The 235,126-nt window shown below is 37.7% G+C and overlaps 1 protein-coding gene across 5 annotated transcripts; it reads right to left on the reverse strand.

Moving 5' to 3' along the window:
• Positions 1-7,749: 7,749 nt before the first annotated feature.
• Positions 7,750-211,623, reverse strand: LOC5564265. Of its 5 annotated transcripts, none has more exons than XM_021852402.1 (12): positions 211,449-211,623; positions 197,865-198,483; positions 122,709-122,776; positions 15,927-16,478; positions 15,536-15,664; positions 14,264-14,782; positions 14,008-14,202; positions 10,057-13,949; positions 9,859-9,993; positions 9,602-9,798; positions 9,232-9,543; positions 7,750-9,162 (listed from the first exon to the last, which is right to left on the reverse strand). In XM_021852402.1, exons 4-12 carry the CDS (start codon positions 16,436-16,438, stop codon positions 8,905-8,907), a joined length of 6,150 nt encoding a protein of 2,049 aa, XP_021708094.1. In that variant the 5' UTR covers positions 16,439-16,478; positions 122,709-122,776; positions 197,865-198,483; positions 211,449-211,623; the 3' UTR covers positions 7,750-8,904. The 5 variants fall into 5 exon arrangements, with proteins under 5 accessions (XP_021708094.1, XP_021708091.1, XP_021708096.1 ...); XM_021852399.1 differs by having other exon boundaries at positions 7,877-9,162; positions 211,430-211,623; XM_021852404.1 differs by lacking the exon at positions 15,536-15,664 and having other exon boundaries at positions 7,877-9,162.
• Between the last annotated feature and the right edge of the window lie 23,503 nt (positions 211,624-235,126).

A 235,126-nucleotide genomic window follows, 5' to 3' on the forward strand; every position in this document is an offset into this window, starting at 1 on the left:
GAAAAATGCTTACAGTTTGCTCTAGATCGATAAACATGCGTATATAATTTTAAAAGTATGGGATTTTTCAATAAAACGACCATAAAGAGTGAATTTGGTACCCAAGAATGCGGTTAAAACTCAAGATTTTGCTTTTTTTATACATATATAGTTTCTTTAGTAATCTAAAACAGTTTTGAACACGCTTATTACTTTACTTTTTTGCTGGTAGTAAAAAGATGGTGTATCAGCAAATTTGACCATAAGGAATAGATCACTAAAGTGACTCAGCGTCAGGAACTGATGGAATATTATTGATGTTTTTAAAAGCTCTACCTTAAGTTGAATAGTAAAGGATACCAACAAACAATTTGTTCATTAAATTTAGGATTTTTTTCATGCGAAAAATAATGCTTAAACTTGACGAACAGTTTTTCTTAGGAGTTTTTGCAAAAACTATTTAGTTCTTCAACCGAAAGCATTTTGTAAGTTTCTGTATTTTCATAACATTGTAGAATAATAGTTGAACCGTTTACGATTTCATCAATAAATAAAAAAGATATAGCATAAACAAGGTGTCCACTTTATAAAATGAACAGTCCTTATTAGTTTTAAACTTTTTACAAGGTCAAGGAAGCAAGGAAGTATGTAGTGAATATGGTGACAAATTTCAAACAATTTGTTTGCCTTACCAGTATATATATATATATATATATATATATATATATATATATATATATATATATATATATATATATATATATATATATATATATATATATATATATATATATATATATAATAAGAGGAGATTTACTGGTATTTAAAGATCTACACACACGTAAGGGTGCATTTTTATATCCTAACTAGTGGTCCCGGCAAACTTCGTCTTGCCATCAAGTAGGCTGTTGAAAGACGCTTTCGATCGTCCCATATAAAATGACAGTTTCGTTCGCGCTCGTTTTTTTCAATTTTTCCAGTGAATATCCTGGGATTTTTATACACAAAAACACGTCGGAACCCTTGACGAACAAAATGGAGAAAGAATCATCCAAATCCGCTGACCCGTTCGTAAGCCATTTCGTGACATACAAACACCATTCCATTTTTATTTATATAGATTTAGCTGACAGACCCTTGAAATAATTTGAAATTAGTTATAAGGTATAATTCAATGATTCTGAGCAATCTGTACCACTTCAGCCGTAATCTGAATAATATTAGGTTCGAATTCATGAGAGTTGGTAAATTTCACTTAGGCGAACTATTGGATATTGATCACTAACAGAATTAAATTTTTGCAATTCATTTTCTTTCGATCTTGCTGTGACGTGAAGCAAACATGACCAATCGACCCGTCCTAGAGTTGTAGGCCACATCTTGACAGTTGATCGATGATCTACCTATCGTTTGTACATCGACGCGCCGACCGAGGGGTCGTAACACTTCCCTTTTGAGTTTTCTTAGGGTCTAGGGTTTTATTCGTAATAATTAAATACTAAAGAATTACTTCTCCGATAATATACGTACCGTAAAACGGGGTAACTTTGATAGTTTTTTCGAAGAAAACTTGAATATTTTTGCATGCTGTTTCAAAGAATTTTAATGTATATTATTAAAACAAGTACTGGTATTCTAACTATCAATTGCAGTTGATAGATTGCCAAAAGATTTATTCTAAATGGATGTATAATTTTTCAAATATTCGAAAATCGGTTTTCTGTTTTGGGGTAACTTTGATAATGGAGTATAAATCGAACAAAATTGAATGCATACGAAACATTTATAGGGTGTTGCATACCTCTAGGCGTTTATCGCTATATGGAAATTTCTGACTTAGATTACAAAAATGGACCCAGTGTGTTAAATGATTTTCGCTAAGAGATTTGAGATCGAATTCATGTTCTTCTACAACTAGGCTATCAAGGATAAGTGACGAACTCATTATGACTTCATAAAATAGTGATCGTAGAACAGATTGTTTGTAAGCGTTTCAAAAAAGCTAATATCTTATAAATTTTTAATATTTGCATATAAATCCTCATATGTATTTGATTCCAACGAAAATAGCTTCGACATGAAGTGTCATACTAATACTCTTTATTTTTGCATTCGTTTAGCTGATCAGTTAACAACAGAAATGTTGTTATTTCGATTATTATGTTGTGGGTCTCGCACTATCAAAGTTACCCGCATTATCAAAGTTACCCCGTTTGACGGTACCCTGAAAGTAGCAAAATGCTGAGCTTACTAAAAGACTGTAGAAACTTCGAACTGATGTGTTAGTAGCCTCGGGCCGCAAATCTCGTTGATAAAGAGTTTGATATTGATGATAATATATCAATCAGCTGTTAAAAATGTCCCAATATTCCTGCAATTATGTTTGACAAATTTATACACACCAAGCCTGCAGTTAATTTATCAGTAAACATAAGAAATGATCGTTTATATGAAACTTCTTGAGGTCCTTTTAGAAAAGGAACAACTTAAAAGAATACAAATGGTAATACAGCCTACTGCTCCGGTATTTGTAGATTACAGTGTCGAATTTCAAATATAAGTATGGTAAATTATAAAAATGTTTCTGTTTTGGGGGAGGGGGGGTGGTTTGGTTGCGCCACTGAGTCGTGCTTCAGAACTTGCCACTCAACACTTGCACAGGTTTCACCAAGGCTTCTCTGGTGAAATCCCTGATTTATGATCGAAGGATGCCGTGTCAATTAATATGATCACTCCAGAGCACCTGGCACAGGATCCGCCAGGGAGTGCATGGAAACTTTTTCATTTAGCGATCAAAACATACCGTGCGACGCCCAAGTCTGTAAGTATTCGAAAGAACGTGTCAATAAACGAAAAATGAGCTGAGTATCATTTGCTGTAGCATCAGAGCACCTAACACAGTTTCCACGAGGGTCTCATTTAAGAGCCAGTTCGCGAGAGCCGCAACCCCTTCTTGTATCGATGTTCTCCGATCAGGCTGAAATTTTCAGGGATTGTTCTTTTATATAAAAGAAGGTGTTTTGCAAAATTTTAGATTTTTATATTAGGGGGAAGTGGGAAAAAATGACCCCCAATGATTTCATGTCACTAAACATGCAAAATCACAAAAACTGATATAACTATAGTAAAAGTGCACGGATTGTGTTGAAATTTGGCATGATTACTCTACGTTATATAAACTTTTAGATTGGCATGGTATTTGGATTTTAAAAGTACTTCAAATCGAAAAAAATGAGTTTTTCGTAAAAAAATCAGTGATTTTCAAATCGATTTTTTTCTTACCAACCGAACTAGGTCAAAAACCTAAATATGACGTTTTGTAGGGCAACTCATGGGCTTTCATTTGAGGTGTAATCCAGATACGCCGTTTCAAAAATTTTCGAAAAAAAATTTTTTTTCGGGGTAGTGTTTGAACATGAGTTATTTTACGAGTACCCCAACCCCCTTGCATAGAAAGGTTGTATTGATGTTCTTCGATCGAGCTGAAATTTACAGGAGTTGTTTTTCTATATAAAAGAAGTTATTTCGCAAAATTTTAGTTTTTTATATTAGGGGGAAGTGGTACAAAATAACCACTAATGATTTGATATGAAAACAAATATACAAAATGAATTAAACTGCTATACTGCCCTGAATCGAAAGTCAGTCCCATCTGTAAAAAGTAGGCATTGTGAAAATGGTCTGTGGAGTTTCCAAACTCGTTTTCCATACGAATATTAAAAAAATATTATCTCATCAATGCAACTGAAAGAGCATTGGAAGATATGTTGAAAACTGAGATTAACTCAATTTTGATGAAAATGCAGATGGGACTGACTTGCGATTCACGGCAGTATAGTTATAGTAAAAATGCACGAATTTGTATGAAATCTGGCATGTTTACTTTACGTTACATGAACTTCAAAATGAACATGATGTTTGGATAGAAAAATATGTTTCTCATCGAAAAAACCTGTTATTTTAATCATTTTTTTTTATTAAATCGACTTATTTTGTCAACCGAACTAGGTCAACAAAAATAAATATGTAAAGTTTTGTAGGGTAACTCAAAGGCTCATTGGCGGTGTACCGTGGTGAATCAAAATTCGGACGGTACCAATATCCGGACATTCTGATAATATTTACCAAAAAAATGCTAAATTGAAGGTTATAATTTTAATAATAAACAAAATTTTAATTCTTTACTTGTTATAAACATGATTACTTATTTTACGCACATTTATAATTCAGTAAACATTGATAAACAATTAATAAAAATGGAAAAGTTACTCCAGGCGTGGTGTATTTTTCGTGGTGAACTTGTATTAGTGATAGTGCCAACGAATACACCCACAACGTTTATACAACTATATTGAATGAAATTTATGCTTTCTATGTAGTGATTGTAACATAATAATATACAAAGTTATAGTTTTAAAGTTTAGTGACACCACTTTGCAAAAATATGATGTAAATACAGTTTAAAATAGTAAAAAGAGGCTGTCCGGAATGGAGCCAAATATTTTTTAAATCCGGACATTGTGTTGGAATCGTATGTTTAGATGCCGTAAGTACACAATTTTCAAATAAAATTGAAATAATACTTTGATCATTATCAACACATGTAATAAGAACAATACTGTGCGTCGTTCAATGCGGAATCATTGAACCAATCAGTGATGATTGCAGTCTAAACCACAAACATGTCTGTCCAAACAACTAAATCACAAACATTGCTTACTTTTGTATTTTTAAACGAATACAGAACACATGCATTCTACAAGTTATTAAAGTTGATTTTGAAAAGTTTTGCATGGTTCAATTTTACAATTGTATGTTGAAACAAAGTTGATCGGATTTTGATTTAAAAGTGTTCGGATTAATAACTATGATTTGCTGCATTTTTCGTTGTAGTGTTTGAGCTTAAACAGGTAACCAAGTTACAATAAGCACAATTTAAAGCTTGTCAACTATCTCATAATAATCTATAGTTTTTCAATATGTTTTCATTACTATTCAAAATGGAACACATTTGGCAGAACTACACTTTTTATAAGTAAAAATTGAATCAAAATGACTCAAATAGCCCGTATATATTAGTGTCGAAAAATACACAAAATCATAAGAATTACTGTAACGTAAAAGTTTTTTTTTGTAGTCAAAATTCTATTCAAGATATAAACTGTAAAATGTCTCATAACAGCCATATGTGCAGTCAGTCTAAACTAAGCTCAAATCGATTATTTACAAAATGATCTCTAGCAAACATACCATCATATAAGGTACACACATATGTGGCCCTCCCAATCGAACCCATCAAAACATTACCCAAATTGATAAAATGTGGTAGTTGATTCCCAACCAAACAGCGTGAGAAGAAACAACGCTTACTGCTGACTGAAAACATTGGTGCAATGCTTTATTGTTATCCACATAATCACTTTTGCAAGGAAATGACATTTCTTTCAGATATGGCAACGGAAACACGGTATGATATAATCGGAGGCCTTCACACGCTGCTCATACCGTCAAATCATTTTTTTTCGATTTGAAACATTTTTTCAATCCAAATATCATGTTTATTTTGAAGTTCATGTAACGTAAAGTAAACATACCAAATTTCATACAAATTCGTGCATTTTTACTATAGCTATAGCAGTTTAATTCATTTTGTATATTTGTTTTCATATTAAATCATTAGTGGTTATTTTGTACCACTTCCCCCTAATATAAAAAAACTAAAATTTTGCGAAATAACTTCTTTTATATAGAAAAACAACTCCTGTAAATTTCAGCTCGATCGAAGAACATCAATACAACCTTTCTATGCAAGGGGGTTGGGGTACTCGTAAAATAGCTCATGTTCAAACACTACCCCGAAAAAAAATTTTTTTTCGAAAATTTTTGAAACGGCGTATCTGGATTACACCTCAAATGAAAGCCCATGAGTTGCCCTACAAAACGTCATATTTAGGTTTTTGACCTAGTTCGGTTGGTAAGAAAAAAATCGATTTGAAAATCACTGATTTTTTTACGAAAAACTCATTTTTTTCGATTTGAAGTACTTTTAAAATCCAAATACCATGCCAATCTAAAAGTTTATATAACGTAGAGTAATCATGCCAAATTTCAACACAATCCGTGCACTTTTACTATAGTTATATCAGTTTTTTTGATTTTGCATGTTTAGTGACATGAAATCATTGGGGGTCATTTTGTCCCACTTCCCCCTAATATAAAAATCTAAAATTTTGCAAAACATCTTCTTTTATATAGAAGAACAATCCCTGAAAATTTCAGCCTGATCGGAGAACATCGATACAACTTCCCTTGGAAAGGGGGTTGCGGTTCTCGCGAACTGGCTCTTAAGACATATTCATTGTATAACCAAAACATGCCCTTTATTGTCTGAATTATCATAAATGAATATGTCGATAAATGAAGAATGAACTAATTATCAACAGATGTGGACACCCAGAGTATCCGGTGGGGTTCACAATTTATTTATCAAAATGTAAACTGTTTGCCAGTTATTTTGTTGAGATGGGATGAATTTAAGCATTAAGCGATAACACATAAGCAGATATTAAAATGTTAAAATATTTACGGTTTACTGGATTATTGACAAAATTGTAAAAGATTTGAATGGAGACAAACAAACTGGCTTATTGAGTTTAAGGGGTCTATTTTATAAGTTGAATCGATCAAAATGACTCGCCTGGAATCATTGTCGACCAAAAATTTCGCTCGTACCGGCTCTGTCACTCGAGTTTCTCGACAATGGACCAATGCACGAGTTCACTAATTTGACGTTTGAGCGGTGCCGAATTCACTCGTTACCATGGTCACGTAAATAACAGGGCACCGCTAAAACGTCAAATAGTGAACCCGTGCATAGGTCCATTGTCACTCTAAGTGACTGGATTAGTATGGCAGTTGACGGGTGACATCTGAAATATGCATGCTTACTTTGATCGACAGTGATCACAGACGAGTCACATAAATCTGCTCGAAAAGAGACCCCTTAATATCAACTGATCCTCATCTATATTCATCTATTAGACAAATCTTCCAAAATAAGCTGTGTGACGTCTCAATCTTTGTGAATTCCACACAACATGTCCATAAATTAAGAATAGGCCCAATGTAAACATATTTTGCTACAACTGAGCACATCGCACAGGTATTCGGAGGGCATCTTTGCGACATTTTTATACCAAGGAAAAAATATGTCAATAAATGAAGAATGAACTCGCTACCCACATATCTGGCCACTCCAGAGCACAAGAAACAGGTTCCGCCAAAAACTCTTTTGAATCTTTTCCGTTATATCCACAACACATGATGTGCCACGGGTTAAGCATAATGAATTCTGAAAAGTTTTCAAATAAATCTATGATGAAATGCATACAAAATGACAGTGTCATTTTCATCTTCAAGTTTTGTAAGGAACCAACTCATCTTCGTTACTTGAAACTAAAAAGTACGAGTGTTAAACTAGTTTTGAGTTTTGCAACACGAAAACAAAGATTGAAAAAATGATGGCTTAGGCAAGATTCCAATATGACGTCCATCGTTTTTCGAGACTTCTGGACCCCCTCCCCTCTCTGTCTTGCGTTTTCCAATACATGTACTGTCACACTTTCATAGAACCAGTCCCCTCCCTCCTCCGATGATGGATGTCATGTTTGAATGACCTTATACGGTAGCATTAGTGTATACTTCTCAACTCTGCTCACAGGAAGACTGTAAGGATTTCGAAGAAAAATTCAAGTGAAAACCAACAAAGTATTAAAATATCGATCTGCTTTTTACTGATCCTCAATCACTGATAAACCAAAACTAGATGTCAGGCTCTCGTTTTACCATGACTGTTCAACTTCAGCACAGCTTTCGTTTTACTGACATGTAATTGAGTATTGATCGTATACAAGAGAAAGAAAACACAAAACAGTACATTTATCGGGTGGCAAATATTACAGAGTGCTGATAATTGGTATGATAAGAGACGGATTAAATGGTTCAATTAGAAAATGTTTCTACTTTCCTAGGGGGTAGCGAGTTGCAATTAAAAAAAATCTACATACACTTGTTCACGTTAAAAACTAATTACATTCGGATTCTGCGCTCCTTTTGATTATGCTTTACATATATTGCGAATTGTATTTTTTTCCTGACAGCTACCTTCATTAGCAATCCATTTAGGTTTATCGTTTTTAGCATAAAGATCATATTTACACGCAAACCAAGCAACATATAGAAAATACAACACAAACATGAGACTTTAGTGTCTAATTGGACAGGTTTCATCAATTGGGATTACAAAGGTTTTGTCCCGCAAAATAAGATTAACGTTTTAGGTATCCATCTCATGTATCCGTAACGATCCTTCTCATTTTGTAATCAACTCTTAGCAAATGAGAAAAGTTCTTTATTCCAAATTTTTATTTATGATCCAACATCTGAATAGATCGATTTGGAAACATTAGACATAATCGGGTCCAATAGCTAATGGTAACAATTAAGAATTTTGAAAAATCATCGTTTGTTATTATTCATATAACGGAGAAACCGTGTACTGCGGGACTTTTCTTAGCTCTGATTGCGGTTTTCATTTCATGAAAAGCAGAGATTACTCACTTCCATTTTAAGGTATTGGCACAAAACAATCGGCTTTTGTGACTAGGTTATTTTCTTCTTCATCAGACGGGTTTTCTTATTAATTGATAACGGAGAGGAAATAGCAGAATTTCTCTTCTATCTCTCAGTGTTCTACATACTACACTCTATCTATAAATACATTATTTTTCAAAACTCATCCCGTCATTCGGCGATGATTCTGCCACATAAACTATCATTCTCATTCGGTTCGAACTATATTACACGCAATATTTACATTCAATCAAGCACGCACGCAGCCAAGTGTAACTGTCAAACTCGGAACGCCTACCGAGTAGTTGGCTGTGTGCTGCTTGGCTCAGTACCGTTGATTCGGCTACCACTGCCGAGACCGCTTCTTCTGCTCATGAACATCAGATCATTGCCAACTGTGTTGCGAATCCAGCTCGAGATTCCTGAGGTAATCGAGTTGTAGATAGCTGGATGTGGCCGTTTGCCACAGTTCCCATGGTAACTGAGAATGCCCTCCAGTAGCCACTGACCGGTGCTTTCGGCGTGGCACATCAATGGAGCTCCTTCGTCGTTCTGCAAATAAAATGAATAGATTGATCATCATGGTTAACGTGAACACTGTTGAATTTCTTGGAAACTCACATAGCAAGTCGCTTTGCTACTGCTGAGGTAGCCCGCACAGATGGCATCGTCCGTAAGGGAACCGTTGTAGTGCACACTGGAGTTGCATTTGTCCGCCGGTATTGTTGGCACTGGTAGATACTTGAGGTACTGTTCGGTACTGGTTATGGCCGACGGATCCGCACCCCAACCAGCGGTCAGGCACAGCTGATCCGAGTCGATTTCAGCGTCCTGTGCCAGACAGGCACTACCCACCTGTTCGTTCAACTGCAGCGGCTTAGCCAGCTGCAGAAGTACGACATCTCCGGAGTAGAGGAATTGTTTGTATTTGGCCTGTTGGACGTGGGGAGTTAAAATTTCTTCGAAGTATTGTAATTGTAGGCACACCTACCTGAGGATAAGGTACGATCCTCTGGATTTCAACAATCTGGTATGAACTGTTGCCACTGCTTCCTTTGATCATGCTGTAGTTGAACTGAGAGGTTCCCGCGAACAGCATCCAATTCAGTTCCGCAATATTTCGGTTGTCGATGAATTCAGTTTTACCCATAATACAGGAGTAACTTGCAAGTGCCCATCGAGGAGATACTGAAATGTAAAAGTTATCATTGATACTGAAGAGCTTTAAGCAATCTCAAATATCCTTACTTATATTAGCAGTACACTTGATGGCTGCGTTATTGCTGTAGACTAAGGCTAGACTAGGAAGCTGGTTTGAGTCCGTGTGAAGTCCACCAGCGATCCGTTGTTCCGAGGTAGGCGTAATTCTATCACTACCGCAACCTACGAAAACCAATCGGTAAAACATTAACACAACACTCTAGCACAGTATACTTCAACACTTACGATACAGTTCGCAATCGATGTTCACCAAGCCGTCGGAACAACTGGTGATCAATGCCAAGCTTCCCAGCAGATTGGTACTGTTAACACCCACAAATCGGTAGAACGCATCGCCACCCGTTACGTTCGAGATCGAAAATGACTTAGCTTGCAAATAGCCCAACTCCGCACAAACGGCATCCGATAACTCCTTGGTCCAGCTGTCTGCGCAAACTGGATTCAGTTTCTCCGATCCCACGCGAACTTTCAGCTCGCTTTCTTCCAACGTGAAACATCCCCACTCATCCGACAGATCCGGACACTGTGGTTGCCCGTCACATACATAGGCACTTGGGACGCATCCACCGGTGTTACACCGGAAGTTATCCACGGGACAGTCGCATAGTCGTTCGTCTTCGTCGTTGGTGCAATCTGACTTACCGTCACATCGCCACGACTCCGGAATACACTTACGCTGTCCATTGCAGAAGTACTGATCGTTTGTACACGTATCCGGGCAGTCGCTCTCATCGAACCCATTTGCACATTGTTCCAGTCCATCGCATTTCCACTGCGCAGGCAGACATGGCCCTTTGCGTCCACTCGGATCACAAGATATTTCATCAAAGTTACATTGCCACTGATCACACTCAACCTCATCGCTACCATCATTGCAGTGCGTAATTCCATCGCACACATGCTGCCTAGCTAAGCAGAAACCATCGTTACACTGGAAATGTCCCGGACATCCCAATCGCTCGCAGTCTTGTTCATCGGAATTGTCCGAACAGTGTGACACCGAGTCGCACCGTTCCGATTTCTGAATACACGAGCTGCCGTCCTTGATCGACGTACCGTTCACACACTCAAACTGTCCTACCGCACACTTCGTAAACATTCCGCTGGCGCTAGCCACCAATTCGCTGAAGTCGTCATCGTCAGAATTTCTCGTCTTAATTACCGACGTTTCATTCGATCGTTCTGATCTAATCAAATGAAACGTCGTTTCTCCTAAAAAATGACCGGTAGTCGTTTCAAAGGTGGACTCCTGGTCGACGGTTGTTTTCTGAGTGGAGCCTAACGGATCCGGAGGTGGTGGCGATTCTTCTAGTTTGTCCGCTTTTCTATCCAAGGGAAGAACCTTCAAATCATTCTCGGAAATGTCGTTGTCCTGTTCCAAATCTAGTAGTGTCCGTTCCAAGAAATCCGCTTTGCTTTTATCGGTGCTTGATTGAGCAGTTGTACTGGTAATGGTTTCAGTGGTGGACGTGGCTGCAATTGTCGTGGAAGCTGCTTCTGACGTGGTTGCTGCTTCTGTACTGGTTGTAGCTGCTGGGGTTGTTTCTACTTCCGTAGTGGTTGGTGTGGATGTGCTCGTCGACGTGGTCGTTGTTGGAGGTTCCTTCACTTCCATGGTAGATTCCTCCATCAGTTTCGCGTTTGAACTAGGTTCTGTAGTTGTAGAGGAAGCATTCATCACGGTGTGCACAGTCGTTTCCTCGACGTCTTTTAGGCTTGTAGATTCCGCTGGAGCTTTTTCTTGCTTTTCTGTCGTGTCTTCTTTTGAACGTTCGGTCACCTCATCGGATTCATCATTGGATGCTGTCACACGTTCTTCTACTAGTTCTAGCTTTTCGTCGCCTACAGTGGCTTCCATTGCTTGCTTTTCTGTAGTCGGTTGCTCAGCTTCCGTTACTGTCAACTTTTCCGCAGTATCATTAGTCGCCACTAATTCTACATCACCTTTCGGGGAATCATCTTTCGACTCATCCATCATCACAGTTGTCGCTTTATCTGCTTCTTTTTCAGTCGTGCTGATATCTTCTACCTCGGCTTTTGGCGATGAGTTTCTTGTTTCGTTCTCCATAGTGGTCGTCGGTCTCTCTTCTACCTGTTCCGTAGTTTCCGTGAGCCGAGCACTTTCCCTCTCGGTTGTAGTTCCAAAAGCGCCAATTTTTCCCAGTGTGGTCTCTTCCACGTCTTTCTCGGTGCTCGTCGTCATCATGTCTTCCTCAGCGCCACCATTAGTTGTCTGTTCAACGATGTTTCTTGAACTAGCTGCCGTAATCAAATCTTCCAGTGAATCCGTTGTTGGACCGTATGTGCGAATAGTCGTCGCTACAAATACAGTCTTCGTTACAGTATCCAACTGCTTTTTGTATTCATTACGGTCGCTCTCCTTTGACAACGGCAACACTTCCAGATACTGCTGCTGCGAGTCGTTATCAAAGCCATCAACCTGTCGATCCAAACCCTCGTGTAGAAGCTTCACTAAGCTAGCGTTCTGATCGATTTCCGGTAGGAACGGAGACTGATCGGCATGAGTCAGCAGTGTCGGTGTTGTTTCGGTTTCCAGGATTGTTTCCGTCACAGCGTACGAACCACGGGTCTTTGCACTGGATGATTCGATGTTCGGCAGGAAAGGTGACATATCTTCATCGTGCTCCTTAAGCGCTTCAGTTGTAGTGGAAAAGCTCGTTGATGTACGCCATTGTTCGAGGGAAATCGGGCTGGATGTGGCGTAAACGGAGTTTTCGGCAGTCGTGGTCGATGCGTTGTGTTCCAGTGAACGAGCGTCGAACACGTTCATCGGTTCCGTTGCGGGAGTAGTTTTGGCGGCAACTAGGTAGGCACCGACGGTTGGTTGAGGGACGTCATCATCGATGGTTTCTGTCACCGGAGCCGGTGTTTCTCCTGCGGTGGAGTGTGGGGAAGTTGAGGAGATCGTTTCAGTACTGGTTGAATGTTTGGTGGAGTCCAAGTCAGCGATCATGAAATCCGGCATGGTGTGCTCTTCGGTTGGATGGGTGGAGTGTTCAGTGGATGATTGTAGCTTGCCTAAGCTCGATACGGTTGACGAGTGGTGTTCAGAGTCGCTCGACGGTTCAGGTTCTGCAGAGGGTTCAGCGGTGCTGCCTGGGGTCAGAGTAGTGGCCTTAATTTCTTCTACTTCGCTCTTTGGATTGGATTCACTGGATGGCTCAGGTTCGCTGGATGGCTCCGGTTCGCTAGTAGGCTCGGGCTCACTGCTTGGTTCCGGTTCACTAGTGGGTTCGGGTTCACTTCTTGGTTCCGGTTCACTAGTCGGCTCCGGTATGGTCTTTTGAGTTGTTGAGGCAGCGGCAGCGAGTTGAAGCTTACCAGAATGATCAGAAGAAGAATGTTCTGTTGAGGTAGCTTCAGGCTCGCTAGCTGGCTCAGGTTCACTGGCTGGCTCAGGTTCGCTTGTTGGTTCCGGCTCACTAGCAGGCTCGGGTTCACTAGTGGGCTCAGGCTCGCTCGATGGTTCAGGTTCGCTTGAAGGAGTTGGTTCATGAATTAGTTTGCCAGAGGGAAGCGCTGTAGTTGTATGTTCTTTTGTAGATTCCGATTGGAAAGCACTGGAAGGCTCGGGTTCACCAGTTGGTTCCGGTTCGCTAGCAGGCTCCGGTTCACTGGCAGGCTCGGGCTCGCTAGCAGGTTCGCTTGCAGGTTCTGGCTCACTAGCTGGTTCCGGTTCACTAGTAGGCTCAGGTTTGCTAGTTGGTTCGGGTTCACCAGCTGGCTCTGGTTCACTAGCGGGTTCTGGCTCACTGGATGGTTCCGGCTCTGCAGAACTTGAAGGTTCAGGTTCACTAGCAGGTTCGAGTGAGCTGGAAGGTTCAGGCTCACTTGATGGTTCTCCTGCCGGTTCTGGCTCTCCTGCAGGTTCAGGCTCTCCTGCGGGCTCTGGCTCTGACGCAGGTTCGCTGGCTGGCTCCGGTTCACTCGCTGCTTCAGGTTCGCTCGCTGGTTCAGGTTCAGCGGTTGGTTCAGGTTGTGGCGCTGGGACCGGTCTGTAACACGATTTACCATCATCATTGTTCAGCAGCATTCCCGTAGGGCAAACGCAAACAAAATCACCGATACGGGCATTGAATTCACAGGCATGTTCACATCTAGAATCATAGGAGAAATTAGTACTCAGTATTTCAAAGAACTACAGTTACCACATACCCCATCTCAGCTGGGCCGGTGTAGCAGAGGTCGGGAAGTCTTGCTACTCGAATGGTGTTCACCGGAACGATGTAGGTCGCCAGATAATTTTGGTTGTCGTCCAAATAATTCGTCAGCCGATCCTTCATGCTTTCGACGTTCAATGAGCTTGAATTAGCCCAGCTCACGCGATAATCCACAACTACAGATCCAGGTCTGAAATGTAACAATGATACGTTAACAAGTCTATTCATCCAAACGCAAACAATTATCTCACTTCAAACTCATGATCTTCACAAAGATCTCATCGCGTGATCCAGGAACATCCAAGCTGTCTCGAATTTCCTCTTCCAGTTCGGCTGCCAACACTTTGTACGCTGAACTATTCGGATCCCGATAGTCGTCCAGGAATTCCAAGTTCGTAAGCGTAATCTGTCCTTCCAAAGTGTTCGGCACGTAAACGATGTTCTCCTCGGTAGTTGGCGGAACCGGTGGAACCGTGGAGCCCGGAGGGGACATCGTAGAAGGATACTCCGTCGAAGTTGTCTTGTTCTGTGGTCGCGGTATGGAGTTGTCCTTAGATCCCGACCCGAAGACTCCAGCCGTGGCTATCTGGTTATCTTTAGCGAACTGTCGCGATTCCACTGGGGTAGGATTCTCGTTGAAGATTTTACCTGAGCCGGCCAGGATGGCTATGATGATCACTGCTAGTAAAACGGCCAGGCCCAGCACCCAGCAGAGCCAGTTCTTCTTTTTCTTCTCTCGCTTGTCCTTGGTGACGTATAGCTTCTCGCCTCTAGAATCGCAAGGGGTTTGATTAGCGTGGGTTGACTGTGCAAGTTCTGATGGTTTGGATTGTTTTACAAATGATATTTACAGACACTGGCTATTACGCGATCAGAGATAAATGGGTATGTACACAACACGGACCTTTTTGGGTACCTCATGGAATTTTTGATTGAGTTTTATTGACGAGTTCTAAGAGAGTTAGGTCCCAAAAAGCTTCCGTATCTAAAGTATCAGCAATCGAAACAGTCTACGGGGGTTAATGGGTCGCCAATAAATTCAATAATACGTATGTGGAAGTGCATACATGCGGTACTTGCGGATCCCTGCGAGCCGAAGAAGCGTTATTGATGCACTTAAAAACCAAGCTGTCCAAAGATTATAAGGTCAACGTTACCTGACACGGGAAAGCTATCTATCAAATGAGTTAGTGCGCACGAGTTGGTGGAGTTTGTTGACGAGGTACACCCCGACATTGACGTTACATTTATAGATGTCCCCCTTGGTGATGCATAAGGATTAGAGACGGAATGTCCATTCGCCTTCAGCAAAGCGAAGATTCCTCGTGATGACAAAGATTAGTGCCCCAACAAAGTAACAGCAAGTGTTAGCCACAGTTTGCTTGGCCCTTTTGGTACGTCCAATATTAGGTGGATATATGGAGTATATTTTTGATAGATATTTTTGCGTTACACATTTGATGGTGGTTAATGAATGTCGTTCTCTGGTTCTGAGACAGTGAGAAAAAGGAACAGGGGGGTACCTCGTGATCTTGGTCCATTGTTTATAGTCCACGGTTCCGTGTACCGGTTCATTGACGGAGTGACCGGTGTAGTCTACACCCCGATCATGATGGCTGTACGCGTGCCGACGCGGTTTTTGGAACGATACGCTAGATTGTTTACGATACATGTAAGAGATATTAAGATACTCGGCGGAAACCACAGTTGAAGTGACGGGCGATGTTTGCGGTAGTTATAATGGTAGTAGTGGTAGTGGCAGTGGTAGTGTTGATGACCGTGGAATGATTGGATTGCAGTGTGTCGACATAGACAAACAGATTAGGGACGAATTCGAACTGAAGGCAATTAATTTCGAACAGGAACCCTGGAGGAAATTGACCTTAAGTTACTGAAAACCATGCAATGACTTACCTCATAAACTTCCGATGTTCATTAACCGGTACGAAATACTCATCGTATGGATCTCCAATGTCCACCTCGGTATCCTTCTTGACTGGAAGTGCACTAGATCCATTTTGATGACCATTCGCTGGCTTGGACATGTTCAACAGCTCCAAGTTAACTGCTTCTGCCAACGGCTTCTCTCCATTAGCTTTGCCGTTGACCGAGGTAGCTCCTAGTGACTTCTCCCCTGAATGCCCAAATGAACTAAGTGGTCGTTTCTCCTTTTCTGGCTCAAATGCTGGATTATCCAGTCCACTCATACCGTTACCGTTCTGTTTGCTATCCTTCAGCGAAGCGTATTCGCTATCGTCCATAGGTACTGGCACTTCAACGTGTCGTGGCGATGGCGTCGGGATCGCCGTACTGTTCGTTCCAGAATTGTGATCTTCTTCACCAATCGAAAGCGATATCTCATTTTTGTACGCGTAACCATCCCCTCCTGCCGAATGGTCATTACTGGACGACGTAGACTCGTCCATGACGAACTTCAAACACTACTCGGCGACCAACACTTTGAATCTGCGTGGGAGACGGAGAACAAAACAGAAACGGCGGTTAATAACATTTGCATACCCAGAATGCACTCTTATGAATATGAATCACCCGACCCAAGACCGTCAATCAAACCGATACTGGTTTTACGGTGTGTCTACAAGGAAGTGGTAACACAATAGCCCGCACTGAGATACCTTATTAGAAGATCGCCTTCCTTCTGTGCATATCCGTTCCAACCGAACCGCTTCTTCAAGTCACTCAACCGCACATGTTAGGTAACGACAGTATAACCCACAAATCGCCGATCAAATGCACGATCGACCAAGTGACGTCACTCAATCACTGTTCCAGATTCAAAAATTCCACGTTTATTAAAAAAACCGATCCCACAACATCGACTCCGAAACGATCGACGAGGATGACTAATATGTTCTTCGGTGCGCGCCCTGAACTGATCTGCGCCCGCCCGCCCGGAAAGGAATGGGAAAGACTTGCGAAAAGTTGTACACCTTTACTTTCTGTCCCTCTTTTTCCACTTGCAGTACACTCCTTTGCCTGATCGCGCTCTGTTTCGTTGGCTACCTAGAGCCTATCTCGTCGTCGGTATTTAGCCCGAGGGTGGCTTATTCGGGAGAGTAATTTGAACGACGACAAAGACGCGATGGCTTTGGTCGGCCGTTCCATACATCAACAAGGCTTAGGCGAGGTGGCTTTGGTGAGGTGAGTTCACAGAGAGACCAATAGCGCGGAGAAGGTGCAAAAGAATGGACTGCTGGGAAAAGAATGGCAAAAGGGATGAGCTATTCAAGTAGCAGGGTTCAATCGATTGGCTGGGTTCGATTTTCTGTGGATTTTTATTGTGAAAATATAATTAGGGAAAATTTTATAATTTATCGATGGCTTATTTTTTCTTTATAAAAGTTTTAGATTTAACTCCAATATTTATTGACTGAAGGAGGTGTTTGTCAATTGATCGTTTTTGAATTTGTATATCGTGTTTCACGAAGATAATGTCAAGAAAATTTTCAACCGTCGGGAATCGAATACACCTGTAAGGTTTTTTTTCAATACTTGCGCAATATAATGTACTTTTCTATGTTTCTTTTTATTTTAAAAACTACTTTTGGAACTTTTAACCTTTTTCTATTAATTGAAAGAAAGCTATTATAGATAGCTTCCTGTTAATCGACTGACATTTGGCATAATCAGTGATTTATAATAAGCATGAGTTTTTGATTAAACTATCTACAGAGATTTTCAAGAACTGTTGTATGATTCATTCTTTCTGGCGTTACGTCCCCACTGGGACAAAGCTTGCTTCTCAGATTAGTGTTCTTATGAGCACTTCCACAGTTATTAACTGAGAGCTTTCTATGCCAATGACCATTTTTGCATGTGTATATCGTGTGGCAGGTACGAAAATACTCTATGCCCTGGGAAGTCGAGAAAATTTCTAACCCGAAAAGATCCTCGACCGGTGGGATTCGAACCCACGACCCTCAGCTTGGTCTTGCTGAATAGCTGCGCGCTTACCGCTACGGCTATCTGGGCCCCTTGTTGTATGATGGAAATATCAATAAATAAGTTTTAAGTGACTATTAAAAATATTGAATGCTTTGATTTGCTAAAAGGGCTTTATTTTTACAGCATTATCCAAAAATAGTCTTCACATGAAATCAGCTTAAACACCAAAAATTCTTCACATAGCATAACTTAAACGAACAACACATCAAACAATAATATTTCCAATATTAATTACAATTTTGGAAGAGTAAATCAAAATAACCACCTAAGTTTAAACGAAGACAAAATCTATAATTCAATAATAATTTTTCGAGTAAATCTCGAAACAAGTGCTAATGAGGTAATAAAATTTAGTTAAAAGCAATGATTATTCTATAAGCAAGACTTGAAAAAAATAATCAAACAGCAAATTATGTAAATGTATTGCATAAAGATCTCCAAAAAATTTTCTTATAATAATATAACTCTAAAGAACAGTCCATGTCGAAATAAGGCAACATTTATAAAAAAAACGCCAGAAATAATTGGAACATAAAGAATAGTAAGACTTGTGTTTTGTATCGTCGAATTAACTGCAGCAAATGATTCGCTTTTATTGACTTTTCTATTTGCTAATAGCTTGGACAGATTAATTTTTTCGATTGTCACTAGTGTTTTAGTAGCAAGTTCAATACTAGCTTCAAGCATAACTGTTTTCTTCCCTGGTTACATAATATCTCAAAAGAATATCCAATATTTGGGGCAATTTGTGATAAGTATACCAAAAGCTTCAGTGCCAATATTGTTTTCTATAGCGCAAGAAGGGCAATCTCTGGAAAATAATGTTGGTAATCAATGAGTCGTTTCATCCCTTTAAGAGCATAAATTTTTGAATGAAGTATCGTTTTGTGTTGTACCAATTTATTCCAAAATATGCTCGATGTCGTCAGAGGGATTCAAAAGTATCGTAAGAACGAATGAGAAATTCTTAGTTTCCGACTCACTATGTCAAATGACTATTATGCTTAACAACTTTATGCCAAATGACCTATCATCGAGATGCATGTTCGAAAGTTTTTCGGAGGTTCGAATTATTGGATAAGTTTCTTCCATAAAATCAGGCCAAAAAGATACTTGTTATTATTTCATAGGCCACATAATAACATAGTTTAGATTGTACCCCGTTTGGCATAAAAACGTTTGGCATAAGGACGTTTGGCATAAAGCCGTTTGGCATAAAGTCGTTTGGCATAATGGTTGTTTGGCATAATGGCCGTTTGGCATAATGGTCATTTGGCATAATAGTCGTTTTTCATAATGTATGACTTAGAATGAATATCGGCATTTTTTAATATTTTACCGAGATCAACACCACCGAGCCCCCAGCAAAAAAATAGTAGGTTTTCAATAAGCATGGTGTTTGTTCAGAGATTTTCCAAGCTATGAATGTCAAAAATTGTTGTGACATTAGAGAGCATAACTAAATAAAACTCGTAACGGGTCTGGCTGAAGATCTTTTCGGGATGATAATTTTTCATACATCTCAGTACAGCTTGTTGCGATATACATATTTGAAAATACTAAAACTAAAAGAAAGTTCGCATTAGAATATTTCGCTCTTAGAATATTTCGCTCTTAGAATATTTCGCTCTTAGAATATTTCGCAACCCTGTCCCAGATTGGACGTAACACACTTACTTTATAAAAGAAGGGAAAATTTATTTGCAAAATATTTAAAGCTCAACTCCAAATACCTATTATCACAGCATAATGCAAAAATAGCCTATATACGAGAGCAGATAATTTTTCGTTTAAAATGTTTTAGACTCTAACGCAAAAAAAAATGTTCCCACAGCATAACTCGAATGAACAGCACATTTAAAAAAAAAATATGTGTGGCAAATTTTTTGAACGATACATTACAAATTTTAATTTTGGAAGTGTACGTCAAACACACCGTCTATTATCGAAAGAAAAAAAAATATGTTGAATATTGGCAGGTTTCAAATTTATCATCATTCATGAATTGATTTAAAACAGTATAAATATATTTTTTTTTAATTAACAATAATTTTTAAATAATTATTTACTGCAGATGTCGACATACGATTGTTTATAATGAAGCCATGAAAACACAGGATAAAATCCGTTCTCGTATTCGTGAACAGCAGACGTGAACTCGTGAACCGTGAACTAAATCACGTTTATGCGTAAACATGATGGTAGTTAATGGTGTATTTTTGACAGTTCTTCCTACGGCAACCGTAGGAGAAGCAGAGGTGATATCGGTAGTTCCCTAGCTCGCGGAAGACTGTAGCATGCCGACTCTGATGTTGATGTTCATGGCGTCTCAAAAAGGCTCACCTCTGAATTATCAATTGTTTCAAAGCTGATCCAGATTATCTATGATTCATCGAAATTAGTGACTTTAGTGGTCATTTTCATGAAAAAGCGACGTAAGTGACTTTTTATTGCAAATAGTGACTTTTTAGTGACTAAGTCGAAAAAACTGATCAAGTCACTAAAAAGTTATTTGCAGGCCTGTACAGAGATCTACTTTGAACCATTTCATTTGACAAACTTGGAGGGTTTGAAATACTGGACTTGTCAAATTATCTGTATAAAACTGAGCCCTAGACTAGGATACTCTTCTAATGAACAGAACTGCAATTATATGAACCTAATGATGTAGTATAAGAACAACACGTGTAAGCATGATATGTTACTTATTGGATCGAATAATACAGTTATATATAAAATTACAGTAATAAAGGCCAAAAAACAACTATCACATGATGTTATGTTATTCTCCCATGAGTATTTTGGAGCATAAGCATAAGCATTGATGACCGTATCGTAGTTGGTACTCCGTGTTTAACCAAAATAATCGAACCAACAAGGAATTAATAGATGTAGCTTGGAAGTAGTTTTCCATCTTCAATGTACACTTTGGAGAACCCCAAAATTTATAAAGTCAATAACGGCGCCGGCCACGTCCTTACGGTCATCCTGTACATCCTCTGATGTGCCATACTGCGCACTACTTCTTAACGTACAGGAAAGGCAGCGCTACCCGAGCAGAAGAAAATAACTATTGAATACCAAATTGAGGTATTCCATACCAGGTAATTTCCAATACTTACAACCTGAATGAGGTATGAATGAGCCCTGCATAAGAAGTAAAATACCTCAAATAATACCTTCTGCATATTCTACAAATACCAAGCTGATAATTAGATCAGGTATTGTAATACCTAAATAATACGTGATGGATTTTCATATGAAAGTGATTTTTTTTCAATAATAGTTAAATACCTCCAGCAGTCCTCAATACCTATCGAATACCAAAATGAAGTATTATTAATTGTTTTAAACATTTTTTCAAATACCATTATAATACCAAAATGAGGTATTGACAACTGAACAATACCTAATTATGGTATGATACCAAAATATGGTATGCATAAGTTATTGCGAGTTATTCTTTCCTCCTCGGGTAGTAAATAAGCGAAAAGCCCTATTCAGTATAGTGTTAGAACGATTATATTATTCGCGTAAACTCAGAATCTCCTCGAACAACAAATCATGTGTAGGGTTACATTCTACTTCGTCGTAAGCGCTATTATTCGTCATGTTCCACTACGGCGTATATTCCAACTTACCAGCAACAAATATTCATATTCCAAGTGTAATTTTGTGAAAGCTGTAATGGTTTGTACGCTTTACACCAAAAATGCAATACAATTACTGTATTTCGATAAATATCTTCAGTTCAACTATCCACTTTTTACTTTTTCATCGAAATCACATGGACAAACACGATTTGAGGGAAATGCTTAGCGATCGACACCAGTCACATCATATTATGATACAAGTTTCTTCTCGCCCCCCTATGAGACTTACTTTGCCGGGCACTTATTTTCACTATGGAAAACATTCGTACTTCTTTACTGAAAGATTTCATTCCAATCACACGTCCAATAACAGTTCAATAATTCACGATATTTCATGAAATCTCCTCAACGACCGCGAAAAATTGAAAATGTAAACAAAGCTCAATCCATCGTACTGAGAAAATATAGCTTGTGCGCATCATTGTGTGCGCGATGCTCGGCGTAAAAAACGGTTCATTTGTAATTTTCGCTGCACTGTGAGCAAATATCATAATTGTTCGGTCAAAAAGATTTGTGTTCATACGTTTTAGCTGAATTTTGATGGCGAACAATGAATTTTAAAGGAAATTAAAATATGTCATCATGCTGAAGGAATGGATGGAGAAGCCCGTTGATCTAAATATTCTAGTAAAACATTTTATTATAGCGTTGATATGTTGTATTTTGACCACTCACTATATCACAATGAGCCGTTGTGACACAAGTTGTGAGACGAATCTGAAAACAGATTGCGACAGAAATGAAAACGATACGACGAATTGAGAATACGGCCAGATGCAATTTCATTGCATTATTTCAAAATGACGATCAAGATTTATCAAAATCTTATTGTACAATATGAAAGCCGTTTTGGGAAAGAATTTTTTGGCATCGGTTTGTATCAGCATTATTCACTGCAATACTGGGAAAATTGCAGGTTATCACTGATCAAAGCTTATCACGATGGATACTAGCACATCACCCTATAATCTTACCTTTACTCTTTGTAAAGCATGGTGATGTGCTAATTTCTAGTTCTAATTTAAGCTTTGATCAGTGAGATCTGAATTTTTCCCAGTATTACTGTGAATGGTAAATGAATAAACTGATGTCAAAAATTATGTCCCCAAGACGGCTTTCTCATTGTGCAAGAAGTTTTTTTTATTAATCTTGATCGGTTATTGGAACTAATACAATTTAATTATTACTCTACGTTGCCTGTATTCATCATACTTATTTTTATTTTAGTCCTAATCAGTTTTGATTCGTATTACAATAAACGGTTCAGTTATATAAGAAGAAGTCAGAATACAACATTTCAATGTTATAATGAAATGCTTTTCTAGAATTCAATTTGACTGAACCAATCATAACAGTTGTTCATGGACAGCGAAAAAAATCTGTCACGCCACAATGAGAGGAACCGTTTTGTACACCGAAAGACACACACATACTGATGCGCACAAGTGCGGTCATTGAGAGAATTTCTTAAAATTTCGTGACTCTCAGAAGTTGTACATAGCGTAAACAAGTACCCGGTAAAGTACATCACACAGAGTTTTTCGCATGAAAATTGATGAATCGTAATATGACGAGGCTCAATCGATCGCCAATCAGATTTCACTCGGTACGTCTTCGTCAATGCGGTGAAAATTGCAGAGTGGATAATGGAAATGAAGTTATTAAACCCTATATTATGCATTAAGAAGCTTCGAACATAACATTAAGCATCTCAGTGTGTCGTTAAATTTGAGAAAATTGAGCATGCACAATATCGATTGTTGGCCCAGAAGACCCCGAATTTACGAAACTTTGTTATAGAGTAGGGAATATCTAAGCATCTCTCTAGAAATTTGTGAAGTATGTCGATATATTGTAAAAAAAATGTAAGAATATGACCAAAAATCTAGCGAGAATTTTAAAAATAATTCATGATTCTAAGAAAAAACTGTTAACAATTCCATTAAGAACCGCCAAAAGATTAAAATGTACACATCAGACAGACGTTATCACATAGTTTCCACACAACAGTCTTAGTTTCTCTGATAATCTTAATAGTTCAATATTCGTATAATAAATTTGATATTATTTTAATCATTTTTAAAAATATATATTTCTTATAACAGTTATTTGAGGGGCCTAAACGCAAATGGATGTAATTTCAATTTGGTCGGTTTTGAGTTGAGTATACTGAAACATTCTACTCTTTCTGAGCTTTCTAATGATATTTTAGGCGATTTTTTCGTCTTATAGAAAAAATACCATAATTTGTTAAACATTTGCTTGTTTTTTAACTTCCACACAATTTTTATGGAATGAAAAATTACTGTAAGTTGCTTACAATTGATATTCTCAAAACTGTTTTTAGTCACTAACACCCCTTTGCTTCTTACCCCCTCATTTATCTTCTCCTATTTGATTTTAGAAAACAATTCTAGACCAACATGTGAAGAGGTCAAAATGAGCTATGTAAAACAAAACTTTTCCAATCCACCCTAAGCACATTGTAAAACTGGTAGATGGGTGCAAATTTAGCCTGCTAGTGATGAAAGTTTTTGAAAATAATTGAAGAATTTCTTTAGTATGCAAAGGTTGTTCCGACCTTTTCACATGTTAATCTATATACTGTGCGTTACGCGATTATTCATCGCGACGATGATCTTTAAAACCTCCAAAGTGCTTATAGATCGTAGCAGTGATTTTAAATCATTCTAGTGCCTTCTGCGTGATTATTGCTGATTGTCCAAGGAACGATCGCGCTGACGACACCGAAACGATTTGATCTAACTGCGACGTTCTACAAGCGTTTTTGAAGAGTGTGAATTTTTCGCACCATGCATAATCATTGATTTTGCAAATCTGGTATTTGTATGTATCCGTATAAAAATGTATTACAGTAGAACACAACACTTTTCCAAGAAACCTGGACAATCACTGTTATACTCATACCATTCACCAAAACAGCATACCATTCGAAAAATTCACCATAGTGATCGTTTGAACTGCGCACATTTACCTTTCGACGGCGCGGCACAGTCAAATACCAACCAACCAATCACAGATTTGCCGGAATGTCTGTGAACGAATGCAGTTGGTGTTTGTGCACCACCATAAAAGCGTGCTTGCAGTGGATAAAGTACCACTCTACTAACCATCGTCTGCATTCGCACACTCTGCTTCATGCCTGCTTGCCTGCAGTCGGTCGGCGCACTTTGGCTGACTGACTTACTGACTAGTGCCGTGCCAGGCTAACAACTGGTGGGTAGGTGGGTCCTAGGATACCGGTGCGGTTATTGTGTGGCGACCGGCACCTAGAGCCGGAGCAAATTGCCAGGCAGCGACGACGACATCGCGCCGCAATTACCGCAGACGACTGCTGTGGCTGCAATTCAGAACTGGTTTTTCTGTTGGGAGTTTCTGCGTGAAGCGTTCGGAGGGATACCGTGGATTGGAACTCCCGGAGAGAATAATCTCCGGTGAGACCACAACGCACATTGACGGAAAGCTGGACAAAATCTAAAAAACTGATATTGAAGATAATAAATCTTCGAGCTGTTTAGTGGAATACCAATAAGTAGATGAAAAAACGAGTTTAGTACTAGGTATACCATTGAATTCCACTATAGTTTGTATCTTTTGACAGATACGCGTATTTCGACCTCAAATGTAAGGCCGTCTTCAGTGTCGGCCTGAAGTCGAGTCTAGTACACGACACTGAAGACGGCCTTACAGTCGAGGTTGAAATACGCGTATCTGTCAAAAGTTAAAAACTATAGTGGAATTAAATGGTATAGTACTAAATTCGTTTTTTTTTTCATCTACTGATATTGAAGTTTTATATTCATAATATTTTTCTTTGGTTGCAAATACTTCAAGAAAAAACAAATTATCAATAAAACTGAACGAAAATAGAATTGTCGTAACTTTGTTTTCAAAATTAGAAGTTGCAGTGAAAGTTAAAAGCAGGCAAAAGCATTGTTCATCAAATGAATTTTGAAAGTCTCGATTATTTGCTTCCCAGTAGCGACTTAGCGACTTTCTTCAAACCAATTCCAATAAACCCCCCGTTGATAATTTTCGAATATATTATTGTATGTTTTTCTGATACCTTTCTTGATACGTTGAAAGACATACCATGTTGAAAATTGTTTGTCTATCATCAAATAAAAGGATTGAGACGTACTTTCCAAATAGAATCTTTAGATAATAAATTGATCGGATTTTGCTGATAGTAAGATAAAAATACTGTAGTTTGTAAAATAAAAGCAATAACCTTTTTGCTGAAATTCGCCACTGTGACGACGTCGCGATCGACGCCGAGCGAGGTCAACCGGGTACCTCAGGGATGGAGAAAAAGGGCACACCAACTTCGATAATAACAACAATAATGGATGACTGATGATGACTGTGAGGTGCGCGGTGGCATCCATACCTACGAAGCGATCCAGACATTGCTGGATGAAAAGACGTGAATTTTCTTTTGTGCAACAAGTTGAAGGGCCTTCGCGCTTCCCCTTCTCGGGAGGCCCGAAAGGGACGAAGGGAGGCTATCATAACAACAACATAATATGTTGCACTCACACACATCCGCAGAAAAGCTGGTGGTTTGCTTGCTTTTTTTCGGTTTCTGCTGAAAGGACAGGTTCTCGGCTGCTCGACTTGAGGGATTTCAATTCGTCGCTCGAGGGAGAGGCAAGGAACCTGTTGGTTGTGTGATTCGTGTTGGAGTAGGTTCGTTCTTCGCTTTCGGTCGCGACACGAGGAATGAGTGTTTTGCAATTCGATTTCCGTGGGGTTGTTCACGGTTCGGTTCGGTTGCGAGGGCGACATGTATGAATGAAGAATTTCTTTGTGTACGGAAGTTTGGCATTTCAAACAGATTGTAAATCAAAGGTATCAAACTTTTAAGCTGTGCGACGAACACTTTTTTTTCTGCCGGCGGAGATTTTGAGACCCTAGACCTAAAAAAAGTACTTCTCAGTGCTACTTTTTATACCTATTGATACCTTTTCGATCCTTGTTTGGACCTGTGCCTTTGATTTTTTATTGGAGTCGAAAGCTAGCGTCTTGGAAAAAACCTCTTTGAAGTTCTCTTCTTCTTTTTGAATATGATTGCTACCACAAACAAAAGGAAGGGTTCATCTCTGAAAAGTGAGTTTCAAAATTGTTACTAAACGTAAAAAAAAGAAGAAAAAACGTTTCTCCGGAATGCGCGCTTTCTTCCAAGGGTGAAATGGTTAATGTTGATAACTGCATCGAAATGGGATCAGTTCGATGCTCTAGACAAATTTTCCGAACATCAATTCGAGACTGCTTCGATTCCCATGCTCTTTGAAACTGCTAACCCAGGAACTTTGATTCAAGTGAGGAAGCAAAGAGTGCCGCCAATCGTGGTCAGTTGTTCCGAATTTGGGGGATTTAGGCAGGAGATCTTGAACCCCATTAGGGGAATCAAGGTTTCCTTCCAAATCGCAAAGAAAGGAGATTGTCACATTTTGCCGGAAACTCGTAAAAATCGCGAACTTCTTCTCAAACATCTTGAAGAGAAGAAGCACAAATTTTTTACTTATGACGACAAAGCTGAACGTTTGTTCAAAGTCGTCTTGAAAGGTCTTTCAAGTGACTATAAGTCACCTGATGAGATCAAAAATGGATTAAATTATTCACTTGGATTTTCTCCAGTCCAAATAATTATTATGAAAAAGAGAACCCAATCTGACATTGTTCAAAAAGGGCTTTCTCAAGAATATTATTTTGTTCACTTTAACAAACAAGACCTACATAATGTACGGGCTTTAGAAAAAGCAAAACTTATGTTCGATGTCCGTGTGACATGGCAACAGTTCCAGAAACCTGATTGAAATTTTTGAAACCCCACTCAGTGCCATCGGTGCCAAAAGTGGGGTCACGGAACTAGATATTGCCGCATGGATGCTAAATGCATGATTTGCGGAGGTTCTTCTCACGCCAAGGACGTCTGTCCAGTGTAGGAAGATGTCGATAAGTTCATATGCGCCAATTGCGGGGGCAATCATAAGTCAAAATTTTGGGCTTGCCCTTCGCATAGGCAAGTCGTCAAGGCTCGTGCAAGGCAGATGAACAATAATATCCGTTAAGATAACGGTCGATTCCGGTATTTCCTTGGTAGAGTTTCGAACAATGCTCATTTTTCAGTTAACGATCGCTTGATCAAGAACCATACCCATCAGTAAGAAAATAAACATACTCATTCCCAAACTAATTTTAATCCGTCGGGAAGCCGTTCGAATCTTTCAATTTTGAATGTATCCACCCCAGAAAAATACGTTGCCGATATTGTAGCAGGTAATTTGAACTCCTCCTCTTTTTATACTTCGAGTACCCAATCTAATTGTTTCAAATCAAATGGAAAAAGCCCTTCCGCCACAGGAAACTTCTACTCCGCCTCTTCGTCTACCGAAAATTCTGATGGAAAATCATCACATAATGTACCCATTTCAAGTGATATGTCTGCCTCTGATTTTAATTTTCTAACTGAACAATTGAATCTAATGATTGATGCAATGTTCAAAGCCACCACTATGACTAGAGCATTCCAAGTTGGTGTAAAATTTACTAATCAAATTGTTATTGAATTACGTTTTTCTAATGAATCCAATAAAAAATAATTTAAATATTTTAAATTGGAATGCTCGTTCCTTGAATGGTAAAGAGGACGATCCAAACTTAAAAAAGATCCTAACTTTTTTGTTTATCGCAATGATCGACTTGATGGAGCATGTGGGGGAGTTGCTACAATCATTCATAGGCGTATAAAACATCAACTGTTTTCGTCATTTGAAACTAAAGTTTTTGAAACTTTAGGTGTTTCTATTGCAACACAGTCTGGTAAATATACTTTCATAGCTGCCTATTTGCCTTTTCAATGCTCTGGACAGCAAGTAAATTTGCTCCAAACTGACTTGCGAAAATTGACTCGCAATAAGTCAACATTTTTCGTCACTGTTGACTTTAATGCCAAACATTTATTCCATGACCGATGTTTGGCATGGAAGTCAATAATGACGAAAACAAATATTTGATGAGTGCTTTTCAGGATATTTCTCAATTCAATACCCTGATAGCCATACATGTTTTTCCTCTTCTAGAAACTCTTCTATGATTGATTTAACGTAACCGACTCTAGTCACCTTTGTAGCCAACTGATCACTCACGCTGATTTCGATTCTAATCATGTCCCTGTTACATTTCAAATATCTCATGAAGCGATTCTCAATCCTATCAGCTCCACTTTCAATTATTTTCGAGCCGACTGGAACACATATGAACCATACATCGATAATAATCTTGATGTTAACATTTCTTTGCAAACAAATCTTGATATTGCCCAGGCAACCACCAAGCATTCAAATAGGCTGTACAGCTGGACAGTAGAAGCATTAACCTAAGAATGCTAATGTCGCTGCTGTTCGTGTTACCAACATCTAGTTTGCCACGAACTGACAGCGTGAGTACCGGGCCTCAAAGTGTCAGATTATTTTTAAGAACCAAAACAACATCATGGTATAGAACAAACAATGAAAAACCATAATTTAAGGTAATAAAAATTGAAATTAGTTTTGTGACAACTACGCCATTAGCGTTCTACTACTAATAATTCTATTAGCTGGACGCTCTCAGCATTTGAACTGCTTGCTGCCCAAGTCATGTAGTTTGATTGCATAGCTGCCTTTGATTAGAAAACGCAATTTTACTCAAAGACACTTGGTCAATTACAAGCATTTCAACTGCACGAGCAGTTTTCGGTACGGAACACTTGGAATCCCAAGTAACCACTAAGCACTAGGACCAGCATTCATACTGCATTACAGTCATCTCTCCCTTACTCGATATTCTGTATCTCGATACCTCTCTAACTCGATGTTCCCTAACTCGATGCTATCTGTTTCAGTTTCCCAAGTAAATTTACCTCTCTAACTCGATATTTTCATGAAAAGTTCCAAATGTCCTCCAAACGTTAATAAATTTCATGAATTTCATTATTATGATTAAGGTAAAATGGTAAAATTGAAGTTTACTGCCAATTTCTGGGTGCTAAAATTTTTAATTTTTGCTGATCGGTAAAAAAGTATCACAAAAGTAAATGTGGTGAAATGGTATTGTTTTTCACGTGAAAATAACTATTCTGAATGTATTTTGACAAAATAATAAAAAATTGAAAATTTGAAAAATATGTGTTCTGTATCTCGATACCTCCCTAACTCGATGGTCCCTTCAATATCGAGTAAGGGAGAGTTAACTGTATATGCGTCTGAACGGCAACGAAATTAATGCTCATTCAACGTATGCTGCCTTTAGTGCTCCTTCAGAGCAGGTTTTGGCGAAATAACGTGCTGCTTTAATGCTAGACCTTCAAGAACGTCGCATTTGACTGTCAAAAAATGTAACACCTAAGGTAAGAGCAAAACAAAACAAAAATATGTTTACCCTCCTTTTCTCTCCCATGACACTGCTTGATTGAGATGTTTTTTTTTTGTAGTGGAGTATATTTTTGCTTTTGGCATCCGTATTCCGACTTGAACTGATGACCTGGAAGATTGATAACAGCATGTGGATAATGGTTTTCCGCGCTACAGGATAAGCTAGAGACGTTGTATGCTGCGTGAAGAATTTTACCCTATATAAGGTGTGTGCGGTTCGCCTTGATTCCCGATACAGCTAATCATATAAGAGCATATTATTAAGGTGCAGAATAATACAAAACGAGGATCGTTTGAAATCAGATGGTAAAACAAATTTGTTCATGTGGAACTAACGCATTCCCTTGTATGAAAAGCAAAATAGAAGGGGTTTGTGCTGGCTAGTTTTCCAATTAAATTAATCTCAATGACAACAATTCGGGAGTTCGAAGTTGCTGATGTTGTCTTGAGTTTTATGCGAGAAAAACAGAATGAACACACTTGTTGACAGTTCCTTGCGTGATTTTTCATTGGTGCGAGTGCGATTCAATATCTCTTTCATCGTCGTAGCCGCTAATAGCCCCATTCTATGGGTATGAGAAGGATGAAAACACTATCAAATCAGTAACATATTATCTGTACTTCTCTTACGAAGAATTAACTCAGCAACAAAAAAAGCATCCCAGGCAACCACCAAGCATTTAAATAGGCTGTGTCATGGGAGAGAAAAGGAGGGTAAACATATTTTTGTTTTGTTTTGCTCTTACCTTAGGTGTTACATTTTTTGACAGTCAAATGCAACGTTCCTGAAGGTCTAGCATTAAATCAGCACGTTATTTCACCAAAACCTGCTCTGAAGGAGCACTAAAGGCAGCTATACGTTGAATGAGCATTAATTTCGTTGCCGTTCAGACGCATATAATGCAGTATGAATGCTGGTCCTAGTGCTTAGTGGTTACTGCTCTTGAAACTTTAATAAATTCCATTGTTGAAGCCAGGAGCATTGCAATTCCAAAATGTGAAGTAAAATTTGAATCCGTGATTATAGACGATGATCTTAGATTCTTGATCTGCCTTAAAAACGTGAGGAGAAGGCAATTTTAACGCACTCGCGATCCTGCTATGAAAATTATATGGCAGGATTTGCAGGAAGAAATCAAGAAACGTTTTGCACAATTAAGAAACCAAAATTTTGAAAATATGATTTCTCTATTGAACCCTGGCTCTAAACCCTTTTGGAAATTATCTAAAATTTTGAAAAAAACCTCAGAAGCCAATACCAGCATTGAAAGAGGAAAACAAATTGTTACTAACTAATTGCGAAAAAGCTCAAAAATTTGCTATGCAGTTTGAAAGCAAGCACAATTTTAATTTAGGACACACCTGGGAGGGAGGCACAGATACTACACACGAAATTTGACGCAAAGTTTTTTCAAACTGCAAGAAAACTCCAGCTTGCCAACGACAATCAAGGCAGACTTGATGAAAATTGATCGTTTTCTTTTGTTGTGTACCTTCGATCTTTTCGGACAAACATGGAAAAAGGGCCACAGTTTTCGATGCATTCCATTTCCGTTTTTATAGAAAAAAGTAAAATGATGCGTATTTGCATACTTTATTTTCAATCAGAATAAAAAGTGCTGTCGTGGCATTACTTTTGAATCAGCATGAATAGCTTCTTAATAGATTTTTTGTCACATTTGATGAAATGTAAAAATATGTTTTGCTCAATTACGCGCTTTTTTCATGATAGTCCATTGTTTAAGATCTGGGCTCACAGTGACAGTTCGTGACAGCATAATTTCGGCTCACTATGACGTACATAAATTTAGTATTGGTTTCTCACTCCCAGGGACACACTAGTCCAATTGAAAATCAAGTTACTCAGGACTTCGAAAATATTCTCAATCAAGAGAACGTTTTCGAAAATGCCTGGGAGGCTGATTTGGAACAAGTGAGAACTATTATTGAAAAATGCAAAAATATGAAAGGTCCTGGCAATGATAGCATTTTCTACATCATCATCAAGAAACTTCCGGAAAGTAGCAAATCATTCTTAATTGATATATTTAACAAATATTTCCAATTAGCATATTATCTTGACAAATGGAAAAATGCTAAGGTTGTACCAATTTTAAAACCAGACAAAAATCCTGCAGAAGATTCTAGCTATCAGTTTGTTTTCCTCCATCAGTAAACTTTTTGAAATTGTCATTTTGAGCAGAATGATGGTCCACATCAACGAAAATTCAATTTTTACCAATGAACAGTTCGGATTCCGCCATGGATATTCGACCACTCATCAACTTTTACCTGTAACAAATTTGATGCGTTCCAACAAATCTGAAGGCTATTCTCCTGATATTGCTCTTCTAGACATAGAAAAAGCATTCAACAGTGTTTGGCATGAAGGTTTGATTGTAAAATTAAAAAACTTTAATTTTCCAACATACATTGTTAGAATAATTCGAAGTAATCTGTCAAATCGTACACTTCAGGTTAATTATCAGAACTCTAGATCTGAAAGACAGGAAAGAGCTGGTTCCCCAAGGCAGCATTTTGGGACCAATATTATACAATATTTTCACATCTGACTTACCTGAGTTGGTTGTATGACATTTGCCAGAAAACCACTTGCCAGAAAGTCTTTTGCCAGAATCAGTTTGCCAGAATGGATCACTTGCCAGAAAACCATTTGCCAGAATGGACCATTCCCCAGAAAGTCATTCCCCAGAAAGACCATTTCCCAGAAAAAAATACTTCATTACTATGCTATGCGTAGCAATACTTAGGCGTGTCAAATCCTTCGAATGATTATGCTTTTGAGTGTACGATATATATGGAAATTGTTGTTATATATTTTGCCTTATATAGAAAATAATTGTGTTCTTAGATGAGTTCTTCGTTTAAAAACATATTTTTAACTAATAGTATTATAGACTACGGGGGGCAGATAGCTGTAGCGGTAAACTAACAGCTATTCAACAAGACCAAGCTTTGCGAAGTAGGTTCGAATCTCATCGGTCAAAGATCTTTTCGGTTTGGAAATTTTCTCGATTCCTCTTCGAAGTATCTTCGTACCTGCAATACGATAAGCACATGAAAAATGGTTAATTGGCAATAAAAGTTCAGTTAATAACTGTGGAAATGCTCATAGGAACAATTAGCTGAAAAGTAGGCTCTGTCCCAGTTGGGACGTAACGCCAGATAAGAAGATTCACTTCCGAAGTGTTCATAGTTTCTAAGAATTAACTATTTTTACAATGTTCTGATGATCATCTTCCAGACTATTTTATTCAAGCTATTATAGGCAACTGTATTTTCAACATTTTCATAATGATTTTCCCTTCTTTAAATGAAAAGCTGTTCAGGGCTAACAAATACAAGGGCTTATATGCTTCATATGAGATTTACCCTTCTTTATATCATTGGCTGTTCTTCATAATTGTACTGAAAAGGTTTTTTGCTGCATGCAGCTAATAGAAGCAATGGAAGTTATATTAACAATACTGTCTCATTTCAATTTTCAATAATAAGAGTATTTAGGAACAAATCAGAAATAGACTGGTAACAATGAAGATGTCTGCAAAGAGAATTTAAGTGAAATGAAAAAAAATGCAAAAATCGGAAAAAGAGTCACTGACAATCCTAAATAAGGAGCTGTATTGAAAGTGAGTCGATCATGGAATGCTAACAATGACCTTTATCCAATCTGTAATCTTCAATGGCTCAAGTCATTTCTAAAACATCAATCTTCATAACCGACTTGTTTCGTACAGCAAATGACTAAATATAAAAAAAAATCTATGAGTTTTTCGGTTTCCACCGTGAATCATGTGCACGTGGCAGTCCTCCAAGGGATTTCTAAATATTTCTGGTACCAGATAGCAGAAACAAAAAATCAGGGTCAATACTGAATATTGAAGAGTTTTTCGGTAGCCTGTCACAAATTGTGTAAAATTATTTTAAAACAAAAAACACGTTTTTCAAATTCAAGACTTGAATAATGTTTATAAATTTATTATCATTATAGTTATACTGTTAAAATAATTATTCGCGCTAAACTTATCATATTTCAAGCATAATTTTCCCTTCTTTCAATGAAAGTTTGTTCTTTTTAAATGTTCTACGATAGTTCGCAAAAATACACTATTCAGCAATAAATCCATTCAACTAAACTAATTCGTGCCAAACGTCTCAGCTTTTTTTCCTCAGGTCAGCTATATAGCAAAAAAAAAAATAATCTTACGCCAGTTCTGCCACACATCTTTCACGTTGAAAATTGTTTGCGAAGGAATGTAACAAAATAGCCTAAATAACACGGATCGGTCAATTGCTTTGTTTTATATGCTTGTAGATAGTGCTAATAGTCCAATTCTCTTGATGAAATAATCTGAAAGTAGGCTTTACAATGTTTTATGATCTAAGTACAAATAATATGAGTAAATTCAAGACACTAACATAGCAAGTATCGGAAAATTGGGTAGCCTTAAATTTTCTATAAGTTTGTCGATCAATAGATATAAAGGTTGAAAATAAATTACAAAAAAATGATTCTGGGGAATGGTTTTCTGGCAAATGGTCCATTCTGGGGAATGGCTTTCTGGCGAATGGTACATTCTGGGGAATGGTTTTCTGGCAAAAATCATTCTGGCGAATTGATTCTGGCAAATGGTTTACTGGCAAATGTCATACAATCACCTGAGTTACCTCAGGGATGTCAAAAATCCTTGTTTGCGGCTCCCTACTTGCAAAAATGCAAGATTTCTCCTTGTGCTTCCAAAACTCAACTTATGATATTCCCACATAAACCAAAAGCACTTTATTTGAAACCTTCAAGTAGACATGTTGTGACGATGAGAGGTGTTCCAATAAATTGGATGAAGGTAAGTATCTAGGGCTTATGCTAGATAAAAATTTAACTTTCAAAATTCATATTGAGGTTGAAAGCTAAATTTAACAAATATAAAAAGTGTCTGTATCCACTTATCAATAGAAAATCGAAACTTTGTCTTAAGAACAAGCTTTTGATCTTCAAACTAATTTTCAGGCCAGTCGTGTTGTATGCTGTACCAATATGGACTAGCTGTTGTTATACCAGCAAGAAAACTCTGCAAAGGATTCAAAATAAAATTTTGAAAATGATTCTGAAGCTCTCTCCCTGATACAGTACTAATGAGTTACATACACGGTGTTCAATAAGTTCGAATACAAGTTTTCATCATTGCGTAGGTATGCGCCATGTACATATTCTGCATTGGTATTGGTGTCAGCTTTAGCTTCATTCATACGCTACCGAATGTGCGCGGTGTTGACATTCTGTTAGTTGTTGTTCGTTTGTTACGCGCGATGAAAGAGTATCGGGACTTCGTAATTAAGCGTTTTTTGAACGGTGAGCGACCCGGCGATATATTCCGGCTGCTGAAATCGCATGGGGTCAAGCGGAACTTTGTCTACACGACCATCAGGCGATACCGGGAGACGTCCTCGACCAATGACCGTGCGAGATCCGGTCGGCCGCGTTCAGCGAGGACGCCACGGGTCATCAAGATCGTGAGGGAGCGAATTCGGCGCAAAAAGAACCGCTCAATCCGGAAAACGGCTGCAGATCTCAACGTTTCCATTGGAACCGCTCACACCATACTCATCAAGGACCTTGGTTTCAGGCCTTACAAAAAACGTAAGGTCCATGGCGTTTCGGAGGCTACCAGCAAAAAGCGGTTGGATCGAGCTAAGAGGATCCTCTCTCGGCACGCTGGTCAGGAGTTTGTTTTTTCGGACGAGAAACTGTTCGTGCTGCAGCAGCCGCACAATGTGCAAAATGACCGGGTGTGGGCGCCATCGAGGGACAGCATTCCTGAATCCAATATAAACATCCCTCGGTTCCAAAGTGCCGCGTCGGTGAGGGTTGGGGGGGCAGTATGCAAACATGGTAAGCGACCCTTGGTGTTTATTGAAAAAAAAAAACGTCAAAATCAACGCGGCGTACCACAAAACTGAGGTTTTGGAAAAGGTTGTTGCCCCCAGTCTCCGAAGCCTCTACGGCGATGAGCACTACGTGTTCCAGCAGGACGGTGCACCAGCCCATACGGCAAATGTGGTTCAAGCCTGGTGTTGGGACAATTTAACCGACTTTCTGGACAAAACTTTGTGGCCTCCCAGCTCCCCGGACTTGAATCCTCTCGACTTTTTTGTTTGGTCCTATATGATGGCGAAGCTGAACGAATACAAGGTCAGCACTTTGGACCATTTCAAGACGGTAATTCTCAAAATCTGGGACGAAATGCCGATGCAGTCCGTGCGTGCCGCTTGCGATGCGTTCGAGAAACGTTTGAAGCTCGTTAAGGAGTACAAAGGGGGGGTCATTCCAAGAGAAATGTTGTAAACGTTCCTTGTAAACATAGCTTTCAATAACATAAATCCAAAAAATAAAAAAACATGTTTTCATTTTTTTAACAAATTTTGAAAGTGTATCCGAACTTATTGAACACCGTGTAGGATATTCATATATGATATAAAACAAATGAATGTAATGTTCAGAATTATACTTATCAAAAAATAAAAAAATGAGTAGAAAAATGGTAAATCCACAGGAAATAAATTGTTTATGGCCAACTTAAATGCGTCCGCCTGCTCATTCCAATGCGATTATGGTTCGCAATCTAAGCGGCCGACATCAACCGAATGCTGGAATGCGGTCAGCAGATATATGGATCAGGAAGCAAACGTCGACCGCGCAATCACACTCGACACTCTCGACACAGGTTTCTCACTGATATGATCAACGCAGTCGGCATTCGGCACGGAACTCGACGACAGAAAGTCATAGCAAACCCGATACGAATGTGCTTAATGATGAAAGATTTTCCTCTTCAACTGAATTACCTAACCGATTGGTATCACTCTACACCGTTTTGAATCTATATCAACCGACTGCAATTGTACCAACCTTCTCCATAAGGATAATGTTTCCACGGAATACCACTACGGGACAACGATTACCGAAAGAGATTTACGAGCTCTATTCGACCCGGATCGAAAAGTTACTTAATTTCGTTGAACGGGATGATTTATGATGGCGACACAGTTCGATTTACGACGATGAATATCGCGATACTAAAACATATCTCACGCACGCCGCCAGGGGACAACGAACGCGCGCGCCTAAATATTTGCCAACAGTAAACAACGGCAACGACCTGCCCCGGAGACCGCGGAACCTGTTTCTATGGGGCTTTTTGACCAAACAAAACTACGGAACGGAGCGAAAAAAGATCGAAAGTTTTACCAAACCATGATTTAGGTTTTCAGAACAGTAGGTACGAAAGCAAAATTGATTCTCGGATACTGTTCAAAGACTTAGAGGTAAGAGCACTGGAAGTGTTTGAATGACTACATCGTGCTCTTGAAAACGTTCCGGCAGTTAAGACGTAGGAATGCGAAATTATTTCCCAGCATTATGGGTTTATAAATAACAATAACAGGAAGTCACACCGGTTTATGGCGTGTCCAGAGCTAATAAACGCGGAGATTGTTTCGTTTTTGCACTAGTTTTTTATATGGTTGACCGACAGGTTTTCAAGTCAGGTAAATCTAATAAACTGAAAGTGGTTTGTAGAACAAGAGGCATTTCTTTTTGATCGAAGTGTAGATTAGAAACTTGCACATTGAATGATGCTGTTTAATTCATTACCCATCAAGCCTTTTTGTCTAGCACATTGAAACTTGAGTCGATTTGAAACTGAAATTGAACGAATGAATTTCTTAGGAAGTGTTTTTGTACTCCAGGCGAAATAATAAACACTAGATTTTCGGCTTTAAACTACACATTGTGGGGAATCTGCTTCAGTTTTACATTTGACAGTTCTTTTACAACATTGATGGACTGCAAACAAATTGACAAGTCTATGTTTCCCTTGCAGTAAAGAGATGAACAGTACTCGATCCTCTAAACATAACACATATGCTCTGTCCACCTCGTTGTATTGTCATTGATCGAGAAAATAATATTGCAATTTGGACTAACCCTACTGAATGCTTGTATCAGTGAGATATTTTCGATAAATCAGAACTGTCAGATATTCATTTCTGATTGCTTGTTTATTATGATGAAAACATTTTATCCGGTGTCTAGTTAACTTTCGACCATTCGTGTTTCTCTTAAATTTCAAGTGTTCTGTTCAACAATCGATCTTCATGTCGGAAGAAAAACTTTTTTCAGAGAAACAGACAGGTAAAATAGAAGCATTTTATCGAAAAAAAAACGTAGGGATCCAAAGAATAACACGCCGTTTTGGTCGATCCCTTCAAGTTGTGTTATCGAGTTCCGCAGAATATGGCAATAAATCGACTAAACCACGTAAACCTAAGCTTTCCGCTCGTGATAAACGTGACATTGTTAGAATTGCTTCGAATTCTATGAAATCCTTGAGGCAGATTAAACAGGAACTCTATTTGAAGGTTCGCCGAGAGACAGTTCGGCAGGTTATGGTCAAAAGTCCGCACTGCAAAAGGGCCAAGAAGGTGAAAACTCCAAACATGACTCCTTCTCATATTGAAAGACGGCAGGATTTTGCGCATCTGGGAAACTAAACCTTGCTCGTCGTTCAAAATGAACAGTAAGGATTACATGCAAATGCTCGACTGCCATTAATTCCTAGATTTCGTCGCAAAGAATCTTACTTTCCAACAGAATAATGCCACTATCCACACCAGCAAGGAAACTATGTCTTCTCGGCTGGCCTGATCGTTCTCCAGACCTTCATCCCGTTGAAAACCTATGGGGCATTCTAGTTCGTTAATATTTAGATATTTAAGGATCTGGAATTCCAGGATCCACACTGCAAGCCCAGAATCCAGACTGAAATCCTAGAATCCAAGGATTATCACTGTAATACCAGAACCCATTCAAGAATTCACATTTGAGTCCCAGGATCCACATTGAAATCCCAAGATCTGAAGCAACATTATCTACACTTGAATCACTAGATTCACACTTGAATTTCCGGATGCACAATGGAATTCAAGAATCCATGATGGACTACCAGGATAAAAAATAAAACAAGATCCACTAGAGATGGGCAAAACGGCTCATTTTAGTGCACGGATCCGATCCGAATCACCCATTTTAGTGAACCGGATCTTTTGAACGGTTCAGTGGCTCGGCGGCTCGCAAAGGAAGAGTGAACTGAACCGAGGAACGGAAAAAAGACCGGATCACTCTCTTCTGCGTGACATACGTCGTATCCTTCGTATGTTTTGCTCTCTAATTTTTCGTACATTGTTCTCCAGAAATTCACGTCATACTCGGTCGATTGTGCTTTGTCGTTCAAGTGGGCGCTTTTTCTTTCTATCTTTCCTTCACCTGTATGCAAGCGGGCAGGGCAAATAAGTTGTTTGGCTATGTATGCTAAGAGAGCGGAGCTGGAGCAAACTGTGTTTGCATGTGTGCCGTGACGCGCAAAGCAAGGCACGTGTCAAGCGTTATAATAAAGCCGAGAAACGAACAAAGTAGAAAAGGGGAAAAGAATCGGCTCGTTCTTTTCCTGGGTAACTTTTTGTCTGATCCGTGCTGATCAAATGAACCGACTCTGGCCAAAAAAGAGCCGCGGATCACTTGTTCTTTTGAAAGGCTCCGAATCTATTTGCCCATCTTTAGTCCACACTATAATGATCCACACTGAATTAACGTAATCCACATTGGAATCCCATGATCTTCGCTGAAATCACAGGACAATTCTAATACACCACACTGCATCCCCAAGATCCACATTAGAATCCCAAGATCCATCCCGAAATCCCATGAGCCACATTGGAATCGCAGGATATACTTTCAGCAATCTCTACATTGGAAACCACGCTTATTGTAATATAACGCGATCGTGGTGATGCCGGCGAGAGCTGCTTACAAAACAGCTCAAACAATTCTCGCACAATTTGTGATCTCGCTATAAAAGTCATTGGTAATCGAGTGTGTAGCTTGTTGCTACCGAGCAAACGAATGAATTTATACGTTATACAACAATGCTACGATGAAGAGAAGATCATCCTATTTCTCCCACTGGTGATAGTTTTCATCCAGGTCCAGTAATTGGCTTAGAAACAAGGAGCTACACACTCGATTACTAATGGTTTTTTGGCGAGATCTCAAGTTATGTGAGAATTGAAATATTTTATGCAGCGCAATCTAGTGGAAAAATCTGAATATAAAAATCTGTCATTAGACTGCCCTAAACTTTAACAAATTTCTCGAAGATACTAAGCTTTCAATTCCTCAAAAAAATTAACTGTATTTATAGAATAACTGATCTCAACATAGATCACTGGGCGTTAATGTGTTAAGGAACTCGTGCATCGATTTTATCTGGAGAAAAAAATTTATAAGTTGAGATTTTTGGGTAAAAAATCTCTACAATTTGTCACTCAGTAAACCATTTATAAAAACAACTGCATTCGGGGCTGATTATTGATCTGCGACCAAGATTCGCTCGCATGTATTAGAGCATACTTCAGAAGATATTTTGTTTTTGGTAAACTTCCCCTTATTTTGGAACAAGTTTTATAACAAAATATTGTTTCAAAAATAGTTAAGCAAAATAGTTAGTATTTTGTTTATTTATAAAACCAACACAGATCTCTTATTTGACATCGATCATTGTTGAATTTTTTTGTTCTCAATTTTCGTAAATTTTACAAAATAAATTCAAAAAAGTTAAAAATTTCACAATTTTGACATATTCACCTACTTTACACCCTCTAAACAGTCCACACCAAAAAATAATAAAGTTTAATCGCCCAGAAGCAAGTAAAAACCCCTAATTTTACGATAAGCATAATCATAATATTCAAATCTATGGAATTTAGTAATATTTGGAAAATTGTTGAAACCTTTTATGAAGATATCGAGTTAGAGAGATAAACTTGCGTTGAAAACTCAAACATATCGCTTCGAGTTAGGGAACATCGAGTTAGAGAGGTATCGACTTACAGAGGGATCAAAGTATGCTAAATTTAAGGGGCCGTGCATTCCATCGAGTTAGGGGAAATATCAAGATACATAATATCGTTTTAGAGAGAGTTGATTGTAGTATAATAGAAGGAAACCCAATTTGAAGGTTTTTTTTATACTATTCAATTACAAAGCTGCCTTCCAAAACGGTAATGTGACATTGTGACGATGAAAGCCAACTTATTTAACTTTCCAATTTTTACTTTGGGAAGATTTACTACTTCCGTCGAACAATCGCAATCGCCCTTCCAGCAACAAACCATTTCTTCTGTTTCGGCAAACACAATAAAAGGAAGTGTTTTGGGTAATTTCGTAAATCTTCCGAAACTTCTTCCGTTCCGTTCGGTTTCCTTGTCCCACTTTGCGACCTTCTCCCTGCGCTTGTTACTAATTGTGAACTGTTCTAGCAAATACATATAGTCAGCTAGCACCCCAGCAGCAGTGGACCTGACATTCTTGCAAGCTTGGCCGCTTCTACTGCCCGCATAGCATTTATTCAGATCCGAAAGCACAGTGGTCCAGATGTCCAGATGTCCAGGTGCAAATATTATACATTCTTATTGTTTTACAAGTTTCGATCATAAAAAGGGTTGTGGAACATGTTTCAGGGTTGCATAGTCTATTTGGGGCAAAGTTGCCATTTTGTTGGATCTCGTAGAACAAAATTTTAACAAAATTTCTGTTTTGATTGAAGCCTCAAAATACTAATTCCATTATTTAGTTTAATACAAAAAAACATAAGTACTACTAATGGGGCAAAGTGTTAACATTTTTATCAAAACTATTTATTTCGTTCATTGTTAGGTCAAAGTCAAGCTGTCAAATATTGGTATTTTAATATGTAGGTCTCGACATTTATGGGAAAATATTGTGAAATCATTTATTGCAAAATGGTCGTAAAAGCCACTAGTGTAACAAAAAGGGACTGTCTACTAAGGGAATGCCCACCCTAGTTAAGTGTTGAAGCAACATTGCAGGATTTTGGACATGTGCACCTATTTAGTGTCAAAACACAAAAGAACTATTTGGTATTGTTTGATTTTAGTTTTTCAACTAAAATCATGTTTGGAAATTTAATGTTTGCCAACTTTTTTAGAAAAATGGACCTCTGTGCGGTAGCACTGTGAGCAAGCAGTAAGCAGGTGAAGAATGACTCCATTCAAGATTGACCTTTTCTCGCATGCCGTCTGCTCTCTGATGTTCGCTTGGATGAAGAATACAGCCTTTACAAACTGAGTTGAGCAGGTACATCTATGGAAGCAGTTTTTAACAACCAACGCAAGTACAGCCACTAAGCCAGCAAGACAGCACACACATGAATTGGGGTTCTAGCTACTTAATTATTCATTTTGTTCCCATAAATTCTCCGGTTCGTTTGAACGATGATGATAACATAATAGAATCGTCTAGCTGTAGCGGCAGTGGTAGAGATTGGTGCTGTTTGCAAAGATGATGATGACGATTTTCCTTCACAGTGTTGCGCTGCTGTTATACGCATGGTTGTCCCATGTTCCAAAATATGCAACCGTTCAAACGCGAAGATTTTTACACACCTAGGATGAGTGTTCTCTTAGTAGACAGTCCCCTATAGTCGCACTAAAAGCTATTTAATCAAAATATGTTTCGCCATGAAGGTCAGGAGATACTAATCTTGATCGAAATGAACAGTTTTGATTAAAGTTTATATTATTTTGCAACTTGCAACTATAATTGCACTATTGTACCTATAGTAGCACTGCTGAGAGAAACGGTTTTTGGTATTAATTTAAGGAAGAATTATGATATTTTTAATATCAATTGAATGCTTTTGATCTATTCTTCTTAGGAGAATCATAAAAAAAATGTAAAACTAACATATTGACTCGTAGTTTGCCTGCGCCGAGAAGCTAGTGCTACTACATGAATAGAAATAAGAAATAGCGATTACCTAATATCGGAAAACGTATATTTTGATACGAAATTCATAGTGAAACTACAGTTAACTCTCCCTTACTCGATATCGAGTTAGAGAGCCATACTAAAAGTTGTTTTTTATGGCTAACTCGATGGTCCCTTGGATCGCAGTTGCACTGGTTTTGTGTTCTGTAAGTCGATACCTCCCTAACTCGATGATCCCTTCAATATCGAGTAAAGGAGAGTTGACTGTATTATGTCTAGAAATACGAGGTTTTTGCAGAATTTCTACGTATAACAGTCCCATCGATTCCAATGAAAAATTTTGTGATGGACATACTGCTGTAGACGTCTGTTTTTATACGTTGTACCGAATAGGAGAGGAAAGTATCCTTAAGACTATGTTGAGACACTTAATGAAGTGACATGTGCCAAAACGTGCAAAACGTCAAAATAGACAAAAAGTAACATGAGTCAATTACGCGTATAACGGCAGATTATTGCGTTGATTGAGTCAGCAGAGGCACTGATAGGTGAAAATATTATGTAAATCATCAGGAGGCTTGCATTCAATAAAAAAAAATGTTTGTCATTTTTACGTTTTTCGGTGACACAGAAATTCGATAAAGATCTTCCTTTTTTACTACAAGGGTTCAGTACAGCAGAAGTGAATTACTTTAGGACACTTCCTATTCAGATTCTTCAATTGTCCCTTTCTGCCTTCCCTACTATAAAGGTAATAAACAACAGGTACCATTATATGCTGATTCTTCCGGCATTAACGGAATAACCTGGAACCCTACAACCCAAAGCCATTAGAATAAGAAGAAGAAGCAAAACAATGAGCTTAACATGGAATACCCTCCCTCCGTAACGAAGCAGTGATGATGACTTTCTTCATGCGTGCACCAGCAGAGCGTAAACAAATGGCCCATCGAAGGTCATTGTCTAGAAAGAGGTACATGGGTACCACCCAGCGTGAGTTGGACATTTAATAAGTAGTGATTGTTGGACTGATACAACGTAAATCGTTTTATTGTGATTTTTTCCACTGGCACTGGGTGTACTATTTTGTCATAATGCGAGTTTAAAAACAGCAACTTAAGATCATGAATATTCTGAAGATCATTATATGAATTTCAGGATTTTGGAAAGTACATGTCTGAAAATATTTAATGGGAAACATTGAAATGGAAAAGTGTTGAAAACTTTGGAAGTACTTTAAAGATTTCAACAAAATCTGAGAATCTCAGTAGGATATAAATTATAAATTGAAATACAAGCAGAAAAAGCTTTAGGAAATCGACTATTTCGGGAAGCAATTATGAATTTTGGAAGTAAGATAGAGATTCTGTGGCTAAAATAGAAAATTTTAGATGTCCCTTTTTCTTGACATAATTGTTAGAAGACAACGAGAATCGAATTGATGCACGTTCAGCATGATCTTCCTTTGTAATCATAAGTTATACCTTATCCTAAAGGATGTCCATAACAAAATCTCAGTCTCACATTTCAATCCCAGCACCTTACCTCTGGGGCCCAGATAGCCGTAGCGGTAAACGCGCAGCTTTTCAGCAAGACCAAGCTGAGGGTCGTGGGTTCGAATCCCACCGGTCGAGGATCTTTTCGTAAAGGAAATTTTCTCGATTCCCAGGGCATAGAGTATCTTCGTACCTGCCACACGATATACGCATGCAAAAATCGTCATTGGCACAGTAAGCTCTCAGTTAATAACTGTGGAAGTGCTCATAAGAACACTAAGCTGAGAAGTAGGCTTTGTCCCATTGGGGACGTAATGCCAGAAAGATGAGATGACCTTACCTCTGACTCAAAGATCTTTCCTAAGAGCTCAATCTCACAGTTAAATCTGACATACCATCCCTTCTGTTTCCTTGTTGTAATCCGCCGCATTAGAATTGGTCCGAAACGAGTCCAACCAGCACGACTTCCTCCTCAGAGTTCAAAATTCTTCTCGTCAGCCAGTCAGAGGCCGGCAGCTTCATCATTATTAGTCGTTCCGTATCTTCAGCTTCATTTTTGACCCCTAGGCTAGAAAGGCGCTTGTGCTGTCACTCGTCGGTCATTGTATGGCACTGGCACCGACTGACTGCTGTCCGAGAACGCAGCAGAACAACAAAATTCGAAAAAGGAAATCGTGCTTCAACTGCGTAGCAATATAATTTGTGGCAGCAATTAGGGAAACGACACCGCGGACCGATTCTTTCTTACGATATGGTTGAGAGACTCCCTCCCGTTGGTTGATCAAGAATTTATGATCAGAGGTTGATAGCCAGAGTGTTTCATTTTGTGGCAAAATTTAAAGTTTATGCACACCGTTGAATGAACTCTTCTTACTACCTTGGTCTAGTACTCAATTCGCCTAAACGTGAAAATTACCATCGCCAAAGTGGACGGCTTGATCCCTTCTCAAATCCGAACCGACCAATTTTGTATCTCGCCGGTGCAACTTCAAGTTCAAGCATCATTGGTGCCCCGAAGCTGAATTGGTTCCGCACTCATCGCAGCGTTTTTATGCACTCTATATAACACTGGGCTACATCTTTTTTTTTAATTCCTTTTTTAGTATGATTTCAAACATTACATTCATTTCTTATATCTAGGTGTTCTGGCAACACTATCATCCTAATTTGATAAAACTAAATTAAGCTTTTATTAACATTTTGTTAACAACATACATTTCATTTGCCGTAGCAGTTCAGAATTTTCACGCTTACTATTAACTTAACCTAACTTAAATTAAACATATAACGCATAAATCATGGTAATCGAAGATTGCAACGATTATTGTCAAAAATTATTACAATTTTTTGACATGTACCAATGTTCTGTTTTTTTGTTAATAAGTGAATACAGACATTTTATATATTTGTTTCATTTGGCATGAATGCCCTCAAAGTGATTTTCGAAAGTTTGTTATCTAACATGAGCCCTTTATTGAAGTTTATAAGAACCCCTTTCTACTAGTAGGTGCTTTTGGTTAATGTGGGAATATTATGAGTTGAGTTTCGGAAGCATCCGCGAAGATTTTTGACACCCCTGAGATAACTCAGGTAAGTCAGATGTGAAGACCATACCGCACTGGTTCACGCCGGTTACCAATTTGCAATGGGTTCAATGAACTGATTTTGATTCTGTTTTCAAGATTTTCTTTACCAGTACAGTTTTTGGAGAAAAAAATGTATTTGTATTCACAAATTTCCATATTTTCATAGATATTGTTATTGTTTTTATTCTACAATAATCGAATACATCCAATTACCAAAATATATGCTTGGAATATTCAATACATTCGATAAAGTCATTAAAATCCTCGAAATGATTAAATTACACTTCACATTTTCTAGAAAAGTGTAATTTTATTACAAAGACCCATATTTTTCTGATTTTAAGTATATATATATATATATTAAACTCAAAATGGATTTTACTGGATAGACAACGTAGAATGGATTGTAATGAACAGATAGCATGTGGCAAGCGCTAAGACACATGTACAGTAGTACTGGACAAAACATTTGCATTTTTTTTAGATTTCTCGTACAAAATGACCAGCTTTGGTAAGCTAGATCTCAGACATTAGATAAATCGTTATTACACTCAAACTCGTGTCTGGAAAAATTGTTCAAAAATATATGAATTATAAATTGTTCAATAAATATATAAAATTCAAGTTATGTCTGATGTTCTGTGAAAATTTAATTCAAATCGGTCCATAAATAACTGAGATCTAGCTGAGATCATATCATCCACAACCGTCTATATCAACCATTCATATCAAATATTCCATCTTTTGCAATACTTAAAAAAAATGGGGAGGGTACAAAAGGGGGGGGGTTCCATGAAAATTTTAGTACAACTCTTCATATTGGATTTCAAGTTTAAAACATAATATGGCACATGAATTCTGCTGCCCTGAAAACAAAACACTGTGTCGGGTTATTGATGAGATTAGATTTTTAAGCAAAAAATGCAAAATGTTCAAGTATATTTTAAAAATGACCTGGGGCAGACACGAACATTCTGCAAACGCCATTATTTTTGTTTATTTTTATACTTCCAAGCCCGGGGTGTCCGGTCTCTGTGCATCGACTTTTGTTTGTCGAACTGTGTAATCAGGAATTTCTCAATTCCTCTAGTGATCTTCCGTAGACTTCTCCAAGGATTTCTTACAGAAAATGATCTAAAGAATTCTTGAAGGGATGTCTTCTACGTCTTCTAGGACCATCCTTTCAAGGCTTACTCAAAATATTTCTGTAGCGATTTCTCCAGAATATCCTCCGAGGATTCCTCCACGGATACATACAAAGATATTCCAAAGTAGTCCTCTCGAGATTCGTCCAAGAACTGCTCAGAAGATGGCATGGAAAATACATTTTAAACATAAATTAATGTCAATTCTGTTCTCTACCATCACAATATATATTAAAAAAATATTTTTGTCAAATTTCCAATTTGCTTAATAACTCAATATACTTACAAAATTGCCCCTTTCAGAGCCCCTCCTGGCTACATCACTGGTCCATCACCCGAAAGGCTTTGGGGTTCTTCATATTTCGACATGTAGAATCTAACAAAAATAGTTTGGTTGAAAACCCCGTGTAACACTATCGTGACCTTCCCTTGTAAGAACATTCCTCCAGTAAAATATCTATCTAAATCCCTTTAGGAAAACCACTTCAAGGATTCCTTTAGAGAATTATCTTGAGATTTCTCCAGGGATTCATACAAGCTTTATTATCCAGAAAAATCTCTACATGTGTTTTTTTTTCAGAGATTTCTCTAGGTATTCCACTGAATTCTCTACAGTGATTTCTGGGATATCTTCACATTCCTCCACAAATCCCTGGAAATCTCTGGAGGATTACCTGGAAAAATCCTTAGAATAGTTCATGTAGCAATTTTTCTGTAGGTAGCCCTGGGGGAATTTTTGAAGGGAACTTATGAGGAAATTCTATAGGAATTCATGAAGTTATTTCTTCTAGAACCGCTAGATATATTTCTGGTGGAATATCCGGAGTAATTCCTGATAGAATTCATGGACCGATCCCAGAAATAAATCTCAGGAATATTTCCTAGAGACATCTTGAGAGGACTACCTGAAGAACTTCTGAAGAAATCACTGGAGAAATATCTGAAGTAATCCTTAAATAAATTGTCCTACTAAGTGGAGAATGCCTAGAAAACATCTCTGCAAAAATCCCTGTAGAGATTTTCCTAAGGGAATCCCTAAAGAAGTCACTGGAAGATTTTTTTGAGGAATATCAGAAAAAATGCTGAAGAAATCTGAAGAAGGAGTCCTTGAATAAATATCTGCAATAATTCCTGGAAAAGATTCCTGAGGATTCCTTGGAGTAATACCTGGAGAAATCGCAAAGAAAACTGTCAGATAATAAGCGTGGAAGAGCTCATAACACCACTAAGCTGAGAAGCTGCCAGGAAGCAGATGAAGCTTAATCTAATAATGAAAAAGTTGAAACAACTTGAAACCCTGGATTATAAAATTATGTGAGTTTATTAAAAGCCCTTAAATGAATAAAAAATGTTTGATCTTAAGGAAAAAAATTGAATTTTGGATTACAAATGTAGATTTGCGGAGAAAACCGATTTTGTCATTGGTTTTACGTAACCAAAAATACTTGCTATGTATATTCAATACAGTGATACCTCCATGAGTCGATGTTCCATGACTCGATATCGACTCATGGAACCATACTAAAAACATAATTTCATGGTTACTATGATGGTCCCTAGAAGCAGCTTTCCAAAGAACTGCTGTTCCATGACTCGATATTTCCATGAGTCGATGGTCCCTTCAATATCGACTCATGGAGGTTTCACTGTAGAACCTTCCTTAGTCGAGTGGTAAGAGTCCGCGGCTACAAAGCAAAGCCATGCTGAAGGTGTCTGGGTTCGATTCCCAGTCGTTTCAGTATCTTTTCGTAATGGAAATTTTCTTGACTTCCAAGGGCATAGAGTATCATCGTACCTGCCACACGATATACGCAGGCGAAAATGGCAACATAAAATAGTAAAAAAACCGTTATCAAGCAAAACGATGCCAAGATATATGAAATTGAGAGGATGTTTATTCCATAAAATATGGGGTTTTGTGAACATTTTTTTAAATTGTGAATAGTTGGCATTTAGTTTGGTGAGGCATTTTCAGGCAAACAATCAAAATTTCTACAAAATCAAAGAGCAGATAGAAAAATCTCTACAACAAAATAGTATTGATTAAAAAATATATTTTTTTAATTACAATTTTTATCAAAAAACTGTGCAAGGCACAATAGAGTGAAACGATTTGATTTTTTTTTTAATTTGTGCCAACATTTTGCAAAACAAAGTGAAATTTTATAGTTGGAATACAAAACATTCATATATTATCTCTTTAATAAAATTACACTTTAAAAAAAAAAAGGAATGTGATTTAAAAGTTTTGAAAATTATTCGCACCTAATCAATTGAAGTTGAACAAAAGAAAAGGATTTCCATGAAAATATTAAAATTTATTTGAAAAAAAATGTACGATTTACACCAACTTAAAATCAGCGGGCAAAAATCTATTGAATGCATCAAAGTACGTCGAAAAATAACTGAAATTGGTAGCCTGGTGTATTCAACCTTTCGCGACCAATCCATTCGATGCGCGGACCAACATGTTGGGTGATCGACTTTTTGCCGATAATCTAAACCCGTTACATCCGATCACACGAAGTTAGCCTAAACATAGCTTGCAAGTGGCACGTTTCCAAACTATAGAGGAAACCTGAAATCTGGTGCGCCTCTCTCTTAGTGGTCAGTTTACGTATTAGCACAGACAAAAAGACATGCCACTTGAACGGAAAAGCTTTCTTTACCAAAGTTGCCATTTTCTGCATTCGTATATTGTATGGCAGGTACGACGATACTCTATACCCAGGGAAGTCAAGGAAATTTTCATTACGAAATATCCTGGATCGACCGGGAATCGAACCCAGACATCTTCAGCATAGCTTTGCTTTGTAGCCGCGGACTCCAACCACTAGTCTAAGGACGGCCTCATTTATACATTGTATAATATCTGTATTGTATATGAACTATTTATCCGTTTGTCTATGTCTCCCCGTTTGCGACAGCCTTCGAAATGCGGAACGATGCTGCACAAAGTGTGGGACAGAGTATTGGATGCACATTTGCATAACGTTCAGTTGGATCTTTCACTTCTCGGTGTGATGTATGGCCATCGATCAGCACACTCTAGGCTGAGTAACATGAACTTTCAAACTCCAAGTTGATGTTGACGGCTGTCGGATACGACGTTAGAGGAACGACGACACGGCCATAAAAACGTCCTCCGGTGGTGGGTTCGTGCTTCAATGGTGGCGAAAGGCAAAATAAACCAATGCACCAAGGAGATGACGGTAATGAATCATGCGCACACATTTCGCTGCATTCCAGCGGCGCACAATGGGCGGGTTTCATATGAAGAGGCGGCCAAAACTACCGAAAATGACATTCAGGTGTTTCTATTATCTTTATTTTTCTTTGCATTACCAAATTTTCTTAGCAACCTCACTGGAACAGAGCCTGCTTCTCAGCTTAGAGTTCAATGAGCAATTCCACATTTATTAACTGAGAGCTTTCTTTGCCATAGTTGCCATTCTCGCTTTCGCATATCGTGTGGCAGGTGCAATGCTACTCTACGCCCAGGGAAGTCAAGGAAATTTCTATTACGAAAAGATCCTAGACCGACTGGGAATCGAACTCAGAAACATATCTGATTTTTTTATCCTTGTTTGATCCTTGTTTAGAATTGTACTATGAAATTTCTAAATAAATGAAAAACCGAATTTAGTACGGTGCCATTTTATCCCACTAGTTTGTATCCTTTAACAGATACGCGTATTTCGACCTCAACTGTAAGGCCATCTTCATAAAAATAAAACATATATTATATTTGTGTTTTAAATAAAATTTTAGTGCATTTCTTATAAATTAATGCAACTGCATATTCAAACTAAAACTTGCGTAGTATACCAACGGTTCTTCCAAAAATATATTTCTATTATTTTAGAAGAGCTGTTTAAGATAACATATTTCTTCGAATAGTTTCGACCAAAATTTATTCTCTTCCGACCATTGTCCATTTGTGCGGCGTTGAAGTGCGACGTTGTCGTTTGGTGGCACTTCTTTCGAAGCCAAACCTTCTGGATCTGAGAGTAACCGTATCGACACATTGTGCATTGTGCACAGAAGTTTACGTCACCTTTAACCGGTTGATTGGAAATGTAAACCGCCTCCCATTTGGTTTCTACACGACACCGCCGTGCCATTGGACTGATGGTAATCGGAGAACTTTTTTTCTACACTCGCCAGTAAACGATATGCAAACCGAATCGAGATGCAGATTTGTCGGCGGAATGTGCGATCTAGAAATTTGTAATTTGTCAGAGTTGTGGCCATTATTCTTTGAAAGAAGAAATAACTTTAACTGCTAACAACATGTTTTGATGCCCATAACTAAAGGATTCATGGGAAGATGCAGTAGTTTAACTGAATCAGAGTAAATTTATGTCTACGATAAGCGCAGCGGAATACGCCCATTGTGGAATGCACAATTCATCTCCGATGAGTTTTGTTATCAGAAATTAGACTGTGACCACATGTGATACAAACGTCTCCATCATGACATGAAAAAGTTGGAGTAATAAAGAACCGAATGTATTCGTACAGTATAGTTGACTGTACAACTCTCCCTAACTCCATATTGAAGGGACCATCGAGTTAGGGAGGTATACAGAACAATCCAAATCCACACAACAAATCCAATACAACTACGAGCCGAGGGACCATCGAGTTAGCCATGAAAACCAACTTTTACTATGGTTGTCCAACTCGAGATACAAAACATCGAGTAATTGAGGGTTAACTGTACTAAAACGGTGTAATAAAATAGAAATACGAGAACCTACGGGATAACTTGGATAAAACGGGTAACTTTGATAATGCAAGTTATCGTGTATACCCAATGTAACAATAAATTTTTCAATCGCTTACTAACAAAATCTAAAACATGACTGAATAGAAACATCAGTAGGATACTCCATGTCAGAGGTTTTACGCATCGGCATCAAATACATTCGCACTTTTTATTCAAATAATTGAAAATGCTTGACATTACCATGTTTTGCTATGTGCGTTTGAAACGCAAATACCAAGTGCGGTAACATCAATCACATTAAGATTTTTTCACTAGGAAGACCTACGCCTTCAAAAACGTTTTTTTCCCTTTGCTAGGTTGGCGTTGACATTGATCGCTACAAGGGTTTCGATCTACTTCATCTCAAGCGCTGTTATTCGTCGTATCAAACTTGAAATGTTCCACTACGACGATTATTCGAATTTACCCACAATATAGATTTCTTTGCACGTGTAATTTTGTGAAAGCTGGTTCTTCTACTTTTACAACAAAAATGCAATAAATCGTATTATAGTAGTTACGATGAAAAAAAAAACTTCAATTCAGTAATCCACTTTTCGCTTTTCCAACGAAATCGCAATGGACGAAGACGTACCGAGCGAAATCTGTTGAGCGATCGACTGAGCCACAGTACGATTCAAATTTACCTTCACCATGCAATTATTTGCATTATGAAAATCCTTTGTTTGACTTCACTGAAGGATTTCATTCTAATCACACACCATAATACTGCTATATTTCACGAAATTTTAAGAAATTCCCTCAATTACCGCATATAATTGTGAACGTAAACAAAGATTTTCATTCGTCCGGACTGAGAAAAAAAAAACTATTACGCATCAATGTGTGCGTGATGTTCGTCGTAGAAAACGATTCCTTGAATTGTTTTGTTTTCGATGCACTGTGGTAAGTCGTCTCGTATTTATTCTGTTAAAGGAATGGAGAGGGATACCCGAAGTACTAAACAGTCTAAATGAACATTTTATTATCACATTGAAGTTGTGCATTTTGACCACTCACTATATATCACAATGAGCCGTTAGTTGTGAGACGAATCAAAACTGGAAACGAAAAGTTTTCCAACCAATGCGTCAACTTACATTAAACTTTCGGTTAGTTCTAGTTTCTAGAAAAAATGTAAATATCTATACAACTTCACACCACATAAAATTAAACGAACAGAAATAATGCCATTTGGACATGGCCTCGGAAAATCTGGAACATCTCCGGTGTCCGGTGGCCATTCCTCAAACTACACCAAATTTGCCATTGACTGCTTCCAAATGCATCAAATTTCTTCAATTTTTCATAAAAAATAGGCAAAACTTTAACTATTCCAATCATTTTGCCAATCCCCTGTACATGTATATGAAAGCAAATTTTGTTATAAGTCGAGTAAAATTCGTTCGTGGTTCGTGAGCTGAAGAAAGATAGTAAAAGTTTTTTTTTTCTGATGAAAGGAATTTAACTTATAGGGTAAATAGACAATTATTGTGCAAGCTAAAAATCGACCCAATTATTACACACCCATAAGGAATACATGGTCTGTGCAATAATTGGCAATCTACCCTACGGTCCAAATTGTTGCGCGTATTACTGACCGATATGAGTAAAGATCCACAACTTAAGCTGAGTAGGAACTTTCTCCACCGGGAAGATCCCTGTGGCTAAGATTTCAACGAGAATGGCTTCAGAAAACCATATTGAACTGTTCGAGGACGTGTAGATCCCCTTTACTGCAGATGAAATGCCTGAAGACTTTATATTTTAACAGGATAATGCTTCTATCCACGTAGCATGAGGAGCTTAGAATGGTCTTTGGATCGAAATATCAAATTATTGGATTAGCCAGCACATAGTCCTGATCTGAATCCGACGAAAATCTGTGGGGCATTCTCGCACGAGGGTGGAAGGCAATTTAGAACGTGAACGTGAACTAGAAATAGTCGTGAAAGACATTCGACATAACAAGCAAAATCGATTTTTTTCAATTTTTATGACCCGATTTATCTGAGTTCTATTCAAAACTTATGATTTACGCAAATGTCATCGTGTCAGATGACATTCAATTGACAGTTTTTTGTGTTTTTTCTATGCAAATTCTACCGCTCGTGCTGTATGTGAGAGGTGACGGTAGTTGATGAATGCAGAAAAATAAAATGACTGCAACGAAACGAACGTCGCGCAAAATATCGAATGAAATTTAGCATTTTTCTAAGATGATTGAAGTTTAAGTTTTTTGAAATAATCCATGTGTAGAAGTACATTCAATTCCGGAAATCTGAATATGTATCATCGTTAAGTGTAAATTTACCTTATTAACCGGCCCTTTATGTTAACAAACCAGCTTACCTGAAATGAAAAATATAAGAAAACATTTAGTAAATGTGTTGACTATAAGATTTTTGTTTTGTAAATAAAATTGGCATAAACATATTTATAGATGATTCCGAAATTTTTGAAGTATGTTTTGGAACCTACGATAACGCTATCATATGGAGCAATCTGCGGGGCTATATGTGATTTTCTTAGTTTCTCTCGGTCAATTAATTAAATGTTTCTGACTATTATAACTATTATTCTTGTTTCAGCAAAAAAAAATCCATTATTCGTTCGTGCTGTAAGAAATTTTATCATTTTAAACTGCTCAGAAAAAATTTTTTTTGAATAATATTCTGAGAATTACTCAAAAGTTAACCCTTCATCTGAAACAAACAGAAGCCAATAAAAAATCCTTCAGCCTTTATTATTGTAATTAAATTGAAATATCGATAGTTTTTTGAAAACATTTCTTCAATTTTAATACTATGGGTATACAAAACCTCACAGAGTGATCAGTTACGGTCTAGTTAAATCATGCTGGTAAAGAGAAGTGCAGCTACATAATGCTCATGATTATACGATGCATTTTGTTTTTCGAAAGTTGTATGTGCAACTGTGAAATTATTTGGTTGGTTTTTGTTGAGCAAATCTTGAGTTTAAGTGGATCGATTAAGTTGAAAATTCTTTGGGTCTAACTTTGGGTAAATTGAATATAAGCTGGTAGTGAGCCAAAAGTGGTTGAAGAATGAATGAAAACTTAGTTGGAAGAGTACCGAGTTTGATTTGATGATAAGTCAAAAAATGAAAGTTTAGGGCCAAAAGTGAGCCAATAATTAATGAATAAAATGCTAAAACTTGAGTTAATACTCAGAAAATCCTGAGCCATCTAATAATCATTCTCAGTTAAAATCTTCAAGCGTAAAAGTTAGATACTGAACTATTGCAAAAATGATTTCACAAATTTCAGACATAAACGAAAATGTAAACAGCTTTCGCTACCAGAGTATATCTTATAATTTGATAGCACGCAATGGCAAAAGAAATATGGTATTTTTTCAGGTCAAATTCCAGGCATTGCCGAAGAACTTTCTCTGAGAATTGCTTCAAAGAATTCAACTGTGATTTCTCTCTTAAACCCTCTTAAATTCTTAAACGTATTTTTTTTTTCAGGTATTCTTCTGATATTTCACCAGGAATTATTCCAAGATTTGCTCCAAAAGCTCCTCGACGTTTTTCTTCAATATCAAAAGATATAATTGCAAAAACTGTTCCAGGAAATTTAACATTCCTGAGCTGCGTGGTCTTGCGTTTAGTGTCGTCAGGCAGTTAAACTCATCATGTCATTGGGTATGGGTTCGATTCCCGCTTCAGTAGTTATTTTTTTTTTTTTCGTATTGAATTTTTCTCGGCTGTGCCTTTGGAGCATGCTTTTCCGTTACAATCTGTTACAATTATTGGTATTTATTTGAGAACTTCAAATAGTTTTTCACGATGAATCGTTGCAGCTTATTTGTTTTAATTAGTATTTTAGACATCCGATATGGATTTTGCCTTGATTTTCTTTTCCGAAGAATTCATCCAAATATTCTTAAAAAAAAATATTCAGGGATTCATTATTGCGCTAATCATAAGTTGTCCGATATCTCTCTAAATTCTTCTATGAATCATCACAAAAAGGCAATGAATTATTAAAGAAGTTCCTTCAAACCAATTTCTATTTTCTAGTGGTTTTCTAGATTCATAAAGTAATTTATTTCAAGGAATTATTAAAAAAAACTTGAAGGATTTCTTGGAGTAAAATCTTTGGTCAGTCCAAACAGGACCAAGATAGAAGTGAATAGATTGATGAGGATGTAAGACTCTACAGCATGAACCACTGATGATGACCGAATATATTAGTAGGTTGCAACGATCGGTAAATGCTACGATTTTGAATTGATTTCACCGAAAAAAGGCGAAGAAATCATCAAAATTATGAAATCGGTGATGATCCTGACATAACAAGTTCTGAAAATTTTGCAGAACAAATACTTAGTAATTATTGGAGGAATTTCTTAAGGAATCTCTAGAATTATCGCCAAAAGGGAAATTTTTTGAGTTTATTCTCAAAAAACTGGACAACACTAAAAATAAGTTCATAATGAAACTCCAGAAGGAACGCTGAAATAATCTTAATTCACCACATTTTGAAAATTTTGATTCTGAGGAGTTTTGCAGATAGTAAAATATAGCTTACTCTACTATGGATAACGGAGATTTTTCAATAGTTAACTGCAATTTTAAAAGATTGATTACATTATGATTATTAATCGTTTTACTGCTGCGTTGACCTAATCGATAACATAATAGACAATCTACTCGTTTGATATTGTAGAATACTACTGATAGCGAATTTTTCCCTGAACTGTAGTGAAATTCCCTGACTTTCCAGGCTTTTTCATGTAGTCGACACCCTGTAACATAATTAAAATTTTAGACCAGTGACAGCTTACATTGTGCACCTCACATAATTGACAGCTGATAACAGGCAATTGGTTCGATGCAAGGTACTATGGATGACTCTCTGCTTATCATTAATCGAAACGATGATCGGTCATTACTGACCTGCTTGCAAAGTGAATCGATATGATCTTTTGCTTCAAGCCAAAAGCCATAAACGAATCCTCTTCTGTCAGACACTTCGCACAATATGGTCTGAATGCGCAAATGATGTAATCTGCTTCTTCTCTTCCTAATTGAACAAGCGAAAAAAGAGCAAAGAAACGAAACAATTTTCGAATTTCGTTGATAATTAAATTCATTATGCTTGGCACGATTATCGCATTACGTTTTGCCAGAGCCGATGCAACAACGCCTTCATCATTCCCCGAAAACAAAAACGGGCTGCATCACCCGGTCTATGGGGTAGTAGGTTTGCATCGCACCAGTTTTTTTTTTGGTTGATCTGACAGACAGCAAATGGCATTGCATCGGAATGCACACGAGAGGAATTTTTGGGGTGGCTTACACAACATTCACAGCACACTGGTTCAAAATCCGAAAAATGTGTTTTTTTTAGTTTTCCATGTTTAAACGTGATTTAAGACGAGTTGAAGGGTCCTGATATCAGCAAATAAAGAGACAATGATGATAACAACTCTTTGATCTTCAGACACTAACTTTTACAAACGATTGTTCAGGAGTTACAGAGTGTTTTATATAAAATACCCTTCCAAACCAGTATTTTTAGAATAACTTTTTCTAAAAACAAAGTATTTTATACAAAATGGTCGTGAACGAACGTTAAACAATACAATCATCATATTCTACAACTTTGCTGCAGACACCTGAACAATTTGAGAAAATATTGTAAAAATATTTTTCACACTGCACTACTAGGTAAAAATATCACTAACATTTTTATATAGAAAGAAAGCTTTTATAGGATACTTTCCTATAGTCTGAACAAGATAGCCGTAGCGGTAAACGCGAATAGCTCAGCATGGCCAAGCTCAGGGCCGTGGGTTCAAATCCCGCCGGTCGAGGATCTTTTCGTAATAGAAATTTTCTCGACTTCCTAGGGCGTGGAGTATCTTCGTGCCATCACGAAATACCATTTTTGCCACTCGATAGACATATGCAAAAATGACCAATAGGCAAAGAAAGCTCCCAGTTAATAACATGGAAGAAAATATAACATTTCATCCAAGATGTCACCCTACAAAAATCACGTTTAGGCGCACGTTTTTCGAGTCCTGAACCAGTGTGCACTGGCATGCGGCAGTGGAATGCCGGAATCTGGAATTGATAAAGCGAGCTGACTGCCGAGCAGCTGAAGATGATCGACGTGGCTTCCGCAGTGTATCTGAATGGGCAAATGCACAATGCATTGGGATTCAGAGATCCATTCTCTTTTCGGCGCTGATTGCCATTTATGCAAAGAAAACCGTCGATTATTTCACATCACAACCATAATTCGACGGTGCGATGGTAAATTGATGTCCATTTTTTTTTTTTTTTTTTTACCCGGTCGTTGAGAGCTGTCGAGTTTGAACTATGTGTTCATCATGGAACATCCATATTGTGCTGCCGCCAGCGAGCGAGCATAGGAAGGGAAGTGTGAACGATCACAACACAAACAAAATTGAAAGTAGCCGCGAGTTCAAATTGCTTCTCGTTATGGCTAATCATTATTTCATCATTTATGAGATTACAAACGCCACATGTTCAAGGTACGTTACAGGTGCAGAAGCGTATAAGAAGATTTTTTATGCTGCAAATTGGTTAGTAAGCTGAGTATGTTGCGATACAGTGTGAGAATGCGAACAATTCATTATCTCTTAATTACTCATAAGCAAGACAAAGAACAGCTAGAATTTAAGCATTTAATCAAGGCGAGGACGTTGTGAGCAAGCAATTCTACAAATCAATTTTCGTTCTATCAGTGCACTTCGTACCTTCGTGCTGTGCATACACAAATTCTTTCTGCTCTAGGAAGTTTTCAAAAACTACCTAAAGCAAAAGTGCTACAAAAACAGTACTTTTCAGTAATATTTTTCTACTATTGATCCCTTTACGATCCTTGTTTGGGGACCCGTACTTTCGATTTTTCATTGGACCCGTTAGCGAAAGCTAGCGGTGGTAATTCTTCTTAGACAACATCCTGGGAAAAATACCTCTTAGAAGGTCACGTCTTCTTTCGTTTATTCACTGAACATGGTTGCAATAACGAACAAAAGATAGGGTGATTCTCTGAATTCACAGCTTCCTCACAAAAAAGCGGGATTTAAATCTGTCACTGAACGTGCCAAAATGTAAGAAAAGACGTTTCTCCGGAATGTGCGCTTTCTTCCAAGGGTGAAATGGCTAATGTTGATAATTGCATCGTAATTGGAAATCTGTTCGATGATTTAGACACATTTTCCGAACATCAAATCGAAGCAGCCTCTAGCCAGGCTCTTTAATTCAAGTGAGGAAACAAAGATTGCCGCCTGTCGCGGTCAGTTGTTCCGAATTTGGAGGATTTAGGCAAAAGATCTTGAGCTCCATTAGAGGAATCAAGGTTACCTTCCAAATCGCAAAGAAAGGAGACTGTCGCAGGAAACTCTTAAAGATCGCAAATTACTTCTCAAGCATCATGAAGAGAAGAAGCACAATTTTTATATTTATGGCGACAAAACTGAAGGTTTGTTCAAAGTCGTCTTGGAAGATCTTACAAGTGACTATAAGTCACCTGACGAGATCAAAAATGGAATAAATGATTTACTTAGAATAAAGAACCCAATCTGGTAATCTCGGGAAGGGATTTCTCATGAATATTATTAAGTTCACTTGAACAAAAGTGATCTAAAAAATTTAAAGCTTTAGAAAAAGCAAGGCTTATGTTCGATGTCCGTGTGACATGGACCATTTCCAGAAACCTGGAGGAAGTTTTCAGAACTTCACTCAGTGCCGTCGGTGCCAACAATGGGATTATTTGCGGAGGTTCTTTCCACACTAAGGACGTCAGTCCTATGAAGCATGATACCACAAAATTTGTATGCGCAAATTACGGGGGCCCTCATAAATCTAACTTTAGGGATTGCCCACCGCGTAGGCGAGTTGTCGAGGCTCGTGCCAGGCAGATGAACGGTAACGTTTCCTGTTCTCGGAATTCCCCAGGCAGAATCTCAAACAAAGCTCATTTTTTTAGCGAACGATCGCTTGCTTACAAATCATATATATTAGGTAATTACGCACAATCACAACCTATTTTTTTCCGTCGGGTAGCCATTGAATCTTTTTATTTCGAATTGATTTATGCCGATATTGTAGCATGCAGATTCAGCTTCTCCCCTTCAAATTGTGTTCCCAATAATGACCGTTCAATTTGTTTCAAATCAAATAGAAAAATCCCTGCCGCCTCAGGCAAGTCTTATAACGTCTCTGCATTTACTCTTCTTCTACCGAAGAGGTGAAAACTTACGCCAACAACCGGGTCCAAAATAGACGGAAGTGCAACTTTGACCTGTCGTTTTCGAAACAATTATCAAGAATTTTTCGATCATGGAACCGGCACTTTTATCATTAATAGTTTTTTTTAAATAGATGCGTCTACCAAAAGTAATTAAGCCAAAGGCACTTTTTAGTTTTTTGAAAAACGCACTTTTTTACAAATTCAACAATAAAACAATAAATTCGAAGCGGTTACATAACGTGTTTTTCCACATTAATTTGTAGTGAATATGTATTAGTAGACTGTATGTATTAGTTGACTGTTATGTATTAGTTGACTATCACTAAAATTTTATTTTACTTAAAATAGTACGAATAAAACCCTATTTTTTGGACCCGTATGCCCGTAACCCAAATTAGATTGTGAAAGCCAAGTGAGCATGCAAGAGTAAAAATAAATAAATTTCCGATAACACTCGAAATTTGTTTTACCCATAAAACCACACAGAAACGTATTTCCTAAGCCTTTTTTTCTGTGAATCAAAATTAAAGGCTATAACATGTAGTTTTTTTTGAATTAATCTACTTTTAGAAGCCAAGTGAATATTATAGAGTAGAAAAATAAATTTTCGATTACACTCAAAATTGTTTTTGCCTGGAAAACCACACAAAAAAATAATTTCCCGAGTTTGTTCGTCTGCCATTTAAAACTCAAGGCAATGCTTCCAGAGAGTATCATTCTTGGTTGATATAATTAACAAACGTTCTCAGTTGGCATATTTTCCTGACAAATGGAAAAATGTCAAGGTTGTACCAATTAAAAACCAGATACAAATCCTGCAGAAGCTTCTAGCTATCGTGCAATCAGCTTGCTTTCCTCCATCAGTAAACTTTTGAAAAGGTTATTCAACAAAGTGGACCATACATCAACAAAAATATAATTTTTGCCAATGAACAGTTCGGATTTCGATATGAACATTTGACCACTTATCATCATTTACGTGTATATCAAATTTTATTCGTTTCAACAAATCTGAAAGCTATTCTACTGGTCTCGCTCTTCTAGCCATAGAAAAAGCATTCAATGGCATGAAGGCTTGATTGTAAAATTAAAAAAAAACTATGATTTTCCAACATACATTGTTAGAATAATCCAAAGTTAAAAATCTTTGTTTGAGGATAACACAGGCCTCTCCGCCACGAAGCCTTCGTGGCATTTGCAGTAAATTGCAAAAAAGTTTGGATATTGTTTCTCCATGCTTGCAAAAATGGAAGATTTCTCCTAATGCCTCCAAAACTCAACTAATAATATTCCCACATAAACCAAAAGCTTTTTATTAGAAACCTTCAATAAGACATGTTATCACTATGAGAGGGATCCTAATAAATTGATCAAATGAAGTTAAGTATCTAGAGCTCATGCTTAATGAAAATTGAACTTTAAAACACCGCACTGAAGGTATTCAATCCAAATATAACAAATATACAAAATGTCTGTAACCACTTATCAAGATACAGATGCATTAAAGCGAAACCTCAAATTTGCAAGAGCACAAATCTAGAGAACTACACAGCCGTTCAAGCTGAAAACTTGATCGATTGGAACGATGAGACGATTGTTAATAATAAAGAGATTTTTTTGCAGAATTCAAAAACCAAAAGCAGGTTTTGTAAGAAACACATAAACTAAAACTACAATTCATAAATCAGAACCGCAATTTACTTGTAAGCGACGTTTTCAAGGATAAACTCAATGTAACAACGATTTACGTTTGGTGTGAAAAAGAAAACGCCCATATATCCAATAGTAGATTAAACCGCAGAAGCATTGAACCGCACAATAGCACTCATAATGAAAACAAAATCGTCCATCTAGCGGAACCCCGAAGTAAGAAGCAGTCAACGAGGAAACCACAATTTGAACACAACCAATCGGAAAACAATTACCAGCTGATGGCGTTTTCGATCAATCCGGGACTGGCAGCGCCTAAAACGAACCCTCCAAGTACCGTAAACTTCCATAAATCCACAATCTTTGCGTAAAGGTGCCGCATGGGGTGGTGTTTCTTTCTGATCAGAGTAACGGCCCACAAGTGAAGGCATGCCGAGTTCGGTTCATGGCAGTTAATCATGATCCCGGCGATTATGTGATGACGACTATTCAAACTGCACTTTGATGCGGTCGAAGCCAAGCCACGCCATCTCCAGCCAGCAAAATCATAAAAATCTTTCAATTGCTTATTAACGGCCAATGATGCTGACACCGTTGGATGTGTCCCATAAGCGGTACACGACTACAACAAAATTGCTTGCAGCTGAAAAGGTGGACTAAAACCCATTTTCAGCCCGTTTAACAACCAAAACGATCATGTCTGCGTATAGTTGCAGGTTTATCTACTCGATTAGTACACTCTTATAAAAATTCAGGTAAATTTACGTCTTCTTTGATGCACATAAAAGAAGCGAACCATTCGACATAAATTTACATCTGTTCTTAAAATTACATGACAACAAAAAACCAAAAAAAAAATTACACGCCGGGACGTAAAAGCCATAACAACTGACTTTTACATCACGACGTGTAATTCTGTGCTTATTTTGTTGTCGTTTCCTCAAGAATACGATAACCAATTCTCATGCGCTAAGTCGGGAATTTTTTGAAAAAACTTCAAAACTCTTACCTTTTGCTACTTTAAACTATGAATACACATAGGACTGGTAAAAACTTGAAAGAGCTAATGGTCGTTGCAACGCGTTGTCTGCTGCACACGTTTTCGTAGACTCCTTCATTCTCGCGGGAGTGAGAATTAGAAAACACTTTTTATTGCTTCTTTTTCGACAAACACACAATGGGACGAACAATCTTCAACGTATAACAAGTAATGATGTTTTCATCAGATTACATTGCTCTGATAATCTAACGGAACACTACTGGAACCGGTGTAAATCTCTTCTTCCAAATTATCGGTCGCAATCAGCCGTCGCGAGCCAAATTTTCACACCTGTGGAGCGTCACGCTTAATAATGCACTAAGTATCGCTCAACCACACTTTCCCGATTGAAGATAACTATTAACAGTTTCACTGCAAAATGATATTTGCATATATCGAGTTCTAAATAATAAATTTTCAATTAATTCGCACATAAACACTCCAGGGAAAAGTCACGACGTATTACACCGGCCATGTTGAAAACAAACTCAATGACTGATATGCTGCCGGCACAAAGTCGAAGATCATGTAAATTTAGGTTTTTTAAAACTGAAATTCCAGTCTCATAATTATATTCTACGGCATGCAACATGTGCGATTAGAAAATTGACGCAAACGTTACATGTGCTTGGAAAGTTAAATTAGTAAACTTGATTTTCAATCTAGTTTTATTGGAAATCTTATTTTGTTTTACGGTTTTGAACTTTAAATCATAAGAAACATAAAATTGTGTTGTAAATGCATTTGCGTCACAAATTAAATCAGTGCAGATTGGATTAAGTCGCATGTAAATTTCATTTTTTTTAAGAGTGTACCTCCATCCTTAGCCCGTAGGTGTGTTGCTACTTTTACTTTCGCGTTTACAAGCCATCAGCCTGGCGAGCAATCAAAGGCAAACTAATTAGTTAGTCATTCCTCTGTAAGGCGTCTCCCGGCTCTTGTATCCAAGATGTAACAACACAGCCTAGTGCACTCTGTAGTGTGCAGAGCATAAATTGGAAGCTGTGTGACCTGGGCTGGGGCGGTTGCGCTGACGACATGCTGATGGTGACAATGATTAGTAGGCAGTCTTGATGGATTGAGCAAATTTTTGTTTTTATTAGAGACCCACTCGAGTAAACTGTTTCGCTCCACATCTTGTGCGAACTGTGAAGGGTGTCATATTTTAAATTAGAGCCAGCGATCTTCCACGCCTGATTATGGACTTCACGCGAGTGGTTTCTGCTGTGATTGCAATATGGTTCAACCTCCAAATTGTCAATCGACAAGTGTAGTGTCTTTGCCTCTCATCAGCAGTCCAGCAGTGGAGTGATTTACGGGTCAATTAATCCACCATCTGTTCATGCGGTGGATGTCAACATGTATGTATTATAACATTTGTCATATATAACAAACTGTTCAGTTCCCATATGCTTTACCAGCTGAAAGCATGTTACTGTAACGAAATAGGTAGTTTGAAAAGGTTCTATACGACTTTTAAAGAAACGGTTTTCGTTTTCATCTCAAATCATGTTTATAGGTCATTTATTGAATCGATTTAAATTACAATGATTTCAGTTGCGTAATAGGAATAATGGAAAATCATGGTAGGGAACTCTGTTCAAACACTGCCTTTATTTATGAAGCACCAGAGAAGAGCCAATAAAAAAGTTTTGATGAACACAGCTGCAAGTACAATGTACAGACCTTTTTTAACCCTTTCACCGTTAAGATAAAATTTCTTAAGTGTTAACGCTGCAAAATCAACTGTACGCTTCAAGAGGTATTGCCATAGGAATAGGTACTAGATTGTTCCTTGACTGAAAACTCTTGTCAACTACTTGTTTAAGAATCAGAACTGCTTAGAGCGAAGTTTTTGGTAATTCGTTTCACCTTTCTCAAGAATTAGAAACCATGTTTTGTTGTACTTATAAGGTAGTCTTCTACATTCGTTTATCCGTACATGTAATTCGAATGGCGGCAGCTAAGGTGTATGTGGTACGAAATGAAAGGATTTTTAACCATGTTTTGCAAAGTACCGTGTTGATTCGAATTGTCCGGACGCTTGGAATCCCAGACACCTGCCTTAATTAACCCAAGAAATATTATTTCGACTACTTTTATGCATGGAGAATGTAGAAGTTGATTCTAGATGGAACTGGTATTTAGTCCAAAAAACACTTTGAAAAAGGCAACTGTCCGGCTTTCGAAGCGTCCGGAAAATGGAAGCAACAAATGATTTCAGGGATTCCTTTAGGAATCCATTCAGGGATTCCTCAAAGAAACTGCTCAGGAAGTCCTCTTGGATTCCGTTCAGAGATTCCGCTAGGAAGCCATTCATGGATTCCTATAGGAATCCATTCAGGGATTCCTATAGGAATCCATTCAAGGATACCTTTAGGAATCTGCTTAGGTATTCCTCTATGAATCCGGATTAATCCGTTTAGGGATTCCCTTAGGAATCTGTTCAAGGATTCATTTAGGAATCCGCTCAAGGATTCCTTCAAGAATCCGTTCAGGGATTCCTTTATGAATCTGTTCAGGGGTTCCTCTAGGAATCCATGCAGGGATTTCTTTTCTAAGAATCTATTCAGAAATTTATTCCTAGAGGAATTCAACTAGGAATCCGTTTAAAAAGTCCTCTAGGAATCTGTTCGGGGATTCCTCTAGGAATCTATTCAGAAATTCCTCTAGGAATCCGTTCAGGGATTCTTCTGAGAATTCGTTCAAGGATTCCTCTAGGAATTCGTGTAAGGATTCCTCTAGAAACTCGTTCAAGAGATTTCTCTATGGATTCATTCAGAGTTTTCTGTAGCAATCCATTCTCTAGGAATCCGTTTAGTGATTCCTCTTGGAATCCATACAGTGATTATTTTTTTCTAAAAATTAATTCAGGGATTCCTCTAGGAATCCGTTAAGGGATTACTCTAGGAATCCGTTCAGGAATTCTTCTAGGGATCCGTTCAGGGATTCGTCTAGGAGTTCAGAGATTCCTCTAGGAATCCGTTCAAGGATTTCTCTAGGAATTCCTTCAAGGATTTCTCTAGGAATCCGTTCAGAGATTCCTCTAAGAACTCGTTTAAGGATTCTTCTAAGAATTCGTTTAAGGATTCTTCTAAGAATTCGTCCATGGATTCCTCTAAGAATTCGTGTAATGATTCCTCTAGGAATTCGTTCAAGAGATTCCCCAATTAGATTCAATCAGACATTTCTCTAGCAATCCATTCAGGGACTTCTATAGGAACCCGTTTAGTGATTCCTCTTGGAATGCATACAGTGAAATTTTTCTAGAGAATCGTTCAGAGATCCCTCTAGATTTCAGAAATTCTTCTAGGATCCGTTCAGATTTGTCTAGGAATCTTAGATTCTTCTAGGAATCCGTTCAAGGATTTCTCTAGGAATTCGTTCAAGGATTTCTCTAGAAATCTGTTCAGAGATTCCTCTAGGAATCCGTTCAAGGATTCCTCAAGGAATTCGTGTAAGGATTCCTCTAGGAATTCGTTCAAGAGATTCCTCTATGCATTCAATCAGAGATTTATCTAGCAATCCATTCAGGGATTTCTAAAGGAATCCGTTTAGTGATTCCTCCTAGAATCCATACAGTGATTTTCTTCTAGAGATCCGTTCAGGGATCCTTCTTGGAATCCGTTCAAAGTTCCTTTAGGAATCCGTTAAGGGATTACTCTAGGAATCAGTTCAGGAATTCTTCTAGGGATCCGTTCAAGGATTTCTCTAGGAACCCGTTTAGTGATTCCTCTTGGAATCCATACAGTGAAATTTTTCTAGAGAATCGTTCAGAGATCACTCTAGATTCCAGAAATTCTTCTAGAGATCCGTTCAGGGATTTGTCTAGGAATCCGTTTAGAGATTCTTCTAGGAATCCGTTCAATGATTTCTGTAGGAATTCGTTCAAGGATATCTCTGAGTATTCGTTCAGAGATTTCTCTAGGAATCCGTTCAGAGAGTCCTCTAGGAATCCGTTCAGGGATTCCTCAATGAATTCGTGTAAGGATTCCTCTAGGAATTCGTTCAAGAGATTCCTCTATGGATTAAATCAGAGATTTCTCTAGCAATCCATTCAGGGACTTCTATAGGAATCCGTTTAGTGATTCCTCTTGGAATCCATACAGTGAAATTTTTCTAGAGAATCGTTCAGAGATCCCTCTAGATTCCAGGAATTCTTCTAGGGATCCGTTCAGGGATTTGTCTAGGAATCCGTTTAGAGATTCTTCTAGGAATCCGTTTAATGATTTCTGTAGGAATCCGTTCAAGGATATCTCTAGGAATTCGTTCAGAGATTTCTCTAGGAATCCGTTCAGAGAGTCCTCTAGGAATCCGTTCAGGGATTCCTCAATGAATTCGTGTAAGGATTCCTCTAGGAATTCGTTCAAGAGATTCCTCTATGGATTCAATCAGAGATTTCTCTAGCAATCCATTCAGGGACTTCTATAGGAATCCGTTTAGTGATTCCTCTTGGAATCCATACAGTGAAATTTTTCTAGAGAATCGTTCAGAGATCCCTCTAGATTCCAGGAATTCTTCTAGGGATCCGTTCAGGGATTTGTCTAGGAATCCGTTTAGAGATTCTTCTAGGAATCCGTTTAATGATTTCTGTAGGAATCCGTTCAAGGATATCTCTAGGAATTCGTTCAGAGATTTCTCTAGGAATCCGTTCAGAGAGTCCTCTAGGAATCCGTTCAGGGATTCCTCAATGAATTCGTGTAAGGATTCCTCTAGGAATTCGTTCAAGAGATTCCTCTATGGATTCAATCAGACATTTCTCTAGCAATCCATTCAGGGACTTCTATAGGAATCCGTTTAGTGATTCCTCTTGGAATCCATACAGTAATAGTCTTCTAGAGATCCGTTCAAGGATCCATCTTAGAATCCGTTCAAAGTTCCTCTAGGAATCCGTTAAGGAATTACTCTAGGAATCCGTTCAGGAATTCTTCTAGGGATCTGTTCAAGGGTTTCTCTAGGAATCTGTTCAAGGATTTTTCTATAAATTCGTTTAAGGATTCCTCCAGGAATCCGTTCAGGGATTCCTGTAGGAATCCGTTTAGGAATTCTGCTGGAAATCCGTTCTGGAATTCTTCTAGGAATCCGTTCAGGGATTCCTCTAGGTATCCATTCATAGATTCCTCTACACGGTTAAAATTAAGCACCATGGTATCAACAGTTCTGCACTTGGATTTACACTAAAATGTCGGGATTCTTGGAAGAACCCTATCATGATTTCAGGAAGAACTCTGTCGGGATTGTAGGAGAAACTTGTCGAGATTCTATGGAAGAACCCTGTTGGGATTCCTGGGAGAATCGAGTCGGAAGAATCCTGTCGGGATTATTGGAGAAAATTCTGTCAGGTTCGATGAAAGAATCCTGTCGTGATCCCTTGAGGAATTCTGTCAGGGTTCTTGAAAGAACCTGCCGGTATTCTTGGAAGAATGCTGTCGGGATTCTTGGAAGAATCCAAAAGAGATTCTTGGAAGAATCCAGATTAGATTCGTGGAAGAATACAAACGGGATTCTTGGAAGAAAACAAACGAAATTCTTGGAAAAATCCTGACGAGACTCTAGAAAAAATCCTGACGGGATTCTTGGAAAATCATGTAGGGATTTTTCGAGAATCTTTTCAGCATTTTTGCAAGAATCTTGTAGAAATTCTTGAAAAAATATGTCGGGATTTTTGTAGAAATTATTGGAAAAATCCTGTCAGAATTCTTGGAAGAATTCAATCAAGATCTTCAAAAGAATCCAGTTGAAATTCTTAGGAGAATTCTATCGGGGTTCTCGGAGGAATTCTATCGGAATTCTTCGGAGAATCCTATCGGGGTTCTTGGGAAAATCCTGTCGGGTTCCTTGGAAGAATTCTATTGGAATTCTTGGAAGAGTTCTATCAAAATTCTATCGGGATTCTGGGAAGAATCCTGTCGTGATGCTTGGAATTTTTTTCAGAATTATTGGACGAATCCTGTCAGGATTCTTGGAAGAATTCTATCGAGATTATTAAAAAAAAATCTTGTTGAGATTCTTGAAAAAATCCTGTCGGAGTTCTCGGAAGAATCCTAACAGGATTGTTGGAAGAATCCGATCGGGATACTAAGAAGAATACTATCAAAATTATTGGAAGATTCCTATCGCGATTCGTGGAAGATTTTTAAATGCTCGGAAGAATTCTTTCGGTATTTTTGGGAAAATCCTATCTGGATTCTTGGAAGAATACTCTCTGGATTTTTGCTAGAATTCTATTGGAATTTTTGCACGAATCCTGTTGCGATCTTTAGAAGAATCCTGTCGGGATGTTTGGAAGAATTCTTTCGGAATTCTTGGACGAATCCTGTCGGGAATCTTTGAAGGATTATATTGAGATTCTTGCAAAAATTCTTGTTAATATTTCTGGAAAAAAAAACTGTCGGGAATCATGTTAGAATCCTATCGTAATTTTTGGAAAAAATACTATTAAGATTCTTGGAAGACTCCTATCGGAATTCTTGAAAGATTTTTGAATGCCCAAGAATGCTATCGGAATGCTTGGAAGAATCCTATCACGATTCTTGACAGTATTCTTTTGGGATTCTTGGAAGAATCCTACAGGGATCTTGGAAGAATCCCATCGAGATTCTTGTAAAATTCTATCAGGATTCTTGGAAGAATCTTGAATTTTGCAAGAATTCTATTGGGATTGTTGCAAGAATCCTGTCGGATTTGTTGGAAGATTCATGTCAAAATTCTTGAAAAATCATGTTGGGATTATAGGACGAATCCTATAGGAAATCTTGCAAGAATCCTGTCAGAAATTACAGGAAGAACTTTGTCGGGATTTTCTTTTTATTTTTTTGGCATTAACGTCCTCACTGGGACCAGAGCCTGCTTCTCAGCTTAGTGTTCTTATAAGCACTTCCTCAGTTATTAACTGAGCGCTTTCTTTGCCAAAGTTGTCATTTTCGCATTCGTCCATCGTGTGGCAGGTACGATGATACTTTATGCCCAGGGGGGCATAAAGGAGGCATGTCGGGCTTTTAGGGGAACCGTATCGTGATTCTATAGAGGAATCCTGTCGGGCTTCTTGCAAGAATCCTGTCGGGGTTTTAAGATTCTAGTAGACCGGGATTCTAGGAGAATCATGTCGAGATTCCAGTTGGGTTTCTTGGAAGCATCATGTTGGAATATCCTCTCGGAACTCTTGAAAGAATCCTGTCGAGATTCATGGAGCAATCCTGACGAAAATCTTGAAAGAATCCAGTCGGGATACTTGGAAGAATCCTGTCGGAAGGTATCGTGCCTTAAAGAATCCTGTAGAAAAATTATGAAAAATCCTGGCCGATATTTTTTTATTAAAATCAATTTCTCACTATTATCCACATTTTCAACAGATATCTTTGAAGTCCACGGCAATGTAATTTCAGTCAATGCAAATTTTCAACAGAAGCCACAATCAGATTTGTTCCTATGTAATTAAGCTTAGCGCCTTTGGTGCTCTCGTTTACTGTGTAGTTAGTAGGATAAATCCTCACCCAGCTAGGATCTGGACTCCGACTAACCAGGAGAGTGCTTCGCCATGATCTCTCGTTATCCTGGCCGAACGGGCTCTGCATGCACCGGAACTGGAAGGAATCGCTACTAAGGTGAGGATGTAATTCTGAACGAACAACAGGATTCACAATTCGACAGTTTCGCATTTCATTTGCATATCTCTCCCGAAACGGAATCGCTCTCAGCTTGCAGATGACCTTGGCCACGCCGCCACCCGGTTCCTACTTTTGTTGGTACAAAATAGTGACCTATGAAAATGAGCGGTTCGCACTACTGTGCAAGGGTTTTAGGAACACGTGGATGCACTACACTGGCAGACAGGAAGTACAGCATAAATTCAATTGTAATATCACGTTATTAAGTCAACTAACTGTTTCAATATTAAAATTTAAAAAAAATGTTACTTTTTTAAATTGATTTCGAAAAACTTAGTCTTTTTCAACATTGTTTGATAAAAAAAACGAGATTGTCGAACTTTTGTCAGTGTGAGACTCGATTATGGATACAAACTCTAATCGGAACTAAAGGGTATAGTTCTAAATTCAGGTTTTATTCACTTATGCTTCGCTCTGGGGATCCTTCCAGCAAAACCTTTAAGTTTCACGTCGAAGATTTCTTCGTGAATGCTCCCACAGATTCCTTCGGGAATCCTGCTAGATGTTAATCCGGGAATACGCCCGGAAATATTATTAAAGTTCTTTTCATGGATTGATGTTGATGGATTTTTTTTACGAATCTGTCAGAATTTTTTCCTTGATATTTTTACCTGACAATTATTTTAAAGCACATTTTTGCGTTCTGATTTATCATATTATGTTTAAGACATTCGTGTTATAATGTTACTGTAATGTTATAAACTGTAATGTTTCAACAAATAGACGCAAAGCTATTTTTACATGTCATACGTTTCCTTAGCTTGTTCCAATGCCAAATGTGATGTTTACATTAGGATTTGCTTCGATTTATTTATCCATTGCTCGTATTGGCTATTGCTCAACCATACTCAAAGATGGTCATACAGATTAACAAATGTATGAAGCATCCATCGTTAAAACATCTGTTCAAATCGATCGAACACCTCAAACGTGGCTGATTTCAACCTTCAACTGTGATCGCTACCAGATATTTCCCCCTGCCTTTATTGCACGGCAAAATCTAGCCTTCGAGCCCACGATTCTGGCATCGATCAGAGCGCACATAGCCCAGTGACATTATAAACTTGTTTGCGGTCGTTGAGAGGTTTTGTACTACGGCTGCAAAGTTTTCTTATGCCATCCTCTCCATTAAAGTATTCGAGATTTTTTGTCATGTCAATAGCTAACTCAATTCCACTCCTTACTATGTTTTCATATTCGACCGATTCAAGGCGGATAGATTTGTGAATGGAATGAAAAAAACTAACATTCGTATAGTTTTTTTTTGTTTGGTGAGACGTGCGATCATGTTTGTTTAATGATAGGTCACAATTTCAGTAAATTGCTACTAGAGAGAGAAGTGTTGATGGGGGGCTTTTGACCGGTAATTTAGAATGTGATGACATATTTTGAGAAGTACGCTTAGTATTCATGATTTTGAATTACTCAAACAAATTCATAGCAACTTCTTCGCGCAAATAACACCTTCTATCCGGTGAAGAACAGTCTGATGACAAACAGTAAATCTAATCACTGTCAACCGAAGGAGACGATAGAATCCATTAGACGGTGACGTTTAAATAGGCAACTCACCGTAAATCACTCACTTGTCACTCAACCCGTTGTGCGACGCGGAGATGGTGTGGCAATATCTCAAGTTCGTAGTTTACCGGTGACACAAACCTAGTGAGACACGCTCGATCGCCCAAGAATGCTAGATGCATTCAAACTAAGCTCAAGTTCACACGAAACGACGTTATGCAAAAACGAAAAAGCTAAGGCTGCACATCTTGGGACCCCTCTCACGTAGTGCTTGGGCATTCCTCACAGTATACAGTATTGGAAAATGCATTTGCAACTTTTACGATTTTTCATACAAAATTGTCTATGATGGAGATTTAGAACTGAGTTATTTATAGACGGAATTGAACGAAATTATTGCATCAACTGAAGCTTGACATGAATTTCAACATAAATGTATTACTGTTTAACGGTTGACCTAAGTGATTTTCTCTACAAATATGATATTATTCAAAAATTGAAAAACATTTAAACATTTAGACGAGATAAACAAGTTTTCTTAGGACATTTCTTGTGTGAGTCTCCCATTATTTTCGTTTAATCCAGTTTACGAGAAACTGAGATCAAACCTATCAAAGTTGATCATTTTGTATGGAACATCAAAAAAGATGCAAATGTATTGTCCAATACTGTAAGTTGTAACTACAAGCGCCACAACCGCAGCAACGATCGCTCACCCGGTGATGGTGACTTTGGATCTGCGATCAGTCCTAAATACCCTAGGTACTATGATCGCTGCAGCTGATGTCCCCTGAAGCGTTTCAGCAATCCGATGGCAATGACGGCACGTGCCACCGTTGTTGGCGATTGATCGGCTGGCTACTGTTCACTAGAATCTAGTACCTCGGCGGAAGGGTTACCAAGACGCTCATTCTGGTTTCGAATGGAGGGAAGATGGGGTGATATGCGCTCCCTAGGGGAAAACTCAATTTGAAAAGCGAATTTCGACGAAAATTGGATTTTAGGGCAGTCCAAGAATAATGCTCGCGAAAACAGTCTTAGGATTGAGGCAATCTTATCTTGTCTTATGTTGTCAAAACAACGATTTTAAAAACAGTAGAGTAAAACGCGCCACCTAAATTTAAATGGATAGTGGGATACATGCAGCAGATACTTTGTCATTCTATGTTTTGTTTAGCAAACTTTGTAAGGCTCATATTGCCTCAAGTCTTTTCCTCCCAGAGTAATGAAATGATCGAAATTTGGCTTGTCACGGAGATTTTGCGGTGGCACGTATTGCCCAGACGGCGCATTTTACACCCAGCTCCACCATATAAAATTCCTTCATTTCAGAGCCGTATTTGGAATTCGATCATTCAGTGTCATCTCGTGTAAAGGCAAAAGCTTCAAATGAGTTTGTTTACTTGGCATCACTGGACGCAGTAAAAGGTAAAACATCGTTATAAAAAACTAAATCAGCAAAACGTACCGCGATTTGATCGGCTGCGCAAATTAAGCATGCCAGTCGTTGAAGTCGATGAAAATGTTTTAATTGCCGGTAAAAACGTAGATCCGTACGGCACCCGTACGGCGGTTTTCTCCTTTTCGGAAAGGTCAGCACTATAACTGCGCGAAATCTTGGAGCAGGTCGAATGGAGGGTAAAAGGAGGTTAATCTAATCGCATCGATCTGCATGTTTAGTGACGGGGTGTGTGCACTCATTTACTGCAGAAACCTACGATTATCCCACTGACACCCAGCCCTGGTGAACTTCGACGACCGAGCCCTGGGCTGCTGCAGCCTCCCATCAACTATAATTACACTGGACAACAATTGTCAATGAATTTTGACCATTCGTCTTGAATTTTACATATTTTGAACCGTTGATTTTGAGATTCACTTTTCAGATTATTCGTTACACTTATTCACAAAATTGTAAATTTCATGTAAGTTCAACTTTTTTTTGTTCCACATGCTTATCATAAACAATGCTTAGAATGTGCGCAACTATTCAGCAAAACCAAGGTCGTGGGTTCGATTCCCACCGATTGAGAATCTTTTCGTAATGGAAATTTGTTCCACTCTCAGGGCATATAATATCTTCGAACCTGCCACACGATATACAAAAGCAAAAATAGTTATTGAACAAAGAAAGCTCTCAGTTAATAACTGTAAAAGTGCAAAAACAAGGATTTCCATGAAATTATGGAAATTTATAATAACATCACATTTTTATCCTTTAAAAAAAAACGTTATGTGCAAAGATTTCAAGAGTATGTTAATCGAGTTAATCGAAGTTTTTCAATTCAATTTCCACAAAAACTATGCGTGGTACGAATATTCTGAAAACAAATTTAAAAACAGCGAGTCGAATCTAGTAAATTCATTGCAAATGGACAGTGTGCGTTAAATTTGAATTTTATCGACTGGTGTCAATGAAGGTTATTAAAAATAATTACGACAATTGCCTACATTTATGTGTGTTTGTGCGTCCTCCAATAGAACTGCACTTTTCTCAGTCCAGCACATCGGACGTATTAACTGGTAGGTTGTGAAAATTGTCGTAAAATGGTTCAGTTCACATGCCTTCCCCTTTGATACACCTACCCTTACCTAGCGCGACTCTTCGCAACGAACGGATTTTCCTCTCCGTTACAAAGCGCAGCTAATCGTCTCAACATATCGGGCGCGCGAAATAGTTCTCATATCGTGATGGCTTTCATTGTTTTCATTGCGCCTCGGTCGTCTTGGGAAATGCACCGCGCACTTCCCGTCTAGCCGTTCCTCGCGGTGGGTTGCATTCTGGGCAGTGGTGAGTTATGTAAGCCGGCAGATATGTACCTACTTGCTCAGACATGGATACTTGGCGTAACGAGGATGTGCAATGAATGTTTGAGCGTCCGGGGGTGTAGCTAGCTTGTCGATGGCAGTGATTAAGCGATTAAAATAACTAGTTGGACCTGTTCCTAAGAATATGTGATTGTTGTCTGCGTGTGACATTTCTCATTGGATTCATGATTGGCCTCAACTTAGTTTGTTGAGATTGCTCAAACATAACACATGGTTTTCAAATTTTGATAAACTTCTGGAACCATCAGGTTTTGAAACATCTCACTTCTGAAGATTGAGGCTAAACACTATAATATGATTCCATATTCATCTTCTTCTTATTTTCTGGCGTTACGTCTCCACTGGGACAAAGCCTGCTTCTCAGCTTAGTGTTCTTATGAGCACTTCCACATTTATTAACTGAGAGCTTACTGTGCCAATGACCATTTTAGCATGCGTATATCGTGTGGCAGGTACGAAGATACTGTATGCCCTGGGAAGTCGAGAAAATTTCCAACCCGAAAAGATCCTCGACCGGTGGGATTCGAACCCACGACCCTCAGCTTGGTCTTGCTGAATAGCTGCGCGTTTACCGCTACGGCTATTTGGGCCATATTCATCAGATAAATCTAATAGTCAACGAAGTGGTTCAATAGTTCAACTATTGATAAACGAATCTATGACATTTGGTCGAATGACATTTAGTCAAATGACGTTTGGTCGAAAGTACATTTGGTCGAACGGACATTTCGTCGAATGAACATTTGGTCGAAAAGGTTTAGTTGCAACAGAAAGCATATGATATTTCGTCGAACCGACATTTCGTGGAATGAATTGTGCCCAAGGCTAAATAGTATGGAAACAAAGTTTTATGTTTAGTCTGACTACCGTCGAGAGTAGCATTTTGTCGCTCATACAAGAGAGATTGAATAATTGAAAAAGTATGATCCATTTAACCAACAATCTATATGCGATTAGAAAAATTTTGATATTCAATTTGATGGACGCTCTTCCAACGTATTAATCTACCTCTTGCGTTTTTTTGATGCTTCATGCTGCTTTCTCGTTCAGATATGTTCTGAGATTCGAGATAAGCTGGTCTTAAATGGAAACAAGCCAACTTTTGTCACCTCAGTCAACTCGTCTTCCCTTACCCGATGCATGGAATTAGCACAATTTTCATTTTTAACAATCCAAAGCTTCTATTGCAAACTCTGTTAATCACCCGAGGTCATCAAAACCATATATTTGCTTGAGAAATGTTATTAAGCTGGAAGTCACAATAAGCCAATTGGCCATAAATAGAGTGACATCTTACATACACTTCGCGATAAAGGTTTTCTTTAATGCAAAATTTTTCCGCATTCAAAAATCTTACCCACATCTGTAAGCTGCAAGGCTCGAAATGCAAAGAAAGATTCCGAATACTCTCTCCGAATGTTTTCGTCAGATGAGTTGATCTTCATTACGAAGAATGATGATGTTTTGAAAAAAATTATAAATGAAGAAAACATTATGTTCACATCGTTGAGTAATAACATAACTTGTTGAGCAGTTTTTCAAAGAATGATGATATTTTAAAAGAATAATAAATTCACTAGAGCTAAGTATTTCAGTCCATGTACAAAAAAACAAGTGTAAAGATCTATTGAATAATCATTGAAATTTGAAGCTTTAGCATAACTTCACTTTACAAATAAAAAGGTGTATAAAATTTTAAAATAAGACTACATAAAATGTCCCATTTATAATTCAACAACAGTTAATGATTCAGATTATTCAACAAGAATACGTTATTTTATCACACTTCGTAAAACTTAGTAAACAATAATCAATTTCACCAAATGATCTTTCAATAAATCATTTTAAAATAAGCTTTCAACCAAATTTTTGTTCAACTAAACATCATTCGACCAAAATAATTCTTCTAAAGCCATTCGACCAAATGTCCTTTCGACCAAATGTACTTTCGACCAAATGTCATTCGACCAAACGTGATTCGACCAAATGTCATTCGACGAAATGTCCTAAAGCCTTGATAAACAATAAATTTACTATTGGAGTTTTCCAACATGTTTTTTTTAACTGATTTCGAAAAATGTACCCAATTTGCAACATTGCACTATGGTACGAATTCGATAATTTTAGCAGAGAAAAAGTGTTTCCTCTGTTTTCGTTGATTTTATACCTAAAGTATGCTGTCTTCAGAGATTGAAATTGAAAAATTCGTAATTGAAATTTACATCTTTTTGCCAAAAAAAAAGGTGAATAAGTTGGTCCTTATGTAGGTTTTAATTTTGAACCAATTATTTTGATTCGAGGAAATTGGTGATTGCACTCACGAATTTTAAGAAAATGTGTTTGTTGCTGATAACACATTTGATTCTGCTCTCCATTTGAGCCTAAATTTTAATTCTTAATTTAGTTTTAACTTAATTCTTTATTTAGTTTTAACTAAATAAATCAAAAATTAAGTTCTTTTATTAAACTTTTTGTTTTCAGCTTCACATGCATGTGGTCTTCAGGATAGTTATGGAGGAAGTAGTTAAACACATTTTTGCTGACCATTGCAAGTGTGAGTTCTTGTCATTTTGAATTTACGAGCAAATTTAGGTGAAAAAATTCGAAATTCGCCTTTAATTTCAAGATTAAGAAGTTATCAGCGTGCTGGCTTCAGCAAATTTGAAAGTTCTAACTAGATCTACAATTTGTACAACTTTTTGGCGAAATGTGAAACAAAAACAATTGGAACTAATAATGCAATGGCATCCTTTTTATCCTTTTTAATTACCTTCTTGTCCCAAGTTCTATGTGACAAGGGAGGGTCACGATAGCGCCCTCCGAGGATTTCAACCGGACTATTTTTGTTGGATTCTATATGTCAAAATATGGAAAAATCCAAAGTCTTTCGGGTGGTGGACCAATACTGTAGCCAGGAGGGGCTCTTAAAAGTGCAAATTTTTGCATGTCGAATATAATTGTAAAACTTTCTTATTCAACAACAACTACAATTTTAATACCGATTGCAGTAGTTATAATTATCTATATTAAAAATGTATATTTATTATACCAGAGGTGTAATCAATGTGAAAACTCGTGGATACAATTTTATAATAACCTACATCTTTTAGTGTTATCGTAGGAGAAGGTACTAATAAAATTAAACAAAGTTTACGACAACAAATATATGGAACCGGCTACCATGAAACATTAGGTATCGAACTAAATCAAAAATGGCTTACAGGAGATTACAGGAGCAAAATAATTGAGGTCCGATAGATTTTGCTCACGGCTTCGCGCGTGTTTTCGTCGCTGGAGATTTTTTTTCCTGTTTTGGAGCGTCTTGCTGGGTAGTGCTTCGTGAAGCCCAAGCAGGACAGTTCGGTTTTGCGTTGTCCGATAGATTTTGCTCACGGTTTCGCGCGTGTTTTCGTCGCTGGAGATTTTTTTTCCTGTTTTGGAGCGTCTTGCTGGGTAGTGCTTCTTGAAGCCCAAGCAGGACAGTTCGGTTTTGCGTCGTCCGATAGATTTTGCTCACGGTTTCGCGCGTGTTTTCGTCGCTGGAGATTTTTTTTCCTGTTTCGGAGCGTCTTGCTGGGCAGTGCTTCGTGCTTCACGGTTTCGCGCGTGTTTTCGTCGCTGGAGATTTTTTTTTCCTGTTTTGGAGCGTCTTGCTGGGTAGTGCTTCGTGAAGCCCAAGCAGGACAGTTCGGTTTTGCGTCGTCCGATAGATTTTGCTCACGGTTTCGCGCGTGTTTTCGTCGCTGGAGATTTTTTTTTCCTGTTTTGGAGCGACTTGCTGGGTAGTGTTTCGTGAAGCCCAAGCAGGACAGTTCGGTTTTGCGTCGTTGGATAGATTTTGCTCACGGTTTCGCGCGTGTTTTCGTTGCCGGAGAATTTGTTTTTCCTGTTTTGGAACTACTTGCTGGGTAGTTCATCGTGAAGCCCAAGCAGGACGGTTCGATTTTGCGTCGTCAGATAGGTTTTGCTCACGGTTTCGCGCGTGGTTTCATCGCCGAAGATTTTTTTTCTGTTTTTAGCGTCTTGCTGGGTAGGTATTTGGGAAGGCACAAGCAAGACGGTTTGTTTTCGGGACGCCAAGAAATTTTGCTGTCAGTGTCAGTTTTGTGTTCAGTCGAGGATGGATTACCAACTGGTGAGTTCGTTTCATGCTTGTGATAACACATTTTTTCTTGAAAGCGTAACTATTAAGTAATATTAAAACAAACTTTGTATGGTTCGTCACTATACGTGTCGGCATTATGCTTTTTTCTTATACAATTTCAATATACATATATTTTTCTCTTTTTGACATCATTAAAAATTATCTTTTGAATTGTTTGACATTGTGAATGTTGACGTATTTTTTAAAACTTCTACCATATCGAGACAAAATGCACAGTAATACTCATATGTAATTTTCAAACAAACTATGTATAGTTCATCTCTACTAGTGTCGGCATTATTCCTGTTTCAGGGAGCGTCTTGCTGGGTAGTGCTTTGTGAAGCCCAAGCAGGACAGTTCGGTTTTGCGTCGTCCGATTGATTTAGCTGACGGATTCGCGCGTTTTCGTTGCCGGAGAATTTTTTTCCCCCTGTTTTGGAGCGTCTTGCTGGGTAGTGCTTTGTGAAGCCCAAGCAGGACAGTTCGGTTTTGCGTCGTCCGATTGATTTAGCTGACGGATTCGCGCGTTTTCGTTGCCGGAGAATTTTTTCCCCCTGTTTTGGAGCGTCTTGCTGGGTAGTGCTTCGAGAAGCCCAAGCAGGACGGTTCGGTTTTGCGTCGTCCGATAGAGTTTGTTGACGGTTTCGCGCGTGTTTTCGTCGCCGGAGATTTTTTTTTTTTTTCCCTTTGTTTTGGAGCGTCTTGCTGGGTACGTATTTGGGAAGGCCCAAGCAAGACGGTTTATTTTCGGGACGCCAAGAAGTTTTGCTGTCAGTGTCAGTTTTGTGTTCAGTCGAGAATGGATGGCCAACTGGTGAGTTCGTTTCATGCTTATGATAACACATATTTTCTTGAAAGCGTAACTTTTATGTAATATTAAAACAAACTTTGTATGGTTTGTCACTATAGGTGTCGGCATTATGCTTTTTTCTTATACAATTTGAATATACATATATTTTTCTCTTTTTGACATTATTAAAAATTATCCTTTGAATTGTTCGACATTGTGAATGTTGACGTATTTTCTAAAACTTCTACCATATCGAGACAAAATGCACAGTAATACTCATATGTAATTTTCAAACAAACTATGTATGGTTCGTCACTACAAGTGTCGGCATTATTCCTGTTTCATATAAGTTAAAATATATACATGTAATTTTCAGTTTTCGTCATTAATAAAAACGTCTTTTGAATTGTTCGACATTATAGATGTTGACGTAATTTTTCCAAAAACTTCTCGAGACAAAAATACAAAACTAGCTTTAAATACAAGTCGTATATTTCCCCCTTGTCCATGGATCGCATCACCGACCAGAGGTGACTCCCAGATCTTTTCCTTCCTCACTAATAAACACCCTTCCCGTGGTGATTGTGGAGATGCAGAGGTATTCTCGGTCTCTAGAAGCAACAATCATTACACCCTAACATTCCTTCCCCATCCCAACTGACTGTAAGGACTTGGCCGGCGCCGTTATTGATCAATAATATTAGATCTGCTAAAATTGCACTTCGAGAGTAAGCGGAAACTCCCATCCCTTATTCATTTGGATCGTAGTGCAATTCTTACCAGTTCCGATCAATCACGGAGTAGCGGCCATTGACATGTACAGTCAGTTTATGCTATGCTATGCTATGCTATGCAAAACACCCCTTTCTTTTTACCTTTATTTTTGTAATAAAAAAAAACTTTGAATGGTTGGACACTACAAGTGTAGACTTCCGAAAGGTTCACTTTATTCAACAAACTTTGGATGGTTCGTCACTGTAAGTGTCGGCATAAGAATAGGAGTGTTAGGAATGTTTCATTTAGGTATTTGTTCAACAAACTTTGAATGGTTCGTCACCCCAAGTGTCGGCATAATCATGTTTATATCTCACAAATAATTATTTATCATGGTCTAATTGCTTATCAAAGTGAATCCTGTGACCCAACGATCCTCCCCATTAACAAACATCCCTCCCAGTAACCTTTGTGGAGATGCAGAGGCAAACACGGTCTCCAAATAGCAAAGGTTACACACTAACATTCCTTCCCTCAATCCCACCTGACTGCAAGGACGTGGCCGGCGCCGTTATTGACCCTGTATAAATAGAGGCACTGAATTATGCACACTGAAGAAGATTATGGCCAATCCCAGTCAAACTTCTAGTTGATTCTTTGTGCATTTTCACTGACTTCGGTCAATCACGGAATAGCAACCATTGATATGTGTAGTCAGTCTAAGCTAAGCTAACTAGTGTCGGCATTATTCCTGTTTCATGTAATTTAAAATATAAACATGTAATTTTCAGTTTTCGGCATTAATAAAAACATCTTTTCAATTGTTCGACATTATAGATGTTGACGAATTTTTAAAACTTTCTACCAAAAACTTCTCGAGACAAAAATACAAAACTAGCTTTAAGTATAAGTCGTATATTTCCCCCTTGTCCATGGATCGCATCAACGACCAGAGGTGACTCCCAGATGTTTTCCTCCCTCACTAATAAACACTCTTCCCGTGGTGATTGTGGAGATGCAGAGGTATTCTCGGTCTCTAGAAGCAACAATCATTACACCCTAACATTCCTTCCCCATCCCAACTGACTGCAAGGACTTGGCCGGCGCCGTTATTGATCAATAATATTAGATCTGCTAAAATTGCACGTCGAGAGTAAGCGGAAACTCCCATCCCTTATTCATATGAATCGTAGTACAATTCTTACCAGTTCCGATCAATCACGGAGTAGCAACCATTGACATGTATAGTCAGTCTATGCTATGCTATGCTATGCTATAGGAGATAGGCAAAATAATTGAGATAGGTTTAATTTTGTCTAAATTCAAACGCTTATAACTTTTTGAAAAATTGATGAAATTAGATGCTTCTAGAAGCGATCGACAACAACAATTCTAGTTTCAGTTACTTGTGAAGCTTTATTGATGTTCACAATTCTCCTAGAAACTAGAACTAAGTTAAATTTAAATGCTGGTAGACGGTTCCAGGTGACTTGGGAACTGGTCAATATGGAACGTGCCTGAAACCATATCAATATGTGTATAAAACTTCAATATTGTTGGAGGTGATGCTGTCGAAAGCATTTCCAGAACTACCAGATGTCATGACCATTATATAGGAGGTTCCAGGTGCCCTGGGGGAAGTGGCCAATATGGAACATGTTCGGAACAATATTGATATGGGAATCATCCTTCAAGATTTTTTAAGGTGATGTTTTTTGAAGCATTTCAAGGATTAACGGATGGCTTGACCAATTATATTCGAAAATTTTGAAATTCGATGCCCATATTGATATGGCTGGCTCTACCCCATTTGGCATAATGCCATTTGGTGGTAAAAGACCATACGTCTTAAAGTTTTTCCTTGTGCTTTACATTAACCTTTCCTAAACAAACATTATTCTAATTTCAATCACTAAAATACCAAGGCTCATCTTTTTTTAATGCCAGATTAAAAAAAAATGATTTTGCCAAACGGCATTACGCCAAACTGCATTATGCCAAATGGATTCATGCCAAATGGGATAGAGCCTTATTATTCAGAATATGCTTTCAGAAGTAACATTTTGAAATTTAGATAGGAAAAATCTGAGATAGAGGAGACAACTAGCTTAGATTGCGAGCTCGCAAAAGTCAAGGGAACCTGTCACCAATTGTCACTGAAACCCCGCACAATCAAATAGCAGAGCGTGAAACACCTTCAAAATTCAAGTAAACGTAATTAAAATGTGTGGTTTTCGATGATTTCACATTTTTAAAAAGTTGAACACCTGAATATACCATAACCCCACAGTTATGGATCAAATAGTGTGGTGTCCAACCTACAAAATTCAATAAAACGACATGGAAAACGTAAAATTGTAATTTAAAAGTACGAATAGAATCGTTTTAAATTGGAACTTCGGTTAGTAAACTGTTTTGAGTGTGATATTAACATAGGATTGCATAAAAATTAAAAATTGGATCGGTTTCTGAAAACCATATTATGGATCAATTTTCATATTATGGATCAAATTGTGGCATATTACGGATCAGTGCGCAAAATCAAGAATTTTCAACGCAATGCATCTGTATTGCATGATTAGGTGAAAGTTAACAATGTGCCACATATTACTGCAAAAATAGCAGTGTTAGAGCTGGAAACAAGGCTAAAATGCCTTTTTTTTGTGATACTGCATTGTAGTAACTGAGACATGAACTGTTTTCGCTCCACTCCAAGTTTTCCACCCATTTTTTTCTGCTAAAACAAACTTTGGTGTTTTATTAGTTTTATACTTAGTGCTATTGTCTAAAAATGTCGAATCTAATGCTTAAAATGGCAGAGATCTACATTCTTTGGAAGTGATCCATAACCGTGGTAAACAATCATTTCCTGGTCCATATTATGGATCACTAGTTAGAAGTGCCTAATATTCGGTATTTAGAATCAACAATCAAGAAAAATGTATTCCAAAGATGAATTCATACTAACGAACGAACGAGTATGTTTTATGCTATAATATTTGAATTTTACCACCTGTGGGAGCTTATGAATGCTGACGGCACTTCTTACAGAAAACGACCATATAATGATAGCAGTGTGGTACCAACTGAACATTTGTCAAATTCACCGTTATTTTTCGGTTAAATGTTGTGCTTAACATCACAAATGGTAGAAGACATATAGTATAACATGGGAAAAATATGTTTTACGTAAACGTTTATGTTTTGAGCGCGAGTTATCCGATGTTGAACGCCAAAGTGATCCGTCACTGTGGGTGATCCGTAACTGTGTGGGCATGATATTTGTGAGTTGGAAAACTGATTTGATTTTTTATATACATATGCCTTTTCAGAGAGAACAACAAAAAGTGAATATGATTTCAACCGAACTTAGATCGTTTGAACGTTGTGCACAACCCAAAAATTAAAGAAAGAAGTCAAAGAAGACAAGAAAACAGGTCAACTATCAGTGAGCTGTCTACTCTCCCTCTCTAAGGAAAAAATCATCTTCTACGAATTAATGTTTGCACTGTCTTAACGTTAAATAAAATATCAATAGAAAAGTTCTCTTTTATAACAGGATTGTGTCTCATTCGTTCTGTTCTTAAGTTACTGTTATGTCCTTATTCCAAAATCTTATTTCTCGTTGCCCGAGAACTCAAAACTGGAAACCCTATTCAAAATGATTGCCAGGTACCCACACAAAGTTTACAGAGTTGACTGAATTCAGTTCCTCAATTTGAGTTCGACATGTGATAACAAGCTTCAACTTTGAATGGAAGAAGCTAGAGCTTTTATATCAGCCTGAGTATATGAACAGAAGTATATGACTTTACCCATTTCGTGCTGATTGCACTCCAGACATAAGGGCAAATATTTCCACCTGAAAAACGGTGCAGTTTCTACCAAGTAAGTAAAACTGATTCAGCCGTAGCTCACGAGAGTCCAAATAGCCAGACGTCCGCTCTTCCAGTGAAGGGAATTGTGTGGTAAATGTCCTGTAAGGAAAGTGACAAACAATTGTGAGATCACTTGGAGCAAGGACAATTTTGTCCCAATTCATCAAAAGTGGAAACAACGAAGTGTGTGTTGATCTACGATTCACCAGATTTTTCTCCAGTAAATCCAGTACCCATAAACGGAAGAAGAAAAAAAAAGGTGTTTCTAGTTTAAGATGTATGTGTACCCGAGGAGGAAAGAATAACTCGCAATAACTTATGCATACCATATTTTGTTATCATACCATAATTAGGTATTGTTCAGTTGTAAATACCTCATATTGGTATAAGAATGGTATTTGAAAAACATTTAAAAATTCTTCATTTTGGTATTCAATAGCTATTGAGGACTGCTGGAGGTATTGAAAAATTTCACTTTTATATGAAAATCCATCACGTATTATTTAGGTTTTACAATACCTGAGTTAGTTATCAGATTGGTATTTTTAGAATATGCATGAGGTATTATTTGAGGTATTTTACCTCTTTTGCAGGGCTCATTCAGATTGGAAGTATTTGAAATAATCTGGTATGGAATACCTCAATTTGGTATTCAGTAGTTATTTTCTTCTGCTCGGGTAGTGGCACAACGTCGAAAAAAGCCTTGAACGCTGCCGTGGAAGACATAGAGAACGCATCAGATATCGCCATCAAACACATCCTTTGGCGATGGCCCAATTTGGATTGGATTGTTCTCACTTCGCCCTTTTCCCACCAAACAAGACATCCATATTTCAATATTGGTCGAATAACGGTTGTGTAAATCCATTTGATATACTTGGGTTTGAGGCACCAGGTTTTACCAAAAGTTCGTCGACATTGACCGAAGGCCATGCAAGCTTTTTTGACTCTAATATCAATGTGAGGTGTCCATGATAGCTTGGAATCTAGAAAGACTCCGACATACTTTACTTGATCAGTCACATTAATCTCAGTGCCAAAAAGACGTAAAGGTCGAATTACATCGCGGTATAATCTTTCCGTTAAAAGAACAATAGATGTTTTATACGGATTAACCGAAAGGCCATATTGGAGACATCAACTCTCGACTACCTGAAGAGCACTTTGCATCAGGTCGAATAGGGTGCTTCTGCACATACCGACTATCAGAGCTAGACAGTCGTCGGCAAATCCATAAGATGGAAAACCGCAATTATTGAGTTGCCTCAATAGCGTATCTGCTACGAGATTCCACAAAATTGGTAACAAGACTCCCCTTTGGGGCATCCGCAAACACTCAATTTTCGAATCGCTGCTTGACGCAATTTCGAGAAGATAGGTCGGGTTTTGAGCATTTGATAAAACCAATCGGTAATCATTGTAGGTAGCCCATTATTTCGTGCAGCTTCCAATATGGCATCGAAAGACACGTTATCAAAGGCTACCTCAATATCCAAGAAAACACCCAAGCAGGATTGCTTCTGAGAGAAAGCTTTCTCGATATCATATATAACTTTGTGTAAAAGAGTCACAGTGGACTTTCCAGATTGGTAAGCATGTTAATTACCATGAATAGACATGTTTGCCAAATAAACATCACGGATGTGATGATCGATAATGCGTTCCAAACATTTCAGAAGAAAAAAGGGCAGACTGATAGGTCTAAAACTCTTCGCTTCTCCATACGACGCACGTCCTCCTTTCGGGATAAACTTTACAGTAATATTACGCCAGGATCTGGGAATATACCCGGTAGCAAAACTGTTCACAAATAGTTTTTTAAAAACATGTTTTTTTAAACTCAAATCCCTTTTGGAGCAGAACAGGATAAATCCCATCAGCTCCTGGAGATTTGAAAGGAGCAAATCTATTGAGTGTCAATTGAATCGATTCAGTAGTTACGATACTGTGAGCCAATGTCAGAGACTCATAACTACATGAAAAGACATTTGGTTCATCCGTAGATTCCATGTCCACACATTCGGGGAAGTGTGTATTGAATAAACATTCTAAAACTTCCTCATCAGAAGCAGTGAAGTCAACATTAGGTAAGCGAATTTCGTTCACTTGGAAATCGTTAGATTTTGCAAGGATTTTGTTCAGCCGACTAACTTCACTCAAACTAGAAACAAAAGCCCGAGAAGTCAAAATTGGAAACCCTATCAAAAACAATAGTGGTTTGACTAAAGTAAAGTTTTTGAAGAAAATATACACAATTTTCCACAATGACACATAGTCTTTTAACAAACTTTTCATATTATGAAAACCTACAGCTATACTAAAGAAACTATAATAAAGAAAGCCCATTTTATACAAATTGAGTTACAATGTTGAAAGATCTTCTTCTTCTTCTTCTTCTTTCTGGCGTTACGTCCTAACAAAGCCTGCTTCTCAGATTAGTGTTCTTATGAGCACTTCCAGAGTTATTAACTGAGAGCTTTCTTTGCCGATTGACCATTTTTTGCATGTGTATATCGTGTGGCAGGTACGAAGATACGCTATGCCCTGGGAATCGAGAAAATTTCCTTTACGAAAAGATCCTCGACCAGCGGGATTCGAACCCACGACCCTCAGCATAGTCATGCTGAATAGCTGCGCATTTACCGCTACGGCTATCTGGGGTTGAAAGATCTAAATTATTAAATTATTAGATACCAGTTCACGACAAATCGATTGAGCTTTCTATGAGGTATGTCTTCGATACATGTTCAGCCGAAAAAGTCAAAAACAATCCTAAGACCTTAAATTTCCTTTTAGATGCAAATGTTTTACTTGGAGTTAATACTGCATGTTTTCTGAAAAACTCGACGTTTTTCGCTCGAAAGTACTGCATTACGGGATTATCTAAAAATACGTGAAGAATTTTTTTTTTTAATTTGAAAATACTGCTCAGTTTTGACAAGTAACTTATTTCCAGATATCTGTGAAGGTTTTCTTTGTTTAAAAACTGAAAAAATATGGATTTCCTTCTATACCTAATATGCAAGGTTTTCTCTTGAGCTGAAAAGTGTTCTGATTGCCATAAAATTTAGGTATGGCATATTTTGGTTCTAAGTTTGTAGTTCACACAAATTTGGGAATAAAACTTTGTGAAACGGCATTCGGCCAAATGGCCGGACACCATGTAGTTCTTATGTGTTACAATATCTATTATTGTAGTTGTCTTCAAATACCTGTTAAAATGTTGAAAATGTCGTAAGTTTACCTGAAAAAAGAGAACAAATAAGAAAATTATTAGTTAATAGTAAACTACAATATTCTAAGAAATATATGCCAATAATCAAGGAAAACATAAACTAACAATTGTAACATATCTTAAATGTCCATCTAGCCTTCAGTGCTACTTTAGATCATTTCAAATTCGAAAATGAGAATTGATTTTTACTTCAAGCTTCAAAATCAAATTTTGATGTCAATCAAATGACTCAATGTCAAACATGTAGTTAACTCAACTTAAAAAGTCCGTTCAGTGGTGGCTCGACATTGACTCAAATTTTAAGTTCGTCCTACAAAGTATAATAAAACAAACTATCACTTTACCTAGCAACATCGTGGGTGTGCCGCTCTATCAAACGTCATTTCATACAAAACTAAACCAGCAGCAACCGTTACCATGTGTCAACGTTTTACCGACTCACCGAAGTGCCAAGCCTCACAGCCTGACGATGAATCGAAATCGCGAAGATTAACAGCAAAGGAAAGATTGTCGAGGAGCAAAAATGAATGAAAAATGATCAATTTCATTTTGTTGCTCACCTGGGCATGAGAGCGTGCTGATGCATGTTTCTTCGCGGTTGAAGAAACCATGATCGAACCAAATTAATTTGGAAGGCAGGCAGCATAGCGAAAGCTCAAATAATTGTTAGTAAACATTCATTAGTTTTGGGCAAAAAACAATTAACTAATTTCATAGAAATAGAAGACTAATGATTAATTTGAAGATTTTGGTGCAACTTCCAATCGTTGCGACTCAGAGTTGACCTCTCCCGACTTCGTCGAAACGGTCCAATAATGGGACCTCTGCTATGCCCATTCACCTTTTGCATATGCCAGCGCCAGGTAGGTTGGCTAACCACTACTCGCCGAAGGCAGTTTTGTCTGATGACGTTGAACCCAAAGTCTGGAGCGACCAGATGAATAATCAACCATCATTAAAAAGTGTGTTGTTGAGCGAACTCACCACCGACTGATCAGTCCGTCAACCAAGTAACGTAGCAAAGCATTCATATCGGTACGGCAGGGATCACCAAACTATGGTCCACATGCGGCACTCGAAAAAAAAATGTGCGGCTCGTGATCGGATTTTGAATTTTAACGACCAGGTTTTCAGGTCTTTGTATCTGCAAATATTTTGTTTTGAAAATTTGGTCATTATAATTTAGCTGAGTTCCTCTTTGTAGGTCATTTAAATGATCATTTCAAACATCAGTTCAGGAGCAGCTTGAAATACGTCGGAGATCCTTTGTTTTTTACCATGATATTTTCTTGAATCCGAAAAAAGGAGCTTGGGCAGCTCAAGGGCTTTAATATTTCAAAAATAAAAAATCTGAAAAATTGCAGTTTAATGAACAACTAAACGGTAATCCCAGTATCCAGAAAGTCACCAAAGCTGGAAGGGTACGATAGGCGGAGCACGTTGTGAAAATGCCGGGCAACAATCCCGCAAAAATGGTGTTCATTTCGAATGCGGCCGGTACAAGACGAAGAGGGGCGCAATATTGGAAGTGTGGGACGATCAAGAAACTGGAGGCAATCCGCCTTGGACCGAGCTTGTTATAGTTACATTGGGGCGCAGGTCATGTCTTAAAGGGCGTAATGCTATCAAAAGTAAAAGTAAGAGAATACGTTGTGGCTCGCACCATGTACCGATATCATTGAGATGACCCGTTTAATCAGCTAGTTGAAGAACCACTGCGGTACAGCATCATTTGTGTTCGTAAATATGTAAGCGTGTTTGTTTGTTGAAGGATGGCACCCCTTGGATACCCGCGCGAAATGCTTGACCAAAGCTCAAAAGCAGAGCAGCCAGGCAGATAAAGTCTAGACTTTTGGATTGCTGGCTGGTCTGCTTAACTCACGAGGCAACGACAACGACGAGAGCCAGCAAGTGAGGTGCTCTTGTACGATCCTCATGCCCAGGAGGCATCCGCGGCGAAGAGCCAACACTGCCGGTCATTCAACCATGTGGCTCGTCGTCGTCGTCGTCGTCGTTTGAACTGATGAACTTTGGGCTTTGATTGCGATTTGTTTGAACGGTTGCTAGTTGTTTAGTGGCTTGCAAGAGTTTCTTGCACAATGATGGTGCGACAGCAATTTCGACAGTCTCTACCAGTTAAATTGAGAGCAAAGTGTGTACATCTAATCATTAGCTGGTTACAAGCAATTTTGAACCGTTAGATTAATTTTGGAATCATTATATATTTGTTTAGCGTGTCGAAAAACTTTTTAAGAATGGTGGTATATCTAGATGAGTCAAACAAAAAATATATCTAAAAAATAAATAAATATTGTTGCGCAATATTTTACTGATTCCTAAATACCTGATTTCTGCGGTTGGGTGCCAAAACGTCGAAAGGACAAAACGTCGAAGGGACAAAACGTCGAATGCCAAAATGTCGAATGCCAAAACGTCGAATGCCATAACGTCGAAAGAAAAAAACGTCGGAGGGATAAAACATGGAACAGACAAAAAAGCGAATATCTAACAAAAAATCTATATATTCAAGGATATGAACGAATATGAAGAAAATCGATAAAAATGTAACGTGAGATGCAAAAATTAAACAGTGTTTTGAACAGTTAAGGCAGTGAATTTTTTTTTCCAATGTTATTACCGTGGTACCGTAATTTTTAGTTGGTATTGGATGGTATATTAAAAAGTCAAATTGAAAATTACCAAGGCTTGACGAAATTGATGAAATTGATGATTTAAACAATATCTAAGTTTAAATCATCAAGCTACAAAACATGTGTTAGAGTGACTCATCAAAGTGTTAATATTAGTCAAACATTTAGCGTGTTTTGAAATAAAAATATCAATTAACTCTAATTAAATTAATTGTATCGTATTCGGTTTTCATTATTTTTTCAATTAATACTTGTATTGTTCTTTCTATTTTGGTACTGTCTTACTATCGTTTAAATTATAAAACTGTATAAATTCTCTACACCAAAAAAAAAACAACGTCTAACGTTTCTGAACAGATAATCGATTCAGTTGTACTTATTCTACAAAAGAATGAGTAAGTTTTTAAAGAATAAAGAATTTACTAATTGTTTATAACTATGTGTTAGTTGTTAGTAATTAGTTTACAATACGTTGGAAAAGTTAAACATTCAAATGAAATTAAGTTATTGAAATTATCATGTTTGGTAATATCATCCCACTTTACACAAAATGTTATATAATTATGTGTATACTAAACAACATGAACTACAAACACTAAAGTAACAATAGCATGATGTCACATTTACGGAACTCGAAGATAGACGAAACTGATCAGTTTGAACAACAGCAATAGATTAGTCAGTAAGAATCCAATCGATAGACATGCAATTCGCGCGCCTTGTTTCACTAAAATAAAGAAGTTTTATTGAATGTAACCGTTGAACGCTTTTATCGGAAGGAAAAGACTAGAAGAAGAGTTGAAAAAGGATGTTCATAGGGAAAGAAAAGGAACATGATTATTCACATACTGGGGGGATCTGCGGAATCCGTTGCTGAAAATACAACTTAACCCACGAACCTATACCCTCAACATCATGGTTGACTTGGTTGATTTCGTCACTTCTGTACTTCAAATTCAATTTGCTTCACAAAGATCTTCTGTCCTCGTCTGAAATAAATGTAAGAGTGACATTTTTCTGAAAAAAAAAATCCATGCATACTGCGATGAAAATTGTAAATTTTTCTGTTTCCAACGCCGTCCGCATCGCAACCGTTTTTTCCTTAGCAACACTAGTTATCCAAAATGACTGCTTTCGACGATTTGTCCCTTCGACGTTTTGTCCCTTTCGACGTTTTGGGATTCGACGTTTCGACATTCGACATTTTGGCATTCGACGTTTTGGCTTTCGACATTTCGTCCCTAAACCGATTTCTGCATGTACTCATTACTGATTTACCAAAAGTTTCGACTAGGGTTTCCTCGAAAATGCTACAAGGTTTTCCACAGCAAGCCAAGGTTACCTGCCAGTATCGCACCAGAAACATGCCAATAATTTAATAAAAAAAATCATTCAAATATCATTTCTTAAAAAGACAAATTGTCAAGAACTTTGGTACAATCTGTTTGAAATAGTATTTACTAAAATTCACCGGAAACTTTGCTGTGTTTTGTTTCAAATTCTAATAACTCCCTCCCCCATCCCGCAGTTTACAAAGATTACGTCAAATATCTTCCCTACGAAGCGAAGCTCCCTGTAGCTGAAAAAAATCTTTACAAGGGTATCAAACTTTCTAAGAAAACTATAAAACTAATATATTTTTTGCCTTCTTCTTCTGTCTGGCGTTACGTCCCAACTGGGACAAAGCCTGCTTCTCAGATTAGTGTTCTTATGAGCACTTCCACAGTTATTAACTGAGAGCTTTCTTTGCCGATTGGCCATTTGTGCATGGTTATATCGTGTGGCAGGTACGAAGATACTCAATGCCCAGGGAATCGAGAAAATTTCCTTTTACGAAAAGATCCTCGACCAGCGGGATTCGAACCCACGACCCTCAGCATGGTCATGCTGAATAGCTGCGCGTTTACCGCTACGGCTACCTGGGCCCCTATGCGAAATAAAAAGAGTTGTGAGGAAAAACTTTGCAAAACATCATGTCACTATTCAATAAGGATACAAAAAACTTTCTTTGTGTTATTTGCTGAAAATTATACAAATTTAATTACCCCTCTACCAGTAGCTTCATTTTTACACCACAAAAAAAATGAATCGCTATAAATTTTATATGTTTGCACCAAATTTTCACAAGTTCTCAGAAAGCTCTTCTATTTTTGGAATATGTGTCAATATTGATCATTGGTGATCTGGTTTGAAAATAATCCGAAACTCCTTTGGGAACCGACATTCCCTATAGTAAACTGCTTTGGCCGCCATTTTGTTTTTCATCAATTTATCGAAATAGTAAAATATGGGCTATGCAATGTCAGGTACAGCGGAGATTCGCTGGTTGGAACACGACTGCCGACCCGTTAGTTGAAACGACTGACAGCTGGTGAAAATACTCCAGACTCACGTAGATGGAAAGCAAATCGTCACGATTCGCACATATACATGTGCATTTGTTCTATATATGGAGCCTTCAATGCGATGGTACCCAGACGTCAAAGTCAGTTTGGCATCTATTCTTCGAGTGCTTTTTAGTTGGAATGTTTTCCAATCAACGAAAATCCAACCATCGAGTTATTCCTTGAGCGGAGCTCCAACGAGCGGATCCCCACTGTATAAAGGAGTTTCTCTCAGAAAATCTTAAAGATCGATTGAATAATCTCCCATAAAACTGAAAATAACAAAATGATGTTTTTTGAAGTTTTCAAGATCTTTATACGGCCGGAGCGGAACTAAATACAAAAATCTTCCTTACTCAAAAACGGTTACATCAAATTGCTTCATTTTTTCACAATAGACTCTCACCGAACTAAGGTTTTGAAAAGAACCGAACATGGGAAAAGTCTGTAGCCTGGGATATTTACGTGGGTTATTACTACATCTCGGTCCCCCAAGGAATTTTAGCATATCTTATGAACCAGATGACCAATGTTCAAAACTGGTACTGATTCTTGAAATAGAAAAGTTCTTTGAGAAGTTGTGAAAGAATGGAGCAAAAATGCTCTAGAACAAAAAAGTTACAGCGATTTTTATATTTATGTGTGGTACAAAAATAAAGTTGTAATTAAATTTGTGGGCGGTCAGTCATGCTCATGCATTGCTCATGCAAATTGATCATTCTTGCGTAGTGTTGAAGAGTTTGTTCAGAATAGGGTAGGTGTACTAGTTATGGACATAGTGGTTCCCTATATCGCCATACGTGATAACTTTAATGTCTTCTTGTTTTGAAAATTTGTGTGTGTCGTAGTAGTTAGATTTAAGATATATCTTGATGTTAAAACATTCAATAGATTTAAAATGTGAAAGTTACCAAAATTTCACAAATGTTTAAATAGGGAACCACTATGGCCATAACTGGTACACTTTCCCCACGTCCATTTTCGTCAAAATTGAACTTTTGTTGATAATTCAAAAGTTTGTTTATGAAATGTTTCTAAATGAGCACATTTCAAGTTATGTCCAAACTACGGTTAAAGAAACTGGTTGATCAAAGCACTAGAAACCGAGATCCATATGAAATTTCATATGTAAAACGACCATTGCTAACTTTAATCTGCTCTGTCCTAATCTCAAGTCAAGGTGATTAGCTTTGGCATTATTTATGTGTGGCTTTCCCGTGCTTTATAGGTAATGTTTAGTCTCTAAGAGAAATTTTGTATGAGATTCAGTAGAGGATTGATTGCAGCAATTGCTGGAAACTCGTGAATTTTTTTTGGAAAAAGATTACTTGTATGATGAATGAGTCCAAAAAAGAGAAAATGTCTCCCTGTTGAGTTAAGTATCTGATTTTCTTAATGGAGGAAACAATTTCTGGATGTATTTAGATAAATTTTCTTAATTTATCGCTTTAATAATTCCTCATGGAGATTTTTCCATCAAGATTCTCTTAATTTTTTATTCTTCATCGGAATTCTTGAAAAAATCTAGGAGGTGTCCATGAAGAAATTCCTTGAGGAGAAAAAAAAATTTCCTACGTGAATGTCGTTAAACATGTCGAAATTAATGCTAACCCTCAACATTGATTCTTCAATCGAAAAGATCAAGACACGAGCACCACGCAACACGCTTTGAGCAAATTATCACCTAAATATTTCGTTTGAATCGCATTGGTCACCCCGCAATAACGTCATAAGTGCTAAAAAGTTTATCGATCCCATTCGATGCAAAACGAACGGAATGGTTACAATTTCAAAATCGCACCGCATTGCACCACTAATGTCATATGATTGAATAAATAAAAAAAAACGATGGAATAAACACGCTTACTCACCTTCCCAGATACCGGCGCCGGCACGCGTTTTGTGCCCATCGTGCTAAATCGTGCAAAATCATTGCGCGCTCCGCACATATTACGTATTTATTGCGAGGACCATCAGTTGAATGCAAATTGATGCCCCCGAACCGAATGAGTTCCCTCCATCATCTTTGGCCGAAGTTTTGCTGATTTGGATCGCCGCGCTCCTGGGCCATCATGTGCTGTCTGAATCTTTCCCTCTCACAGTGACATAACCTAGTACAACAAGTCAAGGCAGTTGAACTGCAGAGCCATCAACATCTCTGTTTTTTTACGAATGCGATTATAAGTGCTTCAATTTGCGATCACGCTTCGCAAAGCTGTTGTTGTAATAACTAATAGGTCCGTTGGGTTTTATTTTCGATGAAACGAAATTAAATTCGAACTATTAGTCTGTACCGAATTGCTGATTCTGCTATTGATTGATTAAGGTCACATCGCTTGGTAAGGTTTTGCGTTGCACTTAGTTGAGTTTATCTAGGCAACTAAATATAGATGCAATGTGAAATATGAACAAAATGTGAACAAAATCAACGACAGTGAACGTGGACGTAGACAGAAAAGGCAGGGGCTGACGAAAAATAAAATATAATAATAATGATAACTCTTCAAGCTATTCAGAAATCAAGTCTAGTACATGACACAGAAAACGGCCTTACAGTTGAGGTTGAAATACACGTATCTGTCTACGGAAAACATTTCGAACTAATCTACTAATGATGATTGCTTCAAGCTCATGTTCTTAAAAAGACATACAAAATCAACTTCCGCTTGACCCAAAGGCCTTGAATCAGCTGTTGATTGGCACATTGGCTGCCTTGAAATCTCAAACCCGATCACATCAATCATATTCCGGGTCAGTCATAAACACCGATCCCCAAAGCAACAGTAGAGCTATGAAGTTCTTCTGTGAATCCCATTCGCCATTCAAGGTGAAATAAAAAAACACCCATATTGGCTACGTTTCGAGCTACGCACTGGCTAAAAACAACGAAACCAGTTTTTTTCTCGATAATTTATACGAACTAGGATCTTCTTCCCCTTTGGTTTCGACAGTGTGACTTTGCTGCCGTCATCATTGGAAGACCTTGAAAAGCCACAAAACTCCCCAGATTTGAGTTTCGATTACTTCGAAATATTCGCTATTGCACAACCACCATCACCAGCAGCAGCCCCAGTAACCACTTCAGCACGATGTGTCGGGTTACCTAGCTGGGTTAGAGTTGGATCCCAGTTTCCCTCCAGCAACCAGTCAGTTCGCCAATATAGGTACCTAGTCAATCACAATCCACAATACATAATCAGAACTCCACCGGTGGTGATTGGTTTAGTGGGCATTTGCTCAACTACAGGCAGGCTTGTATTTGCTTTTACCACATGGGGCACACAGAACTGGGTGCGGGTCTGAAAGCATAAACTTTGCTTTCAGCAGCACACCAACTGCCGGAATGTTTTTCAATGACCATCATAAAAGTTGTTTTGGAGATTAGAGGGAAAAAAGCGGAATCACAACATTAGCGGGATGAGTAGCACAGAACGATGTGAATTGGGAGCGACTACGGGATGGCGCTTAATGGATGCTATATGTTTGATTTAGAAATAGGCTACAATCTATCATGGAAAACCATTATGTTCTTTTCCGGCAAAACCAATCCACTGATACAGTCAAAAAAACAGAAGTTCAAATGTACAGTGCGTATTTTTACGAGTCATGCGAATGGAGAAATGCAAGCTCTGATATGAATGTCATATACAAATTTGAACGATCACCACCCATGAGTTTGAGCTAGAGCTCAATTGTCTGCTCTTAGATATTCCAAATATTTCAAAATTTCAGCTGACAAAGATGCAGTTTTATGTAATCTTTATCGGGTTTCAAATAAACAAATAGCACTATGATTCACCCTGTTCGCCAATATAGTGCTATAATTCAGCTGACATGCCCTATATTAGCCATATAATAACCCTTTAAGTCCACAAAGGCGAATTAACGGAATAGTGGTTACTTGGGTTTAGTGATTGCAATGAAGTTGTGTTGTATGAGATTTTGTTTGCTAGAAACATACATAAGATTAAAAGACATAGGGAGCCGGATCCAATTCTTGGCACTTTAAAGGGTGTACGGAATAAAATTGCTCCACTTTTAAGTGAATGCAACTTCTTACCCGTTGGGTGAAATTTTGAATATATTTTGTTCAATGTGTATTTGCTTACGCTCTGTATGTTCACTAGCAGATGTGCAATCGTAGTGTTCGATTTGGCAAGCAATTTGCTCATGAAGCAGGCACTTCAGAAGCATCCTAAGGAAGTGAAACTGCCACGCAAAAAAGTTGGTCCGAGTGTTTTACAGGCCCTTATGAGTAGTGCGAAAAGAAGAATTCGTGCATTTGGATATGAAATTTAAATTGAATAAAAGAAACATGGGAAAATAATCAAAACATGTTTTATTTTACTCCCTGGAAGTTTAAAGATGATTGATTAAACGTGCGAGTTTTGTCAAATATTGTCACTTCGGCATACCCTCCTGCCATAGCAAAGCAAAGTCTCAGACCATTAGGCCGAGAAAAACCCCCCATGCCAAGGTGAATAATCAAAGTGCCCAAGTAGTTCTTTACCCTAATATATACACACTAGGAAAAACACATGTAAAATTACGACATATGTGTCAGACAAATTAGAGCAAGTAAAATGACTTAAATTCAAGATACAAATGACGTAACTTTCCGTCACACTGAATTTAAACAGTTCAGATCACAAAAAAATGTGTAACATTGGACATTTTACAAGAATGTCGCATATTAAGTGCTATCTAAAATAAATATTATCAAATATACGTCATTCCATGTCTTACATCGAGTATTTTGCTTAACATGGACCTGACCTACCGGCTGACCAGAGCCGCGTTCAAACGGGGGATAGCGACGAGTAAATTGAACTGCTACAAGAAGTAGTGCCGGGAAGCTGACACAAATCCCAGGGACAACGGAGAAGTTAAGGCGAAGATCAAGGGCCTAGTAACACCAGCTGAAATGTGCCCAGACAAACTGAAGTTGATTGTGGACCGTCTCTTTCATAAGCGTGCTCTTGCCACGTGCCGATATCCAAGTTTCTAACGCCGATCTGATAACGGTTGAGAAAGAATCGAAGCTGAACAAAGCTCCCGGTCCAGATGGTATCCCTGACGTAGCGCTAAGGGTGGCAATCCTTGCGTTCCCAGATATATTTAGGATAGCGTAGCAGAAGTGTTTAGCGGAAGGCTGCTTGCCACACAGATGGAAGGTGCAGAAGCTGATGTTGCTGCCAAAACTGGGAAAACCGCCAGGAGATCCTGCTACATACATACCAATATGCTTGATGGATACTCTTGGTAATCTTCTGGAGAAGGTCATTCTCGGCAGGCTGACGATCTACATGGAAGGCGAGAACTGTCGAAAAGGCAGTTCGGATTCCGTAAAAAGACTTCGACGGTGGATGCTTTTCGAACGGTCATCGCTTGCGCGGAGAAAACGTCCAAGCAGAAGAGGAAATGCAATCGATACTGCGCATCGGTAACGATAGATGTTAAGAAAGCGTTCAACAGTGCCAGTTGAGAAGCTATCGCCGCAGCCCTACACACAATGCGGGTCACCGAATATTTGTGTAAAGTTCTGCAAAGCTACTTTCAGAACCGAGTACTGGCTCACTACACAAACCATGTCAACCAAAGTAACGGCGGGAGTTCCACTGGGATCAATACTTGATCCAACACTATTGAATATGAAATGTGCTAACCTTGACACTGCCGAATTAAGTCGAGACCGACGGATTCGCAGATAACGTCGCTCTTGCGATAACTGGCGAGACTGCGGAAGAGGTGGAGATGCTGATGGCGGAATCACTAGACACCATTGAATCGTGGATGACTGGAGTCAAGCTGCAGTTGGCTCACCACAAAACGGAGGTGGTGCTGGTCAGCAACTGCAAGGCGGTTAAACAGCTCAAGAACAACGTCTTACGACACGCAATCTCATCTAAGCGCTCTCTAAAGCACCTTGGAGTAATGGTCGACGACAGGCTAAACTTCAACAGTCACATAGAGTATGACTGCGAAAAGGCAGCGAAAGCAGCTAACTCTGTAGCTAGTATCATGCCCAATATTGGAGGACCAAGAAGCAGTACGAGGCATCTTCTTGCGACCATATTGAGAAAACTGCTTGGGCTACAGCGTTAAGTACCAAACGTATTCGTGAGAAACTGGCAGGTACGTTCAGGCTCACAGCTATACGATTGGCGAGTGGCAACCATACTATATCGTTCGAGGCAGTGTGCGTTATCACCGGAATGATCCCCATCTGCACATGATGCTTCAGCAGCATGTTATATCCGATTGCCCTCGATTCAGGAGTATACGAAGCGAGATGATGTCAGAAATCGCAAGTGTCGTAAATCCGGACAACATCGTGCTGAACATGTGCCAACATATAAGCACTTGGTATGCGGTGAACAGAGGGATAACTTAGATTATGTCATCGCTGCAAAGGAGATGGCATGAAGACCAGAGAGCTCTGGGCCGCGATTGAAGTAGGCTGGATCCTCCGTCGGAGACTAGGTCGAGTAGAGCGGGCGTAGCGTAGTATCGGTATTAAATCGTCGGGCCGCCTGCAAACCGAAAGTAATCGTGCAACCGGATTTGCAGAACCGACCCTGGCACTTGGCCAACCAACGTCGAGTTGGAGTAGGCTGAGTCCACCGCCGGGGTCTAGCTGAGTAATTCGCGAAACAGCACCGGCAAATAGTCATCGGGCGCCTGAGAACCAAAAGTTTCCCTCCACCGAAATCGCAGGTCTTCCCAACCAACTTCGGAACAGGGTAAGTTCACCGTCGAGGACTTGTCGAGTAGATCGCGGTGTTGCGCCGGAAAATAATCGCCAGGGCGCTGTGAACTGGAAGCTTCCCACCACCGGAATCCCAGGACCAACCTCGGAATCTGCCCGAATAGCATCGGTTCGGGAGATCTTCCGCCGCCGCAGAAATCTTCGTCGGAGTAGGATAAATCCACCGCCGGGGACTATTCTGAGTAGTATGTGACGTATCACCGGCTTGAGTGGTCGGAGCGCCAGTGAACCTGAAGCCATCCTCCTACTGGAATCGCTGGACCGACTTCGGCACTCCACTGGCCAATATCGACCATTGGGGACTAGGTAGCATCGATGGTCACAAAACAGTTTTGTGTCGTCGGGGCGCAAGTGAACCGGAAGTCATTCTCCAACAGGAATCGTTGAACCGACCTTGGCATCCAACTGGTCAACCAGGACCTCAAAAAGCAGCAGCGGAAAACGAGTCGTCGTAGAGTAGCATTGCAAATCTTTGGCGAGATTTTCAACCGCCGATTGGGCAAAACGAGTAGTCTCAGAGACACTGCAGAAAAGTCGTAGTGATCAGCGTTTTTGACGACATTAAGCTGCAAACAGCAAACTAGCAGACCAGCTAGAGACTGAGATTGACGAAGTGCATGAGCACAGCCCTCCTCCGATGAAATTGCGTGTTGTAATTCCGGGGGAGATCGAGGCACAGAAGCAGTAAAGAAATTTTTTTAGAGATTAACCCGTTAACGCCCAAGGTATCTCACAATTGGAATTTAGATCCGTTTTTGTTATTTATAGTCGTATTCCCATATATTAAACCTTATTTCACAAAAAAAATCAAGTCTATGGTGGGGATCCAAAAAAAATCTTGAAAGTGTGTCGTCCATATCTAGTTGTTCTATAAGTTTATTTTCGAGATTAATCAAAAATATGTTCATGCTCTTCGACCCATTACAACGTAAACAAGTTGAAAAAACTGCAGGTGAGGGGTAATTCATAAATAACGTCCCGTGCAGAAGAGGAAGGAGGGGGTTACAAGAAAACGTGACTACCCGTATAAAAATTGAAATCCATACAAAAAGTGTGATATAGAGGAAAATTGAGGAGGGCGAATGTGTCAAAACTTTGCGTGACGCAATTTATGGACGTACCCTGATAAAGAAATTGCAACATAAAGAATACAAATTTCAGAGGTGAAAGATGCATGCCAGAACTAAATCATTTAGTAACTTCAATTCAATTTTCTGCTCTACCACGTAAGTAAGATACAGACATACACACATTTCCATACATGTACATGTACAATTATGCACACATACACCCTTTATACCAAAAACAAAATAAAATCTAACGTCAAATACTTTGAATTAACTGAATTGATTTAAAAAAAACCTACAGATGTTTCACAACAGACTTCAATAAAATTCTATAAAACTTGCCAGCTGATAATGAAAACATAACTATCAAAATATTTTTGCTGGTTCAAGTTATTAGCTCTCAAACCCCCAACGTCTGACTTTTCATTAAAAATGAACTTTAAAAAATGATAACTTGGCCAATTATTAATCAATTTTGGATCTTTTGGTCTCAAACAAACCGCATACTCCTCAAGATTTATTGTGTTCCGGAAGAAATGGGATTGGCCACTTGGTTCCGGAGTTATTCCGGATTCAAATGGGGTATATTCGTTCCGGAAGTGATAGTTCCCTTAGATTTTTCAAGATTAGCGGTAAGAAAATTATTCATTGTGTACTTTCTATAAGTAAAAAGCTGCCAGAAGTTCGAATGACATTGGTTCTCATTGATTCTGGCCATTTCGGATACCCGGTCACCTGGCACCGGTTCCTGAATGTACCCAGAGAGGACATTTTCTGAAACTCAAAGAATACTACCGTGCGACGGCTCAAAATTCCTGATTTTTTATCCGGAACATCATAGATATAATGCCAAAGACCAATATGAGGTTCTGGCCTCATCCGGATTCCCGGAATTGGTTCCGGCGGGGCCTCAGTGGGACACTTTTGTAATCTTACTCACTCATATCGTGCGACGGCTTAAAATTCATGATTTTTATCCGGAACATCATAGATATAATGCCAAAGACCAATATGAGGTTCTGACCACATCCGGATACGCCGGAATCGGTTCCGGGAGGGCCTCAGTAGGACACTTTCGTAATCCTACTCACTCATACCGTGCGACGGCTCAAAATTCCTGATTTTTTATCCGGAACATCATAGATATAATGCCAAAGACCAATATGAGGTTCCGGCCACATCCGGATACCCTGGAATCGGTTCCGCTAGGGCCTCAGTGGGACACTTTTGTAATCTTACTCACTCATATCGTGCGACGGCTTAAAATTCATGATTTTTATCCGGAACATCATAGATATAATGCCAAAGACCAATATGAGTTTCTGGCCACATCCGGATACGCCGGAATCGGTTCCGGGAGGGCCTCAGTAGGACATTTTCGTAATCCTACTCACTCATATCGTGCGACGGCTCAAATATCATGATTTTTTATCCTTAACATCATAGATATAATGCCAAATACCAATATGAGGTTCTGGCCACATCCGGATACCCTGGAATCGGTTCCGGGAGGGCCTCAGTAGGACACTTTCGTAATCCTACTCACTCATATCGTGCGACGGCTCAAATATCATGATTTTTTATCCAGAACATCATAGATATAATGCCAAAGACCAATATGAGGTTCTGGTCACATCCGGATACCCCGGAATCGGTTCCTGGGGGCCTCAGTAGGACATTTTCGTAATCCTTCTCACTCATATCGTGCGACGGCTTAAAATTCATGATTTCCTATCCAGAACATCATAGATATAATGCCAAAGACCAATATGAGGTTCTGGTCACATCCGCATACCCCGGAATTGGTTCCGCTAGGGCCTCAGTGGGACACTTTTGTAATCTTATTCACTCATATCGTGTGACGGCTCAAAATTCATGATTTTTTATCCGGAACATCATAGATATAATGCCAAAGACCAATATGAAGTTCTGGCCACATCCGGATACCCCGGAATCGGTTCTGGGAGGGCCTCAGTAGAACACTTTCGTAATCCTACTCACTCATATCGTGCGTAGGCTCAAAATTTATGAATTGTCATCATGAACATCATAGCTATATTACCGTGGACCAATATGAGGTTCTGGTTACATCTGGATACCCCGAATTGTTTATCCAACAGCATCACTCCATAAATAAATATAAAGGTTCTGACTAGATACTTGAAATCTTAGCGAAATGCTGAGGCTGGTTCGAAGGAAACAGAACCTGGACTAAGACACAGAGCCTGGACGTGGAAGCAGAACCTCTTCGTGGAGGTGTAGCCTGGAGGCTGAGCTGTAGTCTGGAGGAAGAGTTAGCATGGACGAAAATCTAATATAGATTTGAAGGTCAATACGCGTTGTACAAATTCAGCGTGATGCGAATGCTGACTCATCTAAGAAACTGGTCAACAGTGTTGGAAGGAACTTGGTAGTCTGGAGAAATTGATGCTAGGTGAATTTGGTTGGGAGGAGCTCACGGAAGAGCTTGGCAACTAATTTCAATACTGTCGTTAGCAACTATAATAAGGGATACAAGGTGTAAAAAATGGCTCCATTTTAAGGACGAATACAAATTAATAAAATGATGTAGTTTATGAACCAGCATCAAAGCTTAACAAATGATATAGAATTTAATCATATGACTTTCAAAGACATTACCTAATTTCTTTATTATTAAAATTTGGAGCACTTCTGCCACAAGATTAACTGATATTCTAAAAATAAAATTATACTTTTCTCTAGTCAATTGCATCAAGGTTAACAATAAATTGTATAAGAATGTATTTAGCATTGCGAACGAATTCCAAAAAACGACATGTTGTCATAAAGGATATATAGGATGAAATAGTCAAAAGAATTTGTAGCGAACATGTCTTAGAATTTTCTCTATATATTAATTTTTTTCAACAACATTTATGAAAGGGACTCTATAAATTTTGATAAAGTATAGTGCCGTTTGATTTTGGCAGAATTCCAGAAAAAAATCATGTTGCCAATATCGAACCGTGTCAAAATCAAACAGTTGTTTTAATCATACTTTTGTATTTATAAACACGGATTAAATTTAACTATTTTGAAAAAATAATAAAAAAGACACAAAGAAACATTAAGATAACCAAGATCGGGGACTAACCCATGATGTATTTTTTTTTGTATATAAATTTCAGTACAAGTCGGACTCGATTATCCGGGATTCGATTATCTGGAATTTTAGACTCGATTATCCGGAGTACGATATTTGATATTCTTGTTTTTCAGTATTTGTGCATAAATTTGAGATAATTTAGTATTGCACTATACAATATGAATGGTTTATCAGTTTTGGACGTTGGTAAGAAAAGGGGGTTTGAAAAAGTTTTTTTTTTGTGTACTTTGGTCAAAAAATGTTTTTTTCTTCTAAAGACCCCCAAATGTTCCTAGAAATAATATCTTGCTACGCCACTGCATCATATAAATGTAATAACGAATGAAAAATATTTGAGTTCTTTATTCGAAGATTTCGGCGCGGTAAATGGCTGGGCATGGCGTACCATTGGTACCTCGTGTACCTGCAGGAATAAAATAGACCCCTTTGTGCGGTCCTTAGCCTCTTGCCCAGCAACTCCTATCCCTACCTCCTCGTGGTACTGGCCGGGGTACGAGTAACCTTGGGGAAGATCGGGTAACCAACCCCCGGTGGGAACTTTGGTCGTATGCTGACAGGGAAGGGGGGGTTTGCTTCTGCAAACCTGGAGCGTCTGTACTCCACGTTAGGAGCGGCTCACAACAGCGTCTGTTCCCCATGTCAGGGGCGGCTGATCATCGTCCGAGTGCCAGAGAAGGACTCTAAGCTAAACTGCGCACTATGGCCCTCCGAACATTTAGGGGGAATGGTCCTCCGGAAATCTAGGGGGTTGGTGTCAGGCCCTGCAAGCCAACCGTAAAAACACATCAGCACAGGAACGTCAACGAGAGAATACGGACCGGAACAATCGGCAAAGACCACAGCGACGAAAATGGACTAGCGATTGGAAACTCGGTACGTGGAACTGCAAATCTCTCAACTTCATTGGAAGTACTCGCATACTCTCCGATGTACTGAAGACCCGCGGTTTCGACATCGTAGCGCTGCAGGAGGTGTGCTGGACAGGAGCATTGGTGCGAACGTTTAGAGGTAATCATACCATCTACCAGAGCTGCGGCAACACACGCGAGCTGGGAACAGCTTTCATAGTGATGGGTGATATGCAAAGGCGCGTGATCGGGTGGTGGCCGATCAATGAACGAATGTGCAAGTTAAGAATCAAAGGCCGATTCTTTAACTTCAGCATAATCAACGTGCATAGCCCACACTCCGGAAGCACTGATGATGACAAGGACGCATTTTACGCGCAGCTCGAACGCGAGTACGACCGCTGCCCAAGCCACGACGTCAAGATCATCATAGGAGATTTGAACGCTCAGGTTGGCCAGGAGGAGGAGTTCAGACCGACGATTGGAAAGTTCAGCGCCCACCGGCTGACGAACGAGAACGGCCTACGACTGATAGATTTTGCCGCCTCCAAGAACATGGCCATTCGTAGCACCTATTTCCAGCACAGCCTCCCGTATCGGTACACCTGGAGATCACCTCAGCAGACAGAATCGCAAATCGACCACGTTTTGATCGATGGACGGCACTTCTCCGACATAACCGATGTCAGAACCTATCGTGGCGCCAACATTGACTCCGACCACTACCTGGTGATGGTGAAACTGCGCCCAAAACTATCCGTCATCAACAATGTACGGTACCGACGCCCGCCCCGGTACAATCTCGAGCGGCTAAAACAACCGGATGTCGCCAATGCGTACGCGCAGCATCTTGAGGCAGCGTTGCCGGATGAGGGCGAGCTCGATAGGGCCCCTCTTGAGGACTGCTGGAGGACAGTCAAAGCAGCCATTAACGACGCTGCCGAAAGCGTTGTCGGATATGTGGAACGGAGCTCAAGAAACGATTGGTTCGACGAGGAGTGCCAGGAGGTTTAAGAGGAGAAGAATGCAGCGCGGGCTGCAATGCTGCAGCATGGTACGCGGCAAAACGTGGAACGATACAGACTGAAGCGGAAACAGCAAACCCGCCTATTCCGGGACAAAAAGCGCCGCCTGGAAGAGGTGGAATGCCAAGAGATGGAGTTGCTGTACCGTTCTCAAGAAACGCGGAAGTTCTATCAGAAGCTCAACACATCCCGCAAAGGCTTCGTGCCGCGAGCTGAGATGTGCCGGGATAAGGATGGGAGCATCTTGACGGACGGACGCGAGGTGATCGAAAGGTGGAAGCAGCACTACGATGAACACCTGAATGGCGCAGAGAACACAGGCACAGAAGGTCAGGACAGCGAAGGCGATGGCTACGTCAGCACAGCGGACAGCGGAAATCAACCATCTCCCACGATGGGGGAAGTTAAGGATGCCATTCAACAGCTCAAGAACAACAAGGCCGCTGGCAAGGATGGTATCGGAGCCGAACTCATCAAGATGGGCCCGGACAGGTTGGCCGCTTGTCTGCATCGGCTGATAGTCAGAATCTGGGAAACGGAACAGCTACCGGAGGAGTGGAAGCAAGGCGTTATATGCCCTATCTACAAAAAGGGCGACAAACTGAAGTGTGAAAATTATCGTGCAATCACCATCCTAAACGCCGCCTATAAAGTGCTATCCCAGATTCTCTTCCGTCGTCTATCACCTATAGCAAACGAGTTCGTGGGAAGTTATCAAGCAGGTTTCATCGACGGCCGCTCGACAACGGACCAGATCTTTTCCGTGCGGCAAATCCAGAAATGCCGTGAGTACCAGGTCCCTACGCACCATTTGTTCATCGATTTCAAGGCGGCATACGATAGTATCGACCGCATTGAGCTATGGAAAATCATGGACGAGAACAGCTTTCCCGGGAAGCTCACAAGATTGATCAGAGCAACGATGGACGGTGTGCAAAACTGCGTGAAGATCTCGGGCGAACACTCCAGTTCGTTCGAGTCTCGGCGGGGACTACGACAGGGCGACGGACTTTCGTGCCTGTTGTTCAATATTGCGCTTGAAGGTGTCATGCGGAGAGCCGGACTTAACAGTCGAGGCACGATTTTCACGAGATCCGGACAATTTGTTTGCTTCGCGGACGACATGGATATTATTGGGAGAAAATTTGAAACGGTGGCAGATTTGTTCACCCGCCTGAAACGCGAAGCAACAAGAGTCGGGCTAATGGTGAATGCGTCGAAAACAAAGTACATGCTGGTTGGCGGAACTGAGCGCGACAGGGCCCGCCTAGGAAGCAGTGTTACGATAGACGGGGATACCTTCGAGGTGGTGGACGAGTTCGTCTACCTTGGATCCTTGTTGACGGCTGACAACAATGTTAGTCGGGAAATACGAAGGCGCATCATCAGCGGAAGTCGTGCCTACTATGGGCTCCAGAAGAAACTGCGGTCAAGAAAGATTCACCCCCGCACCAAATGCACGATGTACAAAACGCTCATAAGACCGGTAGTCCTCTATGGGCATGAGGCGTGGACTATGCTCGAGGAGGACTTGCAAGCTCTTGGGGTTTTCGAACGCCGAGTGCTAAGGACGATCTTCGGCGGCGTGCAGGAGAACGGCGTGTGGCGGCGAAGGATGAACCACGAGCTCGCTCAACTCTACGGCGAACCCAGTATCGTGAAAGTAGCTAAAGCTGGAAGGATACGCTGGGCAGGGCATGTTGCAAGAATGCCGGACAACAACCCTGTAAAGATGGTGTTCGCCACGAATCCGGTCGGAACAAGAAGGCGTGGGGCGCAGCGAGCTAGGTGGATGGACCAGGTACATCAGGACCTGGAGAGCGTGGGTCACAGTCGAGGATGGAGAGAAGCGGCCATGAACCGAGGGAATTGGCGAAATATTGTTGGCGAGGCTTTATCAAGATAATTGATGTAAAGCCAAATAAGTAAGTAAGTATTCGCAGATTTCAACGTTTTTTAGTGATTCGAATATCCGGAGGATTCGATTATCCGGAGTGAAAAACAATCGATTCTCGAGTTCGATCTGTAGTACCAATAGATTATTTAGTTGCATTGTGTAATGAAAAACAAACTAATCTTAATATGTCTGTAGATTCAAATACAGGTCGGACTCGATAATCGAATCGCTAAAACAACATTTAAATCCGCGATAAAAGAAATAAAATAAAAACACGGTTTTATATCGTGTTTTTTTTATGTTGACAAAACGGTTAGCCAGAAATGTCTCATGGACTTATCGATATGGATCCAAAGCTATCTCAATGGATTCAACGAAGATTACACAGAGTGCATATGAGTCTTATCAGAACAATTCTGGAGTAATCGCATGTTACCAGAATATTATATTGATCCATGGCATAATAGCTATGATGTGCAGCATAAAAATCATGAATTTTGAGCCGTCGCACGATATGAAGGAGAAAATTTACAAAAGTGTGCCACTGAGGTCCTGTCGGAACCGATTCCGGGGTATCCGGATGTGGCCAGAACCTCATATTGGTCTTTGGCATTATATCTATGATGTTCCGGATAAAAAATCATGAATTTTAAGCCGTCGCACGATATGAGTGAGTAAGATTACAAAAGTGTCCCACTGAGGCCCTAGCGGAACCGATTCCGGGGTATCCGGATGTGGCCGGAACCCCATATTGGTCTTTGGCATTATATCTATGATGTTCTGGATAAAAAAATCAGGAATTTTGAGCCGTCGCACGATATGAGTGAGTAAGATTACAAAAGTGTCCCACTGAGGCCCCACCGGAACCGATTCCGGGAATCCGGATGTGGCCAGAACCTCATATTGGTCTTTGGCATTATATCTATGATGTTCCGGATAAAAAATCAGGAATTTTGAGCCGTCGCACGGTAGTATTCTTTGAGTTTCAGAAAATGTCCTCTCTGGGTACATTCAGGAACCGGTGCCAGGTGACCGGGTATCCGAAATGGCCAGAATCAATGAGAACCAATGTCATTCGACCTTCTGGCAGCTTTTTACTTATAGAAAGTACACAATGAATAATTTTCTTACCGCTAATCTTGAAAAATCTAAGGGAACTATCACTTCCGGAACGAATATACCCCATTTGAATCCGGAATAACTCCGGAACCAAGTGGCCAATCCCATTTCTTCCGGAACACAATAAATCTTGAGGAGTATGCGGTTTGTTTGAGACCAAAAGATCCAAAATTGATTAATAATTGGCCAAGTTATCATTTTTTAAAGTTCATTTTTAATGAAAAGTCAGACGTTGGGGGTTTGAGAGTTAGTATACAATGTGACTCGGATCTGACAGCTATCGAAATATATATTTGGCAATATCAGAATTTCGTTAGTGCTAATCAAAAGTTAGTCCTTCAGTCCATTGACAGTAAAATATTGCACTCCAATTATTACATGCTTTACAGACGTGAAGCCAACATTATTCGTCTATAACGTTGAAGTTACTGCATCACTGATACATATGGTCTTATCCACCGATAGAACCGAGTCCACGCGGTTTTAGATTTTTGACACTAGAACGGGCCTGAATACCTGGGGAGCATACGGAAGCGTACCCGCTCGAAGGTCACAATTCTTGGACCGAGTGAGTTCAGCAAGAGAGGCTCTGTACCGCTACCTCAACGTGACGCTGGTTCTAAAAAGCAAACAACCATACAAAAATACGAGCAAACAATGATAAAGGCGTAATCAGTTTTCTCGAATGTTATGAATGTTAGGAATTTAGTAAAATTTTCTGATTAAATTGGCAACAACGCACTGCAGTAGCGCGTAGTAAATAACTGCTTGCAAACAATATCTTTCAAGCGCATTTATTACCTGTTATTTTGCGAATAATTATTTTTACTTTTCCACGTTAAGCCATAAAACTGGTTCTGGACTAAGGTTGGCGGCTATTCAATTGTTCTCTCATTTGACAGCCGCTCTTCACCCTTGGAGTTCAGTTCATAGATGGAAAGTCAATTTGTCGGTTTTTTCGTTCTTCATTCCCTTCAAAAGATCATCTTTTTCATTCGACGGCTAGAAAACATGTGTTTTCTTCTTTTAGCCTTCAATAAATGGTGTCAAGGTTCATCTAAAAATGTAAGAAGCATTACATCCGAAATAAGCGATTGTTGCTCGACTTGATAGTAAGTATCCATTGTTTTGATCTAGGCAGACCAATTTCTTATTGGTTGTTTCCTTGATGTTCCGCACATCAAAGCAGTTCCCAGCTTATAAGTTTTTTTTTTGCGAAAATATCTTCTTTAGTTCATCATCGTTTTCGAAGATACAAAATTTTTCATCACTGGACTTCAAAATAGACGAATAAAATATTTTCCGACTACCGCCATCATGAGAATGACTTCCAAAATAAGAAGGATTTAGGCGCATAGCTTTCTTTGGATTTAATCACTGGACTGATATATAAGCGAATAATATTTGTGCCCAGTAGTGCCATTTAGGTGATTTCCGAAGTAATAAGTTTCCAGGCGAATAGGTCTCATTTTGTTCTTCAACTTTGTCAAAGACACTAACTTTGTATTCAATAACTGGATTGAGATATAAGCCAATAAAAATGTTTGTCTACTAGTGCCACCTTGGGAGAGTTGTTTCTTGGCGAATAGATCCCATTTAGTTGAACACTTTTGTCGAAAACACCAATTTCGAATCTCATCGCTGGACTGAGATATAAAAAAAATGACCACTAGCGGCATCTTGGGAGTGTTTTCCGAATTTATAAGGTTCTATGCAAATAGATATCATTTAGATGTTCAACTTTGTCGAAGACACCATTTTTGTATCTCATAACTGGACTAAGATATAAGCAAATAAAGTTTTGGCTCACTAGTGCCATCTTGGGAGCATTTTCCGAATTTATAAGGTTCTATGCGAATAGGTATTATCTAGTTGTTCAACTTTGTCGAAGACACCAATTTTGTATCTCATCGCTGGACTAAGATATAAGCAAATAAAGTTTTGGCTCACTAGCGCCATCTTGGGGGTGTTTTCGAATTTATAAGGTTCTATGCAAATAGGTATCATTTAGTTGCTCAATTTTTTCGAAGACACCAGCTTTGTATCTCATAACTGGACTAAGATATAAGCAAATAAAGTTTTGGCTCACTAGTGCCATCTTGGGAGCGTTTTCCGAATTTATAAGGTTCTATGCGAATAGGTATTATCTAGTTGTTCAACTTTGTCGACGACACCAATTTTGTATCTCATCGCTGGACTGAGATATGAACGTAGCAAATATTTGTACGTCGGAAAGTTGTTTCATGTGTTGCTTATATATGCAACATATGTTGGCGTCTGTGCGCCACCTGGTGAGTTAATTCTGAATTAAAATAGTTACCAAGTGGAAGTCAGCAGTCCTGTGATCAACTTTGCAGAAGACAGTTTTCTCGTAAACCTCTTTATTTTCAAGATATTTGCACTACAAGTACTGTCCTATTTATAGGACGCTGGGCGTTCGGGGCTTCTGTCCTATTTTTAGGACGCTGGGCGGATATGGGTTAAGATGATTGTAAAACGAATCCAAACTTTGAATTTTCAAGTGCACAAGACCAGTGTTGACCAGACTCATTTCCCCGAAATTCGAATTGTGAAGCCATGAACTGTTATAACTGTGCGTTGTATTCCTGAGATGGAGGGGGAGATGGTTGGGCTTGAGTGTTGCACATGGGATCCGACAGTTTCGATCTCGGTGGGCCGCAATTCAAGTTTCGGTGAAATGATTCGCACTCACTCACTCACTCATTTCATTTCACCGAAACTTGAATTGTGGCTCTCTGGGATCAAAATTGATCGATTTTGTGTGCAGTACTCAAGCTTAACCATCTGCTTTTCTATCTTAGGAGGATAGAGCATGGTTGTAGTAGTTCGTGGCTTCGTAGTTCGGAAAATGTTATTTTCGGGGAAATGAGTCTGAGCAACACTTGTGACAAGACTGGAGAATCTGACAACAGTTCGCGTTGAAAACCAATCAAATTGCTGGCTTGCTGGTGGTGACCAATGGGATAAATTTTCAACGCGGAGCGCTGTTCGGTTCTCAAGTCTTGTGCACTCGAAAATTTGAGGTGTGGATTCGTTCTATAATCACCATAAGCACGCCTAACGTGAGTCCCACACCGTGCCAACACACAAAAGGCCAGGCTTTGTAGCTTTTTTGTACCCTACTATAACAAAAAAATAGTATCAGTATTCGCCACCCCAGATTATATACTGTTTTATGACTCAAAAAGGTATGAATCGCTTATAGTGTTTATCAAATCGCGCTCAAATTATGTGGAAATATCTCAAAATCCTCAGAACATGAAAAAAAAGAATCCTAAAATTTCTAAAAATTTTGTTCTTGTGCACCATGTTTCACCATGGTGTTTCTGCAACCTGGTTTCTTTGTCGACTCTTGAATAATTTTTGATTACTATTACAGAATTATAATCAAGGAGATTGTTAATATTCCGTTAATGATCTCTCGAAAACCCCTCAGATCTTTGAGGAAATACATTATGATCTTCGTAACACCAAATATATAAGCAGCCCACCTCGGATGTCAAAACAAATTCTAACCTCGGGAAATACCCACCAGCTCAGACGCTCTTTGCATAAATAAAAAAGATCAGCCGACTTATAACCCCGAAACACGCTCACCTGGTTCCCAAATCCATTAGGAAATTGATTTACCTCAAATGGTATTGTTTGTAAAACAACTTCCACCATCCACATCGGTTGGGGTATCAACTTGATTACACGCAGTTCACACACTTGTTGTGCGGAGGGGTTTTCCTCAGTCCCTCACTCGATGAGTACACATTATATCAGTGGTGCTCAAGCTGCAACATATTTCGAGCCAAATCACGAAAGCTGTAGAAATTCAAAAGATTGTGCGATAAATCATATTCGTCTGACTTTGATATAGAAAAACTACTGCAGAACTAATTATTTCTAACAAAAAACTAAATTTTGAAATTCTTAATTATTCACAATTTTTTCAATATGCAAATGAAATTGCTTAAAATTGTGGTTTCTAAGGATTTTTTTTTTCAAATAACTGTATGTTTATTAGGAATTTTTAATTTCAGTAAGTCATTTTTCTAAAAGTTCCTAATTGTAAATTAAATCCCGATGAATTTATAGGAAGAATGCTTGTCTTAATAGAACGATTATCAATTGTTGCTTATTTCAAATTTATGGTTAAACCAAATAATTTGAAATATTCATAAAAATTGATTCCAAAAATAAGTGTTCCGCAGGCCACACGATAAGCACCACTGCATTAGATAGACCTGATAGGTTCACCAAGTTGCAATTTGGCTTGACGGAGGCCCAATTTCCAGCAACAATTTCGTTTCGCACCAAAATCGCACCACGTTGCTGGGCGTAATTAAGATGTAAATGGTGGTGATCTCGAAAGTGGCCCTAGGTTGCAGTACCAGGGAGAGCATAATTGCCTTCGTAGATTGCTCTGGTTTATCGGACAAAAAAGAGCTACGAAAAGAGCTTAAACTTGATTTGCGAGAGCGAATAAATTCCACCGAAGATTAAAAAGGTGTGACTTGGCGGTTCATTAATTCAACGGCAGCTATTGCAGCGCAGTGGTTGTGCTAGATCCGTTGCTACAATTCCAACCGAATCGAGTAACTATTGGACTCGCTGGTGGTGGTGTTGCTGCTACTGATGCTACTATTCAGGGAAATAGAAATCAAATTTATCTCCCACAAGTGCGGAAGAATGGCGTTTGGCAAGCATTTTACCGCAGCAACGTTTGGTACACAAAAGAATATAATCCGAGCTGTTTTCCTGTTGATCTAGATTTTATTGTTGGCTGTTATGATTTGATTATTTCCAATCGGTTTTGGAGAAACTACCAAATATGAAGTATTGCATGCAATTGCATTGCAAGTGCATTTTTTATATTACGTGTAAGGTGAGCCAAAGAACGACTTTAATGGTATAATCTACAGCTCCAGAAAAAACTACAACAGTAAAAAAATGGATAGTACGATAGGCAACATTGTCCCAATTGACATTTTTGACAATTTCGAGTTAATACCATATTTAAAATATTTGTTTTGCTTTGAATTCGTTTCGCTGCAGCGCGCTGCTTTAGATTGCATCCCTATTTTTGATGTTGTGCGATAGAACTATACAAATTCATCGTATTTATATTAGAAACCAACCCTTCTTCTACCCTTTTTTTCTATCTGTCAAAAGCAATTAGGGCGGAATAATAAAGAACAATACTCAAACCAACTTTTTTGATTATTTTTATTGAGATTCTGCTCAGAGGAATTGAATACGAATCAAATTCGATTTAGAAAACATGTTTTCAAAATCGAATTTGATCCCACGAGGGTGTCCAATGACAACTTCTTGACACCAAGCAAATGCCTTACCGGAATATTGATTAATTTTATCGTTGTATGATTTTGACGATCGTTACCGATACCTTGGGTCGCCACAGTCCATGCCATTGTGGGTGAATGGCAGCCGAATGGTGTGAAGTTGGTGACATTCCATTGCAATCACAACCTCGTACAGAGTGTGGGACGAACTTGTCACACTCTTCAGTCGACGACTCCGACAACGCTCAAAGTGGATCCAACGTCAATCAGCATTCCGAGTTGTATGTAGACTGCATCCGAGTTCGTGGTGACATTTAGCTACCAACCTGACTTGGTTAGCCATAGCACATCATACGTGTGGGAATAGATGGCTTCGAATACGGTTTGACTCACCGCCGTGTTCACAGTCTGACACAACAAGGAGTGGGTTAGTACCCTCTAGGGGTCTTCAATGACACTCTGCTCGTTGCGCTCCAAATTCAAGTTCAGCGCTTTCGGCTCACTTTGTGTACCGTAAAACGTGGTAACTTTGATAGTATTATGGAGGAACATTTGATTTTTTGAGCAGCTGAAACCAGGCCGTCATCGACACACAACGTTAGAATTCAAATTTTATGTGACTTATCGCTAGTACGCCAGCTAGCTAAACAGTTTGCTAGATTTTTTTTTCGTTTAGTGCTGTGAAGGAGGATGTCCCGTACTATCAAAGTGCTGGTAATCAAATATACCCCGTTTAACGGTACCCCGAACCCGTACCGGGCAGTGGTGGACACTGCTGAGGTGAGTCAGCGCACCTTGTGGAGATCGCGATGGCAATCACAAATTGTAACGAAATTTTTCCTTGCCATACCACGGTAGTAGATATCGGCCAATGTGATCACAAGCTGAACACTCCCCGATCCTTTTGATTGGTGCGCGTTTTGGTAGTAAAACTGAATGATGGAGAATGGCACGTTTGAGTGATATATGTAGTATGATTTGTTGGTTTCTATCCTGAAGGCATTTTGGAGCTAGTTGAAACTTATTCTATACTACTCTGCTCTGAAAATAATTCGATATTGGTCCATGAACATCCTTGAAACATTTACGTGGCAGACGTAGGTTACCGTCTATGGGCCAGGAATCACATCCTGTCGATTTTTTTTTTCTTTATTGAGAACTTGTACTTTTTGTAGTATAGTTCACAGAACAGAATCGAAATAAATTTTTGTGAAAGATGACCACACCGCATTTTAGGTAAAATCAACTTCCATGTAGGTATGTACAAAACGTCCGTTCTTTGTTATCCTGCATCGTAACGTTTTAAAATAAAGTAAAAAAGGATATTAAAACAGTATTATAATCACATCTATTTTTATTGTAAGAAACTGTAAAACAGAAATAATTCACTGATCATAATAAAATTGAACCAATTATTACAAATCAAGTACAGTCAACTCTCCATGACTCGATATTCAATGAACCATCGTCTTATAGAATCATCGAGTTATAGAATATATTGACACAAAAAATCACAAAATCGAAGGAAAAAAATGTTTTTCCAATACATATATGATTACTTCTGTAAGAAAGGTATATTATTTTCTTGATAGTTTAAAAAAAAACTATTTTTTGCGATTCCGTTGCAAATCAATCAACTTTTCATTGATAAAATGCTCTACATAATGGCCTACCAAAAACAATGCTGAAAAGTGCTACTTTTCAGCACTGTTTCGGTGCTGAAAAGTAGCACTTTTCAGTATTGTTTGGGATGCGTCAGCCAAATATCCCAGTCTATTCTGTCGTAGCATCTGATTTTATATGTGATGTTCGATACAGATACAAGACTGGTGATATTGTCGACGCGATAAAAAGTTAGAATAAGTTTCTCGCCGAAGGTAGATTCTTCTCAGAATCTATGTGAAATACCTAACTTCGGAAGTGGTACATTTGATTCGCATCCGGATGCGCTCTAATACGCCCTACTTTCAAAACAGGGTATCTTGCATGGATACCGAGAAAAAACAATTTTAGGTGAACTGTATTTTCAGATCGTTCTGACAATACTTGTTTGAGAACGGATCGTCCAGCATTCGTAGAGGTGGCAGCAGAACCCGTTACTGTATGCACCTGTTCTGTCCTCCAATAGGGAATAGGGTCTGTATGATGTGAACGAGAAAATTTGTGACATTCGTAGATACTACTATGTCGCAGCCTACGTGATTGAAAAATACACTCGGCGAGCTTCGTTGGATAAATATACAACCCGTGCTGAAAAAATCATCATTTTGCAACTTGTTGTAAAAATAACTAATTTTAACACGTTTATTTTACTGACAATATTTTTTATTATTTTCATGTTTTTCAACTTATATTTCAACTTGTGTTTTCCTCCAAACAAGAATTAAACCAAGTTTCCTCAAATAAGAATGATTTTAAAATTGATATCGAGTTATGGAGAGAAATTTACATCTCGCGAGACATCGACTAGTGGAGAAATCGAGTTATAGAAGTATCGAATTATGGAGAGCATGGTGAGTGGAACATTGAAGGAATCGAAAAATCCATCGAGTTATAGAATATCGAGTTGTGGAGAGTCGAGTGACGATTCGCAATTATCGCTTCCGTATACGTGAAATTATGTAGAGCATTGGTGCCGTTAGTGCACCGAATGCCGTTTGACCGAATAACGAACAAAAAAAAAAATTTTTTTAGCTCTGATGTGTAGGATTCATAAGTGTGGCCCAATAACTGATGTGCTAGTAAATTTGTTGAGTTTTATTATGTGGCGGGACATCATGTTTCTATTAAGTATAAGTGCTCCAAGTGAATGATAAAAACTATTCGAACATTCAGGACGATGTTGTGAACTCGCGTCAAGACTCTAAGCTCATGGTTGGTTCATCTTTGGGCTAGGGTTTAAAATGTTTTTGATAATCTCAAATAAAATTTTTCCTTCTATTTAACGTAGGCTATTTTTTCAACTTGTACTAATTTCATTTCTATTGGCAATAATTAAGCTTATATTTTAATTGCGAATTTTACCTTCTTTAAATCATCGGCAGTTCTTTATAGTTACACTGATATAACAATTATTTGCAATACACTAGCTTAAATTTTTATAAGAGATTTTGTCTTCTTTTGATCATAGTCTGTTCTTTCATATTTGAATATTTTTCTTAGTTATTGGAATTAGGGCCTATAATACGTTCATAGAGATGAACAAAAAATTAGGGACAAAAAGTCGAAAATCTATTATCAAAGAAGGAAAAAATTCCCACCAAGCAAATCATTTTTGACCTTTTGTCCTTTCGACCTTATGTCTTTCAACCTTTTGTTCCTTCAACGTTTTGTCTTTCAACCTTTTGTCCATAAACCACACGAAACTAATACAAAAGCTTCCAGCAAAAGCTTTTGGAGTAATGGCAGCGTCATTGAATTGTAATAGTCGGCTCAATGCTAGTATGATTAAATAATTATTTCTGTTTTTACAGCTACTAACAATAAAAATGGAAGTGTGTATAATGATTTATATTTTAATTCTCAGTTATTCTGCCCTCATATCAAAATACTGCAGTGCGGGATAAAAGAGAACTGACATTTGTTCCATACTAGAAAATTGATAATACCACAGATAACATACGTTCAAGTCCGATTAAAAAACTGTGTAAGACAATTAACGGTCATTTTAAATGGCAACACAAGTAGCAACACCGTGGTGGCGCTGTTATCGCTAAGTTCTCATGACGATGTGAGTGGTGAATATGAAACATTTCAAGATACTTTAATTCACCACTATTTGACGCAATTTTTTTTCCAAAAAAAAAATCTTCACGATTTTTTGCCTTAGAGTTTCCATAAAGTCATTGAAAGATACCTTCAATGCGTTTTAGATTTTCTTTCACAAATTTCTCCTGAACTTCTCGAGTAATTGCTCTAGAGATTCCTCTAGGGAATTCAACAGCAACTTTCTTGAGTAATTAATCCAAAAAATACGTCTGACTATTTCAGACATTCCCTAAGTTTTATTTTACGATTTTTTTTCAGTATTTATAGCTCCAAGGTCCTTCAGGGGTTCCTTTAAGAATTCTTCCAGCACATTAAGCAGAACTATATCTAGTGATTACTCGAGTGAGATTTTCTTATCGAAAATACATCTAATGATTTCATCATGAATTCAATAGGAGATTTTTTCAAATTTTTTATTTACTTCTTCAAAATTCCCGTAAGAATTCTTCAAGGGATTCCATGAGAGAATTCACTTGGATACACTCCTATGCATAAAAAATATCAGCAATTTCATTTTAAAAAAAACTCTTAGCAGTACAGGTAGACTCACACTCAAATATCAATCATTGAGTTCTCCCGCGAGAGTAAACTCATTTGAGATCCGCTTCACAAAACTCACCCTTGAGATTTTGATGCAAAATCTTTTACTCACGCTCATGCCTTTCAAGCATAGCATAGCATAGCAAAGGCTGACTGTACATGTCAATGTTTGCTACTCCGTGATTGATCGGAACTGATCAAAATTGCACTTCGAGCCAAATGAATAAGGGATGGGACTCTCCGCTTTCTCTCGAAAATGCACATTTTAGCAGCTCTCATATAATTGATCAATAACAATGTCGGCCAAGTTCATACAGTCAGTTGGGATTTGGAAGGAATATTTGTGTGTAATTGTTGCGTCTAGAGACCTAGAACACCTCTGCATCTAAACAATCACCGAATCTGGGAGTTCCCTTTGGTTGGTGATGCGATCCATAGGTAAGTATGAAATATACAACTCTTACTTAAAACTAGATTTAAATTTATATCTAATGGTAAAAATATAAAGTTAGACTGGTAGAAATCTGAAAAAGTACGTCGATATTCATGATATCGAGCTATCCAAAGGTTATTCTTAGTAATGACGAATAAAAGGTATGTGTATATTAAAGATATATGAGACATATATAAGTGCTTATGTAGAAACTTCTAGTGATGAACCATCCGTAGTTTGCTTAAAAATTACATAAACGTAACGTTGCCAGGATAAAAATATATTATCAGAATGCCGGCTCCAAAGGCACATTCCACCATATTCTAACGAACATAAATATCTATTCGCACTCGCACCACGTGAACTAGACACGATTGGCCTTGATTCCATCGCCTACCTTACAGGAGCACAGTGTTGTGAAAAACTCAATTTCTCATAACTCACGCTTGTGATTTTTCATGCGTGAGTTGTCAAAAATTCATGGTTGGCTCACCTTTTTGACTCATTGCCTCGTATTTCCACAGTTTACTCATACACGGCAATAATTTCCTGTTAGTCTGGTAAAATTATAGTAATGCTTTCTAACGTAGACAACAACATTCGGGTTACACGAGTTTTTGACGGGTTTTGCGACTGAATCAGGATTGAGTGATTTTGCGTCAAAATCTCAAGCGTGAGATTTGCGAAGCAGATCTCTAATGAGTTTGCTCTCACGGGAGAGCGTATTGATCGAGATTTGAGTGTGAGTCTATCAACACTGCAGGAGCATGCAACGGAATCGAAAGACCACACACTATTTACTCCGCCTAGTCACGCTCATGCCTTTCAAAAATAATTTAATCATAAAACCAGTGTTGATAGACTCACACTCAAAATCTCAATCAATGCGCTCTCCCGTGAGAGCAAACTCATTAAAGATCTGCTTTGCAAATCTCACGCTTGAGATTTTGATGCAAAATCAACTCAATCAACTCAAACCGTAAAAAATGATTCAGTCGCAAAACCCGGCAAAAACTCGTGAAACTCGAATGTTGTTGTTTACGTTAAAAAGGATTAACATAATTTTACCAGACTAACAGGAAATTATTGCCGTGTGGGAGTAAACTATGGAAATACAAGACAATGAGTCAAAAAGGTGAGCCAACTCAACCATGATTTTTTGACTGCTGAGTTGCATGATTGACAACTCACGCATGAAAAATCTCAAGCGTGAGTTGTGAGAAATTGAGTTTTTCACAACACTGCATAAAACCAATCGGAAATTTGTCAAAACCAAATGTTATTGTTTACATTAGGAAGGTTTGTAATTGTTCTAGCAGGATAACAAAGAATAGGTGCTTTGCTTGAAAAAAAAACTATGGAATCACATGTCAATGAGTCAAACGGATGAACCAACTCATGCATGATGTTTTGTGTGTTTAGTTACGTGAAATACAACTCTAGCGTGATAAATCTCAAGCATAAGAAATGAAAACTTGAGATTTTTGCAACGTTGCCCCTGTGATTCTTTTAGGAATTCTCCAATGTTTCCAAATGTTTTCACAATCGTTTGGAATTCCAATAGAATATTTTCCAGCTATTTCATCAGCGATTCATCCAGAAACCCTTCCTTTTTTCTAAGAATACCTCCAGAGATTGTTCTACTGATAATCAAATTCCTTCAAATGTCCCTACAGGGTGCCAAAGATCTTTCCAATGACTTCTCGAGTGCTACCTTCAGCATTCCCTCCTAAAGTCTCTCTGGGAATTACTAAGGAAAACCCTCTAGGGATTACATGAACAATTCTTGCATGTATTCGTCCAAAAGTATTTTTAATGCATAATTTCTCAAGAAAATCCTATGGACATTCCTCCTTGGATTTACCGTAATTTCGGGGAAAATTGATCACTTTTCACTGTTTTCCATGTCTGTTTTCTATGATGTTGCCAATTTCAAACAAATTAATGCAGGAAAACAAGTACGACAGTGAGCCTCATTGATTTATATACTCAAATATTCATACAGTTGTGATTTTAGTGCTGAAAATTGTCTCTAAAATAAAAAAATCAAGGAATTCCATTTCGGGGTGAAATTGATCACCTGTCAAAACCATTATTGTTAGTTTTGAAAACAACTTTACTTATTTAATTTGAGCCTTCTGAATACAAATATGCTTGCCAAATTCTTTACAATGCAAAATTTATGGAAATAATAAACAATTAATTTCCAACAATACCGCAGAAAACACCTAAAAGTAGGCAATTTCTGAAGGAATCTTCTGATATCAATAAAAAATTCAATTATTACAAGAAAACGAACAAATTGGTACGAATTTTAATGATAAAATTCGTTTTTGGGATATATTCCAAGCATCCTTACAAATTTTCAGGTTGACACCATGTCCAAGTCCTTATTTTAAACTATAACTTTAAGTATTAATGTCTGCTAATACCACACAGAACATGATTATGGAATTTTCAATTATTTTCATAGAAATATATATTCCTCAACACAAAAAGCTTCACAACATGCAATTCGAAAATAGTTAAGACAAACAACGTTCATTTACATAGGTTGCATTGATTTCTGTGCTCTATTAGAGGGAAATAAAATCGTGTGACACAGTGATCAATTTCACCCTACTGATCAATTTCACCCGAATTTACGGTACCTTGAAGTTTTTCAAAGATTTTTGCACGAATTCCTTTATAAGAATCTTCAGAGATTAAGACCTACCTCAAAAAAGTACAGATTTCTTTTGACTTTCTTCCACTTTATTTTTTTATAATTTCCTTTGAAAAGTTTCTCGACTTAACATGAATGTTAACGATCTCTTTAATAATTCATCAAGAGAGCATTATATTGAATTGCCTAAGGAACATATTTATGTATAATCATTTGAAGCTAGGGTGGTTACTTGGGTACTGGAGATCAGTTTCTCTACATGATATCTTTTTCGAATCTAAGTCGTTCATTTAGAACATTATTCAAACATTCAGAAGTCCAAAAACCCTCGAAATAAAAGTAAAAGCCGTTACATAACCCCGTGCTGTTTTCCGTACATAGTCCAGACCAGAACCCAACTGCGCAACCATCATCCCCATCAGAATTATAGACCTCACGGAAAACCCTAATTAATCAACGCCACCTCCATGGGCCCAGTATTGTGGATGCATTCCGCGCCCAGCAAAATACCCCAAAAGAATGCTCCACCGCATGGACATTAATACCCGTCAGGGGAATCTTCCGAGAAGATCCCCAGCTGGGTGTGGTTCTTTCTGAAGAACAAGACCCACATATAATTCCCATTCTGCGACCAAGCTCCCATCATAACCTTGATGTGTTTGTTCGTTCCCCAAGAATTCTCACGTGACTGGAATTCTGGATGGGCAAACACACCGAGAGGCGAGACAAAACAATAATCCGGAATATCATCACGGTCATCCATCGATGCGAAACAGCAAAAAAAAAGTATCCGCTCTTAGAGTTACCATCTGTACTCTTTTAAGATAACACTTACTTTTTTTGTCCTTAAAAATCTTGTACTATCCTCTTTTGTTAACTCTCAACAAGTGTGCTTGGCGGTTTAGAAATCAGTATTAGAGATAATCTGTTTTTTCCACTTTGAACGTGGCATATAAAAATGAATGTTTTGTAATTTTGTATACTGTTTTAATGCTCATATGCATTTCTGATGCTGATTTGGGGCTTGTTATGAGTGCTTATGGTAACTTGGTTTTGTAAAGTATTTTATTGAATTTCAAGAAAATACTCTTTTTGATCCAAGTAAATATAGTAACCCTACCCCCTCTTAAGTGCTTGCACAAACGAAACCCATAAAGGTAGAGGAGTAACCCGTCCTCGAGTGAAATCGAAATGAGTTCGACTATATATATCCGCGGTGCAAATAAGCAAATTCCAGGAAAATGCAGATGAGCTGAGATGAAATGTTGATGATTTCATTGTCGTCGTCTTCGTAGTATCGCCATTGCATTCAACGAAACTTCTGCAAGCACTGGACTGGAAGAAGAATGCTTGACAAAATGCCTTTGACGCGACATGCATCTTTGACTCGGCTCGAGGACATCCTCTCTCGAATGAGATCATACCTGACTGGTGGTGACTCACTTACCTTATCAGTTAATTCAATTCACCAGCGTTGATACGGTAGGGAAGACATCCGATTGGGAACGTGGTAATCTGTAATGAAAACAAACAAACGAAATTTAGTAATTCAGTGGGGGAAATAAAAAAAATAAAGTTAAATAACAAAGCTCAGTATGGCGATCACGCAAAAACGATCGATTTCGGTCGAAACCGAATTCCAAAAAACATTAAGGGGCTCACAAAAATTTACGACAGCGACAACGCAACTGGAGAAACCTGTTTCCAGTTCAGGTGTGCGGGTCTCTGATCACAATGGGGGTCTGATGGTTTCATCTTTAGGTAATTACTTACCAATCGAATCGAAGCCTTATCGGCATGAGCGGAATTTGCCTGGGTGATTACAGCATTGATCGGCAATATTTCTTAGCGAGATGGGGTTGTCTTTTGACGTTGGAGGTTTATTAGATAAATGGTTTTACAAAATAGGTCAACATGAAAATCTGTTTATAATCATTTGCCTTTTCAACTATTGAAGTAAGGGTACACTGAAACTTAAGGGCGCTTCGACCTATCAAACAAATTATTAAGCATACAAAAAGCAAGTTAACATATCAGAAATCAAGTGGGTCTTCAGATTTATGAAAGATCTTTCATATTGTAATTGAAAATTACGCATGATAAAAAAAAACTGTAGGGGTATTAACTTAACAGCGTAAACTGGTGTGTAAGTCCTGCTTAACTCGTTATCTTAAACATGTCATGATATTGTGTAAAAAGCCAATGAAACAATTCATCATTTCATCGGAATATATCACTTTCTCAATATAGTACACCGTGTTACAGTATGTATATGCAGTAACTTTCCATTTGAGGTATTCTTCCTCTAGTAGGTTTCCGATTTGACTCACATTTTATTTGATGTTAGTTATACTATAAATAATTAACACTAGGCTGTCTATTTGCTACAGATTGCACAAGTGATGGTTCCGAATAATCTGGGTTCAGCTGTGAGCGCTCTGTGGAACCGTTAGTTGACTTGGCCGTTTACCCACAAGTTTGAAAAATTGATCTGAAAATGTACCATAGAATATGCGTGCAGATAAGTGGTTGTAACCTGTTGTAACTAAATTGCGAAACTAAACCTGAAAAAAAACGTACAACACAATTTCTTTCGAGCTCGATAAACAACTATGAAATGTATAGCTGACGTTTACATCGGATAACTAGATTAATGATCTAACATTTGACATCTCATAGACGCAGAAGAGGAATATTTCACTTGGAATATTTCTTTGCTAAAGATTCGCAGATTAATACTTTACGCAGTTTTAAGTGAATACCCCTTGTGGTTTGTTAAATTTAAAGTTCGTTTAACACTTATATGAGGTTATCCAAGAACAGGTATTGCGGAATTCGTTCTCAATTGATTTCGAAGCACGATCGCTTGCATTGAAGAGAAACATCGCATCTGTATCGGTCCATGGTAGCCAATTTTTCGCAAGGTGGAAAAAGCCTGATGAACAGCAGCAGCGATAGAGGGCCCCAAAGAGAGAGCGATGATAAAACCCATTTTTATTGTTTATTTATTTGCCATTGGGAATAGGAGTTTTACTTTATTGGCATGATAAATAATCCCCGAAAATTTTATAGCAATAGTGCGCCCAGGTTTGGAGCTTGCTTAGATGAGTTTTATCATGCACGGTGATCCCCCTGATCTAATCAGAGTTGTAGCAGAAAACGATAAACAGACTCTCATCATGTGCAACCAAGGATGGAAAAAAATCGTCTCTAGTGATCAACAACACAGTAGGGCAAGTGTACCATTAGTGGTGCACCTAAGGGAAAACTGCTAAAACACGGTGTTAAGATCATGAAATATATGATTTTAACGTATCATTCGATAGATATCAAATCCTTCTATCATTCAAATGTATAAAAATCACAATTCATTTGAAATTTCCCTGCAAAAAGCCTTGCACCAATAATAGGAACACTGTTCCTTTAGTGGAGGTATATTTTAAGGATGGTTCCTTTAGTGGCGCAAACCATTGATTTCTTATGGGACCCTCCACTATGGGTACTGATGCACCACTATAGGTGCAAAGGAGCAAAAAAATTAAGCAAAATAATTGTTTTAAACAGTTTTACGGTTAAATTTCATGAATATTATTCGATTACTTGTGTCATTTTCGCATCGTGCATAATACAAAAATATCACATAATCATTTATTAGCGCGAAACATGCCAAAACACACTACCTCCACTATTGGAGCTACCTCCACTAAGGGAGCGTTTGCCCTATTGGAATAATCTAAGAGGGTCGTTACTCTCGCAGCAGCATGATTTCAACACCTCAATACGCTTGCGTAGAGCGGATATAGGGTTTCAATGGTAAAGTAATGGACCCCTTAGGGGCGGTTCATTGATTTCGTAAGACAATTTTGGCGGTTTTTTGACCAACACTTCCCCCATGGTAAGATTTTTTGTATGAAAATTAAAAATAATGTATATGGCGTGTAAGAAATCTCAAACCCTCCCTCCCCCTATAACCCCTTACGTAATTAATGTACCACCCCTTAATAGCTGAAATTCATTCTCAGACGCATGTACGTTTTGTGGAGTCTAACAACAAGTTCAATACTTTTACTTCATAGTACGCCTATAAAACATACAAAATCATTCGATTTATCCAGCGAAACATGCATTTCGAAAACTGGAACCTCCCGGGGTCCATAATAGGAATGTTTACACATTTGACGTTTCCTATTATGGACCCTCCATTTGATTCCCATGTAATCCGGCTCGCTGCTAACAATGCAATCGAAGTTTCCCCGGTGGATTTTCATAGGAAAAGGTTGCTTTGAGTATTAATTCATTAATTTTTCTGTAGGACGGGGTTGGTGGTCTGATGGCTACCGCTTCTGCTTCATAAGCAGAAGGTCATGGGTTCAATCCCAGGCCCGTCCCTTTCCTCGTACTTTGTAGATGTATATCTCTCACTTGCTTCTGTCTTTCATTCTAAATCTATCACACTCAAACTATTCGTTCATAGCAAACGCTAGAACCAGAGACGAACAAGAAATCGTTTCCCTAACGCTTCCACTCTTCCACGCGCATGCCTTTCCTTAAGCCTGATACATAGACAGTCTGCTAACCACAAAAGCAAACCTCTCTGTCATGCCTTTCCACCAATCCATACACTCCGCATGAACTGGCGTAAATGCAGTTGGACTCCTCGGTATGTGTGGGCTAGTACTATTTCCTCCCCCTTCCCCACATTGGTCTGCATTCTGACGTGGCAGGCGCCATTAAAGCCTAAAAATAGAAGATCACCAGCACTTATACACTGAGGGTGTCTGTTAGTCCCAAGCAGTCATTCGGTTGGTTCCTTGTGTAAGTGCAGCTGATCTGGCGATACTGGAGTAGCATCCACGGGCGGCCAATCAAGCTCAAGCTCAAGCTTCAAGCTAATTAATTAATTTTTCTGTAGAGGGTCCATAATACGCAAAGTGTCCATAACCGGCATCGATTCCCTATGAAGCATCCGATGCACTGTTACCGCAGGCTTAAATCATTGTACCATCTAATCAAAGTATGCTAGTAGAGTCCAATGCATTGAAAAACATCAGAAAACAATAATCATTAGCGCTGTTTCCATGGTTTCCAAGGTATCATTGCAGCTGCTTTATGCTTGATGCTTTATGAAAATCAGTAATGTGACTGCTGTGGAAGCTTTCTGTACAACCATAGAACGGAAAGTTATCTCTAAAATTGCAATACATGGAGGTAAATTATTAAGTAAAAGTGGAAAAATCCTCAAAATAATCAAACTTTTATTCGCGAACTGTCAATCGCTAGCACACGTGCAGTACGCTGCATAATTCGCGGAGCGCAGTTTGTTGTGATAACTTGACGACAAAAAATTAATCGTTGTTGCTACGATCGAAGGATAAGTGAGGCGTCATGGATTTTGTCATGATCACTAGATTTCCATCCTTGTGTGCAATGGATCATGATTTTAATAAAGAGCGACTGGAGAGAGATAGTCTCAATTTTCTCCAGTATTACCAATTCCGCTGGATTTTACCGGAAACTCGTAAACATCACAAAAGACTTCTCAAACATCTTGAACAGAAGGTATTTTTTCTTCATAGTCGGGTTCATCTCATCCAAAGCCAAACAATTTTCACATACGTCGAAAAGACGGAAAGTTTATTCAACGTTGTTTTGAAATGTTCCCCAGTCCATGTAATCATAACAAAGAAAGAGCACCTTATCTGGACAAAAACATTGATTTTCCGTCGTACATGGTCAGAATGATTCATATACATCCTTCAAATCGTACACTTCAGGAACTATTTTTATCAGAACTCACTTCAGTACAGTACACTTCAGGAACTCTCATTATCAGAACTCTTAGTCTAACAGACTTGCTGTATGAGCTAGTGTTCCTCAAGGCAGCATTCTGGAACCAATATTGTACAAAGTTTTTACTTTTGACTTACCAGTTCCCTCAGTCAGAAATCTATGGTGTTATGACATAAGCCTTTCCGCAAAAGGACGAAGCTTGTATGTCATCTGTAATAGATTGCAAAAATTTTGGATATTTTTCTTCATCCTTGCGAAACTGGGCGATTTCCGCTAATACTTCCAAAACTCAACTTATAAAATGTATTCCTACATAATGCAAAAGCTTTTTTTTTAAAAAAAAAATCTTCAAATGAGCATGGAAGGTTGCGAGAGGTTCCAATTAATTGAGCAGATGAAGTTAAGTACCGTAATCTGGGGGCAAATTGAACACTGGAGCGAATTCAACCACTTCATAACCGAGTTACAATCATTCTCAAAGATGCTAAGCGTATCGTTTGCATCACAGATATTCAATGTTTTCTAGCGTTTAAATGTCAAATCATGGTTATAAGCTTTTCTTTTCAAAAAAATTGTGGGAATGGAAATAATCAAACAAAAACGTGTAAACTCTACATCCCGCAGAGTACGGATGCTCAGTTTGTGTGTTGATTAAATCGCTTCTCTTTGGTAACACAGCGTAACAAAAATGACATTTTTGCGTGTCTCAAGGATCAAATTATGTGTCTCTAGTAGATTTGGGGTTGCTGAATCTGGTGCCATTATCAGAAATGTTCCAGCACGTCACAATTTTTAGCTACAGGTCGACAAAGTTGTATAAAACACTGATTTTATTAATGTTTACATGAAATTTAAAGTACAATTTATCGAACTTTTTTGTAATCTAATCCACCAAACATGCAAAATAGAACTTGAACTTTCATTTCAGACATAATTTGATTGAAATTGCGCGATTAAATTTCGATTAAATCGATTTTTTCAACATGCTTGCTGTCTCCATACAAAATTCTTCGTTTCTTCTATATGGCAAAATACAACAATTCTCTAAACCATCAAAAAATAACTTTTCCGTATCGAAATTATTACAAACTTTAATGATAAGTATTGTTATACACATAAAGTTTGAATTCTGTGGCAAATTAAGCCAATATATTACCTTACAAGCTGGTAAACTTGCATGCAAGTTGGCTGAAATAGTCATTTTTTGCATTTTCAACAGTCGATATCTCAAAAACTAGACGTGCTATGATATTTCTGAAAACGGCAATGGATTCAGCTACCCTTAATTAAGTGAATAGCGGTATTTTGGTGCTGGAGACAAAAACGTGTTCCGCAGTGTAATTGATCGTTAAAAGCAGGAGAAAGAGGCTACATCAAGAGCAAGGAAGAAGCCTGAGTATGACCTACATAACTCGTTCAGGAAAACATACAGACTTAGAATCTTTGTTTTTCGATCAAGAAACCGTTCAATTCAGATGAACGTGCTGATTCAAAAGGAAACTGCCTACATCTAGGCGTAGTTGCTGGATTTTTAAGGTATATTTGATCAATTAAAAAGTGCAATTCCTTAATTGTAAGAGTTTTGATATATTCCACTAAATCGGGAAACCCAAATTTAATAGATATGGTATTTTTTATTATTAAACATGCCTTGTCATATTATAAAAATTTTCAAAATTGTTGAGATGGTTTAACCACAATGAATGCATCGTTCTTTAAAGCAGATCTAAACGCATACAATTTGGTTATCAGCTTGAACCGAGATTACCTTTATGATTGGTTTTCAATAATACAACAGTATTTCACACTTACAATTATCAGCGCTTCTCTACGCCTTCTAATTTGGTTTCAAACCTTCCTACTATATGTTTTTCGAACTCGACTCTATCTTTCTTCAACTCAATATTTTCATTGACTTCCTTTCAAAACAACGTTTCGCTCATCTAGGAAACCCAGCTTTCCCTTCGCCAGAGGGCATTTGTTGTTTAAGTTTTTTTTAGGGTTGATCTCTTGAATGCCGCGGAGACGAACCAGCCACTGGCTGAAAGTCTCCTTAATGAAGATAAAAAAAAAAATCTCTTGAATGCCGGCAATCACAAGTGAAGACATTGGTTTTATTTATTGTATAGATTATTTTGTTTCGAATAGTTTGGTTTTGTTAATGTAAAGTAAGCTAAGCTGGTTATCTGCTCCAGGGTTATCGGAACAAGAAAATAAACAAACAAATAACTAATCAAAAGAACAAATTTCTAATTCTACGATGTTTAAGCAGAACTGATCCCTCTAGGATCATCGGAATAAAAGAATGAATCGCCGGGAAAGCAAATGCCGTCAGGACAAAAGAAAAGTCACGTTGCATAAGGTGTGGAAATCTACACAAAACTTTGAAACTTCAACACTTCCTCAATGTAACAAACCTAAGAATGTGAATATCTGAAAAATGTTTGTTTTCCCTTAGATACTTGATGGTCATTGGATCCCAATAAAAAAAGATAATTGAAGATTAAGTTCTGCAACTGGAACAGACTCACCAACTTCAGCATTTTACATTGGAATTCGCTTCATCTGTTCAGCTCGCTACCAGCCCTGCACTTATAAACAGAAATTCAAACTTTGTCTTATGAACAAGTGTAGCATACGTACAGTGGCACAATTTCATTTTCGTACGGGGCACTGTTTTCATATCAAGTTGGTATAAAACTATTAAATGGTGCATGGACTTCGATATACTTTATCAATAATGAAGGTTATAGGTGTCATCTATTGTTTGGCAATGACAAACTGTATTCATTTGCTTAAATCTTTAGAATAATGGAAAAGTATTGAGATTGTGTCTATAATTGACCCAATTCCATATTCGTACACCTAACAAAAAAGAAATATACAGCATTCAAAACTAATTTTTAATGGACTAGATGACTACTTAAGCTCTTCGTTGTGTTGTTCAGATGCAGTAGAATACATTTGGAAAATTTATAAACGGATATATTTGAAACTTAAGTAAATTTAAGAAAAATACCAGTTTTCTCATGTTTTTTGCTAAAATATTCTGTAAGTCGAACAATAAATTGCATTTTTTTCATCATCACTTCCTTAAGAATGATAATTGCGAATATTGCACAAGTTTCAAAAAATTATAATCAGTTTTAGAGTAGCTAAGAGTGGATATCGACAACTTATGCTTTTGAATCTTAGGTAATATAATATTTATAACAAATCCAAAACCAAAAATTTTAGTCAATTTCTGTATGTTTGGCTCCTAAATGTATATACATAATCCATAGTTAATGTTCCTATCAAAACATTGCGTAATTATCATTTTTAATTTACATTTTACTACCAAACATTATTATAGAGATTTATAGAATAAATGTTATTGCCATAACCGCAACACAAACGTGTTTTTAAAATGATGAAAACAACAGGATATATTCTATTAAATAGTGTATCAATGCTTTCTGCTCATTCAAGTTATTTTGTATTTTTCTTATAAAATCAATAAATTGCAAAATAGGGTGCAATTTTGAATATAATTTAAATATTATTTCAAAGATAATAGAATATTACGATGACATCAATTATGTGGAGGTATGTACAAGGTAGTTTAGGGTACTTTATTGTAAAACGAAGTTCGTAGTTAAAGTTATTTTTACAGACAAATTCGAAATTAACATTTACCTGTTGTTTAGAATGAAAATTTGGTTTACATTGATTAAAAATATCATTTTAGAATAGTTTTGAACTTATGGCACAACAATTTTCTGAACTCAAAAGGGATAAAAACTGTTTATGATTTCTGTAAAGTGTATATATTTCAACTAAATTTCTATCAGAGCTTACGAGTATAATCTATAGATTGGATCCAATGACAAAAATAAACGTAATTGTTCGAATTATTGCATTTTATTGCAAAAATCATTGGAAAACTGGCATTTCTCATAATTTTACCTAAATTTTATATATGTCCACTAATAAATTGTCCAAATGTATTTCACTACATCTGAACATCATAATAAAGCACTTCAGTAATCAAATAGAGCTTCTAAATTTAGTTTTGAACGTTGTGCGTTTGAATTTTGGTAGGTGTACGAATATGGAATTGGGTGAATTTTAGACATCAATCCAATACTTTTCTATTAATCCAAAGATGAATGTAAATGGAAACATTTTGTGATTGACACCTATTACCTTCAATGTGGATAAAGTATTTGTAGCTCAATACTTCATTTAATAGTTTTTTACTAACTTGATGTGGAATCAGTATCCTGTACGAATATGAAATTGGGCCACTGTACATATAAAAATGTAGAGTTTGATTGCAAAAACAATTGAAGGGAGTTAAACTATTTTATTTTCCATATTCTAACTATACTATTGTACATTATGGTACAAACAAATATAAAACACTGAGTTATCAAACAAATCTCGTGTAACTTTTTAAAAGGATCTATGCAACAATGAGCGATACTCTTTCGTTTAAAACAGAGCCATAATAAAGAATTGGGAAGTTTTTCACTATATTCGAACAATGTTCTTGGCTGGCGTTGCATACAAAAAACAGGAGAGGTTAACATAGCCCAGTTATTGAATGAAGAGAAAGTAAGCAAACAGAGCCTCGCATTGTTAGAAAAGTTGTTTTGCAAATCTTTTGGCAATCTAATCTTGTGGTTCCAGTTTCAGGTTTCATTCGATCTAATAATGATGCTTAGTTTATGGATTGTACACAGGATGTTCAGGAAAACCAACAAACTGATTCTAAACCAAACCTAAGCCAGAATCTCCACAGGGAGCACCCATTTGATCGCCCGGCATTAAACACGCAATACAAATACACATAAACTTCCAATCAAATGGTCAAACTGCAACGGATTTTAGATTAAATGTATTTATAGTCTCATTTGCATTCCACATCTCTCTCGAGGTCGTCGCCGTAACCAAAAACATGCGTGTGCGTGCGCGGTCAATGGAAACATCTCCCGCATCCACTTCAGTGATCGCCACTGACTGGCACGCGGGCGCACCCAATGAACGATGACATGCCAGAATACCTATTAGGGTAGATGTACGAATTATGGCAATAGAAGGAACAAAATTAGATTATTTTTCTTGTGCCACTAGAATATAACGGAATGATAAAACAAATTGTGTTTCATGATAAATAGGCCATGATAAAAACATTCGTGCAACACACTTTTTAAAACAAACATTTTGTAACATTGCATCACACATATCAAGCGTGTGTTAGAATAAGAACGTAAGTTGCATGATCGATTTCTCTTCACCGATCCTCTCTTCTGTGAATAAAAGTGACAAGATGCAAGATTGTTAGCATTTTTTCACTGCAAGATTGCAACGCCGACTAGTGGATTACATGGGAATCAAATGGAGGGTCCATAATAGGAAACGTCAAATTTGTAAACATTCCTATTATGAACCCCGGGTCCATAACAGGCATTCGGACAACAGTTTTTCAAATGTATATTTCGCTGGAAAAATCTAATAGTTTTGTATGATTCATAGGCGTACTATGAAGTAAAGACATTGAACGTGTTGTTAGACTCCACAAAACGTATATCCGTCATTGCGGAAAAGCGTCGAGAATGAATTTCAGCTACTAAGGGGTCCATTGCTAGCATTGAAACCCTACAAAGAGTGAATGATAACCCACATTGTTGACATATTGCATCCACAACCGGTACAGCTACCCTACACGGGGAGGAGATTGATTTGCAGAATGGTAACTGTAAATTCCTAAACATACAACACGTCATGGCAATTGGGCGGTCGGTTGCTGGATGATGGTGACGAAGACGGTGACGGGCAGCATCCACTCCAACAGAAGACACGTTCCCTCGTTTGGTCGATTACGAAAACGGGACGCAGGTCAGCAACCGCTCTATGGTGCGGTTATTAGGTCGTGATTAACCAGTTCTGGCTGTGGAGCAGAGGTCGAAAGTGGCGACTCATCGTAGATCTAACCACCATGTAGGAAGCTCGACCCAGTCAGTGACGAATCGGAACGCCTTCTGAATTTGATGGGTCAATGGAAACATTGTGGACGTGATTGTTTTTCGAAGAAGACGTTCCTCGGTGCTCTTGTTTATTCCACGCACGAACTCACCGTCCCCTTGTTATTGGCTTAGATTATGCCCGCGATCAAGGACTAATGGTAGCGATTACAACATTTTGCGCAAACATAAACGAAGCAGTTATCGGTAGTAATGGCACTCTCCATTTGAGTTTAAGCCATCACACAGAACTAACACGCCAGACAGTTCAAGATCGAGTTTTCACAAGGCCTTTTGCCGACTGCTGGTAGTCGTGAGCCGCTCTTCGTTTACTTTTTTTTTATAAATTTAATTGCATCACGAATTCGTTTCACCGATGCTTCATTTCTTGAACTGTGCCGGTTTATTGGCTATGAAATTCGACTGAAGTTCAAATGAAAAAGGTCCCCACAGGTTGCAACCGCAAGAAAATCCAATCCAATCCAATCGTGGTGGCAGAAAGGTTTAACACAAAAACACTGTGCGGCAACACAACCCGGATGAAAACCGGTTCCAATCGGGAATGTGCAACCCGGCGCGCGGATTGCCAACAGTGGGTCCAAACTTAAATGACGAAGGGCGTTGGAAGAAGCAGAAAAAGCGAAGTTTTTCGGGTTTGGAAGAAAATTGGATATCTTTTGTCGGAAGCTGCGAATCGATTCTTCACTGTTGACTCAACACAACAACAACAGTGTTGAGTTAACGTTGTGCTGCTGTAATGATTTGCAGCATTTGCTTTGACTTGTTTACTGGTCATTCATTCAAATCTATCTAGATGAAATTTAAGCCTTTTTGATTATCTAAGCATTTACGATGATCAAGAAACGTTTTCGATTCACTCAACTAATGCTAGAACAAATACAAGCGTACCGTAGAGCTCCTTGTACATCAGGCTTAGCGTTTAAGTTCCCCAATCGTTCTGGACTCTCAGATCATAATATACTGTGTTCATCGAGCGTGTTTGTGGTATTTAACTCTGTAAGTATTATATACTGCCGCGAATCGCTAGTCAGTCCCATCTGCATTTTCGTCTAAATTGAGTTGAGTTCAGTTTTCAACATATCTTCCAATGCTCTTTCAGCTGCTCTAATGAGATAATGATATTTGTTCGGAAAAAGTGGGAAAGAACAGCAAATCAAATTGTCCCATAATGAAAAGTAACCGCTTATCAGTCCCACTACTGATTTCCGCACCGTGTAACACAGAAATGAACCGTGTTTTGATCAACATTATGCCTTTCTCAGAAAGATACCATAATAAAAAAGAAATTAAGAAAGTTTCATTAAGATTTGAATAAATTCCAATCCTCTGGATTTTTTGTATATTCGTATGGAAAACGATTTTGGAAACTTCAAACCCCATTTTCTCAATTTCTCAGTTTCACTTAATAAGTGTTTACCAAGTAATTGGAATCGCATTTGAGCAAAAACTGGACAGTTAGATATCAGGTGATACGAAGTTCCATAATCGGAGTCACAACAATCACACACAAATGAGTCAGCACGCTGAATATTTGTCATGTGATAGTTGAGTCGGCAGTGGCCTGTCAACGCTCTGAACAAGAGACTGCAATTCTGCTTTGACAGATTTGTTAAATACTTCGCCACCCTTGGAGATGGCTCAGTAATGTACAATTTTGATAGACGACACGACTCCAAACTATTCCAATATTGCTTGCCGCCCAAGAATTTATCTGAAGCTTCACCCAACACTTCGAAATTGGAATAGCCGGCTCAGGGCCAATGAACTCATGCGATGCTCCATCGCGAGCTAGCTCATCAGCCAATTCATATCCAGCGATGGAAGAATGGCCAGGTACCCATACAAGGTTTACAGAGTTGACTGAATTCAGTTCCTCAATTTGAGTTCGACATGCGATAACAAGCTTCGACTTTGAGTTGGCCGAAGCAAGAGCTTTTAAAGCAGCCTGACTATCTGAACAGAAGTATATGACTTTACCCATTACGCGCTGTTGAAGTGCTGATTGCACTCCACACATAAGAGCAAATATTTCCGCCTGAAAAACGGTGCAGTTTCTACCAAGTGAGTAAAACTGATTCAGCCTTAGCTCACGAGAATATACTCCTGCACCAGCTCTACCTTCAAGAAGGGAGCCATCAGTTTAACATACTACATTGTTTGATATACTTCTTTCCAAATAGCCAGACGTCCACTCTTCCCATGAAGGGAAATGTGTGGTAAATGTCCTGTAAGGAAAGTGACAAGCAATTGTGAGATCACTTGGAGCAAGGACCATTCTGTCCCAATTCACCAAAAGTGGAAACAACGAAGTGTGTGTAGATCTACGATTAACTGGATTTTTCTCCAGTAGATCCAGTACCCATAAACGGTAAGAGCAAGAAAGTGCTTCTTGTTTATGATGTATGTGTAGTGGTACAACGTTGAAAAGAGCCTCGAGCGCTGCTGTGGGAGTTGTAGAGAACTCACCAGACATCGCCATCAAGCACATCCTTTAGAGATGGCCCAATTTGGATTGGATTGTTCTCACTTCGCCCTTTTGCCACCACACAAGACATCCATATGCCAATATTGGTCGAACAACTGTTGTGTAAATCCATTTGATATATTTGGGTTTGAGGCCCCAAGTTTTACCAAAGGTTCGCCGGCATTGACCGAAGGCCATACAAGCTTCTTTGACTCTGAAATCAATGTGAGCTGTCCATAAAAGTTTGGAATCTAGAATGATTCCGACATACTTTACTTGATCAGTCACATTAATCTCAGTGCCAAAAAGACGTAAAGGTCGAATTCCATCGCGGTTTCGTCTTTCCGTAAAAAGAACAATAGATGTTTTATTCGGGTTAACCGAAAGGCCATATTGGCGACACCAACTCTCGACTACCTGAAGAGCACTTTGCATCAGGTCGAATAGGGTGCTTATGCACATACCAACTATCAGAGCTAGATAGTCGTCGGCAAATCCATAAGTTGGAAAACCGCAATTATTGAGTTGCCTCAATAGCGTATCTGCTACGAGATTCCACAAAAGTGGTGACAAGACTCCCCCTTGGGGGCATCCGCAAACACTCAATTTTCGAATCGCTGCTTGACGCAATGTCGAGAAGAGATGTCGGTTTTTGAGCATTTGATGAATCCAATTGGTAATCATTGTAGGTAGCCCATGGTTTCGTGCGGCTTCCAATATGGCATCGAAAGACACGTTATCAAAGGCACCCTCAATATCCAAGAAAACACCCAAGCACGATTGCTTCTGAGCGAATGCTTTCTCGATATCGTATACAACTTTGTGTAAAAGAGTCACAGTGGACTTTCCAGATTGGTAAGCATGTTGATTCACATGAAGAGGCATGTTTGCCAAATAAACATCACGGATGTGATGATCGATAATGCGTTCCAAACATTTCAGAAGAAAAGAGGTCAGACTGATTGGTCTAAAACTCTTCGCTTCCTCATACGACGCACGTCCTCCTTTTGGGATAAACTTTACAGTAATATCACGCCAGGATTTGGGAATATACCCGGTAGCAAAACTGCTTACAAGTAGCTTTTTCAAAACATGTTTGATAAACTCAAACCCCTTTTGGAGCAGAACAGGATAAATCCCATCCGCTCCTGGAGATTTGAAAGGAGCAAAACTATTAAGTGCCCATTGAATCGATTCAGTAGTTACGATACTGCGAGCCGAGGCCAGAGACTCGTAACTACATGAAAAGACATTTGGTTCATCCGTAGATGCTATGTCCACACATCCGGGGAAGTGTGTATTGAATAAACATTCTAAAACTTCTTCATCGGAAGAAGTAAAGTCACCATTAGGTAAGCGAATTTCGTTCACTTGGAAATCCTTAGATTTTGCAAGAATTTTGTTCAACCGACTGACTTCACTCAAACTGGAAACATTTGTACAAAGGTTTTTCCAGCCGGATCGTTCAGCAGAACGAAGAGCCTTCTTGTAAGCCTTGCGAGCTGACTTGAACGACTCTGATCCAGCTGAACGGCGTCTGTTCCAACTCCTTCTACATTGTTTCCTGAGTCTAGTCAGATCGGAATTCCACCATGGGGTCCCTCTTGTAGTCTTTACAGACCGCAGAGGACATGCTTCTTCAAAAGCTTCCATAATGTAGGATGTTGTAGTATCAACGGCATTATCCAAATCACTTGGATTTTCAATGGACGGAGAATATCCATGAAATTTGGTCGCAACCAATTCAATGTAGAGTTCCCAGTTTGTTGACCGGGGATTCCTAAAACGCAAAGTCTACGCAGTTACATTTGAATGTTCAAAGACGATGTAGCGATGATCAGATAATGATTCCTCATCTGATACATGCCAATTCGTCAACTCGTGACTGATTCTATTCGAGCAGAGCGTTATGTCTAACACTTCTTCTCTATTAGAAACCATGAAGGTTGGGCGATTGCTTATGTTAAGTAATCCAAGGTCTGTACTACTTAAGTATTCCATCAGACTGGAGCCTCTCAAATTGATATCCGAGCTGCCCCAGATGATGTGATGAGCATTGGCATCACTGCCCACAATCAGCGGAAGGCCTTTTGTTACGCAGTGTACGACAACTCGTTTGAAGTCATCCGTTGGGGATGGTTCATCATGTGGTAAATATACCGAACAATAGACGTATTTCCTGTTGAGGTTACCAACAGAAACATCGATTGTGACAGCACATACATCTCTGGTAGTTAACTCAGAAATGACCCAAGCAGCACAGTTTGTTTCAACTCAAGAATAAAATAATCTCTTGAAACTAATCCAAGTTGTCAATGGTTGAAAATATGACTTTCAATTGCACTGAATAGCAACGCAAAAAGCGCAAGAGGTGGAGTCTGTTTGCAACATATTTAAGTTATATCGAAATTGCTTATTTGTGGCAAAATACTTGAGAGAAACAAAATGAAAACAAAAATATGAACGAGAACCAAACTTCCGACCTCAAGATCATCAAACTTCCCCTCTACTCACTACTCCACCAGCTCTTCGAACAATTGCTTCGCCAATGCACTATAAAAGCGACCACATGGCCCATTAATCAAAACTCGTTGCTTTTAACTTTACTGCACCCATCGGAATACAAGTTCATTACTGTCGAAATTAGACCACGCCTGAAATAATCTAAACTTTTTGCAAAAACTTCCGCGCAGCATATGAGAAACACCATTCAAACAAACAAACTGTTGCTAGGGCATGTTTTCGTTGTTAGATGATACGTAAGGTGCAACTCAACCATATTGCAACTCGATTCAAACAAACAAACTTCTAGCTGTCATACACGTAGTTTAGTGCAACTTGGTCGCAACTGGGATGAATCTTCTTGAGTTGTGGGTATGAAAACGAAAATTGAATGCAAGTTACGGATGCTTTAAATGAAAGTAATTTGAAACATAACATTTAAATCGGCATTTTGGGAGAAGTTTCAAGAGTTTGTTCGAAAAGTTGCTGGAAACATCTTGACAAACTTGACTTCATTGCTATTTGCAAATGACATTTGCAGCAAATCTTGTCGTTTCAAAAATGTTGAACGTCAAACAAGAAGTGAAATGCATGTTCATTGGAACGGAAATGAAATTTTATGAGCCTTGATATTGATATGCAACTGAACTAGAACCATGTAAGTTACAGATGCTATTATTGATACGCGATTGAAACCATTTTTGAAAAGCATCTGTTTGGAAGATGTTTCGTGTGCTACTTGGGGAGTGTAGCAACGATTGCTTTATTAACGAGCACGCACGCGCGGGGCATGGAGCGCGAGTTTGCCATTTCAAGCTTGCTAAAAGTAGCAAAAACTGGGTCCACAAGGTTACCTAGATAGAAGTTCCCTCTACGAAAGTAGGGTTCTTGAACAAGCGCCACTTGGGCTGCACCATTTTGCATGAGTCTGCAAAGATTGATCGTTGCTGTTCTTTTATGCTGAAGATTGATCTGAGCTAACCTAACCGTAGCCACTACCCAAACTAGGCAGGATTAAGCTTTTTGCAATCTCAGCACGAAAAAGACCAGCAACGAAAAAACCAGATCGGTATCTATTTAAAGTCGCCAAAGGCGAAAGAGCACAGAATACACTGTGTAAAACGCATAATGCGAATCCATATAGGTGATAATTTAAATTAGATGTCAACATATTCATAATCCCACCCTTATTAAGCCTCAAGATAGAGACTGAAGAAGGGCAGCCGATTATCTCGGAGAAACACAAGGTCACCTGCACCATTGCTCCGGGTAGCACAGGAAGGACTCAATACTGTGGAGGGCGCCCTGGTACCCCACAGGCTCCGTTTGCGGTTAGGTTTTATTTAGACCCCCCTAATCATTCATTCTTAGGCACGGTACGCATCACACCATAAATTAGGGGTCACCTGTGAGGTGGACTTTTACCACCGGAACAGGCAGTCCGTAGTGTTAATTCTTAGCCAGTTGAAACAACCGCTACCGACACTACGCGGCTATCTAGGCTGCTCGGGAAAAGGAGGTTAATATTGATGATTAACTCCTGACGTGCCCAAGCAGCCGTAAAGGCCATGCAAGCTATTTTGACTCTGAAATCAATGTGAGGTGTCCATGAAAGTTTGGAATCTAGAATGACTCCGACATACGTTACTTGATCAGTCACATTAATCTCAGTGCCAAAAAGACGTAAAGATCGAATTCCATCGCGGTTTAATCTTTCCGTTGAAAGAACAATAGATGTTTTATTCGGGTTAACCGAAAGGCCATATTGGCGACACCAACTCTCGACTACCTGAAGAGCACTTTGCATCAGGTCGAATAGGGTGCTTATGCACATACCAACCATCAAAGCTAGATAGTCGTGGGCAAATCCATAAGTTGGAAAACCGCAATTATTGAGTTGCCTTTCAATAGCGTATCTGCTACGAGATTCCACAAAAGTGGTGACAAGACTCTCCCTTGGGGGCATCCGCAAACACTCAATTTTCGAATCGCTGCTTGAGGCAATGTCGAGAAAAGATGTCGGTTTTTGAGCATTTGAAAGACACGTTATCAAAGGCACCCTCAATATCCAAGAAAACACCCAAGCAGGATTGTTTCTGAGCGAATGCTTTCTCGGTATCGCATACAACATTGTGTAAAAGAGTCACAGTGGACTTTCCAGATTGGTAAGCATGTTGATTCACATGAAGAGGCATGTTTTCAAAATAAACATCACGGATGTGATGATCGATAATGCGTTTCAGACATTTCAGAAGAAAAAAGGTGAGACTGATTGGTCTAAAACTCTTCGCTTCTTCATACGACGCACGTCCTTCTTCCGAGATAAACTTTACAGTAATATCACGCCAGGATCTGGAAATATACCCGGTAGCAAAACTTCTTACAAGTAGCTTTTTCAAAACATGTTTGATAAAATCAAATCCCTTTTGGAGCAGAACAAGATAAATCCCATCCGCTCCTGGAGATTTGAAAGGAGCAAAACTATTAAGTGCCCATTGAATCGATTCAGTAGTTACGATACTGCGAGCCGAGGCCAGAGACTCGTAACTACATGAAAAGACATTTGGTTCATCCGTAGATGCTATGTCCACACATCCGGGGAAGTGTGTATTGAATAAACATTCTAAAACTTCTTCATCGGAAGGAGTTAAGTCACCATTAGGTAAGCTAATTTCGTTCACTTGGAAATCCTTAGATTTTGCAAGGATTTTGTTCAGCCGACTGACTTCACTCAAACTGGAAACATTTGTACAAAGGTTTTTCCAGCCGGATCATTCAGCAGAACGATGAGCCTTTTTGTAAGCCTTGTGAGCCGACTTTAACGACTCTGATCCAGCTGAACGGCGTCTGTTCCAACTTCTTCTATATTGTTTCCTGAGTCTAGACAGATCGGAATTCCACCATGGGTTCCCTCTTATAGTCTTAACAGACTACAACGGGACGTATCAACGGCATCATCCAGATCACTTGGATCCAGATCACTCCAGATCCATGCAATTTGGTCGCAACCAATTCAATATAGAGTTTCCAGTTTGTTGACCAGGGATTACTAAAACGCAAAGTCTGCGCAGTTATATTTGAATGTTCAAAGACGATGTAGCGATGATCAGATAATGATTCCTCATCTGATACATGCCAATTCGTCAGCTCGTAACTGATTCTATTCGAGCAGAACGTTATGTCTAACACTTCTTCTCTATTAGATACCATGAAGGTTGGGCGATTGCCCATGATAAGTAATCCAAGGTCTGTACTACTTAAGTTCCATCAGACTGGATCCTCTCAAATTGATATTTGAGCTGCCCCAGATGATGTGATGAGCATTGCCATCACTGCCCACAATCAGCGGAAGGCCTTTTGTTACGCAGTGTGCGACAACTCGTTTGAAGTCAACCGTTGGGGATGGTTTATCATGTGGTAAATATACCGAACAATAGACGTATTTCCTGTTGAGGTCACTAACAGAAACATCGTTTGTGACAGCACATACAGCTCTGGTAGTTAACTCTCAAATCAGTGTAGCAACGATTACTTTATTAACAAGCACGCATGCGCGGGGCATGGAGCGCGAGTTTGCCATTTCAAGTTTGCTGAAAGTAGCAAAACCTGGGTCCACAAGGTTACCTAGATAGAAGTTCCCTCAACGAAAGTAGGGTTCTTGAACTAGCGCCACTTGGGCTGCACCATTTTTCATGAGTCTGCAAAGATTGATCGTTGCTGTTCTTTTATGCTGAAGATTGATCTGAGCTAACCTAACCGTAGCCACTACCCAAACAAGGCAGGATTAAGGTTTTTGCAATAACTGCACGAAAAAGACCAGCAACGAAAAAACCAGATCGGTATCTGTTTGAAGTCGCCAAAGGCGAAAGAGCACAGAATACACTGTGTAAAATGCATAATGCAAATCCATATAGGTGATAATTTAAATTAATTGTCAATTCTTAACAATACGGCACAGATCCAATGAGCACTTAAACAGCTATTAAGTGAAAGATTTGTTTGGCCAAAGTAGCCATTTTCGCATTCATATATCGTGTGGCAGGTACGATGATACTCTATGCCCAGGGAAGTCAAGTTAAATTCCATTACGAAAAGATCCTGGACCGGGACTCAAACTCAGACACCTTCAGCATGGTTTTGCTTTGTAGTCGCGGATTTTAACCACTTGGCTAAGGAATTCCCCTACAATTGAAGATGTCTATGATTGAAACAAACGGAACGCCAAACGCTGTCCTTTTGCATCCTAATCTAAATGTAGTTAAACTTTGGGAGGGTGCTACCTACCACAATTGACATCGATTAAGCACAGAGCAGCAAAAATTTCAAAATTTGCGTTAGCCTTATGTGTACTTTAGCTAAATTAAATAAAGTAGTGTCAGCAATGCTCTTGGTTATTGGTGTTTGCCCTTATTTGAATTGAGTACTAAATAAGTAACTGGATTAAACTCATTAAACTCAAGACTCTTACCAATCGTGTGCAACGCACTTATAATGTCAGAAAAAAATGGTCATCAAAATTCAGTTTCAGCACCTGTAGGCAGGCTTGATAGAAACTCCTCTGCGAGGCAAAGAGGAGGCGATTTTGCCGTTTTTCTGAGGAGAAAAAAATAAACTCAAAATTTTCAACACAGATCCTCAAGCGATTCGAGTGAGAGTGCCGAAAAATGCGAGGATTTTATCAGACACTCACTCTCTCTCGTTGCGATGCTCACCATCACTCACACTTCAAAAGAACTCTCGAGTCTGCCGCCCGAACAGACAGTCCTCGGGGAGTTGTGAGAGCACCCTTTTTTGATGGAATTTAACTCGGTTTTTTTTTGTGCTGCATCTTCCTCGCTCATTTTTCGTTGCCTCGCTGCTTAGCATTTTTTGGCTCCCTCGCAAAGAGGCACTGGCAGCACGCTGCTCTAGAGTGTGTCACCGAACTCTGATGATGTTGAGGAGAATTATCAAGCCTGCCTGTAGGTCCGTTATGCGGCACCGCTGCCCTGACACGTTCCCAGTCTAGACCTCCAAATTAGGGTGAAAGATCATTTTAATTACCAGTCTACTTGGTATACCGATTCGGCGCTAGCAGTAGGTTTCAACAAACGCCGACGTGCCCGACACTAAAAAACCGTTCGAATACGTTTTAGTTGGGTGCTATAGAGTAAGGTGGGGTAAAGGTTCGACGTGGAATATTCAATATTTCCAGAAAAACCATAACAGATGAAAAGGAACAAACCACACAGTCAACCTTCAATACAGTGGCTAAAATTTTGTCGAACAAACTTTTGTGAAGATATGTACCCATTTTTTTTTTTGGTATAATAGTTTTCAAATTGATTGTCGGTGGTGCAAGATTTTGAAACTAGTGTGGAGCAAATGTTCGCAGACTGTAACATTTAATATTGGTTTACATACAAAGGTATCGACCGTGATAATTTTTATTTTGAATTTATTTATCGGCATATCGGTCTATTTTGCTCGAAGTAAGAGGGAGCATGGAGAAGAAAACAATGAATACTAGATGGATAGGTACCGTCTGAGACGAGACTCGCGAAGACGGTCTTCTTTTTCTTTGATTGCTGAGTTTGTTTCTTATTCCACTTTGTGCATACCAATTATGCGCATGCGCATACCAATTCGGCGCATGCGCATACCAATTATGCGCATGCTGTTCAAATCCTCACATGAACCTCTCAGCAAAAAATGATTAAGTTTGCATCACATCGATTCATAAATAGCCATTTGAGTGAAATTTCATGCCAGCAAACGTAGCAGACATTAGAAATAATTAATCTTCTGCTTAGATTTATCAGCAACTTTGGAAAAAACTGCTCCGCCGACTGAGATTTTTAATAACAGTTTACTTTGAACACAATACTTTTCACTTTTTTAGCCATAAAAACGGTGGGCTGCATTTGACGTTTCGTGAGAGGGGAATCTGGGCTGCATATGACATTGATATTTTTCCTCTTCGCGAGTCTCTCTCAGGGTACCGTAAAGGAACGGCGAGATAAATTGGATTAGATGTTGAAGAGGGCATACCATATGAAACATTATTACTTGAAAGACAGCTGTCTTGGTAGTGTCATTCTCAAAACACACCCAAGCCGTTCCCATAGGGGACGTTAGCCACAAACAAGTGACGTTTCAAGTAATACTGTTTCATATGGTATGCCCTCTTCAACATCTAATCCAATTTCTCTCGCCGTTCCCTCACGGTACCTATCCATCTAGTATTCATTGCTTTCCTCTCCCTCTTACTTCGAGCAAAATAGACCGATATGCCGATAAATAAAATCAAAATTCAACATTAGTATTTTTATGACAGAAATACCAGCCATCAAGTGCTTTTGGCATAAAAATACTCGAGTATACTCACTAAATTTTAATTAGAAATTTGTCCAAAATATGATTAGTATACCCAAAACAAGCGTTTTCGCAAAACTATATAAAACTTAAAATTTGGATGATTGTTGTACGTAGTCAAGCATATTTCGTTGATTTTAGAGATAATTCTTGTATCACTCAAAGTTTTGCCCCGCTGATTAGAACTTGAAGATATGCGCAAATTTTACAGTTTTTACTTAAAAAAACAACAAATAGGCATTAGTTTTCCAAATCTCATCCAACTTACCGTTTTGATTCATATTACGGACACTTAAGGACTCAGGGAAATATTACCCAGCATAGAGCATACAAAATAAATCATTCTGTATGATTCCTTAGCGCTATCGAGCGTCGGAAGCCCTTACTTTCGAACGGTGGGTGGAGAATACGCTTCTGCAACTTCAATAATTTTAAATAAATCAAAATGTGTGGCCTTTCCATGATTCTTATTCCGGACGCTTCCTCACTTTTTCCTCATATTCCGGACACTTTGAATCGAATTTCGGACAGCTCATGATAATCATTAATGGAACAGTCAAATCATCAATCGAAATCGTTAAACTACCAAAGAGACATCTAAGATAGTTGGGCATTATAAATTTTCAAAGATATTTATGGAAAAAGTTTACTAAAACGAGCCTTGAAATTGAGAACTTTTGAACAGCAAAAATTGAAACATTTCGCGTGAAATGTTTCCCATACAAAGTAGAGTGTCCGGAATTTGAAGCTGTCCGTAATATGAATCAAAACGGTATTATAGTGATAATCACAGGATTTTTTTTTAAAGAGGTAAAAATCTAAAAATAAACTTTTACCCCACTTTACTCTACTATGCGACAGTCGCTCGGTTCGTTACTATTTATGACACGGGTCGACCCTACACATGTACGATCAAACTTCTTGTCACCTCTAGTGGGCATGTGCATGTGTAGCACGAGCGCGACAACTTTGTGAAGTGTGCCTTCCCAAAGCTAGCTGCTACAAGTTTGCTCGAATGAGCGCCGCAAAACGCCGCACTCAGTAGAAGAAAAATGTTAATAAACGTCCTTCAAGTTGCATAAGATTTCGCTGCACCTCCATTGCCAATTAAACTGCGCAAACTGGTACACCATTCATACGGCGAAAACAAATGGAAGAAAATTCCTTTCAAATAGGGTCGGAGCTAGTTTCGAACATTGTAGTAATGGGCACCATGCAGTACAAGTCCTTCGTGAGCCGAACCCGAACAATGAATGCAGTCTTTCTTCGATTATTTTATTTTTCTATAATGCGGCGAACGCGTTTAGCGTAGGAAGAGCACGTTTGGTTTTGATGTGAAGTGTCTAATGCCCCTTCAAGGTGATCCCGTCCTTGGGTCACGTTCATCAACTGCTCAAGAACCTCCACACCGCTATGTCGGCACTTTGCAGACCGGCCGCTTCTTGTGTTTTGGTACGTTTACGCCCGAATCAATAATTCACCATGCGATGCGATAGCCATTGGTTGAGTTATTATTAGTAATAGATTCGATTTTCTGATATCCAGTTCAGTATTATCGGACATATCGAAGTTATTACTAAAACTATTTGAAACTTGGGTTCGAACTCAAAAGAGATTTCAAACTTTTTCGAAAATCGTAAGCACTTCTACTTCTAGTAAAGTAGGTACATTCTCTGTTGGGATTTTCTGTTAATGAAGGGACGGAATTTAATTTACCTACGGTGACATAATTATAGATGTTTTCATTTGAATATAAACTGTTAAAACGATTACCCGGCGGAAGGAAATTCAAAGGGGAGGACCTGAAGTTATCTGCCGGGAGTATTCGGGTTGTGAAAAACGTTGCCGTTCATCTACCTGGTATGAGCCTCAACGATTCGTTTGCGCGAAAGGCAATCCCAAGAGTTAGACTTATGGTTACCCCCGTAATTTGCGTATACAAACTTTTTGGTATCTTCCTTCACAGGACAGACGTCCTTAGCGTAAGAAGAAACGCCGCAAATCATGCATTTAGCATCCATGCGGCATTGTTTGGTACCATCATTCCACTTGTGCCATCGACGGCACTGGGTTCTGGAAAATTCCTTCAGATTGCTGGAAATGTTTCCAAGAGGATTCAAAACAAAGTTTTGAAGATGCTTCTGCAGTTCCATCTTGGTATAGCACGTGTTCAATCTAGAATGGATCACAAACTGGTGAGTTCGTTCCATGCTTATGATAATTCTTCCAAACAGACTGAAAGGTTTTGACCGGCGACCGTTATTATGAGATCTGTTGAAATATGCTTTTCGAGAATAATGCAAAGTTCCATACCTTATTCATTTAAATCGAAGTGCAGTTCTAATGTAATGTGTTGTTAAAAAAATGTTAATATAAGCTTAATTTATTTTTACTAAATTAAGTTGGTACTTTATTAGATATTAATCATACTGAAGTTATGAGCCCTAACCACTGAAGTTTGGTTTGAAGATTATATTGTTAATTTGAATGGAAATGTATTTTCTTCGATTTCAAGCCTCAATTCCAACAGCTCTTCCATACTCTTGAGCTGCCTATGGCAAGAATCGTTCGACGGCGCAAAACACTCCTCATAAATTAAATAAAAGCTCATTGATGATGGCCGGTCGCGGTGCAAAAACCGAAACCATCACTTTGATTGAGAAAAATACGCGTGATTCTGGCTTTCCTTGAAACAGAAAAACGCCATTCGACCGGTCGTCGGTCATTATTGGTGGCCGTAGCGGGGATACGACGACGGCAGGCACGAGCCACCGCGCGGTCAGCATTTTTAATCGATCGACCAACCGGCGAAGACCGGCTGGACGAATTTGAATATTCAATTTTAGCTCTCGCTGCCATTTCCTCGCATGAAGGAGGGTACCGTTAAACGGAATAACTTTGATAATGCTGATAGCTTTGATAGTGAGGGACCATTATCAGCTTATGATGGTGTTTGTCATGTTTGTTTCATCTTAAAGCACTTTTGCAGGAGGATTTTCCTATCAATGTTGTACTTGACGTTTTCCGTCTAATGTCAAATAGTAATTTGATTGTAAATTTGTATGTGTTTGCATACCTTTTATCAAAGTTACCCAAAATTGACTTTCGATTATACGAAAAATTAATGGTAAATTCAAAATTGATCATTTCGCAATCTTTCAGCTCATGGTTTAAAAATATGAAATGAAAATGTTTAAGAGAGTGTTCAGAAATAAAGATTTTCTTCAAAAGAAAAATATCAAATATACATCGTTTCACAGTATCCCCATACGTAGGGTTAACCGAAGGGTGGCCGGCTGGACAAAGCAGGTGGAACCATGTGACTTTCTTGGGGAATGTGTGACTGATGCGACGGCGGCGGCGGCATTCTGCGTAATGGCACTCGTAGGTGTTAAATAAAGAGCCTGTGGCTCTGGGAACACGTGAGTTCCAGTACGTCAGCAGAGTAACGCGTATCGGATAGCGTAAAATGATGAGAGTTAAGATTGCGGCGGCCGCCTGGATAGCGACAGACTCCGTCGTGTCGTCGCTGCGTAGCGAGTGTGACCAAGTAGGAGGAACAGGTTCAAATATGGAAATTTTATCGTTAACTGCTGAGGAATTTGAAACTGTTATGGAAGTATGGCGGGAGATATTACGTATTCAGATTAGGTTTTGTTTACAACATTGTACACATTGGAAAGTATGCCGATCAAATGCGGCTTGTATTGTGATGTTCTTAGCCAGGGATGGGAAATGTACTGTAGCATACATATACCGCCTCTACATTCACATCTTTCTTCACGACCATCAAAATCCTAAGCAAACCATGACAGTTCAAAACAAAAAAATGTCACGGCTCTTCAAAACTTTAATCTTCTTCTTCCCAACGTTTATTCAATCCCGAGTGCGAAAAGACTCGAGCACTGTGGTTACACGATATTTCCGGTTTTCGGGGTTTTGACTTTTTGCTCGGTAAAGACGGCATAAAATTGAACTTGTTTATACGTATCGCAACAGAATGATTGTGCTCTTGCTGTTAGTAATAATAGATTTCAATGTATTGCAAACACAAGCGAAATATTAGCGATTGAATTATTTAACATTTTTTTTTTTCAATCATTCCCCTTGGGATGGCTGCCCGAAAACGATCATAGTTGAGAGACAATTACATTCAAGCAGTGTGTGAACCGTTGGCAGCGCAACGCCTGATACTGCTGCTGCTTTGTGTTTTGGTTGACTGGCAGAATCAATGAACTGTGGTAAATTGTGGTCACAGTTCCCAAGCCTGTTCTTAGCAGAGGGTCATCCATTGATTACGAGTGGTGGGTTTGTCGATTTTCAAAAAAAGTAAAAAAAAACTTAACCTAACCGGAGCCTGTGGAGTAATAGAGCGTCCTTCACAGTAAAGTGCCCTGCATGTTCCTGGAGCAATGTAGGTGACCTTGCGTTTCTACGAGATAGCCGGCTGCTCTTCTTCAGTCTTAAGTCTGAAGCTAAGCGAGGGTGGGATTATGTTATTTATCCAACTTTAAATATATTTACGCATTGTGCGTTTTACACAGTGTATTCTGTGCATTTTCGTCTTTGGCGACTCTTAATGAAAACCGATTTATTTTTAGCTACTGTTCTTTTTAGTGCTGAGATTGCAAAAACTCCTTAATCATGCCTAGATGGGTAACGCTTACTGCTAGGATATCTCAGATCACTGTTCAGCATTAAAAAACAGCAATAATCAATATTTGCAAACTCATGCAAAACGATACAGCCCAAGCAGCTTTATTTTGAGAACCTTAGTTTCGTAAAGGGATCTTCTATCTAGACAACATCATTGTTTCCAAATTTGAATTGTCTTGTGGGGGCCCTTTTTCCAGAAAAACATTTTGATACTTTAGTATATATCAGATTAAAAAGTTCTTTGTAAAGTTTTCATTATCAGAAACCAAACTATTTTATAACGTTGATTGAAATGCCTTATGAACGTTAACCAATTTTAAGTTCATATTATTGTAACAAATGTTCTTATAAATATTTTTTCTAATCTTTTTAGATTTTATATGTTTACAGGATAAATGCAATGTATAAGGGCTTATTCGTCAACAACAAAATTCATTTGAAATATGATTGTTCTATTCATATTTTAATATTCAAGGTGTTGAACAAACACATTTACTTAAAAGTTTTGAGTTGACGAAATTGATGTAGGGCTGGTCGTCTCTTTCTAGAGATGTCTTCTCTATTCTAATGAAAGTTACTAAAAGTCTATATTTTCAATGGAAGGTATCTAAGGTCTCTATTTCAATCAAAATGGTCTCTAAAGTCTCATTCTTTTAATTTCTACATGCTCCAGAGAAAAATTTTAAGACTTATACGAGGCTATTCAGAAGGTTCTTCAATAATTTCGTCTCACATGTCTCAAGGATAAACTTCGATAAATCTTCTAATGATTTGTCTAGAGATTTCATCTGGAATACTTCCAGGGATCTCTGTAGAAATTCTTCTAGAGATTCATCTACCAATTCTTCCAGCAATTTTTCAAAGGATGCTCAGAAGATTTTCTCCAGAATTTGTCTCAAGGAATCCTCAAGCACTCCAACGAACCTTCCTCCAGTACTACGGGATACCCGCATTGTTTCTCAAAACCTATACTAGTAGATACTTTTTTCACTAAACCTTCAACAGAACACTATAGTTCTTACATTGGGAGATCATACAAAGATGTTTTGAAGATGTTCTAAACGAATATATTAAGGGATATACTAAGGAAATCGATGGAAGAATTCACCGGACAAATTCTGGAGGACTTAGGACTTGCTTTAAAATTATCTGAAATAATCTGTTCCCGAAGGGAAACCAAAAAATTCGAAGCAGCTGGTTGGTTTTCAGCAACACAATCAAAATTGATTTACTTCATTTTCTTAATGAAAATTAGACTACAGTCAACACTCCATGAGTCGATGTTCCATTACTCGAGATCGACTCATGGAATCATACTAAATTCACAAAATCATGGTACTATGATAGTCCCCTCAAACAGCTTTCCATGGAATGTCTGTTCCATCACTCGATATTTCCATGAGTTGATGGTCCCTTCAATATCGACTCATGAATGTTTGAACGCTTTCCTTTTCCACAACTTCCAACTCCTACAAATTTCAAATTTTGGGTGGGTTGATAATAGGTACCGTAACCCTATATGTTGCTGTTTATGTTAACAAATCTAATTACAGGATTGTTTTACTTTTCTCATGGAGTTCTACTTACTATTTTCTTACTGGGAACTGAAAAGGTTATCGATTTCTGATCACTTTTCAGGTCACCTAATCGGATTAAACAACATACAGCTGCACTTATTCGGGACTACGAAGCTGCTGATGTTTTCTTCGGTTTTCTGTGAGAAAAACAAGGAGAGATATATTTTTTGCTTTTTTTCACGCACACGGTGACAGTTCCTTACGAGGTTTTCCATAAGTGCGAGTGCTTTGTAAATCTCTTTTTGTTTCGTCGCGAATTACAGTCTTTCTCTCTTAGGACTACTAACGGATTGCAAACACTTTTCAAATAAATATTTGCAACACCAACCAATTTTTATTCGCAATGGCGAAAATAATGCTCATCTCAACCTACCGATCTCATATGTATTTTGTTTACTCTTGCCTATTCTCTACGCTCTCTACCACCAATGTGATGGATTTTATTGACGTCACTATTTACGCTGCATAAGAACAGCGGGAGAATGAAAGAGAGAAGTAGTGGCACGCATCAATGATCTGCGCCACCTTAGTAAAATCCATCACATTGCACTACCACCACTACTACGTGAACTGTCATTTTGCGGTTATGCTCGCGACTAGACCGGGTCACTTATTAGGCCGGTCCAAACCGCTTCGCAACATAATTCATCTTTGGAGAAATTCCTGACGAAATCTTTTAGGTAATTTCTGTGGTTATCGTTGGAAAAATCCAGGTTATATTCTTGAGATATCCAAAACAAAATTCTTGGAAGAATTCATTGGACAAATTCTGGGATGAATTCCACGGGAAATAATCACTTAATGAACTCCCGGAGGAATCTTAGGAATAAACTCTAATTTTTTGGAAAAATACCTATATTTTCAAGAAATTCCATGAGAAAATCATGCAAAATTACATACAATAATACAGCAATATTACTGTCGTAATATCACGAGGAATTCCAAAAAAAAAGATGTATGTCTGTCCTGATTCTATAATGAAGAATTAAATTCTTATCTTCTGGTTTCTTTTAGGTTATGTTTTGTTTTTTCTGATTCTTCTATGGTCCATTTTGATTTTTTATAATTACTATCTGCTTTTTTAAAACTAAAGGTCTCTAAAGTTCATATATTCGAGGCACCTAAACACAACTCAACCCTGCAGTGTAATCGATAGAGTCATTTTCAATATAAATATCAAACTAAATAAGTTCTATTACTTGATCTGCTGATATATAAACTCTATTCGAAACTAACCCAAAACTCCGTGTAACGAAAGCTTTCGTTACAGTTAGAGTTACGTTAGAAAATCGTTTGGAGTTTAAGTAAAAGGACGGTACTCCACTTGTTTATCCAAATCGTTATTGAATCTTTCTTAATCTTCTTGTTTCTCGTGAAGTCAACAAAATCTATCTGTGTGTTTTAACAATTTTGTTTAAGTTGTTTTATTTGACTTTATTGCATACATTTTGCCAATCATTCTAATTTTATATAAAAAAATCTTTCAAATCATACGATGCGATTCTGAAAAGTATGTATCGTAAAACGGGGTAACTTTGATAGTTTTTTCGAAGAAAACTTGAATATTTATGCATGCTGTTTCAAAGAATAATAATTTATATTTTTAAAACAAGTACTGGCATCCTAGCTATCGATTGCACTCGATAGATTTCCAAAAGATTTATTATGGATGGATATATAATTTTTCATATAATCGAAAGTTGGTTTTCTGTTTTGGGGTAACTTTGATAATGGAGTATGAATCGAATAAAATTGAATGAATAACGAACATTTGTAGGGCATTGCATTTTCTGACTTAGATTACAAAAATGGTCCCAATTTGTGAAAATGCTATTCACTAAGAGATTTGAGACCGTATTCAAGTTCTATGATAACTAGGCTGTCAAAGATAAGTGGCCAACTATTCAAAACTGCATCAAATAGTGATCGTAGAATAGATTGTTTGCAAGTGTTTCGAAAATGCTAAAATTGTGTCAATTTTTAATATTCGTATAAAAAGCCTCAAATGCACTTGATTCCAATAAAACTAGCTTTGACATGAAGTGTCATACTTATACTATTTACTTTTGCATCCACTGTGGATACGAGTAACTGACACTGAAAAAGACTGCAAGTGGTAGTCGAAATACGCATATCTGTCAAAGATAAGCATTTAGGAGCGGAATTAAAAGGTACACGGTACTCCATCTACTTTTAAGTTTCTCTATATTTCAAAATGATGGTGCATGCATCCAGATGGGATTTCTGATGCTCTCAAGCAGGGATGGGGTGCGACTCAATTCTCTTTCGGTGCTACACGCGCTGCTGCGAGATAGCACCCTAAATTCGAAAAAGACGTGCACGAGCAATTTTTTTGTGAACTGCATCCTGCCAGTGCTGACTCGCAATGTGCATTGGGCTGCGTTGTATCGAATTGTCGCCTTTTTACTCTTTGAGTTTCGTACACGCGTAAACAAATTCACTTGAATTCATTTCATAAATATGTGACAGTCGAAACTCTTAAAGACGATGAACATAATTAATCACCATCTTATATTTCTGACTTTACGAAATATATTTAGAATCACAACTATAAGTTTTTGCAAAGCACTTATTAAGCTTGTCCACTTTCAAAGCATACTTAGTTGAAAATATTCTAGTGTGAATTTTTGTGTTTTCACGAATGAGACTGAAAGAGTTGAGATTGTGCTTTGCTTTGTATCGCACAAAAACAAATTGTCTCCTCCTTATTGCTTTGAGTTGACTCGCAAAGAATGGGAGACGCACAATTCATTTCTGAGTGGCACAGCACTGAGATTTCAGACACTCTCTGCCACCGAAATTGCAAAATAGTAGTTTACGCAACAAGTTGCAGAATGATGATTTTTACAGCACGAGTCGTACATTTATCCAACGTAAACTACTAGGGTGATATGCTAGTATCCATCGTATTAAGCATTGATCAGTGAGAACTGTATTTTCCCAGTATTGCAGTGAATGATGCTGATACAAACCGATGCCAAACAATTCTTTCTCAAAACGGCTTTAGCATTGTACAATAACATTTTGAAAAATCTTGATCTGTTTTTGGAAATAATGCAAAGAAAATGCATCTCATCGTATTCTCAATCCGTCGTATCGTTTTCAACTCCGTCGCAATCAGTTTCCAGATTCGTCTCACAACTTACGGCTCACTGTGATGTATTGAGTGGTTAAAACACAATATATCAACGCTATAATAAAATGTTTCACTATAATATATAGATCTACGGGCATCTCCCTCCATTCCTTCAGCATGTTGGAATATACTAATTTCCTTTAAAATTAATTGTTCGTCACCAAAATTCAGCCCAAACATATGAACACAATTCCTTTTGACCGTACAATTATGGCATTTGCTCACAGTACAGCGAAAACAACACAATCAAAGGAACCGTATTTTTACGTCGAGCGTTGCGCACACATTGATGCGCACAAGCTTTTTTTTCTCAGTACGACGGATAGAACTTTGTTTACATTCTCAATTATACGCGGCGGTTGAGGGAATTTTGTAAAATTTGGTGATTTAGTGAAGTTTTACGGCGTGTGATTGGAATGAGATCCTTCAGTGAAGAAGTACGAAGGTTTTCCATAGTGAAAATAAGTGCCCGGCGAAGTAAGTCACCCACGGGGGCAGGAAGAAACTTGTGTTGGAAAGTGGTGTGACTGATGTCGATCTCTAAGCATTTCCCTCAAATCGTGTTCATCCATGTGATTTTGGTGAAAAAGTGTAAAGTGGATAATTGAACTGAAGATATTTATCGAAATACATTAGTTTCATTGCATTTTTGGTGTACAGGTGGACGAATCATAAAAGCTTTCACAAAATTACATTTTGTAAATGAATCTATGTTGCAGATAAGTTGGAATATCCGCCGTAGTGGAACATTTTAAGTTTGATACGACGAATAGTAGCTCTTACGACGAAGTAGAACGAAACCCTATTACATGTTTTTCGGAATTGCAGTATGCAGTATGCAGTACTCAACTAACACACGACAAATATTCAGCGTGCCATATCGGTGTGGGCTAGTTGTGAATGCGGTTATGAAGCCCTCTTTATGATGAATTTACATTACATTACATATACGTTGCAATTGGATTCCACTCGGCTGGTTAGCCGCAAGCGATAAATTATATTAAAAAAAAACTATTTGGGATGCTTATCAGAGGCGAATGACACTAGTTAAACCACTTTAATAAATAATAATAATAATAATTTAGGATGATGTTCGAACCCATTGTTGTATGGAGCTACCTGATCACATTTCGCTTACGCAATTTTCCCTCTTGAAGGGGCTCAGTCTTGTTTGTTGAAATTTTTACCTTAAAATGACAGCCACTTTAAGTATTATGAGAAACGTACCTGTAAAGAAAAAAAAACACATTGTTTAAAATCATCATTCAACTTTATTTGAACATTTCAGCTATATAACAAATTTCCAATCAAAAATCTTCTTTCCTCGACATTGGCAACACGCTGTTTTGCTTAGTACTCTTTGAGCAATTTCATAAATATCAACTAAAAACTTTCTTTACCATTTTTACCATTGGTTGCAGTAAGAATGATGATAATATATTATCCAGATAATCTAAGGAATTTCAATTACTATCATGAACCGTCAGGGATTTATAACACAGAAAGCTACAGCATGGCTTTACATTAGAGCCACGAAAGTTACCACAAGGCTAATGAAGACAAAAATAATATACAAAAGGGTTTTATTACTACTAATTCGCCTTGAATGACATAATGATATAAACTAAACACAATTAATTAAATAAAACCTGTTTCAGCTCATCAATCCTTACGAATTCACACCAGTCAATGTCTTCATTATTCGAACGGCAAACATAATTTATATTACGAAGTCACCAATCTTTACAGGCCAATCGACGATGGTTTAACACAGGCTAATCTCGTAGTGAAAGACTTTTTTCGACAAACGAAAAAAAAAACGATTTCGCACAAACGCGAAAAGAGCGAAAGTTCCACCGTAAATCGCATTTTATATCACCCTCACGACACTTTGCCGCGTGCAAACGGTCATCAAAACCGATTTCGTCATCGGTTCCATTCCATCATTTCGATATTCCAAACCAACCTGTCCGCTCTGCAAGTTAAATCGAGATACTTCCCGTTCACCTAAGTCAAGTTGCGTTGAAAGCAAGGAAAAAATGCATTGCCCAGCTGCCAGTCACCAAACGCCGACCGGTACCAGAGTTAAATTGTATCACTTGTCCGGGGGCGTCGATACCACTTTTTCATGGAGACCATCTTTCTCCGAACTGAAAAACGAGACTTTTCCTGAATGAAACTGCGTTACTTTCGTTCGCAGGGACAAGTATAGTATTGCGTTACCTAAGCAAGTTACACGTGTAGGGCAAAATGGTGCAAAACGCACTCATGACGTAAAATATCACAGTTTGCATTCGTGATAATAAAAATATACGATGACAAATTACCGAAAATATTTTTGAAGCATTGTTATTCCTCAGTGAAATGCGATTGAGCTTAAATTGAAATTTTGAACCCGCCTCCCCTAGGTGCATATGCGTAGAGGGATGATGGTGGTGCAACAGTCAATCATCGGCCGTCGCAATTCAGACGACCAGGCAGACGGGCAGACAGACGCACGGACATACAGTATTGGACAAAACATTTGCAACTTTTTAGATTTTCCATACAAAATGACCAAATTTGGTAAGCTATATCTCAGTTATTTATATACCGATTTGAATGAAATTTTGGCAGAACATCAGACATAACTTGAATTTTAACATATATTTTTGAGTAATTTTTCCAATCCCAAGTTCAAAAGCAGTAACGGTTTGACTTAAGTCAATTTTTTGACGATTTTTTATAAATGACATAACTAAACATATTAAAGGTATAGCTTCATGGTATCTTCAGCAAAGTTGTAGATTTTAACGAGGTGAACAAGTTTGCTGAAAACAGTTTTTGTGTAGGGCTATCAGATTTTGAGATAAATAGTTTTGAATTTTTCGTCGAAAATTACACTTTAGATAAACCGTTATAATTGATAAACCCGTGATTGGAAAAATCACTCAAAAATATATGTTAAAATTCAAGTTATATCTGATATTCTGTGAAAATTTCATTCAAATCGGACGATAAATAACTGAGATCTAGCTTACCAAAGTTGATCATTTTGTATGGAAAATCGAAAAAGTTGCAAATGTTTTGTCCAATACTGTATTATGACCATTGACGACAAGGTGGGAAGAGAACTGGATTATTGGAAGCCGACCGATTGCGTGAGGACTTGAGGAGTCCGCAACCGGAGCGAGCGACATGATATTGTGATCCGTGTGTGTGATGATGGATTATGATCGCATGCCATGTAGGTAGCTGAGCTGCAGTAGCAGCAACGAAGAAACGTTTCCTATCTCTGCGCGACCCTGAATGGTGGTGGGCATTTACAAATTTATGTAAAAAGGAAAAAGGTTGGTATTCGCTGTGGTCCTCGTCGCTTCAGGGAAGATAAATTGGAAAAAGGGTTGTGTACTTGCTGGTGGTGATTATATGACGGAAAGTGAAATTCGGAATGGACCTGCTAATTATCGCGGATGCGTGAGATGCACCAGTTTTTAGTGAAAGTGTTGTGTAACCCGAACGGGTATTTGAGGTATCCCTTGGGGCGGCACTTCAGGCAGCTTTCCAGAAATGATGCACGAGCCCTAAAATTAAAGCATTGTTTATTTTCTCTTGGTATTGTTGTACCTATTGGAGCAAATCCTGTTTCTCGCTTAATTATATCGAGTGACAAACAGCTTAATGCCCACTGAATTTAAAATAGTTCCAACTTAAATGCGGGATTTATCCGGCCTAGAAAAATATGTTCTACTGTTGGATGTAAGATCATTGGGTTGATTTATAGGACTACCGTGATATAGTCACAGTGACCTCCCTTTTGCTCTAATGATATCCAATACTCCAATGCAGTCACTGCAATAATTATGGTTTTCATGTTCACGCCATTGTCAGTACAAGTTGTGTAGAAAAGACAGTGATTTTTGTAGTTATGTATGATGTTGTAGTTATGTTAGACAAAACATAGGAAAATAAACCACTGATGAAGACACAATACCCGTGTCGAAACGCAGGGCAAATAGGTGCTTATTTTTTGCTAATACACAAGATATCATTGGGGTTGCTGCCATCTGATATTTCGGAAGGTAAACATAATTTACCCAGAATCTTAGGGTAATTTTCTGCTTCGGCACCATTCGACTATTATCGGCAACCAAATTTCAAATGCCAAATTCACAGCATTCTTCTATCAAAACTAGCGATGGGCGATTTTGAATCGATGTTCCGAAAATCGTTTTTTTCGTTCCGATTAATCGATTTTTTGAATCGATGTGAGAAGCACTCAAAATCGAGTGAATCGATTTTCTTCATTCGATTTTTTGTTTCGATTCAAAAGAATGAAATTGATTAGAATTTTTTAATGAGTTGATGAAATTAACACCTAATTTTGAATTAGACTTGAATTGTTTAATATATAATTTTTAATCTCCAACGTAATTCAATTGAAGGAATTTGAAAACCATATGAAATTGCTATTTATCTTTTTTTGAGACCATGTTTTTGTAAATTTTCATATCCTCTTGCAGATCGAATCGATTCAAAAACATCGATTCAAATGATTCGATTAAAATGGTGAATCAATTCGACATACTAAATTTGAATCGATTCAGTAATATCGATGTTCGGGTCAAATTTGCCCAACGCTAATCAAACACATCAATGAGAACATTCAGATAGATGTTTGTTCTGTCAGCTTCCCGCTGACGAGACTTCCGAGACTGAACAAACAATTTCGCCAGAAATGTCATCAATTCAAATGAATACGCCTCAAAATGCAGCTGATTTGGAGCTGCCGACGTGATTTGCCTGCAGTTCTTATGAAAAAGCTGCCGAAGAAAACTAGGGTGCCGACAATAGTCACACTGACATGAGATGTTTGCAGCGTTGTAAAAACGTTTCCAAAAAGCTTTTAACGAGTCTGTCGGTATGAATCGATAGAGGATTGAGCAGCGCATAAACGTATTTTGTATGCTGACGTCCAAAAAAATAACGAAAGAAGCGTGGCATCGGCTTAGACTGCCGAGATTACGTTAATTTCCATAATTAAAATCTAGATTTTTTGTAGTAAGGGGCGGTCCATTAATTACGTAAGGGTTTATGGGGGGACGGGGGGTCTGAGATTTCTTACGTGCCATACAAATTATTTTTAATTTTCATACAAAAAATCTTACCATGGGGGGAGGGGGGTTGAAAAACCCCGAAAAATGTCTTACGTAATAAATGGACAGCCTCTAACTAGCCTTCACTGGTTGATTGTTCTACCGAGGACAGGGCGTGACAGCTCCACTAAGACTACCCCATTATTTTCAGTCGATAACCTTGACTATACAAAAGCCAGTGCTACCAGTATCGTTTTGAAGCAAATCTTGTGTACAAATTGAAATATCAAGGCTCATATGTAATTTGATTGCTTCATTCATTCAGTCCAATAAAGGATGCTAGCTTTTTTTTTTTTTAAATTAGATAACCATTCAAAACCTGAGGGGTGCGGACTCGAAAGTTTTGGTCATTCCATTACAACACAATGTTTTCCACCAGTGATAACCGTTGTTTGTTTGCTTGTCTCACAGGAATCCATTTTGAAGGTGCACAGCTAAAATACATCACACAAAGCTTCAGCAATTTGATACAGGGAGTAAATCCATTAAATTATCTGAATCAGATAGATTCTGACTGTACATCAATAAGAAATATATATTACTAAAGTTTTGAAAAAAATATGCAAAAATAAGAACAAGTAAAACTTGTCTTCAAAAGTTGGCAGTGTTTGTGTCACATGAAATGTATAACGTTTTAAGCGTGACTAAGTAATGACCGCACACTCCTAGGCATACTCAAATCATTTTCATGAAAATTTTTAGGTTGACAGCAGCCTGGCAGCTTATTGATATTCAGTTCGCACCCCCCAGTTCAAAACCAATATGTTTAGAAAAAATTGTCACATTTCTCATTGTATTGCTCTTTCTAAATTAAGTATTTCTTTATTTATTTTAGCATCGAATATAAATAGATTGTAAACCAAAAGACTTCATAAAATTTTGAACTTTTGATGAAAACTCTAATTTATGAACTAGCTACACCTCCGGGCTAGCAACCCTGCTCTGTTGCGATCCAACTCAATGATGTGAAAGTAGACTTTTTCCAAAACAATCAACCTTTTTTTACAAGTAATTGTTTTCGTATATATGCTTTTGTACTACCATTGATTCAATGCACGAGTTCACGAATTTGACGTTTGAGCGGTGCCGGTACACTTTGATTTGAATTTTGAGAGTTCATGTAAAGCCTAATATTAGAAACAAAATCATTAATTGAACTCAACAAGCCATTACAGAGACGTCTAAGGCAGTTGACCATTTTCAAATTTTCATAGATATCTGTTGAAAGTGCTTATCAAAACAAGACTCCAAAGTAGGAACTTTTGATAAGCAAATATTGAAACAATCGTCTGAAATGTTCTCCATACAAAGTAGAGTGTCCGAAGTTTGTATTAATATGGTACTTTTAAACAAATTGCAAAATATTTTCCTACAATTAAAAACAAAGGCTGTTTATTTTTTCTTCAAAACCAGTTGGAAAAGATCGAATGTTTTTGTCTCTTTTGTTATTCGTTGTATCAATCACATTCTCTTTTATTTTATTTTTTTTTAAATAAGGTAATGTTTCCGCATTTTCGGTCAGATTTGATTGGTGGATTTAATGGATTATCAGTTCTCTTGATTTGATGACTGCAAAGGTAAAGTATCAACCAAGGCCACCGAACTGATATGTTTGATCATCAGCTTGACATAATGGTCGTCATAATCGTACATAATGGTAACATAATGGTTGTGAACATATTACCTAATAGGGTCCTAATGTCCCATCCCTATTTTAGTATCGAACGCTTAAGTTTACTCAATTCTTAAATGTTTTTCGTTTGTTTAAGTCTAAAAAACATTTTTGTACGGTTTTCGAAATCCTGTCACACCTTTTGGTTTACACCAAAATTATGAGTGTATTTTGCTTTCCGTGTCCCCTCTGAAATGCCAGATAGGAACAACCCCAGTGCTGATAAGATGAACCCATGTGGCGTTTTAGTCGACTAAGTGAACGTCAAACATGATCAGAAGTGTCAAGATTCATATTTGAATCCACTTTTCAAATTAAAATTTAGATATGATGTATCCATTTCTGAGCAGTAACATTTACCCAAGCCAGAACAAGCTTTTTCGTATTGTTCCTCAAGGAACATCGCTTGAACTCACTCAAGGGATATCACAGGAACTTTTGTTAGAAACCTCTTGGAAATAAGACAAATAATATTGTAAGATTTGTTCATACTTCCAACGTGAATTCCTCCTGGAGAACAACCATTCATGTCTTAGTTTTATCCTTAAATAAACTCCGAAACATGTTCCCGGATTCCACGAAAAAATACATAACCATTCAAAAGTTCAAAGTTTTCACTTGCCTCTTCTCCAGAAAATCATTGATTCTGTCAAATCTTATACTGAGATGTTTCGCTGGAAGTTCTACAAGAAATTCCACTGCAAATTCCATCAAATAGTTTTCCTTTCAAATTCTTCCGCGAAGTTCATACTAAGCTCTTCTGAAATATTGCCGCAAAATTGCATAAGAAATTCTTGTGTTTTTCTTCCTGGAACTTTCAAAGAAAATTTGTTCAAAAACCCCACGATTACTTTGCTTCCGAAATTAGTATAGCGGTAAATGAAACTATAGAGAAATATTTGGCAAAATAAATGAGAAGGAGGAAGGGAATAAAGAATTTTGTAAGGATCTTTTTTATTCAGAAATAGTTTTATCAGTTATTGTCAGATTTTATTTTCTGGAATTTAATTCTTTTGCAATTCCAAGGCGAAATTCCTAGAGGCTTTTCGGCAGAGCTCTGGGGAATCTACATATTTCTAAAAAAAAATATTGTTAGCCTAAAATCATTCACCGCTACAGAAAAGATTATGAATAATCTCTTATTCTTCGTTATTTCTGAATTTTCTTAAGGTATTTCATACAAAAATTTTTTCATACTCCAAAGGGATGTTTCCAAAAAAGGTCAATTCTAGGAAAGTAATGCAAACATTTGCTCAAATATTCAGTAAAATTTTACATATTTTACCATAATATCTTTGGCAATGTTCTTAAAAAATACAGTTTCAACTACAGTAGTTTAAAATAGTCACTCCAAAAAAGGAGTAAGGAGTTTCTGCAAGTACAAAAAAAAATGTTTCAACGTCAATCTATTCGCCATAGTACCATGAAATTTCGGAGTTCAAGCAAAATGTTTCCCAAGATGATAGATACAAATACCTTCAGTAAAAATTCTCTTTTAATCAATTCCATAACCAAAGGCTAAGAAAAAAAAAACAAGTTTTTTTTGTAGTATGGTATAAGCACCGGTTTTGGCCAGTCTAGGTGAAAATGTCAATAAAAATTATATAAAAAGCCGTATTTATATTACACATATGTTAAATGCAAGCTTTCATTTCATATAGTGCATGTAAAATATCAAAACTGAGCTAAACCATTTTTTCGCTATGAAAATCTCGTTGGTCAATATAGGCCACCAGGACCAGTGTCGGCCAGAGATTACACTTCGATTCCTAATTTGGCCAATCGCATTAATTTCTTTTGAAAGGTGGAATTTAGGAGTACCCTGGCTAAATTAAGAGCATGGGAGTTAAAATTATACGGAAAATTAATTGATTTTTCTTATGTTTTGAATCATTTGGACCAGTGCGTAGCTAGGGGAGTGCGCGGTCCGCACCGGGCACGGGTTCTTGAGGGCCCCGAAATTATGATGAAAATTTCTCTCTTGGAATTTGTCTTTAAATTTCTTTAATGATTTCTTAGGATATGCTGATAGGGATTCCTTCTAAATTTGCTAAAAAAAAATCCTTCAGCAGTCCGACTACGGAATTACAAAGAAAATTCTCTAAGAAATTCTTCTAAAGAGTTCTCAAGGTATTACACATAGATAAATAACTGTAGAAATTTTTCGAGAAATCTTACAAGAATTCCTCGAAAATCTCTCATGGCAATTTTTAATAGAAAATATTTTCAGCCGTTTTCATTTTCAATCCATTTGAAATTATCACACAGATTATCCCAGGAATAACTTAATAAATTCTTCCAGGAATTGTTCCACAGAATCTTTAAGAAATCTGTAGCAAGTTCTTCAAATTTTTTTGTATGTGTTACTTTAGAAATCTGATATAAATTGGATATTGATGTGGAGTGGTTTGTAGAGTAATTTGTTAAGAAATCCTTTGAAAAAATTATTGAGGTGTTTCTGACTTGATGGATTTTTAGAAAAACTCGAAGGCAATATGTGGAATATAAGGAGGCATCTTTAGAGTAACATGTGGAAGAATTTCTAAATTTTGTTTTATTTTGCCTAGGATAATTTTTGCTGCCTTTTTTGAAGCAATCCTTGAAGAAGTTCCCAGAGTTTATTTTATGGAATCTGAAGAGAAATATAAAAAAAACCTCAATGGCAAATTAAAAAAAAAACTTATGGAAAACTTTTTGAAGAATTTGTGGAAAGAATCCTTGATTGGTGATTTGGAAGACAATATCAGTGAGACTCCTAGATTTTTTGTACTATTTCTTAGAGAAATCCTCAGTAATTCCAGATATATCAAACTAACATTTAGAGTTTATATGTGTTGTGAACGTTGAGAGCGTTCCTGGAGAAATTTTTAAAAGAACTTCTAAAGTCTCTGGAGGATTCTTAAAAAGATTTTTTAAGAAATTTTATAGAGATTCTACAAAAAAAAAAGATAAGGTAAGATCAGAAAGCCTAAGAAACTGCAGGAAAAACTGGTTGAATATTAACTACTGATTGCAGGAATTACTTTTTGTTGGAATCCCAGGAGGAACTAAGATTTTCTAAGAGATTTCTATTGTGTGGGCTTCCAATGCACAATGGTTCCATTTGTTTTACGAAGCGGTCATAAATCATTTTACTCAATATTCGATGACAAATACCAATAGAAATCGCCATTTTAATTATTTCCGACTGTTAAAACACAGTCGAGGTTGTTCTCATCATTGATATCACTTCAAAAGTTCTTATTAAGGATTAAGGATGCGGAAACCACATTGCGAAAATGCTATTATTTAAATGATTATATGTGCAAAAAGCGAATTTGTAATTATCTATCTTTATGTATCCACGATCAACTAGAATATTTGATATGTTATTGAAAAGGACCAGGAAACGTATACTTTGGAAGCAATATATCAAGATTATTATTTTCCAATTTAAGAAGATTCCCTGCTCAGAGTTGCTTCATATGCTCTGAATCGTACATTTGGTATATAGATATGAAAAGCTTTTATTAATTTTTCTATGTGCAGAAGATACCTAATAAATACTTGTAACTCTTACTAATTGATACATTACTTCTGTAAAACGAGAATTTGATAGTTCCCCTTCAAAAAAAATCCTAGCTACGTCAATGTCCTTCGCACAACGCTAAAAAAATCATTTTTTTTTCATCTAGCAGCATATTACCGAAGGTGTAACAAAAGAATTGACCTAACCTGAAAGTTCAAATTAATTTCTTGCATTTTTTTTCACTATTTCCAGGATTTTTAGTAACTCATTCGATTAAAATTCCTTACTAACGTACAATCTATTTTTCAGTTTCGTTTCTGTTGCGTCCATAATTAATTTCTACGGACAGCCCAATCTTTCCTGCTTTAAACACCTTTAAATTTCATCAGTTCACTTTTAGGTTTACGTTTAAGGCATAGATCCAGAAAGACTTTTAAATCAACCCACTTCATCAGGAAACAAAGAAATTCACTAAAGTTTTTGCTAATATAGAAAACAACGATTCATATATAGTATTGGACAAAACATTTGCAAGTTTTTCGATTTTTCATACAGAATGACCAACTTTAGTAAGCTAGATCTCAGTTATTTATGGACCGATTCGAATTAAACTTTCACAGAAGATCAGACACAACTTGAATTCTAACATATATTTATGAACAAATTTTGCAACCACGAGTTTAAATGTAATAACGATTTAACTAATGTGAAATTTTCGACGAATAATTAAAAACTGTTTATCTCAAAATCTGATATCCCTACACGAGAACTGTCTTCAGCAAACTTGTTCACCTCATCAAAATCTACAACTTTGCTGAAGATACTCTGAACTAATTCCTCTTATGTGCTTAGTTATGTAAATTATAAAAAAAAATCGTCAAAATATTGACTTTAGTTAAACCGTTATTGCTTTTAAATTCGTGATTGGAAAATCTCTCAAAAATATTATATGCTTACTTTTGACGTGCAAATCCAGTCTAACTACGCTTCAAACGCGGTAACACAAAGTAACCAAAGGATACTAAGCAACCATGATCCATATCACCGCCAACCTAGTAAAGAAAACCAACCTTTGACTTCGCCTTCCTTGATAATAATCTTACCGCGTTTGGTGTTCCCGCACTTGATATTTGCATTTCAAATGCACACAGCAATATGTCAAAATTCAAGTTATAGCTAACCAAAGTTAGTCATTTTGTATGAAAAATCGAAAAAGTTACCTATGTTTTGTCCAATCCTGTAGAGAAGCTTTTCTTAATATTTCAATAGATAGAACAGCTAAAGCTTCTTGTCTTGGGGTGTGGTGTCCTTTTTAATCACTGTTTCTTTTTTTTTGGTAAAAAATTGGTGTTGAAATGTTAAAAAATCAGCCTCTAAATTATTACAAAAAAGTTTATTTTGTTAGGAACAGTTTTCAGTGAAAATATCAAAAACAAAGAAGAAGAGGAAATGCCTTCCATAGTTGTTATCAATCACTTTCGAAATCTTGCGGGTTTTCTATATAATGTTGATAATAATACGGTTCAAAATAAACCCCTTGGGGACCGCAATCGTTCCTACATCTCACAATGAGACCCATGCCCAAATAAACAAGTAGGGAGACTTACGGCTTCGGCACCATGCGACTATTATCGGCAACCAAATTTCAAACGCCAAATACACAGTGTTTTTCTATCCAAACACACCAATGAAAACATTCAGATGATTTCTTGTTCTGTCAGCTTCCCGCTGACGAGATTTTCAAGACGACACAAACAATTTCACCAGAGATGTCATCAAGTCAAATGAACACGCCTCAAAATGCGACTGATTTGGACCTGCCGAACAGATTCGCCTGCAGCGCTTATGGGAAAGTTGCCGAAGAGAATGAGGCTGCCGACAATAGTCACACTGACAAGAGATGTTCGCAGCGTTGCAAAAACAATTCCAGAAAGATTTTAACAAGTCTGTCGGTGTGAATCGATAGAGGATTGAGCAGCGCATAAATGTAGACAAACAAACACGTAACTTGTCTGCTGATGTCCGAGAAAATTACAAAAGAAGCGCGGCATCGGCTTAGACTGCCGAGAATATGTAAGTTCCCCTACTTATCCAAAAGAGAAACACGCAACCGTAAGGAAAAACAGGATCCTGCAAACTTTCGGTACCCCGAAAACCAGACCCTTGCATTGTGTAATCGACATGCCGTAAGACACTTGCTCTGCCTTAGTTGCAATCATATAAATGCCTGGATATGTGTGACTTCGAAAAGGTTGCAAAAAATGCAACCCAACATATGAATGTATGGATGTGTAATTGCAACTGCAGAAAGGAGTGGACACAACCTGTTTTCGGCCGGGTCTCAAAACTGAACAGAAGTTGCCAAGTGGTGCGCAATCGGAAAACTTGACTGCCACTGTTGGGTCCATTCATTGCACAGCGCTTAAAATGGGTTTCCTTGTCTAATTGAGCGAACATATTTCTATGAAACCGAAAGCTCATGACGACTATGTCGAACCAGAATCGATCGACATTCGATCACTGCCGGTATATGGGTGGTGGGCAATTTACACGTGCATCGTCTGAAAACCGGCAGCAACCGAAACCCACATTATACAGATCGAAACAAGATTGGAACATCTGTGAGACACAGAGCAACTCGCGAAATAGGATTAAAAGCTGTTCTGTGTTGGTTTGCTCATGCTGCAGAAGCCTTGTCCTGTCCACCAACAGATCGACCGAACAAAATGTATCCAATTGTGTGCATGTGCAGCTCGAAACCAGTAATGAAAGTGGTGTGAGCCTGATGGTCGCCGAGTGCACCAAAAGTTACCTCACTTCTCAGCTGATTCTCTCGGTACTGGGGCACACCGGTGGTTGTTTCTGGTCATTGGGACAGCCATTTTGTGACGATAATCGTTCGCAAGGAAAATTGTGGTTTCGTTTGTCTCAATGAATTGTTATCAAATGATTCAATATATTGATTGTTTATGAATTGCCACCGGTCGGAACTGTGTTATGGTGTTCACATACCAGGTTTATCCGAAACTGGGGCTTCGAAGATTGTGCATCGAAATTTCTGCATTATGTCAGATGGTGCTGCAGTTGTGAAGCTAAACCGATTTTCTCAAGGAGTTTCCCATTCTGTAACGGTTTTTTATGTCAGTGGTGGTAGTGGTTTATCCAAAACGCATTCATTGTGAATTCTTCCATAACATAACCAAATAGATGACTTTATAAAAATATTAATTAATGGTGAACGTGTAACGGAGTCTCACCTTGAATTTTCAAGAATATATACAAGTGCTAGGGCCTTCCTTAGCCGAGTGGTTAGAGTCCGCGGCTACAAAGCAAAGCCATGCTGAAGGTGTCTGGGTTCGATTTCCGGTCGGTTCAGGATCTTTTCGTAATGGAAATTTCCTTGACATCCCTGGGCATAGTGTACCTGCCACATGATATACGATTGCAAAAATGGCAATTTTGGCAAAGAAAGCTCTCAGTTAATAACTGTGGAAGTGCTCATAAGATCAGCTGAGAAGCAGGCTCTGTTCCAGTGAGGACGTTAATGCCAAGAAGAATAAAAAGTAGGGTAGGTGTACCAGTTATGGCCATAGTGGTTCCCTATTTCGCCATACGTGATATCTTGAATGCCTTCACATTTTGAAAAATCTTTTGTGTTTTAGCAGTAAGATAAAGGATAAATCTTGATGTTAAAACATTCAGAAAGATTAAAAATGTAAAAGTTATCCATATTTTGCATATGGCCAAATAGGGAACCACTATGGCCATAACTGGTACACTTTCCCTAGTCCTAAAACGAACCGTTTTAAAAAGATGTTGTAGTGTATTTGAAAATCATGAAGACCAACAAATACCTTGTTTAGAAATCTTCTCCTAATATTGACCATCGCTTTCATTACATCACCTCTTACATTCACTTGACAATTCCATCACCTTGTCAAACAATGCCGCGGGGTCTCTTTTCCTTACAGCATCACGAAAGTTCATCGAACATCAGCACTTCTCTCGAAGTAACAGGGTGAAAATCGAAAGTGTGATACTGATCGTCCACTAATCACTGATCTCTCTATGCAGGTCCCGCACCTATCCACTAATGCAAGCAACGAATCCACTTGCTAACTTCTCTATTTGTCTCCATTAGCCATCTCACAGCACTCTACGCCGCAACAAGTCAAACAACAGTTCATCCCCTCTCTGTAAGTCGAAGAAAGACCTTGAAGACGGAGAGCAACGGGAAGCTGACGACGACGGGTGGTAATGCCACCTGCGGAGCTTGTTTTGCATCCGATGACATCTCAACTCCACCGGTAGGCACAGACCTGATCCGGTGACAAGCCGTCTTTCAGGGCCCATAATTAGTTAATCTGTGAGATGAGCTAGCCGACTTGACGAGGGTGATGCGGGTGGATGCCAAGGGGGAAGAAACGTATTCGGGCACGAGCTACTGCTGGGATGATCGTTTCAATTGACACCTGTATCGGGTTTGGTGCTAATTAGCGATGGCGAAATTTACAACGGAATGCTTCCGTTTTGTGATCAGTTTATAAACTACACTTGCAGTTACATAACTATGCAATTGAATCAACACTTTTTCTGGATTGTGTCAAGACATCCTTGATAGTCTTTATTAGATTTTGTCAACAATTTGTTCTTGGATCTTTATAAAACCACAATAAAACTAGTCTTCCAAGAGCGACATTTTACTTTTCATGTTATTTTTTCCATCTTTACGCGTAGGTATATGTAGCTTCAAGCATCGATAAACCGATTCTACCCCATTACCCCGAATCCCATTACCCTGAATGCCATTAACCCGAACGCCATTACCCCGAATTCCAAAACCCCGAACGACCCATCACCCCGAATGACATTACCCCGAATCCCAATATCATGGGGAAATGTCATCAATATAATCATGTCAATATAATTGAAAATTCGGGGAAACAGCATTCGGGGTGATGGAATTCGGGGTAATGATACATTCGGGGTAATGGAATTCGGGGTGATGGCATTCGGGGTAATGGGGTAGAATCACACACGAAATATGACACATTTTTTTTTTCAAACTGCAAGAAAACTCCAGCTTGCCAACGACAATCAAGGCAGACTGATGAAAATCGCTAGTTTTCTTTTGTGTACCTTCGAACTTTTCGGACTAACATGAAAAAAGGGCCAAAGTTTTCTATCATTTTATTTTCGTTTTTATTAGAAAAAAGTAAAATTATGCGTATTTGAATACTTTATATTCAATCAGAATAAAAGGTGCTATCGTGATATTACTTTTGAATAGGCATGAATAGCTTATCAATCGATTTTTTGTCACATTTGATGAAATGCAAAAATATGTTTTGATCAATTACGCGTTTTTTCCATGTTTGTCCGTTGTTTGAGATCCGGGCTCACAGTGACAGTTCGTGACAGCAGAATCTCGGCTCACTATAACGTACAGAAATTTCGTATCGGTTTCTCCCTCCCAGGTCACAGCCCAAAAAAAAACAATATTTTTGTTTGTATTGCTGTTTGCAGGGTTGGGAAAAAATCTGAAATTCACTCTACAGTAGTCAAACAAAGCCAATCACAGTCAGCGAAGCCAGTGAAACTCACGCCCATCGCTGCTGTAGGCAAAAAGCCTTGAAAATTGCAAAACACCCGCTGCTAAGGGCAACCCAAAATTACTGTAGAAAAATGTTCTATTTCCCGCTGCATTTCCCGCATTTAGAGCCTTCAATGACACTACTGATTTAGAGAAATTCACGTACCCAATATAGGCTACTTGATGAGATTCACGATTTTAAACTACTGTAGTGAGAGAGCCACGTGATTTTCGCGAATTTCAAGCCTACTGCTATTACCATTCCCAGCACTGGCTGTTTGCATTTGAGCTGCAAAGCTTGACTAAACATCCTCCAAATGCGGTAACACAAAACAATCAAAAGACACCTAGCAACTATATTCTAAATCACCGCCGACCTAGCAAGAAAAACGTATCTTTGACATCGCATTTCTTGTGGAAAATCTTACCGCGTTTGGTGTTCCCGCATTTGATATTTGCATTTCAAACGCACACAGCAATAATAAAAGTTACGAGGAAAGAGAGTTTATAAATGACCATCTGGTTGAAGCACGACCTCCCACTATACTTGCGATACAATGACGTAGATCTGGGGAGGCGGAGATTGAGGGGACCCATTCACATTAGAAGGTATGGTGAGAAAATCCTCATGAACCCTATTTCTGGGATGAATGCTCCGAATTTCACAATAATTACAGTATTCTCCAGGGGGAACTCTTATCTGCACTTCGTTACAGATATGTCGTTCTATGAAACGTTTATCATTCATTGAATCACATTGATATGATGTGGCAAGCTTCTCAAATACCTTAAAGTTATGACCCAATGACCTTATGACATTGGTTTATACTGAAAACTCGATACATTGGCTACTCACTGGTAATGACTAAGCGCTCAAATTATTAGCGTAAACCAATATCTGGTTCCCCAGCTTTGGACTTTTAGAAATTCGTTGTGTACAGAGTCGTATTTAATAAACACTGTTTACAGGAGGGCGAAGGAGTCATGACCCTCAGGCCACCACATTTCAGGATCCCCAACAGAGCATAGTCCCAGACAACCAGAAGTCGCATAACAGTATACGAGTAAAGTCGTTTATTTGTACAAACTGTATCACTCCCGCACTACATGGTGGGTGAAATCGTTTGATCGATGAGTTTCCTCGCACAAAACGATATTTTAAGAGTTCATCTGTACGTTCCATTTCGTCCCGTATACTTGTACAAAGTAAGTCGGATCAATCCAGAGCAGCTGTCAAATGAACTTTGTTATCATAAATTAAGTCGCATAAGAATACAGACTAATTCGCTAGAAAATCTATACACTAGCATTGCATGTTTTGTTTCATCATATAAAATATGCACGTATATCGCCTCCACTTTTGTACGTATAAGGCCTTTTCGCGACATCTTATACGTGAAACTTTGAACATATAAGCATCGCATAACGCAAAAGGTGATTTGATTATTCGTACATTCTGGTTGTCTGGGAGTGTTAGCGTTAGCGTTGTTACGGTATACTTCGTAGATTGGGTACTAGCAACATTCATGCTTCTTTTTAATGATCTCATCCTGACTGCTTTCAGGAACATGGCAGGGGAGTATACCTTGTTCTAATCATAAACAAGAATATTAAAATCACGAATATCGCTATTCCCGGCCACGCCCATCTTTACTCTAACTTTGGATAGGGGAGGGATATGTTGATGTAGCACTTACTTTACGAGAGGCCACCGACCCAACAACGCCCTCGTAAGTGCTACGGAGTTGGAGGTTGGAGGAGATAAAAGGTCAGGATTCGCCTTAAAAGCTGGCAATAGACCGAGAGCATTTGTTGTTAAAGTGTTTTCAATTTAATCTTTTGAAAACCGGCAATCAAAAGAGAAAACAACGGTCTATTTATAGCTTAAATAGTATTTCGCGTAATGATTGTCGATTGTGCGATTACATTGTTTTACTCAATTGCCAGTTAAAAGCAAACCCGATCCCTTTAGGGTCATCGGATTGTAAAAAAGATAATAATATGCCCAAAACACAAAGATAGCCGCCCATAAAAAAGAAAACCGTCTATGGTACGCTACCATACGATAGTCGAAATAAGAAAGACAACACACCTATGTTTTTCTGCTCATATTTATACAAAAAGAAGAATCGATCCCTCCAGGGTCATCGGACGGTTAAAAAAGCACCAACAATCCATTGTAAGCTGCGTAACACCCACCGAGACAGAACGCGCAAACCGAACAAAAATATCAAACTCCGAAAGAAATATTTTTCGTTCAAGAAACGATCAGAAGTTTCACAACGCAAGAAAAAAACAAGATCCGGAAGGCTTACAAATGAAAAAGTATTATACTGGAACAAACTCACCGGATTAATTCTCTGAAATCATGTGTAACTTCCGGACGGTTCGTTGCAAAGCATGGGACAGCCAAAAACTAGGTGATTTACAGTACCAAGAAAACAAGTCAACGAAATCACTTTTCCGTTCTTCACTTCACTATTACTTTTTTGAACATAACAATTGTATTCTAATATTAGTTATTAAAACCAAGGGAGATTTTTTTTTTTTTTCAATTTGACGGCAGTAAAAACATTTTTCATATTTGAAATCTTCGAAAATAACACTCAAGTCACAGCACCATCAGCCATTTATATTGCAGTTATTTAGTGTTGCACAAAGCACTACAACCCGGATGACGTTGCACCTGCTAACATCGGCGGAATCGCGTACAACGGGAAATCGACACATTTTGCAGGTGGCATAGCACCATCAGCCAAATCTATTTTTTTTACCAAAAAACGCGGAACAGAAATAAACGTGACAACAAATTCAAAACGCAAGCCGCCCGCGCGCTCGGCTTGCTGCGATCCTCGTTTCAGGATCCACCACAAATAGCTGAACTGTTTCAATTGATAAAACGAAACCATAGAATAAATTGAGACAAAATAAACTCAAAGCACAATATGCACATTTTAAAAATGGGGTTTGTAAGTAAGTAAAGTAAGAATGTCAGATTTTTGCTTAATGAATTTTCAAGAGTGTTTGTCGTATAAGCTATATTTGTCCAATTTGCAAACCTCAAATGTCCAAGAAAAATATTGAAGTCACTAAAACTTTTAATTTTCATATCTATGATGAGTCACTAAGAGTTTTGATGTACATACATTTTAAGAATGGCTAAGAGGTCCAAGTTAAATTTAGGAGGCTACGACAAGAAAATCATCGAATCAATTTTAATAAGGTTGAAAATTAAACAAATACAATGAGTAAAAATATTCAATCTATAAGAATAGTTATCTTAAATCCACATCACGATTAATCTTCGAAGCTAAGTATGCTGTTTCGCTCAAGAAAAGTAAAGAAATTCCTTGACTGCATGAGTCAAGAAATTTCCTACAGAGAGCCCCCTGTGAAATGACATTTCTTCTCGACTGCGTACTGCGATCAGAAAAATGTGATTTTCTGGACCATTTCTTGGAAGAAATTTTCCACGCATCGAGATAGGCGATTTCTTTTCTTGTCATTAGCGAACCAGCCTTAAGTTTTTACAGTAGAAGCATTAACCTAAGAATGCTAATGTCGCTACTGTTCGTGTTACCAACATCTAGTTTGAGTACCGGTCCTCAAAGTGTCGAATAAATTTTTAAATGATCGAACAAACAATGAAAAGATACAGTTAAAGGTGATAAAAAACTAATTCAGTTTTGTGAGGACAGCGCCATCAGCGTTCTACTACTTATATTTCTATTGTTTTTTACATTCTACTAGTGGGCCAAGCAAACATTGTCTTGCCATCGAGTAGGCTATTGAAAGAGGCTATCAAAACTCACATACAAAATTACATTTTAGTTTTTCCCCCTTTTTTTCAACTATTCCGGATATCAAGGCGAAGTAGGCCGTCATTGAAATTTGTACTGGATATAGATGATAGTAGTTAATTTGTCTAACGATTGCAAATCAAAGAAAATCACATGGTTTTGCACGGTAGAAATTGGAAAAAGTATCAGCATACTTTCTGCATGTAAGCGCCAGTAGTAATACTTTTCTGAATCAATATTACTTATGATGACTGAGTTTTATCACTTTCAAATTGCAAGCTGCAAAATCAACATGGCTGTCAAACGGCTACTTAGGGGTCAGGATCCATCATTGATTTCGGGATTTTCAAAAGCAGTTCTTTTCGTTCAAACTAGAGAAAATTCCCACGAAAATGTGTTCACTGTATTCTTTTCTTCAATTAAAACACTGTGAACACAGATTCATCGAATAATTTCTAGTTTCGAACAGAGAAACTGCTTTTGAAGTTTCGATGATGACGATGATTAAGATGACGGATCCTTGAACGTTAAGCCGAAGTAGGCCATCATTGAAATTTGTACTGGGCATCGATGATTGTGTCTAATTCGTCTCATGATTGCGTAAAATTTCATTTTTAAAGTAAAATCGCTTCGTTTTGCACTGACATAGCTATCCGTATATTTGCTGTATGTATGCGCAAGTAGTGATACATTTTCTGAATCAATATAACCTATGATAATTGAGTTTTATCACTTTTAAACTAAGAGCAGCAAAATCAACATGGTTGCCAAAACGAATGACGGGCTACTTAGCCTTAATCTTATGCTTTTTCCTCACACAAACACGTCGAAATCCTTGAGGAAGGCTACAGTGAAGCAATCCGGTAAATCCGTTGACTCTTTCTCAATCCATTTCGTGACATACAAACACCATTCCAATTTAATTTAACAAAGATTGACTGGACTTTGATGATGATAATTGGATTTCGGCTTTCAGTCACGAATTAAGCGTTGATTCGTGACTGAAAGCCGAAATCCAATTATCAATTTAATTTACGTAGAAGATTTCCTCACAGTTACATTTATAAATTATCAAAACTTTTATAGTGTCAATTAGTACACTACTAAGTACTGTAACTGGTAGCAAATGCCTCGAATGACATATTTCTACTGTTTGTGTGGTACGAGGAACGTTTTTCAGCATAAATTTCATGCAATCCAACGTTTTATATGATTTTCACCTCCAGCGAACCAAGAAAAAAAAGAAACAATACCCAAATCCTCGTCAAAATCTTCTGTTGTATACCTGAGGTCAATAAATGGTGGAATAAATTATAAAAATTTAACTTAGTGCTGAACGAAACGTCAATTCGGTTACATGTCGAAGTGTTGCAAGTTTCACCCCTGTTGCAAGTTACCCCGTTTGATGATCGAAAAAAGTTTTTACGAGAAAAGGACCCCATTAGACTGTGGCCCCTGGGCCCCACATTTGTACATCCAGCCATGGTTGTGTGCCCTGCGTTGCCAACCTTCATTTTTTTCTGGAATAGATACTCGAGCCTCCCTTTTATAAAAATCTGGAAGATCCAGATAAAAAAATGTAGTGAATTTGTAAGGTTTTCCATATACCACAAACTGTTCCAAATCAAATTTCTAAAATCATTAAGAATTTTGATTTAAAAAAAACAGCCTGATGGAAAACAATGGTAATGAGGGTTACCACTTCCAGTAGATGTATGTCATTTGGAAGTCCTAAAATGATACAACAACAACTCATGGATTAAATACATTTCAATTTCTAACATAGGATTGTGCGAGAGACTTGGGGTTGATTTTTAGATGGTATGCTGCCAGAATACTTCGTAGATTTTTTTTTAGATTCGTGAAGAAACCTAATAAATGGAGGCCGTGTATATAATATGTAAACCACTTAGAGATGGGTTGGGTAGGGGGTACGAAAAAGTCAAAGCAAGTTCATGAAGAGAAGATGTGGAAAGGATTCCTGCAAAAAATGATGTTGGTATTTTGAACGATCTTCTAAAAAAATCCCTTGATTTATGATAGAAGCTCTGAAAGAATTCTGCTAACATCCCAGAATGAGCTAAAGTTTCCTAATAGAAAAATATCTGGGATAATTCTTGCAGAAACTCAATGAAAAGTTGTTGGATATTCATATTCAGAATAATCGATGCGTGATATCTGGGGGAACTCTTTGAGAAATATCCTTAAGTAATTATTCAAGGAATTTCTACAAGAAATCCAAAAGGAATAACTTTCAGTTAGTCATGCATTGCATACATGCAGACTTTCTTTAAGAGTTTCCAAAGATATTTTTATTCAAATAAATATTCTTGGATAAATTTCGGCAACCACTCTGTAAGAGAGCACTGTATGAAATATTCATTGATTGCACTGCGGAACACGTTTTTGTCTCAAGCACCAAAATACCGCTATTTACTAAATTAAGGGTTGCTGAGTTCATTGCCTTTTTCAAAAATATCATGGCACGTCTAGTTTTCGAGATATTGACTGTTGAAAATGTAAAATTTTACTGTTTCAATGTATTTGCTTTATTTGTCACAGAAATCAAACTTCATGTATACAACAATAATTATCAACAAAGTTCACAATATTTTCGATGGTAAAATGATATTTTTGGGTGGTTCAGAAAAGTATTGTATTGTGCCATATAAGAGAATCGAAGAATTTTATATAAAGACTGCAAGCATGTTGAAAAAAAAATCGATTTAAACTATATTTTATCGTGAAATTTCAACTAAATTGTATCTAAATTGAAAGTTCAAGTCCTTTTTAGCATGTTTGGTAGATTATGTCACAAAGAAGTTTGATAAATCATACTTTAAATTTCATGTAAACATCAATAAAACCAGCGACCTGTAGCTAAAAATTGTGACGTGCTGGAACATTTCTGAGAACGGCAACAGATTCAGCGACCCAAAATCTACTAGAGACACATAATTTGATCCTTGAGACACGCAAACATGTCATTTTTGTTGCGCTGTGTTGTTCATTGAACAAGCATTTTTTTATTATTAATAATACATGGAAGAATTCCTTAGTCATCGTCCACAAAAAAACGTAAAGCTGGAAGGGGGTAATAGAAGGTAGGCAAAGCATTACGAATCATACAAACATTTTAAATTTTTCATATGAAAAGGGTCGAAAATTTTTAATTTCAGCGTTACATAATAAATGGACGTCGACTTAAGGAATTCTGCAGGATGAATTCATGAGAAAATATGCTATTAAAAACAATTAATTTTGGGATCTAAAAGGCAATCAAGATATAATCGCTCAGTGGCCTAAACTGCCTCATATTACGTTTTCTCATAAAATTGCGATCTCGCATAGGGAATTTGAAATGATCGTCTTTCCATGTTTAATTCATGATGAATTTACATTATATTTTTTGTTAACCTTCAATTTCTCCTCCCCAAAAGATATTTTTGATAAGTGCTACGGGAAGATTCAGGATCATACTAAGATTTTTTATGAAAATATTTGGTATTTTCAACACTTTTTCAGTGATTACAATTACTTAAAAGCCATTTATTCCTGTAACGAATCAAAAATTGATTCTAATATATTTGCACTGAAGCCAGGTTATTTCAGGATCATTTTTATTTTTGTTTTTATTTTGATGAGAAAGAATGATTCCAAAACATGTAAGCAAGACCAAAAAATACAATGCTTTTTCTGAAATTCTTGTAAATGCATTTGTAAGCTACAAGTTTTTTCTGATTTTGTCAACCCTTGTTAAATCTACCGAGCATTCTATTATGTTGAATTTATAAGACTATATGAATCAATGTATTAATAAAACAAGGTATTCTTATGGTAATTTCAAATTATTGATTAGAATAGGGTAAGTTTAACGTCACATTCATAGTGGTTCCCTTTTTCGCAATACGCGATAATCTGACTATTTCCACATTCCAAAAGCCTTTGTTTTAGCAGTAAGATATACAGTTAACTCTAACTCGATATTGAAGGAACCATCGTGTTAGGGAGGTATCAAGTTAAAGGTGCGCACAACAGTTACACAAAACCAGTGCGACTGTGATTCTAGGGACCATCGAGGTAGTCAGCAAAACAAAATTTTACTATGGTTCTCCAACTCGATATCGAGATACGAAATATCGAGTAAGGGAGAGCTGACTGTAGGAGATATCTCGATGTAAAAACATTCATAATGATTAAAATGTGAAAGTTATTTAAATTTTACGGATGGCCAAATAGGAAACAACTATGGCTATAACAGGGACACTTTCCCTAATATTTTAACTGATACATTCACTTTCAAACATTGATTATTATCAATTTCCAACTCATTTAGAAGCTCCGCATGCTTCAACCTTATGCTTCGAAGGCAATATGAGGTCGTTGACCAGAAGTAATTATTGATTAATTTTTTGGAAGAATCTAGTTATATCTAACGGCAGAAACCTGAGACACCAGGATTTTTATAAGATTCAAGTAGGATTGCCGAAGAAATCTATAAGGAGATCTTTACAAGTAGCCTAAGGTATTGTTGGAATCTAAAAATTGTTGGAAAATCTCAATTCTAAGATGATATATAATGATTGGAAACAATATCACTGATCAATACAACATCTCATTGTCACTCGTTTTGAAAAATTTTATGCATATTATATTCCAGTTTAATTTCTTTGTTCATTTGGTGTCTTTTCTTTTTCATTTTCCATCTAACATTGTCGTTGAGGTTACATTCAACGACAACAGTTACTGTCCACGGAATATCCCAATTGAAAGCAATCTCAATCAATCAATCAAAAGGAAAGAAATATTGGATCAATTTTTGTGACACATCATTTTGTTGCTTATGTGCGAGTTTCACACATAAATGAATCACATCTGAAGTTCGAAGAGTATACAAACTCGCTAGACCTGCCCAACTTTCAATGTCATATAGTACATAGATTGGTGAATAAATCAAATTAACGCAAACCAATAAATGAATAAATTATGAAAAGGTTTTATCAGAATCCTTATAAAATAAGCTCAACATGCTTAGTATAGCTATTAAAGTGATCTACCAGGATGAAAAAGTACACACAGGTCAGTTGCAATGGTTAGTGACAAGCTGCAGTAGGGAAATGAAAACGTAATGAAAGCGTTTAATGCCAATATTGATAAGTAGATGAAAAACCGAATTCAGTAGTATACCAGTATTAAATTCGGTTTTTAATCTACTTATAGGTATTCTACTAAACAGTACGAAGATTTATTAACTATTGATAGCCTCTCGAAGACCTTTTACTTTAGCTTGCAACAGTTTGATATTTTAACGAATCAATTTTCTGTTATTAAAAAAAAGTCAGTAGTTATCTTATCTTTAATTTTTAACAAAAGTTACTAATAGTAAATATGTATTCATTTACTATTGTAAAAAATCGACTCAAAACAAAATCCGAACAATGCGGAACTCGATTCATAATTATTAGCTCGAAGTTCAATGAGAACACGCCAAAAGACTCGCCCATCATCGTTCATGGTTCCATTGTTGTCTTGTCAAGCAGAAAATTCATAATATTAATACAAACAACGATCACGCAAACGTCAAAACTGGCAACCGCCGGTGAAGGTCAGTTCGAAAATTCGATCCACACGATCACGAAACCGGTGAGTCGCTGAGTTAGGTCTGGTCACTCACTAATTCACTTCCCCGACCACCATATCGCTGTAATTCGAAATCAGCTTTTTCGATTTTTAATTACAACTCTCTCGCCTAACCAAGTGACGCGATTGCCAGATCAAAAACAAAAAAATGGAAGGAAGAAACGTACCAAAAACGATCGGCTTTGCTTCTAATTTTGAACTTGTTCGATGGGCCTCTTCGATAAGGTCGCCGATTGACGGATTAATCGCATTCATAACTAATAGGCATTCGAACCATGACCAAAATGCAATTCAGCTCGGTGAATCCTAATCCATGCGTTTCCTTGCGGCATCACCTTGAACTTACAACCTGAATCAGTAGAAATGCTGCATCGCTTTGTAGACGGCTTTCTCGTACAGAAATACCACCAGAAAGTCCTGCTCCTGGTACACGACGGCACGCACCAGATAGTCCAGGCAGTACAGGATCAACTCGATCATGTGGCCTGACATTGTTCGGGTTTTCTGTGCGTAGTTACAGGTTATTCCTACAACTACTAAAACATTCCACTACGATCACTTCGCGATTTTCCCCGTTCTTTGAAAAGCGAGCAAAAAAAAACCACGAGGACGCACTCTCACTGTTTTCGTCGTCTAGCGTTGTTACATTACTGCCAGTGGTCGTCCATTTCTCCCACGGCCAATGGCCGCCGTGTGGGCGCTCTGGGTCATTCGGCCAAAAAAATATGAGCGACGCGAGGCGAAGATGCACCATACCGGCCAATAACTCACGCCATTTGCACAGTGGTTCGAAGGCGGCCGAAAACTCAAAAATCAAATAGTTTTCTCTGAACGCCAATATTCTTCTCGGCTTCCTTAAAATTTTTGAGGGTCAAATCCAATTTGCTTAGAATTCATTGATTTTATACAACTCATTGAGAAAATCGGGGAAATGATACGCTTAAGATGATTATTGAACGAAGCCACACCTCAAATTTTTAAGAGCACAAGACTTGAGAATTAAACAGCGCTCCGCGTTGGAAATTTATCCCATCAGTCACCACCAGCAAGCAAGCAATTTGATTGATTCTCAACTGTTGTCAGATTCTCCAGTTTTGTGCACCTGAAAATTCGAAATTTGGCTTCGTTTATAATCATCTTAAACATTCATATTGGCAGAATTCGTTCTCAATTGATTTCGAAGCACGATCAAAGCAATCGAAGAAAAACATTGCATCTGTATCGGTCCATGATCGACAATGTAACAAGCTTGATAAATAGCAGCTGCGAAAAAGAGCCCCAAATGAAGAGCAATGCTAAAACCCATTTTTCTCGCATATTTAAACATCACTGGGGGTAGGTGTTTTACTTTACTGGCATGATAAACAATCCCGGTACATCCTATAGCAAAAGTGCTACCCAGCATTGGAGCGTATTGAGATGGGTTTTATCATGCACTGTTATCCCCCGATATAATCGGAGCTGTAGCAGTAGACGATAAGTCAGAAAAACTTTCAAATGGCGAACGATGATTCAACAGCTACATACTTAAGAATTTCAAGAGTGACTGTAATGGTATCTCAAGAAAAGTTGTTTGTAGATACATAAGATTAATAAAAGAATCATTCAAGGTGAATAAAGGCAAGAAATATATTTAAAAGATATGCTCTTTGTTAAGGAAGTACCCTAAGAAAAGGGTAGCCAGTGAATGCCCGTGATTAGATTAAAAATAATCAAAAGCTTAAAACAAGAACTTTCAAATGGGGTGTAATTTCCAATGTACCATTCACATGAAAGTTTGAGGATTTGGCCGACATTTATTCCAGATCAAACCACTGAGCATTGATGATCCTCGGTTAGCGAAGCAAAGTGATGACCATGGCGATGATGATGATGATGATGGCAATCTGCTCTTTGTTGAGCCACCAACAGTCCCCCAGCCAACGTGCAAGGTGGAATTGCAATTGCGTAAAGTAAAAAGTTGCAATAACCGCAATTTGGAGCTCCGATGGCCAATATTTTTGTGGGGTGTGGTGTTGCAGATGGAGGATGTTATCGGTTGGTGAATTTGATCGAGGTTAACGTTGGGAAGGCAGGCTGTCATCGGAAGTAATCTAGTGGAATTACGCGAACGCAATTGATACAAAGCCAACTGCGAATTTTGACTAAGAAGGCGTGTGTGAGACAGAAGAGGCGTGTGAAGTGCTGGCTAATACAATCGAAATAAAATATGCTAATCATATCCAAAAGGGTCCTGAAGCATTGTCTCAATTTTAGTACCAAACGCTTAAGTTTAGGCCCGAAACACATATTTATTAAATTTTTAAATGGTTATTGAAGTCCAAAAACATTTTTTCGGTCTTTTAGATTTTGTTACATCCCTTGATTTAAACTTTAATACTTGGTGTATTTTGCTTTCCGTGTCCCTTTCAAAATTTCAGATAGGAAGAACCCCAGCGTTGAAAAGATGAACCCCTGGGGCGTTTTTGTCGGCTAAGTGAACGTCAAATATCTTCAAAAGGATCGAAGTTAAAATTTGGAAAAAATGCCAAAGTAGTAGCAAGAACATACTCTATCGTGTTATTTAATAGAAACGAGATTTTATCAACAACTTTAGGGCCCTGCTAGGCAATTCATACTACTACAATGGAACCCATCACCATAAAATCTGGCGAAATTGATAAGTAAGGTGATATCAATCAATATGTCATTTCTTACTTATGGGGAATCAATACGAATGTAACATATGAGATATTAGCGTAGTTTGAATTGACTTTTATCGATTAGAAGGGTAAAGACAGATAGATAGATCTTCTTCTTCTTTCTGGCATTACGTCCCCACTGGGGCAGAGCCTGCTTCTCAGCTAAGTGTTCTTATGAGCACTTCCACAGTTATTAACTGAGAGCTTACTATGCCAACGACCATTTTTGCATGTGTATATCCGTGTGGCAAGTACGATGATACTCTATGCCCTGGGAAGTTGAGAAAATATCCAACCCGAAAAGATCCTCGACCGGTGGGATTCGAACCCACGACCCTCAGCTTGGTCTTGCTAAATAGCTGCGCGTTTAACACTACGGCTATCTGGGCCCCAAGAATATAGATAGATAGCTGTCTGCAGAGCTTAAAAATAAAAATAAAGTTGGTTTTCATAAAATTTGTTGATTTTATTAAAATCTTCAATATACCAAATCGTGTATTACATTGGATTGTAGATAAAATTTTACGTAAATGGAATAGGATGTACGGAAAAGAAATTCTTGCCTTTGGACTTGACTTTATGAATAAAGAATTTCTTAGAAATAGAAGAGGACGGGGCAAGACCGTCCGCCTAAGCAATTTAATTTGTATGTCAAAATCAAGAATCATTATTTTTACGCGGCATGTCTAAGACATGCTCATAGAATTTCACAGGTGTATTTGTAAAAATTTATTTATTTCTGGAACCTTCAAAAAGTGATTATTTATCACGATTATTTTTAGCGGGGTAAAACCGCGCACCACGATTTTCACTCACACAATTTTGCGAAATAATGTATCCGTTCACTGTGATTCTAAGAAGTGTGGTGTTTCATGAGTTCTACATTAATTAACCTTGATGTGAAATCTTTTTTTTTTTCGGGTGATTCATTCTATCACACCCATATTTAGGAAAAACAAATGCAGATTTGGTTTGCATTTTTAACTAAATTGATTTCATTTTATTTTAATAGTAATGTAAAACGTAGTCAAGCATGGGAAACACTCACTCGGTTATTGCGTTTCCCTCACTCGCTTCCACGTACAGTCGGGAGCAAGATAGCCGTTTCTTTAACGAAGCCGAACGTTTCAATTTCCAGTGCCCATTATGCTTCTTCGGCGAGCACTAAGCGAAACAAAAAACGGCAACTGATTGAGTCGCTACCGATTCTGAAAGCCGGAGGCAAACGAATGCAATACCGAATGATTGTTTATATTCTGATTCCGTTCGAGTGGCATTCGGATTCGAGTGCTGATGAGCGTTCCAAACCACGGAATGATTTAGTGAGTGGGAATCCGCTCAGTCAGTTCAATGTATTCGGCGAATGGATGCTAAATGCGTTCACTCGTGCCTCGTAGATACAAGTGTATTGGTATTCACTTCTCCTCGTGTTTCTTCCGATTCTCGTTTTTACACAATAGTCCATTTTACGAAACGGCAACACTGATGATATTGCTGTTACTTTCACACGTTACGACACCGCCTCCTGTCAAATTTTCATTCATAAAATGAGCGATCAGCTGTTCAAAAACGTCTCGTAAAATGGACTATTGGTTTCGACGCTTTCATGCTACACTCCACCCAGAGTCTATGAATGCACACTGGGCCAGGAGCAGAATTTAGTCAGACAAAACCTCTAGTGCTTTAGGAGTGCATTTTTTCGGGTTGGTGTCAAAAGAGACTTATCTTGAATTTGTTTGTTCTTCAATTTGATGATAAAAATTAGTTGGAAATTTCGCCGCATAGGTGGCGCTGCGATGCAACCTTTTTTTTGTGCCCTAGAGCTTTCGCGTCTTCGGCAATGTTTTAGAACGTGTAAAAATGCGACAAGTTGTCGAAGACACCAAAGTTCTAGGACTTCAAATAACAAAGTTGAAAAATGTGTAAATCACTTAAATTTTACGTTTTTTCTACTTTTTACTTCAAAATCGTAAAATGTTTCATTTTAAAAACCATGCGTTGCTTAATTTCGATAACATGCGTGTACTGTATGAAAAAAATATTTTTATATAAATATTTGAATTTTTGAACAAATTGAACACATTGAAAAGCTAAATATTAACTTATGTTTTTACAAAAAATACCTTTCGAAATTGTTAAGTGATAATCTGTTAAATTTAGATCAAATTCAATGCAGAAGAGCAGAAACTTTGTTTTTGATATTTATTATGAACAATTTGATGTAAATATCACCTTGAATGCTTCTGAATGACAAATATCTTGTTTCTATGCAAAGTGCTTGACGAACGTTCAAGAAAACCGCCATTTTCACGTCAAACTGAAGGTTGTCTATCCTACCCGGCGAACGCACTTACCCCGTCTTCCCCTACATCAGATAGCCTTAGGAAAACACTTGTATGTCAAAATTGTTGTGCAGCTTTGTCTCGAGAATATTTTAAGGCTTTTGAACAACATCTGTTCTCATTAGGGTAATAAAAATAGGGTGATTTACGGTTTCGGCACCATTCAACTATTATCGGCAATCAAATTTCAAACTCCAAATACACAGTATTTTTGTATCAAAACACATCAATGAAAACATTCAGATGATTCTTTGTTCGGTTCTTCCTACTGCCGAGATTTCCGAGACTGCAAAAATCAATTTCGCAAGCGATGTCATCAATTCAAATGAACAAACCTCAAAATGCGACTGAATTCATTTGGAGCTGCCGAAGAGATTCGCCTGCAGGTCTTATGGAAAAGCTGCCGAAGAGAATGAGGCTGCCGACAATAGTCACACTGACAACAGATGTTCGAAGTGTTATAAAAACGTTTCCAAGGAGCTTTTAACAAGTCTGTCGGTGTGAATCGATAGAGGTTTGAACGGCGCATGAATGTAAACAGACAAACACGTAATTTGTCTGCTAATGTTTGTAAAAAAAGACAAAAAAAGAGCGGCATTCTCTTAGACTGCCGCGAATACGTAAATTCCCCTATGTACTGGTAAATTTTGAGCTCAACTACTGTTTATGATACTGGATAACCTTCCTAGACATCCTTTGAATGTATGTATATAGGCTTTTATAACAACAAGCGTAACCAGGGATCTTTTGGCAGAGTTTGCGTAAAGTTGATGTCCATAAAAGAGGAACAAAATAAACATTTTTGCGTTTCCCAGGGGTCAAATGTCCCAAAAATTTGGATCCAAATGCGCCTTCAGAAATGTTTCGGCACGTTACGGTTTTTGGTTAGGGATCAACAAAACTGTACAAAATACGGATTTTAGTGATTTTAAACTCAAATTTAAACTACCATTTTTTTTTTCTTTTGTATCTAACGAGCATGATAAAAGAACTTACTCACATATGATTCATAATTTAGTAAAAAATAAAAAAAATAACGTCTATGTACCGTTTGATTCATATTCAGAATACTTAGGGTGTACGTCGATAGTAAATGCATGTAATCGCAAATTCAAACTGTAAACAGTTGGTTGTGCTCATAAAAATAGTGTTTGAACATGTGTACTGTTATTTTCACCCAAAAAAAATGGAACAAAATTATGCTTAAAATTCCGAACACAGTCCTCTTTCTGTCTCATATTCCAAAGGCCTTGATTTAAACTCCGAACAGCCTTATTCAATAGCATTTGAATTGATAATATCGTAAATAAATTTATTTGAGCTAATTGTTACGACCATAAACTACAGAATTGCTACAACTCCTTGGTCCTAATAAGCGTTGAAGGCATTGAATTTGAGATACAAATATCTGTCCTTACCTGGACATTTATTGACATATTTCAATGAAATGTTTCTGCGGAACCTTCATACAAAACACGACTGTCCGAATTATGAGTCTGCTCGGAATTTGAGACAAAACGGTAATTCAGTTTTTCAACATGCTTGCGGATTCCAAACGAAACCCGCCGTTCCTTTTATGTGACTTAACACAAACCTTCTCCGAAGCTTACTGACAGTCTTGTAATCATCATTGATTTATATTCTTCAGCACCCAAGCCGCTAAACTTGCATTCAAGTTGACCTAAATCCATGTGCAGTCAACGCCAAAATAAAGGGCCCACTTGTTTGTTATCACAAAAATTAGTTGAAATCGTATGTCAAAGATAAAACAAATGTATCCAAATAATATTTGTCAATATTAGATGCCCACTAGGCGTTTCCGTCACATAGCAAGATTTTACTTTTATTTTTCCTAAGTTTTTCCTGAGTTCCCAATTTGAACTATTCAAAATTCGATTCGTGATACTATTAGGGTGTTTGATTGATCAAAACCTGTTCAGTTGGGCTAAGTTGATTGATTGAGGAGCACATGTGCTTTAGCACTTTTTCTATTTTTTGATTTTATAGTAGAATTGGTGTAAAAAAGCCTTAATTCAGACATTATTTAGTTCAATAAAAATATTTCTTTAGTAGTGCTATATATAAAACCAATGGCAATATAGGTGGTATAAAGCTTACATTTTACCCAACAACAATTATTTTGTGAAAAATAGATCTGTGGATTAATAGTACTGTAATCCGGGGTAACATTGATCAGTTTTTTGGATATGTCTTGAATTTTTCATTTGAAAATGCAAATGTCGCAAGTTTTATATTTTTAAAACAAGTACTGGCACCCACCGCTCGTGACTATAAACCATTTTACAAAAGATTTAAGTATGTTTAAATAAATGTTTTAAGTGACATTCTGATAGAGGTGATATGGGGTAACTTTGATCTGTAAACAACGTTTGGTAATATTGAAAATATTGTTGGTTACTTAAATCATGATCCCTGAAGCCGAATGTGATGACCATACCCTTACAAGCAGTGCTGTTAAATGTCAAAATTTTGGAAAAATTGAAATGCTTCTAGCATCCTCGCAAGCGAAATATTGCATTAGCAAATATTGGCAACTTCGGAAAAGGTCACCGGGAAAAACATTTTCCGATGACTTTTCCCACTAGGAGCGATGATATTAGCAATATTCAAATGTCAAACTCACGTGGAATTCATGACATTTAACAGCCCTGCTTACAAGTCATATTCGCACCGCACCAAGCATATTCGTGTATAAAGTGTTTTAATCAAATAAATGAGTTGTTTAAATAATATTTTTTTATAATAAAAAATGTATATTTCATTAACAATCCGAAGTACTATGTTACGTATTCGCAGAATACGTAATTCTGAGCAGATTCTCAATAAAGAGAATAAAAAACGTACAATTAAGCATTGTACCACTAATTGAGCCCTAATTGCTAATCTTTTAGCAAATACGCGTATTTCGACTACCACTTGCAGTCTTCTGCAATGGATGCGAGTAACTGGCACTGGCAAATGGTAATCGAAATACGCGTATCTGTTAAAATACAAACAACCAAGCCAGAATAAAAGGTACAATACTCAAATCTACTTTTTCGATTCTCTTTAACAAAACCGATATTCATAAATATTGATTTGATGGTAAAAACACCAAACTTCAAAATCCAGAAACGACAAATATCTGCTTCTAGTTTTTGAAACCTTGAATCGACATTCTCAGCAGTACTTTGAACTCAGAAACCCATCTACACTCGTACAAAACTCAATACCCTCTTCTTGCCATACATTCACCACCAAAAAAGAAAAATAAACATTCCGAAACTGCTTCCGCCTAAACTTCAAAACTTAACAATCTCGCAATTCCCACCGACCATCATCGCCTCGGTAGCACTTCACACACCATAACCATCTATTTGAAGGTATAGTCATTGTAATGCGGGGGCGTTGTAGGAAACCGTCGAAGCAACACCAACCGAGAAAACTTTATTTACTCTGTCACCAGCCACCACTGACTCAGAGGCCTTCGTCGTCGTATCTAGAGCAACTCGTTCACTCAACGTGGTGACCTTCGGTATCACATTCTTGAATCACAGAGTGGCTTTACAGAGTCGACCCTCGCTCCCGTCCAACCCAATCGACGACTCCCGCACAATCACGGTGACTGTTCTCTGCACGCTCAATTGAGCACGGGTTTACGACCATGTGCTGCTGGTGCTGCTGCAGCATTCGGTTTTGCACACCCCGTGACCCTATTGAACCAGGTGCTTGCTCACCAAACTTACATGTCGGCTGACACCCAACCCACCAACACCTACACTAAGGTGGACCATTTTTGTATGGAAAACAAATCAAACTGTGAAAATCTTAAGTTATCCTCAAATTTGAGCATTTAGACCTCCCGAAGCTACTATGAATGATTGAGCGGAATCGATCAAGATTGTAAACCAATTGCATAATAAGGCGTCCGGTAAGAAGTTTAAATAATATTTTTCCATAATTATAACTTCACATTATATTGTTTTGAAGTAACATAAAGATGTGTAGAAATATAGAACAAATGCTTTCAAAAATGACAAAATGTTAAACATATTTTTAATATGAATAATGTCACTTACTCCACTTTGATTTTACGCTGATTATAATTGGTCAATTTTCTCCATACAAACTTCAAGCTTGTTTAGTTCTCCAATCTTTTTAAGATTTATGGAGTGTAACATAACACACACACATCGTATTGCAGTGCCTCGGCAAACATCATCATCACCACCAACAACATCTCGAATCAAAAACCCATAAACAAAATACCAGCTGTGAGCCGAGACTACCGCAATCATCTCCACGCCGCCTAATAACGTGAGAAATAATGCATTATTTATGATAAGCCAGACCTCAAATCCGAAGCCCTCGGCGGACGTCGTCGTTCAGCAGAGTCTGTGGAAACGTTGCCAGAGGTTGTTTCGTCGTCGCGTCGGTTAAAGGCATGTAGGTATTGTCAAAACTATGCAAGCATTCCTCTGGTCGGGCACCACCCGCAGCTTACGATTTCAGCCATCGTCGTCATCAGCAAACTAGGGCGCAACTCGGAGGCGAAAGGTGCCGCAATCAACACCGGGCGGCTGCGCCTTACAAAAAAAAGCGAGGCTAGTGTCAAACGTGAAGTTTGAAATTTTTACTAAGCCAGATTGTCGTGTGGCAGAGTCGACGGCTTGGGTCGAGAGTGTTCCCATTGAGATGGTACGTCCTTGAACAACGGCTGTAGTCGATTAATTTAGTTTCTTTTCCATGTGTAGGTTTACGTAAATTTCAAAATTTATGTGATAGTGATCAAGAAGGACATAGTTATTGTAATGTGAAAATTTGGCCTTAATTCGGATGGAAAAAAAAAACAACTTTCTGCTATTCCCGTTCACTAGGCTATATGGGGGCCCAGATAGCCGTAGCGGTAAACGCGCAGTTATTCAGCAAGACCAAGCTGAGGGTCGTGGGTTCGAATCCCACCGGTCGAGGATCTTTTCGGGCTGGAAATTTTCTCGACTTCCCAGGGCATAGAGTATCTTCGTACCTGCCACACGATATACACATGCAAAAATGGTCAATTGGCATAGAAAGCTCTCAGTTAATAACTGTGGAAGTGCTCATAAGAACACTAAGCTGAGAAGCAGGCTTTGTCCCAGTTGGGACGTAACGCCAGAAAGAAGAAGAAGGCTATATGGTCACACCAAATCAGGATTTCTTATAGAGCAGGGTTTCCCAACCGATGGTCCACGCAACTCTAGAGGGTAGTTACGATAGGGCTTGATATACTTCTCAACATCATCAGAGTCCGGTGACATATTCTAGAGTAGCGTGCTGCCTTTGCTTCTATGCGGGAGAGCGAAAAACTACAAAGCAACGAAAAATGAGCGAAGAAGATGCAGTACAAAACACAACAGAGCAAAATTCCATTAAAAAAGAGTGCCATCACAACTCCGCGAGGCCTGCTTTGTTCGGGCGGGTCGCTCAAGAAAGAACTGTGAGTAAAAGTGAGCATAACGACAAGAGAGAAAGAGTACTAGAAAAATCCTCACACTCGAATCGTTTGAGGACCTGTGTTGAAAATTTTTAGTTCAATTTTTACTCTTTAGAAAAACGTCAAAATCGCCCCATTTTTGCATCGCAAAGGAGTCTCTGTCAATCCTGGTTACGACTTCTCAGGGGTCCAAGCAGCCAAAGTGTCTTTTTTATTGACGATTTTTTTATCTACCCAAATACTGATAAAATAATTTTATCGGAATTCTATCAATAGGAGATTTCAAGTCTCATTTTATCTAACAGGATCAGAGTTGCTTAATATCAATCATATAAGCTGATGGCTGATGCTCTAAACCTATCAATATCACTTCCGAGCTATCAATATCACTTTGATTTGACAACCAACAGCAGTGATGCGACATCGCATTCTAGATCACAATCACTGCAAAATGAGAGATCACGTGGCAATTATCCATGCTATTAATGTTTTTCAGTGACCAACACATAGTTTTAAACTATTTGCAGCACTGTCAAAAATATCGTACTGATAAATTGCCATTTTATTTGCTTAATTTAAGGCTTAACTTAACCTATCAGTGATATCCATTGTCTATCGCCATCAATGCACTGGTTATGGAGTAGACAGCATGATGTTGATGTGATATAGATTGATCCGAATTCTATCGCAGTCGGCCTGTACAAATCAGCAAATTTCAAGCGTTGATAGTGATAGCGAGCAACTCTGAACAGAATTTGTTTTTTTTTAGCGCGAACTAGTAAACAAAATTAACATGTTCCTAGCGCTTTCAGTTGAGAATTCCTGAAAGATTGTGTGTTTACTCCTTGGTGGATTCCACCAACTTTATGATAGGATACTCGAAAAATTTCTTAGAAGCTCCTTGACGAACTATTCACGAGATTGACAAAGCTGGTTCCACTCAAACCATAGACAAAAATTTCACGAGTCAAATGGTGTCTTGGCATATTGAAATTCTTTCGGCGCTGACAAACAATAGATCGTACATGTGAGACATATTTTCCTTCAATTTTATCATAAAAGTGAGATGAAACGTTTGTTTTATGTGTTTTTAAGGCCAAAACATGATGGCCGGAATTCAACAGATTTCAACGTTAAACCGTGAATGATCTTGCTAGCGAATAATAAAAACTAAACTGACACTTATATTGAGCTGTTCGGTAATCCAATCCGCATGGTTATTAAATTAATTAACTCATTACGCGTGGTAAAGATGGACAAATTATGGGTGAAATTATGAAAAAAATCCACGTGCTCGGCTGGGATTTGAACCCAGGACTCTTGTATGCTAGACGAGCGCTTTACCAACTAAGCTACCGAGCCACTTGGTGACCCAATAACTGAGTTGGTTACAAGTTTAGAATTCAAATCCCTACAGACCACGCGGACCCCTTTCATAACCAATATCCATCCATCTCTTGTTCCTACACACGCGGAGCGAGCGAGTGCGATTTATTTAGTGTTGAAACTGTTTGCCTATCGTACCTACATCGCTTCCACAACAACTGTATTGTGGAAGAGTAAAGATGTGGGAAGGCTATCAACGTGTCGTTCTCACTCAAGTGACGACATGACTACTACAGAGAGGCAGTACACTCTAATATAAACTGACACTTATATTGAGCTGTTCGGTAATCCAATCCGCATGGTTATTAAATTAATTAACTCATTACGCGTGGTAAAGATGGACAAATTATGGGTGAAATTATGAAAAAAATCCACGTGCTCGGCTGGGATTTGAACCCAGGACTCTTGTATGCTAGACGAGCGCTTTACCAACTAAGCTACCGAGCCACTTGGTGACCCAATAACTGAGTTGGTTACAAGTTTAGAATTCAAATCCCTACAGACCACGCGGACCCCTTTCATAACCAATATCCATCCATCTCTTGTTCCTACACACGCGGAGCGAGCGAGTGCGATTTATTTAGTGTTGAAACTGTTTGCCTATCGTACCTACATCGCTTCCACAACAACTGTATTGTGGAAGAGTAAAGATGTGGGAAGGCTTCGGATTGTTTCGCGGTCTTCGGCAATATTCTGCATCATAAAAATACCTATCGAGGTATGGGTTCAGCATTTTTATAGAGGTTAATGGACGACCTCTGGCGATTTTTCTTTGCAAAAGTAAGTTTTCTCATAGTAGATCCTATACAAACTTTGAAAGGCTGGTGCTAAAATATAGTTTCTCCGATCGAGCTAAAATTTTGCACAGTTGTTATGGGGCCTAAATTCAATCCAAAAAATGAACTGGAGCGAGAATCTAAATTTCGTCCCACACTAATATACAGTTGTGTTCAAAACAATAATAGTGAAAGCCGATTTACATGCAAAATGTTCAACTTCGACATCCTACAAGTTTGATTTCATATGAGTGATCCACATTAAATTTTACAGCTCAATTTTATTATTATAAGGAATGTATTTTTTAACAATTGGTACTATTATGTTGAGTAGAATTCACCAAATTCAATTATTGAGCATAATTTAAGTTCTCTGTCCAAATTTTATGTCGATCACTCATGGGGAAACAAAGTTGTAGCATATCAAAGTTAAGCATTTTGTGTGAAAATTGGCTTTCAGTGCTGATTTGATATTTATATATTCTGTCATGATGACTTTAAGCACTTTAAGAATCATGTAAATAAATTTGAGAATAGATGAATTTGCTTCATTTTGTACAATTGGACTAAGTGCAATCCCAGACAACCAAAATGTACGTATAACGAAATCACCTGGAGGCTTTGTATGTGCATCATTTCACTCATAAGATGTCGCGAAAAGGCTTTCTACGTACAAAAGTGGAGGCGATATGCGTGCATATATTATGTGATGAATAATAACATACAATGCGAGTGTATAAATATTCCACTGAACTAACCTGTGATCTTATGCGACTTAACTTATGATAACAAATGTCGATTTGACAGCTGCTACGAATTGATTCGACTTACTTTGTACGAGTGTACGGGACGAAACAAAATGTACAAATGAACTCAGAAACGAAGTGTTTTATGCGAGGAAGCTTATCAATCTGACGAGTTTATCAACTGTGTTTTGCGAGTTTGATGCAATTAGTATGAATAAACGAGTTGTAACATGAACTTTCATGCGATTTCTGGTTGTCTGGGATTAGTCTGACAGCATATTTTTTATCGATTTTTATTGATCATCCAAAGTAAACTTGTTACATTTTTTTCGCAGTTTACAACATTCATCAAATTTTGCACCAAATTTGACATCTCATGACAGAATAATCCGTTTTTTTCATGTTTTTAACTTAATCTACTCTGAATTAACGCCGGCTGATAGTGGACTGAACGCCGACTACGTTAGAAGCAGTTAGAGAGCAGTTTGATTCGTAGTTGATTCGGAGAGTACAAACTGAAATTATCTGGAAAAATCTCAATTTCCCAAAATGTTGTGCTTGCCAAACGATATACAAATGAAAAAGTGATCATTTGGCAAAGAAAACTATCTGTGTAAGTGATCATAGAACACCAAGTATATTGGCATTTTTTTATAATATATCGAAAAAAAGGCAATACTAGGAAGGCAAATTCATTCGGCCAATTATCTGTTCGACCAACTATTCATTCAATCAAATATTTATTCGGCCATTCGGAAATGAATCAACAGTTGATCTCTCAACCAGATACGCTTGTAGTAGTTGTAATGATACGAACATTTTTTGCATTAAAACTCACATTTACTGTTTAACAAAGTTTCACGAAGAACTATATCTTGACAAAATTATCATGAAAAAACTTCTGCCAAATTCTGCAGAACGAATGTTTAAGAGTTACGCAATATTGTTTTACAAAACTGTGTCTACTAGGGTAACTCGGTGTTATACGCCCCACTCGGGCAATACGCCACTCTTCGGTATTTAAAGAACCAAATTAAATATAAAATTAAAAAAGACTGGGAATCCTTACTATTCATGTCTCACTATGAAAATTGGACAGCTATAACGCGCAGAATAACAGCTAATGAAAAAGTATCAAAAATCGGATTTCGATGTAATTTTTCACGCAGTTTATTTAAGCATTTTTATGAGTAAAATGCAACAACATCAAAGGTGAAACGTCGATGCTGGAACTAATGAAGGAGTATCATTAGTTAGAATAATAAGAAAGTGGAAATTCACCAGGATATACCTTATCCAACCTCTCATTTCTGAGCAGTACGACGATATGCCACTCTTGAAGCCATCTATTCCCGAGCCATCTCCGTAGCAGTTTTTTAGCGTGCATAGACAGCTGACAGTATAGTGATAAAAATTATGGCATATAACCCCTATATGTTGTATTGTTGTCCATCTGTTACGGGGCATACTATCCATTTGTTTTGGGGCATATTGCCCAGGCTATTTTTTAAAGTGCGCGATTTATATTATTGTAAAAAGATGTTGTTTTTGGTTTATCAAGTAGAATTTGAGAAAAAAAACTTGCATTTTTTAAACAACTTGTAAGATAATGAGCCAAACGATGCGTTTTTTTTTTCATTAGAAATATTGCTTTTAACAGACATATTTATATTTTTTTAAAGGGGCATATTATAACGGCTGACTCTACAAAATAAACATTTGACTATTGTTATTCAATGTTTATCGCGATAGCGGATCGATGCACACCATATACATGAATCTTTATTTTTAATCATCTCAATCATCTCACTGTGGATGGCTTTTAAGTTTAAAGCATATTGCGGTGCACTAAAAGTATGCTGTTATTGTTTAAACCTTTAGTGTTAATTTAATTAGATACTTCACATAACTCCTACTACACTTGTTGAAATTATGTGAAGATTTCAGAGAGATTTATTATAGAATTTCTGGTGGGAATACAATTGCAATATTACAAATATCTGTATTGAATTTAGGGTCAATATATTTATGTATTTTTCGAAGCAACTCATTTAAAATCTTTGAACAAAAACCTGTAGAAATTTAAAACGTCATTCATGGAAGAGTTCCTGTATGTTTATTTCTAAAGGAATCCATGAAAAAAAAATCAAGAGTCCTTGGAAGAATTTCTGCAGGAATTTCTGATATATTTCTTAAGAAATATTTGAAAAAATAAAACAGATATTCCTGCAACAAGTCTATCAGTGATCCGGCTAGTAATCAGTGTTGACCAGTCTCATTTCCCCGAAATTCGAATTGTGAAGCCATGAACTGTTATAACTGTGCGTTGTATTCCTGAGATGGAGGGGGAGGTGGTTGGGCTTGAGTGTTGCACATGGGACCCGACAGTTTCGACCTCGGTGGGCCGCAATTCAAGTTTCGGTGAAATGATTCGCACTCACTCACTCACTCATTTCATTTCACCGAAACTTGAATTGTGGCTCTCTGGGATCAAAATTGATCGATTTTGTGTGCAGTACTCAAGGGGTCGTGCACAAATTACGTCACGCTCCGAGGGGGGGGGGAGGGGGTCAAGCCAAGCGTGACAAGTCTTACAAAAATTTCGGAGGACTCATACAAAAAATGTGACAAAGGGGGGGGGTCAAAAAAGTTGAAATTTAGCGTGACATAATTTGTGTACCATCCCCATGCTTAACCATCTGCTATTCTATCTTAGGAGGATAAAGCATGGTTGTAGTAGTTCGTGGCTTCGTAGTTCGGAAAATGTTATTTTCGGGGAAATGAGTCTGAGCAACACTGCTAGCAATTATCTAGGATTCTCTCAATTTTTCATGTCGATAAATCTAATAGGAATAATCTATTCGAACATCTTTCAGAAATTTTTAAGCAACCATTTATCTCTATAAAATGGAAGAATCCCTAGAGGTATAGGTAACGTAGGTATAGAAACATCTCGACACCTTAGATATTTTTGACGAAATTTCCAGAACTGCTGAACGTGTTCCTGCCAGAATCTCCTACATTGATTCTGGCAGGAACAAGTTTAGCAGTTCTGGAAATTTTCTAGAAATACACAAAGAGTTTTTTTTTTGTAAAATGCTAGAAGAATTTCTTTAGGGGATTGTAGAAAAATTCCAATTCAGGATTCTAACATCAAGCGATGTATTTGAAAAAAAAGTGGCTAGAAGAATGTTTCGATCATTCCAGGGAGAATCTCTGGAGGAATAATTTAGCAAACGCCTGGCCAGACATGACAGTTCGAAGTTGTCTGATTACTCCTAGGTACATCAGACCACGATAGGATCATTTCTAAGACGACAGCTCTTCTGATGAGCAAGTATAGCAAGTAACCTGATGTACATACGTTTAGGGACGAATGACCTTCGGGTTAAAGTCCCTCACAAACAACAACAACAACCTGATGTACAGGTTTGAATGCGCATCTAATAAATGACCATATTCTGATTTTTGGCGGAATTCTTGATAATGGAATTAGGGGAATGTTCTTAATATTTCCAGGAAAAAATCTTCAACAAACTTGTTGGAAATGTGTGGTAGGATCAACTCGTCTAGTGAGCAAGGGGAACCTTTTTCAAAATGATCACTCCGGGGTCAAATCTTCTGACAACCCCTTATGGAGCAGAAATCAAGTTCCACTTATCCTTCAGGTACATCTTAGAGACCAGAAATATACTTCTTCGATAATTAACAGAAGATTGATAGCCATATTTTCTATGGTGCACAAATAATTGCTGGTGGCAAACAGTGGCACATATTATGAAATCATCATTCTAAAGTCAACTTGAATGATACCCCTCAAAGGAGGATTAGCCTCCTGAAGTTTGATACCCATATAATTGGCGTTTCACTGATAAGTTCTTGAATTCAACAGGGATATCTCTAAAAGTTTCTTCGTGAATTCATCCCAGGAAATTCGAATACTGTGATAAAATATTTACGCAACAAACTTGAAGGATCTCAGAACCTGTAACAACTGAATGTGAAAAATAGGAATTTTGGCACCCGATTCTCCACAGAATCTGTCTAGATATATGATGAGGGTACTTCTAAGAATGGGTTTCTCCTGGAAATTCTTCGCTTATTAACTAGGGCATTAGCTTAAAGATTCACACTTTGAAGATTTATTCTGGAGTTCATCCATTGATTCTTTTACGGATTTCCTTCAATATGTTTTGTTCATTTTGTTATACTACCTTCAAGAATTTAGCAGGAAATTGTTTTAAGGTTACTTCCGGAAAATTCTCCAGAGGTTCCGAAAAAAATCTTTCAGAAACGATTTCAGAAAATCCTTCGGATTATTCTAGAATTTTTTTTGTATTTTTTCCCTGAGATTTCTTGATATATACTCTTGCAGGAGATAACTCTTTCAAAAATCTCTGCAGAAACTTCTGGGTTCTTAAGAAATTAGTGGAAGAATTCTTTGAAAAGTGCTTGAAGAATTTTTCGGCATAATTATTTGAAAGAATCTCAGGACCAATTCCATAGGGAAGGAATCTTTTTGTAATGGATTGACGAATTACTGAACAAATCTGTGTAGTAGCTCCAGAAGGGTTTCTTGAACGAATTCCTAAAAAATCCCTAAACCGTTTTCTTGTAAAATCCCGTGAGGATACAAGAATAAAAGCTCTGGAAACCTACCGATAATTTCCTGGAGTGACAACGTGAGATATCGGTGGAAGAATTTACAGACGAAATCCTTGTAGGAAGTATTGGACGAAAACCAGAGAAATCTCTGGTGTAATTTTCGGAACAGGAAATTCATCAGTAAAAATTACTGGACTGCTGACGAAGAGAAGCAAAAAGAGAAAATTCTAGAGGAATTCTTACAAACATCCCGTAAGAAATCGATGGAGAAACTTTCAGATAAATCTCTAAAATGATTTGTTCTTCTGAAGCCATTGCCGTTGTTCTTCTGAAGTAGGTACCTTCGCTTGTCACACGATATGCGAGTGCCAAAATTATCAATTGACAAAGAATAATATTGACTTAATAACTGTGGAAAGGTTCAAGAAAACTTTGCTGAATAAAAGGCTCCGTCCCAGTTTGGACGTTACGTCAAAAAAGCGATTAAGATTGTTTTATGGTGATGTAGCGTTGAATCAATTCAAACCATCGAAAATTCCCACCCAAGGTGCTTGATTCCTCAGTAGCAATCGACAACTCGTGTTAGCAACCGTAACAAAATGTATCTAAAATCCGCAGTTCTCCATCTCAAGAACTTTCGGAAAGAAACACACATCAACTGCCAGTAAACACTCTGTTAGTGCTTTTCGAACCATTTACTTAGCAACTCACACTTACCTTGGGCGCAAATTTATTTCTCCTCAGTCCTCTCTCCTGCCGCCTGTGGGGGGGTTGCAGTTTCGTACTTGCCGCTGTTGGGGCCAAATAGACGCGCGTTTTTAAACGGTAAACTTTTTACCGGACACAACAAGATCGCGAACTGTTGCAAATAGCAGCACACGGAGTCTTAACCGTCTGACACTGACCACAAAAGCCTCGTCAAGACACAACAGCCCGGGTGCACTTAGAATGCCGCCACAGTACCGAAACGAAAGAAACAAACTCCACCTGGTACCGGTTTAAGGCGAGCTTCGGTTCACTCACACCACTTCCCGACGACCACTACTGGCTTCCTAAGAGCCTAAAGGTTGCGTAGACGTTTCACTTTCAGTTTTGCGGCCTGCAAGCCGTGTATTATTGTTGCTGCTGTTGTTGGCCGACAGACGGCGACAACGCGTGGTTGTTCAGGATTAATCAACTTGATCTCCAGCTAAATGTATAAGAATTTTGTTGCCTCACTTTGTTTCTGGTTTTTGCTCATTCACTCACTCGTTGATGTGGGGGATATTCAAATCCGAATATGCCACATGTATTTCCGGAACTGGTGACGTTCGTTAGCTATCCAGGTTGTGAAGATCTGTATGGGGGGAAACGATAGCAGCTGATGACTCAGAAAGGAATTCTTCGCACTTGGGAAATTGGAGAGGAATTTGGAGTCACTGATTGGGGTTCACTTGGGGGCTTTGCGTGTGAATGTGCGGTTGATTTCATGCGAATTTATTGATTCACTTGCGAGCAGTCTATAAGGTAGCAGTAGACGAATTCCATACCAATTCAGTCAGTCACCGAACGAGCACGATTCCCAATTATTCTGACTTATATTGAATGGATTTCATCAGTAGCGATAGCTTTTCATCCTCTTTAAGGCCAAAGAACGGAGAACTTTTAGATACTTGAGTGGCAGTCGGTGTAGCAGAGTTTGTATGTACATGAAATAAAAAACATCAACACTTAAGATCTATTTTGCTAAGTTCTGTAGACCGTTGTATACGTGTGCAGTGCGCGGCAAATGAACTCACCTTTCACTTGCTGTGTATTCGAGTTTTTAGTCTGATCGTTAAACCGACTGCTATGAAGGATCAGTTGCGAGTCAATTGGATTCAAGGTAAATAAGTCAATTCAGCTGTAATTGCGACGATCAGAAACTGTCCTTACTCCGGTAAGTTTCAACATTTCGAAACGAACCAAATGATACACTTGATTACCAATCATCATTTGAATTTTAAAACTACTATGGCTAATATTCTGTAAAATGCTAGGAAAACATTTGTTCAGCACATGCAGAGCGAAACGGTTTCGATATAGAAGTAATTCCTTCTCCAAATAGATGACGCAGTACGGGAATTGTTTATCAAGCTTATTTATGTTTTAGGTGTAGCTAAGCAAAACAAGAGGCAGGTGTGTTGCACGCGTGCATCAGGAAGCACACGGTAGATTGTTGATGAAAATAGTTATTTTATTGTTGAATTTCGACATGAAAAAATGTGCTTTTGAAAAATATGCGATTAGCGGTCTAGGAAGAGGAAAACACTATGGAAAGCAAAATATTGATGGCGGGAGAGTCGGGTTACAAAAACATTATTTAATTTATTGATGAAAACTTTTAGATATTTCCTTATAATACAAAATATTCCAAGAATAGAGATTAGCAACAAGGAAATGGGTCTGGTGTTGTGGTTAGAACACACGCCTCTCACGCCAAGGACCTGGGATTAAATCCCATTCTCGAGATTGCAGTGACGACTTCGGAAGTTCCGAGAAGTCAATTAGCAAAGAAAGCTCTGAGTCAATAACTGTGACAGTGCTCATAAGCACACAAAACTAAGAATTAGGGTCTGTTCCAGTTAGGACATAACTCCATAAAGAAGAAAAAAAAATAGAAGAAGATCTTCGAATACTATCAGAGTAAACCATTGAGAGAGAATCGATTTATGAAAATCGCATGCATGAACATTCTGTAGTCATCAGAGAGGTAAAACAATTCAACCAGACGGTAGATGACAGGCGGAATCAACAAGAGGACACCGATCTATCTTTGTGCGTGCTCAAGAAGTTAAGATCCTGTCAGATCGCAATCTGTCAGTCAAGTAGCAGCGTTTATTGGCATTAAAAGTGAGGGCCGGCCAAGTGTGGTTTTTTTCTCCCAGGTACGGCTTCCTAGCGTGACTATACGCAAATCAAGTTGAGGGTTGGCATCCGCTCGAATTCCCAGTGTTCAAATGTTTGCCGTTTTGCGATTGGTTCCACAATCATCATCCATCGAGACTCCTCCTCGATGGGTGCTGCTCTTAATTGGTGTGTAATTAGTCTATTATTGGGTAATTCGTTTGTCAGGCGGCGGTAATGATTTTCGCTTTTCGGCGCGTTTATAATTGCCTTGCTTATGGTGTTATTATTGTCACAAGAATAAGCTACTTGACTGGAGGCGGATTAGGGCTGTTCGGTAGGATCATAGTAATAGACATAATGGATATGTTTGACAGGTGTATAACTGCCACTATCTAATGTGAATGTGATTCAACTCAAAGTATGTCTTTAAATTATAATATAAGGTGATCTTAAGAATTCAGCCACTCGCTGAAATATGATCATATTTATATTACACTTAGGTCTGTTTCAATGTAATAATCTCAAATGTTACAATAACTAAACAATGAATTACAGAAATAAAAAACTTGACTCAAATGTTACAAAAACTAAATATTAACTAACGACACAATATAGTTCAATCTCCGCAAGGTTTTGTCTGCGTCTTTTCGTTGACTTCAAAATGTTTTTTTATAGAAAAACTTGTTTCTCCGTTTGCTTTGAAGAAGCCTTTTCAATTTGACAAAGTTATTCATCATTTACAATCTTTAACATAGTGACTACCAACAATATAACATTTTCAAAATATGATTTTTTTTAAAGTTACCTAACAAATGAAAAATTGGAATTGTCTGCCGTAGCAAATTACAAGTTTTCATCCAAAATCGCCATACCGATACAAACACGTTTAAATATACAACTGAAAATATTTCACGATTGTGAGCATTTGTTCTACTGTACGATACTCTCCATGCATCACACTTGCTACTAAAGCACAACAGAAAAAAGATTAGAAAACCATATTGTTTAACACTTATTCTTTTTTTGCCTTGCTTCAAGATAACTTTCAGAAATCAAGCTAACTGAGATCTGCCACTTTCAAAAAGGTCAAAAATTCAACAAGGATTATGAAGTGAGTGCTTAAAAAAAATCTATGAAAAAAGTCGAAACATTTTTGGAGATCTATGTTAAAAAATACAGTCATCTCTCCCTTACTCGATATTGAAGGGACCATCGAGTTAGGGAGGTATCGAGTTACAGAACACAAAAGCAGTGCAAATGCGTTCCAAGGGACCATCGAGTTAGCCATGAAAACTAACTTTTACTATGGTTCTCTAACTCGATATCGAGATACGGAATATGGAGTAAGGGAGAGTTAACTGTAACATCAAACGCAAGAAATTCCAATGATTCTGGATTAGCTTCAACAAATTGATTCTGGATTGACTTTAACAAATCAATTATACGACAGTGTGTTGCGTTTATAATCTCTGGTGTAGATAAAAAATAAGCATCCAGAATAGATAGAAATGCGAATCTTTGAATCTTCATCATCTTATTATTTCTGGAGTAATGTTCCAACCAGATTAAAATCATTGCATTTCTCCCATGTAAACTTCGTCGTAGCGTAGAGGTAAACGCACAAGATCATGTTGGAGATGAGTTCAAAGCCCGGTGTTCTAAAATTATTATGATTTTAAATTTTCTTGAAATTTCGGGTGCTCAGCGATACAACTTTAATAGGGTAAAATTAGACCTTTATCGGACACAAATAGTTTACAGGAGAAACTGACAAAAGATCCAAAAAATTACATTAGTGATAAATTACCTATCTCATCTTAAAAAAATGTTACTTTTCACCTACTGTCCTTTAGTCGTTTTCTTTCCCGTTCATTCCCAAATTTCAACAGAACATAAACAAAATAAAAGTGGTCAATTTTCAACGAAAGCTCTTTATTGTGAAATTGCTCAAGCAATACTGTTGACAAGTAGGCTCTGCCCCAGTCAGGACGTAACGCCACGGGAGAATCATGTAATGAAAAGATTACGAAAGTGCTTCAATTCTCGGGGTATAATAATCCTTGTCTTCTTTGGGTATCATTGATAATTTATTAGCAATGCGTTTCTTTTGGGACAGAACTTGATTCTCAGCATAGTGATTAACTGAGAGCTTTCTTTTACCCACAAAAATCAGAAAAATCATGAAAAAAATCATTATGAAAAGATTGTAGACCGTCCAGGAATCCAATTCAGACACTTTCAGCATTGTTTTGCTTAATATCAGCGGACGTTAGTACTAGGAAGACACCTCTACGACACGATATAGGTGGACAAATGAAATGAGGTGGTAAACTAAACACCAAGCATCCCATGTAACAATTTTAGTTTTACGAATTCCTACCAGGGTGCTATAAATAAACGCCCATAAAACCACGGTCAAGGCACTGTTGCCTTCATCCCATCCCCAAAACGTCTTGTGGATTAGAACGTGACTTGTTGGCCCACTCTAAAAGAGGCTATGAAGTGTATATTTTTAGCGTAAGCGTTAGCGTTAACGTAGTTACGGTATACTTCGTAGATTGGATACTAGCAACATTCATGTTTCTTTTTAATAATCTCATCCTGACTACTTTCAGGAACAAGGCAGGGGAGTATACCTTGTTCAAATCATAAACAATTATACTAAAAGCATGAATATCACTATTCCAGGCCACGCCCATCTTTACCGTAACTTGGGATAGGGGGAGGAAATGTTGATGTAGCAGGCTATGAAGTGTATATTTTTGTCACACAAATAAAGCAAAATAGCATTAATGGTAGCTATTTTGAGGCAACCTGTTCTAGATGAATGTTGCTTTATCTCGAAAATGTTTTTATCATAACGTCGATCTTGCCGGAATTATTCCAACGTAAACAAAACAAAATAAGATTGAAAACACGTCTGTAATAATTTGTTTCGTAGAGCTTGTTAAATTTCTGAAGTGATTTACTTTGATATAGTGCTTAAATCTTTAGTGCCGAGTGAGATTTACTGTGAAATGTGTTGAGAAAGAAGTAAATTTGCATGTGTCCCCTTTGAAAGTGACATATTTTTACTTATTTAGCATTTGCTAAAATAAACCGCCAGGTGAAGAGTTCGTCATTTCTTGGTTTGATTGGGCAGTAATTGTGCTTTAAATTACATTCAGTCAGTTTAATCATCACACCAAAGCATCTTATTAGCGAATTCATGGAGATAATATGATTTAAAAAAGTGTAGGGGGAGATCCCCCAGTACCGGACACTTAAGCCACTAAATTCATAATTCGAAAAATATTGGTTTTATGTGCTCGTGTTACCCATTTATGATAAATATTATCATTTTTATAGTGTACAAAAATAAATTTGAAAATATAAGTATGAATTTCGACATTGCATTTTGATGATGTATTTCAGTACCAAATTGATCGATCTTGAAAGGTGGCACCCAATACCGGACACAATCTGGAAATGCCTCGAATTCTGTAAATTTGAACCTCATTGAATGTGTTTACTTTAGAAATAGCATATAATTGGCAATTCAATGCATTTGCAACATTTACAAGAACAATTTGATTATTTCATAGTTTGCAAGATGTCCATCAAAAACCTCTTTCTTATGTGATGAAAAATATCACATTTTACGATGTTGTTCTGAATGTTAATTTTTCTCAATTTTATTGCATGTTTGATACCATGATCAACGCAATCCATGAAAAATGAATGTATTTTGAGACAATCGTGAAATAATTACAAAGATATCATATAACAAATCAGGCTGTCCGAAACTGGGGGACAGGAGGTGCTTAAACAAAATTGTAATTTGTCCATATTTAGTCCAATTATGGTACAAAATTCATTCATACTATCAAATTAGGATTATGTTCGAATATGCTTGCGTGATCGAAAATATTTTTTCATTTTCAAAATAATTACTAAATAGGCTCAAAATTAAGGCAATACGTCAATTTTTTTGAAATTTTCAATCTTTTGTACTTTTTCAAAAAGGCATGCATATTTCAAGGATGTGTTATTCTACGCAAACATTAGTCTCCATAATAGCTTCCTTTACTACTAATACACCATCTTGATTGGACCATGATTTCTCAATGTTTCGACTTTGTCCGGTATTGGGTGCTGTCCGGTACTGGGGGATCTCCCCCTAATTGTGACAATTGTAGTGAAATTAATATGGCGGAACCATAATTGATAGATTGTCATCAACAAATGCTGTTTTGTCATCATAAATACACGAATAAGGCCACACTGTTATGATTCGGCATCAGGATGTGAAAGTGCCTTAAAAAATGCTGATTGAAGATAATTCAGTTTTTTTTTTCGCTTTTTATGGTTACCAAGCAGCATCCAACAAAGTTTGCAGTTTGGGTATGCTATTAGGAATAAAATGCGCAAAAACAATGAAAACGAACATTATTTTGTCGTCTTTACGCCAGGAATAAGTGTTCGTAATGCAACGCAATGCATTTACAATGCATCTGAAGAACCCAAATACTGATTTAAAAAGTATATAAGGTAAGTTATCAAGATTGAAGTTCAAATCAATCGGTTTAAAAGCAGCTTTTATGACAACAAGGTGTATTATATCAATCTTTCATCATAACCGTCACAAGCAGTTTAAATAGGTATTATATGCTCCAATAAAGCTGGTTTTGTTGCCACAAAATTATAACTTTATGGTTTGTCTCTAGAAGGTTTTGAAAACAACTAAGAGCTGACTTACAAAATATACTTTTATATTAACGTTGAATGTCGCCTCTAGCTATCATAGCATTCACGTAACTGTCATAAAACATTAATAAATCCACACGAATGCCAAATTGATGTGGAATTGTTACTTGGGATATTACGGATGAAAAACAAACTTCAATCGTTTTGTATCACGCACGGGCGATATTAAGTGTATAAATTAGAATGTTCGAGTTGACATGGAAGTCAATTGAAGTGAAAACTTCAATGAAAACCAAGTTTTAGAAAACCACTTCTGATTAAATCCTTGGAGGAATTCATGAGGGAATCTCAGGGAACTTTTGGAGGATTACTTGGAAAAATCTTTGGGCTGATACATGTAGAGCTATATTCTTGGAGATATTCCAGGTAGGGTTACCTATTTCTCAGGAGCACATAAATGTACTGACGAGCCTCCAACCAAACCGTCTCTCAGCTCATCGGAATCCTAGTGTGCTGCGCTTCCTGGAGGCTCACGAAAATTCTAAAAGCGCGCGCTAGGTGATGTGCTCCCGGGGAGACTCGTCTCATGCGCTGTTCGGCGCTACGGCTCACCATCGGTATCCAAGTTGTGAAACAACTACTTAGTAACGAAGAGCATCTACAACTATTTTCGCTTCATTATACAGGTGTCTAGATGGTCTACATGATATGGTTGAAGACTCGCGATCCAAGAGTTACAATTTCGAACCCCATTGAAAACTTTTGTAATCACTTCAATTATTGCGCTGAATTTTAAACAGCACATGTGATGGAGCGCATGAGACCGCAGTGAGACACATTTCAAGAAAAATGAGGCGCACCAAAAAAGGTCTCACAATGTACAGCGCTCCCGTGCGCTCGCAAGCAGTGAGACTCCTGCACCTAAGGCTACAGCACGTGCACAGTAACTCTAATTCCAGGAAACACTTTTGAAGGAAAATCTTGAAGTAATTTCTTGTAGAATCCCTGGAAGAATTCATCAACATCATCAACATCAAAGCAACGATCTCAACTTCAAACTGCTTCTTAGCTACTACAGTCATTCATTGATATTTTTTTTGGTAATTTTTCTAATTTAGGATACTCTACTGGACGAATTTCAACTGTGATTTATGGCTTTCGCAGACTAGGGAATTTAAAACGGAAAGCTAGCAAAAAAAAGCCAATAACATACAGCATAGTAGCACAGTCATTCGTAGTTAACAGTTAGAGCCTCGTAAATCAGTTTAGTGCATGTCATTGTTAATAATTTAAAAAGTGTCCTAAATCCGTTCACCCACATCAAATGAATATTATTGTATGTCTCATCACACATGTCCCGAGTAATCAATGTTAACATATGCAATATTTATAAACGCAGCGAATTGGACTATCGAAATTCATACATTTTGTCTTATGAAAGATGGAATGATTATTGCAATACGAACGTTTTATGTATCGTTTAGCACCCAACGTCAAGGCGTCGATAGGCGCGTGGCTTACGCACGGGCCTATCAATCGCAAGATTCATGGATCGATTCCAGGTTGCTGCTTGAATATTTTTTGTTTTGAAATTTTGATTTCATAAGGCAAATTTATGAATCTCAACCCAATTTCTTTTGGCAAATTTTCATAGGGGGTTTCTTTGTATGTCGATAGTCTATTTGTCTAAGTGTAGGAATACAAAAGGCCCCCCCTTAAGCATAATGGCAATAAAAAGCGGTAGACAGTGTAGGTGTAAATCGACTTTGTTGGGTGTTTTATGTTGTGAAAAATAAGTCAATTCTTTTTTAGTTTACCATTGATAAAAAGCCTAAAACAAAGTGTCGAAACTTCGGGCAAAACAAAACTTTCCGGCTGCGCAAGACATAAATCACATATTTAACTACACTTCCTTAAAAGAGAATTATTTCTCACTGGAAGTGTGCTCTTATTTTAAATAGTTGAAAATACAGGCATTTTCGTTCTCTGGGAGAAGAAGTTTGAAAGGTTCTTTCTTCACTTCCAAGAGTTTTTCCCTGTTCCAAATTGATTTTTTTTAAATACTTGCGGTACCTCTGGAGAAATTCCTGGTGAAATCTCTGGAAGAATCCCTGAAGAAATCTCCAGAATAATTCATGGAGGAATCTCGATAGGTCTATTTGGGAAAATTTCTGCAAGTATGCTTAATGGAATTTCTACAGAAATCACTTGAGAAATAACAGGAGTAATTCTTTAAGATCCCTGAAGGAATCCTGGATAAACCCAAGAATGTAGAAATCCCTGCAATAATCTTTGGACGAATCTCTAGAGGAACACCTTCTAAGCAAACAACAGTTCGAATTGTACTTAAACAGTAAGCGCCAAAGATCACCCGACCAGTGCATTACAACAGAACCCGACCAGTACATTACAACAGAATTTGTTACTCGGTTAGCACGTTTTTTCTAACAAAATATGTTATAACTTTGGCTGGTTAGTAGTTAAAATAACAAAAATAATAATATTATTTCCCCTGCACTAAACAAAATTTAAATAACATATTGTTATAATATAAACAAAAGTGTCACTCATTATGTTTCAAATCAAACAACAATATAACTCATTTTGTTATTTTCCATAACTGAATTATAACAAAATTTCTTACAAGCAATTTCCCGCATTTTTCATAACAAACTGTGTTACAATTAAATTGTTTCAATTGAAAACAGCATTTTTTATTATAACTGATTTTGTTTTAATTTTGTTATAATTTCCTCCATCAACTCAAAGTGCTTCTAACAAAAATGTTATTTGTAACAAATCTTGATATAATTGTGCTACAATTTTGTTGTAATTCACTGGTCGAGCACTTTTAGTATAAATCTAGTTCCAGTGAAACATTTTCGCTGATTAAGAGAACACTATGGATATTAACGAAACTTGATTCTCGAAAGAGTAACTCGTGTACTTGTCAACAATTACAAAGCTCAGAACAAGTTTAAATTGTACTTCTTCTCTACTTGAAGGCAAACAACTAACTTGACGAAACTAACTAACTTGACTAACTTGATGTAAACTGTGAAGTTCGGTTAATTACTTAAAAAGTGCGCTGATTAAGCCAAAACATGCGCTTTTATTCGAATTTGTGGTTGCTTGGGCTGACAGAATTCCTGGAGGACATTTAGAAATTCCATGGAGCCCTATCGGAACCGGTCTTTAAAATCTAGTAACGATCAAAAGTTCTCCCTGGAAGAATTCTAGGAGATATCTCTGGCAAAATCCTTAGTGGAATTCCTAGAGAAATTGCTGCAGGGATTACGGTAGAGTTATCTTGGAGAAATTTCTGGTACAATCTTTGGAGGAAACTTCGAAGGAATTTCTGGAGAATTCGCTTCAAGAGTGTCTGGAAAAAGAGCTGAGGGTTTTCTGAAGGAATTACTGAAGCTATATTTGAATTGGTCTCAAAATTGCGTTTGCGGTCAAAAGTTGTTATTCGTCAGCGATAAAAAGTAGTTTTACTTAGAGGTTCAAAACATGAATAATGGCTTGTCGAATGATTAACATTATGTTTGTGAAGTTAAGATAGCCGTAGCGGTAAACACGCAGCTTTTCAGCAAGACCAAGCTGAGGGACATGGGTTCGAATCCCATCGATCGATAATCTTTTCGATTTGGGATTTTTCTCGACTTCCGAGAGCATAAAGTATTTTGGTGTTGGTCTAAAAATGTCCACATCATACCCTACCGGAATCAGTTGCGAAATTTTCCGACCATATCTAATTGGTGCTCTAGTAAATCAGTATAAAAAATCATGAAATTTGAATCGTCGTACCACATAATACGCGTATGAACTTCTGGACATGATATGAACCAGTTCGTTCTGGAAGAAAGTGCCCTTGTGTCTAGAGTGGCCATACTTACAAAAAATGTCTATTCTCCGGTTTCATAGCTTTCATATATTGCTAAAAGAACAAAAAATCGGTTCAAAAATGGATTTTTGTTAGTGTTTCAAAGTCATGGATAATATTTACCCTTAATGCACAAAGTGCCACCTTTTTTGTAGCGTAACTCCTAGAGGTCGCTGAAAGCTTCTTCTAGCACGAAAGTTAAAAAAAGATGTCATTTTAATTTCGGAAGTGTTGAGGTTGTTCAATGAGGTGAACATAGTAATAATATAATATCGTAATAATATGATGACAATAGTGCAGGTAAAAAGGAAATTACCATTATTATTCATCATTTTTAATGACGATACAAGTATGTGAAAATTTAGCTATCTTAGTCTGAATTCGTATCGCTGTGTTAGATAACATTTCAACTTTAGATGTTGTGCGATAGAACCATTAAAAATTTCTTCCATTAGGTTTTATTTTATCATCACTTCCCCTACGAATACTTAAAAGCAATCGTGAATTTAGCAAAGGAATCTCTTAGCTAATAATTGAAGTGGTCTTAGAATTCTGAACTGAAAATCAGACAACTCGCTTTGTACGAAAAGTAAATGACTATGGGATTGCGTAATATGTTAATAGCAACCAAATTTAATACTTTCTTTGAAGTCCCTTTCTTCGAAGTTGTCCCAGAAAGTATGAGCACGACTTCACCTTTTCAAGACTACTGCAGAAACAATCTTATCATCATACATTTGACTGATTGACTCGTGAGGCCAATAACGAAGAAGAACAATTGATTCTTACACTCATAATAAGTATATTTTGCATTTTAAGCGAGTAATTCTGAATTTGTAAATGGTGTAACATTTTTTAAAAGCACTGAATAGAAACAAAAATCCCGATTCCAGCTGTAGGGTCGATTATAAAATGGCCAGAAACAAATCCTTATGTTTAAGTTAAAAAATGTATAAATCAAAAATTTACGTTGCTATTCTAAAAGTAAAGGCATTTAACATGGGTAAATTTGAAATGTGCTATTTTAATATCTATTAAAAATACATAATAGGTTATACCTTGTAATAACTTATAATGTATTGAGATATAATAAGTTATTTCTATTGAAAATACATTATAAGTTATAAGTTGAATGGGATATTTTTTTTTTTTTTTTGTCAAAGTTTACAATTTTATCAAGCAATCTCGAACAGACCCAAAACAAAATTTAAATTAAAATTTATGTGAAAAGTCTTATATATAATGTATTTGAAGTCATCACGTGAAAAGATTCGAGTAGAAATAATTTTTGTAATTGTATTGTATTGGTCTGAGCTAGCCCGATAAAAATTGGTTTTCTAAAATCAAAAATGTCAATGATCAAACAAAATTATCACTCATGAAGATAAAAAATAAAGATAACAAATTATTTTTTTGCTGAAAAAATACTATGATTCTTGTTATTGAAGCCGTGCCCATACTTTTTGGAACACCCTATAAAAGAAAATAATAACTGAAAATTAGTCCTGAAATAACAAGCTCAAATCGAATTTACTAATTTCAGTACATTTTCAGATTCTTAATGCAAATGCATCCACCTGAAAAATGATGTTGCGTATATGCTGAATAAAGTACTCAAATGTCAGTTTTCATACAAGGTCATCAAGTTTGGATACTTGTATCTCTGCTTATAATTAACTTATTGATATGAAATTTGCATATTACTTCAAAAAAGATCTGTGATGAAACCATTGAATTTCATGCAATTATTTTGAAGCTATTAATCACTTTCCGTTTCCGATAAAATAGCCAAATTGTATTTTGCAACAAAAAAAATATATTTTACAAAGTTTTAAATTGCTTCTAATTACGCATGTTTGTAGAAACATGCTCTCTTCTGAATATTCACTATTTGAAATATTTTCAATTAACAATTCTCGCGGAACATTACTAAAGGACCTATGTACAAATGAGAGATTCTCTCCTCTCTCGTTCTCTTTCGATTATAACAGTGGAATACTAATGATTTTGGGAAGTTTTTCACTATAGATCGAAAGTCAATTCCCTTGACTAGCGTTTCATACAAAAAACGCAACAGAAGAGGTTAATGTGACTCAGTTATTTATGAAAGAGAAAGTAAACAAAGAGAACCTCTCAATGTTAGATAGGTCCTTTAGTAATGTTTCGCGAGAATTCATTTGCTTTTCTCAAAATTAAGCTTTCAATGATTTAAAATAAAATCTTGAAAAATGTTATATTTATTTCTTACAGTTGAAACTTCATGTCATGTCAGGCTTTCAGAACCATTCAAAAGTCGTCGAAAGTATGGTCAAACTGAAATCTCATCATCACATCGAGATCTCAGAATGTCATTCACCAGTAGCATTCAAAAACATCACTGTTTTGACAACCACGTTGCTCAGAACGTTTTACTAATTGCTCACATGATATGTCCCAATTAGATTGCGCAAAACTGAAGGCTGTCGTCGCTGCTACTGCACGGGAGAGGACTGCTGCTTTTGACACGACTGGTTTTTCCTTTTTCGAATCCTTTCAACTCGCGTACTGCTGGTTCATTAATTCAAACAAGTTTTTTTATTCTGCTTTTCGCGAATCCACAACCACACAAACACACTTTCAAACTTTTTGGTTCTGCTCCTTTAGTATTTCACAAGTGCGAAAAATTCCACTGGTTCGACTGATTCTTCGTTCATTCTGAGAACTTCTTTTCGTCGTATTTTCTTGCTTCCAAAAAATCACATGTCACTTAATTCGGTTTCTCGATTCGGCCCCTTTTTGCCGTTCGGTTGTTTTCATATTAGCGCACTCTCCCTCAATGCTTTTCACAATTCATTATCTTCACCTTTTCCCACACTACTCACGCAGTTAATTATTCCAGGGAAACCAAAAAACCCCTCAGAACGAAACGGCTTCAGAATCCAACAAAAAACAACACAACGCTCCTCCAAAGAAAATAATAAAAAAGAGCCCGCAAGCAGAGAACAGGTTACTTGCTTCCGCACGCAACGAAATCTTTCACTCGACTGCGATCGAGTTTTGCCTTTTGAGAATGTTGCGCGAGTTAAACCGGGCGAAGCGCGCGCGAAGATCAACAAGAGTAGTGTGGTGACTGATGGACGATCATTCGGATGGAGAGTCACAGTGTGGTAGCGCCAGCCAGCGCAAGATCGCCCCTCGTTTCATGAGCGTGGTCAGGATTTTTATCTAAATGGGTTGCAAGCTAACTCAAAAATACAAATTTAAGCATGAGCATGAGTATTGATGACCGTACAATTCGTAGTTGCTACTCCGTGATTGATCAGAATAATCAAAAATGCACAAGGAACCAACAGACGGAGCTTGGGAGTAGCTTACCATCTCCAGTGTACAATTTAGTGAATTCCAAACGTAATGAAGTCAATAACAGGCCACATCCTAACTGCCATCGGCGAAGGGAAGGAATGTTGATGTAACATCCATTGTTACTGAAGACCAAGAATTACCTCTGCATCTTCATGGTTGTCGTGGGAAGGATTTATTAGCTTCTCAATCTGGACTCACTTTGGTTAGTCATGCGATTCATTTACCTTCAATTTGAAAAGTCATCTATTTAAAAAGATGAAGATTGAATTTAAAATATGTCGACACCACAGAACATGAGCCATTTAAGGCTCATGACTCCATCATTCAATCATCAGCAATCATCAAAATTAAAAAAAAACAGTTTTTTGTTCAAATTTTAAAAAATCCCATGAAAATCTATCATTGCATTACATATATTATTATTATCATTATTTATCTTTATTAGGACATTACATATATAGTAAGTTCAATGCAATGCACATTGGTCTCAAAGCCATATATAAGAAGACAAAAATGATTGCGCCTAAACCGTCAATTTTAGATATATGGTTGGGTTTATTCTACGACTGGCGTGAGGTGACAATTGTCACCTCGCTATACGACACCGACAATTGTCACCTCACGCCAGTCGTAGAATAAACCCAGGTGTCTTCGGCAAAATTTTTCCCTAGTTTTCAGGCATTTTTTTCACTGATGTGAAATTAAGGTGGCCCACATGGTTAACGAGATCAGAATAAAAATCTTTTTTTGCTGACGCATTTAGGCTTACAGAATGTTCTACAATGTTTTAGAACAACCGATTTGGTGCAACTTTTGTCGACGAACCCAAATTTATGATGAGTTATCCATTATCACCACCATCATTTTCAAAATTAAATTTATGAAAACTTCGTAGAACATCAAATTGTTCTAAAATCAAAATTAGCCTTAGTTACCCAAAAACATGACTTTTTAATGAAAAAATTGAATTTCTTTGAATTGTTTAAGTTTTTTCGCCGGAAATTTTGTTTTTTTTTTCTGTAAAACTTAAATTTATAAAGCATCTTGCCTTAATTACGAGTTTAATAGTGCATATATCTTTAAACATGTGCATACATATTTTTGTTTTGAAATTATTTAAAACTCGTTGCAGAGTCCTTCCCAAAGGATTAAAAAATGAGAAAACCAGTTTCAGCTTTAGAGATAATATTTAACTGGCAAAAATTTGAAAAAATGGCTTTTTCGCCAAAAAATTATGTTTTTGTGCAGTTTTCGCTAAATAACTTGGCCAAGAAATATTTTCAGTAAAACAAGATGTATGAATGATTTGAAAACAATTGAATTTGCTTCAAAATCATGTAAAAACATTGGAATCGGTTGAATAATCACAAAGTTGTGGTCAAACAAAGTTAATATTTTTAGTACAATGAGGCAAAATTTGATCTAAATTACTTTTAACAAATTTAGACAAACTTGGTGTTCTACAAGTTTTCATAAATTTAATTTTGAATGTATTGATGCTAAAAGTTTTAAAACCGGTTGAAAAATAACAAAGTTATGTTTACTTCACTGAAGGTCACTGAAAATTCACCTTCATGACGCATGCGCCACCAATGTTAATATTTTTGGTTTGAGGTTTCTCTTTGAATGTGATTTGGATTCAGTAGAATTTTTGGTTTTGAGAACTTTTGAAAAATAAGCCGCACCCTATTACAGAGTTATCAGATTTTCTTCTAAAAATGGTTGTTTTCAAATGCCGATATCTCTGAAAGGCACAAACGGATTCTCATCTTTTGTCGCCATTAGAAAGATTATCTCTGTTTATGGAGGACTGTTTTTTAGATAAAAACATGAAAATAATTAGTTTTTATACGAAAATCGTCCATTACTTGAAAAATAATCGAGATAGCTCTTTGGTGCCTTCAGCAAAAATGTGAAAAATCGATAGTTCTGAAAGTGTTTCATACAAAGTATTCATGAAAAATCAATGTTTTAAGATATATTCACCATAAACCGAAATTTATATGGTAAAGAAAGTAAAAAAAAAAAGATATTTGATGATTATCAAATGAAAAGAAAAATTGGGAAAGCCATTTGATTCATGAACCTTGTGCCTTCTCAATATGTAAGTTTTATGTAAATTATAAATTAGAGTAGATAAGGTGGGAGAAAAGTTCGACCTTAGTGGAATAATCAATATTTCCAGAAAAACTTTAGCCAATGAAAATAAATAAATACCACACAGTGAATCTTCAAAATATTGGCTACAATTTATCTGAACAAACATGCGTCGAAAGATATAAGTTATAACAGTTTTAAAATTGATTGCCTTAAATGAACTTTTGCCCCTCCAAGAGTTTGAGAGTATGGGGCAAAAGTTCGCTGGCTGAAACATTAAAAATCGATACTTTTATGACAGGTATACTTTATACGAGCCGAAAAATTATGTTATGTTTGCAGATAAATACACACTAAATTTCAAATAAAAATGGCCTAGAACATGGTGAACTGTAATATACCCAAAAGTAGCAGTTTTTCTTAGAAAAAAAAGAATAAGAACGTAGAATTTTTCTGATTTTTTGGGCACAATCAAACGTATTTTGCCAAAATTCAAAGTAATATGTGGATTTTAGACAACTTTTGTAGCTTTGTTCCGTGAAATAATATATGGCTCGCACTTTTTCCCCGCTGATTCGAGCTTTTGCCACACTTAAATGGATTCCAAGAATTTATGCCAAAACTAACACATCTCATAGCATCTTTACGATAGGCCTAGAAACTCCCTTAAATAAAAAAAACGAATTAGATTTCATTTTATTTCATTCCATGCAATGAAACTTCGACCGAAAATTGCAAACTTCACGGCTTTTTTTCAAATCTCAATAAATATTTATAACAGATGGAGTGACTTGACGAACATTGGAACCAACTTGAATAGCATTTAAATCATATTAATATTTATCACATTTGTTATGAATCGAGCTAGAAATCATGAATAGGAAATCTTGCTCAACTCGAACTTTTTCCCCACTTTACTCTATACACTGTGAGTGATAACGACTGGTCCTTGTTTCTTGCATAAATACATAAAAGTAACGTTCATGCCGTTTTCACGATTTTACTTATTTGAAATAGAAGCATAAAACGAGCTCATCAATTGATAATCCATCGTCGAAAGGTCTGCTGCAAATCAGTTTCAATTTCGTCACCAACACACCTAAAGCACACTGGCTAAATGAACTGGCCAACCAAACGCACGCAAACAGGACGAACGAGACCACAACCGAAACGCTAAATCCTACTTGATTTCAAGGGTCATTTTGAAGCACCCTCAAAATTCCATTCTCAGATTTAACGCAAACCGATTATTATACACAAGCCCTGCACAACCTCTTTTTGTATGAAACGATAAACTATAAAACACATTCACATCCCTTTCCTTGGACTCCTCCAACGTCCTCCAATAATTTCCTAAGTATGATTCCACCAGTATTTCTTCCAGAAATAATTTCTCTAAGCAACATGTTAGTTAGTGCAAAAAATTCATCTCCGAAAATTAAAAAAAAAAATACAAACAGGGAATCCTCTCTCGTTGTGAAATTCATCACTTCCCGTGGAACACGCCTAAATTTAGGCAATTTCTAAAGATTTTTTCAATATCGAACGGAAATACAATCAATTCAACTTATTTTGATCATAAAATTTGTACTGGAAATATATTTTAAGCATCATCACATTGGCACCGTTTCAAATCTTTGTTTATACATAGCTAAGAGTTTATAGATGTCAATCAACACCACACTCAACATGAATCTGAAATTTTACAATATTTTCATTGAAATAATCATTTTTAAACATTTCACAACACACAATTCGACAATAGACAAACAATATTCATAAACTACAGGTTACATTTATATATGTGCTTTATCAGTAAGAAATAGAATCGTGTGACACGGAGATCAATTTCACCCGAATTTACGATATTTTTCTAAGATTTCAACTAACGATGCATTCAATTTCTCAACAGATGCATTCAAGTATTTCCTCTTGAATGCTTTCAGGAATCACACTTGGAATTCCTCTCAGGATTGATTCAGGAGTTTTTTACACATTACTTCTGGTAATAATTCTTGGTCTATGTAGCTTTCCATGAATTTCAACAAGGATTCTTACGTCAATCTCTTTCCTGGCGAATTTCTCTGGAGATTCTTAATAAAATTCATGAAAGATTTTATTGAAAGTTAAAAAAATTATCATCTCTGGCAGAACACCTACTTAAATGTTTGGAAACATCCTGATACAAATCATTACACTTTTACATAGATAATTTATACGATGAATTCTTGGACAAACCAATGCGGCATATTAGATAGAATTCCTGTGAGAAATCAAATTATATCTATTGAGATATTTTTGGTTTTATTCTTGAGTCATTTTTACAAAAGAACTTTTTAAAATGTAAATTTCAGAAAAGAGTATTTGTGGAAATACAATTCTTGGAAAGTGGGGAGTGATTAGCATAAGCATAAGCATAGATGACTGTACAAATCGTAGTTGCTACTCCGTGATTGACTAGAGCAATAGAAGTTTCACAGAGTTTCATTGAATAAGGCTTGGGATTAACATACCATTCCTGAATGTGCACAAATCGAGAGCTCGAATTTTGAAAGTCAATAACGGCCACGTCCTTACGGTCATCGGGGAAGGGAAGGAATGTTAGTGTGACTACTGTTGTTACAAGAGATCGAGATCACCTCTTCATCTCCACGGTTATCATGGAAAGGATATTGGGTTGATTGGTAAGGTAGAGATCTGGGAGTCACCAATTTTTTGTGATGCGATCCATGATATAATCACACCTAACCGAATTCGCGATATCATTTCGAAAATCTATCTGTGATCACAGATATCTGTAGGCAAGAACAGGAAAAAATCTGTGTTAATTACAGATAAATCTGTCTATGTGGCATCACTGCCGCCATTATATATGGGATTTAACATTGTGACAGCATTGCTGTTCACACAACGATGGAGCTATCTATGCTTTTCATTGCGGCCGTTTTGGTAATTTTAATGATTCATTGCTCTGAATGGCATTCAAGTTCATTTCATGCAAATAATCGATAATCCTTAATTGGTATACTTTTATGGCAAAGGACAGGAACACTATTGCCATAATTGACAACAAAGACAACGATTTTTCTAACCAACTTTTAGAAGCTTCAAGTCAATTTAATACTTCTGTTTAAAACAACTGTTCAAGACTTCAAGTAGTAATTAGCATTGACAAGTCATGCTTCTGTATTAGAAACACGGTTAAAATTTGTTTTCTTTTCGTACTGTTGACTTGTTGCTTCCATAAGTAGTATACCTACCCTAAATATGAATGCTAAAAACAATATTTTAAAAATTCATACAATAACCTTCACAGCAATTTAGGGATCGTTCAAATATTACATAACGGAGGAGAGAGAGAGGGTCTACCGTAGTGTTACGGCTCATACAAAAATTTTGAATTTTCCATACAAAAGTTGTTACGTTGGGAAGGAAGGGTGTCCGTTAAGTGATATTTGAATCATCCCCTAATTGGTTTTGGTTTTCCCGTCTCCCAAAGGTGGACAATGGGATCAGACCTCACCCACGCTGGCTACGCTCATGCCTTGTTCATATCCCTCTACAGTGCATTCCATCGTATCGTCACATTCGTCGTCGTCGTGTTCGCTTATTCAAAAAATATCATTGCGCTTTGCTGGTCATAAATGCTGCTTGCAACCTGCAATGCAAAGCGCCGATGTGCAGAAACCGTCCACGAGGACGGTGCGATGGCAACGGATACTGCGGGTTTCAAATTGGGCGTCGCGACGGTTAGCGACGGATCGGCTGTAGCCGACGGATGTACATTGCTTATTTGCCGCCAGAAGCGAATGGCAGTTGAATCACATGTCTCGATGCGCAGGTTGCAGTTGGCGCAACATTTGCGCGAGATACAAACGCGATCGCGGTGACGCGACGGCAACACTACAAACACTACTACATTCATGCTGGATGAGGTATCGCATGTGATTAAATAGGGATGATCAATTGTCACGTAATATTATTATTTTGGCTTGAATTATTGTGCACAACTTTTTCTTTATTATTTTGATTTACTGACGTGGTGCCGGACACCCTCAATAGGGTCATCGGAGAAGGGAAGCTTTTTAAGTGTGACAACCATTGCACTAGAGACCGAATGATGATGAGATCCATTATATAATCAGTATATAATATTATTAATCAAGCCCAACCGGATTCGCAATATTACTCGAATACGCATTGCATGCCAAACGAGTGTGCTTCCGGTCTCATAGATGGACAAAATACTACTGACTCGAACCCGCCTTTTTTTTTCTTCATATTACGCGAACCGGATACGATTGATCCTTATTTTTTGCATCGCTCGTAGGAGCAACTAGTACAATTGATAGAATATTACTGGAACTGATAGAATTGCGTCAATTTTTCAAATAGTTTGAAAATTTGAGGTTTGTAATTTAAAATTAGTGTGTAATCCTTTCGCTTGAAATCAAAATGATTTAAGGCTTATCTGTAGTTTGCCCTATTGTTTAGATCGGAGAGTTTCAATTTTCGTTTTTAAGAGTTTTGTTTGGTACTCTTATGCATAAATCTAAAAATAAATGAAAATAAAAAAAATGTTGAATTACCGTGGTGAACTTATCTCTTAAATTTTGAAAGACAAATACGTAGAAAAGTAAGGAAATCCAACATTAATTTATTATGTTTTAAATAAATAATATTGCATTACAATTGTGGTGCCAAAAATAAGTCAAGAGACATTTTGGTCGATTTTGAATTAGATGTACTGAAATATTGTACTGTTTTGAAGATTTCCAACAGTGTTTTTAACTGGTATTTTTATCTGAAAAGATATCATAATTCGTAGAAGATTGGCTTGTATCTTTATTGGGGTACAAAATTGCTGAAAAACTTTATAACCGTTTTACCAAAAGCAAGTTTTTGTCACTTACACCCATGGATGCCAATTTGCGCTTCTGATGGGTTTGAAGCAGTTTAAACCAGACTTCTAAAAATTAAAACCTTATCCAGAACATTGAGCATGAAAGTTATCAAGGAAATTACCAATGAGAACATACTAAAGTATCAGAATTGTTTTTTGGGAACAATGCCTCTACAAGACTTCAGATCCAGGGCCCCTTCATTTGTAAATACGGCCCTGCCCAAATGGATGGCACATTTGTCCCATATTGCTGAAAAATACGCTATTTTGGATGATATTTGAGAACAATGGCGCGGGAAATGGGTAGGACATGTACTACGCACAAAAACACCTGGGTAGGACAGCCTATGGTTCTTCCTACCTACGGTTCAACAAAAACAAGATCGGCAGAATTTTTTAAATAGTGGTTTACGCAACAAGTAGCAAAATGATGATTTTTACAGCACGAATCGTACATTTATCCAACGAGGCTTGCCGAGTTGAATAATTACGACGAGTGCTGTAAAAATCGAGTTCTGCAACAAATTACGTGCAACATATTTTTGCAATTTCGTAGAAGACCACTTGCGTACCAGAAATCATATCGGAATGCATTTACCATTATTTAAAAAATGTTGTGTAATGATTTATTACATAACTCAAAACAGTTGCGTAATGAATCATTACAGTACTGGTTTCAGTTGCCTAATGACCATTACCACACTGCATAGTTCAGTGCAGAAAAGCAGGCCGTTTCATGACAGATTGGCGTTAAGAAAACCATAGGACTGAAACGGGTGTCATCCACGAATAACTGCTGTGAAGTCAAAAATCAGCACTAAATTTTGGTGGTGCTGATTTGACAGCTCGTCCAAAAATACCGTTTTAGGCACGAGACCAAGGATGGAAAAAAAATCGCCTCTAGCGACTAACAACATAGTATTTGAATGGTCTAAGAGGGCCGTTGCTCTTGCAGAAGCATGATTTGAACAGCTCATCACGCTCGCATAGTAAGGATAAATGGAGCATCCGATCAGTGCCGTAGCGTGCGGTTGGCCAGGTTGGCACTCGCCAAGGGCGCCAGGCTTTAGAGGGCGCCAAAATGCACGACGCACTTGAAAAAAAAAAATATGAAAGAGACATATTGAATAGGATTGTTTCCTTAGTCACAATTTCAATTTTTACAAAATCTTGAAAGAATTTTCAAAGAAAACTGATAAAAAAATTAAACAACTTAAAAAATCTACAGAATGATTAACAAGATCGAATGGATGATTGGAATCCTGGGAATTTTGTCCAGTTTTTCACATAATTCTGAGCAGGTTTTTTTTTCGAAATCTTTGGCATGATACTCACATTATCCTCTACAAGATTGTTATAGAATACGAAACATAATTCTCACATAAAATCCTGAGCAGGCCTACAACGCAAAGTTGGGTTTGGGCAGAATATTTTGAAGTTCTGTAGTTTGAAGTTTCTTCAAAAGGTATCATTTTCAATTTATTCAAGCCTGCATATTCAATCTAGACCCTTAGAATCTTGAGAAGATTTAAAACTAAATAATTTAATAATAGTAATTAGCAAACGTGAGTTATGAGCTGTAAATTTAGTTTTTGTTTTTGACATGAGAAATTTGATCAGCATATTTCACAACAACCAACAATTGGTTTTGCGAAAATGTTGAAAAAAGTTGAGTTATCAATCCGTTGGATTATACCGTTGCACAATGGTCGGGCTCCACATAAAGGGGCGGCCAAAACTACCAAAAACTTTTTTATAGATTTTTATGTTTTTTATCATTTTAAAATATACCTCATGTATTATATTATTATGATCCTTAATTGAAATTTAACTAAAATTTAAATTTCTTTGACTTTTATGACGGCAAACTGGCTGAAGTCAAAAAATTGAAAATTTTTCAATAAAATAAAGTACAAAATTTATTATTTAGAAATGCAATATTTCCCCAAAGTTACGCACTATCTGAAAGCTAGTGGTTCAACAGTTTAATCGAGCATGAGAAGGAAAAAAATATTTGGTTGAAGTTTTAATACTATTCAATATTACACTTTAGTAATTTTGATGATTTTTAACATGAAAAACAACTCTTGTCGCGTCATGTCGCCGCCATTTTGAATATTGCACATCAAAATGCATACTTAGATCTCACAAAAAACGTTTAAATTTTTTGCAGATATTTGCTGATTTGCAAGTTAGAGCTATTTGAATAATTCAATATTTTCATATATTTTGAAGATATTTTTCATACAAAGTTTATTTAAAATATATTTTACCACTGTTCATACATATTTTGATCAAACTCGGTCAAATACAAACACAAAATGTGCTTTCAACCCAGTTTGATAACATTTTTAATGAAAAACCTTTTTTCAAAAATGTTACGTAATATGTGAATAACCCCTTCTGAAACAATAAAAACGCCAAATAACATATTAGGTTTACACATTTCATCGATTAAGGCAATAAAACTAGTTTTGGCCAAACTTCATTTTTTTCCGACCATTGTGCGTTGGAAGGAGATTCTCTATTTCCCACGGGTTTCGCGTAAGTGTCTCTGATTACGCGTCCGCCACCACCATTTTGGCCCATCATACAGCGGTATGTTGAATTCTGATCGGTAATGATTTTTGACCTTACTGTTGAGTGGAACCGCAAGCAGAGAGACTCAAGCAAGGATTGTGGCTAACTACATACATGCATCCAAAAGACGTAAAATCACATGATTTTTTCGGAGTGTGTACATGTTGACAAAAGTTGAGATGATTGTTCACTAACAAGTTTCAGGTTACAATATTATTTCTGTGGCTGAACCCGCGCTTCATAAGTTTGAGTGGGCATGGTTGAGATACTAATAATTCTTTCGGTGCATGGAGTGATTACAAGGTTTGGGAACAGTTTTAGTGTGATTTTAAACCAGGTTTGGAAGCCTGCCAAAATCCTTTGTCGATAATTTTACACAAAAATGAAATTGCAAAATGATTCTTGATTGATGAAATGATTGATAATTTTTCTCTCCTTTTTTCCACTAATGGAAGTGCAATCGTCTCTAAACTACTCACATAAAGAACTCTTCGTTACATTTCAAGATATTCATATTTACTAATAATTATTTTCAATTTACTTTTATGTTGCTATTTTGAAATAAAGCTTTTAACTAATATTCAAAAAATTTGCATGTTCCCTAGAAAAATCTTGATCTTATTCATCTAAATTTTCCTGGAAAACAGGGATTTCTTTTTCTCAATACAAGGGATTTTTTTCTATCTTTTTTAACGAGATTTTTAGATTTTACCTGGTAATTTAATGTACCTATTTTAAATAAGTAAATTCTCCTTGATATCTTTTGAAGGTTTTATCACTCTAAATTCAAAAAAGGATCTCTTATGAAATGTGCCTGGTATACTTCACAAAACTTGTTTGTCCAAGAAACTTGTAGGTATTTTGCTCAATACAACGAAATTTGTCTTTGACTAAGGGGCGCCCATATAAAGGTTCGCCAAGGGCGCCATAAGAGCACGCTACGGCTCTGCATCCGATACACTGTTTGTCGCGGGACAAACCGTTTGTCGGATATTGTAACAAGCCGCGATTAACATGAATCACAACGCGTTCACGGCATAATTTTTCACTCAAACCATACCCGATTGACATTCGAATCTTAAATAGCATACCAGAAGGCAGATAGCGGAATAGAAACGTAAAAATCCCCCAAAAGTCATGACTTTGGTTAGCGAACAACTGATCATTAGCACACATGCCGAGCGATTAATTTTTCGCGGAGCGGAGTTTGTTGTTAGGACTTGACGACTAATGGTTTATCCACAGACAAACAGACGTCACACTCTCATCGCTGTCCATCGACCAACCTTTTAACGATCGATTCGAATATATGGTAGGTGGTTAATCGACCACCCGCAGCGCTCGCGTCGTTTTTGTTCGTGTTTGACGTTTACACACTACCGTCACCTGTTGGTCCATCGGCCAACTACAGTGGTTTTAGCATTGGGCGTACATGTTTTCGCGACTATGATTTTGATCGCGATTTGTTCTAAGTGTTACGTCTGTTTCTCTATGGTTTATCGTTGTTGCTATGCTCGCAGGATAAAGAACAACCGCGATGCATCATTTATTTTGTCATGATCACTAGATTTCCATCCTTGCACGAGACACACTCGTTTTCTAATGCGACATGCATATTTTACCTATCAATCTGGTGTTAAGCACATTATTCAGTTTTTCTGTAATTGCAAGATAATTTAGCCACATTTCATTAGGCACAACGATAAATGATTATTAATAGTAAATGTTTTTCTCATACGATATTTGTAGCTTCCGCACGGGGTTTGATAAGGGCAAAGCCTAAATTTGTTTACTCCAGCACTAGCGCCACACAGATGGTGGTAGGCTTCAAGAACTAGCGCTTTCTTCAGGGGGTTGAAGTAAACCAGCCTATTACGATGATAAATTGCAAAAATAAATTAAACTACCGTTTTGTCTCAAATTCCGAACAGACTCATATTCCGAACACTTGGTTTTCATATGGCGATGTGGTTGAAATGTTTCGCTGAAATATATCATCAAATTACTTCAAAACGACAATCGATTGCAATTCAATTTTACGTCTTCCAATTTATTTTATACCTCGGGAGTAGCGTTGATTCTCTAGTATGAGGTCAGTAAAACTAGCTCAGATAAATTTGTTTGCGAATTAATTCATTTGAATACGATTTATTCGTGCTGTTCGGAATATGAGTCAAGGTGTTCGGAATATGAGGCAGAATGAACAAAGTGTTTGGCAATAGAACCAAAATGCTGTTCCATACATTTAAGTAAAAACAATACTAAACAAAGTTGAAATAAACATTTTTATCGGCACCCCTCAGCAGCTAACAGTAAGACTTTGCGAAAAAATAACAATTTTCAAAATATCAGCTAATTTATGACTGATAGATGTATTTGAAATCACACTGTGCGGAATATGAGCCAAAACGGCATTTATCATCTGTTCGATATATCAACATTTTTACTTGTTCTTATGGAGAATGGAAGACACGCACAAACCATGTCACTATTCACTATTCACTATTTTTTTTTCCTTACTTTTATTTGTTAGGCACTCCGTGCACTTGGCCACTACTATGCAGAGTATTATATACAGAATCTATTTATAGTTCTTATTGCTATTTCTCTCATACCGAGCAGGTAGAGGAGAGTGCTGTCGTTGATCCAATCCATATCCATATCGAAGTCCATTGGTGTGTGGTGGTTCATTTTGCCATGTTTATGTGTCGTGTGAGGCAACAGCATACAAAGAGGATCAGTGTGTCTCAGTCACCATCCGATACTGACGAAGGATGGATGTGTTCTTCCCCAATACACGGTGTCCTCTCTGGTGGCTGGACGGAGTTTTTTGTGTGGGGAGATTAGGAATCAAACCCATGACCTTCCGCTTGCGAAGCGAAAGTGTAACCTCGAGGCTACGGGACCCCCCATAACACGCTCCACTAAGCATGAGAAAACAATGAAAAACCATATTTCATTGTTTTCCCATGCTTAGTGAAGCGTGACATGGTTTGTGCATGACCCTCAAAAAGTCTTGGCTCATGTGAAGGACGTTTCAGAATATCGATAATGAAAATCTTGGGAAACTAACTGTAGAAATTGTTACAAGAAATTTCTTGAACCATTAGAAAAATAAATGGAGCAATCCTCTCCAGCATTTCTAAAACAATCAATAGATGGTTTTCTAAAGAAATCTACGCCCAACCCTGCATATGTTCTGGGACAAATTGCCGCGAGCATTCCTGGAAGTAATTCTTGAGAAGTTTCTGGAACATCCATAGAGAATTATCAAAATATTCGTGAAGAATACTTGGAATTAAACTAAAACCAGTCGTATCGTTTCAAACTCAGTACGAGAGTGATACTGCTAGCGATTTCTAAACGAGCTATCACTCTTGATATAATCCATGAAAGCAATGCTACACAAATTAACAGAATTTGTGCTGTTCATCCATTTGTCATCCAGAAATAGATGAGGAAATTCGATAAATTCCACTGATTATAAATACAAACAGTTTGGTCTATATTTGTCGAATTTGTTTGATATATTGGTTAGATAGGGTTTAAATATAAAGGATACTTCTATTTGTTACTTATTACGGTTGCATTGAATCGTCAGACGGGGTTGGTGGTCTAATGGCTACCGCTTCTGCTTCATAAGCAGAAGGTCATCGGTTCAATTCCAGGTCCATCCCTTTCCTTGTAGTTGTATCTTCCACTTGCTTCTATTTGAGTCAACGAAGGTACAGTGCTGTCATTTGCAAAAAGTTTACTCAGTGCGTGAAGCGTCGAAAATATTACCCGGCAAGGTACATAAAGTGAAATTTCAAATGCTTATATAAAATTAACTAGAATACCTATTTAAAATCTTTTCAGTACATGTTGATAAACTTTTAATGGGCTACATTATAGACACATTATTTTGATGTTTATATTGTTCCTCAATATTCTGCGGATTGTATAGCTTATCGTAAATCTAACCCCGTACACTTTACAGAATTTAATTAAATTATGTTTGATTTTTTTAGAAACATTTGAAAATTGACTTCCTATGCTTTGCCATGTAAAGAAATCGGAGCTTCACGCATAGGGTCAACTGTGGTAATTGCCTTCGTCATTTCGAATATACCACTCTTAATATATCACAGTTGATCTATCACAGTTCATAGCATTTGCTAGACGGACAGAAATAAACCGTTTCCCTACGTTTTCATTCTTTCATCATTATAGCACGCCTTTCCTTACGCCTGATTCATAGGCAGTCTGCTAATCAAACAGCAAGCCTCTCAGCCACAAAAATTACAATTGTTCAATAAGGATGACTTTACACAGTTAGAGGTTACTTTAGGATTTTTTTTTTCGAAAATCTCTACGGATTTATATTTTTGAACAAATTTCTTGGCATTTCCCTAGAGACATTCCTGAAAAACTTTTAAAATTTATTTTTGAAAATCTTATAGAATTATTGTAGAAGGAATCTCTGGTGCAATTGCTGATGGCATCTTAAGAGAAATGTTTAGTTCAAATCATAGGAAATCCCTAGACATTTCTGGGGACGTTTTTGGAGAAGTTATTGATTGAATTTTAGAAGATGTTTTGCCTAGGAATCTTCGACTGTCTCAGGGAAATCGATATATGAATCACTGGATAAAATCTTGGAGGAGTTAGGACTTTTTTCCAAAACATTTTTTAACGAATTTAAACTCAGTAGAAATTCCTATTTTGTGGTACTCCTTGGGAAAATCCAGGTTGAATTCTTGTGGTATCCCAAACGAAATTATTGGAGAAATTCCATGAGAAATAATTACTAAATATACTCCTTTAGAAATTACCACATAAATATCTGAACAAACCTGAAATAGTTTCTGATGAAATTCCTAGAGAAGATCATAAAAAAACACATACACCATACGAGCAGTAATATTTGTTGTAATGTAACGAGGAATTCTCAAAAAATGAGTCTTAGATCTTATATAAATATGTGCTCTGATGATATGAAGAATCAAACTTTTATCTCCTGGCTCCTATTAGGTTTCGTTTTGTTTTCTTGATTCCTGCTCGATCTTTTTTCGGCCTCTTTGTGATTCCTTTTAGGTCTATTTTTTCAGGCAAGAGGTCTATAATTTCCCATTTTTATGGTCCTCAATATCTACCAGCCCTGTAAAGATGAAAAACTTTCTTAGTCTTAAAGTAACGACTGGCACTTTTTGCGTTTGAGCCCCTTAAATATAGTAACTTTCAATTTCCAGCCTAAGATTCCATAGGGTTAACGTCCGTCTCACCCATGGTTTATTAGAACGTGAACGCTCTCTGTTTGAGAATCTCCAAAACTAATATTTTTCGACGTTATTTTCTTTTTAAACAGCACAGTGCATATGAGAAGATGAGAAACTAACTTCATGAGGCTAAAATGGTGGCCCCAAATTGTGCTATCTCAGAAACCTCAAGGAAGTCAAAAACCTTTATTTGTGGATGACACAGGCTTCTCCGCTAATGGACAAAGCATGCGTGCCATCTGTAGATTGTAAAACAGTTTGGATATTATTTCCCCATACAAATATGGAAAATTTATTCTAATACTTCAAAACTCTATTAATAATATTCCCACATAAACCAGAAGTTCTTTATTTGAATTTTTAAGTAGACATGTTGTCACGATGAGAGGGACTTCTAATAAATTAGTCAGATGATGTTAAGTATCTATGTAGGACTCATGCTAGATAAAAATTTGAATTTCAAAAATAACATTGAAGGTATTCAAGCCAAATGTAACAAATATACAACATGTCTGCATCCAATTACTAACAGAAAATCGAAATGTATTAAGATCAAGCTTTTGATTTTCAAACAAATTTTCAGTCCAGCCGTGCTATTATCAGTATACTGTGGCAATGTGAACTAGGTGTTGTAATACCAGGAAGAAAGCTGTGCAGAGGATTCAAATCAAGATCAAATTTTGAAAATTATTCAAAAGCTTCCTTCCTGGTACAGTACTAATGAATTATATAGAATATCCAATGTTGAAATAGAGGAGTAAATGTATAATGAGATTGTCAATTAATTACTACAAAAAATCTTTGCAATTTTCACTAAGTGCTTATTTGAGTTCAGTTAGATTAAGTTTATTAAGAAGCCTGAACTTAATTCACCTGTAGCGATAAAATAGCTTTACTGAGTTTCATCAATTTAGGATGTTGCCTAACACAGAACACCTATAAATAAGAAATGTATGATACTAATAAAGAAATAAAAAAAATGTTCGTGACAAAAGCTTTCAAATTCATAGAACCAAAATTTTGTCCGAATCTGTGAAGTTGTGTAAAGATGATGATGATTCCGCCACATATCTCTAAGAATGTTTGAGCAAGATAATTAATTACTATCAATCTTATCATTATAGATAAGAAGATATCTTATTTTACTTTTATCCTACAAAAATATCACGTAAGTAGAAAGGTGACAATAGAAGTGTCTCGTGTATTTTCGGGGCTTTCTGCACCGCGAGCAGTAAATAGGAAGGTGATCGAATTATGGGTGACGTAACAAATTGATCACATCGTTATCAATTCAAATTGTGCAATGTTGTCCAAGACGTTTACGGCCAATCGCTCAAACGCTGCATTGCTTCGACAATTAAACCACTTCACCACGATACGAAATAGGTACAACCTCTCTGATGACATTCTAACAACTTTCAAGGCCACTCAGCCGCAGACAATTTCCATATCGCATTCCGCTGGCGCTGGTGGACTCGAGCGGTGCGTAGCAATATCTACTAACTGATACTAAAAATCGATTTCCTAATGACACACATTGAGCGAACTCGTGCGCGTCCATGGTGGATTGCGTTTCGTGGTGTGGTGGGGCTTATCTTGTTGCACACGTTGCGCTGGCAGGCTGGTTGACTGACCACAACAATGACAACGGCGACGACGATCACGACCAAGACGACGACGACGACGATTGCCATTCAAGGACGCATAAAAATGTGCAATTTCTTCATAGCGCTACCAGCCGTTTACCTACTAATAGGATCATCATGGGCTCCAACCATGCAAGTGTGGTGACACGGTGCTACCCAGACCGTTAACATTAGACAAAAAGATCATGCTCACTAGTCGATCTCTATAACTAACCTGCAAATCTGCGAATAATTTAAAAAAAATCATGAGGCTCGTTTTAAACTTACGCTTTTCTATTTATTTATTTTTATTTTTTATTTTAAACTTTTTTTTTGGAAAAAAGATATAAAACTCCTTTGAGTGAGTAGATGAAAAACCAAATTTAGTACTAAACCATTTAATTCCACTAGAATTTGTATCCTTTGACAGATACGCGTATTTCGAACTCAACTGTAAGGCCTTAACGTTGGGGTCGAAAAACGCGTATCTGTCACAGGATGCAAACTTTAGTGGAATTAAATGGTATAGTACTATTAGTGGTGTCCAATCGATTAGGTTTTCAGCTCAAACCGATTTTTGGTTCCAGATCCGTGCTCTTGAATATTTGAACTTTGGCTTCGATTCATCTTCACCTTAAAGTAAGCACAGATTTGATGGAAATTTTTCTTCTGATAATAAAGGTCTGGGAAGCACCGTGGGTATAGATAGAGCAACTAAATGATGATCGCGACACGGCACGATGCCAAAGCCTAACCTCACCGCGCATTTTTGCGTTATCAATGTATGCACGGATTCCTTGGGAAACACGACTGGCTCTTGTGGTGCGTTTATTGTTGCTCATCATATGAGGACGAAATTCCTAACGATTTGCGCTGCAGTAGTGAATCGTTTATGATGAGGTTTTCCGATCCAATGCAGGCAGAGCCAAACGTTTGTTGTTGATGGAAGCTTTAAGATAAGCATTGGGGACTTCTCTTTGTTTTGTAGGCAGAAATTAATTGATTTTAGCACGCTTCGGCACATGCAACTGGACCGTTTATTGGTTCGTGTCGCTGAGACATGTTTGCAATGTAGCGATGCTGTCACTGAAGCATGTGAGTTAGTGATAACTGAAATCCCCACTTTTAAATGGGAGAATGTTGTACTTTGTGCAACAGTTGTGATTTATACGCTATGATTTTGTAACAAAGATATCTATCGACACCAAACCAAAATGTATTCCTCAAGAATCTTCTTAAGAACAATACTCAACAGTTTTTGTTTAAAGTATGGCTTAAAAATGCGGTGAAATCAACAAATGTACATAGAAGTCACATAATAATGAGCAATTTTATCTATATCTATATCCTATATTTTATCGGTATTTCTCAAAATAAATTAGTAAAGGCAGAGCGCCATCTGAAGGTACCTAATTTATTTCGAAAAAAAATCTAACCAACTCCATGAGTTATGGGCATCTAAAGGCTTCATAGTTTTCCACTTAAATTTGCTTATAACTTCAAAATCACAAGAATTATAAATTTGCGATGTTCAGCAAAAATGTGTATCTTTACTACCTCTGCAACTCTTCTAAAGACATTTCACGTAAAACTGAAAATACAAAATTCAACACTAAATAAATCGCACTCGCTCTTTCCGTGTGTGTTGTGATATGAGATGAATGGATATGGGTTATGAAAGGGGTCCGCGTGGTCTGTAGGGATTTGAATTCTAAAACTTGTAATCAACTCAGTTATTGGGTCACCAAGTGGCTCGGTAGCTTAGTTGGTAAAGCGCTCGTCTAGCATACAAGAGTCCTGGGTTCAAGTCCCAGCCGAGCACGTGGATTTTTTTTTTCATAATTTCACCCATAATTTGTCCATCTTTACCACGCGTAATGAATTAATTAATTTAATAACCATGCGGATTGGATTACCAAACAGCTCAATATAAGCGTCAATTTGAAAATAACAAAGTAAGACCAAAATAACTGATTTTTCGAGTCCACCCTAAGTTAAAACTTTTTTACTTAGCAAAATTTTAACTTAAATAAGGGCCACCCTATTCAACTTTTTTCTCAAAAGATGCAAAACTCTATTACGAATAACTTCTCTGAAGACATCGAACGTCTAAAATCTACGAGAACAGAGAAAAGACTTTTTTTCCGGCTAAATTGTCGATTCGATCCATTGTGCATTGAATCGACAGTAACTTGCAGGATTTGGGAAAATATCTCTCAAGTTTAAAGCTCCGTTTTTTCAAATGAAACATCTTTTTAAACTGTTCTGTTTTCAAATAATTTTCCAAAACTACGAATTAGTAAATGTCATAGTAAATTAGTAAATGCGTTTTAGAATAATTTAATACCAACTTGTTGTTCAAACGCACTTAATGATTTAAAAAAATACAATAATGTCATTATGAAAACTCATATGACAACCCAACATACATTAAAATGGATCCTCCTTGCAATGATATTTGGGTTTATACTACGAGTGGCGTGAGTTGAGAATTGTCGGTCTTGTATAGCGAGGTGACAATTCTCGACTCGAGTGAAGTGACTTCATTTGATTTACACCTTACACGGCTAGTCACTTCAGTCGAGTCGAGAATTGTCACCTCGCTATTTCTCGACCCACGCCACTCATAGAATGAACCAAAATGTTTCCTACTTGATGTAATGAGCGGTTCCTTCAATCTGGCGTATCAGTTTATCACAGACAAACAGACGTAACACTGAAGAAATTTCCATCGACCACGCATTTAACGATCATTTCAAATTCGCTATGTTACAAATCTCACAACCAGAGGCGCGCGCATCGTTTTCCTTCGTGTTTGACTTTCCAAAGATTCTCTGAAGATTTTTTTTTAATCTGTTAAGTAAAAACTTCTCCATGTTTTCTACTAGAAGTTCTTCCCATATAAATTTCTTAATGTATATTCCATCAAATAATTTGCGACAGCTCATCATAATCCAAAGCTGTGATAGATTGATACATTTAAGATGAAATCCTGTTTTTTTTAGGAATTTTAGGATTCATATCAGAAATTTCTACACATGTTCCTTAAAAAAATACTTGTAGTTTTTATTTTAGTATTTTTTGAGTATAAAATCGCTGAACCACTATTGGTACACGTGTTTCAGTAGTTGCGCTAGTGCTCCCAGTAGTAACTGTTCGGTAATGCTGCTAGAAACAAAATAGTTGATTTTTACATAGATTTAACATTTTTCCCTCGGAGCAGCAAGACGGCGTCTACAATATATGACTCATACTTTTTTTTTAATTTCTTCACAAAAGTGTTACGTAGAGAGAAAAAGCGGCCAAAAATTTCTAATTTCAGCGTTACGTAATAAATTGATGCTGCTCGACTAAAATCTTTCTGAACAGTTCGACCAAATATCCAAACCCTGTCAGAAACACACACATAAATGTTTTATAGCAAGTCTGTGGATTATATAAATAAAATAGACCATCGAGGTCTTTAGTTCTGGACTGTGACTGAGAGTAGACGTGTTTCTATATAGATCCGAAGTATCTTAAAATTTTATGCATAAATTATAAAACTTTCAAATGAAGCATAAATATTTTCTCTGGAACATTTTTTTTTAAATTTGTATACATCTATTCAAACAACTAAGTAGGAGGGTAACAAAATCTTCGCAAAAACCTCATTATTTATATGGCTTTTTGTTAGGATAAGAAACTGAAATTTGACAAATAGGTGATCTATCGACCAAATAATACCGCACGTCCAATAATTTTCAAAGTGCACAAGGGAATAATTTTAAAATTGAAGAAACAACTGAAATATTGGCGTTAACCATGCTGAATCTTGTTGGGTTTTCTGGGGAAAACCATACATATATATGTATAGTTCCAGGGGAAAATACTTACTTACCAGTCAGCCTAAGGCCTGGGTGGCCCTTGGCTGTACGTAGGAGACGTCTCCATTCGATTCGGTCAATGGCTGTCCGTCGCCAGCCACACATTCTGCGAAGAATCCGCAGATCATCCTCAACTTGATCGACCCATCTTGCTCGCTGCGCACCATGTCTTCTTGTGCCGGTCGGGTTATTTTCAAGAACCATTTTCACCGGGTTGTTATCCGACATTCTGGTGACATGCCCGGCCCACCGCAACCTCTCAATTTTTGCGAGGTGGACGATGGTTGGTTCTCCCAGCTGCTGGTGCAACTCATGGATCTTCGCCTTCTCCACGTTCCGTCTTCCATCTGCACTCCGCCGTAGATAATCCGCAACACCTTCCGCTCGAAAACACCAGGGACGCGTTGATTCTCTGCACGTAGAGTCCATGTTTCGTGCCCATTGAGGAGTACCGGTCTAATCAGCGTATTGTAGATCGTTAAATTCGTACGATGGCGAACTTTGCTCGATCAAAGAGTTCTTCGGAGTCCAAAGGAGGCCCGATTTCCAGCAACAATGCTTCTAATGAATTTTTCGACAACCTCGGTTTCATCATCGTCAAAATGAACTCTTAGTTTATTTATTTATTTGACGTCAAGCATTTTGTAGACCATTCTAAATTACATTGTGTTCTTAATATCTATTTGATTATATACTATAAATTTGTTGAGTATACTCGATTCATAATACATTCCTCAGTTACTATTGTTTTGTATATCAAAAAAGTATTTTTTCAGTTTTGTTCGAGACATGTTAACATCAATCATTTCACAATGCTGATTATATATAGTCATCATCTGATTCAACGGACTAAATTTAGCGTAGTTCGTGCGATGATGACCTACTGTGAACAAGTAACGATTGCGCAAGTGACGAGTTGGAGTAAAAAATTCAGTTTTGAAAGTATATCAGCAGAATCAATGCGCTGTGAAACAATATCGTTAACAAAAGAAACCATAGCATAATCACGACGCACTTTCAGTGATTTCATATTGATAAGCATGCATCGTGATTCATATGATGGTAGAGGAAGTACTGACCAGCCTAAATTACGTAGTGCGTATAATAAAAACTGCTTTTGTATCGATTCTATACGTTCTTCATGTTTTTTTTGTGTAAGGTGACCAAACAATACTACAATATTCTAATATTGATCTTACATATGCAACATAAAGTATTTTTAATGTGTAAGGATCACGGAAGTGTTGGCCAAATCGTTTTATGAAATTGAGCATATTTCCTGCTCTATGAATTATTGCATTATAGTGATCTACAAATGATAGTTTTGAGTCTAAAATAACTCCTAAGTCTCTTATTTTATCACATTTTTTTACATGTTCGTTTCCTAAAACAATAGACATATTTGGTGTGGTTCGTTTTCTGCTATAACTTATGAGGTTACATTTTTTTATATTCAATTCCAATAAACTTTTGCAGCACCACGTGTAGAAAATCTGTATCTCATTCTTAAAAACATTATGATCGTCATCATTCTTTATTTCTAAAAATAGCTTCATGTCGTCAGCATATATAAGGACCCTCAGTTTGTTTAGAATATAAGAAACGTCATTAGCATATAAAATAAAAAGAAGAGGGCCTAAGTGTGAGCCTTGAGGTACTCCAGATGTAACATGTATTGGATTTGATCTTTTCCCATTGAATTTTACTATTTGCTGACGGTCGTTCAAATAGGACTTGATCCACTTTAGGAGACTCATTTCGATTCCCATTTTTTCAAGCTTGAAAGTCAACATTGGAATGTCAAGTTTATCAAATGCTTCACTAAAGTCAGTGTAAAGAGCTTCTACGAAGTAACCTTTATCCATTGCACTCAGTGAGTAACTTACAAATTCCAGAAGGTTCGTAGTGATCGAACGACCTTTGAAAAAGCCGTGTTGAGCGTTTGTTATACGATTTTTTATTTGGGCAAACATATTTTTGTTTACAATTGACTCGAAAAGTTTTGGAATACATGACATAACAGCAATACCGCGATAATTTCGAATGTCCGATTTCTTACCTGATTTATATATAGGTATAAGGAATGATTTTTTCCATACCTTTGGAAATTGACCAGTTTGAAGAGACATATTGAATAACCAAAATAATGGAGTTGTGAGTTCAGTTGCTAAGTTTTTAATGAATCCGGGTGGAATTTCATCTGGCCCTGATCCTTTAGTGGCGTCCAAATTTTTAAGACCAAACAAAATGTCTTGAACATTTATAGAATTAACGCCAACATCACTCGGAAAGTCAGCAAAATGTGAAAAGTAAGAATAATCTCGATCGTTTTCCGAAAATGTTGAATAATTTTCTTGAAAAAATTTTGCGAAAAGATTGCAAATATCTTCAGAATTATTTCCTACTTTTTCATCCAAATTCATTGTTGATGGAAAGTTGCACGATTTGAGTTTAGTTTTAACGTAATTGAATAAATTCTTTGGACATGACTTTATTTCATTTTCAGTTTTAATGTTGTACTCGGTAAGTGCTGTAGAAATGGCTAAATTGAGTTGGTCGCAAATAACCAAATATTTTTCTAAATCGTCTGGTTTTTTATATCTTCTGTAAACTTTGTGAGCTTTTTGTTTTTGATTTTTCAAATTTATGATTTGCTTGTTGAACCAAATTGGATTTTTTGAGTTGTGATTCCTTCGTCTCTTCTTAACAGGTACTTCCTCCCTAATGGTTTCCCACAATGAATTGTAAAAGATTTCTATTGCACATTCAATATTATTTTGATTTCTCAAAACAGATTGCCAATTTGCGTTATCTAATTTTAATCTAATATTAGTATAATTGGCTCTACTATAATCGAAAATATTCTCA

The sequence above is a fragment of the Aedes aegypti genome, chromosome 3 (genome assembly GCF_002204515.2).
Source record: "Aedes aegypti strain LVP_AGWG chromosome 3, AaegL5.0 Primary Assembly, whole genome shotgun sequence".
Lineage (NCBI taxonomy): Eukaryota > Metazoa > Arthropoda > Insecta > Diptera > Culicidae > Aedes > Aedes aegypti.

Excerpts from the sequence above, each read along its gene's own strand:
- LOC5564265 (XM_021852402.1), bottom strand. The coding sequence starts at position 16,438 with ATGGACGAGTCTACGTCGTCCAGTAATGACCATTCGGCAGGAGGGGAT. Across the intron at positions 14,203-14,263 it reads GTGAAGATCATGAGTTTGAA|ACCTGGATCTGTAGTTGTGG; the intron begins GTGAGATAATTG and ends GTTACATTTCAG. Across the intron at positions 9,799-9,858 it reads CAAGTGTACTGCTAATATAA|TATCTCCTCGATGGGCACTT; the intron begins GTAAGGATATTT and ends TTTACATTTCAG.